The sequence below is a fragment of the Coturnix japonica genome, chromosome 5 (assembly GCF_054131305.1).
Source record: "Coturnix japonica strain WE chromosome 5, WE-NBRP24, whole genome shotgun sequence".
Classification (NCBI taxonomy): domain Eukaryota; kingdom Metazoa; phylum Chordata; class Aves; order Galliformes; family Phasianidae; genus Coturnix; species Coturnix japonica.
The window spans coordinates 36,157,223-36,420,933 of record NC_140667.1 but is presented as its reverse complement, the minus strand read 5'-3'; the positions used below and the strand labels follow the sequence as shown (position 1 = coordinate 36,420,933).

The 263,711-nt window shown below is 38.2% G+C and overlaps 2 protein-coding genes and 2 long non-coding RNA genes across 4 annotated transcripts; 3 read left to right on the top strand and 1 right to left on the bottom strand.

Annotated features, from left to right (window-relative positions):
• Window positions 1-43,275: 43,275 nt before the first annotated feature.
• Window positions 43,276-162,898, top strand: LOC146760760 (uncharacterized). The gene is made up of 3 exons (XR_014946689.1): window positions 43,276-43,413; window positions 105,305-105,367; window positions 162,230-162,898. It is a non-coding gene; the product is annotated as an uncharacterized LOC146760760 (long non-coding RNA).
• A 6,512-nt stretch (window positions 162,899-169,410) lies between these two features.
• On the top strand, window positions 169,411-171,136 carry CLEC14A (C-type lectin domain containing 14A). The gene has a single exon (XM_015865048.3). It carries the CDS (start codon window positions 169,703-169,705, stop codon window positions 170,762-170,764), a length of 1,062 nt encoding a protein of 353 aa, XP_015720534.1. The 5' UTR covers window positions 169,411-169,702; the 3' UTR covers window positions 170,765-171,136.
• Window positions 171,137-181,122: 9,986 nt separating this feature from the next.
• Window positions 181,123-184,624, bottom strand: SSTR1 (somatostatin receptor 1). The gene has a single exon (XM_015865040.3). It carries the CDS (start codon window positions 184,396-184,398, stop codon window positions 183,220-183,222), a length of 1,179 nt encoding a protein of 392 aa, XP_015720526.2. The 5' UTR covers window positions 184,399-184,624; the 3' UTR covers window positions 181,123-183,219.
• A 13,804-nt stretch (window positions 184,625-198,428) lies between these two features.
• Window positions 198,429-203,427, top strand: LOC146760759 (uncharacterized). Its single transcript, XR_014947246.1, has 2 exons — window positions 198,429-198,486; window positions 201,130-203,427. It is a non-coding gene; the product is annotated as an uncharacterized LOC146760759 (long non-coding RNA).
• The last annotated feature ends 60,284 nt before the right edge of the window (window positions 203,428-263,711 follow it).

Sequence of the window (263,711 nt, the reverse complement as noted above, 5' to 3'; positions counted from 1 at the left end):
ATGGAATATTGTGCCTTGGCACAAGATGTTACAGGTACACTTTAGGGTGCACTGGAGGCTGGGATAACCTTCAGGGGTCTGGAGGAAATTGAAGGCAGTGCAGCCTGATCACACTGACTCCTGGAGATGCATCCCAGCATGGATTTGCAAACTTGGGATGATGTTTATGTGTTAGGTTGGGGAACAGCCAGAACTGTGCCTGGGTAGCAGCAAGACACAAAGGGTAAGCTGCAGTCCTGTAAAAGAGTTGGTCCTATGGCCTGATCTTCTTCAGGACTCAATTACTCTGCTGCTCAGACAGACACAGAACAATCTGTGTGAGATCATGCCATCAGAAATTGTCCTCAACTCCTGAGGTTTTGATCCTGCCTATGAAGTATCTTGCAGCTCTCTACAGTACACACAGACAGGCTGCATTCTTGTTGAAAAGTAATCCTCCGTTGAATAACACAATCCTTAACCAGCTTTTTTGTGAGAGCTGCCTGTATATTTCTCTGTATAGAAATAAACGACGTTCCTAGAAGGGAATTGGTACAGTATCAATAAAAATATGTCAGAGACATAGAAAATTGGTTTGTCAGTGGGAAGGTCATCTCACAGGTGTGATTTGCTGTTTGATCTGTAGAAATCAGGTTAGGGATACCACAAGATATACAGCAGTCTCTACAGTAATGGATCATCTTGAATGTTGTTGCCTTGAAATTTTTAGACTTCTGTGAAACTGCAGTGTGTTTCTTCTAAATTTGTTCAGTGAGAAATCTCATGATATTCTTTTAATCAGTGTTCTGTGTTGCTTAGTTTGCTGTTAGTTCATATATACAATTTCTAGACACAGCTGCATCTTGGCTTTATAGTACAGCCTTGCACTATGAACAGAAGTGTAGTGAAGCAGAAACATTTCAGAGAAGTACTGGGAGTTTTGGCTTACAACAGATGTTAAAAGGACTTATCAGTGCAAGAAGAATGTTTTATAAGCTAGTAGGTTCCAAGGGTGTCTCGTATCCTCTTGGGAACAAGGGAGTTCTGATTTTGACAATTTCTGCAAAAACTACAATTCTGCAGGATCTTCCTAGATGGAAATTCAGATAACAAACATCTGTTGCTGAGATGGAATCTGAGGTAAAGGTGTTGGCATGGCATGCATGACATGGAGGTGTCCATTCTCTATCATGACTCCCAAAAATCTGACTTTGTTTTTAATTTAACCAGTCTCTAACCCACTGGGCTTTCCTATCTTTTTCTCCTACTTAGTGCTGTTGGCTGTGTGCGTGTATATTGGTGTTGTAAAATATACTGTAGCTATGTGCAGCCAGACTTTCCTCTGGTATGATGAATAGAGGAGAGAGTAAATAGTCCATGAGACTGAGCCTTAAATTCATAGCATAAGCTTCCATTGCCCAGAGGCCTGTGAAAAATGTTGAAATCATGCTGAATGCATCACAAACTGAGGAACTGGGGACTTATTATTTCTGTAGTCTAAATTCCCTGCAATTTTCTTGCATCCAGTTCTCTCTCCAGACTCCGAATGCCTGTATCTTCAATTAAATTTCTTTCACTTGAAGTAATTTTTTTTAAAGGAAAAACCCTGTATAGATACGAAAGGAGAAAAAAACTTGAATGACCTCTAACTATGAGATTGCGTATTTCCACACTGCACAGCGAGGCCCGTGGTGAAAATATTTGCTAGGCCAGATATGTTTCTAATAAATGAAATTGCATAAAATGGCAATGAGAACAGAAAGCAACAGAACTTCTGAAATTGGATCTTGTCTGTGATACTTGGTATTCTAGGAGAGTTTTATTACATTGCCTCTAGATTTTGCTTTTACAGCCTTGTTGCTTCTCAGACTCTGAAAAGATTGGTAAACTCGTGACTTGATCTACTTCATCCTTACGACATGATGATTAAAATAGCTGGCACTATGCCACGCTGTTCTGATATGCTTTCAGGGAAGAACTAGTTTGCAAGGTTGAACAATGGTATGATGCACTAATTAGTATAATTTACTTCTCAGATCTCCTTGAATTACGGTAAGATCATCTTTCAAAAACTCGATAGCTGAGAGCCCAGGAGGTGAACTGGTTTTAACATCTTATCACTGAAGCAGGCTATTTCGAGTTAGTATTGGATCAATTTGATTCTTTTTCAGTACTCATTCAGATTGCACGAGGTTTGTTTTTTTTTTTTTCCCTTAAATGCAATGTTGTGAAGACAAAACTTAAATCTGCTTTTCTGAGAGAATGCTTGCCATCATCTGAAATAGCTTAATGACTAGTCTGATGTCATGTTTGTTTCTGTTAACCCAAGGCCAGGCACTGAAAGCATGTGATCTTATGTGGTTAAATGGAGGGAGACTGGGGTGACCTGTTTGGCACTGGCTATGATAAAGAACTGTAATTTAAAGATGGCAAATTCTGGCTTGCATTTCAATGAGTAATACATCCACTACTACTCTTGAGCTGATAAATGGGAATTTATATTTGTTTTGCTAATGATTGAAATAATAGAGGAAACCATAAATAATTGGTCAAGTATTTTGCTGAAAGAATCTTTAAATGCCTTGAAATATGAGCTGTACTTCATCCCGGATTTGCAGTTAAGTAAAAATGAAACCCAGGCCAAGATCAGAAAGTCACCAGCAGATGTGAAGTCAGGACCTGGGAGTGGACTGTGGCTGTGAGCAGTTCATTCTGCAACTCCACTTGTACTTTTAACAGTGTCAAAACATCTGAACCTATGGAGTCTCTTAGTGAAGGTCTGCAATCCCAAATCAAATTGCTAAGAAATAAACGTTGCTAACTCAATTTGAGCAGATGATACAAAGGCAGCATAACATGGCATCTTCTGGAAAGAGGTGAACTTGCTCTGCCTGCCCTTCAATCTCTCAAAAAGTTGCAGGACTGCATAACAAGAGAATTGTGGCTGAGCTAATAAACCCTGGTGGGAATGCTTTAGGCAAAGGGGCAAAGATGATAACATGCTAATCTGGTGTGTAACTGAAGTTCTACATTTCAAATTCTATTTCTAAAACAAAGAGCTTTGTTTATATAATCTGCCTTTCCTTTTGCTTTTCATTGGCATGACTACACTTGTAAGAAATCGAGTGTTTTTCTCATCTCGTTTATACTTGAGTGTTCTTAAAGTGTTATGAAGGGTAGTTGTAAACCCAAGCTCTGTTTTTCCTCCTCAACAGCTATGGATTCATTGAATTGGGTTTGTGGGTTTGTTTTTAGTAAAAGGTGCTTTCACTCTTTCATGTCAAGTATAAAGAGCTCTGATAGAAATTTAATGTAGAAGTTAAAATTTCTTGCCTTGCATTGTTCTGGGCAGAAGTGTTGAAGTCAGCATAGGAAAATGCTGTCTTTTTGCCTACTCAAATTACATACCTTGCTCCTTGGTAATGGTATGGTCAGATCTTTCAGAAACATATGCCTCTTGATCTAGAGGTGTATGAATGTGTGAGTAATTGGGTCAGATGGAATAATACAGGAAAGGAGAAAATTTAATATCTAACTGTAGAATTCAGAACCTCTGAGAGAAATTTTCAGGTTAAATGTTGAGGATAAAGTATTTACTGATCAGAAAGTTGCTGAAGATGTGAGGAATGATAATTTACTTCCTTCTAATCTGTACTATAGGCAATAAGAATTCTGTATGCTCCTTGTAAATAGTGATATCAGACTCGATGATTATGAATACCTTGTGAAATCAAGCCCTATATCTCTGTTTCTTTGGCCAGCCACTCAGATCCTCACTGGGTTAGGATAACTGTGGATATTTGCTTAGAAAAGTTGCTTCCTTACAGCTGTACTACTTCAGCGTCTCTCCATATTGTTTTGGAAGACATAAACTGTGACTGCTACTGACTACCAGCAGATCTGTCACTTCATTCTCTAAACATGAAATGAGCAGTGATGTTCACTGAGGCAAATCTAAACAAATCTTCTACAAATTAAGCCAACTGTGTTGTGAAATATTGAGGTAAATGTATTATCTCAGTAGAAAAATATGAATATTTTCAATTTTCAGCTATGTTAAAAACAAAAATGGATTAGGACAAAGGAGGAACTGTACTGCTGCCAGAAAATGTAACCAGTAATCTGTTTTGTGGTGAGCTGCTTATATAAAATAGGAATGTGCTGTTGCTACCTGGAAAAAAGTTAAAATCAATGAATTGCAGAAGTATGCAGAGGTTTATGACATACTGGAAGAGATGGCTATTTGAAGGAGGCTGCAGGATGACAGAATATATAAAGACAGGAGAGAAGCAAATATCACAGAACGAGAAACTCAGCACTCACGAATTACACTGCAACAACAGATTGAATGGCTGTTTGTTGAGTGTGTGTGTTGAAAGATGAAAGCCATAAAAGCATCTGGGAAGATAGCTGGTGGTACAGCTACCAGTTTGTATGAAGTTTGTCCTTCAGTATCCATTGCCTTATGCAGGTAGAAGACTTTGTCTGCTAAGGATTGCAAAACTGGTGAATTAAATGGGTGCATTTCAAGGACTGTTGAAAGATACTTTTCATATTTAGACCTTTCAGCTTATTTTTCTTCAAAAATAGTCATCCTTGGTCACTACTTCTGTTGTAAGAAAGGTTTCCTTTCCTGTTACAGCAGCACAATAGGGCCTCCTAAATAAACCTGTCTTTATGTTTGTGATAGATGATAAATATGCTGCCCAGTAGCAAGCTTGTTAAAAGAAACTCTAAATTTTTATATACGAACTTGGAGCTGAACACTCAGGTTTTTAAAAATGTTTTTTTTTTTTTGTCTCCACATCATCAGATAATTACCATTTCTGCTCAGTGCTTATATATAATGAACTTGATTTTTCTAACCTGTGCTTTGTATAACTACAATTAATGGCTGTGTCACATTGCCATTCTCCCTTCAGATCTGAAAACCCTTGGCTGAGAAAGCAAGAGCTGCTCTGTAAAGCGGCAGATGCCTAGAGCTCTGGCTTGAGTTGGTACTGATTGCCTGTTCTGCCCAGCACATCATGTCATTCTGCCAGAGTAAGTTCAGGGCTGAGAGTGGAAGACCTGGAAATACCAGTGATGCTGGGACCCGTGACTCAGAACATGTAGCTGTTGTACTCAATACAGATTTGGTCTGACTTTGGGGTTTGAGCATGAGAAACTGCTGTCCCTGCTGCAGCCTATATTACTTGTTGTTGAAATATGTGAGAGGAAGCAATCTGTTCAGCTAACAGAAGAAACAAACTTAAATTGCCATGTTGATTCTTTCTTAGGATGGTAAATGGTAGTGCTTTGACACTACAGTACTTTTCGCTACAGGAAGCTCAAAGGTAAAGACTTTGCCTCCTGCTTTTCCATGTGCTTTCATGCAACATTCTTGGGCATGCTGGCGCAGAAATCATTTCAGTCTTCTGGAATCCTTCTGTAACATTTGCAAAATGTTTACCTGTGTGGTCTGCATAATAGACACTGTCCTCCTGATGCCCATAGAACTCTGAGTAGGGTTCATCCTAGGTGTGTTCCTTAGATTAGCTGTTATGAAGAAATTTTTTACTCAGAGGGTAGTGAGGTGCTGGCAGAGCTGCCCAGAGAAGCTGTGGGTGTCCCATCCCTGGAGGCACTCAAGGCCAGGCTGGCTAAGGCCGTGGGCAGTCTGACCTGGTTTTGGGTAGGGTGGGCTTTAAGGTTTCTTCCAACCATTCTATGATTTTGAGGAAGCCCTAGGGCATGGGCATACAATGTGAGCCTGTGGACAAAGGCCCTCTGGACAGGTAACAGGAAATGAAATCAGAGGGCATTCATAAGATGTACAGCGAAGCTCTCTTCTGTCAAATGCTTCTTATTTTCCTCTAGTGCTTCATTTCTATCTGTTCCTTGGTTGGTAGTTTTGGCTTGAAATTCTTGTTTACTGCCTTCTATGTTCTTCTTCCCTGCAGAATACAAGACTTTGGTGTACTTTTTAATCACTTAGTAGAACATAATTTTCTGCTTGTGTACAGTTTTCATAAAGACAGTGCCTTTTTGAAAGTAAATTTTTATCTTTTCAGTTTATGAAATGAACTGGAGTGTCAGGTGTATTTTTAGGTCAGTCAGCAAGTAAAATTGAACTTGAGTAACCCTTTCATGTAACATTAGAAAAGTAATTGGATTGAATAAATCAATCTGCAGCAAACAGCATCACTGAGCTGTCATTTGTATATACTTTTTGAAACTTAAACCAAAAAAAGTTAATCTGATTTAAAGAAAACAAAGTAACACCTACATAAATCCCAGCAGGAGACCGTGGTATGCAGTTTTTAGGCTTCATAAGCTTGCTTAACATTGCTGATTTGTTGGGATGTCTGAAGTGTTTGTTTTCTCAGACAAACCCTCCCCCCCCCGACCAACATTTGTGTTTAGGATGTATGCTTAAAGGTAGAAGCTAATATACATCATTATCCAATTCTGCTACAACTAAGACCAGTTTAACTACAGCAGTCTTGGCCTGTGCAGTATCTAATTACCACCAGAGTTGTATTTTAGTACCGTAGCATCTAGAGAATCCTAAGTACTCCTATAATATGCGAAACATATGTCATTTTAAATGTTATTTCATGCATTTTATCCTCACAGATGCTGTGGTAGAGCAGACTGCTCTCCAAAATTACAGCACTTGCGATCTTGACATCAAAGCTGTGTGGGAGAAAACACCATTCCCTATCTAGCCTTTTAAAGATGCAGTTTGCTGCCATTATGCTGCTGGCTGGAGTGTAGTTGCATTTTTAGTATGGTCTTTCTCTTATACCTTTGTTGTGTTCTCCATCTGCTAGAGGGAGAGATGATGATATTTCTCATTCTGAACATCGTCTCTCATCTAGCACCAGCCTGGTTTAGGCTATTCACATCATAGCAAATAAGTTAGGCAACTGGAGGCAGTGAAAGGCTTGATCTTCCCGAGTTTCAATTCTCTGATGGTTCTCGTAATTGAGATGGGCAAGATAGAAAAAGGATGAATGGTTTTTGGGGAAGAAGCAGTCTCATACCGGAAGGGATACATCTGTAACCTAACATCTAGGTCCTGTCTAACCCCTACAATTCTGAGATTATTGTGGTTTTTTTCACTTTTGGCACCTGAAACAACTGTTAGTGCAGAGCAGGCTGATGTCTGTCAGTGCCTAACAGATATGGGCATGCCTGAACAGTCTGTGTGAAGTCTCACGTAAAAGGCACTATGAATTATTGCTTCTCAACAAATCATATTTCATAATACAAAATCATTTATTTGAAAAGTCACTGTAAACATTATTAATGGGTCCCAATAGAAAACCTGATCCTGACATTTATCTGCTGCAAAACCTGATTTAGCTGTTGAACATAGTGGTAATATTTGCATCTAAAAATTACTCTTCATTGTGTCAAGGCCAACTGTGAAATTGTTGCCTAAACTCTTCTCAATGTCTTTTTATCCTCCCTAGAAAGTAAAGAGCAGCTGAACAAAACCAGAAGCCATTCTTGCTCTGTACTCATGTAAATTTTTTATTGAAGTAAATGGTTTGTTTATAATCATTATTCACTTTGCATTCAATTTCAGTTGTTGTAATGGCTTCTCTTTTAACTTGCATGCCCTGTTTTTTTGTTTTTTTGTTTGTTTTTTTTTTTTTTCCTGTGGGTATCAAACACAAGAAAACACCCTTTTTCTTTTTTGCAGTGGGTAGCTGAAATGCCTTTCAACAGCCTTTTAACTATAACAACAAAAGACAAAATATTTCAGCAGTTTCTGTTTAAAAGAAATAATAATTGTCACTGCATGTCTACATCCTTTTGAGATCAATAGCTTCTCAGTGCTTTATCATTCATATGGCTCACTGTGATTGCTTTTCAGGTAACCAGAGCACACCTGCTGTAAGAGAAAGCAAATATTAACAGTAGGATGGTAGTTTTCTTTAAAAATAGCAAACAGACACTCAAACACTCATTTGTCAGTGACCTTTTCCATAGCCTTCAATAGAATCCAACACTTCCACTGAGTAATCAGGATGAAGAAATAATGAAGCATACATGAAAAAAGTTAATATAATAAGGAAAAAGCCTTTTTATCACAGTAGCTGACAGAGCGATAACCTGAGAAGCAGAAATCTCGTGGAAGTGCTTTTGTTTCAATGAACTTATTGCTCTATGCTTACACAGTATACTTGCTGCCTGTCACATTAAGTGAGGATGGTAATGTGTGACCTGAGGAACTTAGCACTAATGAATACTTAATTTCATATCATTAGCTATCTTTCAGCACATTTTGCTTTTAAAATTCATCCTAAATCCAACACAATTTCTTTTAACAGCTGTTGGAATGAGCCCCTTGTCTTATTGACCTTCCCCCAGCCGTGATCTGAAACACATTACTGTGACTCTTTCATGATTTTAGTTCATTCTTTGGATAATGGTTTTCTTTTTTTTCCTGGAAAGAACCAATGTAAATCCTACAAAGGAAGAAGGGAGAGTGAAACTAGTGGAGAAATGACAGAGAATTAAGTGCTCTTCTAGATTAACATACAAAAAAAATCCTCTTTCCTGCATATAGGAAAATGCATCCCTCTCCATGTACAAGGATCTATGCTTGCTGAGACTGTCTTCTGTCCTTGGAGGGGGAGCCTCTCAAGAGCACAAACAACTCAAGAGCACAAACAACAATTCCTTGTGCCTTGTTTTCCTGTTTTCAGAGTCTTTGGCTGCAAGGGTTCTTACATTCTTAAACAGTAAGGTACGATTTTCAGTTTTCTTACCAAGTTGATTCTATTTGCTTACATAACGCTTCCTGATGATAAGCAGAGGAGTGCAAAGTGTGAAACTGGGCGGTGGGAGTGAGACTGAAACAAAGGATGATGCATTTTGATCAAGGCTTGTTACCATGCTTAGTTACTACTATATTCCTATTTCTGCCTTTAACATACTTTGTCCTTTTGTCATAGTTTTTTCAAAAGTTAGCAAAGCAATCATTATTCCAGCTTTGTTTTGATGTGTTCACATACTTAGCTCCTGTAGAAATTGTTTCTTCCATCTCTCTTTCTTGCAAGGGTTTTAATGCAATGGTATGTTTTAGTAGTCTATTCTTATATTTTGAACTAGGCTGAGTAGTGTTTAGCTCAGGAAAGATTTTTTTAAAGATAGAACTTTTAGCATCGCAAAGAGATTAATTTGTTTAATTATTTTGAGACGAGAACATCTGCTCATTATGGTAAATGAGGTTACAAATTTATCCTTAAATTCTTAGCCTTCTATTTAGAAGGCTTTCTGAGGGAAAAAATTAAATAACAAACCACCCCACCAACACAGTTCATTGTATCCTTAGCATGCTCAATGCATCTGATCATCCTAGCCTAGATACATTTGCACTGGCTATCATAGCTCTATGACATTTTTGTATTGGTAATAAATGTCCTGCAGCGCATGCTAAGTGAGACTGCATTGGGGCAGCAGCTGTTTGCCAGAGCTTCTCAAAGGGATCTTGAAAACACCAAAGGTTGAAATTCCATGGCAGCTGACAATGATAAACTACTAACCAGGAATTGAATGAAATATTTACATAAGCCTGAAGCAAGACTTTTTTTTTTTTTTTTTTTTTTTCCATTGGTAACTGTTACCTCAGAAAAATCTTGAGTATTGAGATTACTGAGGAATTTTTATTTAAAGAAATGACAGGAAATTTCTTTCAAAATCTCTGATCAATTAATAGAGATTCCCAGTGGGAATCACAACTCTGAGAGGAATATTCTAAGTAAATTTTGGTTATTCTATTCAAAAATTTTATTACTGATGAACTGCGTTAATTATGTATTTGGGGCTTTCTGACACTTATGACTGTGTTGGAATGTTCTGGTTGGATATTCTTGGCTGCTACAAATTATCCTTTTTTCTATATACCTCCTTGCTGTGAAGCAGAAATGTGATGTTGGCGTGTCACAGAAGAGAACTTTCTGTTGGTGCATGTTTTTGGGTGGAACACACACTCCAAATTAGTTATTATACTCCACTGATTCTTAAAAAAGATCAATGACTGAGCAAAATGTAATAGGTTAGTTGAGGATAAACAAATATTTATTTTAATGTAAAAATAAAGGAAATTGTACTCCTATTAATGTCATTGCTATTATATACTCGTTGCTGTGAAAACTGCTGTGCTAACAGTGGCTCAAGTGTGTACTTGTCAAGAAGGGCGACAGGGCCATTTAGTCTTTACTCTTCCTCAGTGGCTGGTAATAGAAATACAAAGGCAATGACTGCTGTGAGTTTCAGGAGGGAAAGGGAAAAGGGGGAAGAGCGGACAATCATCAGCAAACAGGGGAAATTAACACTTAAGGGGATCAGAGAGTGAAAGTTTTTGGTGGACTACAGCATGTGGAAATGCTTTTGAGGGAGGGCTCCAACTAAGAAAGCCAGCATCTGGAAGCTCAGCATGCATACACTCAGATAGTTGCAGCAAATGCTCCAGCCATGTATCCCAGTATTCCTTTTTCCTGTTTTTTGTCCAGCTCTTTATTTATGAGAAGACTTTGCCTCTTGTTCTGTGATTCAAAGAATCTACAATTCTTTGAAAACCTTGTAGAAATAAACTTAACAATGAGGAATGAAAAGGGAGGAACAGGAGATTTTTTTTTTTTTTTTTGTAGCAATGTTGGGGAGATCTGTGCATGGACACAATTTCTTCATTGTGCTCATATATAAGCCTGGGAGCTGAGAAGGGATACAGCAAAATTTGCTAATAATATCTAACTTTAAAACAGTCAGATGAATGTTAACAGAAGTCTATGAAGATCAAAAGTCTCGGAAAGGCTGCGTATTACCATTACTCTCTATGCATGGGTGAGGAGCTTTCAGCTACCTTCTACTACTCAGAAAAGATCTTTGTTCAGTATTGTTTGTTTTATGAAGAGTCACTTCAAGGCTTCATAGTAACAAACTTATTACAGAATAGTAGGGAAGAATAAAATAGAAGAGCATGTGTTATTATTATTATTATGCCATTTTCATGAAATGGATTTCATCCAGTTTGAGTCCCTTCTTCTCAAGAGAAGTTTTTAAATAATGCAGAGGTCTGCAATGCTGAAGACAGAAGGTAAATGTCAGAAAAAAGATATAAAACTGGGAATGCCATGAAGTTAAGTGATAATTATCCACTGCTTGTCGAAGCAGACTGGCTGGACAGGAAGCATCCATCTGGTCTCCCTCCTTTCTTTGCAGAACAGATAGGGAAACACTTCTTGAATGCAAATGACTGAATGGGGGTAAGAGGGCAAGCTGAAAAAAGGGAGGTGAGAGGGAAGAACAGGTCTGAAGTAAACAAATACACATCACAATGCAGAAGTAGCATGACTGGGTCTCAAGAGTGCTGTTTGGCTGTTTCTGTACCAGGATCATTCTGCCTGTGCTTGGTAAAGATGAAGAACAGCAGCCTCATGCCCTAGGCTAGATATCTACTGAGTGATTACGAATGCAGACGGTGAGCAAAGCCTTTGTTCATCTCTGTGCAAAGAACTCCTCCTAGACCTTTTTTTTTTGGTAATGTGTGACTTTCTGCACAGTCACTAAGGTTTATTTATTTATTTCTGGAGGGAGGGGTTTGATGCTTGCAGCACTATTGCAATATTTTTTTTTTGTGCTTTTATGGATGAAGGTAATAAAATTCCAGGAGGAAAGGACATGGAAAAATCATAAACATGTAGCACTTAGATTTTGCCAAAAACAAAACATTTAAATTGGGACTCACTCTGTGTGGATATGCTCAGTTTCTTGCTGTCTTGGTTGTTTGCTCTGTATGCCATCTGATGTGTCAAAGAGAAGCAAGCTGATGGTGCATTAGGTAGTGTAGAGAAGTTTCTCCTGGATGAACATATATAGTGCTTCATCGTGGTCGTTCATGTGTTTTCTCTAGTTTGTTTCTGCGTTTTCAACTGTGTTAAACTGGAGGAACTTGAATTAAATCCCTGGATTAAGGGATTACTATGGGAGGACAGCAGCTGTACTGTTCAAGTTCTCTGCGTAGTTGTAAGAAGCTTTGTTTTTGTTTTTTTTTTTTCTGTTTCCTTTTTTCAGCCTGCTGAGGTGTGCAGAAAGCTGCCTGCTCTCTTGGCTTTGGTCAGAGCCATAATTCTGATCTGCCAGCTACCTTTGCTCTGTGCTGGCCAGTGTCCTTCCTCTGTTTGCCAGAGCATTCTGGCGGCCATCCAGGTTCTGCTGCGACCCTTTCAATAGTGTTTTAATTCCTCTTACCTTTGGTGTTTCAGGCAGGTTCAAGGGAAAAATGCGAATAGAGAAAAGAATACCAAGCTGATAATAAAGAGTTTATGTCAACTTGGAGCTGCCTTGGAGCAGAAAATTTTCACTGGCTGCATTTTGTGTGTGTGGATGCTACAGGAAGCTGATATTGATGGTCTCTGTCAAGAAACAGTTCAGATTTGGTTCAGAGCATATGTGGATATATCGCTTCTCAGTAATTAAATCAATGTTTATGTGCTATTTATTATGACAAGTAAATTTATAAATATTAGTTGTCTATTTTGAAACAATTCCAAGAAAGCAATGCTGAACTCAGAGTTTCTTACTGTTTCACTGGCAGAAATAATTAAACGTTAAATTATTCATAGTTATAATTTCTAGAAAATTAATTTGGGCAGCGTTTAACCTTTTAAAGTGTGTAATGTTTGCTGCTTTATTTGGTGTAAGAGGCAAGTATTGCTATAAAACAATGAATAACTAGTTTTCCATATATGATCTCCTTAAAACAATCTATTTGAAAATAATTTTGCTTAGTGTACAGCAATGAATGCTTATAGTACTACATGGAAATTGTGCAGCTCTCTAACTAAACATTAAAAATATCAAATGTATAGATCTGATAAACTTCACTGGTATTTAAAAGATGGCCATCTTCCTTGAGATAAGCCCACACAAAAGACAACTTTAGGGCCATTCATCTGCGTCTTATCTCTCTCTCATTGCCCCTGGACTTGTCCATCTGTTACCCTCAGACAGAGGACTTCTCATCCCCTGCCCAGGGCTTGTCCTTCTGTGTGTCTAAAGGGATTTCTGGAACCTTGGTCAGGGCATGTCTGAACTTGTCCATTTCAGCAAATTTTTGAGGCAATAGTGTAAAAAGCATGGCCTCTTACAGCATGTCTACTTAGCCATGCAGAACTGGTGTGAAGAGCCTGGAACGGTGATGATGCGCAGTCATTCTGATCCAGGTTAATATATTTATTTGGCTGCATTGCAGCAGAATGATTCAATGGATAGTTTGCTGCTGGGCATGGATCTCCAGTATCCTTTTCACATGTGAAGTTTCTGCTTAGGAGTTAGTTCTCTTCTGTGATATTCTGGGGCTCGTGCTCCAGCCACCAGTTGTGTGTGTGTTCCACCAGTGGAATTTCCTGCTCTTATCCTTGACTTGACAGGAGTTATTTAAAGTCTGACAGAAGTTTAAGACATCGACTAAACTTCTGAAAGTAGAGCTTATGAATATTTCAAAACTTCCTGAACTTTCAGAATTATTATTAGTATCTCATGGCATCCTTGGAGATTAGCACAGGGGAGTGTATTTCTAGCAGTGACTGCAGACACTTCCCTATCCTTCCCCTTCAAGCCAAGAAAACATCTTCTAAAAATCAAATGATTCATTGATAAGTTTTGCTATATTGAGTCATACTATAGAACTAGTAGCAGTAATTCTTAAGCTAATTCATCAGGCGGTATGTCTGTGATACTTTCCAGCCTTTGGTTTACCAAGGAATAGTCTCATTTGTGTTCAAATGAATGCCCCTCAGTAATAAAGTTTCTGATGTTCTTAGAGACAGTAAATCACGGGGCTCAAACTAAGAGTCTTAAAGAGGTTACCAGATACAAAGAGAAATGGAGCTGTTCTATAAATGGATTTCAATGGAAGAAAAATCAATATCCTCTTCATCCATAAGTTTTGTAGGGGCAGTTGAAGATAATAAAATATTTAAGAACAGAGCATATATTCCAGTCTTAAAGTATTTTAACCTCTTGTCCTTTCTCACTCTATTTTTAGACATTCTGTGATTTAATTGACAATTGGCCCATTATCACTATTATAACTCTTTTGTATTTTATACTATATTGTCAATTTGAAGACTAGTACTTAACTTAAAATAGCAATAAAATGCAGTTCTTACAAGTCCTCTTTCCATTTTTTTTTTCTTAAGGACTGGTAAAAGAAATAGGGCTGATGGGTGAAATCAGATATAAATTTTGCATTGTTTCTTTGGTCTTGGATTCCTAAAGATGGTGAAATGCAGTCAAATATTATATTGAATGGGATAGTAAACAGGTAACACATCAAACATTAACACCTTAAAAAAAAAAACAAACAAAAAACAACAGTGAAACAAAAAGAAAAAACACAGTGATTTCTCTGTCTTTCAAAGAAAAAACCTCTTTGACTGCTTCAAATACTCTTCTTTCACTGCTCACCTTTTTTCCAGAAGCTCAGGTATGAGGCTTGTATACATAAATAGCCTTAATTGGTATCCTCAGTCATATACTCTCTGCATGCATTTTCCCCTTAGACATATCATTTGAAAGAATTCCTTCATTAAATATAGTATCATGATACTCTAATAAGTCTTGAATATATTTGTTGTTATTTGTATTGTGGGATCAAAGGATTTGTTTTCTTTTTCACTCTTAAGTATTGATTTGAAGGACTTGCTTGGCTTTTTGAGTTAATAGATCTCCAATACCGTATATCTTCCCTTCTTAGTGTATACTGGGTCGAATAAGTAGAGTCTGTAAAACAGAGTTGGGTAATAGGGACAACAGGATCAATGGAATACTTTCTAGCATTAGAATATAAAATAAATCTCTTCCTTAAATGAAGAACCCTTACTCTTGATCTTCACTCTTGTTGTGGTAAGAGTACCTAGACTGTATGCCATGCAGTGCTCCTTTTGATTGTAGTGATGGTAGTAAGAGGAGGAGAGAAAATTTAGATTATCTTTCCTAGGAAAGCTAGTTTTATTTGTACAGCGTGTGTTGTTGCACGTGCATAGACTACTCAAAAATGATTACTTGTAGGCAAATGCCCAACTTCCATAAGTGCAGTGTGAGTACAGCGTACTTAGTGAGCTTCTCTAGAGCAAAGGGGCTGGTGGACTATTCTTTAAGGTAGTTCTGCAGCATGCTCTATGTTCATCCTGATTCAAAGTTAGTTTCAAATCCTTTTATTTTGTGTTCTTGCTACTACTTAGATAAGAAAGATGGTAATTTGTACATGATCTCTTAAATGTAGACTACTTTGGTAATGTCAAATTCTTATGCTAAATTTAAATGCATAGCTAAAGCTTTAAATGTTATAATTCTGACTGCTCAGTGTTATAAGCATGACCTATCCTGTCAGAAGAAGAAAAAGTGCTAACATCTAAGATAGTGAAAAACATAAAATAATTTATACAAATGTGTCTTGCTTCTCAGAGATTACTTTTAAGAGGTACAGGTTAAATGGAAGCAGATTTCACTTAAATTTCCTGAGCGGAGTATAGAAACACTTCTGTTTTCAAATTAATTTGAAGTGTTTGGACTATACTATGTTTTCTTCTACCACGTAATCACTACTCAACTCTTGAAATTTAAATGTAGAAATTTATCTCATTAATTTAAATCATATTTTATATAAATGGGAAAAACAACATTAATACTACTTTAAACCTTTGTGCTATTATAGACGCAGATTAAAATTCTTTCTTCTCTGTCTCAGTACTCAAATTCTGAGAGCTAGTCTGTTGTAAAGCTTAAAACTTAAAAAGACAGTAGGACGGACTCACATTGAGAGGTTCTTCTGCCCAAGTGGATAGGCCTGTACTGGAGAAAAGAAATGAAATCGAACCTTCTGTCATCTTGGTAATGATGTGCTGCTGTCTTTTATTTCTCAAGTATTTCCTTGAGGGCTCTTGTTTTGAGCACAACTGTGGATAAACAAGGACAGAAATCTCTTAGAAACCGTAGTCTGAGTGCCTAGAAAAGTTGAGTGTGAGTCACGGCTAACAAACAGAGACATTGTAGCTGGCACAGACTTGAGGATTTCTTCATCTCTCAGCTTCCTTCACCAGCACAAGCAGGTTCACATCAAGATGAATCTTTACAAGAGAAGATGAGTAGATGTCTGCCTTCGGACTCTGTACTTTTCCATATGCCTTTGCCATGGATGAGTAAAATGAGTTGTGCTGTACTTACTGCCATTGGTCAGGTCATTTTTTTGTGACTCTGCATGAAAGAATTCACTTATCAGACCAGTTCTTTCCTTCCTGTTTGAGAAGTGTAGGCTTATAGTGAGACTACTCAAAGCAAACTTGATCTTCTATAGACAAGTAAACTATGATATGAAGTGAAATTAGTAGTTATTTTCTAGTTATTTTATGTATGCTTATGCAGAAAGTTTATCTCTAAGTGTAACACCAGTTAATATTGTGGTATGGTGAATAGAATCAATATTTTGATCCTTTCACCATTCATAATTTCAATATCTCTTTTTTTCACTGGGACACCATACATACGATGCGTTATTAAAGATAATGTTGAGTTGTTCTTTTTTTAAATACTGATTTCCTGTTCTCCAGTTAGATCTGTTGATCTTAAGCAGATCACTGACTGAGTGTTATATTCATGTTAATTCTCAAATGACACAGCCGTATGGGGTGTAAATTTCTCTTTTGTAAAATTCCTGCTAACCATAATAAATACCGAGAATGTGCAGAGCAGCATAATCAGGCAGCAGATACTTAGGTAAGAAAATGTCGATTTGTCAGATTTGCAATCAGACAAGCAGATATCTTGCCACAAAAAAAAGAAAAAAAAAGCTTCTTAATTAAGTATGTTTAGAAAACGGAGCCCTGTAAATCGAGTAATCTGAGGCAGTTGGGTGTCTTAAGAAATGATCAACTTCGTGCTCTCAAATAACGTGACATTTTTACCACCAGAGGGCACTGTTTTTCTAGGTTAAGACTAAATTGTTCCATGATTTTACACCTTGGGAGCTTTATTAATTTAAGATAAAGGATTTTTGGTAGTAGTGGTGTTCTTCTTCCTTCTCACAGTTCAATTATAGGAAAATACTTGATTTTGTAAAACTGCCTACTATTCCTACCTGTTTGCTTACTGAAGTACGTTTAGAGATGTTAATCAGGTTTCTTTACTCCTGCCAACTGATTTTTCAGTGGCTGATAGTGTAGGTGGCTTGAAGGCCCTACTGAAAAGCAAGAAGTATTCCTCTGAGCTGGTTCCTCCTGCTAGGGTTAATTGCTTGCTACTTTGTTCCGGTGACCAGTTTGGTGCTGCAAGGACTCTAGCTGGTTTGCTTTCTGCGATGGTATGAGGGAATAAATGTCATGCTTGATACATTGGGCACACAAGAGCACGAATCCAAGCTGTCATTTTCTCCTGGAACATAAGGATATGTTAGCCTTTTATAAATGATTTATGATAGAAATGGTCTTTTTTTGTGCTACATATAGGTTATGCTTCTTTAAATTCTATATTGTGCATTAGTCTATTTTCATGTAGTTCTTTAATTATAGAAAAGATTGTGACCCTTTGGACTATAGAAGTAATCTCAGTTCATGTCTTTGCTGTGTGTCAGTTGCTCTTAAATTCTGCTAAGTTGTATGAGACATCACATAGAATCATTTGAGTTGGAAGGGACCATTTTTTTTCCTGCCTTGCATTGGATATACTGCACACTACACTCAATTCCCTTCTGAAGTATCATTAAGATATTTTTTCCACAGAAGACAATGAAATTTGCTTTGTTCCTAGCCATATTGAACACCCACAGCCCTTTGCCATTAACTGACCTCTTGGAACCGTCAAGTCATTTTTCCAAAGTTGTGATCGTCAGCAAGAGATGTGGAGTGCATATGCATCAGTGTTACTTGCCAATTTCCCTTTGGTGCTTTGAGAAATTCCGGGTAGTGACAACACACACTGCAAACTAAGATAACTCAACTGTTTTTGTTCCAGCTGACTCTGTGGACTGAATGTTTGGAAGGAGTTCTTGGTATGGAGTGAACTCCCACCAGGGAGGTGCCACTTGTGGGTTGGTTGCCTTGGTTTCCAGTCCTGCTAGGTTTATTCTTAAACTGGATATTGATGGCTTCAAAAAAGGGATTTAAAAGGAAAACTTGTTGGAACTTATTGTTATTGCTTGGGTGAAAAACGGTAAGAAAACTTTGTCATGGTTGGCTAGAAATCTAGTCCTTCATTAAAGGGCAAAATAATCATTTGTACTGTGAAGGGAAATCTCTTAAGAAATCATCTGAAAGGCAAAATCCTGCATGAAAGGAAGAGATTAGAAAAAATGAAATGTAATTAACCTCTGCTGCCCCACAAAGGTCCCCATGGTGTTTGTGGGTATGCATTTCAGTAAAGTAGTGATACACCTAATACTTGCCCACTGTACTGTTACCCTTTTCCATAGCAGTGAAACCTCTGAAGTCTAGTTTTAGTAGGGGAGCAGTTGTTTTTGTTTGAAACAAATATGAAACAAAAGAAGAAAAAAGTAATATTTTCCCTTAGTAAAAGCAGATACCTCACTTGTATTTGAGAATGAAGGTAAAGTAGAACTACCTTTGAATATTTCCTGTCTTTATCAGTCCTTTTGTTTTCCCCTATGGTTTTCAGTGACCATTCCTTTCTATCTTAGTCTGCTTGATCTCTTTTTGACTCACCAAAGCAATCACTTTGGATCCTGCTGCAAGAGCTGCCATGAGTGGTCATATATAGTCTCTGGGAAATGTTAGCACTGAGCAACATGTGATTTGTTTTTCCATAGAAGTTTTGCAAGCAAAAAGGACTTAAATAGCAAATTATTAGATACACACTCTTATCTAAATTTGTATATTTTTTGCAAGCTTATGTAGGTCATTGCTGCCCAGTTACAATCTGCTTCTCTGCAGTCTCTTTTTTCCACGCTGTGTCTTTTCAACTGTTTCCAAGTTCCATTTGAGAGTTTCTGCTTAAGAGTCCCTGTTGAGGAGTTTTTCCTGTGAGTCTTTAATGTCCTTGAAGGAAAAGCTGAAGGAAATCTTCAAAGAACACATAACCTCAATTTTCTGCATGATGACAGCCCCTCTTCATCCAGAGGCTTTTTTCTCCTGCTCTCCAAAGTCATCTCAAGCTGATGCAATATCTGATTATTGCAGTCACCAAAACAGCAAGTATACAATGTTAATTGGAAAAAAATAATCTACTTGTCTTACCCTATTAAACAGCAAAAGCAGGAGGTTGTTTTTCTGAGTCTTTCAAGCTACAGTTTAATGGAGTGACAACCTAAACGGTCAGCACCAAATGTTGTAATTTTGGTACATTTTTAGTTGAAGAGCAAAGCTCTAAAGGGTTCTGTAGCATCCCAGTATCCACTATGAATAAAGTCAGTGTTACAGTTTATGTCCTTTGGAGAGAGCAAATTTGAGCAAATCAATCTTCTTCTTCTTCTTCTTCTTTTTTTTTTTTTTTGAAAATTCACTGAGTTTCTGAAGACTTTCTCAATAGCAGACACTTATATTACTGTACCTTGCATAGTAACATTACATTATTGATGTATACAATATTTAGCAGTGACTGTGTTTTCCTTCAGTAAGGATGACCCTCTCACCTGAAAAATATCTTCTAGTTGACAGTGCTCACTGTTAGAGAACAGATCAGTTCTAATATGTAGGAGAACTTGCAAAATCTTAGAAACCTGAGGAAAAATCAGTGTCTTATTTAAAAAAAAAAAAAAATCTCACACTATAACACCACCCAAAAAACAAAACAAAACAAACCCAGTTTCCAAATACAGTATGGTAAGGCTTACGTGATTGAAAAAGGCATTTCATGAATGTCCTTTATTTTTTAAAAGCATCATCAAATTGGGCAGACTTCAGAAATACTGTTCGATATTCAAAGACAAGGTGAATTCATTAGGTAGAATCATTGTCTTTCCTAAGAGGACTGAAGTGTTAAAGTTTGCTTGCATTTTTGATGTTTAGCAACTGCTTCATGCTTAACAGCTCGACAAAATATTTCAGTTCACAGTATGTGAGTTCTTAGAGTGATCTGGCTTGAGTGTACCACGGAACTGGTAGAACTGGTAACCATTTGAATATTTAATGATGGAAGTTCTGATGTCTTCTCACTCTAGCTTTAAATGAGGTAACTTGGGTATTTGTAGAGATCTTACTGCAGCAGCACAAAGTCTAACCATGACTAATTTAGTTTGCTGAACGGGGTCACAGCTAGACAGGTAGTAACACTCAGGCTTTCTCAGTTCAAGCTTGCTCGTATTCCTCCATCATCCTGTAATCTGTAGCATAGCTACAGTCCTTTGATCTGCGTTTTTATTGGAACCAGAACTGAGTACTTAAACGCAACCTTGAGTGATGATAAAAAACCAGCAGTAGAACAGAGGGTAATCGGCAATGGTTTGATGGTGAGAGAAACTTCTCTGGTTTTACAGAGAACAGCTGTTTTCTCTCTGAACAAATTTCTACTTGGAATAGTTACGCTGTGTGCAAAAGGCAAAGAAAAATATAAAGCGAAGCTCTGGCTAATCTCACTCCATTTGGCAAATGTCTGTCTAAAATCTGGCTGTCCCTTTTTGTCTACCTGGTAGTTCACCTTATACAACTTTAGGGGAGATGGTTTGGGTCAGAAGTGTATCTTGCAGTAAAGAGCTGATGATACGGAAGCTGAAAAAGAAAGTGTGGAATTCTAATGTAGAATGCTGCACAAGCAACAGCTGAACTGTGTTTGTCCCATTACTTAAGAAGAGTTTCCTGTGCAAAGAAGTGCTATTCCTGTGTCTGATCCAGTGGTCTTGTGTTTTGGGCAGCCTTTGTTTAAAAGATAAACACTGCAAGGGATTATTTGAGGTCTGAAGTAAAAGTTCTGGTGTTTTTGACAGAACATGCTTTTGTGATTTATGTGGGCCAATGCAGCATTATTTACTGCTTCCTTAACAGCCTACATAAATGGAAAAATCGATGCCAATTTTTTTTCAGAAAATAATGGTTCTTAAATTTTGAAATGTTTGCAAGACATCAGTAATTACATCAGTTTCAACTCTCGTTGAATGTATCTTGAAATAAGATATTGAAACAAGTCTAGAAACGACAAGAAGTTCTGGATGTGATCTTTGACAGAGGCATTCACGTGCCTCTTGTTCACTCTGTTCACATCTATATGCAAAGAGAATATCCAGTAGTATTGGATAGATTTAGCTGAATGCGCATACAAATGATTACAGTCTGTGACTGTAAAGATTCAAGCTTTGTGTCACTTAAATGAAAACTGTGACTCATCCTTCTACCTGCACAGCTGTCAGAATGCAAAATACAGGAGGCATTTCTTTACTGCCTCTAAAATTAGAAAATATATGTGCTGAATATCAGGTAGTTTGTAGTAGAATAATTCTGCTTACATGTTCAGAGTGAGATTCACAGCACTTAACTTTGATGTGTTATGGTCTGGGGGCCTGTTTATGTAATGGAATTATCTTCTGCTGAATTGTTTGGAATAAAAATTCACGTGCAGTGGGTGAGTCACCCACAACACAGTAACTGGTGCCATACTTTGTCACCTGGAAGCAGCAGTGTGACAGTGTGCTCTCCTCTTGCTTCCTCTTTTGACCTGGCTGTTACACAGAAGGCTTTACTTAGGCTGACAGTGAGATGCTCATGGCCTTGCTCAGGCACCAAGGCATCTGAAGGTCAATTGAGCATGCACCAGAACAATGAGCGTGAGTCAACCATCCATCCCACAAGTAGTGAGCAGCCCAAGAGGCCCTAGATCTCTCCTACATGATAGCTCGCTGCTTTCCCCATGAGCAGGAATATCTCTTGAGGTTATGCCTGTGCAGAGATCCCTTACACCTTGAAGTAAAGAGATGTTTTGCTGATACATTTTCTTGGTAAATGACTAATAGTTTGCTTAGGCTGGATGAGCTTCACTAAAATTTGTATCAGCAGAATGTGGTGAGTATGCTAATGTTTCTAATATAAATGGTGAAATGGTATAATGGCTGTTACACTTGTGGTAGTGTCTTGGAAATCATGGATGTGAATTCATCTTGACAGGAAGTTAGGCACTTAGAGGAGCTGATGCAGTGTAGGGTTAAAAATCTGCAGATGAAGAATTAGTTTAGGTTCTGCACAAGCTTCTAGTAATTGAAAATTTCTACTTTGGCACTACTGGTGTTCACAATAAAGATAGGAATCATGGGCTAGGATGTGGCTTTAGTTTAAGGATATCTGATGTCAGGAGACAATCAGCCCCCTAATTGCTTGCCCAAGTCCTAGCCCTGCAAGGCTGCTAGAAGCCTGACAGAGACCAGTGAGTCAGTCCAGTAGTGATTAGTGATCAGCTCTCTTTCTGAAGCCAGAGACACAGAGATCAGAGTGGCAAGCACAGCATCTCTTGTTTGTTTTCCCTGCTGCCTTCCAGCAAGTCCCCTCTGACTGCACAGTGCATTGAGGAGTTCTGCCAGACCTTATAAAAGGAAATCTTGCACTAGGAATTCTTGTTGAGGCCTCATTATATTTTATGACAGAATTATGGTATGTGGTATATGATGTATTTTAATCAAATAGGAAATTCAAATTAATCACCCACCCTCTCCTTCCTGATATCCTAGGCTCCAAAAATAGGAAAACTTCAGGTAGGAAAACTGCAGTGTTGTTAATATGTCACTGATAATGTTAACCCTTAGTGAGCTAGGCATTCACCAGCAAACAGCATTTATTGACCGTAAGTCTCTGGGTGTGTTAAAGAATGACTTTCTTACCCTCATGATGGGCTCAATTTATTCCCAGTAGTTCAAGAACATGGTGCTTTCCATTTCACTTTAGAGAAACTGGCTTATCTTCCAGAGTATCAGCAAGGAATGTTTCAGCAACTCAAGCCATTAACCTCGGTCTTGCTCATTTACTAGAGGGAGCTGCATGCAACTTTTTCTTGCTGTTCTTGGTCTTAATCTGTCACAGATGACCTGTATGTTATGTCCATTCACTTAGGTGGGCGCGTTCTGAGATTTGCTGACTGAACACCCTAGCCAGGGATGTGCCCTTTAACATTAATGGATCTGCACAAAATTAATTACTGGTTTTTCTCTCTTCAGCATCTATGACACTCCCAGTAATACTGTCAATAAATATCTTGGCCATGTTCTCTTTATAACTGTGGTAATAGACCCATTAAAGTGAAATTGAGTTTAAAAGAATAGCCATCCAACATTTTACGTGTTCAGTATGACAGCTACCTAACCTACTAATAGCGTAAGAGCTACAAAATTTTCTTACAGTGGACACTAGGAAGCCTGAGTGCTCAAAGAAATTGCTCATTTCAGTTTCTTAAACTGTGACATTTTCTGACACAAAAGGAGGAAGCATTCAGTGAGCTTCTCATCTTTCTCGTAGCTCAAGGTACAAGATGGTTTATCACAGATGTCTGAGTTGGATAAAGTGATAGGGAAGAAATTTTTCAGCTAAAAGGGAGAGGAGGAATAATCCCCAGTAACAGTGAGATCACTGGAGGCCCTGGGGAATGTGTAAGGTAAATGCTGAAGATGAACAGGCAGATGATATTCCTAGAAAATGTATTCCAGGAAGCAAAAGTGAGCTTTTATTTAGATGCACCTAGAAGAAAACATCCCATTTGGAACCCTGGTGTTCCTTAAACAGAACCTTGTTTTTCTTTGTACAGTTTGTATTTTCTTAAGACAAATCAATGCATAGCTTTATATGTAGCTTACCTGTGCAAAGTTGCATGAGGCACTGTATTACCACAGTTGTCAGTTTGCAAATGATCATACCTCTGATTCAGTTTCCTTTCTGGTAAGACCTTGAGCTGCAAACCTCAATGAAAATACTGTGGCACACATAGCAGTGGATGAATGACAAAGGTTATGTGGAAAGTCTGGGATTTGGCATGTTAAACGCTAGGACTCCAAAGTCTTATCTTCTTCTCATACAGTCTGCTCTCTGGGTCTCTTTGCAGTGCCCTAAAGAGAGTTTAGGATTGAGGCATGTATGTGGTCAGGGTGCTAAAGAATACTTGGATGGCACAAACTTTGTTTCACACCTGAACTGGACCTTGCAGCATAATTATTATTTTTTAATTTTTCATTACTTTAATGTTCTGATGTATCTGAGATTCCCTACTTGTTTGGAGGCGTGAGCTTGGGAGATGTAGCAAGTCATGAGGAGCTGGATTGTAATGTGGATATCTGGGTAAATACAAGCTTAAAGTACCCTTACCTCCATGTGTGAAAAGCAGAAAGAGGTCTGATGGACCCAGTGAAATCATGCCTGGCACTGATGACCTTGTCATCTTTGGATTAAGTTAGATTGGAGGCTTCATGTTTGAACTACACTGAGGAAAGCACTGTGTAACCTTTTCCATCTGAGCTATTACTAATGCATTTCTTTTTCTTAGGGGAAAACTGTTGCTTTTTTGATAATGAGGTCATTTAATAAATGGGTTAATAGTTAATGGATTCTGACTTGCATTAGACAAGATATAAGTACTGCAAATAAAACACAAACTCCACCAATTTCATAGCTGTTAATAAAATCACACAATCAATCACTAAATTTTATTACAAGTCATAGACAATATTTTTTCCAGTTATTTGTGATTTTTTTTAATTGACAGAGCAATTTATTTTGTTTTTATCAAATTGGACAAACATCAGATTGCAATAAAGCACTAATTCAGTGTCTAGTTTAAACATAGCAGTATGTATACAGCCTCGGTGATTAGAGAAGCCCATGGGAGTGACCGATCAATTATCTTGCTAGTACTTGCTGTTATGATAGTAACTGCATTTTCAAGACTGATGTATATCATACATTAGTGGTTCGAGGAACTGTGCAAACACTACTGAATGGCACAATCAGAAGCTGAGCAAGGGTCTGGACCTGAAATTTGCTGAAAACTAGGCTAAAATTAAGCGACCTATCAGTGGTATGTCTAATAGCAAGATTTTTATTATTATAATTATTTGCTGTCCCCTTCTTTCTTACTGTTTTTGTTTTAAATAAAATTTAAAATACTTGTCAAGAAAAAAGGCTAATTTTTTTCCCACATTTTTATCCCTTCTGGGCTTGATATTCTAATTCTGCAATAGCATAGCCCTGGTGCTCAATGAGAAGGGATAAGAAACCAAGCTTAGTCATTCAGTTTTACTTTGTACTGTTCAAGGACAATTGACTTAGTATGTCCTAATGAAAATGATTGACTTTAACTGTGTTGTTAAGCACTTTTGACTTCTCTGTTATTCTTTTGTGCTTTTGTGTCCAGCTACTCTAAGGTTGTCACAAGGCGTGAGTTTGTACAGGCAGTCAATGATGAGATATAATGATACTTGACTTGCTTTATCATATCAAATAGAAGGAACTGGGAAATAACTGGCACATCCATGCAGTTGTATTATAAGACCCATCTGTGTAAAAGAACCTTTCTGATTTCTTTGTAAAACAAAACAGTAGGGAGCCCAGCTAGTATGAGGTGTGTTCTGCCTTGGGCTGTTTTTTTGTTTGTTTATTTGTGGTTTGTTTTTGTTGTTGAATGTTGTTTATTTTTCTGTTGGAATGCACTTGGCACTGAATAAAAATGTGCCTAAATGTGAATAAAAATGTGAACTTGAATCTGGTTCACTCAACATAGTTCAAAGAAAATGGATTTGTGGTTTTGTTATCCATTATAGGAGATTACTTATTTTCCTTATTGTGAGATATCTGTGTCCTGTCCTTCAAGGAGGAGGATGGCAGTGCTGTAGAGGGGATAGGCAAGCCAAGCCATGAATGCTGAAGCCTGTTTGTATGGTGAGATGCTTTGCTTGTGATGAGTTACATCATCTCTTATGCGATGAGCTGCTCTGCTGCTGCTCTTTTTATAGCATCCTTCACTCACATGCATGTCTCCATCTGCCAAATGATGGTTGTCTCCAAAGAAGGCTTCTGTGAATTTTCCTAGGTCCTTTTCAGTAATAATATGAAAGCAGAGGCAGATTATCGGCTGCTTTCTGAGTGTTCATCCATCTTCACAAAATGTAGTTGTACAGGCTTTGAAAGGAACAAAAACACAGGTTATAAACTATTCTCAAGACTATTTCTTATATTTTTGTCTAGACCTGAGAGTTAAAAAAAAAAAAAAAAGCAAGAACACAAAAAACCCCCAAACTCACCTCTTCCAATAGTGATTTATCATTGCAGCTCTAGCGAGAAGTTTTGAGTAATAATCTAGAAATTCAAAACTAGAAATGTAGAAGTAGTCTGCTCTTGCTCATCCCCTGTGTAATTCTTAACTAAATAAAAGGAAGATGAACTTTGAAGCCATCATCTGAAGTGTTCTTATGATGTCAGATGCAAGCCACTACAGCAGATGCTTCTAAAGATATATTTATTGGCAGACACTCAAGTGAGTCATAAAACTTGATTAGTAAAGAACAATAACTAAATAAAACTGGAAATAGCAAGTCCAAGGGTATGGTACACTTAAACAGTCATAATTAGAATGGGTAAGATCGAAGAGAAGCCATACTATGGCTGTCTGCCATGGAAATATCTTTATTGTCCAATAGAAATAGATTTCTGTTGTTGAACAAGGGTTAACACTCTGCATTTCTTGTTCTCATTTCTTACCTACTTTGGCAGCTACATCCCTGTCTGATGGAGATATTTCCTTAATTTGTTCAAGTTTTAGTACCTATGTGCTTATGTATGTAGAAGCGTAGTCAGACTGATATCAAAGCTGAATAGGGTCTTCCAGGTTCTCTCTCACCTTTTTCAGAGAAGGTGAAATGCAGCAAAGGGTACCAGTGCCACATCTATTGTGGCTGGGAAGATGAATAAGACTTCTTGCTCAGGATGGAGCACACCACTCACAGCCTTGTCTCCAAGGCTGAGTTTCAGGGAAAATACTGAAGATGGTTTAAATGGATCTTTGCTTTGAGTCTCATGCTGCTGTCTGCAGTTTCCAAGTGTTTTTAGCAAGCTGAATTTAACCACTTTCCAACAGAAGCACAATACCTGATTATAACAATGTGTGTGTGGATTCAGCACATACTAATGTATCAAATGTTGAAGCAAAATTGCTGGTTTGGGAGGTATGCCATGAAGGAGCTAAATTATACAGACAGCAAAATTATATAGCTGTTACAGATACGCCTATAAAGCACAGTTTAAAACTGAGGTTTCAAATGTCTTCTGAATTGAAGGCAGCATGGACTAATCTTGTAGTTTTAAATGTTGAAAAGTATTTTTCTTTTATTTGTCTATTTCTGTGGCTCGTGTGCTTACTCATTTAGCCATTTCAGTGGGCAGGAGGTATCCAGAGTGGCAGATGAAATATTTATTAGAGTGCATTACCACAGCATGGTGGACAGGGGCCTTAAGGAAAAGCTCTAAATGTTAAGTACCAGTTTGTAATACGTTTTATTGCTTCTACTTTCTTCCTGTTGCAGATTGCCTGCAGTTAGAGAATTATTAGGCAGCGGTAATTTGACTTTTTAGAAACAAAAATGATGGGATATTTTGATTTAAACTTTTGTAAGCTAAGGAAAAATGTCCACTGACTGTAAGAGTGGTGTGGATTCTTTCATTTGTAAATCTGGAAGGAGTAGCAGACTCACAGTAGCACCTTCTTCCAATACATCTTCAACTTCTAGAAAGGTGTGTGATAGGCATGTATTTCATAGTAGGTAGACCATGTGTCATACTAAGTATGTAACAAGGAATGTGCTTGAAGAGCAGTAAGATGACAGAGTATTTTCCTAATATTACAGAAATATTTCTAGAATTCAAGCTACTCCATTAAAAATTAATGATCTGATCCCACTAATTTAACTGTAATGATTTGCAATAGTGTTTGAAAGGGCATTATTAAATAAACTTGCATTTACCAAATGCACATGTATGTAAGTGGAAACTTATAAATAATTATTTTATAATAAAATAAAAATAATTATTTTATAATAAAATAAAAAAATTATTATAAAACTTATAAAAATCACATTTCTCAAGTTTTATTCCCTCCTTCCTAGCTAAACCATCTGAGAACAATCAACATCGGATCAGACGGACTAGGAGAACACAGTGCTTAATCATTATGCTGAAGGGAAAAATGCACTAAGAGCAAACAATTAGATAAAAGGGGGCTGAAATTCTGGCAGAGAAACCCAGATATTCTTTGCTTTGTATAGAAATTCCAGCTGCCATTTAGTTACATTATCTTTTCATTGCAGATGTTTAGGAATTGGTTTTCTAAATTGTAGAGAATAAAAGCATTTCTACTAGAGCAAAACAAACGTTACTATAAGAAATATAATTGATATTCTAATAAAGGCATTTGATACCGTGTTGCCTCTGAAGTTAAAATGCTTAGGAATAGGTGATCAATAAATGATTTGTGTCTGGTGATGTACTGATACTCAATCACAGGCTGCCCGTTAATTGTGTTGTACCACTTGTGATAACTAGCTAATGCTGTTGAAAGCTACAATAGGATAGTTTGGTTAATGCATGCAGCTCCTGACTGTTTTATAAATTGTTCTTGCAAAAAGATCAAAGCCAATAGAAGAGCAGTGTGACCATGCATAACTTTATGATGGCTTTTTCTGTCTCTTAGTTATTGGCAAGGTGACCTTTAGCGGTGGTAAAATACCTGATGGACTTAAAACTTTTTTCGTTTGCTCTTTTGCCTGAATACACAACCTTAGTAAAGAAAAATAAAATCAAAACCTATACTTAAAATGTATTGTTATTGAAAGAAAACAACAACAAAACAACCCAGGTACAAACAGTAAATATCAGTGTTAATCATAAGGCTGCACAGAGCTTCTGTGGGCTGAGGTTCATTTGTTTTGCTCCAAGGTGCTTAGGCTGTAGTTGGTACTGGCTGAGCTAGCTTATTTAGTCCTGGCTTGGGGATATTCAACTATATGCTAGTGTGCAATATAAACTATGAGTTTAAAGTCAATGCTCATTATTCTATTGTTTTTTAAAAAAATTGCACATCTGCAAATTTTAGATTATGATTAGAATTGCCATGTATCAGATCTCAGATAAAATTCATTTGCCAGTCTGTGTCTATTGCTCCTCTTTCTAGAATAAGTGGAAATTCAGTATGTCTGCTACACTTTTCCCATGCCACAACCTGTGTCCAGAAGAAGGTGCTTCAGAGTAAAACCTTAAGGAAAGAGCACTCAGGGATGCATTCTGCTATCAGTTTGAGCAGGACAGGCTTGTAATGAGACACAGAAGTTTGATCTTGATAGTTTACCCCTGTCAAAAGGAAATGCTAAGCAATGGGACTTGTGACCATCTCCACGTGGTGTGTACTGTGCATTGGAGATGTGTGGTATCAGCATTTTCCATGTGGTACCATGTTGACATAGCTGTAAAGGAATTACTGGAGATTTCTGAAGAACAAAAGTTGAGAGAGCTAATCTACCTCTTTGAACATTATTAGCTGGAAAAAGCAACAGCACCAATACTGTGTAAGCCTTGTTTAGCTTGTTACTTCTGAATTGGAGTCTGACTCTTCAGCAGTCAGTCTGAAGATATGCTGACTATCCTCAGTTCCCTTAATTTGACTTGGACGGTCAGAAAGTCAGCTTTGTAATAGATTTTCTGTGTAAAAAAGAGTTTGGTAACTTCTGAGGACAGATATCTTAAACTTATTCTCTTTTTGAACTTCACCCAGTAGTAAACTGTTCTGTTTTGCTACTGAAAATCTTATAAGCTCACTCTGGCCGTAAGATTTCCCTGTGAATCCTACCATAGGCCCTGATGAAATACAATTACTTATGCTTATTTAACTTCTTTAATTTGCAATCTGACACTTCTCAGACATGCTTAGAGCCAAGAGTTATTCATTGTCTTAAAACACATTTTTGTATATTTTTGAATGATGAGATTTAGTGGAATGCCTTGAGGTTTTACAGACTTTTTAAAAATTAAAATCAAGAAATCATTTAGAAAAGAGGATATATTATTAAAAAAATTTCACTTGAAAGAAAAATTATCAGAATTTAAACTTCTGCTGTATTTGCTCAAATGTTTGGGTTACCTATTATTATTTATTGCCTAGCCTGGTCTAGTATTAGATACGGAGATTGGTAGCCCTGTGTGTGGCAGGGGGGTTGGAGCTTTGGTCTGTGAGGTCCCTTCCAATCCGAGCTATTCTATAAATTTATCCAGAGTTTTAATTTTATTTTTTCCTCTATAAGTGGTGGAAAGTCTCCTAGTACTCTATTTGGCTCAAGCAAAACCCCTCTATGGAATCCCTCAAACCCATTCTTAAAACTCAGACTTAAATGGGTCTATGCCATCTGTTCCTCTTCACTTTGGCAGCTCTGACTTGACATCTGGTAGTTAGAGAACTAAGTGTGAGCTTGTAATTGGAAGTTGGGGATCATGACAGAGATCTCATGCTCCTTGTTTTAATAAAACCTCCCTATGCTATGAGGATGCAGAAATGCTCTCTGAATACCGGTGTATCCAACACACTTGTGTTTTTGATGACTCATCTGTGGTACATGGGAAGAAGAAATCTCACAATGATGTTTATTTACTTCTTTGGACAAGGAAGAGAACATAGTTTAATGCTGACACTAGCATTATTTTCTTTATAGCCTTTTTTAATTTTCATTTTTTTCCCTTATAGTTTTTATCTGCTAAAAACAGGCCACGTGTTGTCGTTCACTGGGAGAGCTCCCAGCTGAAGGATGGCAGGATTAATCCCTGATGAGGTACTGTGTTCACTGGTAGTACATAAAATTTCTTGTTAAGAAGAGAGTGTAGCAAAAAATAAGGAGGGATAGAAATTGATTCAAAGATGAAGTTGGCCAGAAGAGGAGGAGAAAGGAGGCAGCATATAAGAGACTAGAGAATCAGTTAAAGAGTTGTGCTACATTTCTTTTTCTTTCTTTCTTTTTTTCCCCCAGCGCCTTCCCCCCTCCTCCCCCCCCCCCCCCAGAGATATTCTGTTCCTCTTTCATTTGCCCTTATTTTTCTTTGCTTCATCAGTGGAAATCATCCAGGGAGTAATATCCTTACTTCCACGGAGAGACAGTGATCTGGCTTTTTGCTTCAGTCAGCAGCTTGAGCTCATTTCTGCAGGGGATCCTGAGGGTGAACTCGAGCCATTGAATTTTACTGAAAATCCAGGTTAATGTGCATCTGCTATCACTTAAACCCACACTGTTTAAGATGGTTAAGAATTTCTCAGAAATTCTCCCTGACTATCAAACCCTCAGTCTTCATGTCCTTAGGATCTGCTGCAGTCACTGAAGCTGAATTGAGTTGCCCTCTCATGGAATATGATTTTTAGAGAATGATAATTTTTCCCTGCTTTGTCATTATGCTGCTTTTATGGAAATGGTGCACTTTCTTTTTTGTAACAGCTCTTCATTTAATTCAGACTTAGATTTGTTTATATCTTTTCCAGCCTGTTTCCTTGTATGTTTCTTCTGCAGCTCAAAATTTGAAAAAGAGCCATTATCTTGACATTTTATTTGGGCTGGATTTTGAATAAATGCAATTAGGCTTTGTCACCCTTCTGTTAGACAGTCAACACAAAGTTATTTCTTTTCTCTTTGATATAAAAAGCTCTTTTAAAATGCTTCCCTTTTAATTACTCCAGAATATTTGAATAAGTCTGTAAATGTCAAGTGTTGATGAGTCAGACTTAAATCATTAGAAAGCAAACTATCTCCTAATGTTCTTACTCTAGCTCCCAATACTTATGAAGTGCCAAGAAGTTCCTTTCAGGTACTGAGTGCTTTTTTCCAACATCAAAGATAGGGGGATGTGAAATTCCCTCTTCACAATACAATCTCACATCAAACAGCTAGAATTTACTCCTAATTTGTCTGATATGCAAACAAAAGAAGCTAGGATACTTTTCCAGTAATTAAATATCACCTTAAAATTGCTGGCAGAGGCAAAGCCATGTTGCTTTTCACTTGTCAGTCCCATGTTATTATCTATTTGGAAATAGAAGTTAACTTAGCAGAGATGTACATATTAGGCAGATGTCTGCATAGAGGAGTTGGTGTGATGTGCATGGAAAGAGAGCAATAGAGCCATGAAGATGCTCCAAACACATGTAGCTATGCTAGAGCTGCTCAATATTTTCTGCTGCCTTTCTTCTATAAGCATCTGGTGATGGAGAGCAAACACTCTGCTAGCTTGAACAATTCTCCAGATTGTTTTTCCTTGGAGAAAAGGCGTGAGCCTTACAAACTGCTGGTGCAGTATTCTCTTTGTTCTTGAGATTCTCCTCTTGGATTGACAAGAATGGCTAGGAAGATGGGGTTAAGATGGGGTTTCTGATGGAGGAAATAAGGCTTTTATTCCACCTGCACCTGTTCTTCTTGTCCCTGATACTTTTCACAGCTGCCTGGCAAATTCAGAAAGTTAAGCTGATGCAAGATCACTGCAGTGTGAAGTAGAAAAATCCAGACAGTGTGAAACCAACTTGTAGCTACAAGACTGTTTGTGGCAAAGTTTAGAACTCAGCTACAGATTCCTCTTATTTGTTTCTGCTGCAGACAGATCCTCTGTGTGTTTAGCATGCTGAGAAGTCTGGTTGGGGTTATCTCCATTCTCTGAGCCTTTGTTGTGTTCTCATAAACTTGTCAGATACAGTCTCTATTGATTTCCATTCAGAGGCATTCTTATTGTCTCTGTGCCAGCATCCTCTCTTGGTGGTGTGCCAGCTATGTGAATTTTTTATGGCCAGCACTTCTAGTGTTGCAGTCAGTGGGCTTAACAGGTTGGCAGTGTTCATAACATTCCTGTGCTTACATTGAAAGAATAGAATGGTTGCCTTCTCTGTGTTTTCTATGCAGCTTTGCTTGTCTTTTGTATTAGCACGTTACAATGCCAACACAGGCTCAGCTTACAGCAACTTTTGCCAATCAGTCATTTTCCTGGTGACATCCATTTGACAACTTTGCATCATGCTGTAGTTCTTACAGTTGTTCTTGCATTCTGTCCATGGTGACTTCCATTATATTCCAGATTCTTCTTTCTTTATTCCCCACAAGTTTTGCAGCTGAAGCCATTCTATAATTCTATGATGACTGACAGACTTTCTGTTCCATATGTTTCATTTAGTCAATCAAGGTTAGTAAATTAACAGTTTTTCCAGAGCAACTGCTACCCTCCCACCAGTTCAATATTAACACTCAGTTTCCATTTACTGCTTCATCCATTTTGTAAGTGCTTTTGAATCTGCCTGTTCTCAATTTCATTTGAACTGTTTTTGTGACTAGATTTTCATGATGTACCATGCAATTCACTAAAACTGAAGTGTATGTCAAGCCTTGTCTTTCACCCGTTGCTCTTGCAGTTTTACAAAAAAAGAATCTGGGTTGAATATCTCTCTCTCTCAAGTGTTTATATAGCAGGAGAAATGAAGTACTCCCATATTAAAATAATCACTTGCCAGAGAGATCAGAGATCTGATGGTATATTTAGAAAGGTTCACATGATAAAGTAAATAAGGTGTTTAGGGGATTTTTATTTTTATTTTTTTCAGAAGAGAAATCTGATGTCAGCACTGTGAAGGGAGAGGCAGGATGTAGTTCATAGTACAAATGCTGTTCAATGGTGTGATGTTTTCAAAAGAAGGAAAAAAGGTTACCTATCTTTAAAGGGTAACAAGCCTGATTTGTGTTGGGAATTGTAAAGACAAACTTCTAAAAGAATTGAGCCAGCCTTCTTTTATATGATGATGAAAACTACAATAATGTGACGGTAGAAACAAGATTAGAGTTCAAACTGTCAAACTATTGGGGTACTCTGGCATAGTAGATAAAGACCAGCTCCAAGAAATCCTGGGATAATGAGAGGGGTAGCGCTAACATTTAACAGAGCAGAGAGAACAAAAGAAAACTCTGTTAACGTCATCTACTACTTTCTGATATAAACTCTGTCATCCATTATTTAAAATTTAGAAGAGTATGAACCTTCTATCTGTTTCATGTTTGTTTTTTTTTTTCTTATCTTGGCTTGAATTTTTAATTTATATATATATATATTTATATACATGCAGAAAATAATTCCTTGACTACATTGAAGTAATTCAAAATGAATGTTTTTGCTGATGCTGAAAGTTGTTGTACTCCGTACAGTTTCAAATCATTTAGTTTAACTAGTTCAATACCTTGCTTCATGTTTACCTACACTGCCTTCCATCAGGCCATATGTCTGCTACAGTAGGGTCTTCCCTGGGTAGTTAGCCCTTACCCTTCATCTCTTTCAGCAAACTGTCTCACATAAAGCCTCACCTTCCCTTCCAGTTTGTTTGTGAATAAACAGAAAAGAATGAACTCAATACACAAGTACTCCTAGTGAGAATTCATTAGTCATTTCTTTCATTAGAAAAATCGACCATTTATTTCTGTTTGTTTTATTTTTTTTCCCCTGAAGAAGTTTTTTAAGTGAGAACACCTGTCTTGTTACTTAGCTGCTTTGGGATTGTATGGAGAGGGTGGCCTCTGTGGATTTTTCAATTCCAAACATTTGCATGGCTCTTTCAAATCCAGGATAAGGAAAGACAAGGTGATTTATTTTATTTTTTTTGCTGACAGAGACTTTATAAATCTATTTATAGAGGAAGGTCTTCAGAGCAAATTAATATATGCATTTTGGGGTCAACTTAAATAGGTCTGTAAAAATAAGGCAGTTGATAGGGAGATGTAAACACTGAATGACAGAATTCTGAAAATGTGTCTGAAAGTAAAAGTGGGAGTCTATGATGGAAAAATGAATCTGGTGGAATAACTGATTTGCTAGTGCTGGATTTCCAGAACTGACCTTCATAGGAACAAAGCACAATTGCCAGTTTCTCTTAGGAACTTGAGTCCTAATGAACTTTTTCGTATTTAAAAGGGAGAACCAGAACTCTGGTCACTATTGTAATCCAGGTACTCCTGAAGGGCAAGAAATCGTCTTCTGGAATTCAAATTCTATACATGATAGGCAAAGCTGTGTGTGCAGACACATCCAATGGAAAAGTATCTGTAATTTTCCTGTTCAAACTCTGGTAGAATACATGGGGAAAAAGAACTGAAGAAGCATGAATCCTGCACAACTATGTAAAGATTGAGCAGACAAATCACTTTATTTTGTAACAAAAGAATGTGTTGGGAGGCCTTGATTCTTACAAAGGTTGTTACTTCTTACAGAATTGTGTAGTTGCTTGCCCAGAAGGGAATGATGCACCACTTAAAAAACATACACACTTCTAAACAACTGTCAACAAAGATTTTATTTTAAATTCAAAGTTGCCTTGATTTATTATTATACCATGTTTCTTACCAGAAAACATTTTTCCATCATTTTACCATTTGTAGTTTTTTCAGCATCCTGTTCTGAAATATGGACATATGAAATGCACTCGGTGCAGTTCACTAGTGGTGGATCCCAACAGAGAACCTTTTTACTGCTTTTTATCCTGCTATTTGTGAGAATGTGATATGCACGTTAGAAATTCCTGCTGAAGTGTTTCTGGTCCATCATTTGCAAAAACAACAACAAAAACCAAAACACCAAAACCATTCTTCAAAAAAACAACACTGAAAGCCAGTATCACTTTTATCGTATGATTATCAATTCTGTGAAATTATATGATATAAACATGTTTCTTAAACATGCTACTGTTTTCTGTTTTGGTTTTGCAAGCATTTGAACAGTAAGCAAGTGTGATGATTGTGTATATCTTTGTTATCCAGTGACTTATCAAACACAGGAATATTTATAATTCTTAAAAATTCTCTTAAAAACAAGAGTCTGTCTACTTTGGAATCTTCATTATAGTGTTGAATATCATCAAGGCTGAGTACTGAAGAACACTGTTAACTGCATACGTAGCTACTTCATGATTTTGATCTACTGAGTAGTTTTCAGTTTGTGTATATATGGGAAACTGTCCATCACAGCCTGAACCTTTGATTGATCACTTGAGGCAGCTGCTGGAGCACAGGTGAAGCCACGCTCCACCCCTCCCAAATCTCATTTAAGGGCTGACTGCCACTAAGGCAGGATGTCTTTCACTGTCTCTCCTTTGTGGAGTTTACTGCAAGCCTCCAACATTGGTGAGCATTTTCCATTTATCATTTATCATGATAGAAAGATGATTTACGAAACATCTTGTTTAAACTCTGTTTACCTGCCAACTGTACATGTAATGTATGAAAGATTGAGCCTCAGCAGTCATTTAAAAATTATGCTATTGCCAGTTAGTGGAGGTTCAAATACTTTTTCTTGTATGAAGAACATACAGTGGATGTTTGTGCAGAGAGGCACTGGGTACTACCTTTCAACAGTAGCAACAGTGAAGTGAAAGACAAGCCTTATTCTGGATTGTCGTATGTAATTGCTTCCATGGAAATAAATAGGAGGCATTAGTTTCAGAGTAACCAATGTGTCTGTGTGTACGTATATTAAAATTTCAAATATTTAGGCAATTCCTGCCTTAGCTTATTCCTCCCTTAAGCAAATGTCTGCCTATTGAATCACATCTTGCTCTGTTTTTCTTTCTCTTCCAAGAGGTCTTCAGACTTGGAAGACTATATCCATTAAATAACTCTGGATCTGTTTTCTGTTATTAAATTTAAATCATGTTGTGATTACTGATTCTTAGGTAACCACAAGATTTCAGTTCAACAATTAACTCATCATATAATGTGTATTATATGATCCTGATAAAGATTGCATGATGCCTGGTACAGTGCCATTCATATCAGAAAATCATCATCTGCATTAGTTAGCTAGAACAGTTTCACATTTTGGACTTAATTACTGAAAGTGGTTAAATTAGTCATGAAGAACTGTTTTTGATAGAAAGAAACTGAAGATAGATGTCTGAGCCAGGTTTAGATGCAAATTTGAATTCTATGCCATAAACTCTTCTTGAGTTGGTAACAAACAGTTATTTTTACTTATGTCAGTAAGTGTCTGAAGTCCATACATTTGACATTTTATTATGTTTTCAATATTATTTTATTTATGCACGCTCAACTGTCTTCAATTAAAATTATATGAAAGCAGTTGTGTGCATCTGCTCTTGACAGCTGAAGGCTGCTCTTGACAGCTGAAAGAGTGAGAATGAAATATAGATACCACAAGAGGGGCAATGTAAAAATAAATTAAAAGTATTTCTTAAGTTTTAGATTAGAAACTAATCTAAATCATTAGTATTAGAACATTGTTTGCTCTTTCTTGTCATATCATCCAGGTACATATCTGAGTTTTTTGAATTCTCTTAGAGTGGATGAAGCTTCATCCCAGATCCCAGTTGTTAATCACTCGTCTTCTGTTCTCAGACTGTGAAACCAAATAAGGTGAACACAAAGTAAGGTAACTGCCAAGTCACTGAAAGCTGCTTCTGACATGGGGTAAAAATGACAGCTTTTAAGGTTTTGTCTGCATGGGTGGATTTATTGATGCATGTGGCATGTCTGAAGAATATGGAGTTTTGACAGCACATCAAGTGTTTATGCCCCTAAACATTGCAGTGTACTTAGCATCTCAAATATGAAGTGAATAGCAAAATAATCCATTATCTTCTCTTGACTTTTTATGTAATTGAAGCAAAAATCGTATTTGGTTATTATGTAGACAAAACTGAGTTGATCTTTCATAATAAACATGGTTGGTTTGTATGGGGCTTTTTCCAAAAGAAAACTGTAACGCTCAATCTATTGAATTTACAAAATTTAATAGGTCTTTCCAAGCATTGTATGTTCTAGACGCACAATGTCATTTACATCATATACCTTCAAAACAACTCATTCAAATCTGTCTCTTCAGTGCATTTTTTAATTTTGAGAGGCATACGTTATGCTATATTCTGCACACCAAAGGTTGATGAGATTTGGATTACTTTACAGAAGTTAGCTCTCTGTAAAGTTGACACCCTTCCCAGATGGAAAAGAGGATAAATGTTATGCCTTTAAAAAAAAAAAGAAAAAATTTAAAAATTTTTTAAAAACTCAAAAAAAAAAAAAAAAAAAAGCAACAAACAAGTATGAATAGAACAAACCTTAAAATTGATGTAATACTTTCCCCTTTTCCAAGTACCTTTCCTCCCTTAAAATCTTCTAAAATGAACTGGTATTTTCTTTTGCCAAAATATCTCCCATCTGCTGGGTTTGGCAGACCAACCAAAATTCAAGATTTCTAGTCTGCAAAAGAAAATAATGAAATAAAATTAAGCTATTTCTGAAACATGTTGGGAAGTTGCTGTAGCTTGCCTAGATTTCCATATGAGTCATAGCATCTCCAATAAATATGAGTCATGAAATATTTTACTAACACAAGCAGGACAGAGTTACAAAGGGGGAAATTTGCAGTAGCTGAGTATGTATATGTAGCTAACAAATATATCAGCTTTCCTCTCAGTAACTGTCAGAAATCCATCCACTTCTTCCTTATCACACAGCAAAGACAGCCCAGAGAATGGAGTCCCCAGATTTGCTTCCTTGTCTGCAGGAAAAAACCTTCTTCCCTCTTGGGTGGCTGGCTAGATTTAGATCAGCTCTATCATTGTCTCCCCATCCCCATGTCTGTAGGAATATTTTTCTTTATCAGTCTGATGAGAAGGAGGGGCAGATATTTGTAATTACAGCCATATTAATAATATGGTTGTTAGTGAATTTCTACTTGTCTGTAAAGATGCCATTCTAGGGCATAACCCGTTTCTGTCCATGTAGCATGATAATAAAAGTAGCTGGCTTGTGTGCAGGCCCCTAAGTTCTCATGGTCCTATGCGAATGGGAAACATGCTGGGATTTGGTCTACCCTCCTGCATGGGTCTGCAGACATTTGTTCAACCAAGGGCAAAGGCTGAAGGAGAGCTGGGGGAGAAGACCAAGAAGGATAGCATTTTCTATAAGTGCCTGTAGTAGACTATAAGTCTACTGCAGCTAGAGGAAGAGGGTCTGTGGTGAAGACTCATGATGATACCTAGATTCGAATACCTTATAAAAAGCCTCTTTGGGGACCATAAAATGTCAGGACAGCAACCCAAATTCTGTTGCACCTGAAGGTTTGCATTTCACACAAATCTTGGTCTTCTTTAGTTAAGTCAAAGATGCTTAAGATGACAGCTGCTTTGACCTACCAACAATTAACACCTGAGTGTACCTAAAAGGTGGGGGTGCATGAATAGCAATATCCCTACTACATCGGGGGAAGCTTGGGATTATTTGTGCTGTCTAACCCCATCTCAAAAATTACTGACAAGATAATTACAACAAGACTGTTGTTCTTGTAGAAGGGGATGTCTAAGTTTCTCCAGGGAGTTTTCCAAAACATTTTGATCGGTCTTTGTTCTGGATTGTCCTACAGACACCCAAATTCTGTGTAGGGAACTGAAGAATCTAAATAGAAGGCACTATTGAAATTTACTGCACCCCATGAATTACCAAATGTTTTTCCCTTGTAGTACTAACTTCAAAGAATCTTTTTTATTATGCAGCTCGTGTCACAGAAATGAGCTTTCGTAATCTTGCAAGCTATTTTCTCTGAGGGAAATAAGTACTTTATATTATTAAGTTGGGCTTACGAATTCCTTTGGCATCTGTTTTAACAAAGGATTTTGATCAAAATTAGCTGAAATGGGATGCTTTCATTTGAGCACTTGCAGTTTTGTTGAAGCTGTATTCTTATAGGCATTACCTTAACAGGAGTTGTAAGCATTTACAGGACGTAGCTCAGAATTAGCATGGCTGAAGTGGGAGTCATTTTTCATTTTTATAACTCTCTGGCATGCCTCACTTACCTACTAACTGCAGTCTGTTCTGTGCTGCCTTGATGGATGAAGCAACATACTTGTAAATAACAGATATATTTATATTGCTTGCTGATCGGGGAAGAAACATAGCATTACCAAAGCCATGTCTCTATAGCAGCTTTCAGGCTCTGCTGCTGCTGATTCCAGATCAGCTTTTCACTTTTAGTTCAGGTCATAAAGTTTTTAATTTTTACATACCTACAACATGATGGAAAAATAATAGGGCTATAAAATGATGTTAATTTTAATATCTGTTTTTCAACTTTTTTTTAACTGGTCTCTATTAAAACAATTTTTGAATTGTATATTAAATTGTGGAAAGCATAGTAAGGACTAGAATTTAAATCCAGCCCCTAAATTTTTTATTTCAAATAATCGTTTTGTATTTATATATCAGAGACTTCTGTCAGTTGTCTGACCAAATCAGAAATGCTAGATGCATTTGAAAAAGACAAATGTCTGTGAGAGTAATTCTAGTTTACTAAAATGAAGGTTTAGAAGTTTAAAAGACATCCTTGTATTTTTATTGTTTGCTAAGTGGTGCCCGTACAGTCATTACTGGTTTGATCTGGAGTACTGATGGATGAACTGTATAAGTACCAAGGTCAAATCTGTGTTTATTTTTGATCCATTGTGATACTTGACCTGACATTTCCACAGCTAATTTTCTTCATGTCTGTTTGCGCCTCTTGTTATCTCATGGTGTCATTTCAGTGCATCTTTTTTCTTCTTTCTTCCAAGCAATTTGGATTAAGAAATTTCATTGGAATGAATCTGCTCCTTCCCTTCTTATGCTTTGGTTAAGACTTAGAAGAATTCTTAGTTAATCTTTTCAGTAACATTTTTGGTTTTCCTTTGCATAAAACTGCTTAGAGAGATGTGGCATAGCAATGACTTTAAATACAAATCATTATTCAGTCCTATCAGGGCAGTGTTTAAAAAATAAAACCATTCCTTATACCATCTGGAATGAAGTAGTGTGAACATGAAATCCTTATCACAAACTCTTTAACATTATAGATGTATTCTGAATTGTCTACGTTATTTTCTAGTCAGACACAGGCCTTGTGAAACTCTGCTGAATAAATATACTCGTATCACTGAAAGCATTATACTGACAGTCTTGTCTTATTACAAGCAGACTCCAAAGGCCACATGTACCTGCAAAAATCCAGCTACACACTAGTATTAAAGCCTAGATGTACCAAAATGTAAAAGTAGTGAAAGTGTGTTTAATTAATAAACTGCAGGAGTAAATATTTAATAGGAATATATTCTTCTGAATATTGATATCTTTTCCTGCATTACTCACTGTAGTCATTTCAATTACTGGTTCATTGTGATGAGTTTTAAGTTGATGTGTCTTATTAAGGACAGAGCATCTGAAATTTTTAGGTTCATAAAAAGTCTATGATTAAGCCATGAAAATTAATTTGGCCATTTATAATAGATTGTTAATTAGTTTGGTAATAGGTCTGTCACTTCCAAACTCTCTGCAGAAGGTGGATATTAGGTTAGTTACGTCTCGTGAGATTTCAGAGATTTATGGCATCCCTTATGAGAGATATTACTGTCAAAATTTTTCTTGTGGAGAAATATTCTTAACTGTCAAACATTTAAAGATTATTATTGTAGAAATAGTTGATGTGTCATACTTTGATATCAGCATTAAATCCTCAAAATTACAGTAAAAATTCAGGTGTATTCTAGATAAAGATCAGACTATATACATTGTGACAGTGTTCTGCATGTTCCATCCATATCTAAGACTACAAAAATGATAAAATAAGATGTTGCTTCTAAAAAAGGTATAATCCTTGCCTTTGTACTATTAATGTATTCCCACTTCTCTGTTTTTTGCTAAGTGTTATGTATGGTAATATTAAACTGGGGGCAATTATAACAGTCCTCATTTGGACAGAACAGAATGTAGGCAACAGACAATTCAAAGATTTCAGATGATCCAGATTTCTTCAGGTTCAAGCTACCACTATGCCTATTTCAGGTGCATTTGGGTAAGTTAATTTTGCCTCTGTACTCTCTAGAAACTTTATAAAATCTGTAATTGAAGCATAAGCTTTGCAAACACTAATTATGCAAAAAGGAAAATTATCTGTAGTTAACTTCAACTTGGTGGATCACTTGAGCTGGCTTAATTCAACTCTGGGCTATGGGATAAACTTGAAGTCCAAGTAGTTCCAAGTATGATGAGGTACAGCTACGAGGTGTTTTTATGTTTTTAGTACATCCATGAATGGCTTTGTCTTGTGGTTTTGTCAAAAACAACAACAACCCATGAATATAACCCATAATATATATAGTATGTGACTACTGGGAGTTGCTCCAGCCAGATTTCATACCTGGTGTTCTCTTATATGAGATTGTTTATTTAACCTTGTATTCAAATAGTCTAACATCAAAGAATGAGGTATAAACATATAAAGATATCTTTGATAACTGAAAAGAGTCTCTCTTACCTACAAGTTCAGTGAAATTCCACTTAATCCCTAAATAAGAATATTTTCTTCTAGTGGAAGAAACTATATTCTGAAAAACACTTTACTTAAGTGCAGCACAGTAATACTTCAATGTTTATATCTCAAAGCAGTTCAAAATGCCTTGTATTTTAAGACCATGGAACAAGGGCCTTGCTGAGAACTGAGGGGCTGAAAGTAGCTCCATAGCAGTTCTTTTGATAGCAGAGGGAAAAAAAGCCGAATTCTGCTTTGCTTAGGCAAAACTTATTTTCTCCTCATTTTTTTCTTCATAGTTGGAATCACATTAAAGATAGGTCAAAGTTAAATATGAAATGAACTTCTCCCATCTTGTCAGTTGCACAGTTCCTGCAGTAAAAGGACAAGACACTGCAGTGTTCAAAAGTGTTTTAATATGTAGGTTATTATAAAAAATAGGAAGTAGCTGTTTTTGATGTAACCTGAATGCATAATTACACAACATTTTAGGCTGTTAAAATGGAAATACATCCATCTGTGTTGCATGTCAATGAAAATTTGGTGAAAAGGTACTGTTTAAAATGCTGGGGAGCACCAGGTAATTCAGAAGTGAGACTACTAGAAAACTGTTTTCTAGGTAAGTACAAACTCTGGATCCTGTGCAAACTCTTGTATGTTATGTGGAGCTGGAAAGCAGCACAGCTTCTCTTTGAACTGTGAAAACATTGGTATAAGAATATGCAGCTGACTGCATTTTCAGGGTGAACTGAAGAGGACAGTGGTGAATTGTGGATATGAATCTTGGAAGTAGGCGATAAGAACATGAGGAAAAATATCAGATTATGAGCTCAGATTGAGAATGTCTGAGTGGGAGACTAGGTGGGATTTGTTAGAGGATAAGGACTCCAGATAAAGAATTATAATGGATTTTATAGGTTCAGACACTGTGTTATGACACAGAACATTAAAGTAAATGTTTTATATGATCTTATATTCATTTGTTGGAACCCAAACAAATTTGTCCAACTACTTCAACACCAGGCAACCAATTGCTCACAGATGTATTCATAACGGCGCTGCAAGGACAAAGCACATCTGTTTCCTAATTCTTCCTAGATCATCTTCTATGAGCTGCAACATAAACAAGGTATTTCTGTCTACCCAGGTCCAATCTCTTTTCAAATACTACCTAAGAAGACTTCTAAGTTTTCCTTATTTGTATGCAGTATGACAGAAAAATGGTTTTGGCACTTGACCACTGTGTTTTTCCTGTGGCAGATTCTCTGATTTTTTTTCTTTTGTATGTATTTCAGACATTTTCTTCTTTTCTTTCAGTAAATATTGTCTGGTGTTTTTGAACTCTAAAGAACATCTCTGTACTTGTTACTAAATTCATTGAATTCCAAGTCTTTCTTGAAGCACTTGATACTGGGAGGCATTTTAGATTTGTCTTAACCATCCTAGACTGTAAAAATCTCATTTCTGATTGTAAGGGTTAGCTTTTACTCTGCTGTAACAGTGAGATGGGTAACATTACTCACTAAACTGAGCAACCCTGTCTCTTCAATTCTCTTATTAGTCTAGTTCTTTTCGTTATATATTTTGTGCCTGGGGGTGACCTTAGGTTCTGCTACTTCCGCTCACTAGTCAGTAAAGCTGGCAGTGTGAGAGAAGGGGAAAAAGCTATTCTTAGCACAGTCTTTGTTTGATTGGGTGTAAGAGGAATGAAGAAATGTTTATGAAGTGTCTATTTTTCTCTTCTCTACATTACTAATTTTAAAAATAATCAAATTAATGTTTCTATTTCCTAACACAGAAAACAGCTAGAGGCATGTAACAAGAGTATTTACGGTAATCCATCTGTAAATACAACATGTATATGGCATAAAACATCTGGGTTTAGAATAAAGGCTGGATTATTTTCATGCTCGATTACACATGGTTTTATACACAGCCATGTTCATTTTATGTATTGTTGATGATACGGACATGGGGTCCTTTTATATAAGCACTTAGTATGCCTTTAATCCTAGTTGAGATATTCATGTAAGCAAGGGCAGACTGTGGACTCTAAAGTGAAACAATGGCTTCAGCCAAGTTACTCTGAGAGAAGGCATTCTGGATGGAGAGTTGGTAAACTGAATTAAAGCTTAGTGAGACAATGAGACCAGTGGCATTATCTTAAAGTATACTTAAATGACAGCTCCATTACATGTTCAAACTTATAATCAAAGAGGGAAAAACAATAAGCAGTCATGAGTTTATGACTTAAAAGGTACATTGGAACTCCTCTAGCTGAATTTTTATGGTTGTTGAAAATGCCATCAGTGAAATTCCATCCTTAAAAACTTTATAACATCATGCAAAAGACTTCCCTGTTCATATTTTTCTTGTGTTTGGTTCATATAGCTATTGCCCTTTAGAAACTTTTAAGTTATCTTTGTACCTTCTCTAATGATCTTTGTAATATTACCAGAGGCAAAAAGTATGGTACAGAAACAATGATTTAAGATTATAATATGGCATTTCCATAGAGATCTAATTTTGGGTCCAGATGGCAAATGCTGCTTAAGCTCTTTCATGAATTAAAGAGGAGAGGACAATTCTTGCTGTTACAAACAAGATGTTTCTCAGGTAAAAAGAAAATCAGATGTGATTGCATCTTTCTTAATATCTTCTCTGAAATACTAATTAGCAAATACTTGAAATTTCTAACAGGGAAGGCTCACTTTCCTTCCCTCTGAGAGGCAATAGAAGCAAAGAGCTGGTGTGCTTCCAACTGTGATTAACTCTGGAGCAAAGCCACCACAAAGGTGAAAACTACCCCAGGAGATCATATTTACTAGTATGCTTTTGTTTCTGGGGCTAAAAAAAGAGTCTTAAATTTTCCTTCAGGCAGGCTGCCATTTTGTCTCTGAAAATCACAGAAGTCCTATATTTTTTCACTCGAAGTCTTCACTCGAAGTTCATTTGCCTGTTCAAGCTTAACAGGGGGATGTCTAATTGACTAAAATGTCATCAGAATTGTGTGCACTAACTTATCGTTTAAACTTCTTTTTTAAATAAGAAAGTATTATCTGATAATAATATATTCTATATATTAATAATCTATTAATATATTAATATTAATATGAATAGAGTGCAACCTTACAATTGGACTGCATTACTTGAAATAGGAATGCATTCCAGCCTGGACAGGGAAAATTAGAGCAGGAAAGATATGAGGAAGCCTTTGGCAGAGGACAGTGAAACTGTGTCTGTAATCTCACTATCAAACTCTGAATCTAATAATTTAACTTTGGGGTGGGGAAGGGATGTGTTATTAGGCAGAGGGGACAATTCAGAATCATATTTTCAGAAGATACTATTTGGAAGATACTAGTTGACTAATGTTTATCTTTGTAGGAAAAATAAAATCATCCTCAAGACTTATTCTACCATAAACTGAATTGTTTTGGTATGAATCATGGCCACTGGCACTCAAATTAATTTCCTTCCTTCAAATTAAATGTTTTTTAATCATATGTTAACATACATCAGAAAAACAGAGGAACCTGGGATCCTCATCAAAGGCTCAGCATGAATATACAGATGCATTATTTTACAGTACGTAAATTACAGTGTTGTCAAATTCTATCTTCATTAGGAAAAAATAAAGGTAGTGAAATGTTGTATAGTCTATTATTTTCTTCCTTTAATTTAAATGAAAAAGATGACAGCATTAGCCTTCATTAAGAAGTTGTATTGGTCTACTAGAGGTGATCTTTGCCTATAAAGCTGGTCCAGCTTGTATCCCTTGAATAGGGCATATACAACCCAACTAATATTCACTATTATTTCAGTTCCTAATTGAAAGATGAGAGGGCATTTTGTTTCTGGACTGCCTTCTTTAGCCATCCTTTTGTGAGCTGGTTTTCCAGAGAGTGTGGATGAAACCACTGAAACGATAAAAAGTCCTAGTTCTTCGTGTTTTGTATTGAAAATGACTGCTTTACTGATGTTACTGAAAGTAATGGTAGTAAATTCTTAAGTTTAAACTCTCACAGTATCTTATGATCATATAATCAATACTGAAAAAGAATACCAAAGGAATAAGGTGGAAATCATGCTTGCAGCAATTTAACATGCTTTAGAAGTAGTCCTCAAAAATGCAAAGATTATGACTTTTACTAGAAACAAAATGATAGTGTTAGAAGTTTGAACAAAACTGCATCCCAGAAGTTAGAGTTAAAAAGGTAAATGAATGGATTATTGATGTAAGAAGACTTCCAGTCCATTTCCCAAGATTTTGGGTATTGAAACCTCCTCTATCTAGTTTGTGAAATCACTCCTTAGTTATTCAGGAAACAACTGATTACCCTGCTGAAAATGTCTTGCTAGCATTCCTGCTGTGTTTGCATTAATATTTCAGTATACTAAATTGGAGTAAAAATGTTCTTCTACCACCCCTGTATGCGTGTAGCATATGTTTGCTAATCCTTCCTGAAGATGTGTAAAAAAATTGAATGGAAATTAATAGAATAATGAATCAATGAGCAAAATAATTTATTTGAAATTTATATTCTGAGGGAAAAAATCCACCCCTAATTAGGCTAATAAAATTAGATCTTTGAAAATAGGAAATAACAAATCAATCAATGGTTAGTGAAAAGAATTAAAATACCTAGTAACAGAAAAATGAAATGGTGAAATATATTCTAGACTTATTCCAGAAACTTAACCATAGAAATAAATAAGTATAGAAAACCAGTCGTAATTTAGAAGACTAGTATCATTTCACTGGTAAGGGTCCTTATTTTTATGTAGGATTTATACGGAATTTACAGGTAGTATATACAGGTACCTGATGCAGCAAAACATGCATGTCTGACTTCTCCTCTCTTGAAGCTATTGGAAAGTACAGTGCTGTAGTGTGGGTGGAAAGGAAATATGGCAGTAAGCTGAGACAGGGCTCAAGTGTCATCTCAGAGCCCTGGGGCAGCTCTTTAAGTGCTCTTGGCATTTCTAGATTTGAGCCATTAAGGGTCAAACATTTGGTTAAATATACGTTATTGTGATATTTGGGACATTTTTTATTTTACCTTCGGTTGTTTGAAATCCTTAAAATACTTATCTTTATACTTTACTCTTTAACCACAGAAAATATGTCTCTCACTCTCAAGACTCCCACGTTATCTCAGGGCTCAGAATTTTAAGATTCTGAGAAGGACCAAGTCATTTCTTTCCTCCTATTTCCTGTACATTTTTGTGTACTTTTCTCATTTATTCTCAATACACTGAGATCTTATAATTGTGGAGATCTTGAGATGTCAGCCTGTCTTTTATATCTGTGCTGTGGGACACTGAGGTAAATGATATAATGATGTATTGCATTGCTAGGCTGGGCTCAGAAAGTAATTAGAATGCAAACAAGGAATGAATGTGTACTGGTTTGATTCTAGAGCTGGGAAGAAATTTTACCGCAGCAACATCAAGCAAATGAATTTCCAATGAATAATTGATTTCAATGTCACCTTTACTGTTTATAAATTATCCACAAGCCTCATACAAATATCACTGGTTTGTTCGTTTTATCTAGTTTGTGCTTTCTTTTTTTGATGATTGGCCATTTACTGAACGATGTATGTGAACATAGGCAGATAATCTGTATTACTTTTATCCGATGACTCATGTAACCAAACAGTTCTGTAAAAAGTAGAAATTCTGTAAATGCCTGCAAAATATATTTTTAGCTGATATTTCTGGATTTTAGCTTCAGAGCCAAGAGAAAATGAATGGTAAAAATATAGACATTATTGAAGTACTCTAATGCTCTTGAGAAACTGTACACAAGGTCACAAACAGGGAAGAAAAGGAATTTTGCATCTGGGTAGGTTAGGCAGAAAGTGTCTTCTGCTTTTTGCTCAGTACTAGTTCACCTTAATCAAGCAAAATATTCCTCGCTTGTTTTCTGTTAAAGATAAGGGTAGAGATGTGTCACATGAGAAGATTATAATAACTTTCTCTTAATATTTATAACATTTCCATGGACTGACTCCTTACATTCTTGAAAATAGGATTGCAGCTGGCTTTTGAGTGGATTCATAGCATAAATGAGGTTTGGTAAAGGCCTTGCTACTTTGTGTACATCCAGCACCTGGGACTGTTTTTTGTTTTTTTTTTCCCTCTGCCTCATGCCTATGAAGTCTCTCTGTGCTTACAGGATGTCTACTAAAGGATGCTTTCTCTCATCAAGAAGGAATAGGCCCACATTGGCCCCAGAAGCATAGACATCTTTGCTGTATGCACTGTTAAAACTGAACAGCTTTTCAGCAATAATCAAGACTAGTCATGACCCTTAATTAATATAGAAGCTGCTGAAGGGTGCTACAGCTGCCATATTTACATTCACAGAGATGTTAAGCTGAATGTGTAAGACAGTACAGATTTTTTCTTTCACTCTTCCTTTGATTTCCCACTTTTTTGTATGGATTAGGCTATTGACCCTGCCACCCTACCCCATAAATACAGGATCTGAGCAAATACCTCTCATTCAGTTGCTCAGTATCAATCTACAGAATCCTATATTTAAACCAGTATAACTTCACTGATTTCAGGGAGTAATCCAGTTTCACAGGTGGAAACAAAGAGTTCTTTAAGAGTTCTTTATCCATTTTAGAGAGCTATGTTATTATATTCAAAACATATGTTCTCGTTGGATTAATGTTCCCTGATGTCCTACATTTTCAACTTAATGTCTCTACTTCTCCTTTTAAAAATCTTTGTATTGAGGTAAATTAGTAAGATTAATTTATTATTTATTTATTTATTGATGTTTGTGTGAGATTACATTTTGAGTCACATAGCATAGAGTCAGCTGCCAGATTTCTGGATGCAGATGCTGAACACAAATAATTAATGGAGCTTCTAAAACCAGTTAGTTAGATGCTAGGGTTGTTAGCCTTTTCTCTGTGCTGCTTTACAGGCAGTGTTTTGTTATACTTTGCTAGTTGATAAGAAATGTTGTCTGGCAGACAGTGTCTCTATCTCTTTTCTCAATGTTAATGGTTTTAACAAAATGAAAAATGACCTTGCTTTGGCTAATAACCTATGCTCTCTAATTCTAAAGCATGCAGGGACAAAATGCATTAGCATGCTAATGGAACTTTGCACCCTAAGGTTCTGGTTTACCAGATATTAGGAATGCATTAGTGATTCACGAACACGAGAGGACAGGATTCATTAGCATGCTAATGCTACCTGAGAATATACAACTATTGTTGTATCAGTGAAATGATATTTTAAATGTGAGGGTATTTTTATATTTTAGTAGGCTGTATCTGTAGGCATGTTTGATAAACAAATTACAACATTTTTGAAGATAATTGATGGTTCTAAACATCTTAAAATAGAAGATCTTAAGATCTTCACAGAAATCACTAGATTTTCAGATATGTTCATCTTTAGATTATGTCTTTGAATGTATTCTGATTAGATTTTGATATATAATCTGGGTACACACATTTGTGTTAAATTATATTTTGGTTTCAAGGCTTATCCAAAATAAATGATGACACGTTTCCATGAAACTTCCATTTGAAATGTCTGATTTTCCTGACACTGTAATGGATGATGGTTCTGTTTGATTCATCTAAGTTCTTGAAGTGCAGTTAATAGATGTCTTGGGTAGAAAAAAGCAGAACTGTAATTGTGCCTTTGGTATTTGCTTTTTATCTTCTTTCTTCTTTCTATGCTTTTCATTCATAGCACACCTAAAGCTAGAAACAGAAAGACTTTAACTTGCACATACTCACGTTACTCTAAAATACTTTTGTTAAGTTTATATAATGTTGACAGGGAAAAATGACCTTATCAAGTCCTAGAATAATTGTTATAAATACAACAGTGGGTGTGAAAAGATATACAGTCTTAGCAAGGGAGCTGCAAGGAGTCCTTCTGGAGCTATGGTTGATTGAACATATCTTGATATTATGATTTTCTCTAAGAATAATAATGTGGTCTTGACACTGTTTATGTAGATTTATAATTTCTCTTGGCACTTCTCCCATAAATTAAAGTCAGCTAAACTCTCAGTCTTCAAGAAGAGTAATGCAATTAAACATGACATTGCCGATGAACCAGACATCTTAGATCACAGTTTAGTAAATTCCAGGTACTTTATAACAAGTCTCAGTTTTCCAGCCACCATCTTAATGTTAGTATGGGCTTAATAAAGGGCTTTTCTTCATGTCCATGCTCAACTCCCCACTCACTCCCATCACCCTATGTCTCCTGAAATTTTCTGAAACTGTGAGTTATTATGCAGTACTTCGGGTCTAGAGATAATTCAGGTCTGTGTAGATTCCCATTGCATATGTGACTCAGCATCATGCATGAAATCCTGTCTCTAGTGCTGCTTATAAATAAGATAGAAAGTAAAATGTAAGAGGAATAGACTGAGTTTGCTATTGTAAGCACAACCCATGTTATTCAGGTTATTTTTCAATTTAACTTGAAACCATATTTATTGTTAAAGTATGCCAACACTATGACTGTATTGGGCCTCTTCATCTTTAAAATAAGGAAACCAATGTAGATAATATCCAACCTCTTTTTTCTATGGCATCACAAAACTGTATTAAATATTTCATTTTCAAAATTATGCAGGGAGGTTTCTGGAGCCTGTTGTCTGATTACATCTTTTCTGGCAGACTTACAGCGTTGTTGCACTCTTACATAAATATACAGGCTGGTTTAAGCTGAACTTGTTCAGGTTATTGCTGAACTTGTATGTGCTAACTATTTATCTCTCCCTAATTAAAATAATGAGAGAAATTGTGCTGGCAGAGTACCTGATAAATAAGGTTGTTTAACACTGAAAACATCTATCTTCCCAGATTAATAACTTTTGCAGTATTGACCTTTCAGTGCTTCCTTCTTGCCTGAAGGTGGCCAACAACATTAGGATCTTGGTAGTCAAAGGAGAAAAGATGACTGCTCCTGCAGTCATAATTCTATACCTTTTATTGCAGTGTTCATGTAACAGTCAGAGTGCATGAGCTTGCCCTGAAAACATTCATTGTATTTGCTTTGCTATGAAAAGCTTTTTTGTTTCTATCTTGTTTCTTGTTTCTATCTTGTTTTTTGATGCTGCACAATTTCCTTCCCCCCCCCCCCCCCCCCCTTTTTTTATATATACTACAAAATTTCCTTCTTTGAGAGGAAATAATTGTTAGATTAAAGATGATATGCTTCTTGGTATGCTGTTGTGCCAAGCAAATATTGACTAATATAAAGGTAAAGATTGTACATGAAAGCAGAAATATATTACTTGTTGCTTTGATGGTAGCCTGTCTTCCAGTACCACTTCTATGCGACATTTCTGGCTCAATTTTCTGTGCTAGTATGAGTCACCAGTGACAATCCTTTCCTTTCAATTGTGAAAAGCATCTTGACTAAAGAAACTAGGTGAATGTCAGTGGAAAAAATCATGAATTACCGTGAGAAACTCATGGAAAACTCTAGCTGTTTGGAAATATACCAACGCTTTGAAGACTAAATTCTCAGCCACTATAGATTATAGTAACCATTAAGCTTATGGAGAAATATATTATTTACCCTAGCCAAGGAAGTGGCCCTGTGTTCTACAAGGAAAGGGTGCTCTCAGATTTCAGAGAAATGTACTTTGACAAGCACTGCAATTCCATTAAGTACACCCTTTGCTTTTTAGTGAATGTTCAAAGTCTTGCTAAAATGATATTGGCAGGGTATTGGGCTATTTAAGTTGAGGGGGAAAAGTAAATTCAAAAAATAAATTTTCAATAATCAGAAATCATTTTCACCACAAGAAGATAAATCTAAATCTTTCTGTTGGGAAAAAGAATGACAATAGACTAGAAGCTCATCATAAAGATATATGACATAATTATTATGTATTTAAATATACCTCACAACTTTGGTTTAAAAAAAAAAACAACAACAAAAAACAGAACTTTGGTAACTGGCGATATTTACAAAAAGCTTAAGTTAATGTGAAGTGGCCTGCATTCAGCTGCTTTTCCACATTAACCAGAAATAGCAAAGTTTTGGAAAGCAGATTATCATGACGTAGTGGTCTGCTTCATTACATACAATGTGAATACCATCTGTCACACAGCAACTGTATACCATACTATTGGTGCAAAGTTTTCAGTCTCTACTGCCACACCACCAGCATCTGACTCTGAGGTCATTAGCCAACACGATAAGATAGGATACATTACTTTCCAAGCAACCTTCATATATTCTTAACCTAGAATGGATATAATAAACCTCAAACATTTTGATGCATCTGTAATCTGCAGTGCTACTTAACACATTTGCATTAGAGAGAGTTTTGTTATTCAGTGTGTTATACTGTCCTGTCATGCATTTTAAATATCTGCATAACCTGTTTAAATAATCTGGTACCTGTGCAATTAACAATAGCTGTTACATTATTCATGATTCTTGGCTTAAGAATCAGCTGCAGCCTCCCATTAGTGATTTTGAATTTGCTGCTAAATTTTCTGCAATTGATTGATGCTACACGAGCCAATTTACAAACCTGCAAAGACAAAAATAGTGTGCCTCTCATCTCAAAGAAAACCCTTCCCTAAGGAAATGAACCTTTCATAACCAGGGTGAGCGTGGGCTAGAGAAACTGAAATGAAATAATCTCATAGTCTTTACTGTGTGTTGTTAACAAGCTGTTTGCCCAGCAAGTAGTGACTTTCATATCATAGAATCACTCAGGTTGGAAAAGTCCTCTAAGATCTTCTAGTCCAACCATCAACTCATTCCTGCCATACACACTAATCATGTCTCTCAGTGCCAGATATACATGGTTCTTGAAAACCTCCAGGGACAATGACTTCTGACAGTTCAGTCTGTGGGACAGGTGCTTGCTCCTGGTCATGATGAAATGGCCTGTACTTATTTCTCATCCTGATGGGGCCACATTTAATTTGGAGAACAGAGTTTTTCCATTTAATTTGAGACAGCATTTCACACTGCACACGCAGCATGGAAAACCAAGTGAGAAGACTGTGAGGAAAATGCAGGCAGAGTTGGAAGCTTTTCTTCAGCTCAAGGGCACGTTTATTGGTTGTTTGAATATGGTTTGTGATAGTAGGTTGGAGTATGGCTTATAACCAGTTTTATAGGTGGAATCTTAGGGAATTGGTGGGGTTATGCTGTATCTAGCTGTCAGGCTTTGTTCCACCTGTCTCTCCAAAACTCTGTTATATCCAGCAGTACTTTGTCAAGATGAAAATTTCCACAAGAATTAAGGAGTGTGAAGTCGTGGTGCAGCTTCAGGAAGCCTGAAATAACAACATTTCCATGTAAAACCTAATTCAAATACAAATTTCAACTCTGAGGATGTATCTAGACACTGTTTGGACCTGAGCTATGACACCTGCCTGATGTGTGGCTGTATGCATAAGAGGCTGGGAGACAGGTGGGAGCCTTTACAAGTTGTGTAATAGCATTTCTGCTGCCATATTTATAGCTGATGTCTGCAGAAAATGCAGATTCTTCCCAGTCGTGCCTGTTATGAGGGCACCCGGGGATCACTGTGCGAGTCTGCTTTCAGAGATGACATGCTTCCCAGTTGCAAGTTCATAGCCCAAGCACACTGCCAGATATGTAATAGGGGAGAGGGGGAGAGGGAATGCAGCAAGGGAGGAGGAGCAGATGTGCATTAATTGTTACATGGAACAGAGCCTTTCCAAAATGGACATTGCACAAGATTCTTCCCCCTTGGAAAACTGGTTCATTACTGGTGCTTTCTAAAGGAGTGTCCCTTTACCAAGAGAAAATCAACTCTCCTGGGTTTAACACTGGGAAAAAGATATTTTGTCTGCCTCTGAGAAACTTGGTAGTATTCAGCACATATGATAATGCAATATTTGGCATACTGGTGGTATGTGATCTTTCACTAACAGTGATGGCTGACAAAATTTATACTGACTGACTGTTATTTCAAGTCAGATTGTAATTCTGTGGACAAACCCTTTTTCTCAGCCAAGTGTTTCTTTAATGTCAGCTCTGTGTTGCCATAGCATCTGGGAACATGGAACTAATGCATCCGTTAACATTGCATGCCCAATGTCGCAAAACAATCTCTGCTCAGGCTCTGAGTGCTGGTATGCAGGGTATAGAATTTCTCAAGCCTGAACTCCTCTCTGCATAAATCAAAGGTTGTAGTTGCACATTAGCTGACAACAATGGCAATCTGACTTCTCAGGATTGAGACTCAGACTCAGAGTAGTAAATGGCAAGCTGCTAAAAGAGTAGTATGGGATCATTCTTCTGATCTCACAAAAATGTTATCAGTGTACTGCTTTCACCCACACTTAAGAATACGAAATGTGGCTCAGTTGTTTTACATCTGGTAGAGAATATCCAGTGTTCTGTCCATTTTGCCTCCTTTGCTGGCTATTCAGTACAAATTGCAATGTGCTCTGTAGATACATAGAAGTAATGTATTATTGTGTATGTTTTTTTTCAGTTGGCTAAATTTATGTTCTCTATTTATTCTTCTGGAATATTTTTACATATCAGACTTTAAACCTCACATGATATGGTTGCACAGATCGAACACTAGTTACTGTACCTTGATTTACCATTTTCCACTTCTGCTATGAATAGTTCAGTTATGATTCCTTATAATGTCACATCTTATTCAAGTTGTAAGTGCTCTTAAGCACATGTACAATGTGTAATTGCTATCAAGGACCTGATCTTTGATCACTTCATTTGTGATACTTCTAAATTTAAATGATTGTTAACTCCTTTAAAGCAGCACTGCACTGTCCAGTTGGTTACTTGATTTGTGTTTGCTGTGGCAAAGTTTACAGTATCTGTCTATGTCAGTGGTCATATTCTTTTATGCCAAAATTTTAGCCTTATATTCCTCTTCAGTAAAGGCAAAGAGAATGCGCAGAAAACCCTTTTTGCTCTAAAGCGTATAAGCAAAAAAAATATTCCTGAAAAATCTCTGGCATTCATTGCAAGTACAGTCTTTTGAAACAATCTCATCCAAGTTAAGAATTAAAGGGTACACGGGTTTGCATGGGTTTTGCAGTCTGGTGTAAGGAGTGAGTTCAGGTTAACAGAAACTTTCCTGTCGTTACCTCACTGTGCAGTTCAATGGCAGCACAATTGAATGGAATTTGTAGCATGTCTGGCCTCTTCAGCTGCCTGACAAAAACATGTCATTTAAGACACAAAGTTTGCAAATAACAATACTATCAAGCATGTAATACACGAATAACACTACCTCTTTTGCAAGGCTAGAATGTCAAGCTGGCAAGCTTGGTACACCACAGAGGTCAAAGAATGAGGAAAACTGATGAGTGCTAGGGAAGAGACAGCTTACGGAGTCCCTGTGAGAAACAGAACAGCAGCTTTGTGTTCAAAGAGAGAAGTGATCTAATGCTATTTTCCAGGACATTGATACTAGGGAGGAAAGGGACATTTTTATATCTCAGAGCTGCAGAACAGTGGCAGTATTTTTGGTAGTGCTAATTTCATCTGGGAGCAACAAACAATCTGGGGTCTCAGAGCTGCTGCAGTTGGCAGATCCTGAATCTCGGACAGAGGTGGGGGCAGACCCTGCTCTATCTCTTTCTGAAGCCTGGTGGTTCTAGTGGGCTGAGGCAAAGATGAGCACAAAGCATTGAGATTCTTGACCCACCTGAATTTGCTCTTGCCAAGAAGTAGATAAGAGAAAGACAAACAAAGAGATAAGATGCGGCTTGCAGTGTGTTTATGTGTTAGGAGGAGAGATGGCTGCATTTTTGACTTGGTCATGAAAAGTAATACAAGCATACCTATAGAGCATCTGCCTTTGAAGTCATTGAAGAGCTGCAAGTATAAGCCTTCTAGGTTGCTGTCACTCACAATACAAATGTATATTGCAACAGTCTTCTTCATCCTCATTTAAAAAATGTAGTAGTTCTGGTTTTGTTATACACTATCATATTTATGGATCGTTGGCTGAGCATATCTAAAATTAATTACAAAATGTGGTCCACAGGAAAGAACTGAGAGATTGCTAATGATGTTTCTGTGTGTATGTATATATTCACACATTTATATTTTCTCTCTGATCAGTCTTCATGAAAATTGCAGCAATTCTTTGAGACCCAAATGGTCTCCAGGCAAAAACACAGGCAAGAGGCTTCTTGCTGTCAAAGCAGGAAGCTATTGAACTTATAAGAGAAACGCAGTCTCTGGATATGGATGCAAGCCACATCCTCTGTTCAGGCCAATGTTCCTGACACCAAGTATACCATCTGACAGCAGCTGCTCACCTGCAGATCAAATATGTGTGTGGTACAAGAAGTTACAGCTTGCACTCACTGGTGATATCTTGCCCTCACTGTAGGTTCCTTGTATTCAGAAGGCACCAGAGGTCTACTCTGAGAACAGTGTTTGTTAGAGTGCCAGGTATAATAAGCCTGCATTGTACAGAACTGTCTACATCCACATTGTATGTTACACAAGGTATGGGTACCTATTTGCACACAGGAGTTCCTGGGTCTGAGACTCTGAAGTTCAGCTTCTTCTGTTCTCTTTCTACACCAATCTAGCAAAAAGGCCCCAAGCTGCAAAACTGGCTTTCCTTACACAAATTATTTTAGCAGGTAGAACTTTTAAGCTATGTATTTAGGCAAAACAAGCTTACTTTCATGCTCATGAAAATAACTAGTATGCAATAGATCATGGAGTTTGACAAGAATTTTTCTTTTATTACTTGGGACTGAAAGATTCTTCACATGCTGATGTGATTTATAGTTCTCAGAATTTTTGTCTGGTATCAGTTTAATGTTACATAATGTTGTATTAGGGAAAAGAATTACTTTCATTTAAAATTATTTACTTACTATTCAGCATTTCTTATATTGTGTCCCAAAACACAATGAGGAAGCATTCACCTGAATAGAGAATTCACTGTAAAATACATAATTTCAAGGAGAGGTACTAAAATTAATTATGAAGAAAATATCAACACAAGATGATTTTAAAAGCAAATTGTAGGAGAGGTTGTCTGGAAGACAGAGCATGCAAAAACTATCTGATAATTTCTTCTAAAGCAAAATGACAACAGACCCAGCAAAACATCAGGAAAAAGAAAAATAAAAAAAAATCATATTGAAATATTCTGTTCTATTTTATTTTTTTTTTTCAGAAAATCATTTATAGATAGATGATATAAGATTATGAAGCCAGGCAGTGCTTCCTACTGCATCCCTGCTGCTGGGTAGTGATGTTGCTTAGCAACACTCAAAACATCCTCCTGAAGAGGCTTTTGTAAAGCATCAGTGCAGGTTATAATGTGTGGCCAGAGAAGTCACATACTGGGCTCATGAGCTGTCTCTTAGCAATTTCCTTGAAATTTCGTTTTCTGTTTAAATAGGATTTTTGATTTCTTGCTTTATTTAGCAACTCATTTAGCTAGGTACTTCCATGTTTCATGTACAGGAGAAACTGTAAATGATCAGAACATAGTAAGTGGAGTTTTGAAGCTACAGAGGTAACAGTCTATATTTTCTGAAGGTTTTACTAACTTTCTGTACAACATTAAAAATATTGTATGATTGCAAATACATCCACTCAGTACTGCAAAATCTCACGTTTCTGTTCTCTTCTTACACCACTTTTCAAGGAACTTAATGTTAGATAGGCTATTTATCTTCTGTTTTTTTTGTTTTTTTTTTCTTTTTATGTAGTATAAATAGGCCATTCCTATTCACATGTGGAACTAGTTCAAGGTGCTTATCTCAGAGCAAAAACGGTTCTGAAAAGCTGCCACAGATGTGAATAGAACAAAGCTTGTTCTAAGGATCTACTTGGTTCAATTCAATAGCAGTTTGTGTTTGTAATTTATACCTCTGCAAAACTAATGTAGAAAGCTGTTATTCTGATTTCATGGTGCCTTATACCTGTTATTGTAATTTATACTTTGCAAAGTGTCTGCTGTGTGCTATTACAACCAACAGTCATATTTTACATCCATTTTTGTGAATGTATAAATTTCAACAGAAATTGCCAAGAAATTCTGAATTGGTACATATCAACCCCAAAGTCCTTAAACAGACAAAACTCTTAGAAAAATGATGGTTATGTAAAGACTGTTGGGTAAGAATTCCACCGCCTGTGAAATACTTTTAAAGTTTAGTTGCAGTCTTACACTGAAGACTTACAAAATTTACTGCCCTACTCCAGACATGCTGACTTTAATCCAAATTAAACTGAAAACAAGTACTGACTGTTTGTCAGAAGCCTACTGTAGATGTGTAGCCATAAACACAATAACTAAACCAGAACATTTTAATGTCTTCCTCAAATCCTATCCACATCTTGTTTTTCTCACTCACTATAATAGCAGGTAAGAAAGATGACTACTTGTCATGTAAATATATTGTTTGAGATTTGAATGTCTTTTTTTTGGGCCCTATGTTCTTACACCTTAGGCTTTTCTCTCTGGAGTAGAGAGGCATAACAAGTTTCAAGTCATCCACTCTAAAATCTTTATTCAAAATATTTGTGTTCTAAATGTTGTGATGTCTGTTCTGAGGCTTGACAGATGTGGTGGAGTCCCCCCTACTCTAGCTAGAGAGTTATTACATCAAACCTTCCTTCAATTGCTTTCACTGACATCAAACATTAAGATTCTCTCTGCGCTGATTCTTAATTTGTCTTTGTTTTTATACTGCTGATTTCCAACTCTTTATGACTGCTGCTACCTTATTATTAGTTTGGGATAGGAGTTAGCTCTGCTAACTCTGAAGTTTTTTAACTTCTCAGGTTGACTCAATCATGTTAGGAGTAATTAAAAATCAACTAATCTTTTGGTTGTTCTCTGTGTTTGCTGATTTCAAAGCTGACACTATTTCCTCCTTGAATTTTAAAGACACTAGAAGCAAAACAAAGCTGTTGCACTGTGCTGTAGGTGGTAGGAATCCTTGCTTCTGCTTCTCTGTTTACTCTGAGTTCAGAAATTGGTCAGCTTCTTCCATGTTGCTGATTTCCAACCTGATGAATAAAGGATTGGAGCATCTGACATTTGAGGGGAGGCTGAAGTGTTAGGAGAGAGCTGGGGTTGTTCAATCTAGAGAAAAGAAGGCTCTGAGGAAATCGTCAATTTATATAAATATCTGATGAGAGATAACAATGAAAACAGAGCCAGAATATCCTCAGTGCTGTGCAGCAAAAAAACCCAAACAACAAGAAAAACTAACAAAAAAACAACAACAAAAAAACACAAGAAGCAAAGGGGAGAAAAAATGAAGTGAAGGAGATTTCCTTTGAGCAGAAGAAACAACTTTTTTACTCTGAGGTAGTTTTTACTCTGAGGTAGTCAAAACAAACATGTTGTCCAAGTGAGGCTTTGGAGAGCAGCTTTCCTTGAGCAGGTGGGTCAGGGTAGAGGATCTCTTGAGGTTCCTTCTGATTCTGTGACCCTCTCGTAAGCCATGTCCAGTCCAGAGGCATTTCTGAACCAGATGGACAGTTTTATGATCCTGCTCATAGGTGCAGCCTCTGGTGATTAGATGTCAAACCATGTAGATGGAGGGTGGTTCTGGGAAAGAACCCTTTCCTGAGAGGTCTTTGCCTGTACTCCCTCTCTCTGAGTGAACCACCATGGTTCATTGTTGGGATTGGTAAGGTATCTTCCAGAAAGGATATGAAGCTGTAGGGTGGAGGAAAAATTCAGGAAGCAGGGCAGTGAATATTAACAACAGGAGGCTGGTAAGTTTAAATGCACATATGAATGCTGAACTACACTAGGACACAGGAGCAGGATAGACACTGCATCTTTGTGTGAGGCAGGAAGGAAAGAGTAATCGGCCTCAAAGCAATGTGCTTGTTACAGGGTGAGTGAATTACAGGTTGGGTTTACAGGTCATGGGCCTTTGATCCTGAGTACTTGTTGTAAATGTGATACACTGGCATTACTGTAGCTACTTATTTTAGCCAGCCAAAATTACCCTACTGGAAGAAACAATAATAGAGTTTCAGTTTTGTAATGATCACCATTATCAGAGATTTTGTTTAAGTCACTGCTTTTGCAGGCTGCTGTTTGTAGAATGTAACTGCAATCACAAATTCTCCTGCAGTGTTTTCTTCAAAGATACTGTTTTTAACATTTATTTCCTAAGCTAGTGAAATGAATAAAGCTAGTAGGTTTTTGTTCTTTTACCATAGCAAAATTCATGCGGATTTCTTACTAGTAGCTGGTATTTGATTTTCTTCGTTTTCCTGTCTGAAGTGCCTCATATGAAATTATGCAGGAAACTGTTTTTCTGAAAGCTCTCAATGTTGTTTCTTGAGAGACAAAGTGGAAGCTTTGTTTCAATTATAATTTGGCCTTCAATATCTTTAAAAAATCAGTTTTGACAACACTAACAGGAATACCAGATTTGTATTATCTTGCATATTAAACCCTTTAAAGTTGCAGTGCCAGGGAGAAGAAAATAGAAACAAAATCTCTTAAGACCCCAGCCCTGGCTGCAGAGGCTTCTGCTACCTGTGTGGATTTGCTTATAATATAGTTCACTACCCCCCAGTCTTAAAAATTCCTTGGTCCAGACTTGACTGGGCGTAGAAGAGTGTACTATGTTACATTCACAGAATGGAGGTAAGTCTTCTGAAAATACTGGTCCAGGGACATATGTATTCTGGTCACATTATTTACATGTAGCCACAAGGCATGTTTTGCATAGACTAAGAATGCTAAAATTATTCTGTTTCTTAGAATGATTTCTTTTAAAAACATCTGGTGGTGTTTGTTTGTTTGTTTGTTTCTTGTTTCTTTGCCTTTCTTATTTTTTGGCAAACCTTTCTCTTCCAACTAAATGCTGCCTTGCAGCCCTTAAATCACTGAAACACACAAAACAAAGGGAAGCTATAATCACATAGCATTACTATGAGTCTGGTAACACTTAGCATCCCTGACTCTGTATTTTCTTTTATTGCACTGTAAATTTACTTCAGTTGTAGCAAAAATATATGGTTTTTTTTTTCTTTTTTTTTTCTTTTTCTTTTTTTTTTTTTTTCTTCTTTTTTCCAATGCTGTATGTCTTGTGTTTATCTGTGTGCCACACAGCATGAGATGTCACTTCTAAGCTCGGGAAATCTGTTTTCCACAGCCTAGGGGATAACTTTTCTTATCTGTTCTCCCTAAAATCCTCATGGTAAGTGTGGTTAAATTATGGAAGTGCTGTTATTAGAACAAAGGGGACTAATGAGTTTTAGATATGCATAGATTTTACTAATGAATTTTTGGATAAGAAATCTACAGTTGCATAGAATAAATTTTGAAAATGAGAGCATCGTTTTTCATATGTGATGCCATGAAACCAGTTTTACCTCACCATTATTATTAGTTGAAAGCCTGGCCATAATCAGATGGCTTTTAATTCATTTGAGGCAGTCTTTCCTTCTACTGAAACACTTTGGCTTTGTGTTATAGCTTGTTTATGATAATTTTTTTTTCTAAACTAACTATACGTTATACATAAGATTATAATCACTAAAACTTCTGTTTCTCAAAGGAGATGTGAATTAAAGAGAAAACTGAGATTAGTTGAAAAGTATGTTCTTATAATCTGACCTTCAAGAATATTTAAATGCTCATAGAAGAAAAAATTTCACTTCTTCACCTCATTATGCTTAGCTCTTCCTGTGCCTTGACAAACTCACACAGTGTTCTGGGACCTTTGCCATATCTGTGCTGAATAGGGTGTGTAAATCATGGACTGTGACTCTGTTGTATATTTCTTCTTCTTTCAGCAGTTCTTACTGTATACTCTGATTCATTTCTAAATACCAGATGCAAACTAGAATTAGAAAAACCCACATGCTCATACCTTTTTCAGGCCTGATGATTTAATTCTGATAATACTGTAGAGATTTATCAGCATTTGTTTATCAAATAGATTATCTGTTAGATGTCCTAAAAGAAGAGGCAGTAATGACCTCTGAATATCAGATATTTGTGTCTGCTTTCATTTACACATTATGCTTGCCAAGAAGAATTCAACTAGTATCTGATAGTACATAATCTAAGGATGAAAATACATTTTCCGGGTTATTAAAATGTAATTAAATATATTTCTATAGCCAAATAACTACTAAAAGATTACTGAGAGGGCACTGTATATCCGCGCTGTTGACAACAAAAGAGACAGAACTATTTGGAAGAAGAATGCTCTTTGCCCTCCAAAAACAAACAGCTGCTGCCTTTAATCTTGCTGTATACCAGTTTAGTAGTGTTGCACTTCTGTATTTCGAACTTGGTAATAATACTACTAATGTAGTGTATTATTTGTTTTTATATCCACAATCAGTTTGATAAGTTCAGAAGAGAACTGAAGAGTGGATGTAAGGACAGTGAGGTGGTGGGTAGTACATTTCAGCGGTGGCAATAGGGATTTCAAAGACAACCCATGTTCCAGGCATCCATGCACATGATAACACCAGGCCACACAGTAGTTTGAAGACTGTGACACACAGAGGCAATATTGGCAGGACTGTCCTATCACACTCACCATATAGTTTGGATTTGGCACCTTTTGAATCCCATCTGTTCACACCAGTAAGAGACTGACTGAGTGGGCAACATTGTCTTAGAAAGAACACTGTCATAGCAGCTGTGAAATAGTGGAACACCTCTTGTGATGCTGAGTTTTATGAATGCAGCATGCAGGCTCTTGTTTATCACTGGTGAAAATACATAGCTAATATCAGTGTCTGTGTTGAAAAATAGTGTTTTGTAGCTGAGAATTTATCAAACAGTGTTACTGTACTCTTCGTATCTGTTGAAGTTTCTGTGGAAATGAATAGGGGACATTACTTTCAGTGTAACTTCTGTATCACCTGGCCCTGGTGTTGATGGAGAAGGGAAGAAAATACTGAGTTTTTTTTCTCTATTTCCCAAGCGTGTTTTGTTTTATTTTAGTGGATAAGATTGTTGTCTCCTCCTTCCTGAGGGCTTTTATGTAGCAACAACAGAGTAAATGGAGTCTGGAAAGAGGAAGTTTTACTGTTTTAGATGCTGTCTCCCATGTTTTTAGGAATTCAGCTGTATTACACCTTTTCATTATTTGATGAGATCAAGACAATAAATGACACCCAGATTATATCATTATCTCATCCAGATCTGGATAAAAACATTTAAAGAGAATATTACATGCAACTAAGTTTTCATGTTTAACTTCTCTTTCGTCTGTCATTCCTCTTATTCCATCTTCAGAAGAATTTGCACTGCTTGGCAAGACAGTGCTACCACAGAGTCACTGAAGTTGTTAAACCAGCTGCCTCAAACAACAGTACTAGCTGGTATCTGCTTAACATATCTGGAAAGAAAATGAATAGGCTTAAGGCTCTTCACCACTATAGATATACATGAGAATTTGCACAAGAGAAGATGTTGCATCTACTCATATTTTGCTTTTTTCTTTCTCCTCTTCTGTGCTCATGTATTACTTCAAAGGAAAGGAGCTGCAAAAAAAAAAAAAAAAAGCTTGAGATTCTGAAAGTTTTTCTTGGGCCTCAAAGGCACAGGTACTGACATTTCTCAAATAAGGGCAGTTAAAATGGAAATATTCCCTATGCAAATTACCATGCAATCAAAGCAAAAGGGAAACAGTGTTAAAATAAAATCATGATATTTTAAAGTTCATGTTTTTATATACTAAAAGGCAAAGATAGTTGAAATGATGTTATCTTTGAAATTAAATCATCTTTTGTATTAAAGCGTTTTAGTACCTATCGCGCTGCAGACCTTTTTCACCTGAAAGCCAAACCACAAATGACAAGGGTTTTCACATGAAAGAAATAGGCTGTTAGAAAAGAGACAACTGATAAATGATTCTCTTCATGGATGCAGTTGAAGCTTCTAAGTATTATGCTGTCATTAAAAGGCATCAGCAGCTTTGATCCTTTTGGAATGTATCTGCTTTTCTTATATGTGAGCCACTGACCTTAATAATAGAACTTATTTAATAAAATGGTCTCTCCAGACTATCAAGCAGTGTACCACCTTAGTGGTATTTTAAAAGAACTTCCAGTACTTTGTGTCAGTAAGATCCAATTGTAATGTTATTCTGTGCTTAATGTATATTTAATCATCACTTCCTTTGTTTTATTAACATGTGAAATACCTTTTAGTGGGATCCTGACCAGTAACTACTGACCAAGAAACACTGCAGTTGTCCCTAAAAGGACAGCACACTTTAGATGAAATACAACCTTTCTTTTTAAAGAGTCTTTAAAAGGTCTTTAAGCTTCTATTTACTTTGTCTTTGCATTACAACCTATATTTAATTGCTCAAAGTAGTAATGGTAGCAGCACTGCCTAAATCCACATGAGCAACCCTGATTTAAGTGAGAGATCCTGAGAAGAAAGGTGCTAATTCCCTTTTAGAGTGTTCTTCATGTGCTTTCCTGTTCTTATAGGAAATTCCCTGTCAGGAAAGAATGATAAAATCATCACTAAGTGAGGAAGCTTCTCAATCCTACTGAAGCTATACCGGATTTACTATTATGGAGATTTTGCACTCATTTATATACAGCTTATTGTCTTTGCCTCTTACTAAGTTTTGTCTCAATGACTTTTATTGGCAGAAGATTCCATCTGTGTGATTTCACCCCATTATTTTTAGTAGCGCTGTAATAATTTTTGAATTCAGAAATTGTCTTGTATGTTAGAAGAAAGTGTTAAAACCTTCTTGAACAATACAGGGCTTTATAAGCTGCCTCCAGGGGCCCACTGTATTGAAGAATTTCATTATACTTTTATGATTTGTCACAAGACAGTAACTATAAAGCTTCCTGACAATGACTGCAAATTATCAAAGCAAATAATGCCTGAACCATTTTGTCTGTGAGGACTGCAGTATTCACATGGGGGGTGTACTTAATGCCAAAGAACAAGACTGGAATATCAACTGTGTCTTAGAATGTGTTTAAAAACTTTCTGTGAGTGGGGCCAGATCTCTAATGAGTAGTAACTTTAATAGATGACATAACAATCTTTTAGTTCTTTTGAGTAGGGGCTTTCAAAACAACTTCAAAGAAAATAATAATTGCAGTGATAATGAAAATGCAACGAAGAATTGTGGAAGCAAGGAATAGCCAGAGAAATGCTGTCTTGTTTTATATAATCCAGAAAAGACCTTTTCTTTCTCTCTAACCTCAGACAGTGGTATAAGCCCCATCTCTTTTGCTTTCCGAACAGCACTTAATTTTTTTGTCACTTGGGAAGTATACTTATCAACGAGATATGGCCTAGAGATGAAAGGCTTGTAAAAAAACTGTCTTATGGGAGAATTTCTGCCTAGAGGGAAGTTATCAGTAAAGTTCTTTGAGATCAGTTGGGGAATAGATTGTTTTTCTGCTTGAAATATTGAAGAATTATAATCACGTTCTTCATACTAACTGTCGGCATGGTCCTTCCTCCAGCAAAGAAGGTGTTGAAGATTTAATTCATTTGTTGCAGAGTAGGGGAGCATAGCAGTTCAAAACGGTATTTTTAAAATTTGCGTAGGATCATTCCTATGTTCCTTCAGGCTTTGCAAATGCCTAAAAGTGAAGATGCTGCAAGCAGTTATTGTTCCATGCAGTAATGCAGCTTTAGGACCTCTTTAGTTGTTGCAAGATTTGCAAACATATGCTTACATTGATGCCACAGTTCTTTTACTAAGATTGTTTTGTGATTTATTTTTTTCCCCCCATTTATAATGCTTAAGGCACAGAAAAGGAAACTAGCTACAGATGTTACTGCAAAATATAAAGACGTTTTGTTCTGTATTAAACCAAATTGTTCATAATACCAAACAGGCTTCACAGGGAAGGTTGAAGATGAATGGGCAGTGATTGATAAGCAGCCAATCTGACTGCAGTGGCCACTGTGATGTCCTACACTAAAAGGAGTTCCCATGGGTTGCAGGGGCATAGCAAGCAGACAGCCTTGTGGCCATCGAGGTTGAAGGTAACGTCAGTATAGTTAACCAGTTCAGGTCATCATGTGGTAAGAAGGGCTAGATTCTTATTGGCAGCCAAGACATAATGGAAACTGAGATGAGTGTCAGGGCTGAATTTAGTTTAGTGAGCGTGACAGTGATAGGCTGATGGTTGGAATAGGTGAGCTTAGCGGTCATTTCCAGTCTGAATGATTCTATAATTCTATGCCAAGGTGACCAAGAGTTAAGCTTCATCTAGATACTCTGGATTTCTGAAATTTTAATAGGCTATGAAGACTACTGTGTGCATGCCTTGATACAGCCTGTGGCTTTAAAACAACAGGTAATACATTTCAGTGTCCAAAAGCTGCAAACTGCAGTGCCAAACAGAAATAAGAGAGGAAAGCTTGTCCTCCCTTAAAAAAAAGATGGAAACACAAGGATTGCAAAATGACTGGTGCTCAGAGTCTGTACTTTAGAAAATAGAAGACTTGAGCTTTGCTAAATGGATAGCTTATCACAGGAGTAAATAATACAAGTGGGAAAATACGCAGGTTCTGTCAATCTGAAATAGTTTCCTTAGCTTGCTTTTGACTGCAGTCATTTTTCATTAACAGACAACTGTTGACACTATAGGAGCAGATAGTAGAACCTTACATAAAAATGTGTTTTATGACATTGAAATGTTTCTCTGCATCTGGCATGAATGTACAGCATTTCTGTTACTATTTTAATCAGATCCTCTTGGAATTATAACAGTAGGGACTTACATACTGTACATCAAAGACCTCATTTATCAGGAAACAAATAGGAAAATTTAATTTTTATGTAAATGCACAAAAATGTTAGAAGGTGCTTAGTGAAACTTTATGTTTTGCTACAGGGTTATTATATGCTTGACTTTTTTTCTTCTCACTGTTTTGTAACATATTAGCTGGGAGATTCTGGCAAGTATTAGGTATTAAAATCTGATTAACTGCTAGCTGGACAAACAGACTTTATTTTGATATGGAGTGAAAATGAAAGTAGTTCCTGGGATGCAGCAAAGCAGAAGAGAATATGGGGGATTTTAGGTGTATAAAGCAGAATTGCTGAAGAATAATAATGTATTTCAATTTGTGAGTCAGGATGGGGCAAGGACTAGAGATGTTTGGAATAGTAATTTTTTTTTTTCTCTGTGTCAGGCAAAGCAGGAATATGAACTTGAATCTCAAAGTAGCCTGTTGGCTATTATGGTGTAATTATTTCCTTTATGAAATTTTGAACAGTTTATTTTGTATTTCAGAAAAGAAAAAAAACCACCAACCCAAAAATTCTCTATCTAGCTGTTATATTATTTGTCTTTCTCTTTTTTTCTCCAATGATGTATTCAACAGTACAGTAAGGATCACTGTGTGAGGTAGTACATAATTATTTTTGTAGCTTTGCAACATGCTTTTATCCTGTGGTTCAAACAACTCATCAGGGAATAGTGACATTCTTTACATACTGAAAGATGGGATCTAAATGCCATTCTATTTGCTCAGGGAGGTTGTGGATGCCCCACCCCTGGATGCATTCAAAGCCAGGCTGGATGTGGCTCTGGGTAGCCTGGTCTGGTGGTTGGTGTCCCTGCACATAGCAAGGGGGTTGCAACTAGATGGTCATCGTGGTCCCTTTCAGCCCAGGTGATTCCATGATTCTATGACTCTATTCATGTAGATGAAAAGCAAACTATCATTCTATAGTCTCTATTTCAACATGGACCGTAGAAGTGCTTGATTTCTTAGTAGGTGCACAAGAAAAGAGATGAAGTGCCAAATTCATGAAATTTACAATATTTATAATAATGTACATATTAAAAAAAAAAAAAAAAAAGTACTGCAAATTAATCAGCCACTGAAACCTCCCCTTCCTGGACACAGCTGTGAAAGAAAACTATACACAGCACCTGTGTTCTGTCCTTGATTATTCTAATCTTACTTTTAAATTATTTTAAGTACCATATGCTTATAGGTTCTTTATCCTCCTTTCAAATATAAACTGATAATGAAACTTATGGTCTAATACTCTGTCTGAAGTGCCAAATATTTTGCATGTGATAGCATCTATTGCTCTTTTGCTATAGGTCGAACACCTAGTACTTCCCTGCTATGGTTGTGTAGTCAGCATCTTCTATTTGATTTGAATGAAAACTGTTCTGTGTTTCAGTTTCTGGCTGAATTAAAAAATTTTAGCTAGTTCTGTCTGACTGTGCAGTCAGGAAGTAACTACTTGGAGACTTTGAATATATATTAAGCTTTGCTATCTTTCTTCATACTATTTAAACTGTGCTGTTTTGCCAGTCTGTACTGTCCTTTTCAAATGCCCTCTTTAATGGAACAAGTTGTATTCCTTTAAATATCCAATTTATTTGAAGATTTCTGTGCACACTGAACATACTGCCTTTTTTTTTCTTTTTTTCTTAAGAAATACTGTCTTCTGTTAATTTATGGCACATGCTGCAAGGATGTTCAGTCCTACTTTGTAAATCAATATTAAGAATATGCATGTTTTTATAGGATCAGGTTTCAAATTAGGATTAAATCTAACTCTGCAATGCCTAAGGACAAAGGGTAGCTCCTAAAGAAACAGAATCAGGAAAAATAGAGAGATTGACTGAATAGGATGTAGAAGTAGTCTCTAATAATATTTGATGATGCTAAGGAATTAAACAGTAATGTGAATACTTTTTACAATACAATAATTGGAAGGCTATGATAATACATTGTGATGAATGTGATATTATGATTTACCCAGTGCTCTAAAATACAAAATTTGTATTAAAAATAGTGCTTAATGTACTTTGATCAATCTGAGACCCCTACCCAAAAAACTAATGAAAATTAGACCAGTGCAGCACATTGTAAGTGTAAACACTTGCTACTGAGTATAAGAGATTCAAATATAAAACACAATAAGATACACTTTACTGATATTATAGAATATTAGTTTATTTCCTTGTACAATTTTTGTGGAAGGAAGGTTACTATGGTGACAGAATTATTGTTTCTATGTTGCTGAGGATTCTCATGCCTGGTTTCTCTAGTGTACTTTTCAGATTCAAACTGAAACCTAGAAGAGACGAGAAAAATATTAAATTCTGTTGCAGGGAAATAATGGCCAAGACATAAGAAATGCCTGTAACACATAACCAAAAAGAAATGAGAAGAAAAAAAAGAAGATAAAAACGTTTAAACTTTGTTCTACATCTGACTCTCTCAGTTTACTTAAAATAAAACTAAAGGCAAATAAGAATTGATAACTATTTATCTTGGATGTTCAGTATGAATTTCCCCCAGACTAAGTGATTTTTCTAACTCTGCTCTTTCACATGGAGGTATATTGAGCGGTGATTTTCTATAGAAGGACATGAACATTGGTTCATTTTGAATAATGTAAATTAGCTCATATGTGAGCAGATCTGATGTGGGAAAGTAACCATATGGAAGTATGAAAGTAGCCTCTTCAATTTTGCAGCAATTTGGGAGTGCACAGCTGCCTACACCTTCAGAACTGTCCTTACAACATGCAGTTGGTCTAGGCTAGGATAATCACTTTATTCTTTTGTAGAATAGTTTTATTTAGTCAAGGTGCATGACTGAATACAATGTTTTTATTTATTATATCTTCAAAGATCTCAAGTGTCATGCTTTCCAAAATCCTATGCAACTCTAATTGACATTTCATTAGTATATATAGAAAAACAGATAAGCGAATCTCTATCCAACAGTTTGGATAAATATTAATTTTAGAGGTTCCTTTCCAAGAATAAAACATCTTGGCTGGTATATCATCCACATGCATGATTCACAAAGATAAATATGCTTCTTATAATCACAGTAATGAAATGCTGAGTGCTTAAAACTGTATGCTGAGCCATGGACTAGGAATCTCAAAGCAGATGCTGTAACAGAATATTGGTGACTGAAGGAAAAAAGAAGGAGGTGGAAGAAATAACTTGTTTGAGCTGTTTTATTTTTATATGACCTAACATTCTTTATTTCCATCTGATGAAAAGCAAAAATAGAAATATGGCTTTTGCAAAGAGAAGCTGTAAATTATTCTATCAAAAAATTAATCTCACAGAGATGTGTGGACCTAAATGATGCTCATGGCACACCATCATAGTGTCACTAAGAGGTCAGGGAATGTAAGAGGGTAGATTTAGACTAGATATTAGGGAGAAATTCTTTACTATAAGGGTGGTGGTGAGATGCTGGAACAGGTTACTCAGAGAGGCTGTGGATACCCTCATCCTGGTGGCATTGAAGGCCAGGCTGGATGTGGCTTTGAGCAACCTGCTCTAGTGGGATGTATCCCTGCCTATAGCAGGAAGGTTGGAACTTAATGATCTTAAAGGTCCCTTCCAACTCAAATCGTTCTGTGCCTCAGTGATATGATTCTATGATTATGTGAATAGTGTGGTTGAGTCCTAAAATGCTTTTGCTCCAGGCTGATATCTTAAGCATTAAAAAAAAAACACGAAAAACAAAACCCAAAATAAAATAAAATAAAATAGCACATATCTAGTACAAATATGGGCCAAATAATTAATTGGCATTAATACTTACAGCTCTTTTTAGACTGATCACTGTTTTTGTGAATAAACTTGAGGCAGTCCAAAAACCTGCCAAAACTATCTATGTGACCTTGGGAATTAACAGTGGATAGAAGCTGCTCAACTTAATTGCAAAAGTGATCATGAATCTGCCTTTGATTGTTCAGCTCTGGCATAATTACTGCAGTGGTTTGAGTCTTCTGCTCTTGTAGAAGTGTCTGTTTCATTTCACGCCTGCAAGATTAATTTTATGTGATGGAATGCTATACCACTGATGCCCATGGGGATTTTATCTGGCCTCTAATTGGCAGTTGATGGGTATTCTGAGTCCTAAAAAACTTTGATGCCAATTTTCTAGTGTGGATTTATACTGCTTCCTGCAATTTGGCCACAGTTTGATTAAATTATTGTCTTTAATTTAGATTTACTATTATCTTGTAGGTTCATTTTTCTTTCAGAAGGTACCAGCCAGACATTAATATGGAATTAAACTAATGAAGAACTATGCATAAATATTTTATAGTGCATCTAAAATGTGTACTATTTCTTTTATTGATGAAACAGCACTTCAGAGAATTTTCAGAGACATCCCAGATTAGCAGGAACAACTTTAATCTTCAAGTGCATTAACAGAATTTTTTAGGGGGAAATGGTGGAATTAGAAAAAAATTATATTTGGCTGGTGCTATCTTGCATTGCAGAAACTATGCCAAGGTTGTGTACCAGGAAATGTATTCAATGCTCAATAAAACAAGGAGGACAATGGTGGATAAAGGAGATGGATATGCATAGTTGATCTTATTCCTGCTTTATAACTGTATGCTGAAAGCTATGCCTTGCTATTGTTGAGCCATAATCTGCATTTCCTGAATGCAAATCTAGAGCTTGGTGAAACCATTTTCAGTTCTTCTGTCAAATTTACTCAATCAGAAGGAATATTTTCATCTCCCGGTCATTCTTAATCAAAATGAATATTGAATAGATTTTACATAATAGGCATATTGTATATTTGTATATACACACGTACATAGTCGTATGTCTTAGTGTAATATTGTTTATGCAGGGATTGAAAAAAAGATTTTTCTGTTTTAATATGACACTTTCTAATAGGTTCTCATGTATTTGTCTCACAAGCTGTTAAGGGCAATGTTATTACATTAAGTAGCTGACCATACTACAGATGTCCGAATTATTAAATTTCTTATTTTCCAATGACAGATTTGGTATGGTTGATCAATATCATAGTTGTTGGACTCTATGATAGATGGGAATTTCCAAGCCACTTCAAGAACATAAAGATTATTGAATGGTATGAGCATACCTGAAAACATCATTGTGTTCTTGATTTCATGTCTTAGAGACACCTGAAAATAGGAACCTTCTCTTTGCTTTCTTTCTTTCCTCAGAACTTTCAGAAACATCTTCCATCACAGCAATTCATTTAACAGCATTCACTGAAAAAGAACACTTTCATGAGTCTGGGATTGGAAAACATTATTTCCCATGCAGGCTGTATCTTTAAAAGTGTCAATATTTTTACTTTAATTGTATTTTTTTTAAATAATACGTTGTTAGAATATTGTTACCACTCCTTTTCCTTGGCTCCATGCTAAGCTGTCATTTCTGCGTAAGAGAGTTACAAAAATAATTCTTTACAATGGTAGAATTGTTAGATACTTAAAAGTGTAACTATGCAGGACACAAATAGAGTTGTTCCATATTATCTGCAGAATTTAGTTGCTCAAAACACTGTAGTTACAAGGTTTCTGAATTAATTTTATAGATTCATAGTATGTTTTGGTCTCTAAGGGACATTTAAGATCATCCATTTCCAACTTCCCTGCTATAGGCAGGGACACCCTCTAGAGCAGGGTGCTCAAAGCCCCATCCTGCCTACCGTTGAATGCCTCCAGGGTGGGGGCATCCACAACCTCTCTGGGCAACCCATTCTGGTGTCTTCAGGAAAGAATTCCACCCTTACAGTAAAGAATTTCCTCTTAATATCTAGTCTAAATCTACACTCTTCCAGTTTAAAGCCATTTCCCTTCATCCTGTTGCAACACATCCTTACAAAAAATCCCTCCCCAGCTTTTATGTAGGCCTCCTTCAGGTACTGGAAGGCCATTACAAGATGCCCCTGGAGCCTTGTCTTCTCCAGGCAGCCCCAGCTCTTAACTTGTCCTATTAGTGGAGGTACTGCAGCCCTCTGATCATCTTTGTGGCCCTCCTCTGGACCTGATCCAACAGCTCAATGTTCTTCTAGTGTTGGGTGCCCCAGAACTGGGTGCAATACACCAGGTGGGGCCTCATGAGTGCAGAGTACAGGGGCAGAATTATCTCTCTCAACCTGCTGGTCATACTTCTCTAGATAATCCATTCAGTGGAAGGTTCAGGAGTTTGGATTCGTGTTTAAATTCTATTGCAGAATTTTTACTATGCTTGTATTAACCAGTGTTAGAAGTTTTTCTTATCTTGAGCAGATAAAAGTTGGTGAAATGAAACAATTTTAATCTTCAGGGTATTCATTCCTACAAGGAGAGAACAGAATCTGTATGTACATGCTTTAGGCCAGGCTGTAGTGATCATGCTTTGGGAAACTGCTAACATATTTGGATGGAGTGGTTCAGAGAGTAGTGATTTTTCTTCTATTTCTTGACTTAGTTTTGATTTTGGAGGCAGTTGTTTGAAAAGATCTCTTGCAAACTGGCAAAAACAAATTACCTAAATCTGTTTCTGTTTTTAAACTTGACACATCCCTCTCTGATACATCCTTTCTGTGTTGTAAAAAGACTTTAGAACCAATTTTGATTTCTTGGTTTCCCAGGATTTAAATAAACTGGAAGGCTTAAGGAGCCTGGGGGGGTATGAGGGAGAAGAAATTAAACGGAGTGGAGAAATGTAGGAAAGTAAACAACCTTATCTGTTCCAAGGGTGTGATGTCAGTTATTGTAGCATAAGATTGCTGACCAACTTATTTTTTCGTTCAATATTGTGTTCCAAAATAAACATAAAATAATGCTTCACCTTCAGCTTAGAGATCAATCTGTGATACAGGCTACATATCTGTAAAAAGGATAGACAACAACACAGAGAAATGGGACGTTTAAAAGCAATACTGAACCTTACCCCTGTACTTCAGCTGGGATGCTTCTGCATTGGTGTAAATATGCTAGAGGAAAATTTGTGGCCCTCTTCCACTTATAATTCTGTTAAGAATTAATATGTATCTGGCTCCTACTCCTTAAAGCTCTCTTAAGACTTGAATAGTCTTATGGAAGTGCAGTGAAATTCTTTTCCCTCTTTTTGTGCTTGCTGAGAAATTCACTCCACCATAGACCATCAAAGTTCTGTTACCTCTGCCTTTGATAATATTTTTAAGCTATTAAAATGATGGTACTGTGCTCTTACCAAACGGCTTCAGAGCTTCTGCAAGATATAGCGATGACTGAATGCCAAATGATATACTACCAGAATCATTCTTGACAAGCACAAAGAAGTCTCCAAAATAATGGTGTAACCTGTTCTTTATACATGCAGTCTACTTCCCAGTAACACATAAAATGTAATGCATTTAATATTGAAGGGTATTTCTGATAACCCATTAGAGTACAGTATCAGATAGGATCCATTGAATTAGTGTACATTTGCATTTTTTTTAACCTCTCACTAAACACTGCACTGAAGATTTGCACTGGATTATTATTCTAATTCATCATTTCTTGGTGATTATACTTAAAATGCATTTAAAAAATGTGAGAAAAAGATGAGAAGCAGGTTTGTATTTTCATATTTTATTTTTTTTTTAAATTTGTATTAAAATATATCCCATCTGAGCCAGCGCATTCCAAGAGATCAAAGCAATGAATAGCACAGGAGCAGAGATGTAAGGAAATTCATTTTAAATGAAAATCCTCCCTTGAACTGGAACTTAGTGTCTAGAAATGTTTAAACCAGCGTAACAAAAATAATTGAATCCCTCCTCCTACTGCAACCTGCGAAGATGGTCATTTTGAAGATTATATGCAGCATTTGCATGCATTATTACATATATTAGCATGATAATTTATTCACCCTACCCTGTCTGAATTAGACTAAATTCTATGCATTTTTTACAATTTATATATCACCAGCATTTCAGTAAAATACAAATTGGAACATGTTTCTGATTTTTTTCTTAATTACATGTTCTTTGGACTAGGAATAAATCTATTGGCTTTAGAGTTGCATTTCATTTTTGCACATATGTACTTCTCTAATAATTAAAGTTTTTAACTCCTCTGTGCTGCAAAATGCAATGCTATTAACAGCTAAATTATATAACAGCTAAATCTTATTAGTACTATTAATAGAAAGAAAGGAAAGAGGAAAGAAAGGAAGAACAAGAAAGAGAAACACTTCCAAATCTCAGCAGGAAGTGGTCTTCAGTCCTGCAAAAATGAGAAATCTAAAACTTTTTCTTATTTCACATCAACATTAACTATCTTCTTGTGAGTTTGGTCAGCAAAAAAAGTATTTCCTTTCCATGTGTTTCTGTAATTACTATATCCTGGAATTCAAGACAATTGTCCAGCCTGTGATTTTGATTCAAAATTCAAACACAAAACAGCGAGGATCTGCATTCAGCTGAGTTAAAAAACTGTGGAGGGGTGGGCTTTGAGTCTTTTCTCCTCTCAAGCTGTACAGGAGAAAAAGAGGAGAGATTGCAGTCATATTGTCAGTTGGACAAAATATTTTGCCAGGGAAGCTCCACCCTTTTTCCCTTCCAAAATACCAAGGAAAACAAATCCAATGAAAGCCAGTAGAAACCTTTCCATTAACTTCAGCCAAATTTGAATCAAGCCAGAAAGCAGAGATATAATCTATCTGAAACTAGAGGGCTACTTACTGCGGCCTGCAGATATGCAAGCTGAATTTTAAGAAAACTAATTTGATATTGCTGATGTTGCTGAAAGGGTTTTTTTAAAATTAGAACAAGTAGTAAAGGAACCCAGCAACGACAGTTTTGATAATACAGTGTGGGCCACAGCTGGACATGCCTTCTCTAATGTTTTTTGTAACATGTTTAACTGCAGGTTTACCATTCAACCTACACAATTGCTTTGGCAGATATATTCACTCCAGGAAAACTAACTAAGAAATCACCTCAGTGTGATGCACAGTAATCATGAGTGCCTGGAGAAAATTTTGTAAAGGAGACTCTGGTAGCTGAACAGCCCAAAGTCACAGCAAAACCAAAACAGCTGAGAAAGGAAGTCCTTTGTTGCTGTGCAGGAGCAAAAATATCATGTTCTACAGGCTGTGTCTATAGGCTGGCCATTTTCAGATTCTTGTGGAACCATCTGAACCATGTAGTGTGTAATATAAATGGGAGATTAACTTTGTGTTGCAGATCTTAAAAAGTATCTGTCATACTCAGTAGTCTATTTGAGCTGGGTGGATGCTCAGACATTCAGTGTTTCTGTGATTGTGTAACATCCTTTTGCTTATAACAACAACCAGTTACATTCAGTACAATTTCTGTTGTATAGAAACAAAAATGCCTTGGTTTAAAAAATTATGTTTATGCAGAAGATCATGTGGGACAGTAAAGAAATGTTTTATGGGCAATTAAGTGAAAAAAATGCTCTTGTTAAGGAAGTAAGGCTTAGAAACACAGAGACTGGAGGTCCATTATTAGAACACACAACAATAGCAGTATGTTGGAGATGTCAAACACTGATAAAAATGTTTTGATGTATTTGTTGCACATTGCTAACATTGCAATGGAGGTTTCTATTCATTTTCCACAGGGTCCCGCTTCTAATGCTGGAGCAGTCTGTAGTTTTACAGCAAGAAGTGCAAACCTATTACCGTCTCACTGGGTAGAAATTTCTCTGATAGTGGTCAGATTGAATATCTAGGCAGATAGATACTACTAAAAAGGAGTTACTCAATAGCTAGAATTGAATCACTTTACTGTGGCTTGTTGTGTTATTTATTTTTCCTATATCGCTAGAGGTGGTCCTGCAAGCTAGTACATTTACTGGGTTGGTGGTCAATGACTTAGGCTGACCTGTACTTATTCCTGCAAGAGTGCTTGTGTATCAGTCACTGGAATCCCGAATTAGTGTGAGTCTAAGCCTTTGGCTTGCTTTGTAGTTGACTCTCTTCTGTTTCATCAGCTGGATTTAGGCATTTACTTTTGAAATATCACTGAAACAACTAATTTTTGAGTGTTAGTCACCATTGGCAAATTCAGTATTGACTGCAGGGAGGTGTCAGACTATTTCAAGCTCTTCTGCTTGGCACCAGTTCAGTCCCATGTTTTTTTTCCTTGTTCTCTGTTGGCACTGAGGGAATCTGGCTTTCTGATATCCTAGTATGTCTTCTTCCTTGATGTTGAATAGGTTTTGCTTCACAATGCACAGGTGGAAAATAATGAGTCACTACAGCAGTCTCACCTCAGCTGTATCTCTGGGGAAAAATGAAAAATCGTTTTACTTCAGTTGCCAACACCATTACTCTAAACATTTTGCAGCAGATGCCCCTGTTACTATTACAAGTTCAAGGTCAAATAATGTCATTAAAAAAGCACTACTATGTGTTTACCACTTGTAAATTTTTTGCTTAATAACTATCATAATGGGATACAGATTGTGTTGTATCTGGCTTAATATATAAGTGCCACTGTGGTTTATTGACCTCTATTCCTTAGAGATGTTGGGATAATAAAGGGAGATTTGTTAGAGATATCTCTTCTTTCTTCTAAGTAGCTTATGGGAAAAAATATGAGTATTTGCTGAGGAAGTAATTATAAGTAAGACATTTTAATGAGGCTGTGAATATGTGTTGCTTTCTGAAACGTACACAAGTACAAAAAAGTTAAGTTCAACTTGTCGTACGATCAGCGTTCTAGGACAAGTGCATGAGCAAATTTCAGTATGTGCTTTGGGATTGGTAACAATCTTTCTATTGATTTATAAAAGCACAGAAGACACATTTCAGTAGATATCAGGAGCAGTTCCTGAATCAAAACAAAAGGAATGATTAGCAAATGCATAGTAGGAAGAGAACAACACAGTCTTATCTTACATGTGCTCAAAATGTTGGGTGTTTAGGATGGGAATTGTAGTTGAATGATTAAATAATGGGGTTAAAATATTTTTTATTATATTAGTATTCTGTTCTTACAGTTTTGCTTTGAGGGTATAAACAATTATCTGTAGGAGATAGACAATATTCACTATTTGATGTCCATCACTGACTTTTTCAACCTCACTGAATTTCATGTTATTTTTATGCATAAACTAGAAATATGTTAGTGAGTTCCATGAGCATAGTTTCATTCTTGTAGCAAAAGCATTCTCCATACTCTAGCGTGTCTTTTAATCTCTTTTCATGATAATAAATCAGCAATTTTGTAGCAACTGTATTTTTATGTGAGATTCATTTCAACTGTGCAAAATTGGAGCTCATTCCTTGTTGGCTTACAAAATTACAGATTAATGATTTCTCACATTATTGCCTGCTCTATCCCTGTCACTCTTCAGAACAGAGTAATTATTTCTCAGAAGGCTGAATACAAGTTAAGGGATTTCTTATATGAAATTACACATTATGCTGTCCACCACATTTACTTGCAGAAATATGAATTTCTTACTGAATATAAAAGGGTGTTGGTTTTTTTTTTTTTTTTTCTCTGTAACAATAAAACACTGTCTAAAAGAGCAGAAATTTTAAATGTTGCTTCTTCCTTTTATTGCCTTCTGGAAACTCATCAATTTTCTTAAAGTAAATCTAATCTTATTTTACAAGAAATATTTGGATGAATGGCAAGAAAATATTGTTTGTTGAATGTCAGAAGTTCTAGTGTATGATTTCTAATTAATAACATGTTTCCACTACTCTAACAATCTGACTATTCAGTTTTTCCCAATGTGGTCACTATATAGAAACAAAGGATCTGATGTCTTAATGACATAGCTTTGGCCTCAAATGCTTTCATCAAGAAAGAAAATATGAAATTTCTAGGCTCTTGAAAATGAATACAACATTTGCTCTTTCTATATGTTTTCTTGTTAGATGTACACACACAAATCTATATAAACAGCAACAAAAACATGTTTATGAAAGCCATACATTAAGACCTTATCCTGCAGAGTTCCCTATCACTGGAGTCAAACTTTTGCCATTTCCTGGGAAAATGTTAGAGTAACTTCAGTCTTAAAGATTAGAGCTTTTAATGAATTTCTAATTCTATATATATGGCACTAAAAAGCCTTTCAAATAATTACACAACAGTTGAAATTACTAAATTCTTTGAAAATACTAAGAGAAATTCTCTGCATATGTAATAGAGATAGAATAGAGATGTAATAGAGAATTTATATTCGCCTTCAAGAAGAGATGATCTTGTGTTGGGAGCAGAGCTTCAGTAATAGAATAAAATCAAAAAGCATTTCCTAGAAAGAGTGCTGCCCGTGATAGTATTTGCAGAATATGTTTTAAGTATTCACATAGCAGCACGGTAATTCTATAATGGTAATTATATTAATGGTAATTTTATAATGATGTCTTTCTCTATTTTGATGTGACACAGTACATTCCACAGATGAATGTCTGCACATATTAATATGTTCACTAAAGGTTAAAAAAAAAATAAAATCACTTAAATCTTGGTTCAGGAGAGGAATTCTGACAGGACTGAAATTAAAACCAGACATTCTACTGATTTCTAAGGCCAAGAAAGTTTCAAATCATTTTGATAATATTACTCACTATTCATTTCAAAAAGAAAAATGGAATGGACTCTCCTGTTTTTGTAGTTATTCAGTCTTGTAATCTCACCTTCATCGATGCAAAACAGTACTGAAAAGAAAACCATACAATACTTGAAACTGGTGTTTCCTTAATTGTATGAATTGCTCCTAGAACTTGACCGGAATTTGCATAGCAGATGTATCCAGTTTGATGTCAAGTGTCTAAAGTTCCTTGAAATGTATCAGATGGCATTTGAAAAGTGCTTATCAGGAGCAATGTCCAGTCACATAATCTAGCTTGCTAAGTACTTCACAGAAGTCATTTCTACTTGTAGTAAATCTGGAAGGTGAAAGAATATTGCCAGCTTGAGTCTTCCTGATTGTGTTTCTGACAGAAGTTCTGATAAAAATGCAGACTTTTGTGTTGGCTTTATTAATGATTTTGCACTGCCTTCAGTACTAAAAATATTGTTCATTTTCCATGGAAAATTTAATAATTTACTGCTTGATCATCTCTTCAATTAGCAAATCAGTTCTTTTTCATGAGTTTTCATTGTTGCAACTTCAGCATAAATTCATGACTATGGAGAAGAAACTCTCTAGTCTCTGCTTCAAGTGAGATAGTAATAGCCCTGAACAATTATGTGTTTCAGCTCTCTTGCACCTAGAGACTTTTGCAACTTAAAATCATTGAGTATGCATTTATAACTAAACACACACAAAAAGATATTTTTTTGTTAAGCATACTACAGGTTTGCTGGAAAAAGTGAGTGCTTATTTCATCCAGGGTAAGAATGTATGTCCATACTCAAAAATTAAGTAGGTACCTTTAGCATAGAATAATAGCATAATAAAACTGTTTAGTTATTATTCTTACCTTTTTTTATACTGAATGCTCAGATTTGAACCTTTGGCTACCTCCCTGTGTGCTTCTTATACAGAGATTTAGCAAGATTGTGACATATCACTTCTACAAAAGAGAGAATGAAAAAGACAGTAAAACAATTTCCTCTAGTTCCTGAAATTCCTACAGTCTGAGACTGTCGTTAGTAACAAGACTTAAGTGACCTCATGAAATGCTTTCAAAATGTTTCCAGCTGACATACCATTCGGTTGTGATGTTTTTGTCAAAATCTTACTGCATTTCCTGAGTGGAAAGGTTCTACATTGTATCTTTTGTGCAGATAATTATATAATTCTTTTATATTTTGGTGTTTTGTGTAACCACTTCTTCACTGTCAGAATTTCCTGTTGAGTTTGGTGAAAGCTGCTATTGCCAGTGGGTGGTAACATGATTTTTAAAATTTTTTTACTTTATAGACAAGCCATACTTGGTTTTCCTGAATTCATTTTTAGTGTTGTTTTGTTTACGTCACAAGATGAGGTAAGGGAAATCAAATGAAAACTCAGAACCCAACACCAAAAGATAACTCGCATAGATTTCAGGAGGAAAGTTCTAAATGATCGCTATCATACACCAGGACTGACATCAAACATGCTGTTTATTAATTCTTCAGCTAAGGACTTGGATAGACACAGAGTTCCCATGTAATCTCAGAACCTAGTTCAGAAATGTTCACAGAAATATAATTTCATTTACAAAAAATCAGTATTGTACTTCATCCCATATCTTTTCACAAAAGCTTCCTGCTATACATATCTACCTTCAGGTCAAAACTCCATAATAGTCATAACTCTAGGATTAGAAATACCTGAATTTAAAACTGAGTCTTTATTACTTGTTAATTTTTTTGTGTGTGTGTTTCATATTGAAATTTGGATTAAGGACTGATGAGATTAGTTTAACTTACTTTTCACTGCCAGTTTACATCCTATTTTTGAGCATAAAATTTTAAATGTTTTTTTTCTTAGTCTGAGTAATGAATGAGTCATGTTACTTTCCTTAAGCATTTAGCAATGTCAGTTTTTAGACTGTAGAGGAAGAGACAAAGTAAACACTTTGAAAAGCAAACACTGTTGATTTAACTTGATGAACCTGTTCTAATTCTTTCCTGGCAGAACATAAGAGCAGCAAATTCCACAACCCTTGAAAAACAATTAAAGAACATAGAATTCTATGGAAATGATCACTTTGCAACTAGATGGTTACAATCAAAGTCAATTAATTTTTTATCTCTGTCAACAGATAATTGCAATCTTGCCTATTAGAACTTAAACATTGCAGAATTCAGCAACTGCAGGAAAATCCCTGCTTTGGAGACAATGTTATTGTGTTTAATGGACATGGTACTGAGGTGTGGACTGTAGAATCATGGAATAGCTTATGTAGGAAGGGGCATCAAAGGTCATCCAAAGAACTCCAACCCCCTTACCATGAGTGGGGTTGCCACCCAGCAGGTTGCCCAGGGTCCCATCCAGTCTGGCCTCAAAGATCTCCAGGAATCAGGCATCTACAGCTCCTCTGAGCTGCCTGTTTGACACTACACTGCAAGCAAATCTTCCTAAAATTTAACCTAATTTTCCCTTCTTTTCCTTATTATCACTCATACCCAACTGAAAAGTAAATCTGAATATCAAATCAACCAGAATTAAAAATCAAAATAAATGTATTTGGCCCAGTGAGTGCTCCTTTTACCTCTCATCCATTATCCACAATTTTACAGGTTCTATCTTGTCACTAACAACAGGGTTATCCTGCTATTATTGTTATTTTTTCCTATTCAGTGACAGGAATTATTCTGTTCTTTATCTTGGCAGGAGATAAAAAGACATGATGATTAGCAGGTGTGCTTTGGAGAAGAGTTTAGACTGGGAAAGGAACAAAATGCTTTCTTTTTCTTCTTTAAAAAAAAAACCACAAAACCACAAAAACAAAACAAAACAAGTCAAAAAACACCCAGAAGACTGGCAGATGGGAAAGTGTTTATTATCATTTACTGCAGTGTCCAGACTGTTATTAAATGGGTAATTAAAATGGTTATCCCACTGCAGTATGTCATGAAGTGTTTGCACTTCACAGTGAAGATGACAGTGCTCTGTGAGGCATACTAAGAGCTGTGTGTGTGTGAGTACTGTAACAGCTAGTAGGAAGAAAGGTCTAATAATTTTGAGTATTTTACAGATCTGATTTGAGGGCTCTTTACTTTTCATAGAGAATCTTTTCTGGGGATTCTGACTCTTTTCTATAATGTCTCTTGAAAGTGGCAAGATGGGATTTTTTTAACCTTTTCAATATTAGAAACAAGAAATTGAACATTTTTTAATGTTTCATATTCTTTGATTAATAATGGCAAGACTTTTCAAAACATGATGATCATTATTTCTATATTGTGACCCACAAAAAATTTGCACTTTCATCTCTTCATATACAGTTCTTTTTCAAGGACAGTTAATAGCAAAAATTGTATTCACAATACATTGCAGAGGTTATTTCTGTGCCTATTATATTGATTGATGTAGATGAGGCACAGTTCCATGAACTCTAGGGAAATAAAAGCACAATATTTTACAATTTGGGATGAAGAAAAATGAACAGTAGCAAGCTAGAAATTCCATGAATCTTGCACAGAAAGACCTGTTGCACCTGCTCAGTGGAAAATGGATGTGTTAGAAGCTTTGGCAGGACTCATTTGGAGTGATGTACACAGCTTAAAGCAGTTAAAATAAGTGATAGAAAATGAAGCTACCTCACTGACTCTGGCTTTGAGTGATGGCAATAGTAAGGGACAAATGAAAAAGACTCAGACTATACTCAGTATCTTCAAGTACTGGTGCTGTTAAAAGCAACCATGGAAAGGATTATTTTTATCATTAGTTAATCCAAAAAGAGCTGAGGGTACTTGAAAGATGGTTCTGTGTGTTGCAAAGTATGGATTTACCAATATGCTTCTCTTGACTTCAAATACCAATGGTTATTAGGAAATTTTAATTGCATGCATGTTGAAAGAACTGTAGTTGCTACATCTATATATATACATCTATATCTACCCACTTTCAAATTATAAAGCTGGCCAGAATATTTGCCTCCTGAAGAGATTTTCCCCAATAAACCAAAATAAATTCTTGCATGGGAGGTACTGTCATTGCTGAGATTGTCCAGATACTTAAGTTCTTTTTAGGTATGTACACAGACAGATAAGTTGATTTCATCTAAAATAGAGAAAATAATAATAATAATAATAATAATAATAAAACAAATATGGGATATTTTCCTGCATGTCCCACATTCCATATCCTCTCATGTTTCGTGTGTCTTGCACTGTCTGTTTTTTAGTTAAGGAAATATTTGTATTTTAGTTATCTGGAAATATTTTCAAGACTTTTGACTCAACCATAGTTAGTGGCATTTTCAATGTCAATAATAAAAACTCTTCTTGTTTTATGAAACATTCCTAAACTATGAGTTACCTAATATTCCCTTGCAATAAGGGGGGCAAACTTTGTAGAGGAGGAAAAAAGCAGTTTCGCATATAGCTTGACTTTCAACAGAATTTGATAGTCTTGCACAGCATTCCCATATGCAAATTATTGAAACGTTATGGAACCTAGTGTAGAGTGGGAAAGCAAGTAGTGAAGAAGTCATGCTGAGAGTAGCTATCTGTTGCTCACAGACTGAAATATGAGTTAAATGAAATTTCTCAAGGTCAGTATTATTTGTTGTTTTCATTAAGAATTTGGACAGTGGAATAGAGAATGCTCTTATTAAATTTTCAGGCAAAAACAAGCAAGGACAGGACAACTACAAGCACTTGGGAAGATTACAATGTGAAATGTTGATTGATTGGAGCAATAGTATGTGGTGGACAGGATATAAATCAATCAGAGAGGGGAGAAGTCCTAAACATGAGAATAATCGACTCTATGGTACAAGATGGGGAATGCTAGAAAAGCAGTTCTGCAGATGCCAGCCTGCAGCTTGTAGAGGTTAAAAAGCTAAGCCAGAAACAACAGTGACCTGGTCTTGTGCTGGAAACTAAAAGTTTTGAAATGGAAGACTTCTTTGTGACACTGTAGAAAAGAGGTCTAAAAGTGCTAAGGACTATTCAGCTCCAGAACAGGATGGTTATCACTGGAGATTTTTTGGTATTCAGTGACAAATAAAGTACAGGGCTCAATAACTGTACTTATTTTCTGTGGTTCTCTATCAAGCTCCTGTTTCTCTCTAAGTGCTGCTCATATCATTACATATATTTTCTCCTGGACTGTTTAGGGTAAACACATAAGAAATGAAGTTGCAGTTTATGCAGTAAAATATATGAAGCAAATGGATTTTACTTATTTTAAAGATAACAGACAATGTGTTTGGGCTGCCTTGATATTTCAGATATATCTGAAATTTCTTAGTATAAATATGAAAAGTTGGGATAGAAGCATCTGGGTCATAATGTCTCTAGGTACTTGGCTCCCTTGCTGTTGAACCTGCAGATAGATGTTGTTATACAATGTGTCTGTTATTATATCTGTTTGGAACCTACAAAACAGATGAATGAGTTGAAAGTATTGTTCCATTTAGATATGCAGTTCTTTGTTTTGTTTTGTTTGTTCGTTTATTAAGTAAAATTAACTTCTGTCTATATTATTCTAACTGAATGTTGCCTTCTGGCACAGGCAGGTGATGCTTAAGTGTTAATAACCTAGACTCTGTCAGAAAGAATTTCTGGGTAGCTGAGTAATGACTGCTGGGAACAACTTCTGTTATTTGTGGGGACATTTACAGGCTTCCCCTGCAAAAATCAGCTTTATATAATGGCTTCCTTAATCTACTGATGTTTTCTTTGTTCCAATTCTGAAAAAGTTTAAGAATAAATTTTACTTCTTCATATACAGAGCCCAGTGAATAGAGTTGAGGTAATTTGCCCATTGTTTTCAATAAGGATAAAGTTGGACTTTGGAAGTGGTCCCACTGTCATTGTGTATACTATGTATGAAATGTGCACACAAGTCACAGCCAAAATCATATCCTGTGAAAGGAAAATGAAGAATTCTTATGCAGTTATTTTAACATTATATTTCCAATGTTTAAAGAGATGTGAAAAAAATGTAGCAGATCATCAGGTACAGGTATACAGAAGTATAACATTCACACTTGAAATTGTCAGGACTTTTTTTTGGTTCAAAGAAAACCTCATTTTTTAGCCACTCTACTCCTTTCTAGTTTGTTCCATTTGTTTCACACGTCAAGTGACAACTACTGCTGTAAGTTAAAAGAAAGGCAGAATAATTTCATGTAATGTCTTTATGCACTAAAAACTAATGAACTTCACAGTATTAGGGAAACATATAAGAGTCTGCTTTCAATAAAATAAGGATGTAGAGATATGGCCCACCTTTGACCAAGACAAGAAGAGGTTGATTGACTGCTCTGGGAATAGGAAAGAGGACCAGTCTTTTCCTGTAAAAGGTGTCTAGCGTTCATGTTCTAAAGGGGAGGCATTAGAGCACTGGCTAATTAGGAACAAGAAACAAAAGAAGGAAGCCAGTTAAATCTGTGTTTGCACAGGAATGGGCTGCAAAAACTGTAACTAATGATGGAAGAAATAGATGAAGCTCTCTTTAGCAATGAAGTTTAAGTTTGTCAGGAGATGTAATTTTGTCATGAAGAGTAAGGATTTAAGAAAAAGGGGGAAAAATTATAATCAAATTATAGAGAAAAAAATATCTGAGATTTCATTTACTTGGAGTAAAGACCTAAGTTTGAGGATATTTTGCAGTTGTGTTGTATCTTCAAAACACATTTCTATGCTCAAACATGAAAACTTTTCTTCTCTGTAACTCAGAAGTTCCTTCTGCTGAAGTGCACAATGTTTTACTAGTATTAATAGCACAAGTATTAGTGCAGAAATATTTCAGGGATGTATGTGCTTGCATACATCAGCTGGGCTGCTGAAGACAAGAATTTTTGATGACTACCTACTGTTGTACATGGAGTTTTCTGTACTGCCTTTTTTCATTCTCTTCTTGAACAAAACTGTAATATAGTCAGGACACTCTGAAAGTAATGACTTCTGTTTATTTCCATGGATGCAAAGAGCACAGTAACACTATAATAGATGCAAAGAGCACAGTAACACTATTTGATAGAGCAAATTCTCAACTACAAAACACTATAATTTAACATAGTCACCACCATTACCTGTGCATCTTCACCAGTGTGAACTGGTTATGACCACATGCTGTGGTCATAAAAATATCTACTAGTGGGGGAGAGACCCACAGTTTCATAACCAATATAGCAGCATGATTACTATGAAGATGTTGCCCATGCAGTACATGAAATGAAGCTATGGATGATGCAAAAGGCACAGTCATCTCAGACTGTAATAGGACAACATGGTCTATGTTGTATTGAATAGATGTTTGAGCCCTGTGATGTGATTAGTGGTGTTTTGGGAACAAGTTGTTTCTGCTGAGTTGGTTGGGTAATTTTGACATGGATATCTACATTCCCTACCTAGCAAGTCTTGCTAATCTAGCCAGAAATTTCCCATTCTGTGAGGCTGATAGAGTACTAGCTGTTACAAAACACTCAGCTAGCTGCAGCTTATTTCTTTAGATGGTAGTGGAGATGAGAGATACAAAAACCAATCCCTTATCAAATGACTAGTGGTTCCTTTCAGTGGGTTGTAGTTAGAACATCACTCTCCTGTAGAGCTGATTTATTTTAATGATCAGTCCTGATAGGCTGCTAAAGACTGCAGTCTTTTTGTCAGTGACACACAGCGGTCTTTCATCTTCTGCAAGCTATATTCTGCACAATGTGCATATCTGTTGAAAATAATCTACTTTGGCCAGCAATAGACAATTTACAAGTAGAGCAATTGAGTGAGTCAGTTAACAGATGTTTTAGATGGGATCTGTCAGCATCTAAAATAGTAACAAAGAAGACTTCCTTATAGCTCCTGACACCTGAGGATGAATGCTGCTTGCACATGTGAACATACCAAGTTCCTTACAGACCCTTATTTTCTGTGAATTCCTTGCAAATCATTTTGTTTTTATGTAAAACCAGCAAAACATCCTAATTGTGTGGGATGGGGAAAACAAATTAAGGCTCATGTGTGTTTTAGAAACAGTTAAGATCTGAACTGATGACGGGAAAAGTGATTCTGTTTAACAGTCTCACTTTCATTATGTTTATTGGTCTATCTTCTCAGCACATTATAGCTGAGGTGAGGTCCTTGACAAAAGTTTCTTTTTTGTTATTTAGAAGACTTCTGTGTATTAAGATCACATTGAGCAGAAGTTAAACAAAAAGGAAAACACTGAGAATGAGAGACAGTTGCTTCAGATGTGTAGCCTGCAAACAAAAACCACCTGGGTGGCATAAAGTGCAAAGAATCCAGTTGCTGAATGAATGATTCAATTACTTGGGCAGTGTAGCATTAGTAGACACCTTCAGTGAAAATATTATGTAGCAAACACAGTAGAGAACTAGCAGATGGCAAGTTAAGGGGAGGGCTGATCAGAAGTTAAGTCATTTTAATTAAAAATGATGAGCAGACCTCTGCTGAGGTTTCATTCTGAGCTAAACCCTTTTTTGTGTTAAAGGTAGTATCAGACTAATGCACCACTGTTAATGAATTCTGAATTTCTTCAAATATGAAGACAGTTCCAAATACAGGTTTATTTCTCTTAGACTTGTGACCACTCAACATAAACAATTTAATATTTATCTGAATTGCAAACACTTATGACTGTTGGGAACTATTGTTTAAGAAATGAATGCTACTTTCTGTTATCCATGAGAAATAAAAAGGAAAGCAAAAGAAATCTAATGGTACTCAAAATCTGAATTCTGAGGTGAATGTTTGTATCTTTAGGTTGTGCTCCTGCTATATGCAAAGACTTTTTCTTGTTCAAGGTCTTAAAAAAAATGTGTGAATATTCTCCACTTATTCAATATTTATCACTGTGAAATAGACATTAGTGTATTTATGTAATGAGTATGCATTTTGCAATGTTTACTTAGTGTGAATTCATAATTCCATATTTCAAAACCATGATTTATGGATCAGGTTTGATTTAATCTGCTTATTTACTTTTTTGTTGTTGTTGTTTTTGTTGTTGCTGCCAAGTACCAGGATGACCCCACTTTGATTAGAACCAAGCAGCATTTTCAATATGTAGAATGTCCCATTGACCTGGCAGAAATAAATACTATTTTTACTTGTTTATTTTAATAAACATTGTTCTTAGCTAACATATTGAGGCTGCCACAGAAAAGTGAGATACAGGACTGAAGTCTGTCATACATTTTCTGTGTCGGTTTTTGCATCTGTTTTGGCATTTCATTGGGAAATCTCCAAGGATCTGCTTGGCATTACAGATTAGTATAGAATCTAATTTTACATTTTTAATTTGCTATTTTAAAATCTTTTTCTGTCATGAAGTAATTTTAAATGTTATTAAAATATCATATTGAAATTTGAATGACTGGAGTAAAAATAGACATTTAGAAATTTCATTTATCAGCAAAAGCTGCTGAATATGATTTGTGTATTTTTTAATTTAAATTTTTAGATGCTTTATTTTCTTCTCTATTCAACATTTTGAGGAACACATTCTACTTTTACAGACTTTCAAAGCATTTCTGTACTAATTGTAGAGTACTTACAAACTGTTCTGCCAGGTGCCTCTGATTGCATCCTTTGGAAAATCTTTACAAAGTGAAAGGTCTCTGAATGGTATTCGCAGCACTGACAGCATGAAACTGAATCTTTCTTGAATTTACAGCTTGAATGGAAGCACAATTTCTGACTTCTAAAAGGCATTATTTATGAAATGCATTTCTGTGAGTTAAGTATTACTTTTCAGTGTGTCATATATACAGTATGTCTGCAGCCATTTGTGTTCATATTAAAGGGTTTTATTATGCCTTTTGAATTTTTATATTAAAAATGTATTTATTGAAATTTTAAATATTAAATTCAAAAGGCATAAGACAAAGTGCACCTAATTTATTCTGAAATGCAATAAATTCCAAGGAATTCTTACCACTGAAGGGAAAAGAAAAAACTCTGAGCCTAAATCTAGAGTTCTTTATTTTATCTATATTTTTCACAGTGATGTATATCGGAGTCACTTACGTATTCCAACGTTAAAATAGTGATCAAAAGGGCAGCTAAAGTCTTTCAAGTAATTTTAGGGCAGAAAGGAAGATGTATGATAGGCATCCTATAATGAGCACATTATAGAAGGAGAGATGTAGAGCTTTTTTATTGATTGTATCTGAATTAAGAATGGAAGAAGGGCCATGAAGTGTCAGTCTGGTCCATCCATCTAGCACAGTGTCCTCTCTTCAGTGGCCAAAAGCAACTGCCTAGAGAAGAACATTAGAGCAAATAAATATGCTCCTCAGAAATGTTCTCCTAGCATCCAGTCATTTGCCACTCCAGGACTTCATGAGACATCTGCAGTTTCTATTTTTTTAATTACTCTGGAGATAGCTCTTCCGTGAACTTTGCTAATGCCTCCTGGAAAGCCTGTCAACATATCCACTCTGCAGCATCTTGTGGCAAGCAGAACTGTTCCCAATGCACAGGTTGTATCAATAACAGCCTCCTTTATCTGAGGGGAGCTTTCTCTTATCTGAAACCAGTCTCCAGTTTTCATGTCACCAGTTCTTTTCTTGGAAGAGAACCAATCAATCCTTATATACCTGCTCCACGGTGCTTCTGATTTTATGGAATTCTCTCACATGCCCCTCAGATGTTCCTTTTTCAGCCTGTGGAGTCCTAGCCTACTTAGGTTTTTTGGTGCGAATGCTGTTCCATATTCTTGACTGTCCTTGTGTCTCTTCTGAAACTTTTCCAGCTCTACTATAACCTCTTAGAGATGCATAGCCCAGAATTACATGCATTATTCAAGCTGAAGGAGAAATATGTATATATAGAGCAGCATGTTCATGTTCTTTATTTTGTATTTTTTTTTTCCTTCCTTGCGGATCTTGGTCTTTTCATTGCCTTGTAGGCTTCTCCTGTGCTCTGAGATGTATTTTCACTTTCATTCCTTAGTAAGAACAACCAGTATATGACTGCTAAGGATGCTTTAATTTCCCTGCCTTTTGCATCATTTCACAATAGTGCTATTTTTTGGCTATTTTATTGGCTCTTCACTATAAAAATTCTGGGTTTTACCTTCAACAATGTTTTGTATTTTGCCTTCAGCTTTACACTGTTTAGAAGAGAACTTCAAGGATTTTGTAAAGCAGGCCTTTTCACAAAAGCAGATTTGAGTTTTCCCTAGTGCATTATAGTTATCCATGTGTTCACTAGTTCTGGTCTCTACTGAAGCTTCTATTAGATATTCTGATAAATACATCCAGATGATATTAAAAAGCGTGAATAGAGAAGTTTCTTGTTTCCATCAGGACCCAAAGACAAAGGGAAAGCTGGTTCTTAGCAGTTACTCAAAAAGACAAAGTACTGGGTAAACATGGTTCTTTATTAAAAGACTGGAAATCATGCATTTCCATCTCCCCTCCCTCAAACATTCATTTACTGCTAAGAATAAGCATCTTTTGCACCAAATGCTGAATAAAAAGTGACAAAAAGCATGATGAAATGTTTGATATAATAACCATAAGATACAATCATATAGCCTTAAAGAGATAAAAAGGTCAGCAAAAGTTTCTGAGTTACAGTAGTGCTCACTGAATATGATGTATCATTCAGATGTGGAAAAAGACATTATTTATACTTGAGAGCCTCCATTCTATGAAAAAGAAATCATGAAGATGATGAAGTCCCAGGTGCTACTCCTCCTTATCTGGAGAATTCACTCTGAGCTTTTTTTAACAATGTTTTAATTAAGCACTTGTATCCTGAAACGCTCTTGGAACTTTATTTTAATGCGCTTTTTGTATCAACCTTAACTTAAGGTTAAGTAGTCTTGTGTAGAGCTAAGTTCCACAAATCTCATACTGGTAAATGAAGCAGGTAAAATTAAATACAACATAAAATGCGGAGTCTCATAGTAAACCTTATGGTACAGAACTTTCTGTGCAGTGACCTGCAGATAAAAACCTCATTCTTTTCCATTGTGCTGCTTTATTCCATATTGTAAAGTAAATACATTTCCTTTAGTTACTGTATATTCCTGCTATGCTTAATCAGTTACCATTGTTAGCGTGCTGAGAGTAAAATAGATCAGCCTATTTCCTGCCCTTTTCAGCTGAATCTTGGTCTTCCTATCAGGTGAATGGCTCCTCTAACACTTCATAATTTCCTGTGAAAAAGGTACTACTGCCTCTTCTGCCTCTGGAAACTTTTTCTAAAGGAAGAGGAATAACTTTTTCTTTTGATGGCCTGCAGTGGGGTGCAAATACAACACTCTCATGATGAAGTGTACTGATCCAGTCAAAACTCTGCCAGCTGAATTTTTCTGTTAAGTTGATATTGGCAAGTTTTATGCTGGATCATGCATAGTCCATTCTCTTGCAGCCAGCATAAAATCAATGGAATCTTAGTTTTCTCCATTTGATTACAGAAAGGGAGAAGATTTTGGACATGCAACTATCTCAAAATGTATCAATTAACAAAGAAGGATTTATTCTGAAAACTCTTCTCTAAGTCCAGTCTTTCAGGCTGGAGTCTCCCTTTTATATGTTGTATTGGGAACATAAGGGATATATTTTGGACTCTCCATGTACTTGGAGCTCGAGGTACCTAAAAGTTAGTCTTGTGACTCCTCTATACATTTTAGATCCTCTTGCTAGCTAGTCTTATTCTATTAGCTTCAAAACATTAGTGCAGCAATAGCATTATTATTATTATTATTATTAGTCACCCAAACACATACAGTAATGGTAAATTTGGATTGGATAGAAGGAAGGAGTATTTTACAAGGGTAGTGAAGGGTATGGAATAGATTGCCCAGAGATATGATGGATGCTCTGTCTCTGGACACAGTCAGCGCAAAGGTGGATGGGGCTCTGAGCAACCTGATCTAGCTGTAGGTGTCCATGTTCACTGCAGAGGGTTGGACGAGATGAGGTCTAAGGGTTCCCCTCAGCTCAAATGATTCTATGATTTTATTAAATACTTTTCAAAAGGATCACTGGCTCATTCATGGTGAAAACAACAAGTTAAATGTAGGGCCATGAATAATATTTAGAACTTCACTCTCTCTGGAGAAATACAAATACATTAAAAACAAAAAAGTAGAATAGTCTATTAAGAAAGCAAATGCTATTTGCTCTGTTCTAACTGACTGCTTCCCCCATAATCTTGGAGAAAGTAATCAGGTCATCTCCTAGAGGAAGTTTAATTTGAGTAACATATTTCAAGTTACATTTCTGATAAGAGGTCATGCATATATAAATTCAAATCTATCATAATATGGTATGTGATGCACACACTGTTACAAAGACTCGTAGTCACAAGATAAAAAAAAAAAACAATGCAAAATGCAACCATATTCAGTGAACAACATTTGTACTGGAATTAAATGACTAGTTTTTGACTTATTAGCACCATGTCCACCGCCACAGGAGAACAAAGAAAAGAAGCTTATAGAAGAGTTGACACCAAAAACATCAAAACCTGACAAAATGGGAGCAGAAAAAAGAACATTCCTCAGTTGAGCTTGGGTAAGAGAACCATGATTGATGTCCCTGCATTCAACTCTCTCATTATGAGAACACCTCCCTGCAGCAGCCTCTGACAATGTTAGGTGACTGTGTGAATAATAAATCTGGTCGACATTATAGGCAGTTGTTTTAGTTTACAGCTTTAACAGAATTGCAGTAACAAGAATAACAATCTGTTGCATACCTATCTATCATCTATCTATCTATCTATCTATCTATCTATCTATCTATCTATCTATCTATCTATCTATCTATCTATTTATATATTGTAACTGCAGGCTTCAATTGCTGACAACAAATTTGTTGTCCACATTTGATCTATGAACTATGGAGGTAGGAAGGAAACATTCAGCTTTGTTTTCATGTGGACAGTGAATAACTTTAACAAATGCACCTTTTTCAGAAGCAGTTATTTTCTGTTCTCCCAGATTTATATGTCTTGAAGACACTGACCCTAAATGCAGCTTGAGCTGCTTCTATGTTTCCTATATGCCACTGAAAATTGTTGCTGCTCCTTGGAATAATGCTATGTGTTTATCTGTATCCAGTTGAAACTGGAGCTCATATGAAAATTTCCATATACCTCAGTATCTTTATCAGTACTTTTACCTTCTGTTTTTTAGTTATGCTTATTCCTCATAAAACATTACCTGAACATCTATCTTCTCTTTAAATGAAGTTGGGATATCCATCTCATTAAACCTAGATGTCTAAAATCTAGGACATTTGCCAAGTAGGCAAGCATTTTAGCTGGTAGAAGAAACCTGAACTGCTACATAAGGTGAGAGCTGTACGTCTTCTCTCTATAGCCTAAAGACCACTGGGCTTATATGAAGCTCTCTAAAGCTGGGAAGTCAGAAAAGTATGTTAAAGTTTATTTGAAATGTGGAACTTTTAAAATATCTTGAAATACAATTAGAACATTAACTGATTTCTGCTACGCATTTCATTTTTTCCCCATTTTTACCTGTGAAACCACAACTTACCTGGGACTGTTTCCACTAAAAGGTACAGCTTCATTGTCCATTACCAGACAATGTGGGTTTATGGGAAAATAGGCACAGAGACTGAAATATTAGAATTTTAGTATAATTAAATTGAAAACTTATTTTGTCTTTCTAAAGAATTTTCACTACCTCCTTGTAGTTTGGTCTTTTCTGAATACTGCGGTGGAATTTCATCCTATTTTTGTAATCTCTATTACTATTGTGATGGCTTTATTTTATCATGATGCTGTAGTCAAATGATAAAGAAGATCATAATTGATTGACTGATACATCAGATAAGAAAAACATGTGACAGGTCCTAGAAAGTACAAATATGAAAACAACCCTAGGAGCTATGAGTTGTTTTGTGTAGGAAGTCACAGAGGGAGACTGCAGTGGTCCTAGCTGTGACTTGTTCTTTTCATAGAGAAATGTCAAAACAAACCTTGGGAACACAGAATAATATTGTTCTGACATAATACTGTGCAAAAAGCTGACCCTTTTCAATCTGTGGATCTGTTGTTAAATTCAGAATTGATTTCAATAGTAAGATTAGCTAGACAGTGGTGACCTAAGTTATTTCTTGCCCATCATGAAAGTTCTAAGTATCTTGTCAGGGATACGTTGAGCACAAACAGTTATGAAATGATCTTCTTCTGTTATGGAAATACTGAGCGCAGTAAACCTGTTCAAGTGAATCTAGACCTCAAGTTTTAACTTAATGGCTCTTAATTTGTTTGAATTACTATCAAGCAAGACATAATGTTCAAGAAATTAAAGACTTTTAATAACATAATCTGTAAATGGAATTGAGGAAATTATCACAGTGTAGTTTCGTTATTTATATGTATACATTTATGTTTAAACAGTTGGTACCCACTAGAACTCTCCCATAAATTTTAAAAGTAGAGTGAAGTTTTATAACCAAGTTATAAATCAGTGAAGAAACAAGGCAGTATTACCATGGCTGCAGTATTTACAGCAATGTGAATGGCATTGCAACCATTGCACATCTCAGTGCTTTTTTAAGAGTGAAAAGCAAGGTCCATTTTATGTGTGATTTTCAGTTTTGTTAGCAAGAAAGCGGGAAAAAAAAACAAACAAAAAAACAAAAAACATTTTCAAAGCAATTTTGAATATTTCCCCTTGCATTATACATATACACTAGATTAGTCCTGTTATTTAATTAAAAATGGAACAAAATATGTCCAATCTGATACTGATTCTTGTTCAGGAAGTCTCTGAAAGCCAGAGGAAGATAGGCAGCTCCTTGGACTCAGTAGCACTATATGTGCACTAATTATTGCATACACCCATGTCTTCCTGTACAGGGGTTGTATTTATTATGTATCTAGTGAGGAAACACGAATGCCGTCTAGATGCAAAGTAGACTCCTCATGCGCCAGAATGATAGACAGAATTCAGTAACATTTCATAGTTTATTAATAGAAACCCTAATCTGCAGGCCAGAGGGCCTGATCCCTCAGGCATAAAGAGAAGATGCTAGAATCACACAGCCAGTCTTCATCTCAGCAGGAGGCAGAGCAGGCACTATCGTTTTATCCAGAAGCATGAGTGGAGAATAGCAATAGGTGGCTATCAGCATTCTCTGGGAAGTGGCAGGCACAGATCCTAATCTCTCCTACAAGTAAGTGAACTGGAACACATCTGCTTGAGAACCACCTTGCCCTAGCATAGGCTGGGTAGAAGAGATTACTACTCTTTCTTCCTCTCTTTATGTCAGGCACTTATAAACAACACATTTTGATGATGTATATTTCTAGGTGTTGGCTAGATAAAGAATGTAAAATCTACCATCCTGTTAGGGACAGGCACTTGTTTCACTCCTGAGTCCCTTATGCTATGGGGACAAAACTTTACCTTTTCATTGGAGGAATGAGTTTGATTTTGTTTATCCATAATTATCCATAATTAGATGTTTAAACATGTAACGACGAGGCAAAATCTTAAACACTGTGACTGAAATTTCAGACCCCATCAAAAGTTTGTCACACAGTTCTCAAAGATAGAGAACAAGGCACAATGGATGGGCATTAAGTGGAAACAATACAGGTGATTTCATGCCTAGGCCAATTATCATAAGGAACTGTGAAGAACGCAGTTAAAAATCACGTTTTCTAACTTGAGATCTTTACTCTCAGCCTGCAGGCTGACTCTTGTTTGTGATGGCTTTTTGAGCAGTGGATGGTTTCCTTCTGAGAAGTGAAATGTTGCCAGCTTCACCCTCTTAAGTGTTTAGCAAATGATGGCTTTAAGAAGCTATCAGACATAGGCTTGAAGCAAACAAGTGCTTTTGACAGGTTTAACGGTACTCATTTGCATTTTAAATCTCAGACACCACCACCAACCTATAAGAAACCTGAATTCATTGGTAGTATTATAAATATAATCGCTGCTTTTTCTTCTTATGTTAATGGCCTCTATTTCTCATATCTCGGTGCTTCAGAGGGAAACCTAACATTTCAGTCATCTGACAGTGTGCTGTAAGACACAGCTTGCCTGTCTTGCATGTTTCATCCTCCCTCTGTAGCGTAATTTACAGCATGAAATTCTACACTTTATATGCAAAGGATAAATTAGATTTTACCTTGAGTAGGTTTGTTAAAGTGGATTTTTTTTTTCTGTGATTCAGCTATGCCATTTGTTCAAGTATTTTTAGGAGGGACTCAAGGATGTTAACCTCTCATTGTAGAACTAAGCATCTGTTAATGTTAACTGTTCAAAATTCTAATGGGAAACTGACCTTGCAGTGTCTTTAAGAATTTGTGTAGTGTTATGATGGAAGCAGAAATTTGTACGCACTCCTTTTGGGTTTCCTTAGATAACAGCAAGCAGTGTCTGTCATTGTGTACACATTGCCCACTGCAGTTACTGTGAGATTTTTTCTATGCATATTAGTAGCTTAGTACTTAGGGTCCTTGAAAATACTGTGTAGTGGATAAATTATCTGAGTAACTCTCATAAATAAGCTGCATTCAGCCTAGGATAAATTTGAATAATTTTGCAGAATGCTTGCCTTTGAAGGCTCAGTTTTGCCCGTCCTCCCTATTCTGTCCAGGTCTCAGATCTTCCTTTGTGCTTCAGTTTTTCAATGAGATATGCATGGACTGAGCCATGTGCTTGTGAATAACTCTTAAAAGGATGAGTTTTGATTGTTGTGGATTTCATGCAGATGTTTCTTTAGGAGAATAGTGTATCATTTGGATCACTGGACCGTTCTACAGTTGTTACTCCTGATATCCACCAAAATGATACTGTCTTTTCCAAATTCAGAAAACATAACATTCTGTTGCTCTAATAAAAATAATGATATATGCTATATTGAATTTCATTGGCATAATTCAAGCACTCAGCTGCATAATGTGGCTATTTAATTAATATAATATATTATTTTCTGCATTCTGCTGTACGATTAACTGTCCCTGCTGAGACGTGTAGCATAGGTACAATTGAAATGGATGAGCCTAATGAACAAGGATATTTGCATTTCATTATTATGTTGTGTAATTTAACTCATAAAATTTTATGGAATTAATTTAGCACTATTTTCTGCAGATGATCATAACAACAACATTTTGTATTCATTATGAGAAAAAGTTTATTCAAAACACAGGCAAAATCATTCATGTCTTTTTCTAATACAAAAAAGGCCTCAGATTTCCTGTGAAACTCAGCTCTTTATGCCTAACTTATTTCAGGGTACTTTTGCTGATACGAAAGTAAAAAAGCCCTAACCTACTGCAGCTGAAGTGGAAGGCAAGATTCTTGTCAATGTTATTCTCTCATCTCTCTAATCTCTAATGACTTGCTAGAAGGAGGTAAGGGGAATTAAATTCTCAAAGCAACTATTAGGTTGATGAAAAAGCTCCCTGGAAGATTAATTATTTCTTGCATAGAAAATGATCTAGACATGTTTTGTATATAAATGCAGAGTTAGCGGAATTTTCAGTTCTTTTGCTTGCAATTATGTATGTGATGTGCTGAGCTATAGGACATAAATTCTGAATTTAGAAACAGTCCTTTCTGAAATGAGGTCAGAAATGAGGAAGAAGTTCAGGGGCAAACCAGCTTAGTGTCCAGACCAGATTACACGTGGTTAAGGTCTGCAGACTTAGCAGATCAAGAAAAATCATTAAATTACCAAAACCATTCCTCAAATTTTCTCCAGTATGTGTATGAAATTTACTTTTGTCTTTTGGTAAAAAGATTGCACTTGCTTTGACATGAGTTTTGCATTCAATAAACCTTTCCCCAGGGCCAGCTTTATGTCAGGAAGTCTGGGTGGGGACAAAGAAAGCAGCATAAATAGAGCATCACTGCTAGTGGGGAGAAGAGAACTGACTGCTAATTTCTCCTGTCTGCGTATTTTTTAGTGGGAGAAAGGAAAAACCTGGCAGTTCCTACTACCTGCAAGGGCATCTCTCCAGATTCCTTCACGGTGCATTTCTGGGGCACTATGATACCCTTAGGATCTGTCGGCACTGTAGAGCTAAAGTGAATAAAATCTTTACTCTTTAGCAGGTCTGTTCATGTTGCACTTAACTCATCTTTCCCCAAAGCCAAAATGCCTAATTGGAGCAAAGCAATCCTATGCTGTGGGAGATGGTGTATAGATAATTCCCCAGCTACCATTACTAGCACTTGTATCTTAATACCATTTTCTCTTCTAACTCAATTTAGACTAACTTGTGTGGAGTGGATGTGAACATACATAATTCAGACCAATTCAGTAGTGACAATTTATTACAAGATAGTGGTAGAAAAGGTCCCATATAATGTAAAATCTCTTTATATGAAGAAGGCGAAGTCTTGCTTTGTTTAAGGGCAAAAGAAAAATTATCGTAATTTTTTTTTTGAGTCCCATGAACTAATTCTTAGATCAAACTCCGCACCCTTTGAGAGAAGAAGGACACACATATATTTCAGTAAGCTTCTAAGTGGAATAGTAACTTTTATTCCTTGTTATGCTTTCCAGTTATTGTTCTTAATTAAGAACGACTTTAACACTTCAAGAAGATATCAGAGCAAAGTAATTTCTCAAAATAATTGAAAACGTTTTAAGATTTTTCATATTGAAGCAAAAATAAGATTTTTTTCACTTTATCCTTTTATAACTGGGAGGGAGATATACACATACAGGAAAATGTAACCTTTTCCTTTTTCCTGATGACTCTTACATGTAACTTCCAAAGGTGATTAAGAGGAAACGTTCTGAAGTTAAAGTGGTTTCACATTTTCCATTTTTTGTTCCAAATATTTGAACTTTGAATTTATTCTGTCTTGAACATGATGCCTTAGCTTGTATGGATGACTGAAAGCAATAGCAGAGCTGTCCATTTTGTAGATGTGCTAAGGCTTGTAAAATTTTCAAGCTGCATTCAGCTGTCAGGAAGAAGTAACAACACTGTCATGAGATCTCATTTTAACAGGAATTTTGATTGACAGAGATGTGTGTTGTGCTTAACTCATGTCATATCTGTGTACAACAAGCCTTTTGACTGACTTTATTATGTTGGTTGGATTGCACTGTATCTCAGAGGCATGCATAAAAGACAGCAAAGACTTAGGGGTCTTATGGGGGATATGGAATCTTTCATTTCAAAGGAGTAACCACTTTAAAAAAACTACATGGAAAGCAGAAGCGATTCCCAAAAGCACTGAATGTAAAGTAACTTTGCACTCATTTTGTAGGTCTACACACAGTGTCATGGTTTTAAAGTGTTTTCTATACTAGCAATCTTAGATACTTCACTGTCTTTAAAACCTAAAATTACCCTTCCTAAACAAAAACTAAGAAGCAAGTACATAGCAAGTATTACCCCTTCTGAGCTATATAACATGGTCAGTACCATTCACTTGCATGCTAGTTAATAGAATCTGCACAAGCATCAGCAGATTTGTGTCCTAGTGGAATTCCTTTCCTCAAATACCAGAAAAAAGATTACTCATTTCTTCCACAATCTCCTGGCCATTATGCATAAAACTTGCTCTGGCTTCCCCTCCCACGGGAAGCTGGTCATAATTGTCTCCTGCATTGCTGGGCTTTACATTCCACCCATTGTCCTTTTATAATGTGCTCATTTCCTCTGTGCAGAAGGTCCCCAGTAACAAGATGTAGCTTGTTCACAAGAAAAGAGGGTGCTTGGTTCTAACCACTGCTTCAGAATTACCACCTCACATAATAAAGCAGCTCTCATCTTAAAGTATTTCTATAGTCAGTACTATAGGGTTTTGGGGATCTACGTCTCAGAAGAAAGATTTCTGCTAGCTGTACTGGTAGGTGTAATGAGGAGATAGAAATCAGCACCGGTCTAACTCCTTAGAGGAGTCGTATTCAGAACATTCTAATGTCCCCCCAAATTTCTCTGAACTAAGACTGAAATCACTACACTGCCCTTGTTTCTGTGTTCTTTTATTTTTTTTTTAGTTCAGCTTGGTGTACGCACCTGATGTGCACATGTTTTACTTAACTGGAAATGCCATCGACATGTTAACTTCAAAAGAGCACTTCATATTTCTGCTTTCTAGTTAACGATGGCATTTGAATGATGTATTATAAGATAATTAATTTGTGATCTAAATAATTGACATAGACTAGATAGAGCAGTCCATATGTTGGAGATCTTACTTTGAGAGAGTGTGGTATCATATCCATTGACTCCCAGTACTGATGAGAATATTTGGTTTGAAGTACAAGGTGTGGTGAAGAGTTTTACAGAAAGTTGTCGGTTTTTTTAGTGGGATACAATTTTTCCATATGCTTGAGACTGGCAGAGAAGTAGGGCAGTCTTTTTTTTTTTTTTTTCTTCTGTAATTCAAGAGCTATTCAAGAGCAGCTTGATTTTCTAACTTTAGTCTAATTGTCTCAAGTGTTGCTATTCTCTATTCTCTCCCTGTTTCCTTTTGTGCTGGGTCAGTGATTGTACTGCTAAGTGCTATGCAGATAAACTGTGAAGAATTTTCCCTACTTTTCGTCATAATTCTGCAAAAGTGGGAACAACACATCCTAGTCATGTAATTGGAGAGCAAAGGAGTAAAGAGCTTTTCAAAAAGCAGGAGATGCAATCCAACTTTCTTGTAAACTCATTGTAAAATCTTTTGCTTTGGAATTAAATTTATTCCTCACTCGTACGCATTGCAGAGTGGCTTTCATATTTGATATGACGTGCTAAATGTAATTATATACTTATTCCTATTTGTCTATATATATGTCTGACCTTTTGAAAAACGAGTACAGAGGGAATTGTATAAGAAATCGAGGATCCATTAGCTGCCACCACTAAATATAAAATACTTTCTGAAAACATGCAAAAGGTTGGTTATATATGTTTAGGTTTTACAAGGTTGTGATGCCTCCTTGCTAGAACAGAACTGGAGTTTAAAAGGTGCTTCAGAGATGCTCCTTTTTCTACAGTAAAATTTGTTAAGAGCAAAGTATGCCAGGATAGTTTACCTTAGTAATAGGGAAACCTAGAGATATTTTACAAAATGTTGGCATTTTGTAGACACCATCAGAGTGGATCTGGGAGATTAGTAAAAGAAAAGAGAAATGAGGTAGTGGCTTTTCATATTGTATCACTGTCATGGAAATCCATGCAGCAAATATCTTCATTATTAGAAGCCCCACAACTGGAACTAAACGAAGCAAGGAAAAAAACATAAATTTACATAGCAAAAGCAAAGCAAATGGAGAAAAACATGGAATACTCTTCACTATACTTTATAAGCATTCTAAAAAAAGATGCAAATACGTTGTATCCAGGGTAACACAGATGAGAAAGCCAACAGACTGAGAAAAGCCCATGGAGACAGAATTGCTGACAAGCAGGATTTAGCAACAAGAACTCCAAGAGGACAAAACCACAAATGCTTTTATGTATTGTGTCTTAGTCATCAACCTTCATGCTTTTTTACTTTAATTCTGGCTTTTATAGTGTTGATACATTATTGGTTTTTATTCTATTTCTTTTTTGTTCAATTACAATATCAGTGTGCATCAACAAAGAAAATAATGACTTGCTATTAATTGAAACAGAAAGACTTTCCTATGAAACAGAAAGGAGAAAAGTGATCTACAGATCCTCATGTGTACATTCTAGGACATTCAGTATAAACTAAACTGCAATAATCAGAACAACAGCTGACAATCAGGCAAGAGAAGGGCAGGAAAGAATCTACATACACACACAAAAAAAGAACTCACTTGTAAGAAAGGGAATATACTTTTATTGACTGAAATTCCAATATCAGTTTTTATCTCCATATCTGTCTTAGTTTCAGTTGTTTTTTTCAGAATGTGTAGTATGATGTTATGTTTTGGTTCTTGCAGAAAAACACTGTTGGTAATACACCAGTGTTTACAGTTGCTGCTAAGCAGTATTGCATAGAGCCAAAGCAATTCACAACAAAGGACCCAAGGAGCTGGGAGGGAATAGGCTGATTTAATCTGGCCAAAGGAATATTCCATACCATATGACATGAAAAGCATGAGAGAGACTCAACAGCTAAGTTCTTCAAATACATTTTTAGGTGTCTGGGAGGATACTGATGCTAAACAGATGGAGTGTTTACTCACAGCCCCAGTTTTGAAGTGTAATCTCTAGAAAGGGCTGAATTGCTGATATTTTCCCCTTTGCTGTTTGCTTCCTCTGTTTGTTAGCAGTTTGTTTTCTCAGTGCTCAGGGCGTTCTGACTTTAGTTTGTCTTGATGATGCACCAGTTCACCTGCTTGAACACTGAGTTATGCAATTTTGCTTCTCACTGAGGGTCTGGGCACAGGAAGCCTGAGTACTGCAGCCCTGGTGGAATTCCCTGGGTGGTTTGTGTGTCTGGCAGGAGAGCTTAAAGATATTCAAGGTCAGTAAGAAGTGATCCTTTGCTAACACATCCTTCCTGAGCCCAGAGGTGGAGTCATATGTGGAAGTGTGGACATCTGTCCTAATAGCAAGGGGCCTGAATCTTTTATGAGGCTTGACTTGAGCAGTATTATGCAAGAAGTTCTAGTGGACACAAACCCTATCAACTCTTAAAGTAACACCCAGGCAAATTATTTTTCTACCATTTTCAATACCATGGTGGTATTCAATCGATAACACCCTAGAAGTATGTTCAACCTGCTTGACTATACAATGCAGTATTCACTGTAACTTTTCATAAGAAAATGATTGTTTGCTGAACTGATCTATAGTATTTTTCTTGCTAAGTGTGATTTTCATTTTGCAGTGTCCTCAGATCCTTAACTGGACTACAAATATATTATGTGCAGAGACAGTTTAAAAGAATTTATTTAAAAGATAAGCTTTTAATTAGGCATTGGGGGGGAAAAATATTACAGGTGAAAATTTCCACTCCTGGATAAAAGACTGTTGGCTTCTTAGCAATGAGAATATTAAACACTCCTTTGAGATTTTGCTTCTAATAACTAGGCCTGAGAAGTAAAATCACATTAAGAAAAGCTAGAACAGTTGGGTATTAAATACTGCTCTGTGTGTGGATCTGAATCTTCTTCCACAAAAGCTTGACTTCCAAGGGAAATTAAGTAAAGAAGATGGTATCATCTCTGTCCCAGTATCTGTCAATTTGTCATTCTCTATCTCCTTCAATAATGTTTGAATCTGTCAGCCACTTTCTCCAAACTTAACAGAGATGTAGAGGTCTCAGCAATTCCTCCTAGCTTCAGGAAAACAGGTAGCTGAGAAGAGTCAAATTGGCATCCCACTGGTGGACACCTTGCATAGTGAGCTTAACTATGTTGTTAGGCAATAAAGAATTCTATTTATCCTATGACAAATAATTAAAAATATGCCTATCATTAGCCTTGAACTGTTTAATTCTAGCATGATAGAACCATATAGAAAACTTCCATTGAGCTACTGCTATTGTCTGAACAAACTACCTTAAACTGGCTGCTGTATATATGCTTTGTGCTGCAGTGTTCGTGTTGTCTTCAAACTCCTAAGAATGAGCTCAAGAAATAAATGCTAGGAACCTAATTTTCGAAGATGTACAAAATAGGATCTATTGCAGTATCCACATATTTAGAATCACAGTTAAATTGTCCACCTCTGTTTTACTTCTGTAATGCCACATCTTTGTCAACCAACAATAAAATTAAAACAAGGTTGAATTTTGTGGACTGTTAAAGCAAAAGTGATTAATTGCTCACTTGTTTGTGTGGTGGCTGGTTTGTCTATGCAGTTATGGCATTCCTGTGGGAAAATATTAGTGAGAAATGTTCCTGTTATTATTTGAGAGCTAGTCAAAGCTCTCCATGTTCCTGACTTACTCAGTGAACAATGGACTGATAGAAGTATGTAGATAGGGACTCTAAATAATGTGTCTCGGTAAAAATGTAGAGGAAGCAGAGCAAGACAAAAATAGCCTGTAATTCTAGAGGGATACCGGATGCAATTATGTAGAGTGTATTAAATCACTGTATTATAACTTTGTTCTTCAAGGAAAAGAACTGTTAAAGGAAAGCACATAGGGAAGGCTCCTCAAGCTTGAAAAGACATTGCAGGGTTTCTTGAGTCTTTCAGCTATTTTCAGTGGTGATCACTTTTCATTTTTCTTACTGTTGAAGATTATAACAGAGTATCACACTGCTGCCTGAAAGGAGTTATAGTTCATATAATGGTTTTGCTCCAGAGTTCGTATTTCAGTTGTCTTGTGCTGATTATAAAAAACCCACAAGTGAAGTTTTCACTGACTTTTTAAGAAATTGAGGTATTATCTGTTCAGTTAAGCCTTTATGGAAATGTGCTTTTTGCAGAGGTTGTGAGTGTCTGTATCTACTAGCAGCTTCAAGAAATTCTGTCAAGCTCAGCAAGAATGAGAAGTCTTTTTGTGTACCTCTTGTTGTGGTCTCCTCAGAGATATATAATGGAATCCAGCTCCAACTGTACCATTTTAAGAGGACTATTTCCATTTCAGCTGTCTCTCATATCAAAAGTGATGCCTTACTTAGCAAGATAAGGGAAGGGCGTTGTGCTTTGACACAATACCAAGCAATCTGCCTTAAAGATGATTTAATAGGAAATTCAGTGGTCTAGTCCAAAACACCTAATCTGCTCTGTGCTTGGGATAATTAATCAGCATCTAAAGTTCACTGTTTTCACATCTCTCATGTTTTTTGGCATGAGCTTTATCTCCAGGAAATAACAATAGAGACTATTCTCCTGTTTCCTCCAGCCTCAAGCTTCAAAGATTTGGACTCAGGAAAACAAGATGTGAAGATAACTCACAAGTCCCAAGGTATGAAATGAATTAGGAAAATGATGACTCCATTTTTCTGTTCCAAACTGGGTCTCACCTGGGTATGCTGAGAAAGCTGAGGTTAGTAAACCAAGAGCTGAGTAGCCAAGAAAGACAAATGAGTGCAATAACTTTGGTCTGCCTTTATTGTCATTCCTCTTCTGACTGTATTTTCCAGACTTCTCATACATCAGCTTCCCAGGCTGCTCTCCTGAGTGTGAGAGGTCCTTGTAAAGCACAGGCATTATCTGTAAATTTTCTATTACAGTCTTCATACAACAGTTTACACAGATGAGCTGCCAGTGTGCTGAACATTTTTATCAAATGTGGGTGGTTTTTTTTTTCATTCTTTTCTTGCCCTTTGGTCTACTTGAATATATAACTGCTTTCGCCCATTTTAGACTGCAAGATTTTGGGATCAAAGGCCACTTTTTTCATTCCATGTTTCTTCTTGAACCTACATACAAATGAATGAAGATTCATTCAAGTGCGCTACTTTAGGCTGTAAATCTTTTTGAATTTGAACAGCACATTTAATTATAGTGTCATACTATTGTAACAAGTGTTTCTAGGTACATGCCATGTTTCCATGTCAAGCACTATCTATGTTTAGAAAGGAGAGAAATGGTACTGAAAAAGACAGAAAGATACATTCTATAATAAATACTGCACTGTTCCCATTAACTGTACTGCAATATCATTTGCAAGCACATGCTGTCATCCAGGCTCCTTTTGGCAAGGTATTCAGTCCATAAGAGAAGCAGGAGACCAATGGGACAGTGTCTAAAAGCAGTGTACTTTTGTTTAGTGTTCAGAGCAAAAGTTTCCCATTCTGTCAACGTTTTTGGGGAACAAGGAAAAGGAAAATCTACACTGTAATGTTGCTGCTTTATGTAAAGGCTTTATAGCTTGCATAATTTCAGAGGAAAAAAACAACACATGAAAATACTGTTTGGACAGGTAAAAACCACCTATACTTGTTTTCTTTCTGAATTGGATTGAAAATCAAATTCATGAAACTCTACGGAAGTCTCCCATCTTTGGCATCAGCAAACCTGATGTCTCATCCAGAACCATTAACAATGGTGATCCATGACAGAGTGCAAAACAACTGGGCAGACTTTTCTGTACCTAATTCCCTGCCAGCTCCTGTGGCTGTCTTTCTATATGAGTAATTTCCAGAGTACATTTCTGGAAATTAGGCTTATAAAAATTATGTGTTTAATTTACTGTGCTCTTAAGAGTGTTTTTAGCTTTATATTATTGTTATACCATTGTTTCTAGCTGCAACCACCTTAAATTTATTGCATTTTCCTGATTTACTGAAGCCTAAGCCTGGAGAAGGAGTGTTCTTCTCCACCCCTTTCCATCTACTTATTTCCTCATATACTGGAACTGTGCAGTGAAGGTGACATTTGCCATACGCAGGAGGAACTTGTTATGCTGCAAATGTGAAGCATTGATCCAGACCCCTTTCTACTGCAGGTCATTGCTATTCCTTTGCTAGCTTTCCCTCAATGGCAACACAAATTTTTCTTCCAAAGCAATTACTTTCTGGGATTTGTTCACTGTCACTGCTGCAAATTGCTAGGTTGTTCAGGAGAGTCCAGGCTGCTCTAGCAGTCAGGATAGCCATGGCTATGAGAAAATGGCAAGCGCTAATAAACCTGTCTGTAGATCTTTACTTCAGAACTGCAGCCAGCAAGTGTGTTTCAGAAGTAGTTCAGAAATAAAATTGCAAGGCAGATATTCATTATCACAGACTCACAGAATCACTGAATTGCTGAGATTAGAAGGGTCCTCCAGAGTTCATTCAGGCCAACTCCATTGCTCAAAGTAGTATCAGCTGGAGCAGATGGCTCATGGAATTGCACAGTCAGGCTTTCAGTGTCTCCCAAGAAAAGAGACTCCATAATGTTTTTGAGTAACCTGTTCCAGATGGAATCCTGAAGAGTAAAATACTCTTTTTCTTATGTTTCAGTGGAATTTCCCGTATTTCTGTTTATACCGATTGCCTCTTGCCGGTTCAGTGAGAGCCACTGAGAAGAGTATGGGTCTATCTTCTTTACCCCTCCTTAAATTATTTATACACATTGATAAAATCCTGTCTATGCTTTCTGTTATTCAGTCTGAACAGTTTCAGCTCTGTCAGCATTTTCTCACACAACACATAATCCAGTCCCTTCATCATCCTAGTATCCCTTTGCTGGACTTCAGCTTTTCCACGTCTCTCATGTACTGGGAGTCCAAAAGTCCATGTATGATCTCATCAGTTCAGATTAGAGGAAAAGGTTCATCTCCCTTTACATGTTTGCTGGAAGTTTCTTCAAATAAAAACTGTTAAAATAAGACCAAGAAGAATAAGCAATATCTAATTTTCTTATTTTCTGTAAATACTTACACTGCTTTTTGTGCCTTCAAGAAAAAAATCCCATTTGGAAAGCCTTTGAAACTCAGAAATCTAGTGAAGAACAATCTGGGATATTATAGTAGGACTTATAATTGTAGCGTCTGAAACTATAGACCTTTTATAATGAAATCAAAACACAGTGACATGAATTGTTAATACTTTGTTCTGTGTGCTGCATGAGAAGATGGAAGCTAATTTTCAGACACAACTAATCATGGAGGGGTGCTGTGATCAAAATAAGTATTTTTTTTTGTGCTGGAACCAAATGATTTTTATGTTAAATTCTGCCATGAACTTTCAAAAAAATCAGTGAACATTTATTTTTTCGTGATTGGAAAACACCTGTTAGATGGCTCACTTCAGTAGTTTTAGAATGTATCAAACCCACTTAGTGAAGTGCTCATTATTGTAATCAGGGAGCACTAGAATGTCACTAATACCAGATTTCTGTTAATAGTTCTGTCTTTCTCTTGTAAGTCACTGTTCTACAGATACAATTAATTCAGCTGTACTGACCTTACTAAGTAGCATCCAGCCTCTACTTTTGAAATTCAGCCTTAGAGTTAATATACGTTAATATACATTTGTCAGGCAGTGGTCTTTCATGTCCGAAGTGCTAGAACTTTTACTCGTCTAAAGTAATCTTCTGAGCAAAAAAAAAAAAAAAGAAGCAAGCAAACAATGCATGTGAATGGAATTAGGTTTATTGTATATGCTCAGATCCGGTAGCTTTTCTTTAAAAGGACCAATACAGCTTCCTATACATACCACAGAAAATTGTTACATAAATATATTTTCCCATTCTAGTGGCATAGGCAAATGTCCCAAACCAGTTGGGCTGTATGCAGTATGTTGAAGTAAACTGTTATACTATGGGAAAATACTTTGCAGACTTGCACTCATAGAACAGTCGTGCTGTGTGTTCCTTTCAGACTTTTTTGATATTTCCTCTGCTTTTCTGCAAGCTGTGCACTATCTTCTGGTTTTGATTTTCAGATATCTCATGTCTTTTGTTGTCATGTCAGTAACAAAAATGGTCTCAGCAACCAGCCAGCTCCCCATGTCAACATTTAAGGATAACACTTTCCAGGAGTAAAGTTTCTCTCATAACATTCACAACACTTTATTTTGCTTTTACTTTGGGATGACCGTACTTTATTGCTCTCCTTTCATTGTCAGTGGGTGGTAATGGTCTAAGACAAAGTCCCAACAGAAAAATAAGCTTTTATACAGAGAGGATAGCTATAGAATTGAATAATAGAATGGCTTAGGTTGCAGGGGACCTTAAAGATCATCTTGTTCCAACTCCACTGCCAAGGGCAGGGTTGCCAGCTACTAGAACAGGCTGCCCAGGGACTCATCTGACATGGCCTTTAACACCTCCAGGTGTGGGGCATCCACAACCTCTCTGGGCAGCTTATTCTACCACACTCTGAATAGAAAAAATTCTTCCTAACATCTAAACTAGATTTCCCCCCTTTTAGTTAAAAGCTGTCATCCCTTCTCCTGTCACTATCAGACCATGTTAAAAACGTTGTTTTTCCTCCTGCTTGTAAGCTCCCTTAAAGTACTGGAAGACCACAATGAGATATCCCCCACCCCTCTTTTGATGCAGCCTAGGATACTATTGGCCCTCCAGGCTGCAAGAGCACTGTTCAGTCATGTCCAGATTTTGTCCATCAGCACATCATAGCACTTTTCTGCAGAGCTGAATGAATCCAATGAATTCTTTTCCGAGTTTCCAAAATTGCCTTGATCCAAGTGCAATACTTTGCATTTGGCTTTGTTAAACTTCATTAGATTTTCATCTGCCCACTTTTTGAATGTGTTCAGCTCCCTCTGGATGGTATCCCTCCCTTCTATTGTGTCAGCTGCACCACTCAGCTTAGCATCATCAGCAAACTTGCTGAGGATACACTCAGTTTCAGTGTCTGTGCTGATAAAGATGCTGAAGAGAACTGATCCCATAATGGGCTCCTGCTTGTAATCTGTCTCCACTGGGACATAGAGCTGTTGACAACAACTTTCTGGCACACTACCATCCAACCAGCTATTTATCCAACAAACGATGCAGCCTTCAAATCTGTATCTTTCCAATTTAGAGATAAGGATGTGGTGTGGAACCATGTCAAAGACCTTGCACAAGTCCAGGTAGATGATACCAGTTGCCCTTCCTTTGTCCACCATGCTGTCACTACATGTGTGCTGTCACTACATATGACTGAATTCTTATATGACAATAGGAATCAAAGCTCATAGCGTTTTTGGCATTTAAAGTAAACATTTATTTTCAGCGTGCTAAAAATAACATTACCTTGTTAAATATGAATGATTGTATCTAATGAAAACAACCCAATTTTTCTCACCTGAAAATAGATCACCTTTCAAACTGATCCATTTTCTTCTGAAATTTTTGGAACTAAATCCTTTTCTAATAGAGCAGATAAACAAATTTCAGTCTGTACTCACCCAAGTCTTGTTTGTTTCCACTTGTGAACTGACTGTGGAACATGAGTGGTTATTCAAATGCACAACCTCTTTTTCTCTTTGCCTCTTTATTTTCTCTCTTGTCAGATGATAAGAGATGTCTGTTTAAAACAAACTAAAGAATGTGTAAAGTTGAATAGAACTGAGTGAATAACTCAGTTTTTTTCTCACACAGATGAGTAAGCATTCCTGGGCAGCCTAAACATTGTTCTGTATGAGCAATTTGGAACCTATTAAATTAGAAAAAATGTGTTTGCAGTAATTAATCACATTAAGTAACATAACTTACATATTTGGTCTATTTGGCCGTATGTTTCTGCAACAAATAGCAATACCTAAGAAAGAATCATACAGAAGTTCTACTTTTAATTTTGTTATAGTAACTGACAACAGTTTCACACACTAATAAGATGGCATCTGATCAAGCTAGCTAAGTTTAAGTAGTCACAGACAGCTTAATTATGTGTACTTGCATTAATCATTTGTTTCACTGCTTTAAACACATCTTAATTGTCAAATTAAATGGCCAGCTCAGACAACCTCTCTTTTCCCCATTTCTTTTAGAGATATCCCCATTCATTGGGGCATCATTAAATGCAATGCATAGAGTGACATGGAATCGAGAGCGTGTCTCACAACTGGCGAGTTTTTCCAGAGGAATGAAATTGTCACTTGCTTACAGAGTTAAATTTCTTCTTTCTTGTTTCACTTCGGTACCAGGAATCCTATGCTACTTTATATGTAGTAGCCTCACTTCAGATGGCAGGGTGGAGAGTGCTTCATTTCAGCCTATTTTATGGAGAGAGGATGTACAATTTCCTGGGAGGCTGAAGATGTACTTTCAAATCTTTTCAAGCTGAAGAAGAAATTGAGCTGAAGTCTCCCACTCCTTGATGAAGTGCTATAATCGTTTAAATGCTATACAAGAAAAGGGCTCCTTAGTTTATTTTCTCTTCTCAAAGAGAGTTCTTTGTACTGAACACAATTCTGACACTTATGAGATATTGCTGGCAAATTTAGAGCACACCTTCTTAATCCTGACTTTCACCAGACACCATTTGGCCTTAGCAGTCATGCAGCCAAGCAGGCCAAAGTTCCTCTGTGAATGTAGTAAAGTTTAGGTGTCTAATCTAAGTGATTTACTGAAAGAAACAAAGCAGGACTACTTTTGTCAATGAATTTGACATCCTAGTTTTCACGATGAGTGAGACAATCATAGGAGAAACTGAGAGGGTCTTTGAGTCTTTGAGGATGCAATGTAACAACTAACAGTGTCAGCACAGAGGATAGTCATGAAGTGTGTCTGAGAAGAGAAAGGAAACTGGAAGAGGAAAATTCATCTTTTGTCTTTTTTCATCATCTTGAGTAAGAATGCAGCCTTAAAGATCAGGATCAAATAGGACTAAAACAAAAAAACAAAAAACCCCTAATCCAAAAATTCACCTGCAGTTATATACTGTCACCTGTGCACCTCAGAAAGGAGTATACAGAGAATCTAATTTTAGAAAAGGAAATTATGTTGGATAATTACCTGACTCCTCTAAGGAACCTTTGCTCTTAGCTCAGGCTCAGTATAAATGCCCTATTTGGCCTATAGAGAATGTCGGGTTATTTGGGTTAGCTTGGCCTTTGGTAACAAAGAACCTTGTTAATTTAAAGCATTTTGTGTTTGCTAAGGGCATACAGATGAATAGTTAGCCCAGGCAGACTGACTTAGAGTAACTTTGTGGTAGTTTGTATGGCTAATCCTTTTGGTTCAGACTTTACTGTCTCTTTCACAACATAACTTTATTTTTAGAAGCATTCAAGAGAGATTTGTAATATAATTCTTTAGATTTTCAGTGTCTCTATTTATTCTTTTGATGCCAATTTACATAAATATCTACATAATCTGCTTATATGGATGTGCTTTTTATGAATGGCAGAATAGAAACAGCTTTATATTTTATTATTTTTATTTTTATTTTTTTTGTCTATACACAGATTAGATCATTTAGTTGGTAAGAGAAGCAAAATATTTTCAACATTAGAGTTGATGTTCAATAGAAAATTACACATTTCACTTAGATCTTACATATCCAGTGTATGTTAAAAGTCCCTCTGAAAACTGTTGCTTTATTTCCTAAATCTGCTTACTGAAAGACAGTGACACAGTTTCTACAGCTACCAAAGGAAAGGCTGTTTTATCAGGTGTCACAACACGGGCTGCAAAATGGCAGACATGATATAATAAACATGTACCTTGCATGTGATTATGTATTTTTTATCACATTAAGACAATGTTATTTGCTCAAGCTGAACATTTGAGATGCTGAAGAATAAATAATTACTGCTGTGAATATCCATGATTCACTGGCACCTTAAATGTAGGGGCAAATAATATGCTAAAATGCTAAATTACCTTTAATTATTGCTTAAATTACCTTTAAGCAATGGAATGCAGGTTCTTGTTTATTGCTGGTGAAAATGCACAGTTAATGGTGGTGACTATGATGAAAAATAATGTTTTGCAGCTGAGAATATCTATCAAATATTGTTACTGTGCTTTTTGTAGCTGTTGTAGTTTCCATGGATATAATTAGGAGGCATAACTTTTTGAGAAACCTATGTAAAAGCAAACATATTGAATTTAGAAGAATTCTTTATAGTCAGAGCAATTTGGGATAAATTTGAGAGCAAAATAACTTTGCTGGTGGGACATCAATCCGACACCTTTTTCTAATCAAGAAGACCCCCTAACTCTCTCCCCTTACAACTGAGCATGCCTCTCTGTCACCTCATGTTTTCTGCTCTCTGGGTGATGAGCTCATCCCTGGTTCAGCAGCTAGCAACAGCAAGAAATTAGCAGCTGGCCACTCCTCACTGCTTCCCAGCTCTGCGGGGAGCAAGATGAGCTGTTGCTGCACTGCTTGCTTTCTTCTGGCTGCTCCCTCATACTGTGTCCTGGCAGCAAGCCAGCAGATGTATAACCTGTATGGGGAAGAAATTATGGCAACATTAGGGTTGATAAGGCTGATAGCAAGTCAGGCTGTCCTTAGCAGCCTACTCCTCTGCAATCACTGCCTATATTCCTCATTCCCTCACCCCCTGTATGAAGGTTTGATGGACTGTATCCAGAGAGCAGCCGGATCCAGGCAGGCAGGAGGCATCTTTCCATGGCCTTCCTCAGGAGGTGGCACAGAGACTGCCAGCAACGGTTCCGTTTCTTCACAAAGAAAGGAATAGCTCTTGTTGAATTTAGTAGCTCTAGATCTGGACTCTGATTCATAGCACTGTATTTAGTGTCTGCTGCAGGCATAGCAGAAGGCTGGGGGAGGTGGAGGAGGCAGTAGCTGCATCAGTTATTCCAAGTTAATCTACCTGTAACAAGGAGCCAGCACTGCAAACAGCAGCTAATAAAGCAGTATTCACACGGCCGGCCTAGCCTAAATCCAATATATATTGCTTTGCCTTTTAAGAGAAATTGACAATTGCTAAATACAAGGTAGTGAATGTCCCATTATCTAGAAACTAACTTCCAGAAATGTATTTTCTGATCCAATTTCAGACCTATCTCAGAATCAGCCTCTGCAACAACTAATTCGGACTTCTGCCAGAGTTACACAGTTCAGACAGGGATGAAGCGTCTTTCTTTCTCACAGCTTGAATGTGTTTTCATATTTCTCCATCAGAGCTGTACTCATCTCCACATAAATGACTATCTCTTCCATGACAGCAATAAGCAGATTTTCTTTGTTCAGGTCATGCAAGAAGTTTTGGGTAGAAACTCTGGCTCAGATGTATCCTTTGTAACTATCACATCTAAAGGGTAATGACTTAGACCAATGAATTTAAAGCAGTATGGAATTTTTTTTAATTTTTTTATTTTTTTTTTTTAATTTACAAAATACAGGCTTTAAAAATTTTTTAATTTTTTTTAATTATTATTTTTTATTGTTTAGATTGTACTTACTCCAATAGTACCTAGTGATATGTTTTCAATGTTGGCATCTGTCTGTACCCAGGAAGAACAAGCAGGCACATAAAAAGACATCAGGTTCTGCCAAAATTACTTCTTTAAGCTGCACCATATGGTCAAAGATAAAATCTAATATTGGAAATACTGGTTGTTTCATTGCTGGCTTGAATGCACCAGGGAAAATATTTACTGCGAAGAACTCATAATTTGACTTAATCTCTTCTAGTTTTATTACAAGGAATGTCAGTGCTACCTTTTCTTATCACTCACCTGCTCAGTACTCCTTGGCAGATGTAATACTACTGTTCTCTTGCAGTTAAATTTAACGATTACACTGTTCCCCATCCAACACAGCCCTCAAGCAATTAATGCTATCTGAAGTAAAAATAACTTGTCAGATAACTACACTAGCCTTGCAGTTGAACATTTAAGTAGTTTCTCCAGTAAAAATGATTTGATAAGGATTTCTGGAGATCTGCTGGACTACTCAGGGATTTTATATTCCCCAACACTTTTTATTAAATAAATTTATTTGAGAGCTTAGTCAAGTCTGTTTCAAAAACAAAAGAAACTGTATGTTAACTGCTGCATTTGTTCTCAAAATTAAATTAATTCAAGATATTAACAATAGCCATTTTTATCTTATACATATGTAATATATGGCATACATATGGATGACATTTCACAGAAGTCAGCTATTTAAATACATCTTAGTTACTTAACTGTTCTTATACGGCTGAGACACTGTGGAAAATTTAACCTGAATTTCAGCTGCAAAACAAAGTTAATCTGTTGTGATCCCCATGAATCAGCATTTTGGTTTGTAGAGTCATTGCACAGGCTTGTGAAGAAATGAAGTAGAAACGTTCCACCGCATACACAGATAACACACAAAACAAACTTAAGATTGGTTTTCAGATAATTGTGCCACCCTTAATTTGTGCATGTTATGTAAGACTTAAAGTCTTGCATGTGCATTCTCCTCCAAACTGGGATTTGGCATTATATTGCCAATATCTAACATTATTTATTAGCAAAGTCATTCCGTCATTCCAGTTGCCAAGATAGAATGTTGTTCTTAAAAAAGACTGCATATGTACACTTCAAAAGAGTACTTTTAAAGGAAGAGAAAACAAAAAAGGAAACAATTTGTAAATATTTGGATCTGATTAGGTATGTTTGTTTAATATATGTGTTTCTTTTTCTTTTTCTTTTCTTTTCTTTTTCTTTTTTCTTTCTTTCTTTCTTTCTTTCTTTCTTTCTTTCTTTCTTTCTTTCTTTCTTTCTTTCTTTCTTTCTTTCTTTCTTTCTTTCTTTCTTTCTTTCTTTCTTTCTTTCTTTCTTTCTTTCTTTCTTTCTTTCTTTCTTTCTTTCTTTCTTTCTTTCTTTCTTTCTTTCTTTCTTTTAACTTCTAGTTCATTCTGAATTAAATATGAGATGTAAAATGGTTATAACCAGCTCATGTCCATGGAGAAGCATTCTTTGATAGGCTGTTTGCCACTGATAAAAAAACAAAACAAAACAAAACAAAACAAAACAAAACAAAACAAAACAAAACAAAACAGGTAGCTATCTGGGGAGGTAATCTGCTTCTCAGTCAGTGTCAAAGTAAGCACAATATCAGTCTTGTTCATGTGACCTTTTCAGAGTTTGGGATACCAGTGTTTCCCAGCATTTCCACTGGACAGTGGGTAAAGGAAGAGGGTAAGGCTTTGAGCTACTTTTTAGAAGCAATGCTGATATATCTGTCAGAGCATCTCTGTGCTGAAGATAACAAGCAGGACATGTGAAAACTGAATGTTTCTGAGATGACAGTATATGAAGTAAAAATAACTTGGAGAATGCTTATGTAAAATACCAGAGTTCCTAATGTCCTTTGATGGCTCTGTGTAGACAGAAAAGCTGGCAGCACATTATCAGATACAATTATGTAATGATTTGGATTAGTACTGGTGGGGGCAGGGGAAAGAAGCTATTTGTCTACTTGCACACATGCACAGGCACACACATTGCTGCATATTTATTCCACTAAACCCCGAAATATTTAGTGATCATTTACAAAAATGTATTCCAAAAAAAAAAAAAACCAAAAAAAAAAAAAACCCCAAAAAAACAAAAAACCCCCACAAAACCCAAAAACCACCACCAACAAAAAAACCCTACTACAACTCCTCACTCAAATAAGTTTTGGTTTGGCTGTATTGCAGCATTGGTTTCAGTCAGCTCCCAGTCCTTTACTCCATCTTTGTCAGGCTTCAAGAAATTATATTTTGCAACATTTAGTAAAGCTCACCTTGTTTTTATTTATTTGCTTGTTTGTTTGTTTTTGAAGCAGATTATGAGCAATTTTTTTTTTTATAATATTTTTTATAATCCTAATTTGTAATTAATGGCCACCTAACTTCTATTTACCCAGAGAAATACCAGATCCTACCTATTTTGAGGTGTTTCAGTCTTGGCCACATTATCTAACTCTAGGAACAGCGCCTGTCCTCAGCTCTTTGAGAAGCCAGGAGGTCAGATAACCTGAGGATGTATCCTGAGGCTGGCTAAAAGTTTGCCCCATTTGTTGGTGGCACAGGTTAATGCCATCAGTTACCCTCTGCTCTTCCCTTGGTTACTGCTGCACATGAGGCTCGCATCTTGTCTCTGCATCTCTCACCCTCATCCTTGTTTACATCTTCTCTTCCTTCATCTTGGCTTCTGATCCTGGTTAATGCTCTTCTTCTCCTTCCATTTACTGAATCTTAATTTTTGGCGTGTACCATCTCTCTCTTCACAACTGATTCCTGGCAGAGCACTAATTGCTGATTATTAGGTTGTTTGACTTTGCTCAGCCCTTGCAACCATCCGGCTTTATTGCCTTTATTCAGGCTCTGGCAGTGCTGTTGTTAAGAACCTGAACCCTGGTTCTCTCCTTAATATCCTGCCAAAGTCAGAATATGGATTCTGTATCAGCCTATTGCTGTGCTCCTCCAGCAGACCTCAGATCCCTTCTCAGTGGGCACCCTGCCCCATTTCCTTCTCATTACAGCCTGACTCTATCCTGTAGGTCTAGATAGTGATACACTTCTGGGGATCTCCAAAAGGTTCAATTTATTCCTTGATAGGAAATTATTCTTTTTTTTTAATTTTTATTATTATTATTATTTTTATTTTTCACAAATTTAAGGAATAATGATTTTTTTTTTTTTCTGCAGATTTTCTTTCAGACTTCTTAAGATAACTTCCAGACATGAGTCATTCACTGATGGGTATTTAACAGGTGATTGCGGCAGTGAATAATTGATAACTGTGTAGAACTACAGAAAGTTGTAACCCAAATGGTTGTGTCATTGAATAGAGACAGCTGATAACCAGCTCAGCCATCCTGGCTTTTACTGCCTACTGCAGCATGAAGATTTCAGGATTAAAAGTCTCTTGTTAAAGTTTAAAGAGAATCTTCTTTACTGAGTATATCCTGGTATCTGATATAAGTGACCATAATGTATTCATCATTTGGAAGTTCAGCTCGAATGTCGTATTAAAATAGAAAAAAGAAACAACTGATTAAATTTATAGCATAACCATCTTTTTATAAGCAATAAAAAACTACTAGAGAAATAGATACAAGATTAAGGAAAAACTGTAGCTTTTAAACAAAAAAGGAACATTTTTTCATTTCATTGGGCTATGGTGATGGGAATATGATAATCCTTTTCTATTCCCCATATGGATCTTTATAAATGAATTATTTAGTCTAGGTATAAATATTCTCCTCAACATAGTGCATTGTGGCAAATAAGGATCTGAATTTGTGGAGTTATTTGGTGAGTCTGTTTTGTAGGTTAGCTACCTAGAGAAATATCCTATAGAAGGGTTCTCCTGAGATATCTTCTACTTAACTATATTTTCTTGACATTTATTCGTCAAAGACTTTCTTCTTGGAACAGAAATGCTACTCCAGTTTTTTTGTTGTTTTTGTTGTTGTTTTAACTTAAATACAATTTGTCTCAGAAATGAATGCTGTAAATTAGATCATAAAGAAGAAAGCTGCAGGTGTAGTTACCGGCTTGCACAATATAAAACCCCTTTCTGAGTCCTAAAATGACAAAACTTGTAGTTTGCAACCTGCAGAGCTGTAGAATGAGTGAACAGAGTAAAGTAGGTGATGCTGATTGGGATTTGGTAATGTACCATATAATGTCTGGGAATATGAACTGATGTCTATCATTTATTCACATGCTACAAGACAGGCACATGCATTACATACACTTTAACTGGACTATTATGTCTTTGCAGTCAGAGAGTTATTTTGAAGAAATGGAAAAGCTTTGATGCTTCATTGAAAATAGAACTGTTTTGAAATGACCTTCCCTGAGGATCTAGCAAATAAAATTAACATCAAACATACATCAGCGGCAAGCATTTATATGCTTCATAATGTATGCAGATATAAGCATATAGATCCATGGGATTTTTAAAATTTGAATTTAAAATGCAAACATGCAATTCAAGGATGTGGAGAAGAGCATTTGATAAACACGGTCCTTGTGGGGATTTTACTGCACATTTAGCTGTGATCTTTTGTAGCTGTTAGTTTATTCGCCTCGTGTTGCATTCAGAGTGCACATTTGTCCAGACTGACAGATTTCCGAATGCACAAAGAAAGACAGACACCCTACGGTCTGATAGCTAATGGAGTAACTTGCATTAACCACTACACCTCAGGAAAGTTTCCACTTAAAATGTCTTTTAAGCATGTCTTTTCATGGTAAGGTTTCATGTTATTGAATTTTGAGGCTACCCTTTTACAGGCCTTAAAACTAGGTTTTTGCACTGCCATACTACTCACCCATCACAGTCAGGCAAATACATATATAAAAAAGTATTTATAGTAGCTTTAATACCAGATATAAGGCTGATGTTGAACCACATGCATTAGTTAAACCACCATAAAGTTTCTTGCAAAGAAGATATTTGTTCAGAAAGGTTTGAGTGGACTTTGAATGCTAAACTATGTTTATCATATATGGATACTTTGTGTAACGCAGATGCAACATTTTCATGCAGTTTGGTTTTGATTTTTGAGTCAGTGAACCACAAACTTTTTTCTTGGCCCCAGGTTAGGGCTGGAGGCTGCTCTGGGTAATATTTGTTTCCTTTAGTGTCAGTAGGAGGATTTCAACTGGATAAACTGTCAGAAGTTAATCTGTTCTGGGAAACCCCTTGAGGTAGCCACTAGGACTGTTCCAAAAGATAACTGGCCACCTTCTACATCCCAGGGTGGAGATCATGTGTATGAAGAAAATAGATCTGACTTTTACCACAGAGCATTTCTAATGTAAATCTCAGTCAAAGACAGAATTAACTGCATGCAATAAGAGATAAGAGATCAAAATCCAACCCAGTATTATGAGAATGTAGGAGGAGGACCAGAATTACTCTGTTATGCATCTGTTCAGTTCTTACCTTTCTCACAAAATCACTCCCTCAGGGTCATGCAGTGGTTATATCTTTCTGTGTTTTTACTTGCTACAGAGCAGAGAGTATGCCAACCAAGTTCTCACTTAGAGAAGTGTGTTATTTACAGGCGCTGTTCTCTTGCCCAGCTTTTCTCATAATTCTCTGCAGATTTCCCTTTGACTGTGACAAGCTGCACTCTAAAGATAGACATGGGGAGAGTGAGCGGGTGACTTTGTGGTACTGAGCTGTCTGCTGGGTTAAAACCACAGCAAACACCATTAATATAACTGGAAAACAACAAATTACAATACATACTGCTTTTCTTTAGAAGGTTTTGTTTTAATTTGAATTATAAATGCAAGAACTTTAGGATAATGATTTCACTTGGGTTCATAGAATGTGAGATATTCAGTTCCTGTAGCAGTCACTCTATAGGTTTTACCTGCCTGAATTTAAGGAGAATTTCCTATTTTGAAATCCTTTGCATTAAGTATGGAAGTTCTTAAAAAAAATAGCAGGTTTTAGAGACAGAAATAGCTCTATGCTGAGTGCAGTGATATATAAAAAGTCATAGAATGCAATTTGCTGCTAGCACTACTTCTGTGAAATTATCCAGAGGAAACTATAGGAGAAATGCAGTGTACACAGGTTCCTCTGTGTGCCTGTTTCTCACATAAGCCACTTCCCATGTACTTATTCAGTACATCATGTGATTTCACAAGGAACAGGTGAGGGTAAAACCTATCTGCTTATGTATTCTGACAGACTCTCTGAAGGAAATAACTATCATCAACTGTGTTTCCATTTCAAATGGTGGAAATCTTTTTTTGCATCTAGACCTACAAATATGTTTAAATATGAGCTGGGAAGTTCCTTCCATCTGCCTTCAAATTATAGACTCAATCAAAATATTATCATAAACTATAATCTTTCCACAATTGCAATCAATCTTCTAGAGTGCTACAGATGATAAATACGTTTGTATTTATTCTAACCATAGGGCCTAGGTACGGTCTCACCTCCTTCTTCACTAACATCCTCTTCTTTCTCATAGCTACCAACTACCTTGTTCTTCTCTGTGGATTTTGCTTCCATTACAGAACAGAAAAACAACTTGTTTGTCAGAAAGCTTACTTGTTCATTCAACTGTATTTTTCAGTACTATAAATTAATATGTTTTACCTGCAAACTTAGTATCATAAACATTCTTAAGCCACCATGACTGATACATCATTTATGGTTTTCTGTTCCTTGTCATACAGTGAATGGGACACTTGGCATCAGAGGAAAAAGGAGTGTGTTGAATTTCCGTAAGAATTCACCTCATTGCTTTGCTTTGGTAGTTTTTTTTCAACATATGTGGGGCTTTGTTGGTGAAGGCCATGCTATTCTGTGAGCACAGCAGCAGATCAGAATGACATTTCTACAGTAAAGAGCTGCAATATTTTTGCATATGTACTAAGTTAAGAGAATATAGGATTCCTTGTATTGAACTTAGATTTAGTTCATACAGGATGAATTGTATGAACAGTATTTTTGTATATGCAAGTTTCTGAAATACTGGGGTTTTCTTCTTATGAGTTTCTTCTGATGAGTTTGGGGTTAGGATACTTGGGCTCTGAAAGACCTTGGGGGACTAAATCACAGCAGTATCTATAGTTTATCCTTCTGAACTGCACAGGAGTTGTCTGTCTGCCAAGTTGGTGTTGAGACAATTGCCTCCATGAACTATTTGGCATTTATACAAAGTTAAACAGATCCAAGGAGAGGTTTTAAAGTAAAAGAAAATAGATTTGGGTTCTCTGAATGGGTCCTTACTGTTTTACCCTCAGGCTCATGGGTGAGCTCAGCACTGATTTTCATACTGTCCCTGAAGACAGATGTCTCTACGTAGAGCTATGTCAAAGGTGCTTCTTATTTCAGCAGCAGGAAATTCAACAAACATATCATAAACCATTTGTTTCATCTAGAGAGCTTATTTATTTGGTCAGGTTACTCTGAGATGCCACAATTCAAATAAGAGTAAACTATAAAAAAACTTTACCAAAGTACTAGCTTAAGCTGAAACTTGAAAAGGGCCTGGTAAATTAATATATACCTGAAAATTCATAAAAGAGGATCTTGGTAAAAAAAATGTCCCTGGCAGAACAATGGGCGAGTCAGTATGGAATTAAACACCACAAGGATTCAGTCTGGTTACAAAACAAAGCATTTATTAGTATGAACTATCTTGAACATATGGGGTCAACGAGAGGAAGATGAGTTTCTGAAAAGACTTTTTTGTCTGAATGCTGTAAATTTTATTGATCTTAGTACAAATTAATTTCAGTAAATCAGGAATGATGCTTGCACACTGGATGGAACCAAAAACTCTACCAAAGAAGAAATATCATATAATCTCAGTATACCTTTGACACTGTCAACTTGGAAATCATTTTTGCAACTGCAGTGCATCCTTTTGTGATACTGTAACAGAAAACAAAAAACAAAAATACCCTTCTTATTCATGATTCATGGCAAAAGGTATGATGGAGAGGCTTATAAAATTCTAATGCATTATTTATGCAAAGTAAATCTATTACTATGCAAGAAAACATTCCTATTTAACACATCTGGTAGTTGTACAGCTTGTTCAGTTTATGAAATGCTGGCAGTCATTTTTGTTCTTACATCCTCATTATCAAAGCTATCAATTCTCACTCCTTTTAACCCCACTGCAGTACTAACTGAATATTTAAGGTGTCCTTCTTGTCTTTTCAGTATATGTTAATAAATCATTAGTTCAATCCTTTATTGTTATTTTTTTTTAACTGTATAGTTCAATACACTGAAATAAAAGAAGGCATGTGTTGAGAACAGCAAAGACATTTGATTCCATTAATGGCTGTCAGAATATCATAAGCTTTTAACTAATAATGACTTCAGGAAGTAAAAAAGGCTTGACCATATTTCACTACTATTTCATTAGTCCTAGATGAGATGTTGAAAGGTATTTGATCATTTCATGTGGAATTCAATAATTTGTGGTTTAATTTACCCTTATTTTGGCTTGCATTATTATTATCTTGAGTACTTGAATACATTTGGACTCTGTGGGATGATTAGAGTATTTGAGTTTTATTCGAGTTTTGCATTTCCTGGCAAAAATATGTTGTTTTTCTTTTCTCTGTCTACTTCTATTGAAAGGAGAAGGACGGAGGGGGCTTCCGGCTGTCTGTAAAGTACATCTTCTTCAGAAACAGCTATATACATCTTGTTATCATTTAATTAATTATTGCTGATAGTACCTCACTAAAATGTAACTGTGTGAAAATTTTTGTGATGATGTCAAGATAATCAAGCAGAAATCTGATTTAAATACAATACATCATGTGCAAGTAATAAACTCTGATATTTCATCATCTTCCTTCAAGAACATCTTTCCCCATACAGGGAACACACCCACTACAAACAAGAGAGCAAACTGAAATAATTATGTTAAATACTGTTAAGCCAGATGAAGAGTCTTCTCTCAGCCATGTTGAGCACTGTTCCTCTACAGGAGAGCTGCTGGATGCAGTGATGCAGCCACACTAGCAGGGATTATACGACTGTGTTAGAGCTCACCATCTCTTTGTCAGAAACACTCTATATTTAACAGAATGACTAACTTTCTCCTACCACATTGTCTAGTTACATGTAGGTTACAATAGCTCAGAGGTCAAGAAGACCCAAGCAATTTTGCCAATATGGTATTATGAATATATATATGTTTTAGTATGTCTTCCATGAAAGAGGATTTGTATGTACTCCTTCTGTATTACAAGAAAAGAACAAAGTGGCATTTGAAGGCTCATTATAGACCAGAAAGCTACAGATGTTGCATGAATTGTGTATCTTTGAACTTACTTTCTCTTCCATTGTAAACAACAACTTTTAAAAGTGCGTCAGAGTATGTAATTTGAAAAAAAGCTTAATACTGACAACAATTTTTTTTAAAAAACTATATTAGTCCAATACTCTTTTCTCAGTGCTGTCAAATTACTTCCGGTTGAGAATTACTAGATGGGATTTTTTTTAATTGGTCTTAAAAAAAAAAGCTCAAAAAGTTTTTTGTTTTTGATACAAGAGGGTTCTCTGTGTCTAAAGGAAATGAGGTCTACAGGGGAGACAAACGGATGCAAAAGATTTCTTGCTAACTTTCTCTACTGCTGCTTTATCTAGAAAGACAATATTAATATTCTGGAGTGGTTTGATAATGGATCTGTACTATCGGAAGTAGAGAGCTATTATGCTTTGGATGTGTGTTTGAATTGTAGCAGCTCAGATTCCAGAGTGATTCATTTTAAAGGCTACGTCTTGCTCACAGGGTTTGTGCAAAACTGGAATTTACTTCCAATCTTACTCAAAGTTTAGGACCATACGCTGAAATGGGTGAACACTGTGGTCTCTCAAAAGCCAATAACCTACAGGGAGAGCAGATAGAGAGTTTAACATGAGACGGATTCCCAGACAGCTGTAACACAGCTAAATTGACGTGTAAAAGGCACACACTGATGGCATTCTGCTACTCACTTTATATTACCTCTTTTGGTAACTGTGCTTCTGTCTCCTGTATGATGTCAACTTGGTCTGCTAATGCTTTGTTGCCACAGTCTGTAGCTGTATCAAGACAATACACCAGTATTGCAGAATCATAGAATCATGTTGTTTTACTATCCAAAATAAAATAAAGGTGCATTAAGTTTTTGTTTATTTAGAAGTATACATGTTTATTTGCAACTACAAATGAAGCCTTGCCCAGAAGTGCTACTGGTATTTTACTTAGGTGAGCAATTTATACTACAGTCAGCCCCGGTGTAGGAGGTTCTCCAGGATTAATTAGGTAGTTGTGGCAAGACCCATGGATTCATAGCAGGGTAGTTTGTTCTCTGGCTGTCTGATTATGCCAATTACTATTCATGCGAGTGGTCAGTAGGAAAATTGCATGTAGTAATAAAGTCATAAGTTGTATGTTATTGCAGAAGGAGCAAAGATTAGAATGCCTGATGCATCTAGTATCAAAAGAAGAGGTGAAATCAATTGTGAATCCTCTACTCTTACAGACTTGGCATAAGAATCCAGCAGAATGTTGGAAAAGTCTTCTGTAAGCATGACTCATTCTGTAAGCGAGCAGGAAGGAGTGAGAAGTGATGCTAACAAACATATACTTAAGAGAGGGGGGGAAAAAAGTGATCAAAAGCAGAGAGCTCTGCACAAGGGACTTCATGCCATTGTAGTCAGTAAAACTGAAAAGAATTACTATAATTAGAGGTGAATCAAGAAGTCCAAATGTGATTTCATTCTGGCTGTGTGAGCTGCTGGGATTGCAGGTGAAGAATAGTTTGAAGACATTCGACTTTTGCAGAGAAAATGTTAAATTCTTACAGCTGATGTTTAAAAGTATGTTAGAGCATTTTAGTGTTTGTAAAGATCAGTCTTTCAACTGATGCTATTCATAGACTAATAGCAGCGACTGTGAGATGTGACATACCCATTTATTACATGCAATTCTGTGACAAAGCAGAACATTTAATTTGTATCAAAATCAATGGAAGTTGTGAATGCTCTGCTTCTCACAGAACTGGGTTTTTATCAGGAAAAAAAAAAAGGATGTTAAACAGTGTGATATTCACCTTCACTATTGTAAATATTTGTGGAAATATATAGACAGCTCTGCAGTGAACATTGCATCTTTGTTAGGATCTGGAGGGATGGCTTATGATAATTAATACATTTTATTATCCTAAGAGAAGAAACATATCACTGTGTAGGCTTACCAGATCTACATGGTTTAGTCAGAAATGTTATTATATCAGAAAAAACTGTTCTGAAGCTTCAAGATCAATCTTGGTGCCACCTGTTTCATGCAGGAGGGGCACAAGCAAGAGATATACTGCACTGCTGCCAGACCTGGGTGAACAGCTTGCCAAGCTGAGTATAGTCACAAAGCTTATTGTTTAGGAGAGATGGAGTAACATATATATATATATATATATATATATATATATATATATATATATATATATATAATCAAAATAATCTGGTAGTTGTTTGTTAAAATTGAAGTATTCTATTGGAAAACCTAGATTTGTTTCTCTAAAATAGCTTTTCTTGAGACTGAGTATCATTTTTCATGGTTAGGCTTTTCTGAAGAACCAGTCTAGAGAAAATGCCATCTAAAATGGGTTCCAGTAGAACTCAGGTCACTTGAATGTGGTTCTTAGAGACCATGATAAATTAGAATGTTTCGGATTTATTTCATGACATATCACATTTAGATTCAGACTATATTTTTCTCTTCATGCTTTAATGATTGCTGTATTTCAATTATAAAATTCAGGACATACATCTGGGGCTCAGCTTGATGACAGTAGACCATAAATCTGTGATATCATTTTTGTGTAGTTCTTATAAAGTGTCCTGCTTAAAAATTTGTATGATAGTTTTGCCACAGTAATTAACTGTTAGTCAGAGTTTCCTTGAGCTCATGTAGGGCAGTTAAAACCCAGTGATAAATGTTGAAAGAAACGGAATCAGAAATTATTGTGCTAATTATTATGAGTAAAATTAGTAAATAAAATTCATCTAGAAAATCAACTATTCCTTAACATGTCAAAATGTTAGTGTAGAGGTCACTGTAAATTTTTGGTCCTGACTATATCAAAAATTATATTTCAGGGAAGTGAGCAAAGGAATGATTACAGCCTGGTTCCTTAATATCTAATATATATATGTTGGTTAATTTTGGGCAGCTTGGTGTCTTCATACCAATCTTCTGTCTTTAGAAATATTACTCTACCTAAAGACTCTTTTTGAGGTTATTCATGGAGCCATCCAGCTGTGTGATAGAGGCAACTTTCTTATCCATTGTGATTGTTTTTCTGTTTCTCAATGTAATCTGAGTACATTTTGTTCTTTAGAAAATTCAGACCACTTCTATTTACAGAGGTGACAGTCTTGATTAGACTGGGATAATTTAAAAGGCAAACCAAATCTAAGTAGCTTTTTAAAATTTGTATCCTGAGTTATCATAAGCTGTATCACAGTAACCTTCCAGACATATTATAAACAAATCATGTAAATCACTCGCAGGTAATTCAGAGGACCTCCAGCTGAAAATGCCTTTAAAGGCCATAGATCTATTCTTTACAATAAACTGTTAATGTTGACCAATAACGATACCCAGCACTCAGTAAGATACACTATAATGTTATCATGGAAATTTCAAAGCAACTGAACATATGCATACAAAACATAATCACTGTGTTTTAACTTCCTGACCTTTTTGATTGGAGACAGACACACTCGAATATTTAATCTAATAATACAATCTTATTTTCTCCCCTCCTCTAATCTTCAGCTGGATTTTGAGATAGCCAGAAATGTTAATGTATATTAAAGGGACTAGTCTACTCCATAAGATAACTTCCTGATCATCAGTGGGTCATTTTAATATTTTTGTTTCATGGAATGAAACTCTTCTCTTAGCCATAGGCTTTTGCAGTGTTAGGGAATTAACTAGATTTTCTTTTGGCTCCTAAATCAGCAACAAACAGTAGTCTGTGTAGTCCTAATTACAGGCTGCTGTAAGAGAAAGCAAATGCAGATTCAGTTTGATTTACATATTGAATGCAGCTCATTTTGCATTCTGATAGTTCTGTCTTCTAGATCTCTCTGAGTTTGTTTTATTTCCTCACTGCCCCTCTGTGCTTTACAATTCCAGTGCTCACATGATTTTACCACTACCTCTTTCCTCCAGTTAGTGGTAGTGGTGTCAGTCCAGCAACCTACAGAGCTTCTGTGGAGTTTGGTTTGCCTTAGGACAAGGCACATGACACAGAATGCCTAGGGAGGTGGTGGAGTCACTATTCCCGGAGTTGTTCAAGAACCATTTAGATGTGGAACTGAGGGACATGGTTTAGTGGGTATGTTGGGAATGGGTCATGGTGGGCTGGTGGGATGGCTGGACAAGATGATCTTAGAAGTCTTTTCCAACAATAATGATGCTATGATTCTATTACAAATATCTACTCCTCCATTCTCACTTCCAAGAGAATTCCCAATGCACATGGGATATGAGAGCTGTAGCACACTCCTGCAGTTTCTGATCTTAGCACCTAGGGAATGCCTCATCAGGTGGTGCTAAATCATGTCTCATCACAGAGAGCACAGAAATGTGCACAACTCATGTTTCTGTACTTGTCCTTGTCAACCAAAAATAGAAGCTGTGAAACACTACATGATTAGTTGTTGCTCTATTCTTTGTAGTCCAAATTCAGGAACCAAGGCTCTTCTCAGGAAAAAAATGTGCAAGAGTGCTTCTGCATCTTTACTGTAAATAAGGTGAAATGTAAAAATAACCATGCACGTTGCTAATTATCTGCTAAACTGCAGCACACTTCTGAAGGCTACAAACTGCTTCTTGTTGCTTATGTGGGAAACATAGTTTGAATAAAGCACCAGGGCACAGTGGAATTTACATTGTTTTGTTGGCAAATACAAGGCAGGAGGCAATCCATAACCATTATGATGTGCACCAGCACATAGCTTCCTGTGTTTTGGAAGGAAAAGCCAAAGACAGATGTTAGATCTCCCACAGTCTGGTTATAAAGGCATCATACCCAACAGATGTATTTTGCAATCATCCAAGGGAACAGCTCCCCAAATAAGTACAGAAAGACGTGCAGGTACTTTTGAGGTATTAATGGGAATGTGGTTTCTTCACAGATATAATAGTATATTAAAAGCTTTCCCCTCCAGAGGATTCCCTTCCCCCTTTACGGGCATCATCTTCAACTGCTCAGCAAGTTCCCCAGATGGCTGGGATGCAGGCTGTCCTGCTAGTTTGAAGCTGGCAATGATGGTTGCAGCAGAATAGTTCTGTGCTCTGGCAAGCTTCAAACAATTCATAGCCCCCTTGGGTCCTGCAGCCCTCTCATACAGAAGAATACAATGGCTTTAGTATCACAAGCTAAATAATCCTTAGCATAGCTATTTTTTAACATCACCTTAGCTATTCACATTTGTCTTAACTGCAGTGTCTTCTGAAGAATTCTTCATGACTTAAAATATTTTCATTATTCTACTCCTTACACAAACTTGTCAATAATGTTATAATTTAGTATGCCAGAATTGCTATTGAGTGCTTCAGACTTTTATTATCACATTTCCTCATTTTGAAAATATTTTTTAAAAGCCTCCGTTTAAGCATCAGTTTGGGAAAACTTTATATATCTAAACTTGATTCACTTTGATCACACTTGATTAACTGTGAGTCATTTCTCACAGCTCCTTCTTTGCTGCAGTCCTTTCCCAACTTTTAGACAGAGTTTTAGGCAGTGGTGCAAAAAGAACACCCTTAAATTTCTATTTCCAATGACAGCGTTTCAAGATCTTATTTGAACCTTTTCCACTGCAGTTCCAGCCAAAAAACTGGTTTGTGGATGTAGTTAGATGACTACCTGGACAGTAGTACATATGAAAGACTGTGGGAGACCATGGCCTGCATATCATTCCTTGCAATAAAGCAGGCACAGCTTTATGGAAAATTACTGTAAACTATCCTCCTAAAACATTTGTTTCCAAAAAAACAGTAACTGTGATCAGAACACAGAATCTGAGCTCACATTATTACCAAGACAGATCCACATCTTTTGTTGTCCCTGAAGTCTTCCTTGTAATATGGTACCCCAAAAGTGAAAGCATTTGAAAAACAGGTAATTCTAAGGCTTATCTAAGTGTATATTGTACTAGAACTTTCATCATTATAATTCTATTGACCAGTGTGTTAGGAATCACCCCAAAAGCTTAGTCTAGTCATTTGAAAGCTATAATTATTTTGAATTCTTTCATGATTAGTTTACTCTTATGTAGCTAGAACATAATTTGTTCATCAGGGTTCCCTGACAAAAAAGACTTTACAAGAGAAAAATAGTTGATCGAGTGCAGACAAATCATTTTAAATTCATTCTTATCAGGAAGAATAGTGTGAAAAACTGCAAGTATGAGTTAAGTGACAAGTGCATAATTAGGTGCAAATTGCTTGCACATTGGTATGAAGTAAAACAGTCAAACATCAAATAATAACACAGAAAAGCTTTCAAATAAGACTTATCAATATTTCAGTGCCATGACTGCCAAATAATTATTAGTCCTCATATGTCACTGAAAGTATGGGTATGAATTTTTGACAGTGCCTCTTGCACAAATTTAGATTAAGCCAGGATGTGAAAGCAATATTAAAGACAAGAAGTTTTTTTTTGTTTGTTTGTTTTTGTTTTTTTTTTCACAGTTGCACACATCGGTAAAATAAAATGGGATCTAGGGAGAATCAAAACCATCTTCTAGAAATTCTGTCTTTTAAGGTGAATCCATTTGGAGATAAAAGCCTTATTAAATATTATGCCTAGGCACATAACTCAGAGCTGTAAATGACATTATGGGGGCCAGGCACTTAAATTTTAAGAGGAGCTTTGCTTTGCTTAAATGACAGATCTGGGTCTATCAGCTTAATAGAGTTGACTTTGAATGTCTCAAACTAACTATGAAATTGGAAGGAATCATTAGAACATCACCTGTGTAAGAATGAATGTATCTCTAAGATAGTGTTTTGAATAGATGCCAAATTTTGCTGATTAACAGAATGTTTATTCTAATCCACCACGAAACTGAAAACACACAATATGCTATAGTACATTACCATAGAAAAGGCAAACAATTATTGCTGCTATTTAAATTTATATTCACTTACAATGAAATAAGCAATCTAGAAAGAGATATTAAAGATGTTGTGAAGGTAGTTCCTGAATATTTTCGGCATATAAGATAAAAAGCAAAGATAGTAATGCCTCAGTAAAGCCTCCATGTGATAGAAAGAAGGCAGAAACCCTTGCTCACTGAGTCATCTATCTGAATTTAAGGGGTATGCTTATTTGCAAGTCCTTCCAAGTCCAAGACAGAATAGAAGCCTTGTGACAGATGCAACAAAAGTACCTGTATTTCCTGAGCATCTTTCAAGCATTCCTGAGCATTTGGAAGATTTTAAATCTTTATGGTGAAACCCCAGGCCTGATGCTCAGAGTAAAAAATCCTGCCTTTCAGAGTCTGGTATTCTGCACAGCAAGTCTTCAGAAAAACTTAATGGCTTCACATAGTAAAATGAAGGGAGAACTTACTTCAGCAATACTGGTTGTGTCTGCACGAAGGACTGAGAAAAAGAAGTGCAATCACTCTGCAGGCATATGACATGGGGGATGGGCCTACAGGGAACAGTACTGGTAGGTCAATGTGGAGCCTGGTATCTTCTTGTATATCTTTTCTTCAGCAAGCAGTAATTCCATGTGGAATGGAAGGACTAGTGGCTACAGAAGTAACATGGTAACCAACTAGGAGCCACCACAGCAGCAACAGAAACGTAACGGTGTTTATGGGGTAGGCAGAGGAGAGGCTCTTGTTTCCATCCTGAAGTTATTATACTGCCACGCTGCTCCATCTTAATGGATGTCAGACCAAAAGTAAGCTACTTTAACTATTTTGCACTCCACCAGCTCATCTACAAAATAATATTGTAAGTAAATTTGAAAATGATGTGCTGTGTTGTTAGCAAAGTGTTGGATTTATCAAGGAGGAGAAATTAAGGACAGCCAACTTTGATCTCCTTTGGGACCTACTTGGGGCTATCCCATGGGGCAGGGTGCTAGAAGGCAAGGTGGCCTGTGAGAGCTGGTTAGCGTTTAGACAGCTCTTCTTCCAAGCTCAGGATCAGTGCATCTCTGTGACTAAGAAATCGGGAAAAGGTGCAAGGAGACCTGAGTGGATGAGTAAGGAGCTCATGTGCAAGCTCCGCAGAAAGAAGAAAGTACATGATATGTGGAAAAAGGGTCTGACCATTTGGGAACAATATAAGACTGTAGTCAGGGACTGCAGAGATGCAACCAGGAAGGCTAAAGCACACCTGGAGTTGAATCTAGCTAAGAAGATAAAGGATAATAAAAAAGGCTAATTTAAATACGTTAACAGCAAAAGGAAGGCTAGGGAGAATGTGAGCCCCATACTAAGTGAGGGGGGTGTTCTGGTAACGGGGGATGCTGAGAAGGCGGAAATACTGAACGCCTTCTTTGCTTCTGTCTTTAGTGAAAGGGCCCTCCTTCAGGAATCACAGACCCTGGAGGTTGATTAGAGAGTCTGGGGAATGGGAGATTTCCCTTTAGTCAGGGAAGAGGTGGTCCATGAGTGCCTAGGAAATATTAAGGTCCATAAATCCATGGAACCTGAAGGGGTGCATCTGTGGGTGCTGAGAGAGCTGGCAGAGATCTTTGCTGAGCCGCTCTCTGTAATCTGTCAGAGGTCTTGGAGAACTGGGGAGGTGCCTGAAGACTGGAGGACGGCCAAAGTCACTCCAGTCTTCAAAAAGGGCAAGAAGGAAGACCCGAGTAACTATAGGCCAGTCAGCCTCACCTCTGTCCCAGGGAAGGTGATGGAACAGCTTGGGCTGGATGCCATCTCCAGACAACTGGGTGATAAGGAGGTTATAAGGAGTACTCAGCATGGGTTCACCAAGGGGAGGTCATGCTCGACCAAGCTAGTGGCCTTTTATGAAGATGTCACTAGCTGGGGGGGCAGGGGGAGGGCAGTAGATGTAGTCTACCTTGATTTCAGTAAGGATTTTGATACTGTCCCCCGTGACATCCTTATAACAAAGCTGAGGAAGTATGGGATGGATGAGTGGACAGTGAAGCGGGTCGAGAATTGGCTGACTGGCAGAGTGCAGAGGGTTGTCGTTGGCGGTGCAGTGTCTGGTTGGAGGCCTGTAACTAGTGGCGTCCCCCAGGGGTCTGTACTGGGTCCGGTCTTTTTCAACATCTTCATCAACGACCTTGATGAGGGGATAGTGACCACCCTCAGCAAGTTTGCTGATGACACGAAGTTGGGAGGATTGGCTGACACTCCTGAAGGCTGTGGTGCCATTCAGCGATACCTGGACAGGCTGGAGAACTGGGCAGTAAAAAACCGGATGAGGTTTAACAAAAGCAAGTGTAGAGTCTTGCACCTGGGTAGAAATAATTGCATGCACCAGTACAGGCTGGAGGAAGAGCTGCTGGAGAGGAGCTCTGCACAGAAGGACCTGGGCGTTCTGGTGGACGACAGATTGACCATGAGCCAGCAGTGTGCCATTGTAGCCAAAAAAGCCAATGGCATACTGGGGTGTATTAAAAAGAGCGTTTCCAGCAGGTCGAAGGAGGTGATCCTCCCCCTCTACTCGGCCCTGGTGAGGCCTCATCTGGAATATTGTGTCCCGTTCTGGGCTCCCCAGTACAAAAAAGACAGGGATCTCTTAGAAAGAGTCCAGCGGAGGGCCACTAAGATGGTGAAGGGCCTGGAGCATCTCCCCTATGAGGAGAGACTTAGGGAACTGGGTCTGTTTAGCCTTGAGAAAAGAAGGCTGAGAGGGGACTTGATCCAGGTTTATAAATACCTGAGGTGTGGGAGCCATAGTGGTGAGGCTGGTCTCTTTTCAGTAGTGCGTGGGGATAGGACTAGGGGTAACGGGATGAAAGTACAGCATAGGAAGTTCAGCACGAATGTGCGGAAGAACTTCTTTACAGTGAGGGTGACGGAGCACTGGAACAGGCTGCCCAGGGAGGTGGTGGAGTCTCCTTCTCTGGAGATATTCAAGACCCGACTGGCCGCCTACCTGTGCGACGTGGTGTAGGGAGCCTGCTTTGGCAGGGGGGTTGGACTCAATAGTCTCTAGAGGTCCCTTCCAACCCCTACAATTCTGTGATTCCATGATTCTGTTTATCTGGAGCCTTGTCTATGTTTTTCTGAGTTCCCAGGGTCTCCCTTAGGTTTGCCTGCAGTTAGATTAGTTTTCACCATTTCTTTTACTCCTTTAAGGGATCACGACAGAGTAAATAGTCTCAGCTTGCCATCCACCAGTGTCCCAAAGCTGATGCATTAGTTTCACCAAAAGAAGGGCGCATATACCACTAGTTTTGTTTTTTTTTTAATTTTTATTAATTTTTATAAAATTTTATAATTTTTATAATTTTTATAATTTTTATTAATTTTAAAATCTAATTTAATTAAATTTTTATTAAAACATATACATCAATATTTCATCGATGTATATGTTTTAATAATATGCATTTTCTGATCTACATTAACTATATTTAACTAATTAACTATATTTAACTAATTAACTAAATTGTCAGTGTGGAAAAAGATGATTCTTCTTCACTTCATGTGGTCCCGGCATCTAAAAGGCATACGTAGAAATGCCGGTGGCTGCCAGGATATGGGTCTAGCTGTCTCTGACTCCTGGCTGCTCGGGTAGATGTCTTTATGGTCTTGCTGTACTCCAAACGCTGCCTTAAGTAAGCAGCTTCTTTTGAAATCCATCAGATATAGCCTGCTGTAGCGGCTGTTTCCCAAAGAAGTCTCTGCTGCGTCGCATCTCTGCAGCCTCCTCGTGCTTCTGCTATCAACAGCCCCTGCCTACTCAAAGGACAGAAATGTGTCCAAGTCCTCTTGCTGTACCCTGAGCCTGAGCTCAATGCAGAGGACTCTGCAAGAGGTGGTTGTCAGCCGGAGCTTGCAGAAGCAGACGGAGGGCCTCAACTCGCGCTGCACTGTTGACAGTTGAGGCATAGCTACCCAGGCTTCTCTCGCCAGTTCCTGGAACCAGGTTGCAGTTTTCTCCATATCCTGGAGAGTTTGTATAGGAGGCTGAGCATCTTCTCTCTCTCCAGGTGGTCCTCAGGGTGGTGAAGGAAGGACAGTGTAGTCTCACACCAGCTGCTCCCTTGTGCATATTCAGTTCAGCACTCTGGCTACCGCACTGTTGGTTTGTTGTGGAGAAAACATTTGGGAGCAATTCCGACTGCCTGCTGAGTGGTGTCTTCTCCATGTCCAGAGTGCTCGTCTGTAGGACAAGTGGGCGTCTCTCATTTCCTATAGATCAGCAGGTCTGTGAGCTGATCTTGCAGCTCCCCCAGCTCCTGCAGTGCCTGCTCAGAACTGTCTGGATCTTGCACCAGGTGCTGGAGGAGGTTGAGCGGTTGGGACGCTCGGAATTCCTGCGGCAAGATAATCTCCGCAGGCACGTCCTCATTTCCTATGAGGAAATGGTTCAGGCGTTTTTCCTCCACACAGCAGCGCAGGTAGCGCAAGATGTCATCCATCCGCTGAAGGAAATAGCTCACATGCCAGCCTTCCAGAGGGATGGCAGTCAGGAGGTGCATCAGCACTGTCCTCAGTTGGTAGGGAGAAAAAGTGTGGCCCGCCAGGATGTGGGCACCCACTTGCACATAACTGAGGCTGTTGAAAGTGTTTCCCTGGTCATGGGTGGCTATGTGCTGGAAAAACTTTTCCTCAGCCACCGCACAACTCTGTGGCCAGATTGTGCTGGGGGTAAAAGCAGCCTCTGTCTCCTGGCTGCTCAGAAAGATGTCCGTATTTTCTTGCTGGACGCCAAACACAATCTCAACGACGACGGCTGTTTTGTGGATGTCTGTCAGATGAATCCTGCAGGAGCGCCTGGAGAATGCCACATTCATACTGCATGTCGCTGCCTCAGGCATGTATTTCCAGGCATTTGCGATCAGCACCCGGAACCATCGGGCAGTCTTCTCCGCGTCTAGGTAGGCGTCCTTGCAGAAGTCACACAGTAGGCTGGGGTGCTGATTTCCCAGCTCTTCCTTGGAGGTGTGGAGGAAGCACCGCATACCCATCTCCTGCTCCCTCCCGCACGTGCATTCCAGATCTACACGGATGCGGGAGTTCCTTGCTGGCAGCTCCCCTGCGGCACCCAGATCGAGGTGGAAAACGTGCCCACGGGGGGCCGACAGGGGCACAAGCAGGCGGAAGATGGGTTCGTTCTCAGGGGGACACGAGCCTACATAGGCACTGCCCACCCCGATGGGGAGCTCTGGCACCGGAAAGAAAGTATCTGACACGAAATACCGGCATAATTCGATGAGGCGACCAAAGAGGAGGAGTATCTGCTCACAGTTATCTCGATGAATTTGGTCTGGCCAGAGCACATCAGCACGGAGAAGATTACTCCCCTCCTCTTCCGCTTTCTCCTGCTGCACCTCCGGTTCCTGTTTCTCCTCCTGCTGCTCCTGCTTACTGATGGAGCTCTCCTCATCACTGATGTCATCAGTTCTCTGGATCTTTTTATAGATCTTCCACATGAACCAGAGAAAAAGGAAGAGAATGCAAAGAACACTGCAAACCTTCCAGTAAGGCAACACAGAGAAGAGCAAGGCTTGAATATCCACCCTGCTCTTCTTCAGGTTGCTCTCTTCTAATTGCGGAAGCAAAAGCGGAAGCTTTTCCATCCGCTTTCGCAGAAACACCTCACGCATGCGTTCAAGAAGGCTGCAAACCTTCCCGTAAGGCAACACAGAGGACAAGGCTCGAATGCCTATCCAGCTCTGCCCCAGGTTCTCTACGTGCTGCCACTGAAGTGTCATCTGCTCTTGCAGAAACACCTCACGCTCACGCATGCGTTCAAGCGTTTCCACGTCCAACTCATCACCAACGAAAGCCACTCTCTGCGCCAACAAGGCGAAGAAAAACGCCAAAGCCATGATCTGGAAGAGATGAGAGAGGGGAGGTCAGTGAGAGGGGCTGGGTGGGAGCTCGAGCACGGCTGGGGGAGCGGGTCCAGGAGCCACAGCCCCTGGGCTCAGGTAGGAGCGGGGCCGAGGGAGCTGGGAGGCAGCGGGGGCTGAGGCCAGCGCTGCCGCCGACTGCCCAGAGAGCCGCTCACAGGCTCCCCTGAGCGCTCGCTGCCGGCACTGCAGGCTCCCAAACCCCTCGCGGGCCGCAGGTCCCGCCCGGCCCAGCACAGCCTTTCCCCTGCTGCTGCACTCACCGCTGGCCCAGGCCAAAGTGGAGCAGCGCTGCCCGCTGCTGGCCTCGATGCCAGCCCCGCATTGTGACGCGCTGTGCCGTCACAGACGCCCCATCCCCACCCTTCGGCCCCACCCTTCGGCCCCCCTCAGCTGCCCCGGGCCTCCATGGCCGCGGCATCGGCCCTGTTCTGAGGCACGTGGCCGGACTGGGTTTCCTTGGTTTCCCTCGGGTTTTACTGCAGAGAAAGCAGCTGGCTTCATATATTGTACTACTCTAAGGGGCGATTACAGATTAAACACGTCTTGTTCTTAACCTGATTTGTTTGGTTGCATTTGCTTCAGTTTCTTCAGTTTTTGTTGATGCAATATTCTTTTTATTATTTTCCGCAGATGTAGCTCTTCTAAGCCTGTTCAGGTCCACTTTAAATCTCAATCTTTGTCCACTCTTGACTTCTTGACTCAAGAGAGGGATCTCTGAGACGAGTGTGTTTCAGCCTATCTGCGGTGCTGTAAATAAAGTGGGCCTGTCCATCTTGAGCCTTGTCTATGGTTTTCTGAGTTCCCAGGGTCTCCCTTAGGTTTGCCTGCAGTTAGATTAGTTTTCACCAGTTCTTTTACTCCTTTAAGGGATCACGACAGAGTAAATAGCACACATTATGGGCAACTCTTAATGAGTATTAGTGGATATTCCAGGATCTGAATCAGAACTTTAGTCTCTTGTTTATGTCAATCTTTATTCAATGTAGTTTTAAAATTTTCTTAAATAGCGTTAATTGGAGTAAATAATTCTGATCTTAATAAGCAAGTTCCTGAGATGCATATTGCTGACAAGAACTGTATGGTGGTCTTACATAAAATCTGAAAACCAAAATTTCTTCCCTCCTAATGGCTGTTAAATGATTCTTGGAATCAAGAAATAGTGTGATTAACAGGAACCTATGTCACTTTTTGGATTACTTCCTTTATTATGCTATAACAGAACGGTGGCACATGTGAAGGACTGTATAGAGAAGGAAGAAATGTTTGTTACTTTGGCTTACAGTTCAACACTTCTTACTTCTCTCTCCCGTCAAAAGCATGGGAACGTTTAATGTCTTTGGCCTAGCTGGCGGTTTTCAGTTGCTTTGTATTTGCTTAGTTGCTACAGAATTTTGGATGAATGGGAGGAAAGTCAGCTGCAATGACACGGGTTTACCCTGCCTTAAGTCAGATTAATGTATCTGTGTTACTTTTTTTCCTTGCCGATGTCAGTGCCAGCTCTGCAGTAAAGGGGGTCCTGGCCATGCCTTCACCATTAACCCAAGTTACAAAGCCCACAAATAACGTCTAATGAACATAGTCAAGCTTAAAGCTGACTTCTGCAATTGTTAGTCTCAGCTTGCCATCCACCAGTGTCCCAAAGCTGATGCATTTGTTTCACCAAAAGAAGGGCGCATATACCACTAGTTTTGTTTTTTTTAAAATTTTTATTAATTTTTATAAAATTTTATAATTTTTATAATTTTTATTAATTTTTAAATCTAATTTAATTAAATTTTTATTAAAACATATACATCAATATTTCATCGATGTATATGTTTTAATAATATGCATTTTCTGATCTACATTAACTATATTTAACTAATTAACTATATTTAACTAATTAACTATATTTAACTAATTAACTAAATTGTCAGTGTGGAAAAAGATGATTCTTCTTCACTCCATGTGGTCCCGGCACCTAAAAGGCATACGTAGAAATGCCGGTGGCTGCCAGGATATGGGTCTAGCTGTCTCTGACTCCTGGCTGCTCGGGTAGATGTCTTTATGGTCTTGCTGTACTCCAAACGCTGCCTTAAGTAAGCAGCTTCTTTTGAAATCCATCAGATATAGCCTGCTGTAGCGGCTGTTTCCCAAAGAAGTCTCTGCTGCGTCGCATCTCTGCAGCCTCCTCGTGCTTCTGCTATCAACAGCCCCTGCCTACTCAAAGGACAGAAATGTGTCCAAGTCCTCTTGCTGTACCCTGAGCCTGAGCTCAATGCAGAGGACTCTGCAAGAGGTGGTTGTCAGCCGGAGCTTGCAGAAGCAGACGGAGGGCCTCAACTCGCGCTGCACTGTTGACAGTTGAGGCATAGCTACCCAGGCTTCTCTCGCCAGTTCCTGGAACCAGGTTGCAGTTTTCTCCATATCCTGGAGAGTTTGTATAGGAGGCTGAGCATCTTCTCTCTCTCCAGGTGGTCCTCAGGGTGGTGAAGGAAGGACAGTGTAGTCTCACACCAGCTGCTCCCTTGTGCATATTCAGTTCAGCACTCTGGCTACCGCACTGTTGGTTTGTTGTGGAGAAAACATTTGGGAGCAATTCCGACTGCCTGCTGAGTGGTGTCTTCTCCATGTCCAGAGTGCTCGTCTGTAGGACAAGTGGGCGTCTCTCATTTCCTATAGATCAGCAGGTCTGTGAGCTGATCTTGCAGCTCCCCCAGCTCCTGCAGTGCCTGCTCAGAACTGTCTGGATCTTGCACCAGGTGCTGGAGGAGGTTGAGCGGTTGGGACGCTCGGAATTCCTGCGGCAAGATAATCTCCGCAGGCACGTCCTCATTTCCTATGAGGAAATGGTTCAGGCGTTTTTCCTCCACACAGCAGCGCAGGTAGCGCAAGATGTCATCCATCCGCTGAAGGAAATAGCTCACATGCCAGCCTTCCAGAGGGATGGCAGTCAGGAGGTGCATCAGCACTGTCCTCAGTTGGTAGGGAGAAAAAGTGTGGCCCGCCAGGATGTGGGCACCCACTTGCACATAACTGAGGCTGTTGAAAGTGTTTCCCTGGTCATGGGTGGCTATGTGCTGGAAAAACTTTTCCTCAGCCACCGCACAACTCTGTGGCCAGATTGTGCTGGGGGTAAAAGCAGCCTCTGTCTCCTGGCTGCTCAGAAAGATGTCCGTATTTTCTTGCTGGACGCCAAACACAATCTCAACGACGACGGCTGTTTTGTGGATGTCTGTCAGATGAATCCTGCAGGAGCGCCTGGAGAATGCCACATTCATACTGCATGTTGCTGCCTCAGGCATGTATTTCCAGGCATTTGCGATCAGCACCCGGAACCATCGGGCAGTCTTCTCCGCGTCTAGGTAGGCGTCCTTGCAGAAGTCACACAGTAGGCTGGGGTGCTGATTTCCCAGCTCTTCCTTGGAGGTGTGGAGGAAGCACCGCATACCCATCTCCTGCTCCCTCCCGCACGTGCATTCCAGATCTACACGGATGCGGGAGTTCCTTGCTGGCAGCTCCCCTGCGGCACCCAGATCGAGGTGGAAAACGTGCCCACGGGGGGCCGACAGGGGCACAAGCAGGCGGAAGATGGGTTCGTTCTCAGGGGGACACGAGCCTACATAGGCACTGCCCACCCCGATGGGGAGCTCTGGCACCGGAAAGAAAGTATCTGACACGAAATACCGGCATAATTCGATGAGGCGACCAAAGAGGAGGAGTATCTGCTCACAGTTATCTCGATGAATTTGGTCTGGCCAGAGCACATCAGCACGGAGAAGATTACTCCCCTCCTCTTCCGCTTTCTCCTGCTGCACCTCCGGTTCCTGTTTCTCCTCCTGCTGCTCCTGCTTACTGATGGAGCTCTCCTCATCACTGATGTCATCAGTTCTCTGGATCTTTTTATAGATCTTCCACATGAACCAGAGAAAAAGGAAGAGAATGCAAAGAACACTGCAAACCTTCCAGTAAGGCAACACAGAGAAGAGCAAGGCTTGAATATCCACCCTGCTCTTCTTCAGGTTGCTCTCTTCTAATTGCGGAAGCAAAAGCGGAAGCTTTTCCATCCGCTTTCGCAGAAACACCTCACGCATGCGTTCAAGAAGGCTGCAAACCTTCCCGTAAGGCAACACAGAGGACAAGGCTCGAATGCCTATCCAGCTCTGCCCCAGGTTCTCTACGTGCTGCCACTGAAGTGTCATCTGCTCTTGCAGAAACACCTCACGCTCACGCATGCGTTCAAGCGTTTCCACGTCCAACTCATCACCAACGAAAGCCACTCTCTGCGCCAACAAGGCGAAGAAAAACGCCAAAGCCATGATCTGGAAGAGATGAGAGAGGGGAGGTCAGTGAGAGGGGCTGGGTGGGAGCTCGAGCACGGCTGGGGGAGCGGGTCCAGGAGCCACAGCCCCTGGGCTCAGGTAGGAGCGGGGCCGAGGGAGCTGGGAGGCAGCGGGGGCTGAGGCCAGCGCTGCCGCCGACTGCCCAGAGAGCCGCTCACAGGCTCCCCTGAGCGCTCGCTGCCGGCACTGCAGGCTCCCAAACCCCTCGCGGGCCGCAGGTCCCGCCCGGCCCAGCACAGCCTTTCCCCTGCTGCTGCACTCACCGCTGGCCCAGGCCAAAGTGGAGCAGCGCTGCCCGCTGCTGGCCTCGATGCCAGCCCCGCATTGTGACGCGCTGTGCCGTCACAGACGCCCCATCCCCACCCTTCGGCCCCACCCTTCGGCCCCCCTCAGCTGCCCCGGGCCTCCATGGCCGCGGCATCGGCCCTGTTCTGAGGCACGTGGCCGGACTGGGTTTCCTTGGTTTCCCTCGGGTTTTACTGCAGAGAAAGCAGCTGGCTTCATATATTGTACTACTCTAAGGGGCGATTACAGATTAAACACGTCTTGTTCTTAACCTGATTTGTTTGGTTGCATTTGCTTCAGTTTCTTCAGTTTTTGTTGATGCAATATTCTTTTTATTATTTTCCGCAGATGTAGCTCTTCTAAGCCTGTTCTTTAACAGCATGCCTCCAAATTCTGGGTAATTCCAAAATAATAATAATAATAATAATAATAATAATAAAACACAAAAAAAACCCCTAATTCTTCTTCTTTTCTCACTCAGTTCTTCACAAAATTGATACCCATATTAAAAAATGGTTTACCAAATAGTTAAACTGCCTTACATTTCACCTGTAAGCAATGACTAAGCAAAGCATTTTCTCACAGTAGGTTATATTCTTCTTTAAAACAATGGTTAAGAATTAGACTCTTTTGAAATCAGTGAGAACGTCTCGTTTCATCAGCGTGCAAAGGTTTCTCGTGAATATTTGACTGCATTCAGGCAAATAACTTTCAACAGAGAGTGTAAATGCCAGGTTAAATGTGGCGTGTTTCTGCAGTTTTTCAGGAAACAGGACAAGGAATCAAAATAAGAATTTCTGCCATATTTCAACAGCTTGCATGATTGTAAGGATTTAATTATTCATTACTCAAAAGGACTACAGAGATAATGAGGTTCACTTACACAGTCTGGAAAAGATAACCCTGCAGGTGTCATGCAAGTTCCTGTCTACTGTAGTAACCATTTTCCGTGACATTATCACACAGCGAAGGGACTTAAGTAAGTAAAAAATAAGTAATAATATTTAACTGCTGTTGTGAGCACACTGATACATCTGTTACATTGATGATGTGGGCATAAAATGTAACTAATCCTTATCTGCTGAAGGGGCATTTAATAGATGGGATGCATTGGCAAATACAAATAAAGAGATGTGGCTGTAGTGCTATCAAATATGCGTTACCCTTAAAGTTCTTTCATTTTTGATGTTCATGTTTCCATTGTTAATTATGCAAGAAAATAATGTATTCTGTTAACACTTCCATTCATCTTTAATGAGTTACTAAGAAAGATTCCAATCCTGTAATTAGCTAGGGGAAATGAACTCCAGAACTCTCAAATTAAACACTTTAAATCGTTTCCAAAAATACCGTACCCTATAAATACTTTTTATTCTTGCTTCTAGCCTCTTCTTTTTCTTTTGTTTTTAACACAGTCTCATTATTTGCCTCCAAACTCTTCAGTCTGCTGTATTGCATAGTGGGCTCTGGTTGCTCCATTTGAGGTTCATGTTCAGCACACACTGGTGGGAGCAGGATCATAGGAACTGGAAAAGAGGGTATAACCATATGTGCCAGTTTGCAGTTAACAGTATAAAATACAGCAAAAGGGTGAACTGTGTCATGGTACAATCAATCTTCCCTGCATCATCTTCTCTCTGTACCTTGAATAATACCCAGCAGAGGTCAGGGCTTTGAGTGATGTGATATTTTAATGGTCCATATGAGATATCCACATTCTACAGAATCCATCTTTCAATTGTGCTTTTGTGTGTGTGCATATATTTAGGTGTCTGTATATAAAATGTGTACGTAAGTGTCTATTTGAATACAAAAATGTTTTAAGTAATTGTGATTTCAAGGAGGCCTTTTCAAATGCAAGCTGGCATGAAATGTGTCACATTGTCTTCACAATACTGTAAGTTTAAAACAAGGGGGCAGAAATGTAAGTATTCCACTTGTTGTTAATTTCATTATGACTGACAGTAGCTCTGTGATACCTGAGCAGTGTTAGGCTGAAAGTGCAGAGGAGAGTTGACGGAATGCATGACTGCTGCACACAATAAAGTTAGTAGGCAGTCAAAACGAGATAAAAGGAAGAGAATATGGAAGGAATCAAAAGAAAAGCCAGGAAAGCCTCCTATTTTATTTTGTTGGCCCGTGATGTCAGAGGTGGATTTTGGTGGTATGGCAGTAGAGGTTGAATCCCATTTCATCACATTGTTGCCGTGTGACAGATGGCAGCAGAGAGGCAGTCTATCAGAATGGCTGCTCTGGGAGGACTAAGGGGAGTTCACAACCTCAAAGGTACTTTGTGGCATAAAGGCAATCCTCAAAAAGCTTTACTGTCAGAATGAGCTTGACACTGACTTTATGCCATTTCCTTTCTGGTCCGTAGGGATTTATGAGCAGGCTGTGTAAGCCATAGGTTTCAAAGGTGAGGAAAAATGTTGTGTGCAGTTTCAGCATCCTCACATTTTATAAAAAAACCCAAACAAACAAACAACAGAGAGAGAAGAAAGAGATATTAGTTCAAATTTACCTAATCCTCTACCACGTTTTTACCTAACTATAAGCATTATGGAAAATCAACTCATTTTCATTCAAAGTGAGAAAATCCACATTTTTAGTAACTTCCTATAGAATTGCAATTATCCAACAAACTGCTGTGACTGGCAGATTGTTTGGAATGAGGCAAACTTTCCTAGGGAAATAAAGTAAAATAGAAGGAAATCTAGTGGTAAAGAGGTGATTTCACTTCCTGGCATTTTGCCCAGACTGACCATTGAAGAGTCTTGAAGCATTTGCGAGAAAACGCGCAAGGAACACGAGCTTGTGAGAATAAATTCAAGAGAGAGCAGCTGTGAGATGGAGAGGCAGCAGATGCTTGTCTACACAAGCAGTTAATTCAGAGTGAAAAAAATAAAAGGAAGGAAGAATATTCTGATCCTAGTGAATTAATTGTTGTCGTGGAGGTTATAGGAGGTAAACGTGCCTTTTTTAGAAATACCTATTGCCATTCGTTTTCTGAGACTGGACAGTCTAAAAAGGGTTTAGTTCACTTTACATGCATTTTCCCAATTTCCCTTTATAAATAATTCCTTGTCTTGAAGTATTTCTTTCTCCAGAAGTCTAATGCTTTAAATGTTCCTCACTGCTTGCAGACTTGAAATTATTTGTGTGCTGTTGAAGAGGGAGAAAATTTCAGAGTATCTTTCTACATGGCACTCAGGCTTTTTCCTTTCCCATTTATCATGGGAAAAATATAAACATTGCCCTTCTTTGTACTTGCAGTTTTAATGTGTGCAGGGGTACCTATTCTTGCTGTCTTAAGTGGCTCAGTATTCATAAAACTGTACCTAAGACCTTGAAATGTTACATGACATAAAAACATAAGGAAGTTATTGTTATACTCTAGAGGGAGTGCATTTTGATAAGAGGTAGGCTTGGAAGGATCAAAATTAGCATTTTCATATGGATTTCCCATGCTCCATGTTGGAGAGCAGTCGGAACTGGCACGCTAGTCCTTGTCTAGATAAAGCAGGAAAATTCAAATCACACTTTAAGTGAAGTAGTGCTCTCTTGCTAGAATTGGCTTATGATCTAAGTGATGGATGTGTCACACCTGCATTTCTGTCATGCTAAGCTTAAAATCCTAGCAACGCTGACAGTCTTTCACAAATTAGATGAACGAAATAAACATCTTTGTTATGACACAGGAGAATGTTGTTTTTCAAAAAAAAAAAAAAAATCTTAAAAGTTAAGGTCTGTAAATGCTAAGCATCAAAGACCATCAGCTTGTGTGAAGAATAAAACAAGTTTCTGCTTCACAAACCCATTTCAGAACACACAGTCACGTATTCCAGGCATCAACAACTATATACCTAATAAAGTAGAATTGACCTTGTTGTTTTCATCCACATGCACATTTTCTTGTTACTGTAACATTATTTTTGTGTTCTGATTGTGCCACAGGCTCCAGTTTCCTTTTATTTTCACAGGCCCTTGTTATTATTTCTATTAGATTACATCATATAATATCTGCAAAGATAGCCAACAGGTTGCTTAGAGAGCCTAGAGATGTTGCTTAGAGTGCTGTAGATGCCCCATCCCTGGAGGTGCTCAAGGTCAAGCTGGATGTGGCAGCCTGATCTGGTGGGGGGCAGTTTTGCCCATGGCAGAGTTTAGGTTTGGGTGGTCTTTAAGATCCCTTCCAAACAAAGACAGTCCATGACTCTAGGATTCTATTCTGTTAACATGTTAGGGCTGCAGACAACATCTCCAACAGAGCTATGCAAACTAGTTCCCACCTGAGTTCATAGCTGATAGATATGGTTGCTTGTATTGTGTGCAAAAGCAGAAGTGTTCAGATCCAACTGCAGACCCAGACCTTTCTACTTATGTCTGAACATGTGTGATTACTTGTCCCCTAATGTTCTGGGCATCCTAGAAACAATATGTGATCTATTCTTTTGATAAAATAAAGCATTAACTATTGTTTAGTTGTGGGGAAAAAAAATAACAAACCACAATTAAAATCCATATAATCCTCTTTTATCCAACTTGTGTGAATAAAGAGTGGCCTCACTTCCTGGTTTTGTTTAGAGTGATGCCAGCCACAGGCTGCCCTTGAAGATTGTTCATGTGAACAGAATTTCTGTACACAGAGGAACTGTCATCACTGCTGTGCTGGTTTCAGACCTCAACCATTGTACACTTTTTGTAGTTTTCAGTCATGCAAAAGCACAGTCGGTGTTTTAGTTGGTTTTTCAGCTGTCCTAAGGCTGGGGAGAAGCAACTATACACAGGTGTTCATTTTAGGCAGTGATGATCAATACAGGCAGGCCGAAATCCCTGGGTTCATTCGTATTCAGAGGTGTTTTTGAGGTAGGGCAAGCAGTAACATCAAGTGTGACATGCCATTACTTTAGCTGCCTGATACTCAGGTCAACAGTCTGTTATCCAGCTGTACCACTTGCTTTAATATTAGCGGAGTAGAAAAAGTCAAGAAGAGGTTAGAAAAAATTGAATATTAATAAATAATAAAAGAATGCTGCAAGTGTTTGACCTATCCCTTGCTGAGGTGATATCGATCTGAAATGGAAGAGAAATGTTAAACTCTTCCCCACCCAGAGGTCTAGAAACGATTCTGATGTCTGTCAGTAAAAGATAAGGATCAAACCAATAATATATTAGCAGATCCGACAGGGAATAAGGCATAAACAACTCAAGAACAATAGTTACTGTGTGCCATCCAGAAATCCAGAAATAAAATGTGATTATTTGACAGAGCACATCCTGTTTATTCCTGCTGCTTCAGTGCATGCCAAAGAGCCTTGTTCTGTTGGAGAGGAAAGGCACCAGGAGACTGTAGAAGGCTGAGGTTACAGTGGAATTGCATCAATGTTCTCACATGGAGGGGTGGAAGAAAGGCTGAAGGCAATGGATTTGCTCTGTACAGACTTGCCGTCCTTTGTAGTTTCTGATTATGAAGTGTCCATCCTTCATATTCTACTGTAAGAGAACTTAATGGGATCCACAGAGGATTTTAGGCATCAGTCTAATATTTCCAGCTAAAGAATGGATCTTCAGAACCGATATTGTGCTGTTATTTAGCTGTCTGTGTACTCTACGTTTTTCCCCATTAGATTCCCCATGTACACATTAACATGAAAGGTAAGAGTTGTCCTGCCAATATTATTCATATCCTCTGATCTCAGGTGAATCAAACATCTGAACACAGTGCTGCATGAATTCTTGTGCAAAATACAGTGAGTAGAAGAACAGACAAGGAAAATCTCATAGCCTGAAGGTTATGGCATTTTTCACGATGAAGCAGAATTACTTCTCTGCAGTGATTATTCCGTATTTCAAATCCAGTGGAAAAATTTTGTCAGAAGAGACTGAAATTGAAACCCACCTAAGATTTCCTGATCATATCCTAAACCATGGGATTTTTGCTTCATATCCCTTCTGCTCTGCAATCTGACAGAGGAAGGATTTGAATGTATACCTCTGACATTCAAGTAAGCACATTAATCACCGGGCTGTCTTTTTTTTTTTCCCTTTCTTTCTTTTTTTTTAAGATAGGCTGACTACTTATCACTTTTCTGATGTATTGGAAGTGCACAAGTGGGGATTTGCACTCAACAAACCTCCTTTCCTTCCTTCTTCCCTGACAGAAAAGGATTAAGCACGTCTCCATCCCCAGCTGAGTTAGGCACACGGTACATTTGACAGATTGCTCCTTTGAAGTCAATGCTAAATTGAGGTCTGTCTGCAATATTCAGATTGCTTTACAAAGGAAAGAACTCCTACAAAAATACATCCAGAGAAACAGTGCTTTTTGCTAAAATGCTCTGTGTTAGCCTCTTGCACATTGGGATCAGGATAGCAGTGTTTGCTGCAATAAAACCGGTGAAAATCAACCACTTTTAAATGTATTAGTTTTAGCCTTAGCTGCTCTTTGTGCCAGTCTGTGAAAAAGGGATTAATTCTCAAAGACTTACATTTCAATCTTAATAAAATGTAGGAGAATGAATGTACCTAATCTCAGCTAAAATCTCACCATTGTATTCTAATAAAAATGCTGAAGTAATAATGATTTCAAGTCATTGCTTGCAACTGGTAACATTTCCAGAGGAAACAGGAAGGTGGCTGGGCTGGTATTTTTACTGTTAGACAATTCTTTGGTGGGAGACAGACAAGGGAGACGGTCATGAGAGATAAATCCTCCAGCTCCTATTCTCTCTGCCAACATGACCGTATTAGTTACTACAGAGAGAATTTATCATTTTCTTCTGCCACTGTAAAGATTAGCTTACTGGTTTAGTTATAATGAGTCACACAACATAGGCTATATATATATATACACACATATATATATATGATATTATATATATATAAGGGGAATATCCTATATTTACAGGAAAAGTCTGGAAAAGCCAGTGGTTTCTCCCAGGAAAATAAGTAAAACAGGATTAAGGAATGTTAGAATAATTAAAATTACTTTCAATTACTTTCTCTAGATCAGGCAAATGTTCATGAAAAATCCTTCCTTGAAGAGCAGGTTTTAGATAGCCCTCCAGCTTTAGACTTTACATTTAAATTTATATGGTCACATGTATAACTGCATGTATATATGCAATGCCAGTTCAAAGATGCGCTTGAATACACTCATTGCTTATAGGCTTTATTTATAGCAACTGGACATGGGTACTATGAAGCCTTTCTTATTCCCAAAGGCACTGAAATGCTTCTTGTCACCATTAAGGTTCTCCCTAATTTATTTCTGTGTGTGTGACAAATGACCTCCTGAATATAAATGTAAGACTGGTTGCCGTAATTCTCACAGGGCCTGTAAAGGGACAGGAAAATAAATGAGTTTGTAAGTCCTTCTTGTGCTTTTGGCATTCTAGGGGCTCACTCAGTCCATAATATGTTACCACAGCTTCATGGCATCTTCATATGTCACTTCCCACCTTAAGGAGAGTACCCTAAAATGTATGACCAGGACAAATAAAGGCAATTCCCCTACTGTACCCAAATTTTTTAGCATGGTTCACAAACAAATCTGAGATGGGTACAAATGTGCCTGGCACAGGCTGCTTGCTCCTATGACTCCTCTGCTAGGCACAGGAGGTAGAAGTGCTGAGCTGTGCTTTTATCAAGCTCCAATATGCAATGCCTAACAAACTCAGCTAGTCAGTAACATTTGAGTAAAACTCAGTTGTTCCTGTGCTGGCAGAACCGGAGTACTGAGTGATCAGGTGTGGGTCAAATGGCTTCATTTTCATGCCTGAGTGGAGAACAACAACTACTTCAGAGCTGTCTTCCACCTCTACTCTCTATGGTGCCATATTTTCTAAGATGACCTGTTTGACGCCAACTTGTACTCCACAGCATGTTTTATAGATTATCCTTCATGCACATAAATGATAGCTCCCCTGCCTGAATTCATGAGGTCTCCCTGCATAGAATGTGTCCCACTGAAAACAACTCTCTGTACATGAATATCAGGGAAAGGGGCTTAGTGAGCAGGAATTGTGGCAAAACATGAAAGACACGCTGGAAAGCTGAACTAACACGGTCTGCCCAAGTGCATGTGCATAAGAACAGCTGTATAAATATATGTATGTGGAGAAAAGTCTTTACTCCCATTGGAGGAATTCTACTACAAGAAACAGAAAGGCTAGAATACCATCCAAAGCACAGCAGAAAGCATAAATTAATAGTTTCTGGAGAAAGCACTAAAATGGAAATGTCAAAATTATTTTTCTTAAAAGGGAAAAAAACAAAAAACAAAACAGGATTTCTGTTTCAAAAGAATGCATTTTTAAAAAGGTCTATTTTAATGTGTTTTTTTTCTTGTTACTACCAACAGCAGAAGTGAAAAGTGGCTATTATAGAGTGATGAAGAAGTAGGTTACTGCAATTACTGGGCAATTAGTGCTCCTGCACATCCAACACAGCTTGATTCCTTCTCTTAAGATAAAAAGATTTGATATAGTGTTTTAGTGTAACAGGGAACTTTCTCATTATCTTTAGATTGTAAACAGATGAGATTATAAATAGATGCAAATTATAAGAAGCTTTAAAAAAAAACAACAACTATACACAGTCTGGTGAGAGGCTGCTTGTCAATGGATTCTGGGCCAGTTTGGCCCCGTTCAGTGACTAGTAGGGCAGGGGGTACCCATGGACCCATGCTCTGAGGGAGAAGGGGTGGGGAGGGGGAAAGGGGAAAAGGCAGGGAGGTTTGCCTCAAAAAAAACCAGCAGCAACAAGCTAAGGGAGGAAAACTATTTTACTAAATATGATAGCAGAATGCAAGATAACAAAATATAGTATAATAGAATTGGAATTGAAGCTAATAAATCAAATAAAATGAGAGAGAGTGTCCAAAACCAAAGGACCTACTCTAATGTTGAACATGAGAGGGCAAGGGAGCACATACCACAGGGGCAAGCACTAAAAGAAGGGATGTCTCATGACTTGTGGACAGTTTTATCTTTCCCTCTAAATGGAAAATGGAAATGGAACAGTGAAAATCTTCTGGGAGATGTTGTTCTTTTTCTCTTCTGAGAACCAGGTACCCAGAAATATTGAAAATCCGTGGAACTGGAGTACTAACTCTTTAACTCCCAGTGCACTACATGATGTTATGATGTAGAATACCGATAACAAAAAATCATAAAACCATGATACAGTGTACTGATGGTAGGATGTGACTTTCCTCTGCTTCTTTCCTGTAATGCAGTAATTTTTAAGTTGAATAGCCTCTGGATGTCATGCTCATGTCTAGGCAGTCTAGACTAATTCTCATTTCTGCAGTCATCATACTGATAAAGGCCTTGTTGACCGTGGGGCAGCGTGCACTGTAGTTACTAGTGATGTACAAGTTCTGTGGAAGAAGTGAGCAGCTAATATTTCCAGCATTATCTGCCTGCCACATACCTTCAAAAGACAAGCATTAAAACAAAAAAATAAAAAGGAGATAGACAAAAGCTGAATTTATTACCTTGATTTTATTGGTTTCTGGCAGCATTGAAAGGTGAATCAAGCATGAACAAAGATTCATTACATAAGCTGTTTATGTTTGTTTGCAGTGCTCATGAATACAAAATTAGAACACTAAGCAGCTGTTGCCTTCTTGAGCTCCAGCAGTTCTGTAACATGACCACTGCCATGGGCAGCCTGCTTCATACCCACCACCCTCTGGGGAAGAACCTTTCTGTGATATCCAATCTGACCCTTCCCTGATGCAGCTCCGTGCCATTCCCTAGATTCTGTAACTGCCACAGTCACAGTGAGTGAGGTCTGCACTTGCCCCTCTGCTCCCTTTGTGAGGAAGCCATAGGCTGCAATTTGTCATTGAATTTTTAATTTGAAAGGACTTTTTAAAAAATCATGAAGAAGGCTGTGAATAATTTATTACTGTTGATAAAACTTGTTGATAATTTGGAAGAAAATCTCTAAGTAAGGAAGGATCCTGTAATTCTTATTTTGCTTCTGAATTAAGCTATAGAATACTACAGGGTAGTTCAAAACCAAAAATTAAAAAATAATTGTTTCAGGAATACCACTTTGGCCAAGTGTTGGGTTCTGCATTTTGGTCACAACAAGCCCAGTCTTGAGGAGGAGTGGCTGGAGAGCTACCTGATGGAAAGGGACCTTGCTGTACTGATGGACAGTCAGCTGAATATGAGCCAGCAGTGTGCCCAGGTGGCCAAGAAGGCCAACGGCATCCTGGCTTGTATCAGGAATGTTGTGTTGAGCAGGACTAGGGAAGTCATCCTGCCCCTGTACTCGGCATTGGTGAGGCCTCACCTCGAGTACTGTATCCAGTTTTGGGCACCTCATTACAGAAGAGACATTGAGGTGCTGGAGCAGGCCCAAAGAAGGGCAACAAGGCTTGTGAAGGGCTTGGAGAATATGCCCTATGAGGAGAGACTGGAGGAACTGGTTCTGTTTAGTCTGAGGAAGAGGAGGCTGAGGGAAGATCTTATTGCTCTCTTCCAGTATTTGAAAGATGTTTACAGCGAGAGCAGGGTTAGTCTGTTCTCACTGGTGACAGGTGACAGGATGAGGGGAAATGGCCTCAAGTAGCACCAGGGGAGGTTTAGGTTGGATATCAGGAAAAACTTCTTTACAGAAAGGGTTGTTAAGCGCTTCAAGAGGCTCCCCAGGGAGGCGGTTGAGTCACCAACCCTGGATGTGTTTGAAAAACATTTGGATTAGGTGCTTAAGGACATGATTTAGCAGAGGGTTGTTAGTTAGAGTAGTATGTCTGGGTCATGGTTGGACTCGGTGATCTTTAAGGTCTTTTCCAACCTGAGTGATTCTACAATTCTATGAAAGATGCTTAAAAGCAAATGTTGTGGTGGCACCCAAAAACAGACATCTGGGAGTGTGCAGTTAGAAACTGCCTGGGAGGTGTCTGACAAGTAGATCAGAAATCCTTTTCAGCAAGACTTTGTGAGCTGTCCTTTGAATCCAGGGTTCTTCTGAAGGTACCTAATAGGGTTTGGGAAAACAAAAATCAATCAATCGATGAAAATTAATTTGATTACACAACTAAAATAGTGCTTGGTGATGCTTTAGAAGCAGTTTCCTCAATTTTTCAAAGTCTTTCAAAGAAGTGAAATGAAGGAAAATACTGCTTTTTAATGCTAAATTTCAAAAGGAAATATCAAAGAGAGAGAGTCGCTTCTGTTGCCTTAATAGAGATGCGTTCATAATAATACAGAACTCTGAATGTCAAGCTTAAGTGCCTCAAATACCGACACTGAGGGATTTCTCCAGAGATCATATGCAGTTATATTAACTAAAAAGAGTAAAATACTGTTTCTGGAAGATGTGGAATTTCTTCATCTCCCTTTGAACTCCGTGAGAAAGATAAAGGTTTCCAGAGTGATAGAAATTAGAAAGGTATTGGATAATGGCGTTCATCATTTTACTTCCTAAAATTCAGTCTCCTTTGGGTTTCCTTTTGTCTCTCATCATTTCTAGGTTAAAGCTTAGGGAAAGGGTAGAATATTAAAATGCCATCCAATTTATAATTGGTTTGTAAAGTCAATTCACAGATGACCTTGAAAAAGAATTAATCCAGCAAGCTTATAAAATAGGATGACCCAGTCATTCTGATTAACATCGGAGCAGGTGATGGAACAGTGATGGGATGGGGGTGAAATAAGTCAGAGGAGATGAAAGCATCCAATATGTTGAAGTATTTCTTTAGAAACTTCCTCTCCTTTCATCCTGACAAAAATCTACAATTTTCAATCAACGGTATGAATCATAGAATCATAGAATTACTTAGGTTGGTAAAGACCTCAAAGATCATCAAGTCCAACCACAGCCTAACCATAGTACCCTAACTCTAACAACCCTCTGCTAAATCTATTACAAACTGAGCATCTAGTCAATGTCACACTACCTGTGAGGCAGACATTTTAAAATTCTGTCACAAAATTATTAGTTGGATAAACTAATTCAGATCTTGAATGTTCAACAATTGGGTTTCTATTTTTACTACTGTGTGTCTAATTTTATTTTCTTGTCTTTTAAAGCAAAAGTTGTAAAGTCCATTGAGACAGGGAGAAGATTCCCTGCCTGAGTAGCAACAAGCAGTGGGAAGGTGCTGAGTGATTTATTTATTTATTTATTTATTTGCCACCATTCATATTTTCTCACTATCCAGAATTTAAAAGTTTAATTGGATGAGAAGGGGACAGAAAAATTTGGAACCAGCTTTATAGGACAAAATGGAGTTCAGAGACTGCAAGATGCTCAAGTGTCTTTTATGATAGTGTAGATGCCTGATTGCATTGGTAAGCCTTAGCAGATGCTTTAAAAATCTTATATTGGGTGACATTCTAAGTAAAATTTTGAAATATACAGGAAAAACATCAGCTACAAGAAATGGTTGTTCTGTGCTTTCATGTATTTGCCATAAGAATTGAGAAGGGAAGCACCTCAAACTCCAAGTCCTGCAGTTCTTTACAAGGAGTTCCAAAAGGAAACAGCTGAAAGGCAAGAAGGTAAATATGTCTGAACCTTTAAAAGTTGTAAAAGAAGGGAAGCACCTTCTAATTTCCCCTACTGAAATGTACCTTCAGCACTAAAATCTATGTTTTTTTGTATCAGAGGTAAACTATGCAGTACTTTCTAACAATAAAATAAATAAACTCATGGCAGTAGACTTGCATTTTGTTTTAAATAAAAATTACACTAAAGGTGCAATTTCTTCCAGCAGATTAGAGGAGTGATGAGTGACTGCCATGTTGCTCAGTGTGTACCTGTCTTCCTGAGGAAATACGTAGAATTCAAACAGAATAGACAACTGCCTTGCATAAGTTAAAACTGCATCAGATCAGAAATAGTACACCCACACTGGTGAATGTTAACCTATTTTTAATTCTTCAAAGACAGATGAAGTCTATAAAGAGGCAGTAAGAAGGGCGAAACACAATAGAGCTGTGGCTGTAGGTGATGGCACCTCCACCAAGCAAGCAGGTGTCTATCTGACAGAGCTGCAAGTATGTCCATATTGGTGTCTCTGGGCACCAGATTTTGGTCCTGAAATGCTGTCACATTCACTTAAACTGTTTATCTAAACACTGCCTCTAATTAACAGGAATCTTTGTAAAGTTTAAAGTGACAGAGCCAAATAGATCAGTGTTGTAATTCTGTGTGATTTTCTCATTTGTCTCATTAATGTCTATTTAATTACAACTGTGCTTATGATCATTACCAAATTTTACTTCAGCTTGGCTCTCTGCAGTTTTGTTGATCCTTCATATAGACCAAATATGAAAACATATTGTTTAACATTAGATTTGACAATACTTTGTTTTTGGTAGCTGATAAATAAATGAATAATTCTGTCTTTAGATTTTGCAGTAACTGCAGTTTTTCTACATTTTTAGCAAAATTATTAATTCTATTCTTTGACAGTGAGCCATTTTATTTTGCTCTGTGTCAGTTGATGGTATTTTCATTTGATTTAGGAAGTGTACAAAATTGGACAATTTTTTTCAAAACAGCATTTCTTAACCAAATGGATAAGGAAAATGTTACTAACTCACCATTCTCTATTCTTCAAAATCAATATCACACCAATAATCTATAATTCTGAAGAACCCAAGCCATTTTGTTTTTCTGCTTTTCTTGTTTGTCATATGAATCATCCATCATTTAATATAGGGACAGATTCATCACAGACTTTACACTTATTTGATTATAAATGACATCTCATCCCCTAAATAGTTTTTGTTTGTTAGTTGTTTGTTTTGGGTTGTTTTTTTAAGAAAAAAAATAATTTGGGAACACAAAGACTGCTACAGTGGTTCATCTAGTTCAATATCCTGTTTGCAACCACAGCCAGTGCTGAATGCTTCAAAGAGGCAAAGAAAGACCCTTGAATTGAACACCGATGAATCTACTGTATAGATTTCTGCCTGGAGACATCAATACAAGGGAAGTTAATGTCCTCAGGCATTATTGCCTTCAAAAATAGAGTTTAATTTTCTCCTTAGACATTTAGACTATCCCAGAACAATTTAACACAACTTTTACATAACATCCTACCTCACAAAGATGCTGGGGATCACAAGGAGTAGGGGACAACAAAACAGTTACAGCTATTTCTAAGTTCTTACTCATACTAGAAGAAGCAACAGAAAAAGTGAGACTAGGATTTAACTGTGTAATTGCTTGCAGCATTAATAATTTTTGCTAAACTCCAGTTCATCATGCTCTAGTGATACAGCTGCAGGATAAAGCTCTGCGTCATCCCACTGGTATATTTTCCTTTCTTCTCACGCTTGACAAGCTTAGAAACAAGCATTAATGCAGAATTTCAAAAGAATCAGTTTAGCTGTTCTGAGGTATCAGACATGAAAAAAAAAAAAAAAAAGCAAACCAGCTGGAGATGTTTAAAGAAAAATTGCTGAAGTTTAAGAGTTGCTACTCTCGGGAGAGCTTAAAAATCAGCATGTGCAACTGAAGCTCACAGAAAGGTTTGTGATGGTCTGGTCAGATCAGGAAAACACAGCAATTTCTATTCCATGTGCCATTATTGTATACAGGAAATTGGTTATTTGATTGTTTGACCTAGAGAGTGATCCTGAGCCTGCACTGTCAGTGTCTTTACTAGCTTATAGTCACAGGAAACCTGTTCCAGTTCACTCTGACATACACGTTCATTCTGAGTCACTGATAGTTTACTCATAGAGCAACAGTGCTAAGGAGAATAGAATTGTGTCAGAAATTAGGAAATATAGGTTATTAATGTATAACTATGATGTTACCACATATAAATTACCATTTTAGACTTCATTAGTCCTTTCTCTTTCAGAATCTGGACTTCAGCCATTGTTTAGATTTTAGCCCGTTTCACCCACAAGCACAGCAGGATCCCATTGGGTTTATGTAGCTATCAAGCTCGGTCTCAGTCTCAGACTGCTGCACGCTGCATCCCCTTGTGCACAAACTTCTTCTCTTTGGTTCTGAAATATGGTTGGGCGCTACTACAAACTCAGTGTGCTGCTTAGAGATGCTTTGCCAAGGCTTGCATGTAATTTTTCCTTCATTGTTTCTGGTGTCACTGAATATTTCACCCCAGTTCCTTAATTTCTTAGTTGCGGATAAGCCTCTTGGTGAACAAAAAGATGTATAACCACCAAGGGGACTGATCTCACAAGGTAAAGAATGCTCTCATTTCTCAATAAGTCATGACTCTGACAAATTCTGAGATACTGCTAGAGATTAATAGACAGCTCTGTGTTACTCAGTAGGCAGCACTGGATATGCTGCTATCTGAAATCTAAAAAGTTTATGGAGCAGCAGCAGTACCTCACATACCCCTCATGGAGGCTTTCATTTTCTTGGTAGGGGTCACTGCCCTTAACCTTCTCCTGAAATCCAGCTCCCGAGAGAGAGTTCCTTTTCAGCTCTTATTTGAAATCACTATTTCAGTATTTTACTGAATAAATGTTTAATGTAATGCACAAATTTAGGAGTCAGTTTCCTGTGCAATGCATTTTCTGACAAACTTCAGAACGCCGAGTCCTGTGTCTTTACCCAACTCTTGGGCATTGTCTTTCTTGACCTTTGAGTACTGCAGGGAAGGTAAGCCTGCTTCAGCTGGTGAAATATTTTCTTACTTTTTGCTTAAATGGTAGCCTGAAGGCAATTTGCTTAAATGGTAGCTGTGCTTCTCTAGCCAAATAAATACGATGGTGTGTATCCTCTTGAGAGGGAGAAAAACCCTCCAGTTTCTTATCCCCTGGCTGACGCTGACAGGAGTACAGGGACCCTGGTGGCACTGTTTTAGACTGAAGCAGAATCATCACATTTTTGAAGTGCATCTCCCAGACCAAGTTCTTGAAATGAGATAAGCAAAGCCTCTGTTATATTTTAGCTTCCTACAAAGATCTTAATGACCATAATTTATACTAAAATAGAGTGAGATCACAACAGGGTGTGTAAATGTTCAAGTTTTCGCTCCAATAGTTCTGAAGTACTTCTTGTGGGGTGTCCAGATTCAGTCCTGTTTAGGATGATTAGTAAAGTACCTGAGTGCTTGCACTGAGTCTTTTCAAATGGGTTGTTAACACTTGCTCACTTGATAGATTTTCTTAAAATAAAAGTATGAGAACACTGCTACTCTTGTTTGCGCTGACAAAAAGTCAGAGATCATATTACTTTAAATGTTCATTCTATGGAACAAGCAATTATGAGAATCCTTTCATTTTTGCTATGTAGGTACAAACAATTAACATTGCTTTGCAATTACAATTTCAGATTCCTTTGTTATACTTCGCTGTATTAATAACCACAAGAACATCTAGAAAAGCACTCATTGTTCAAAGCACTCGCTTAATTTCAGGAGAACTGAATGCTCACTTACTCTGTGATTGAACTACATATAGATCTAAGGTAAAATTAACAAGGGAGAAGCACAGTGTTTACAACCTGACACTTTGCAAGACTGAGCGCATCCTCCTCTCTACTGATTTTATGCTCAAGATATCTCAAAAACAACATAAGGAATAAAGCCATCTTGGCTTTTTTTCCACCTTTTGCACAAAATATCTGTGCAGTCTTGTGCAGATCACCAAAACTCAACCTAATGATACACAAAACAATGTTGGCACAGGTTGGGCAAAGAGACTTTTGCAGGATTAAGGACTAAAAGCAGGCTTCCAAGCTAGCAGCCAATGAAAATCTTCTTTGCACACAACTGGCAAATTGATGACTCCAATCCAGAGAGGCCTGGAGCCAGAGTCTGACCTCCCAGTAATTTCCTCCCACCCCTCAAATTATTGTAATCATGCCGGTAGGAATGGAAAGTGGGAGAAGCCAAAGAACAAAACATTAAACTTTCAAACACACACAGAATGTGTTTGTCTGGAAGTGTAAATACTAATAACATCAGTACTTGATCTACTAGGATCCTACAGATCTGAACAATGTGGCTACAGAATCGAGAGTATCAGCTAGCAATATGTCCCACCACTTCCATTTTCTGAATACAAATGAATATTTCCAGTACTGTTGTTATTTCAAATCTCTTTTCAGTTTCAGGTATTACTTTTCCAAGCTCAGATATATTCTTAATTAAAACTCAGTAAAGAAAGCTCGAAGGGCAGCCTATGACAAAGACTCAGAACAAATTAGAAAGGCTTCAGTAATTTAACGCTGACTTTTTTTTTCCACTAGGTTTAGTGCAAGGGACTGATCAGCTGTTACAGACAGAAAAGTGTAGATTAAACATTTAAGTCTTAAAAACTGAATATCTCACAGCTTTGTATCAGAATTAACTCAGCTTTACAGACCTTAACTTCAGCTAAGTTAGATTTGAAGTTAGTCACCCTAGTGGACTAGTCCCTGTTCCTGACAGAATTTTACCAGATGCCTTGTAAGCTACAAGATACTACAGGATACTACATGTTACGTTTTAACATTTAAAGTACCAGCAGTCAGGGACCAAACTCTTGGGGTGTTGAGCACTCCTGCTGCTGAACCTGGCTGGCAGTTAGAGCTGCTCAGCACTTACCAACTTAGGGTCAGCAGCTGCCACTGCCTTCAAGGACAGTAGCTTTAAATGGCTATTGAAACATGTAAAGGTCCCCATCCTTTGTGTCTCCATGCAATTACAATGCAGTACTTTTCGCGCATGAGTGGGTCAGTTGTGATTTTTCTCAGCCTTGGTTTTGACTGCCCTTGAAAACTTGCCAATAAAGAATTAAAAATGAAAAAGTTCTTGACAAGAGTACAGTGATAAATGGGAGGAGAAGGTGGGTAGAGTATTTATGTTTAAGGGGAAAATAAGTGTTTATTTATGTTTAGGGGTAAAATAAGAGCTACCTTCTTGATGAATAGGTTAACAATTATGGATTTAATTCATCCATAGTTTCAGAAATCATACTGCAGAAAAGTCTGCAATGATGATTTAAGATGTCAACAGTGATAAGATATGAATCTTGACAAAGTATATAAATAAAAGGTAAATTTCTTACTTGATGGCTTCCTCTTTCCAGTTAGTATGTGAGATATGATCTTCGTCACATACAGGTGGAGGAATGGGGATTTTCTCAGAGACTTTGTTCCTACCAGAATCTCCTTGCCATGTAACACCAGCATTCTACTTAAAGGGTCCTAATGCTGTATGTAAATGCTAAGTTAAGGATATAGTCAAGGCTGGTGTAAAAATATCTCCTTGCAGTTCCAAACAAAAACCCACCAACAACAACAATAACAACCACAAAACACACAGAAACACCCAAAGCACCAAAAACCAAAGCAAAACAAAAACAAAAAACAAAAAACAAAAACAAAAAAGAACAAGCAATGAGATCAACAAAAAACAGCAAGGAAACAAGACACAATAATGACTACTTTGAGTCTTCCTGGAATCTTGAACAGGTATTCAATTAGATATGTAGAATCCTTAGAGTTGGAAGAGACCTTTAAAGGTCATTTAGTCCAACTCCCCAGTAATGAACAGGGTCACCCACAGCTAGCTCAGGTTGTCTAGGGCCTGATCCAGCCTCACCTTAAAATAATCCAGGAATGGAGCATCCACCCAATTTCTGGGCAACCTGTTCCAGTGCCTCACCACCCTCACTGTAAAAGACTTTTTCCTTATATCCAACCTCAATCTACCTTCCTTTAGCTTGAAGCCATTTCCCTTGTTCTGTCACCACAGACCCTACTACAGAGTCTTCCCCCTTTTTTTTCTGTGGCTTCCCTTTAGATATTGAAAGGCTGCTCTCAGGTTACCTCAGAGCCTTCTCTTCTTGGGGTTGAACAGCCCCAGCTCTTTCAGCCTGTCCTTGTACGAGCAGTGCTCCATCCCTTGGATCATTTCTGTGGATGCAGTAGTCCAAGTGAGGCCTCACCAGTGCAGAGTAGAGGGACAGGATCATCTCCCTCAACCCGCTGGCCACACTTCTTTTGATGCAAGGTGCGCCTTTTGATTACTTAAAACTTTTTTATTTTTTAAACTTTGTTTATCCTTCCTTTTACCTCCAAAAGTTGAGACACCACAACTGATTTCTTGCTCCAGAAGTTCCTTGCAATCCCCCAGCCATATGCCAGCTCCCCTCCCATTTCTAGACTCCATTGCAGAAAGCTGCTAGGTGGTATAAATAAGATATGATGCTCCTGCTGGGTTTCCTTATGTTCAGCTTCCCCACTTTTTGAAGGAAGGACAAACTTCAATAAATCTGTCTCTACCAGGACTAAGACCAATCTTGAACTTTTTCTTCAATCAGAGCAATTGCAGGGTATCTCTCTTCCTCTTATGCAGTGTTCATTGTGCTAATAGGAGCTTAACTACCTCAGCATTTCTGCCAGATGTCACAGGAATTAGGTGGTGGGTTCAGAAATTACTGGCAGAGTTGTTTGCCTATGTTGCTTACAGAAATTAGCTGTGGTTAATTAGGCTACTAATGTAGCAAGTGAGGTTCCTTCTATGCAGATTTTTTCTATCTCAGCTGTTGAGTTGGTCACACATCTTTATTGTGATAGAGCAATATCATATTCTTCATTTTCTAATGGTCTGCTGGTGCAAGTGAATTGGTCTGGTTTGCGTGTAATATACTACCAACACATCTGATATGAAGGATGTTTCTTATACCTGACAACTGTACCTCTAAGTCTAGAAGCCACTTCAGCAGTAAGAAAAAGGGGTTGGGTTTTTCATACCACACTGTGGTCTGAGCTGTCCTGCATTATCATGTTGCATTACCTGCCCAAAACTGATGTTAGCCAGATATGTACATAGATACATATGTGGTGCAGCTTGATATATAAAAAGCCACTGTTTTCTGAGGTACCCAGCTTGTGGTACTCAAAATGCCTACTTGTCTTAGGAAGAGTAAGAAGCTACTGCATCTGTACTACTGCTAAGCATATCCATGATACCTCTGGTCCTTATGCGCTGACTGGCAATGTATAATATTCCCAGAGAGATGTGTAAATCCCTTACAACTTCTATATTGAGAACACATAGAAATGATCATTTCCTGTGATCACAGGAATCCAAAAAAGAAACAAGACACAGATACAAGTACTCTGTACAGATGCAGATAAAAAGCAAATTCCATACCCTCGAGACTCAGAAAGACAAGGAGTACACTATATCTTTAAAAAGAACCAGTGCTTCATAGTAATTAAATAAGAACTTTCGGAAGACAATCTACTGTTCTCCACTTACATAAGGTTAATTTTTCATGGCCTCTTGATCACACAAAATAACTATTCAACACTGAGATTTATCTTTGGAAATCATTTATTTACCCTCTGGTTTCCTTCAATGCTATTACAGTGTCCAATTTAAATCTTATTTAATCTACTTCAATTCTGGAAGGCTGATTAACAAATATTAAATATAAATATGTTGAGTAGGCATTGAGAAGTGGCAATAGCTATGGAAGGGAGGGTAATGTAACAGTCTTTCTAATCTGTTGTGTATGTCACCATAAATGATTATATTTTCCCTCTCACACTGTGTCCAGCAACTGATTTTCTATAACTAACCCCTGACTTCTCCTTCAACAACTTGGAGCTCCCTATCATGTGCTTGCAGCACTGTCTCTTCTCTCCCCTGTGACCTATTGTGTCAGACCTTGTCCATCATAGGTTTGCCCTCAGGCAGTCTACTGAGACAAGCTGTATTCGTGTGATACTCACCTGCTGCCCTTGAGCTGAGATTTTTCTCAAGTGACTTGATATACTGGCTGTAGCCTCAAGCTCATAAACCAGTGTGATGTTGCCTCATCAGACATAATACCACCTGAAAAGTTTTTATGCTAGGCACCAGCAGTGAAAATAGGCCATGGTGGGGAAAAAAACTGCTGTATTCATCTTTGTTTTCTTCTCTGCCTAACGTTTTTTGACACTTGGTTGAAAAAAAAAGTTGCAAACGTGAAAGTCTGCTTAACTAGACAGTATAACCACATCATCACTTTATGTCCCTGAGAGCTCCAGGGATAATGTCAGCAACAGAAAGTGTTGACAGAGCAAGGTATGCTGCTGTGGCAAAAAAAAAAAAAAAAAAAAAAAAAAAAAGCCAAGAAAGATAGAAAAGGCAAAGTTTATTTCATTTTCCAAATCAGCAATGTGAATGAGGATAATGTTCTCTTGAGATAGAAGTGGAGAATAAATTACTAGCTAATAGAACATATTTATCCAGGAAGATGTATTTAGATATGCTCAAAAACAGTAGAAAATATTTATGTGAATGAGCTGTGATTAGATAAAGCATGCTCTCCTAAAGTCCAGGGTAGCAATCCTACTTTTTGCTTTGCTTCCTCCACTCAGGATCTCGAACACCACCATCTCATGGTCACTACATCCCAAGCTGCCCCCGACCTTTACTTCCTTAACAAGTCCTTCCTTATTGGTGAGAATAAGGTCCAGCAACGCCCCACCCCGCGTCGGTTCCTCGACCACCTGCATCAGGAAGTTATCTTCAATGCACTGCAAGAATTGTCTGGACTGCGCATATCTGGCCATGGTGGTCGTCCAGCAAATATCTGGATAATTGAAATCAACCATAAGTACCAGTGCCTGGGAGCGTGCCGCTACTTCCAGTTGCTTATGGAAGGCCTCATCAACCTCCTCCTACTGATCAGAGGGCCTGTAGTACAGGCCCAATTTATTTACAGCACCGCAGATAGGCTGAAACACACTCGTCTCAGAGATCCCTCTCTTGAGTCAAGAAGTCAAGAGTGGACAAAGATTGAGATTTAAAGTAGACCTGAACAGGCTTAGAAGAGCTACATCTGTGGAAAATAATAAAAAGAATATTGCATCAACAAAAACTGAAGAAACTGAAGCAAATGCAACCAAACAAATCAGGTTAAGAACAAGACGTGTTTAATCTGTAATCGCCCCTTAGAGTAGTACAATATATGAAGCCAGCTGCTTTCTTTGCAGTAAAACCCGAGGGAAACAAAGGAAACCCAGTCCGGCCACGTGCCTCAGAACAGGGCCGATGCCGCGGCCATGGAGGCCCGGGGCAGCTGAGGGGGGCCGAAGGGTGGGGCCGAAGGGTGGGGATGGGGCGTCTGTGACGGCACAGCGCGTCACAATGCGGGGCTGGCATCGAGGCCAGCAGCGGGCAGCGCTGCTCCACTTTGGCCTGGGCCAGCGGTGAGTGCAGCAGCAGGGGAAAGGCTGTGCTGGGCCGGGCGCGACCTGCGGCCCGCGAGGGGTTTGGGAGCCTGCAGTGCCGGCAGCGAGCGCTCAGGGGAGCCTGTGAGCGGCTCTCTGGGCAGTCAGCGGCAGCGCTGGCCTCAGCCCCCGCTGCCTCCCAGCTCCCTCGGCCCCGCTCCTACCTGAGCCCAGGGGCTGTGGCTCCTGGACCCGCTCCCCCAGCCGTGCTCGAGCTCCCACCCAGGCCCTCTCACTGACCTCCCCTCTCTCATCTCTTCCAGATCATGGCTTTGGCGTTTTTCTTCGCCTTGTTGGCGCAGAGAGTGGCTTTCGTTGGTGATGAGTTGGACGTGGAAACGCTTGAACGCATGCGTGAGCGTGAGGTGTTTCTGCAAGAGCAGATGACACTTCAGTGGCAGCACGTAGAGAACCTGGGGCAGAGCTGGATAGGCATTCGAGCCTTGTCCTCTGTGTTGCCTTACGGGAAGGTTTGCAGCCTTCTTGAACGCATGCGTGAGGTGTTTCTGCGAAAGCGGATGGAAAAGCTTCCGCTTTTGCTTCCGCAATTAGAAGAGAGCAACCTGAAGAAGAGCAGGGTGGATATTCAAGCCTTGCTCTTCTCTGTGTTGCCTTACTGGAAGGTTTGCAGTGTTCTTTGCATTCTCTTCCTTTTTCTCTGGTTCATGTGGAAGATCTATAAAAAGATCCAGAGAACTGAAGACATCAGTGATGAGGAGAGCTCCATCAGAAAGCAGGAGCAGCAGGAGGAGAAACAGGAACCGGAGGTGCAGCAGGAGAAAGCGGAAGAGGAGGGGAGTAATCTTCTCCGTGCTGATGTGCTCTGGCCAGACCAAATTCATCGAGATAACTGTGAGCAGATACTCCTCCTCTTTGGTCGCCTCATCGACTTATGCCGGTATTTCGTGTCAGATACTTTCTTTCCGGTGCCAGAGCTCCCCATCGGGGTGGGCAGTGCCTATGTAGGCTCGTGTCCCCCTGAGAACGAACCCATCTTCCGCCTGCTTGTGCCCCTGTCGGCCCCCCGTGGGCACGTTTTCCACCTCGATCTGGGTGCCGCAGGGGAGCTGCCAGCAAGGAACTCCCGCATCCGTGTAGATCTGGAATGCACGTGCGGGAGGGAGCAGGAGATGGGTATGCGGTGCTTCCTCCACACCTCCAAGGAAGAGCTGGGAAATCAGCACCCCAGCCTACTGTGTGACTTCTGCAAGGACGCCTACCTAGACGCGGAGAAGACTGCCCGATGGTTCCGGGTGCTGATCGCAAATGCCTGGAAATACATGCCTGAGGCAGCGACATGCAGTATGAATGTGGCATTCTCCAGGCGCTCCTGCAGGATTCATCTGACAGACATCCACAAAACAGCCGTCGTTGTTGAGATTGTGTTTGGCGTCCAGCAAGAAAATACGGACATCTTTCTGAGCAGCCAGGAGACAGAGGCTGCTTTTACCCCCAGCACAATCTGGCCACAGAGTTGTGCGGTGGCTGAGGAAAAGTTTTTCCAGCACATAGCCACCCATGACCAGGGGAACACTTTCAACAGCCTCAGTTATGTGCAAGTGGGTGCCCACATCCTGGCGGGCCACACTTTTTCTCCCTACCAACTGAGGACAGTGCTCATGCACCTCCTGACTGCCATCCCTCTGGAAGGCTGGCATGTGAGCTATTTCCTTCAGCGGATGGATGACATCTTGCGCTACCTGCGCTGCTGTGTGGAGGAAAAACGCCTGAACCATTTCCTCATAGGAAATGAGGGCGTGCCTGCGGAGATTATCTTGCCGCAGGAATTCCGAGCGTCCCAACCGCTCAACCTCCTCCAGCACCTGGTGCAAGATCCAGACAGTTCTGAGCAGGCACTGCAGGAGTTGGGGGAGCTGCAAGATCAGCTCACAGACCTGCTGATCTATAGGAAATGAGAGACACCCACTTGTCCTACAGACGAGCACTCTGGACATGGAGAAGACACCACTCAGCAGGCAGTCGGAATTGCTCCCAAATGTTTTCTCCACAACAAACCAACAGTGCGGTAGCCAGAGTGCTGAACTGAATATGCACAAGGGAGCAGCTGGTGTGAGACTACACTGTCCTTCCTTCACCACCCTGAGGACCACCTGGAGAGAGAGAAGATATGGAGAAAACTGCAACCTGGTTCCAGGAACTGGCGAGAGAAGCCTGGGTAGCTATGCCTCAACTGTCAACAGTGCAGCGCGAGTTGAGGCCCTCCGTCTGCTTCTGCAAGCTCCGGCTGACAACCACCTCTTGCAGAGTCCTCTGCATTGAGCTCAGGCTCAGGGTACAGCAAGAGGACTTGGACACATTTCTGTCCTTTGAGTAGGCAGGGGCTGTTGATAGCAGAAGCACGAGGAGGCCGCAGAGATGCGATGCAGCAGAGACTTCTTTGGGAAACAGCCGCTACAGCAGGCTACATCTGATGGATTTCAAAAGAAGCTGCTTACTTAAGGCAGCGTTTGGAGTACAGCAAGACCATAAAGACATCTACCGGAGCAGCCAGGAGTCAGAGACAGCTAGACCCATATCCTGGCAGCCACCGGCATTTCTACGTATGCCTTTTAGATGCCGGGACCACATGGAGTGAAGAAGAATCATCTTTTTCCACACTGACAATTTAGTTAGTTAAATATAGTTAATTAGTTAAATATAGTTAATTAGTTAAATATAGTTAATGTAGATCAGAAAATGCATATTATTAAAACATATACATCGATGGAATATCGATGTATATGTTTTAATAAAAATTTAATTAAATTAGATTTTAAAATTAACAAAATATTAATAAAAATTTATAAAAATTATAAAAATTATAAAATTTTATAAAAATTATAAAATTTTATAAAAATTATAAAAATTTATAAAAATTATAAAAATTAATAAAACTTAAAAAACAAACAAAACTAGTGGTATATGCGCCCTTCTTTTGGTGAAACTAATGCATCAGCTTTGGGACACTGGTGGATGGCAAGCTGAGACTAACAATTGCAGAAGTCAGCTTTAAGCTTGACTATGTTCATTAGACGTTATTTGTGGGCTTTGTAACTTGGGTTCATGGTGAAGGCATGGCCAGGACCTCCTTTTTTGCAGAGCTGGCACTGACATCGGCAAGGAAAACCTGAGGGAAACAAAGGACATCCAGTCCGGCCACGTGCCTCAGAACAGGGCCGATGCCACGGCCATGGATATTTCTAATAAGCCATAATAATATTATGGCTTATCTGCCACTGACAGATGGAGAATGTGATAAATTCAGGAGGAAGATGTGTGGATCCGGTTGCAATGTTGGTTGGGATGAAGGAGAGGGAATATGCTCACAGGGTTAAGGCAAACCTACTGCCAGCTTCTGCAGGAGCTGCTGATCTTCCCTTCTTGCTCTCTCTCTAAATTTTCCAACCCCAAAGATAGTTGCATTGTACAAGATATCACGATGGTTTGCTCAGCCACCCTGTAGGTACAGGACAGCTAACAGGGGTGCATCCTCATGGCCTTCCTCTCCAATAGCAGAAAGAGAAGCTACAGCTCCTTTAGGTTTATGGTGGAGCAGATAAGCATCCATTTCCAGACACTTTCCTGTATCTCTTTTGGGGATGAGAAATGTCACCTGCCAGCTGAGCTACCTCACTCCTACCCTAGCTCAACAGCGTTATGCAACTGTTTTGCCTGCCTCCTTCAGAGCCAAGAAGATCTCACTGCACCATTCATCTCGTCTACTTCTACAAGGCAGCACAGCTCCTACGAAGAAGAGGACGCTGTGCCTATTTGCAAGCTTTCTTGTAAGGAATATGCATCCTCCTTAGCTCTAGCACTTGTAAAGTATGTGCTGACATATTTACAAGTTATTCACAAAAAGAATAGCTTTAATGTACTCTGTAAGAATGTAAGAGAGAATCCACCATAAAACTATTTTTATTTCTTCACTCATTACTCTTTAATCAAAACTTACTAATACTATATGGCAGATATGCTGGAACAATGAAACAAAACACCTAATGTTTCTTAATAGAATTATCTGTTTTTTTCAGAAGCTCAGATCTTACAGCAGCTACAGCTAAATAAAGCCTTCACTATTGAGAAGAGCAGGACTTGCCCATCAATTAGCTATAAGCAGTCCCATTCATAAAATCATTATATTTACAAGATTAATTGCTTCACATGTTCTCTGGCAACAGCATTTGCACGTAAGCAGCTAATACTCTCATTAAGGATAGGAATTCTTCAGGAAAGACCTTAAGATAATTAAGGAAAGAGTGTTTTCTTATTTACTTAAAGTGGGACATAACATTCAAAACCAGAGAGAGAGCTGTTGTCTGGAGATCTTGTAGACCTAGCTGCAGAAAGCCTTTGGCAGTGGTGTACAGCGCTTTCTGTTCCCTGTATGGTGCAGGTTCCTCTGACTAGGCAGGGCTGCCATGTCTGCCAGCTGTTTCTAGATGGCTCATTCAAATGTAGCTGACAAAATGAAAGTCATGGCCTGTGAAATGAGCACTGGTACTGCAGTTTCCTGGTCGATGGCATTTAGGATGGTCGCCTCCAGCACAGCTAATAGTCAGAAGGGAGTCAGGGAGCAAGCATTTACAAAGACTGAATTGCATTTTCCTCTCTAAGGACATGGCCTGAGGTTTGAGGTACAACAGAGAGTGTTCTTGTTCTTCTGTTTTATTCATTGTGTTTATATAGCTTTGTTTCTATTCAGCTATAATACATAAATTCCATTTTGAAAGAGAAAACAAACCAAAGCTGTGCATATTAGGTGCATATTAGGGAAAGCACTGGCAGCAGCCCTGAGCAGGATGGTGGAGGCACATACAGTCCTTATAGGCACTGATATAACAAGCTTTTGTCTCTCCCAAACCTATCATCAACCAGAGTTTGGGAAAATGGCTCAAGATACCAAACTGATGGGTATCCATAGAAGCACAGCCTTGTGCCTCACTGAGGACCACCACAGGTCTGAAGGAATGGTTCTTTAGTTGTATTTATGGCTGGATACAGGGAAAAGTTAGCCATCTGAATGCAGGATAACTAAGCTCCTAGCAGAGCACTGCAGGCAGTTCTCCCTGTACTTACCCCTGTCCTGGAGTTTTGAGGAGGAGTGGATGCAGGTAGCAGCTCCAACAAGCAGCAGACTCTGAAATCATAACTGCTTTCCCCACTGCCTGCTCTGTCCTCAGAGGCTTTAACACCTGCACATGCTGATTAAGCTCATTTCTGACTGCCTCAAGTATTCAACCTACAGGTTATTGTTTTGTTGGGGAAACCTGCTTTCCCTAAAACCAAGCCTACTGGCACCCAAATTCAATTATACTGCCAACTGTATTTAGCAAATTTCATGTAACTATTTTTACTTGAGCATTATAAGTGCTTTTGAAATCCAGTAATTTCAAGAATGTAGGCAATGTTTGACCTAGTTTCACTTCTGCTGAATAGCAAAAGGAAAGAAACATAAACCACATATAATAGTCTGCTTAAATATAGTTATGAATGTGTGAATTCTATTTAGCCCTAATCCAGTCTCTCTATTTCATGTATTTTGAAATGATGCTTTGCTGACTCTTCCAACTGTGACAAACATTTTTGTATACATTACTGTCTACTGGGACCATACAAGAAATTAGCAAGATGTTTCCCAAAGCAAAAAGTAAGTAATTAACAGATGCCTATTTTTGGGACAGACTGATAACAAGAAAGACATCGAGGCCCTGGAGTATGCCTGGAGAACAGTAACAAAGCTGGTGCACAAGTCTTAGGAAAAGCGGCTCTGGAAACTGGGATTGTTTAGTCTGGAGAAAGCTGGTGGGAGACCTTAGCACCCTCTACAACAACCCAAAGGGAGGTTGTGGCAAGGTGAGAGTTGTCCTCTTCTCGCAGGTAACTGTGATAAGACAAGGGAGTAACCTCAAGTTGAGCCAGGGAAGGCTCAGTTTGGATACCAGGAAAACCTTTTTAAAAAGACTAGTAATGTACGGGAAACAGGTGGCCCAGTAGAATCACCACCCCTGGAGGTGTTCAAGAGCCAAGTAGATGTGGCACTGAGGGATACTGTTAGTGGGTATGGTGGTGATAGGTTGGCAGTCAGACTACATGATCCTAGAGGTCTTTCCAAGCTTTATGATTCCATGATTTTGTCATTCTGTGATTCACTGCGTTGTACATCTTTCAAGTTCTTATTTGAGGAGTTCACATAAAATGGGCTTTATCTCTGTGTGAGCCTAGCATTAATGAAATCCACACAGGTCAATCACACACTGGTTGAACAGGACTTGTCCAAATTTATTCCATCTGAAAATAAAATAAATTCAGAATCCTCTGGCTTTGAAAGACAGCATTACTGCCTGTGACCCAGCTTGCCGCTGAGTCCCCAGTGCCCCTTGTAGGGCGGGGCGGGCATCGGGATTTTCCACCCACCCCGCCCTGCCGCTGGAGCCCGGCCAGACGGGGCCGGGACGCCAACAAACGAAGGATGCCGGGGGTCAGGCCCGGCTCTCATGACGCTTCCTCCGGCATAGCCCCGTGGGAGGGCCGTGGGCGCGGGGCCGGCCCGCCCGAGCCGGGCCGAGCATCGACGCAGCCGAGGGGTCAGCCTAAGTCGTCGGGCCCGCCGCGAGGATGTGGCGGTGGCGGGCCGGGCCCTGCTGCCTGCTCCTGGCTGCTGCCTGCGCCCTGGGTCGGCCCCCGCCGCCCTCCGTCGTGCGGTGCCAGCCCGGCGGAGCCTGCTTCAGCGCCCACCTGGCCAACGCCTCGTACGACGAGGCCCGCAGCGCCTGCGGCAGCTGGGGGGGCGGCCTGGCCTGGGTGAGCGCCGAGTCGGAGCTGGGGCCGCTGCTGGCGCTGCTGGCCGAGGTGGCCGCGGGGCCCGCGCTGTTTTGGGTCGGGCTGAAGAGGAACGCCTCCGCCTGCACCGACACGGGACAGCCGCTCCGAGGCTTCTCCTGGGAGGAGCGCGGCGAGGCGGCCCCGCGGGAGGTGCCGTCGGCGCTCGGCCGCTGGGCGAAAGAGCCCGTGCGGACCTGCACGACCGCCCGCTGCGCCGGGCTGCACCTGACGGGTGCCGACAGCCCCCGCTGGGGCTGGCGAGAGCTGCCCTGCCAGCGGCACGGCCGGGGCTACGCCTGCCGCTACCGCGAGGAGGGCGCCTGTCCCGACCTCCGCCCCGACGGCGCGCTGAGCCTCGACTACCGCCTCCCCTTCGGGAAGGGCAGCACCGCGCCCGGCTTCAGCCCGCCGGGCACCGAGCTGGCCGTGGCGTGCCCGGGTGGGGAGGTGCTGCTCCGCTGCCGGCACGGTCCAGGCGGCTTCGCCTGGGAGGGCGCGGAGGAGCCCGACTGCCTCTGCAAAGAGCGCTGCGCCGCGACCCCCAGCGCCGCGGCCGACCATCGCCTCTCCGCTCCGTCACCCGGCGACTCCGCGGGACCGCCAGCAACCTCGCCCGCTGGCCGCGGGGGGACGGCAGCCCCGCCGCACTCCGCATCCTCCTCCTCCAACTACGTCTTCATCCTGGTGACCGTGGCCGTGGTGGTACTGGTGATCCTGGTTATGACCGTCCTGGGGGTCTTCAGGCTGTGCTTCAACACGAAGGCGGCGGGCGGCGGGGACAAGGAGCCGGCGGCGGGGGGCGGCGAGGCGGAGACGGGCGGCGCGGAGCCGCGAGGGGCTGCGGGTACCGAGTAACGGCGGCGAAGACCGCAACTGTCCCGGGGTTACAGCCGCTCGGAGGCAGCTGCGGGACTGGCGCCTCCCAAAACCTCTTCTCCGGGGCATCTGCAAAGTGGACGGCTTTGCTCGCTAGTGCCTTGCTATTCAGAACCCATCTGAGGGGCACCGGGACGCTCTCGTTTGCTTGCTGATTGCTGGAACACTTGGAGATGTGAACTGCCATAATTTCGGAGAAAACTGTGACCTGTACTCTTTGAGACGTTGTTACAAACGAGGAGCATCTCCATACGTAGATGGGCATTAAATTGCTAAGGAAGTGGGAGGTTAATAGGGAGTCATTTTATACTTCAGTTGATTGAAATAATAAAGGATGATTTAAAACCTTAATTGCTGCTCTGTTTATACTCCATACCGTACTCATTTATATTGTAGCAGAGCAACCAGTTTTCCAGTTACAAGTTTGATGTTGGTGCAAAACTTGGTTTCTGTGTGCAGTGTGTGGATCCCTTGTGATCACACGTGGTGCAGGCAAGCTGCACACTTAGTGAAGTGCTAACGTGTATGGACATAGCATGCAGATCCCAGAGCAGCTGTTTTCCATGGTGTTCTTTGAGAACAAGGAAAGAATTCACACTTCATACCCACTTCTAAGGAGGCAAATGCTTCCTCTGTGATTTCCCTTTGGATTTCTCAGGACCAGTCTCCTGACCACAGGACTCACTCTGTGGTATGGAGTACTGATGCTCACCACCTGTTATTACAGTGTTGATTTCCATTTAAAGTAGCAATGCTAAATATTGCTTCAAGGCTTTTTAAGTGCAGAAGAAGTGGGTAACTGGATCTCATCTATGCCTTGTGGGATATGGGTATATTTTTTCCCTTTTAGAGAACATTAAGATTGAAAATGCCATTTTCTAAGCACCTATTTTTTTTCCCCCTTTCTTTAAAGCTGACCTTTTGACTACTGTTTTTTTTCCCACTTTCCTTTTGAGTTTGGAACACTCTGTTTCAAACAATAAACAGTGTGATTGTAATTACCTATTTTTCTTGCAAGCAAAGACTTGAAGATTAATCTGGTATAAACATCTGCTAAGGATAAAGTTTGACACAGCATGAGTATTTTTTTCCCTCTCCCCTTATAATGATAGGCTGTAGCCATATGGGATGCTTCTCTTGCTTTTCTTAAGGAGATTCTAGACTTTTGTGAGCCATCAGGTTGTCTGTAGCCATAACTTCCACTTAATTATGACAGCAACTAAATCCAGCCAGGTCAGAGCACTGGTTGTTACAGAGCAGTTTTCTAATCTGTTTATCTGACATTTCCATGTCAGAAAGACAAGCGTTTTTTCAGTTTCAGTAGGAGGCTTGATTCAACACTGTGATATGAACAGATAGGGAAAGTGACTGAGTCTCTGATGCCTCTTCTATACTGCTCTCATTACCATCACTGTAAGCATCACTTTAAGCAATCTATTCCAGCACAGTGTTACGGAGTTTCATGCTCCTACATTTGGCTCCATGAGCAGGTAGTGAAACTAAATGAATAAAACCTCCTTATTATTTCTGCATTTTCCTCCCCTTTCCCACATATCAGATAGTGGAACTCTTCATGGGATGGTGCAGCCACTGAGGTTCATTTGTCTAAGCACTAGAAGAAGTGGATTCCCTGTTTCAGTCTTAACCAAGCACGCAGATAAGTGCTGAGTTAAGTGTTTGGATTGTTATTTACTTGTATATCTCAGGATTTTACTCAGACTATTCAGTTAAAACGCACAGGTTCACACCCTTACAAACCACTCCTGTCTTATTTTAATTTCACTCTTAGCAATGGCTGCTTGTGAAATCCCATATTGATTTCAAAGTTCTTTTTCTTATACTTAAGATTGAGGATAGAGCATTAAATCATCCTTTTAGACACACACCTAAAAGACTATGCAAGGATTCTATTGTTTTTCATGTCTTATAATGTGACTCAATTGAAATCAGATTATTTTATGCCTAAGGAAGGAATCCATCACACCAGATAAATGTATCTCTAACAGCTCATCTAGCATCACCTTCCTTGCAACCTACGTAGGAAAATATGTATGTGCAGGTAGCAGTCTCATTGTAGAATAGAAGCTGAAAACAGGAGCAATGAGTTCCATCCTTGAATGGGAACCATTGATTGAGCACCTGGGGAAAGTACCCAGTCAGTCCTTAGTGCACAGGTGAAGGCAGTTCAGCTGTGTGACTGGAAGGGGTGGAGGCTGGCTGCCCCTTACTTAGACCCCATTTAAGGGCTGACTTCTGTTGGGGGTGGGTTTCTTTCTAGAGCTCTTTCCCTGGTGCAGCTTTGCTTTGTGAACCTGAAATCTTCTGATATGGGTAAGCAATCTTTTTCCCTTTATAGCACCTTTCTTCTGTCATTACACCTTTGGTGTAACACCTTTTCTCATCATTTTCTCATTTGCTACAATCCTAAAAGTGCCATTTCTCCAGATAACTGAAAAGTGCTTAGGGAGGCTCCTTGGATTTAAATGTCTGTAAAACACATATCTAAAACTAAATCAGAAAAATCAGCAGAGCAAAGTCTCCAGCCATGCAAGTCACTTTTCTGGAAACAACTCACAGTGCAATGTATCTCTTCAAGGTATGACTAAATGCGTATTATTTTACCATGGCTCTTGTTGGTTTTGCATACTGGAGATCCTTGTTTTGGATTGTTTAACTTCTCTTTGCAGTCAGCAGAATTAAAATTTAATTGGCTTTGATTGGCACTTGAGTGGGTTTGAAATGCTGTTGATGGTAAAGCACGCATTTCTTTTCCCTTTCTGCAGTGATTCAGATCAAGAGGTAGATGGCTTGGGAGAAAGGGTGGATCATTTTTTCTTTCCACTCTCCGTTTAAATAGTGGCTTAGATAGGAGCCAGCAGTACACGTTGCAGGTCAGCTGTTGGTTTCCTATTATGGTGATTAATCAGCTGTAAACTGGTCAGATTTGGCTTGCTGTTTGTATTCATAAAATGTGTCCTGTTGCCAGTTACTAGATACGCTTTTTAGATTTTCTTAATTTCTCCAATTTTCTTAATTTTTCTAATGACTGGTCAAGCATTGGAGGACTGGATGTGAATGTGAGTGGGGAGTCATCTGTTTGCTATCAAGTTTTTATTTTTCCTTGCTTCATACTGTGAGCTAAAAGGACAGTTTCACTGTAGGTAGAAGTGAAGGCAGAGACATAGTGGTGGTTCCCCACCTACTATGTCCTATTCCTTCTGCCAGTCCTTTCACATTGTGAGTCTGAGGCAGAAGGATGGATGAAAGTCAAACAGTGTTATATATTTCATGGACAATGTAAAGAGCAAGAATCCTGTAGGACCTGGATGAGCTGGGGAGGAAGAGATAAGAAAGTCAGCCAAGTATCCATCTTTAACATCTTCTTGCTGCATATTTGTTTGTTTGTTATTCAAAATGCAGTGGTCTGCTAACGAATAAAGAATTTCAGTCATTAATCAAGGACAAGCACATGGCCTGCAGGATGTCAGGAAAGTGAGATTTGTTTTTTCAGAACACAACCAGCAGCTCTTGTGTTTTGGATTGATAAGAATGGTTTACACTGTTCCCTGCTACAGAACATAGGAATGTAAGAACAGATAGTTTTAGTGAGATTAAAAGTCACCTACATCAGTAATCTGTCTCTGACAATGGCAAATGCACTTGGAAATCTAGGAAATAGGAAATCTGACATCTCCAAGTGCTTCTTCTGCTAGTTGCTCTACCAGGTTATACAATGAGTTTGAGGCTAAGTTCATGACACACTTGGTAGTCTTCCATTGGTTTGTCTAAGAGTTTAGATCCAATTTATTAGTTTTTGGCATACAACAAACCTGTATCAATTAGCACCGCAACTTATTTATACATGACCTGAAAAAACAGACCTGTTTATCTCTTTCATTTTCTGCACTTTTGCTATAACAGTCTTTTGCTCAGCTTTGTCCCAAGAAGAGGAAACAATTAATTACCTTTTTTTTTAGAAAGGATTCTATAGATATGATTGTTGTTTAAAATTTTTTGTACATTTTCTTATACTGTTAGATTCCTTGTGAATTCCAAGCTTAGAAATAACTGTGGAGGCAGGTAAGTTTTGGGAAGGCAGGTTTTGTCTTCTATGTCAGTTTAACAGCATTTTGTGGTTTCTAAAAGCAACCAATATAACCATTTGTTTTTTTTGACTACTGCGAAGAACAGTGCTGGTGTTTTCAAAGAAATATCACTCTGTTTTTTCCAGATCATTTATGAGAAATTTGAGCTGAATAATCCCCAGGAGAGAGCCCTGTGGTTTTCAGCAGGTTTTATCGCCATTGATAGTGCAGCTCTTTCATTACAGAATTCCCTCAGCACTCTTAGGGGATCATCAGCATCTGCTGATGGTTTTGTACTGTCCTTTCTCTGATTTATTCCAGAGCTCCTTCAGATTCTTTATTCTCGTGAAGTTCCACAGACCCATGGCTTCTTAATCTTACATGAAAAGGTTAGTCTATAATGAATACAGACAGTAAGATGTCTGTTTGTTTACCTCTATGGCTCTTTCTTCCCAAAACATTCTTAAATACAATTGGTGTTCATGAGCAGAGAGCACGCTGGTTGTTTTTCTCCTCTTCTAGATTTTCCATTAGTAGTTACTATCTCTTTATGCAGATGTTTCTTTTTTTAATTTTCTTTTTACTTCTTATTTTTTTTTACTTGCTTTAAATTTTTATTATTTATTTGCTGAAGTTCATTCTTTATTTTGTTTTATTTTCTGGTTTCAACTCCAAATTAGGTTATTTTCTATTGTGTGTAGTTTAACTTTTGATAGGTAACATGCACTGTTCTCCTGTCATTAAATAATCCTGGTGTCACCTGCAAGCTTTTATCTTTTAGTTGTTCCTAGCAAGCCTTTAAATTTGTATGTGGCTCTCTGCTTTGAAATTTGGCATTAGCATAATGAATCTTTTTTGCTTTTTTTCCTCCTGAGATTGTTCATTTTAGCTGTGTTGCAGTGTTCAGCCAAATACTGTCCATTTCTTAAGGCAAAATTAGGATCTTCTGTTGTCAGACTAATTATGCCAAGAATCAGTGAAGATGTCTGTAATTTTAGTTACCATTCAGCCTCTCATGATAGCATTCTACTTTGTTTTTGTTTAAATTTTTTCTTCTCCAAGCAAGTAATGAGTTATGTTTATGTGGTACGTCCAGCTTTTACTCAGAATACAAACCTCCTACGTTTCACAGCAATAAGTGGTACTTAAAATGATTTAATTCTCCTTTAATTATACCTAGCTACTGAGATGATGAAGCAGATTCAGATCCATTTGAAGCAACTCTGATGTCCTAAGAGAATACTTATGCAGAACCATGCATCTTAGTCTTCTTAAGTAAGATTAAGTTGATTTTCATTCTGTACTAGATTCTGAACATTACTTGGACAGAGAAACCATATATAGCAATAATATCAGGGTATTACCATGTTCATTATGTGTTGCTCTGTTCTACACACGGTGATATATTAGATAATCTACACCTTTTACATCACAACTCCTCTTCTGCTTGTCAGTACATCAGACAGATAGTAATGAGTGAGCTTTTATTACTTTCTGATAAACTGCTCACACTAATGCTACAGACATCCATTGCAATTACACAAATCCAATTTAGACCTCCAAAAGGACATCCTACTGGATGAGCTGGTTTGTTAGCTAAAGCTAACTTTGCTGTAATAAAACACAAAACCTAGGTTACAGTGCATTTTACTCATTTGTATTTAAAAACAAAAAAAAAGTATATATTCTTGAAGAGAACAAGCTTTCCAAGTTAAATCTGAGATTGTAGGAATTGTTTGTATGAGCAAAAATTTGTATGGTCAGGCAAAGCATTTCTATAAACACTGGAATCTATTTAATTGCAAATATGACAGAAAGCTATTATTTTCCCCCAAAATATGTGTTATCCATGAGACTTTCTTCCTTGTGTAAGGAGCTTATTCTCTTACTCACTTCGATTTAAATCTTTATTCATTTGAAATGTTCTTGAATGAGTACACAGGAGCCTGAAATCCTCCATAGATCAGAAAATCTGCCTTGAGGAATGCAGCTTTATGCCTTCTTGGTACATTAAGTTCTAAGTTACAGTATCTCTGGAGAGGAATATATCAACATCACCTTTTATGTGTGTATGTATTTCTCTCATGGGAAATAGTTTTTTACAATCATAGCATCTAAGATGCTTTTAAATTCTGCAAATATTATTCTGTGGTAGTGAAAGAATGGACTAAATTGTTTTTGTCCTGTTGGTATAGTTATCTTTGTGCTGAGTGCAAATTTGGTTATACTTTTCCATTTTAATAATGAAAGGAAAGAAGCCAATGAAATTGTATGTATGTGAAAAATAAAAAACAATCCATCATTTAAAGAAAGTCTGTTATCTGTTTTCTGCATTGCTTTCTTAAGCTTCTAGACAGGCAGAAGTTTGCCATAACTTTTCTGCTTGGTCAGTGGGTGAGGATTTTGTGCCATCCTGCATTAGCATGAATAGTAGAAGGGGAGATTAAATTTCTTCCAAACTCACAGTGTGACCAGTTAACAACTACTGATCTAAAAATTAGAATAGAGGATCCATCAAAAAAAATCAATTTTATGTGCTTCTTGTCATTCCTTTCATTGAATTTTCTTTCACTCATTCATTTGGTCTTGCAAACAATTTATGTAATTAATTTGTGACTTTAAGGCATGAACCTGGGACCAGGCCAATCTGTAGGTGGTGTAGCCATTTACAGCCTCATTGCAGTGAGTTACAGGTGCTAGTCAAGAATTTTCAGTAAGCAAAAATTTTTTCTTATGAAGATGCTCACATTTGTAGAAGGAATACAGAATGATATAGGAAATGTGAGGCATTAGATGATAAAAATATTTTAGTATCAAAGTTGTTCCAGGTTTTTCAGCTTCATAAAACTTCTTAAGACACGTGAATCATTAGACATTAAACATGTTTTAATACTGGAATTGTTCTAGTTTTTCAAGAAGTTGTACAAAGGTCCTTAAAATCTGCTTTATGATGTTGTAGAGTCTGTTTAGCTTCTAGAAACATCTTTCTGATATACAAAATAATTCTGCTGTAATGTTAGGAAAATAAACTCACTAACACTGGTATTGATTTTCTGCTCAATAAACCAGTGCTTTCTGAAGTTTTTTTTTATCCATGGATTGTCTCTTATTGACTGGAGAGAGGAACAAGATCCATCTACATCTGTATTTAACAGAATTGGATGGCAGAAAGCTTCTTTAGCAAGTACTGTGATAGCAAAGTGCTTTTTGCATTCAGTTTCAATGTATTACAACATACTTGACCTAATTAAATGAAGAAAAGACTATAATCATAGCCTCCTTTAGCTTCCTGGTTTAGGTCTCAGAAATGGCTGAGGGAAGCTGTGGTTGGTCCATGTAGGCTTGGAGAGTGTTTTTGTAAAACTACTGCTCTCTGGTCCTCTCAGATGGCAGCTCATTGTGACCATTTCCAAATTCTATGAACATCAAATGGGTATCTCCAAATGCAGCCACTCCAAATCTAACTTAAACATGGTTTTCCTCCATGAGCTTCTTTTCCCACTAACTCCAACTATTCCAGCCATGGACTCACCTCTGCAGCAGGATTAACGCTCCCATTTCCTCTGCACATCAGAGCAGCACAGAAGCAAAGCAAGGACTTAGCAATATCCATGTAGTAAAACAGCACTACCTGATTGCCCGACAACTGGAATCTGCTGCATTTTCAACTGTTCCAGCTGGCCAGCAATCACTCAAACATGCCTTTGTAAATGCAAATATCTGCAAGTCCTGTGTAGATCAGGTGAACCCATGGCCCTTGGCTTCCCTCAGCCTGTCACAAAGACATTACTCAGCACTGTTTGGCTCTGAGAAGCGAAGAGAACTGCAGAACCATTGCAGGAGCTCAGAACCTCCCCATCAGTTGCTGCATTTGTGGCTGGGTAAGGTCCCAATTGCAAAAATAGCAGTCCTCACAGCAAACGGCGGTTCCCCAGTCATAAATGTGATAATCCTGAGCTGTTGCTCCACAGCTCTGTGCTATGCATCATGGCCCTTATATCTTAGCCCTTCCAGCTAGGGAGCTCAGTAACCTACAGAGGGACATTGCAGAACAAATGATATTGCATGGTACAAGAACATATGCAGAAAAGGCTTATTTGAAACGGAAAGAATAGAATGGGTCTTTTGTACATTAATATTGCTTTAAAGGTGACTCTACCTGTCATAGGAGTGATAGGCAAATAGTTACAAATGTATTTGGTTCAGAGTGGAGATGAAATACCATGCAGTTCAGGAGGGACACGTTATCCTGCTTTGCTAAAACCAGATTTTCAGGTTTTGGTGAAACAGGGTCTGAAGATAGGTTTTGTGGAAAAGCATCTTGTGAAAGCTGCACTTAGTGTCTTAGCTGGCTGGTGAAATGCTTTATCATGCTTTCTGTTTCCTCTGTTCTTGGCTATTTCTCTCTACAAAATATAACATTTTAAAGTATTATTCTTTTAGAGAAATCAAATTAGTAAATTACTGCTTCTTCCTGTGTCTTAGCTTTCAGTTATCAGTCCAGTGAGGTTCTGCATTAAAGATGGAAGCCATGAATCTATAATGCAGTAAAAAGACTTTATTCTCCTCTAGAGATACAGTTAATAATATTGTTTGTAGAATCCTGGAGTCAGGTAAGGTTTCTAAGGGAGGAAGTCTAGAACACTGGATTGATTATTTGACAGACTGTTTTTTTTTGTTGTTGTTGTTTCTAGGTCGTGTGGTTTCGTTTTTTTGCTTATTTATTTGATTGTGGGCTTTTTTATTGTTTAATTGTTGTTGTTTTTTATTTTCTTGCATTTGTTGCAGGATTTTAAAGTTTCCTTATTGCACTTCTAGATCTAACAGTATTTCTTGGAAATATTAGTGAGAAAGAAGATTAAATTAACACTTGCCTTTTTCTAAGTGAGAAAATGCTGCAGAGGTGCCAGTTGTATGCACTGGGAAAATCCATGTGAAGGCCATTTGCTCTGTATGGATAGGTGAACTGATCCAGTCCACCTCATGCTATGCAGAGTTAAGAGGCTAAACAAAGCACAGCAAAAGTTGCTTGGGATTCAGCAACAGAGGACCAATTTCTGCAATGATGAGGAGTATAAAAGTAAAGATTTTTAAAATAATAAACTCCTAGAGAAATATGCAGCAACACACTGCTAGTCATAAATTACGGTTTACCTATTTGAAGATGAATTTTGTTATGGATGCAGTAAGAGACAAAATGTCATCAAGAAATATGGCACTGTTTTTTGGGGGTTTTTTTTGTGTTGGTTTTTTTTGTTTGTTTGTTTTTGTTTTGTTTTTTTTTCCCAGTGAATCAGGCATTAATACATAACAAATAATTTCCATATGAAATCCTATAGAGGTTCATTTGAAATTTGGGAAGTACTTCATAGCATTCTGTTTGTTTTCTGGTATGTGATGCTATTTCACAAGGACAGCCTATTTTCTGGTAGACATGTCCTAAAAGTTAGGATAATAATACAGAAAAATCTGTTTCCTGAAGCAAAGTAAGAGTGATTTCCAGCATTTGATCACCTTTCCCATTGCCAAAGTCAAAACTCAGAGTGAAAAACAGCAGGAAGAACTGTTAGTTTGGGATAAGGTTGTGTTTCCAGCTGAAGCTACCTGGAATGTTTCAGGCAGTGCCACAGCAGAGCAGTGCTGGCTGCGTGGCTCTGCACAGGAAAGCCTGCCATCTGCTGTGCCACCAGCAGACCAGCTGCTCTGCCGCCCGCGGGCAGCAGGCCTCTGCTCTCTGTCTGGGAGAACTGAAATTAGAGTGCCTGTGCTGGAAGGCGTGCAGAAATCCATAACAACTTTAGGGCAAAGAATTTTATTCACGTGGGGTTATTTTTTTTTTTAAAGTGATAAACCAGGCTCACCTTCTCATCAAAGCTGAATATCAGATCTGAATTACTGCTCCTTCACTTTTGCTTCAAAGCACCTAATGTTAAACAAACCCAGCAGTAGAATGTAGACTGACTCTGTTTAGTCTAATCTGACATAATAGGATGCCTGTGTGAAAAAAAGAAATGTATACCATTTTGAAGAGATTGTGAGTGAGTTTCTAAGTGAAGCTTTACAAATAGCACCATGTGGCAGCGTGGGGCATTTGACAGATGTTTGGTTCTGTGGAAAGTTAAATATGCTTATTGAGAGATTTTGCTCTATTTTCCCCTGTACGTGCATGCAAATCATTACTGAAACTCACATCTGTATGATTTCCTTAAATGAAGTCCACTGAGAAATAAAAGACAAGAAACTGTACACTTGTTAAAGCTTTTCACAAAATGTTTTAATAAGGATGTAACAGCTTTCACATCAGCAATTTTTGAACTAAACGGAGCTGACTCAGAGTCCACTGAAATGAACTAGGATTTCTTCTCTCATTTCAATGGGCTTGGAATCAGGCAACTTTGAAATACTAAATTTATACATTCATTTAACAGTACCTAATTTTTGGTGAAAGAAATGCACAAAGTAGTCTCCTGCTTACTGCTGCTGAGCAAAGTTAAAGGTACCATTTAACAAGAACCTGCAGTATGTCCACCACCAGTTACTGGATGCTTCCACTGCCATCCTCACCCTCAGCATAGCATACACTTCTACCAGCACAGGGCTACGGGTGTGCTGCTACCCAGGATTTTTCCCAATCCCTTGCTTCAAGCTCTCAGCAGTTATAATTAATACCACCACAGCACTGAGCTGGAGAAGTGATTTGTCACAGCTACCGGGATGCCTGCCACTGTGTAAAACTGTTAATACAGGTGGTAGAAAACAAACTGACAGAGCTGCTTGTTTCAACATGGTTTGTCCTGATGTGTGCAGCTGGGATGAGGGGAGCAGGGAGAGAAGGGTTTGTTTAATCAGCTGTCAATTATCAAACAGTAAATCCTCATTTGTCTATGGGAAAAGTATTGTTTCATAGGAGGGGGAAAAAAAGAAAATTCAAGAGATTTTTTCTTTTCTTTTTTTTTTTTCTGGGGAGAGACAATGTAGATGAAAGAATTAAAAATGTTACAACCTTTTTCTCTGAAAAGAAGCTGTCTTGAGCATTGCCCCTTTTTAAAAGCACTCTTGCAGGTAGCCACCACAGACATAAGTACACAGCATAAATTGCTTCAGAGAAACACATTCACAGCACAGTGACAAGAATAAAAATAAAAGAATAAAACAAAAATCAAATAAAAAGACACCTGACACACTAACACCAACACTTCTCAGAAATGAAACATTCTGAAGCTCTGGGCCAGTATATTACATTGGCAACTTATGAAACCCATTTTATCTCTTTTTAGTGCAACAGAAGAAACCGGAGCTAGGGCAATAGCTATTGTCAAACAGCTACTTTTCTGTCAAGTATTTATTTAAGAGCCTGGTGGAGATTTTGAACAAAATCCCCTTTTTCCATGTCAGTTAAAGTGACATTGTGGCCACTCAGGTCATTGAAAACTCTCAGTCCCTTCATCACTGTTTCATGGCCAGTGGAGCAGTGCAAGACAATAGCTTCACAGTCTAGTGCTCCCCTTAAACTTTTATTACTTGCACACTCTGTCACAGGGAGGAATGCACTCACACCTCTCCCAGCCCAAGGCTTCCTTCTGCCCCCAGCTCAGCTCTGTCCCTGTGGGTCACGGACCCATCACCTCCTGTTACTGGCATCCTGCTGTGAGTTCTGAGGCACTGCAACAATCAGGTTCCTTTCTGAAGAGCTTTTCTGCTTTGCTGCCTCTGACTGCAGCATGGAGCCTGAGCCCCAAGGAGATGGGAACTGTCTGAAGAGCAAAAGCTGCTCCTTTTCTTGGGGTCTTTTTGCTCCCTTCTTTTTTTTTTTTTTTTTTTTTTTTCTCCCTGTGGAGATGCAGGGAGAGGCTGCTTTCTGGGAGAGGACAGATGTTTTCAGAAGGGACCTTTCCTATCATTTCTGCTCTCTGACTGTCAGCTGCCTACCCATGGATGCTGAGCAGGCTTACTACTGGTCAAAGGGGTCTGAGCCTGACCTGAGGCAGGCCCTGCTTGGTGGCAGGGGGTCCCACCAGCTAAGGGGAAGGAGAGGGAACCTGTACAAAAGGGTAGAGTTTCTGTTGGACCTGCTTGCCAGACAGATAGCAGAGCCTGGATGCCAGATCCTACGCATGGCAGTTTAGTAAGGGGGTGTCAAAGCATCAGCAAATGCACCCAATTTCAAAGGAGGCAAGGGGAATGGGGCAGCACACCAAGGACATGGGGTTTTCTCTGCTTGCTCTTCTGCCAGACTCCGCTGTCAGTGAGCTGGATCAAAAAACCCTCCCTCCCAGCCTCCCCATGCCACAGCCTGGCCCTGCTCACCCTCCTGCTGGGTGCATCGGGGCAGGAGGCAAGAATGCTTCCTTAGAGGGTAGTAATCCTGGAGGTGCACGTGCCATTCCTATACATGCTCCCTGACTCCAAGTTGTCTGGGGGAAAGTCCTCCACGCTGTACGCCCTGCTCTTGAGGGCAGTGGCATAGTAGTCGATGGGTTCCTCTGGAGCATTGTCCATCCAACTGAGGCAGAGCAGTCTCTGGAAGGACCGTTTGAAATTGTCTGAGAGGAAGCCATAGAGGATGGGGTTGGCACAGCTATTCGCATAGCCCAAGATGACAGAGAGCTGGCTGATGGTGGCATCATCCTGCTCTACAAAGACATTGACCAACTGCACAATGTAGAAGGGCATCCAACAGATGACAAAGACCATCACCACCATCATGACCATGAGAGTGATCTTGCGCTCTGAGCGTTTGCGTTGCTGCCAGCCAGCCTTCAGGGCCACCATGCGCATCTTGGCAATGATGAGGATGTAGCAGAGGCAGATGGCCACCACTGGCAGCAAGAAGCCCATCAGAAAGGTGTAGACCACAAAGACCACCAGCCACCTCTGGGTAGGCTCTGGCATGAGCATGTTGCAAGCCACCGTTCCATCACTGTTGGCCGCTGTGTTGGAGAAGATGATGATGGGCAGGATGATGAGGATGGAAAGCACCCAGACACCGAGGTTGACCATCTTAGCCACAGTGGGCCGGCGGTACCTGGCCGCCTTGATGGGGTGCACCACGGCGATGTAGCGGTCCACACTGAGCACAGTCAGGCAGTAGATACTGGTGAACATGTTGATGGCATCCACGCTGAGCACCAGGCGACAGAGCAGAGAGCCAAAGGGCCAGTGGTGCAGCAGGGTGGAGGTGACCAGGAAGGGGACGCTAAGCATCAGCAGCTCATCCGCAATGGCCAAGTTAAGGATGTAGATGTTGGTGGCCGTCTTCATCTTAGCATAGCGTAGGATCACGTAGATGACCATGGAGTTGCCACACAGCCCCACCAGGCACACCACAGAGTAGATGAAAGAGATGAGGATGGCGCTGCCCTGGGACTCGCTCAGGGTGCTGTTCGGGGCACCAGAGGAGTTCCTGCCGCCCGAGTCCATGCCCCTCGCCTCCGCCTCCTCCAAGGCGCCGCTCGCTCCGCTGTGGCTGCCGCCGCTGTGGCTGCCTGCACCGCCCGGGAGCCTGGTGCAGGTGCCATCGGGGAGCATACCCCGCCCGGATGTCCCCGCTCCGGCTCAGCACTGCTGGCTCCGGCCGCTCGCCGGGCGCAGCATCGCGGCGGGCTCCCGGCGGGCTCTCTCCGGTGCGGTGCTCCAGGCACGGGCGCGGGGACGGACGGACGCGGCCACCGGCGCCGCTCGCTCCGAGCGCAGGAATCGCTGCTCCCAGGCTGGTGAATGATTAATAGGCAGCAGCGCGTCACCGGCTACGAAAGGAGGAGGGAAAGAAAAAAATGCGGGAGGAGACTTTAGTGGGTGTCTCTCCCCACCTCCCGCCTCCCACCCTCCCCCCCACTCCGGCTGCTCGCACTGCCCCTGCCCTACTCTCTATTGCCTTCTTTCATCCTGAGCTGCTCTCCCGCTCTTCACTGGCTCCAACGACACCAGCATCTCCTCCTGCCCCTCCGTGCTCCATGGCATCTGGGTCTGGGGGCACCCCGAGCAGAAGGACCATGCTTCCCACTCTAGAGCAAAAGCCTGGGTCGTGGATGGGAGGGCAATTTTCATCCCCACACAGCTGCAGCATTCTCCTCTCCCTGCACCGTCCACATTGCCTACTCCACAGAGCTGCCAACGTACATGGTACTGAATACATGCTCCACAACCTGGATCTGTACACTGCCTGGAACTTGCAATGCCTGCACCTCCCACAATCACACAGCTCTCCACCTCGTTCTATCTCACCTCCATCATTAGACATCACATGTAAGTGGCATCCAATACTTTACAGCCCTGCCCTGCTCTCCCTGTTGTGTCCTGAGCCCTGTCCCGTTCTCACATCCAAGCATACCTCTGGCTCTGAGCACCAGTGTTCACCATTGCTATCTGCGCCATGATGGTGACAAGAGCATTCCAGCTATCCTACCATGCAAGCACACCATCTGTCCACTCTTCTATTCCCTCACATACTGCTTCCATTCATGGTATTGCATCAAATGGAACCATCACATGCTAACTCACCACTACTACACACACACACCCCTTAATAATACACATGCATATTGCTGACAAGGATGTACAGCCACAAACTGCTTCTACACACTGACCCATAGTGTGCTGTTTCATACACACCTCAATCCCAGACAAATGCAATCAAAACCAATTGCTACTCATGCTGTCATGCCCAGTCAGACACTGATTCCTCATGCATCTCATCCATGCCACCAGCTCCAAACACACATTAACACCAGCAGCATGCCCTAGAACTGCTTTTCAGCACTCTGGGCAAACTCTGGGTGACTCTGTTCACCTTCACATCCACACCTCCTTCCAGGCATTAAGACTCTTTGTTCCGAACATGCAATCACTCCATGCAGTCTGCTTTTATATTTACATATAACCATTTTGCCAGCTTCCAAACACAACCACCACCTGCCTGTTCTGTATGAACCAGACACAGTTACTCACTAACACATGCACCTTACTTGCTTACTGAATCAACACTCCCTCAGCACATACATATACAAAAGAGAAAAACAAAACCAATATCTGCTTATTTTGTCTATTGCAGCTACTTGTATGTGTGAGCACATCTCACCTATAAAGATCACCAGACCTTTATAAAGATCAACCCGCTTCTTCAAATAAACTCACCTATTAGTACTGCCTGCTTTTCTAAGAACAGCAGGTCCATGCCACACAAATATCACCACAATTTATCTGTCCCTCACATCACTATGTGCAGCATCACACACGCGTCCTCGCTACCTACTCTCTTCACCATGCTTACCCATCACCTCCTGAAGTTCACAAATCTCATTATCACTGTCTTCCCACCCTCACAGTTATTCATATTATCACTACCCACCAATTTAATATGCAGATATACCCCATCAGTTTGTTATAATCCAATATCACTAGTAGCTATTCCAACACATAAATGTAATCTTGCTGATTATATGTTTTTCCTCATGTCAGTCATCACTTCCAAGCTGTACACATCTTGACTCAGCAAAGGAACAAATGTGTGCTCTTTGGCACCTTGTCATAGGCATTATGTTTAACAAATACATCCTTTTGCAGAAACCTTAAGCAAGCTGTTTCCTTTTCTTCTGTGGCCAAGAAGAAAAGAGAATGAGGATTTAAATAAAATTTTACCCAGAAACTTAAAAGTTTAAGATAAAAACAAACAAACAAGTTAATAATAATAATAGTAATAGTAATTAGAAAAAAAAAAAAAAAACCAGAAAAAAAACCAAACCCCACCCTACTCAGTTATTAGTAATTGCACATAGTTCTATTTGAATTATGTTCTTTGTGGCTTCTGGTCATCTTGAATTCTTGTTGTGTTTATGTTCAAATATAGAAATGTCTGTACCGAGTCACCTTTGCAAACTGTATCAACGCTCTAAGGTCCATCACTGTATATGACTGTGTTAGCTAGATGTTAGCGCGCCCGGGGATGTCATGCAAATTTTCTTGAGAAAATTCATCCGTACAATTTGATTTTTAGAGGTTGTGTATTCTCACGTGTTAGGATCAGAACTTCCAGTATACAGTGAAAAGATTTATATTTAACTGCACCACGCAGAATCTTTATTTGCAGTATGCTATCTGCCACTGTTCACATATCCACAATTACATAAATTCAGCTGGAGAATGATATTCATTAAAATTTATATTCTGGGAGAATGTGAATCAGCTTTCAGTCACCGACATGAGGAGGAGCTTAAGTAAATAACTGCAAACCCATCAGCAAGAACATCTGGTTGATTGCAGCACTTCAGTCTTTTTGAAAACCTATAGTTCAACTATAATCCAATTTTTGTTTATGTGAGCGTTTCTTTTAAGGCATTTTTACGTACAGAGAGTTGCTTAAAGGATTTCCTTGTTTCATGTTGTTATATATTGGCATTTAACGATAGTTTCAGTATGAATCTGAATGCTTTTGTATTGCTCTCTGTGAAGAGCAAAAAGGATTGATTCTGAGACTGATTTATAGCTATGTCATCAGCACAAAGTGTAAGTCCTTGTCTGCATCGCCCTCCATTGTATCCTCCCTATGTATCTGCATATGTATAAACACAGTCACTTACGCAGGTATTTTAGACACTTTCTTCATGACTTGGCCCATTTTAATCAGTGCAAGCAGCTGGCCAAGTCCCACACCTGATGACCAGTAAAAACTGTTCTATGAAAATAAATTTGGTCAATGTTCTTTCTTTCTTACTGTGAAGATTCAAAATCTGTTACCTGTAAGCTGTTACTCCTGCAAAGGTACAAACCTTATTAGGCATTGTATACATACCTGGTTCATGCATATGTCCAGAAAAACAAAACATTATTGTATTCCTCATTATAATGAAATGTTATGTGCACAATTTATAACACTTCAGGATTTCTGTGTCTCCATTAACTGCAGCTTTCCACAGATAGGGAAAATTACATTCACTTTAGAGAATGCTGCCATTTTCCAAAAAGAAGTTGTTTGATTGCCTGCCTTGTCATTTGTACCAATTTCTCTATCACAGTGCATAAATTTTACTGATAAATTCTAGATCTTTACCAGCATTCAGCCTGCTACTGCTCACAGTTCAAAACTGAATATTTCAAACCTTAACTACATGATAAAGGAGCAATGCTTGAATAGAAATGAAGTAGTTTATTATCCAAATAATGATATAATACCATTATAAATATCATCATTAGCTCATTGCTGCCTCACAAAATGAAAGAAATAGATGGCAGTTGAAATATCTAGTAAAGAAGAAATTCTGATACATACAAACTCTAATATGGGAACATGCTTAGATTTTTTTTATGGTTATATTTTTAGCCTAAGGATTTCACTGTTATGAATAGACCAGTGGTCTCAGTTTGTGATTATAAAGGTCCTGCCACAAAAAGAGGAAAGGCAGCTTGACCATCTCAACACAGGCTGTAGGTCTGCCTAGGATGCATGCAGATGTATTTCAATACATCTTTTTATTTTTTTTTTAGCAAGATTTGCCTTCCCTGTCAGAGCGAAAAATGAATTACCTCCAGAAAATCTCACTTTTGGGCCACACTGGGCAGCCTAGACCTAATGCTTATCCCATGCCATGGGTTAGAGTTAGGGTTAAGAAAAGCAGGAATTAAGCCTCTAGCAGTACAGATACAAGGTGAGGGGTCAAATAATGAAGGAGGCTGCACATGGTTGTTCCTTTGGGTTGTGTCTAGGCATCTCAGGTACAGCTCATCCCATGCCTATGCCTATGTTTAGAGACAGGAGAGAGAAATCATACAGACTCACACAAAATTCTAGGAATTGGAAGGGATCACTGGAAATCAAGTCCAGTGCCCCTGCTAGAGCTAAATTAGTTGGCATACATACTTCTTAGTCTGGTTTGTTAATGGAAGGTAATTTTGAAGAGATGGGCAACGAAAATCAAAGAGTCTGTATAAATCACAGCCACATCACCTTGTGGTTTGAACAAGTACATTCACTTTTGTACTAGCTGATAGAGCACTTCCCACTCTGCAATTCATAGAATAACAGAATCACTTGACTTGGATGGCATGTTTTTGAAGATTGTCTAGTCAAACTACCCTGCAATGAACAAAGACATCTACAGCTAGATCAGGTTGCTCAGAACCCATCCAGACTGACTTTGAATGTAAAACTCTCCCACCTGGAAGCACCCCATGAATGGCTCACAAGGCAGATATGTTTTCTGTGAATCAAGATGTATTTCATCTAGTGTCACCATACCTGGGTTGTTGTGAGAAGAGTAAAAGAAGCAGCTAAGACACTAAAAAATAATCTTAGGATATAGTATTATGTATTTTAAAACGTGGGAAATACATGAATAATTTTCATCAATATCCTTCAAATTATCATTGCTGTAGTGGTGCAGTAGGCTGTGAAAGATCTCTACTTTTTAAATGTCGTGAAAATTCAGGAAATTCAAAATAATTTTTGTAGACTGAGTCATTTTGATGAGGTTCCACTGAATAATTCAGTTAAGTGTCTCCTGTTCAAACTACAGATACCCTATCCAACATTCAAACCAAATGTTTCATAAATCTTGCTGAGAACTTAAAGACTGAATGATCTTTTACAACCATTTATTTCTACAAAATAGCAAAATATGATGTAATTTCAGTAATCAGTTGAATTGTAATCTGTTAGTTTTATTATAAATCATTCAGTACCCATATAGATTGCACAGTTTTGGGATTCATACATTTTTCATTACCTTTTTTATTAAGACAGAAAAATTTGGGCTACTTAAACCACTCAGATGTAAATTCTGTTCTTGCTTTATGAGAGGTATCACTGGAGTCTGCTGTGAGTCAGCAGAGATTTTAACTTTGCAATGAATGTCAACATATTTTAAAATGGTTTTCTTTTAATACAGCTGTTGTATCTGAGATGTCACAGTTCTTATTATCATTTTACTTTAGCAGAGCGTATAAACTTACGTCGTTTTTATTTATGGTTGAAAATCCAGTGCAAATTGACAGATGGGAGTGATTCATTATAATGGTATGTTAGAAAGCATTTTCTCCTAAAAGGACAATTTTGTCTTTTGAATTTTACAATTAATTGAGAAATTAACATCTATTCTGTAGAAACAGATGTTTTAAACCAAATTGATCAGAGAAAGTGCCAAGCTGTGGCTTAGTGAATGCACAAACAATCCTTTGTCTCTCAGTACAGATGCATTTATTTCAGATTTATTTGCTGAAAATATTAAAACCAAATGGTTGACAAAAACTCTGTTGCATTGCAATTCCCCTCAGTTCATCACTTTTTCTAGTGCAATGATTGATAAACAAAACAGAATACCATTACTGAAATCAATTATCTGGCAAAATCATACAAGAAGCTGCTCCATTCCAGTATTTTCTCAGAAGAGCTGAAGGTTGAATACACATGCTGTCAGCACACTCCCCATGTCCTCAAAAGTGAGGCTGCTCTAGCAAACAACATAAGATAGAGTGCCAGACTGTGATCTCATATACACTTTTCCAAATTTGAGTAATTATATTGACTTGTAATTAACTGGGTTTGAATTGATGTATCAGTGGCTGGGATCTCAGTTTTAATCGTTGCTTCCTTTAGGAAAATTACTTGGTGGAAAGTTGCCACAGCAGTAGGTGCAGCTGAATATATTTTTGCTGTAAAGATCATCAGAGACAAAATATATTGAACAGATTTTCATCAGGCCTAGTTTAAACCTGCTTGTAGCAGAGCAGGTATTTGAATATTTGAATATTTGAGTATAATATTATTTTACTGCTTGATTAACTTGACTATTTCTAAAGAACCAGGGAATTGTGTATGTTGTGAAAGCCAGAAAAGCAATAGCTGAGAAGTGATTCTCCCCAGATAATATTATGTCGTTCTATGCTACAATGCATGATCCAATAGAAAAACCTGTTGCATTAAAAAGCAAGAGAGCTCAGCTTCTCATCTTGAAGGAATTGAAGAAAGTTCTGAAGTATCAGTGGCAAGATGCATGTTTTATTTTTTTTGCTTGGAAGTGGGGGTATCTTCAAAGGGGGAATGTCTTTGGCTAGTGAAGTTTCCTGTGCTTCTATTGACTTTGCTGAGCATGCATTATTATATTAATTGGGTCTTGTCTCTGAGGCTTCATGGTAATAGATATTCCACTCAGGGGCAGAACATTTCTTCTGACTGAGATGCTAGTCATTATTATAACACACCTAAACAGGCAGGGCACCTTGGTGTTTCATTAAAGGGAAGAAAGCATGGATCTGTGACTGGGCTCCCGTGGACATTCGTGGCATTTGAAAACATTCAGTGTTCTGCTTATAACCCCGGTGACAGAATTGATTTCACTGTAATTATCTCACTTTTGCAAGATTTGTATAATTTCAGGTGTAACTTTTGAGTAGAAAATTGGCATACGATTACATTTTTGGGTAGCATTCAGACACTGCAGCTAATAAAGCATCCTGCCTGCGTAGAAATAATGTGGTTTGCAATTTTCAGATATCAGCCCTCTTGATCTCAGCCAAGACTGTCCAATGCGGTTCTGAGTATGCAGAGCTGTCTTATAGGGAGACAGTATTTTCTTCAGAGAAATGGTCATGAAACTTCTACAGGAAGTTGAGAGTTCTATTTATTCTCTTTACATTTAGCACCTATAAAATCACAGCACTTCAAGATGAATGATAAATATCACTTCTCAAGCAAGAAAGCATTTTGGAAATAATTTAGTTAGGCTGGACACAAAAAGAATCTTAAAAGAAATTTCACACAGTGAAGAAATATGCTGTTGTTTGCAGCAGTTTACTTTACTATGTATAGCTGTGCAGGATAAAATATCTCAAATTACATAGGGGAAAATGTGCAAAACTCTATTGAAACAAACAGGGACTCCATCCATTACTCACAAAGAAAAATTTTGTCCACTCCATCTGACAGAGCAGCTTCTCATATTTCAGCTGCAGAACAGAGATGTGTTTACTTATTACCTCTTCACTGAAAATGAACAAGGAAATGAAATTAAATGAAAACTTGTTCAAATTGTCACTGTCAAATGGAAATGCCAAAAACCTCTTTTGATAGACCAAACTCACAATTTATTCACAAATTCATTTTATAATCCCTACATCAAGGGTGCTGCATAATCATCATTTTAATTCTGTTGGCAATTCTATACAATCTGTAATATTCTACTTGCTCTTGCTTCTTTCTAAGTGTTGGTATAATTTTACTGATTTCCTGCTGTGTAATCTTTGGGGTTTTGGATTTTATTTTTTTTTTTCATGTAATAAAAGTGACTCACTATAAACTCTTTGTTTTGGAGAACGGCTTAATCTTTAAATAGATATATTCATGTGAGTTACAAGAATGGCAATTTTTCATCATTCAAGCAGAGATAGAAATGTGCATTCAAGGAATATGCAAATCTGTTGAGATAATTTAGGCTTGAAATCATGTCTGTAAAATGGAAGTTTCACTGTGAGTCAATGGAATATTTCACAACTGATTTAAACAAAAACACTTGTGACATTCAGAACTTTTGTTATTGTTTCTATAAATGCACAATAGCAAATAGTTATTGCAAATGCTAGTTGGTGGCCAATGATCACCTGACCCTTACCTTCTAGCAGAGCAATTCCCTTCAGTGTATGCTGTGCTCTGGTGGTTTGTCCAGCCTGGTTTGGAAATAGCTCAGATATCTTTGTCAGCCTCTTCACAGTAATTGTTATGTTTAAATGCATGCTGTTTGGATACTGTTTGTCAGTGCAAAGTGTTTATTTTGGCAGGCCTGGATACAGGCAGAGAATAAATATTAAAAGAAATGTATGAGCTAATGGATGAGCAACTATGAAAGGGGTGGTCTGGGGAGAAGAGGAGGTCCTGTTTGCATGGCATTAGTTTTAAACAAATCAGGAAATACCACTCTGATCAAAGCCAACTTATAGAATAGCCATAGCTGCCTATGATATCCGGTTACATTGTATTACTTATTTCACCTGGTTTTTGGAAAGTATTCTCAGTGTATGACTTTTCATTTATAGGTCTGATGATCTTCCTGATGGAAAACTCATTTCTCAAACTCCTGAAAAACATTTGTATAGGAAACAGTTATTTAATTCACAGTAAATCTTGTTAAAAATTGAAGTCTCATCACAATCTGTTTCTTTTTACTTGTGAGCAGCAGGAAGCTGTTTTTATCATGGAAATGAGGAAAGACAAATAAAAGGAAATATGTCTGTGAACAACTGAAGTAGCAGCGCACATCATATAGAGACAGCACAGATCTAGTTTGTGTTCGCTGAAGTTCAAGTCCAGCTGCAGGATGAAGATTAACTGGAAAAAAAAAACAAAAACAAACATAATCCTAGAGTTACCTTTGGCTATCTATGGTACTTATGCATCTCTGAAGAATATTCAACATTTTGGGTGCAGTGTTTTGCACTGCAATTTGCACACAACATTCATGCAGTAAAACAGAAGGCAATCTCTTTGAGCTTGATATGATCAAGGAATTTTTGCAGATTTATCTTGCGTGTTTTATTAAGCAGAAGGATTTTTGTTTAATTTCCTAACTGATCAGAAAAAAAAAAAGGTGCCAGAGACCAGTTGTTTTTTAAGATAGAGCTTAATAAGTTAAAAAAAAAAAATAGAGTATTAAAGTAAAAGCATACAGGGAAGAAAATACAGATGTAGAACAGATTTATTGCAATAATAAATAAAAAACAATTGGTCAGCACTGTATGAAAAATTCCATCTTCTAATAAACAAACAGAAAATTCCAAACAATATTAACATTAAAAATGTTTCAGGTAATGACTCTCTCCAGAGCTGAAACCTGGCTGCTTGCAGATACCCAGGTACTGAGACCTCTGCAGTAATTCAACACCTTCATTGATTCTTCCTGCACTGGAAGACCCTCTAAAATCTTCTGGGTATGAAAAAATAAAGCATACTATGGTGTATAGCATGTAAATTCACTTCTCAGCTTTGTAGTGTAGGCAGAGGTCAAAGCTTCATGTAGGTTGAAAACTCATCTGTGCATGTTGAGTCAAGGCACTGTTGGTCATTTCCATAAGGTGATCCATTTGTCATTTCCCCTCACCTCTATTTCAGACCAGCTACTTGTTTTTAATTTGTCATCTAAGCATCTCCTTATATAAGAAATACCAAGTTTTGTTTGATTCCACCATTCTATCTGCAATCTACCATTGCATTTATCTAGTTACTGTAATTTTCTAACAGGAGAGGCATTATGCAAGATTCAAAAATATCTGAAGGGGAACATGACTAGGTGAAGGTCATGAAGATAGCAGGGATGATAAATGTTATTTCATCTCTATGTCAGAGTCAATAATGCACCTAATGTCACTCTGTCATCTCTGAATGCAGGCTAACTGTGATAATATACAAATGAAATACAGGAAAAAAGAGACTTTTAAAGTATACATTTTGGTTAGACATTCAGCCTTGAGCTCTTGAGTTAACAAAAGTACATCCAAAGAAAATCAGGGCAGGTAGCATCTGTTCTTACTTTCCTAAACAAATGATTCACAAACTTTTGGATTCTCTCAGACTTTGTCCTTTGATAGTGGGAGAAAGCCTGCACATTCCCACTCCTTTTCCAGCTCTTCTGAGAGCTTCAGAATCACTCTACCTGTCTCTGTGAGCCATACTGGTAGGAGTCCTTCTCTGCATATGTCTTTTCCTCCTTCCCTCTTCCTTTTCACTTTTTTCTCATCCCTCTTCTTGTTAGCTAATGCCAGAACCAGCTTAGTAGCCTCTCACTTTATCAGAATTTGCCAGCACCTCCAAGAATTGATATTTGAGGCTAAGTGTACATTAGCAAGTAGCGCAGACCAACAAGAGAAGACATGTAGAGAGAAAGATATAGTGCTGAGGCATGGATGTCTAAGCTAGACACACTGTGGTTTGTTTTTGTTTTAAATTTGGATTAGCACTAATCTGGTTGGTGGATTTAGCACCTGTTTGTGGCAGCAGTATTCAGGGTTGCTTTCGGAGCATCCACTGAGTTCCTGCATTCTACAAAGTGAACAAAAGAGTGCTATCTAGGAATATTAGAAAAATGTGTGGAGGTGATTCCTAACTAGACAGCATCACTAGCAGTGTTGAAAGTGCAGCTCCTTTCCACCTGTTTTTCAACATTCATTTTCAAATCTCTTTTAGGTAATAGTGGCCATGATCCTGGTGACCTGGCAGGTAGGAAATTACTGAGATTTTTCTTTCCGGTGGTCATGGTGGATTAAAGCTGCTGAATTCATCTAATTACCATTGTCATGCTCTGGGACAGACAGAATTATTTCCAGAATTACAAATTTGAGCTGACAGTGAGGATTTTTCTAATGCTGACTACAGAAGAACTGGGAAGGGAAGATTTGCTAAAGGCTGTGCTTGGCTCTGTTTTATCTTTAGAATGTTCTTTACATGTTTTCTTATGTTAGTGATGGCCCTCATATCATCTCTGATGGTGCTATCTTCATGCACTTCAGGTGTCACCTAAGCCCACAGAAACCACTCTGTACAGGTTTTGAATGTTTAGCTTAAGTGCTGGTTGTAGAATTTCCTTTTGAAACAAATATTTGGTATTGAGTGTGCCCTGGTTTTGAATTAAGATCTTGCAGAAAAACTAAAGGAAAATATTTGTTATTGACTGCTTCATAAAGACCCTGTGCTCACCACTTCCACAGGGTTTGACATTGTACTCCTTAGCAAATTCTGTTTCAGGTGTAGGGTATAACTGAAGGGGAACAATTACATCGACTTCAGTTAAAGCATCATCAGACTCATTTCCTGATGTGAAGAGAAAAATAAACAAGACAGCTTTGGAAACTGCTAACATTTATACGATTATTTATATATAAGCCCTTGTTTTACCAAACAAACAAAAAACAAAAAACCCACCTGTCTGTAAAGCAGATATAAAATAGGCCCCAGGAGGCTGTTCCAGAATTCTATCTCATCTTTTAATTTTTCATAAACTACTAACACCTGATTTGTCAAACATGTTGCCTGAAACCTTTGTTATTTGGATTCAATCTTTAACTTTTTTGGATTGTGAGACTGAATATGTCTTAAAGATACAGCATCGTTATTTTAAGGCATACTGATCCACAGAGATGAAACAGTGTGCCATGTATTGGATAATGAATCAGATCACTACAGAACAATGATTGACACCAGAGGTAAGTCGGTACTTGGCATCCTACTGGATAAAATTCTCATCAGTCACCTGTAACCTGACAGGTCTATCTAAGCTCCCTGTTTTTTGTCAGTTCTGTTAAGGTTCCAGGCCTAAAGAGTCTCTAAAACATGCAGTCCATATGGTTTAAGACCTGCTTAATTGAAGCTCAATGTCAGTTAGCACTGCTTCTTTCTGCAGCTGTGCAGAGGCTTAGTGAATGAACCTGGGCTCTCTTCTAAAAGGGCCCTAGTGAAATGCGTGTTTTCTATATTTCTATGCATCACCATGCTTTCAAGAAAACAAGGTGAAAACAAGCAGGAAAATGTTTCCTCCTACCTTGTCCCCAGAATGAAAAGAGGATTTCATCTGCAGATTTGATCAAATTTAATTAAAACCCCAACAGGTTCTTTGTGCTTGTGTGGTTTTACTCTTGTAGTCCTGTTTGTGTATCTTATTTTGAGCTGGTCTGAGTGGCAAGTTCTCTGTGACAGCACTTTAAAATGCACAGAAACAGTTTGGTGAAATAAGAGAATATCTGTTGCAGTAAAATCTAAGGATATTAAGTCATTCTTCAAATGTTATGAATGAAGTAAAGGGGAAATTGATTTCACAATGACAGTCACAGACCTTTTTTTTTCTTCCTTTCTACCCTGCAGTTTAATTAAGCTGGTTATGAATCAGCTGAACAATGCAGTAGAGGTTTGTAAATCCCCACCCAAAACTTTTGCTCTGTGCATGTTTCTCTCACATATTCAGTAATTTTTTTTTTTTTTTTTTTGGGGTGGGGGTGGGGGTGGGTGAGTGGGGTGGAGGTGTTGATTTTACTCTTATGATTTTATCATCTGCTTAATTTTATTTTCTTTCTCATAAGTAAGTTACTAAGTGTGGTTTGCAGTCAGATATAGTTACAAAACCATTTTAGTATTTCCCTGTTGTCCTACTTTATCTCTATTGTGAACTAGTTAATCTGAAATAAATAAACCATGAACACTGCAAACCAAGATGTTTCTGTACCTTTAAAATATTTAAAGATAAATATAGGAAGCAGTACTTTTAGTCTTTACTTACCATTTTTAAATGTCACCTTGTAAGAATAAGACTTTGGTGTGCTTCTAGATTTTCTGGGTGTGTATGTGGAACAGGGAAGATTTATTGGTTTTTTGAGGGTGAAAAATTTACCTGAGAAGTCTTAGATTTCCCCACGTTTATGTGCTAATACCTAACTGAAGGTTAGACAGGATTCTAAGGGGTGGGGAGAAACAGATCTGTGAGATATGTAACAAGAATTGTCATGGCCAGCCTGGTCGATGAACAGAGATCCTTCATTTCTTAGAGGCTGGGTTCTTGAGGGCAAAAGGGATGTTGATCCTCTCAAGGGAAAAACTGACCAAAGGATCAAGAGGTGACATACTGCACAGAAGCCACGATGGTCCTGGCATGAACTACAGATATAGCACTGAAAAAGCTTGTTCAGAACAGATCGAAATTTCAGGCTAAATTCCAGATGTTGTACAGATTAATCCCAACATGTTTTAATGAAGAATCTCAGTTAGTTCAGGTGAGTGAGCCACACAGAGTGTTTCCTTGTGATATCATTCCAGAAGTCTCCCTTGCCCTTCCATTAATGACATAAAGATACAATTCCCACAGTGCTGGAAGAACAGAACCTTTGTTAGAGTGAGAATGCTTTGGGCATTCAGCATTTCAGATTTGTGTGGTAGTATGCTTGCTGTTTCTTGTCTTCTGTTCAGTCTTTCTTACAATTTTATCTAGCTTTTCCTTTGTTCATCTTCATTTGTTCTTTGTTGGCCCCTTGGGAGAGTTTATTAACCTCATATTTATCAGTAGGTCTATTTCTGTTTAATATCCTAATTTCTTAGTTACTTAGATCTGATACTGAACCTTCTTTAACGATGTATAACTCCTACGGACTATTAGTTTTAAAGTAGCAATGATCCCAGTGAAATTGATCTGTTACAGCAATTATAGCTAATTTGGGTCTGCTACCAAACCTGCTATGTGCTGTCAGTATCCCCTTGTAACTGTTTCATGAAATCCTTAATTATAAATAATAATTATAAAAGAGCTTCAGTGTTGATAAAAAAATGACTGTCTAATACTGTGTAATTAATCTAAGGGCAGCTAGGGTAGTTAAGTGCTGCCTGATCCTCCAAGTGATCTTTATGATTTGTCATTGAGATGAGAAGTTAAACATATTTTTCAAATGCCTCGTGTAGTGAGAATGCAAGTCACAGCTTGAAATAGTGATTGAGCACCTGATAGGAAGGTAAGGCCAACCCAGAGGAGCTCAGCTGCATGAAATTCCTCTGAGTAAGCAGAGGTCGGTCTAGGATCCACCCTTTCACAGACCTTATTTAAATGTAGGCAGCGGAGGTAAGATTCAATTTGGAGGTCTCTGTATACCTGAAGCCTTCTGAAGGTAAATAGCTTCTTTCCTTTGTTTCTATGCCTGCTGTTGTTGTGTTAGAGCAAATTCTTACTTGTTGCAGCCTGGGTCTTGCTACTCCACTGTTGCTTGTTGTATTTTCTTTCATGTTGGAAGGCTTAAGGCTCTGTAGGTCTCCCTAGGCAAGCGTCAGAATGTATTTTTGCTGTGTGTATGAGGCTGCATGTATTCTAAGGTGGGGGTTTTTTTTGTTATGTTTTTTTGTTTGTTTGTTTGTTTTGTTCTTTTTTTTTTTTTTTTAAATTGAGTTCCTGCAAAGTGTGAAGCTGTCTATAAACAGGCATGTGGCATAGGGTAAAACAGCCCATTTCTCCTAAGAACAGAGACTGTAACCCTTCTTTATGTGTAAGTAGTCACATGTGATGAGTTAATTTATCTTGTTATAGAAATGGAATAAAAAATGAAAAGTTATCACTTTTATTTGCATTACATGCCACTATTTGCCTATTGTGATCACCTGAATATCTCTTGGAACCTCAAGTACCATCAGCGCTAGGTGATCACTTGGCAAGAAGTCTGACTGGATGACTCCTGCGAGATGTGATAGCTGGGGAAATACTGAAAGACATAACTGTGTATTCTCAGGCAGAATCAGATGAAGCATCCTGTGCTGAGCTCCTATCATAGTAAAGAAAAGAGAGGGGAAGAAGTAGGTAAAAAAAAGAGCACAAATAACTACATTTCCTGCTCTCCTTTTGTTTTCCACTGTAATACATGGTCTAGATGGAATAAAGTGAGCAGCCATCCATAACAACTCCTGATTCTGGCCTTCCCTCAGTTACTTTAGTAATGATTATATGAGGAAAAAAATCAGTGTTCTGTTATCCTTGATGATGGGTAGGCCTGTAATAAAACAGAGTTCTCATCCTGAGCAATTCATGGTTGAGGATCACAGGAAGCAAGCTGAGGGGAAAGAAAGCATAGCTATTTTCTGTAGAAGCTGCAGCAATGACAGAGATATTTTATAGAAATATTGAAATATATGCAGGAACGTGAGATTTAGGGATGTAATTCCTCTAATTACTATAAATTAGTTGAAAATATACTCTGAAATATTACTAGCAATTTTAAAAGCTTTTAGATGGGGGGGGAAAAAGTTTTAAAACAAAGCATTGTATGAATCAAACTTAATGGTTTTGTTCACTGGATTATAATTGGCTGACCTTCTGCAGGAAGGACTTTTGTATCCAGCCCATTCCATAAGCTTTATAAATGTAAGGCAGCAGAACAGTAAAAACTTGATGAGGCATTCCTTTGTCTCTATTTTGCTGAGCAGAAAAAGGATTCTCAGTAATGAGTCACAAGAATGGCTCTGTGGCCAACATCCTAAGAGGGAATAGAGCTTTCTCAGCCCTGGTTAGGGGAGATTAATTCAAGCTAAATGAGGTAAAAAAAGATTACAGGCTTCCAATGCAATTACAATTAAACCTGACTAGCACCAGATATTACCAGTTAAAGTGAGTACAGGGTATATTCAGCATCATGAGATACAGTGGGGATGCTTTACAGTAAAGCATATTCATAGACTTTAGATTTTTTTTCAAGCCTAGGCACTGGGTGAATGGGATTTTGTTGTCTGGATTCAGTTCTTAGACTTGACAAGGGAAAATGTTCAGATACCAAAACTGAAACCAGAAGCTGAAAATATATCAGAAAGATCAAACTAGTGAACCAAGTTCCTGAAGTCACACTGTGGCATCTACAAGCTCAATCTGTAGTTATTATCTAAAACGTTATTAAAACAGATATGCAAATGCCTGTTTCTGTAGTTCAACAGTCAGCTCAGTGCTGAGACTGGCATGATTCCACAGCTGAGTTGTTCCATATCCACGTCTCCTGAGAGCTCTGGACAAGGACATTAAGACACTGGGCACTGGACATAGATGTCATCTCAATATGATGAGGCAAAAAACTAATATGTACTGATAAGGCTGGATTTCCTCAGAGAAAGCAACCTACTTCAGGACACAGCCAAGCACAGAAAAGAATCTTGCCCAAGTGGAAAACCTCCATCTTGAGCTTTCTGTGAACTGTCATCATCTAACAAGGTGTCCACGTGGATATCTGCTGCTGCACATGAAGCAAATTTTCTTGTAGACTGTTCACTTAGCTTTAAAGATACTTGGAAGGAGATGGCTGGTTGCTTCAGCACAATCAATAGAAAAGCCTTCTCTCTTCTGCATATTAATATGTTTCATCTTGTAAGGTAAATGAGTGTTCAACACAAATGTGAGCTTGCATCTGTCTATGTGTTCTTATCCTTTATATAGGCCCTGGGTTCAGCTCTAGCTTTTATTAGTTGTTGCTGTTTATATTTTCAACATACCTTTGTGTACAGCAACAACTGTGGTATATTTAGGCATGAAAAAAGTAACTGAGTAATTAAAAACACCTGAAGAAACCTTTAAATAGTTCCAACAGCAAAGACTTAAACATGTTATTTTAATAACTTCATGGTTTTCACTATGATTACGAGTATGAACATCAACCACATTTAAATTAATTCCATCAGCGAGGCTGAAATCTGGAAATGAAACAACTGCATTAGTATCTGTCATTACATGCAGAAAGTATGGTATTTGTAAAGTATTCAAGGAACATCTTGTGTCCTTGTAGGAGATTATTCTTTTATACCATTGCCTCAAAGCCTGCTGAAGGACACAGATGAACAAGTCCAAGCAAGTTCTGGTCAAGGGTTGAGAATTTCTTTGTCGGAGGGACACAGATGGACAAGGTCAGGGGAAATGACAGAGAGAAGCTGCAGCTTAATGGCCTGGAAGCCGTCTTTTGTGTGAGCTTAATTCGAGGAAGATGACCACCTCAGGGGGTGCTGCACGTGACTCTTACCCAAGAGGGTGGGTGTCACCTAAGCAGGGAAAAAGTTGGATAAAAAGAGGGATCAGCAACCATGAAGTTAGGTTTCTGACAATGGATTACTCATGACCTGAGACCAGCATGCTGAAGAACAAGATGGTGTCTGCCGGCAGATCCCTCACCTCGGAAGTCCTGATTGCTGATGGACTCTCGAGGACCTGCTACCCGTGTCCTGCTGCCTCCTCCTGGACTTATCCTGAAGCTTCTTCCTGCTACCTGATTGCTGCATGAGGCCAGCCACGCTGCTGCTGCTCTCTCCCCCTGCACTTTTGCCTTGGACAATCAGAATGTCTTGCAACAGGACTGCTTCTGGATCCTAGTGGTGACTATCCCTGCTTTACGCAATTCTTGCCTCAAAGAACCTCCTCTCCCTCCTGCAAATTGCAGCAGGGAAGTCTTCAGGAAACAAACCTTGATGTACAGTTATCCTTTTGTTGTGCCCATTTAGGAACTTTATTAATGTTGTAAAAGAGTTTCTGGATGGTGTAAATGCTTCAGTTACATGTCAGCGCTAGGTTTTATCGAGTATCCGCTCTCTGAAACACAGAAGAATTCCTTCTTATCTCTGCTTCATTGTTAAGACATCTTAAAAACACTTAGCATGACTTCTAGCAGGCCTCTTTATAAAAAGAACTGATGATACTCTCACTTGTGATTACAGAAGTCTTTCTTTCACACAAAAGTAATTAAAAAAAAAACAACAAAAAAAACACCCTGTTCTATCTGCATGAGAAAGAACTTTCCCAGCCATGTTCTGTAAAGGAAAATCTATTAGTATATTGCAGATTGAGAAGCAAAAGGAGATGAACTCAGGAAATATGAAGGGGCACAATGCAGTTACTTCTTCCTCATCTGGCTGTCAGTCTAGAGCTGAGAAGTTTATAACATTAATCAACTACAGCCTTCATGCTAGCAGGCACGAAATAGATGTCCTCAGAGTCAACCAAATCTTAAGGCTTTGGAGACAAGGGCCAGTACATTGAATTAAAACCATGGTTCCACTGGGCGGCCAATGTACAATTTAGAGATTAGTATGATGTTTTTCATCTCTTTGTTCTGGCAGGCTGCTGCATTTAAATTAGCTACAGCTTCCAGGCAGCCCAGAAGCTTAGGCCTAGTAGGTGTCACAGCTCCCTGTGACAAAGATGTCACCACTGATCCCAGTATGTCATCTTGCATCTTGGGAGGAAGACTGCAGCCTTTTAGCCTGTCCAAATAGTAAAAGACATTTCTGAATACAGTTGCTATGGGAATACAGAAGCAAAAATGAATCAAATTGCCTTGAAAATTAGACCACTGAAGAAACATAAAATGTTCTGAAGCTTGAAAAATCACCCAGTGGTGTTAAATCTTCACAACTGTGCCACTATTTCAATATCTGAATAACAAAATGTTTCTCAAATACCAGGAAGTAGAGTAAAAGGCAGAAGCAGCAGCATCTTGTTGTTAAAATGGCATTATTGTATTTTTGTGAGAAGTGCAAATAATAGTAAGACTCCTATAAAAAGAGAATGGAATGGGATGAGAAAGAGTTTATCTAGGAAAAGGAATTATACAGGTGCATGTATTTTTCTCTTCCTTGTCTGATTAGCCACCAATATTCAATATTGCTAGTATTAGACCTTGTGAGTATATGGAGAGTAAAGTGTTATGGTCTGGTTATACTGAAAGTATTGAAGGCTAATTGTGATCCTTAAAGGAAAATCCTCTTTCCAGTACTCTCCGTGAGCTTTGTTTATCAAAAGCTATGTACACATTATCTGTTTATGCATTGTACCTGAGGAGAAGACCATCTAATGACTTAGTCACAGATTCAATGAGATATTTAGATGATTAACACTATGTGGTGGGTAGGATAGTAACCTAGAGAAAGTCAAGTTCTTTGTCACTATCTTGTTGAATCTTTGATAGTTTTGCACAAATTGTTTCTTTCCGCCTCAAGCTCTGAGAGAGGGAATTTAACATTTGATAAGACTGTAACTTAGTATAAACAACCTGTACTGTCCTCATTAACAATGAAGAGAATCAACAATTACATCAGTATAGATTCAGATGGTTATGTTGTTTCTGGAGAGATGTCTCAGGGTCCAGCTCTCATAGCCCTTCACAGGAGCAACACTGACAGTGTCATCAGGGTGGGGTAGAGATTCCTCATGGTACATGCTGTGTGCTGGGGTGCAGCTCCCTCCTCAACTTCTATGTTCTTCACACCTTTTTCACTCATGGAAGATTTTACAAAAAAAAAAAAAAAAAAAAAAAAACCAAACCTCAGTAGCCTCAGTAGGACATCACAGATTTCCTCTTTCTTGATCCCTCCAAGTCAGCCTCTTGTCAAAAAGTCATTGTGGGTCAGAAACAGAGAAATAGAGAAAGTCAAGTTGATATGACAAACACGAGTGCGGCAAGCCACACAGGGCAAGAGAAAGCTTTTGCATTATCCTACTGGCCATAAGCTCCCGGAGTCAATTAAATAGTTTTCAGCTACTGTTGTTTTCTCTCTAAGCAACACCTTTGTCAGTATTTTGAGGGATAAAAAAATGCTTTGAGTATGAAATAAGCAAGAAAACCTTGATGTGTGTTTGTGGGAAGAATTTGTCCTTTTCAATCACAGCCATAGCAGTATTGCACTTTGAAGCCTTTAAACATTAACCAAGAATAAAGAACATTTTCTGCTGTTAGGGGCACTTGTGTTACATGATCAAGGTCTCTTAGCAGTTGAGAGGATTATCCTGATCCTCTCTTTCATCTGCCTCTAGTTTTCCAGAGAAAGAATTATCACATACAGGCTCTAAGTCAGTAGCTGTGGTTTGCCTTTCCCTGGAGTACTGGGCATTCTTGATGTGCTTATGCTCAGCTTTTTGCCTTTTTCTGAGTATTATGTACAGATCGCATAGCAGTCTATAAAAGCCAGGGGATAAAAAGTCAAAATCATAATCCTGTCTTGGATTGTCAGGGAGCAATGAGAACAGCTGCTCCTAAGAGAGATGAGCTGGGAGCAGGGGGAACCCAGTGTGAGATGTAGCCTGGACAGGACTCTCAGTGACCAGGGCTCAGTGCTTTAGCATCTGAACACAGCAGGCAGAGGCTGGTAACAGCATTCATCAACACCTCCAGGCAAGGCAGACTGGACTGGGGAAAGACACCTTTACAAAACTCACCAACTTCAATGATTGTTCATTATTGAATGATTAATGTTTTATGTTGTCAGCTGAAGACATTAGGAAGGGAAAGAATCCAGGTGTTTAAACCTCACCCTAGAAAACCTTGTATCTTCCTCTTTCCCATTTGACAGCTTAGACTTTTGTTGTTGTGTTCCTCATTCTAGTTGTTAATGAGGAAATATATATTTCAAAAGCATTTCTTGAGATTTCGCCTAACTTGTGCCTTTTCTATTGTTCTGTGGAGCTAATAGGTCATGTCTATTTGGAGAGGAGAAGGAGGTCACTAAATGAATATTTGCACTCATTAATTAATTCTGTTTCTCAGTTTTGAAAAATTTAAAGCCTGCATGCTCTTGTCCGAATTTGCTTTGGAGCCAGATCTAGCTTTACTACCAGGCTGAAGTCTAAAAGGAAGGTAGAAAGGTTATGGTTTGAGGAGGATCAGTTCTTTAATATAAAGATGCAAAGGTGAAATGGATACTGTCCATGCTGCGCGCATGGCACAAACATCACTGATTTTGTGGGGAATTAAGGCAGATGGTTTTCCATTCTGTGTTAAGTGAGGAAGCTGAGATGCATTTTGCAAAGTGATTGTGGTTTAGACTCTAAAACAAGCAGCAAGCAGCCCCTAGCAGGACTAGGTATGGGTAGGTAATTGGAACTGAGCAACCTTTTTTCTTTATTTCATCACCTTTCTGTGAGGAAAATGATGCAGTGCGGATCTTCCTGGATTAGGAATGCTGGTTGCCTCTTCTCCATTAAGTCCAGACAAAAGCTGGTATTGATATATGCTTCACTCTGCTTCTACGAGGCTGTTCACCTCAGTGCTGGGGCCAGTACTAAAAAAAAAAAAATCTTAATTTTGTCCCATCTCTTTAATTTGCCTGGACTGTACATTTTCCACCCATCATTTGAGTAGGAGCAGAATCCCTAAGGCTGGAAAGGACCTCTAGGATTGTCAAGTTCAAATGTCCACTGAACAATGTTGCTCACTAAGCTGTGTTTCTTAGTTCCTCATCTACGTGTTTTTTGAACACCTCCAGGGACAGTGATTCAGCTTTGTCCCTAGGCAGCCTGTTCCAGTGTCCCACTACTCTTTCAGATTAGTTTTTCCTGATATCCAACCTGAACCTTTTAGTTCCTCACTCTTCCACTAATTTTCAAAGAGAAAGGAGTGGAGATATTGCTCAGAAATTTGTTATTCAAAGACCTTAGAGAGGTTTATGGAAATTAGTCTGTGGTTCATGGACGGAAAGGACAACCTTCTTTCCCTCTGGCTCCCATTGCTGCTTGTTCTCTGGTGTAAGTTGATCAAGTCCCTATCCATTTAGGCCTAAGACTAATTGTACACAAGGTTCTTTTTACTGTATGTAGTCCTGAAAAGAGGGGAAAAAGAAGAAATCTATCTGAACTGGTCAAAGGAATGGAGTGATATATCCTTCAAACTTTTTCTATTTCAGTGCTGGCATTTGAAGTGTCAAATTCTGCTACTTAATGCAAATGCTTCAGTTAGGCCATGTTTTCAATGCCAGTGGCATAGAACTTTTAATCACAAACAACTTGCTTGGCTTTCAGTTCAGAGAAGGATCAAGGCAGTCACAGAAGATTGTAAATTTTATCTTTCCATCTGGGTTAGCTAAAAGCAATTCAGAAAACCTTATGAGAACCTATGAAGAAGCCCTTTAAAGCAATAAAAAGCACTAACTATTCCAACATCTTGCAAAAAGTAATTTTCTTGGAGTTTTAAAGACCATGAAAATGGGGCTCTAGATTCTAAGTGCTATTTCACCCATGCCTCCATATTGGCACAATCTGAGTGTGAAATACCCTAAGCTTTTGAAAATCAAATTTGTTTCTTCACACTATGAACAACAATTTTGATTTGTTCTTTTAATGTTTCTCTAGATAACAATAAAACAGTGTTAGAGAACTTACCATTTCCAAAACCAGTAAGATCTTTCACCAACATACTTCATCATTTTGAGTAGTTTTCATCTCTTCTGCAGTACTCATAAAGCTGTTCAGCTCAGAAGGACAGTAAGGCTATTTGAAAGAAGTATATTTTGAGCAACAGCTTGTCCTTGCTATCTTTTATGGACATTTCTTGCATGCCACTCAGCTGTGCCCTCCCATGAGTTTGGAACACTGAGATGCTAGATTCCTCTTTGTTTCCAAATGTGTAATTACAAAATAACAGGGGAACTTATCAAGATTTTCTCTTTTATTTCTACATTGTTTCATGAGCAAATTCAAAAGAAAGTAAAAAGTCAGCCTGAAAAAAATGCTATATTTTACAAGTGCTGTATTTAACTAGAGCTTCATTACCCTCAAGCTTACAGCATTGACATGTTATTTACTCTTATTATCAACAAATCCATTTCTACATGAAATCTAGTAAATTTTTTTTCAGCACAATTCCTAGTAAGTTCCCTGGGACTGGTTAACCCAAATAAACCTGCTGTGCAGCAGCATGGGCAGTTTAAGATGTGCCAGTGCCTTTCTGAAGGAGACATTTAGTGGCATTTAGTGTGGTTGACATGTCTGTTCTCTGCCAGTTTCAGCAGTTTTATAGTGAGCTGAGGTCTGTAGATGCAGGGAAGTTAGAAGATAACAGGAGTAGTGACTGAATAGAGGTAATGAGAAATGAAAAGCTTTGGTGCTTCAAAATGCCTTACAGCATATCTGTCACTAGAATCTCTTAAAGCTAACGTGACTAGTCAAGCCAGGAGTTCTGCTTGCAGAAAAGATGTTTTCCTATATTCATCATGGTTTTGTCTTAATTAACAGGATTGTTCATGATGTGAAATACTATGGCCCATAACTCAAGAACAGCTTTTGGGACCATACATTAAATAGGGCATGGATCAGTCTCACTTTTGATTCCATTATGTAGTTTTGATGTAGCTCTTGATACTTGTCTTGGGTAAATGTCTTCAAAGGATGCAGTGACCTCACAGCTGGAACTTACTAAAAACATTACCAGAGGTCTTGTTTGAAGACAGAGATAAATCTTGATAAACTCTGAATTCAAAACCAAGAATGAGTTTTTTTCTGTGCAGGTGTGATAGAGAGGCATGCAAGATGCTACTGCTGCTGTTTACCAGAAGATCAGGGAATCAGAGAATCACAGAATTGTAGAACATCAGAGAATATGAAGAATCCCACATGGAGTCATTTCAGTTCTTCGTAGTTCTTCACTTTTGGTCAGCATGACTTACAGTGGTCTTAAAGATATTCTAAATTAATGTTTAAAAAAAAATAATATGGAAAGAAGTCTATATAGCCTTGATCTCACAAAATCAATTACAGGACAATTGTGATCTGTCCAGTGGATAGGCAAGTAAAAGCAGCAGGTGAGATTTGTCCAATGAAGATACAACATAAGCAAGTTACATATCTAAAAGTTAAATCCAGATCTCCTAGCTCCTGCATCATAATGATTATACTACTTTCTGCATAGGACAGTTAAAACCAACAACTGAGCCTAATCATAGTTAATTTCACTGGAAATTAAGAGTGGACATTCCCAAGATGCCAAGAATAAATGAATAGGAAATATGAGAACTACTATTCCCTGAGGGACCAATTATCCTAAGAAAAAGCCATTAACTCATCAAATCTGATAAGCATATTTATGCAAGTTTTATATTTTTCACTTGCAAAGTGATGATTGCTTTGGTCATCTCTGAAGGAGAATGAGTCCGATCTAGATTTCTGCAGGCTCTCTGTTACGATTGTTAATAGCAATGAAAAACAGCATTGTAAAGTGAAAAAAAGAATGGGAAGGCCTCTTCTAAGCCATTTAGTTATGCCAGAACTTTTATCTGCCATCATTTTGATAATGTGTTTAAAAAAGTGCTGACAGCAGTAATGTTAGAGAAAGGATAAACAAGTACAGCTCTCCTAGAAGTATTTCCTTGGAAATATGGAGCCTCACAAAGACTGTGGTGAACTAGGAAGGACTAAAGATCTGTGTGTGCTGATGTACACATGAGAAAGTGTCTTGGTTTTCATCCATCTTTTTCCTCACCTCTCAAAAGCCATTGTAACTGGAAAAAAATCATGTAGTATACTACACATGTGAGTGCCTTAGACATTCTGTCTCTTCCCCCATATTAGTATGTTGTAGTCAAGAGTTTTCAAAGACTATGTGGATTTTGTCAGTGTTTAAAAAATATTTTATTCTTTGCCATGGTCAGAAGAATGAAACATTTCGGATATATTATTCTGGATGTATTTAAAATGAATGTAATTTCCCACTTTGCATTATAGGTTATACATTAGCAGTGATTAGAAGATTTTCTACCTCCCATTTTTTAACAGACTTAATCAAAACTAAGTCTCGAAGTGGAAAGTTTATAAACTAATCATTTCTTTAGCTCTTTTCTGCGTGTGTGTTAACAGTGGTGGAATCCATCAGCAATATAATAGCTCTTAAACAGCAGTAATATTTTAAGTACCCTTGAGATCGTGTCATTGATCTGTTAGCTTTGCCTTTAAATGAAGACCTTTTCCCAGTGCTACAAAGAAACTGGAGACATGCCTAGGTGGTTTGTGCATTAATGGACAGCAAAATATTTTACATGGCCCAGAGGATACCCATTCACTGCAGCCTAGAAAAAAAAAATGAGCTAAACAGAAAAGAACATAGGAATTGTGGAAGGGTTAATTAAACATGTAGTTAGTGAGTAATTTATTCACAAACTGCTAGGCAGAAATTGAAGAAAAAAACAGCCTGTAACTCCTTCCAGAAAACATTTCAGACAAACCTCAGAAAATGACACAGAACTGAGACTCTTCTAACCTAGTAGAATGTGTCCTACCAGCAAGGCAACGATGAACATTTCTACAAATTAAATTACATTGATGGAAAGATGCCTCCTGGGAAAGGAAAATTCTTATTCTTTAACACTTATAGTAGGACAAGCCAATGAGCCTCTGTTGCTTTTTTTTGTTTGTTTGTTGTTGTTATTGTTTTTCCCTATGGACATCCATTATGTTAATATCTAAGCAGAAACCAGCTGTGCAGCCTTATTGTTGCATGTTCCATATAGCATCTCTTTGTTAGTTCCTAGCCTTCATTGCATCAAAGATACCTTTCAGTATTAAAAATGGGTGACGTGGGTAAGGAGTTGTAAATGTGTCTTCCAACCTTTTCTTAACTAGCTGTCTTTGAATTGAATCTATTATTATTAATTTTTGTCATTCTTAGTTGAGATCAATTTCCCTTATATGGATTATTGCTCTTAAGGTGTGCAGATTGACCACTTTTGATAAATCTTGCACTCTATCTTGGGATAGTCATTTTTCATTCTGAATAGATTTTCTGCTTGATTTCTCATGGTAGGAATTTCATCTTACTGAGCCTCATATTAAACATGTTTGTCCAAACAGATTTTACAGGAAATACAAATTGCTGCTGGACCACTTTTAGTTCAGTGGTTGGACTGCAGTCAGTATAGGTAGAATAAATAGATATTGGAACATGTCTGACAGTTGCTTGCTGCTGCAGCTTGGCAATCTCTTTTATCTTCACAGAATAATTGAATACCTAGTCTCTATTTTATCTGTCTGTGCCAAGCTGTGATGAACATAAACCTGTAAGTTTTGGTAGGCTGAAAAATGAAAGTGGTGATTATATTTCAATATTTAGAATGCAGTGTTAAAGCTGTTTTGTGTTCTTAGTGCACTTGCCTTCTCTGTGGAAACTGATATCACAAAAGGAGTCAATATATCATTAAATCCTTCTTCTACGCCTACTTGCAATTTTCATACAATAGAAGGATGGGTGGTGTTTTGTTGTTTTTTTTCAGGTGTTTCAAGTCCAAAAGAAATCATTATAGTAATTACTGCTGTGAGTCTCTTAGGAATGCGGTAGAATTTCCTGTTCTTCATTTATTTGCTCTGTAATCTCTTTAAGAATGTAAGGACCTTTATATTTATCAAAGCACATCTCCTAAGGTAGCAAGTAACAAATACCTGTGGGAAGTAAGTTCTGAGGAATACCTTTTACAGGACATTCTGTTTATTTCTCACATTTGGTAATTTAAAAACAGTCTGTGATAGAGAAACTTCATCTGGTCCCCCACACTTAATGTTTCTTGATGGATCTGTTCCCTCATGTATTTCCATCTCTTTTGATAGATGTATGAGATAATAATAAAGTGACCAAGTAAAGGAGATGTTACCACATACATTGGTAAGGTTGTCCTGTATTTAATGGTCACTACTGTTAAAGTGTGCACCTTATTTTTACTTCAAATTTGACCAAATTGGCAGCTTAATCTGTTGTCATTTCCACAGCAAGGTCAAAGAGCTTCCAGCTCTCTGTGAGCATCTTCCCACACTGGTGTCCAAATATAGTCATCATGTACTTTTATATTTGCACAAACAAGAGCTGTGAACTCAGCTCTACAATCCAGGCTATTTATATATATGTTTTGTTTGCTTTTTATTGTATTCTGTTTTGCATGTTTGTGGTGGTGGCTGTTTCTTTTTTTCTTTTTTTTTTTTTTCTTTTTTTTTTTTTTTATTTGTTTGTTTTTATTTGTTTGTTTTCCTGGAGACTGAAATTGCAGCCTTGGTATTTGGCTCTTTCAAAAAACAGTAATGTCTGTCACCATGAAATCGGATGTACTGAGAGTGTTTCTATGCATGACTGCATATTAAAAAAAAAACCAAACAAACAGCAATGATCTGAGAAGGAAAAGAAAAAAAAATGAGAGAGAAAAGAGTGTCCAAAATATGAGGTCTTATGCTAGTAGACTGCAGGAGAAGCACATGCTTTTCTCTGCAGCAAACAGAAAGAGTTACTCAGCAGGAGGGAGCTGCTGGTGCCCTGCCAGGAGGTTCACCTTCCTTCCTCTGAGCACCAAGTCCTCCAACAATACTGCTCCTTGCCTCTGAGAAACCAAAATGCCCCCAAAAGGCAGTCCACAGAACCAGAACATTAACTCTTTAACTCCTGCTCTTTTACATGATGTTCTTATGTGGAATACTGACAACAAAAATCACAAAACCACAACAACTGGGAAAAAATAAATCTTGTTTTACAGATCTCTCTAATGTGATGTTGCTTTTAAATAAAGTACAGAGATATAAATCGCTGTATAGTCCAAAATGAGCTGTGTTCTGGGGCACTGTCACACAATACTAAAAAGAGAAAGTGGTTAAGGGATGAACAACATACCTGTGAATGCTTAGATGAAGTCTTCAGAGGAGAGTTAGAACATGAAATCCAATAATTAAGCAGGTATCTGACTTCAGTAGAAATAATGCATGAGATGACAAAAATTTAGTCAGTATGGTAATAGCCCAGCAATTTAAGGTATGATTCAGATGCACAGCAGGTAAAAAACAGCGCTCTTTCTGGTTTGATACAACTATACAAGTTACTGAAGGTAACGACCTGCCTATAAGGGCATTGGCAGACCCAGGATGGAAGCTATCAGCAGCAGTATCAAGAAGTGTTTGACAGTGTTTGAAATGAGTCACAAAAATGAAAGCACAGCTCTTCTGAAAATGCTCTGAAGATGGCTTAAACTCATTATTACACTCTGTTACAGAGATCTGGGACCGTGAAAGGAACAATTTCTATCACACACAAATCAGGCAGGTACTCAGGTCTTCACATATTGGCTGGCTCCAGAATATTTATGTATATATAAAGAGTCTAAGGATAATGTGTAAATATTTAACAGAGCCCTGCATGGACTACATTCTGAGTAGACCATTCTGTTTTGATCTACTAATTTGCAGAAAAAGTACTTTAAGTTGGTGAACGTACAGACTAAACAGGCAGATAATTCACAGAGCCCTGTAGAAGAGAAATGGAGTGATATGGGAATACTTAATACAGAGGACTGAAGTTTATTAACTTAAGGGACTGAGCCATCTAAAGAAACTAATGTCTAATAAAATTCAAGGTGTGCTTTAGTTTAGATAACTAGAAGCCGAAACATGAGCAGAACAACTATCTATTCAATAGGGAAAAAACATCAGAGGTTGAAGAGGTATTAGTATTGCAGACAACAATTGGGGAGTAGAAAGTTTCTGAATGTATTCATAGGAATTGTTTCCCTCCATTTACTAAATTTAGCAACTGTAAGTGGTCATAGAATATGACCCTCCTGCTCTTGCCATATATTTTTTTACCCCATTTGCAGTACAAATTAGGGAGAATGTGCAATTTCAAAACAGATTTTAAGGCATTGTTCACCTTACTCAAGCTTATAAATGCAGAGTTGTTCTTGTCTTTTTTCTTTTACATCAACATTCAAAAGAAGTCAAATCCAGTGCCATGTTATAGAGTAAATAAATCTGTCAGTATCTTGTACAAACACACACAGAAGCACACTGTAAGCAGACAAAGTCAAACAACAGAAGTATCACATAGAGATACAAATTAACAGTGCTAGCAAAACATCAGTAAGACTACAAAGATTACTTAATTTATCATTCTTGGGTTTATTTTATATAGAGAATCCCTCTATATGAGTACACATTTTTCATGACTTACTTTCATGTAGGGATCAATCATATCTCTAGAAACAAAAAGTTAATTACCTCTATGCATGTCTGCAACATTTTTGTTTTGTTGTTTCTTCAGATGTCTGATTCACTCAAAATCTGATTTCACGTACTATTGGCGTTATCACTGACTCAATTTCCTGTAAGCTAAGGAACAATAAGAAAAGGGCAAATTCAGCAAATACCAGTGCAGCTACACTGATATTAGTGCAACTACTCTGTACATCCCTCATCTTAACACTAGAAAATAATTTTGCAGGCTCCAGGCAGTTCTAAAGTGTAATAGTATGTAAATGCTATTGCACTGAATTACGATATCAGTTACAATATCAGTGCAATATATATATTATGTCATATGATAATACAAAGTAAATGTCTTAAGTATGATGAACTAAACTATGCCAGACTGCTAATATCTCAAGTGAAAAACAGAGAGAATTTCTTTAAATAAAGAAATGAGGAAAAATTTACTAGCATGTAAGAAATAAGCTGTCTGTCATGACATATTCTTGTGATAAGGAGTCTTGCTTAGTTCCTCCAAGAGCTGTCCCAGAAGAAAACAGTGCGAGTACCCATGAGCTCAGAGCATTAGAGTTGATCTGTCAGGAGCTGGAGAATGTACAAAGAGTCAGCACTTACTCTTGATGTGAGAACAACTCATCTGTGGGGTTCCTTCTAAAACTCAAGGCAAAAATTACACTGCTGTGAGTTTGAGCCCAGATGTCATAATGAAGCCTATGCTGGGAGCCCTGCATCTCTCTAGTCACGGGGACCCAAAGCAAGACTTCATCCACTACATCCACTCAGTTCAATTGTTTTGGGGTTAGGTTTTTTTGTTTGTTTGTTTGTTTTTCTCCATAAGAACCACAACATTTATCTTACACTCAGCCTCCTGAAAAATGCAGAATTCATGCCATCATCATGGAGATAGAAGGACTTTTAAAAAGCAAACCAAAATAAGTCAGTTAGAGAACAAGACTGTATATTTAACTAAAGTTTGAGCTGTAAAAATTTATATGTGCAAACTAATTCAATTACTTCTCAGCATAATATCCAGAATTGATCTTTAAAGATAAAAGCATGCACACAATGTATCTAATTGCAAGACAAAATGAGTCAGCTGGATATAAAATTAATCATGACTGAAAGACAGTTTCAGAAAAATTACTTTCATGAGAAAAGTTATGTTGTGGCAATCTTATAAGTTTGTAAATTGTATTTACTCACAGCATTTATGGAGTGAAAAAAGTCAATGGTGCAAAAGAAATCACTTGTTTTGCAAAGTGAAAAAAAGTTTCTTTTCTTTTGCTCCTGCTTTTGGGGAAAAGAGAACCCTGATGTCAACAAACTGGAAGAGAAAAAAAAACCAAAACTTTTCATGCTACACAGGCATCCTTCAATTTTATCATCACCTGCTTGCACTTTGTGTCAATAAGAAGGTATTGCATATTACCCTGAAATTCTCAGCAAAACAACATTTATGAAAGCATTAACCAAAATAAAACCAATAACCCTGACCAAAATATGTATCACAAAGTAATATCATTAAGTTCATTATCTGAATTTTGAAAGTGCAGGGAAAAAAAAAAAAAAAGAAGAAGATACATGTAATCTCTTGCTTGCAAACCACAGGCAAAAAACCTAGACAGTTACCAATGACATAGCTATTAACTCAGGAGTCTGCATGTTGTCCAACCATCCCTTTGTGGAACAAATCCAATTAACAAGACTTATCAGAAGAGAATTCCAAAAATCCCCATTTGACAATTTTTGTGCAGGCAGTCGTCTAACCAATTAAACAAGCATCTGTCTGCTTTGAGATCAGATATCTCTTTACATGTGTAGCTGTGTCACAAAGTGTGGTATTTAAAAAACAACTCCAAGTTTTCTGGTGTTTGTTTTGTTTTTTTTTTTGTTTTGGTTTGGTTTGTTTTTTTGTGGGTTTTTTTTTTGTATTTGTTTGGTTTGGTTTTTTTTTGTCCCAGAGCTTGATCTCATTTGTGCCAATAGTTTTCTCCAGTGGATCTGTTATACTGGTGCCGAGACCGTAAATGGGTTCTCTTCATATTTGATTTCAGAAGGGGCAAGGATTTTAAAAATTTTAAATGCAAATACCATTTTTGTTGTTGTTTTCTTACAGGCTTGAGAACTGGCACAAAATTTCGGCTTTATTTTATTCTATATGTTCCTATTATCTGCATTTCAAGCACCACATTACATGCAATGAGACTTCAGACTTGAGCTATTGAATCTAGAGGATGTTAGCAAAGCTATGTCTTTATTACTTGCTTTATAAAGGCAAAAGGAATGACAAGTTTTCTCTGATGAAAAAGAAGCAGCACTCTTTCTCTATAGTCTACCTCCAATTAACACCTCTTTTGATTCTTGAATTGTGACCTTCATCTGCTCTTGCATATATTTTTTTTTCCAATTCCCATTTGAACACACATAAATATGCAGTGCAGCCAATATCTAATAGATCTGCTGGATGTGTAGGCAAAGATTTCAATCTTCAGCTACATCAGACAAACATAAATAATAGAGAGATGTGATGAAGGAGGTGATACAGTCTGTGAATATGAGCACTAATATTGGCACTAAGCTGCCAAGGATACGCTTCTTTTGTAATGTCAGTGCAGAGCCACGTACAGGTAGGATAAGGCCAGCACAATCTCAGCTGGAAAATCAGGCTGTTCTTAGAAGTACTGATGGAAAGAGAACTATTTCAAGGCCAGTTTTCCAATATTACTATTTGCAAATATGCCCTTGAATTTTGTTCTTTATCTAGCATGTTGACTGTAGAACTTCATTCCCTACCTGGTGTCCTGGTTTCAGCTGGGACAGAGGTGATTTTAGTTTGTATTGTCTGGTATGTTGGTGCGTTTGGGCTTTAGGAGAAAAAACATTGTTGACAGTGAACTTCATCCAAATATATCTGAATAGGTTACCTTATCTGAGTAGTTCACCTTGGATAAAGAAGACAATGTACAGTAACATAGTGACTATTAACAGGTAGATAAAGATAGCTTATTTATACATTTTCTGAATCTTTTGTTGTTAAACAATTCAGACTATGATATGTCTGGCTTTCAGTGTTTTGCTTTTTATTATTATTATTATTCATAACATATTAACCTAATCAGCCTATCTTAGCAAAAATAAAAGAGGAGCTAGTTATCAGAAAGTTCACATTGCAAATCTCTTCCTAAATAGCTGTATTGACTTGTTTCAACTTTCTGACGTGTCTAGTTTGAGTGTTAAACTGACATCTGACTTTCTGGCAGCAGTGCCTTGTTCAAAGTTGCTGACTGCAGTTCAGATTGAGTCAATGTTTCTATTGGCATGCTGGTGTGACTTTCAGATATAAACAGTCCATGTCTATTTCTTGGTACGATGACTGAGTCATGAAAAAGGAGAATATACATCCGTACTAAAATGACTAAAAAAAGATATTTCTGTTACAAATCTTTGCAAATAAGAACGGCATAGAGAACTATGAATGGATATTTGTATGCGAGAACACCAGACAAAACAACAGAACAAGGGTTAAATGAATGGCCCGTATTGATAATGAAGGACATCATTCTCAGGACACTGCTCTCAGAAGACCTTTCCCAGCAGTAAAATAAAGTCATGTGTTGTGTCTGCCAAGATCTGAAGCCCTGTGCCCTGATAAGACCACAATACAAATGACTTGTTAACAGGGTGACTGCAGCCAGGTTGCAGCACATCACATACAATGCTCCTTGTCTTGTTAGCCCACCAGGAAAATAGACACAGATTAAAAAACAACAGCAACAACAACAAAACAACCACTACAACTAACGACCAACAACAATAACTAGGAATAACCTTGATTCTAATTTATGGGGACTGAAGCAAGCAAGATTCTGAAGCAAAGGACCAAACCGTACAACCTCCTCAAGAGTCTAAGAGATTTGTCCCCAAAGTGTTTCACTGTTGCGAGACAGAAGAACCTCAGAGACATACCAAGAACAACTCAGAAGTCTGTGTCCCTGGGCAGCACATGGATGATCTCGGCCAGAACACTTAGGCATTTGCTGTTAATGAGTATGTGAATGTGAGCCTACGAGTGAATGAAATCTGAGATCAAATACATGCAGGTTGGTAAAAGCAGCACAGAGATCCTATAAATAAATAATGCTTTCCTCCTCACATTTACCTTTCTTACGCTATTTTTCTACAAACTCACCAGAGAGATGTTGTTTCTTGCAACCTCAGCATACATTCTTCCTTACCATTCCTATCTGAAGGGCAAAATCAGAAGGAAATAAGAAAATCAAAAGCTTTCCGACTTCTGCTAGAGAAGATATATCACCACCCCCTTGGTGTTTGAAGTCTGCATACAGAATATGCAATCACATCTCCATGGCCTCTCATAAACCCTCAAAACACTGAGCTGTTTTCCTGAACTAGAATGTTAACTTCGGCATTGTCATAATAGTGGCTTTAGAGAGAACATACTGGCTGAAAAACTTCCCTTCAGGGGAATTAGACAATGAATACACAGTAATCATTTAGATGCTTTGCTGGACTCTGTGCCAAGTCATTTAAAACAAAAGATCAGTTTAATCTCCTTATATGCTGTGTGATCATATATAACCTGATGTCATGACAAATCCTTTGGCCCCTGTGTGACTTAGTCTGTGTAACAGCTGGAGCATAAACTCATCAGCAATGCATATAAATTTATGCAAATAGAAATGGTGAAGTCACCTATGTACGGTTTCTGCATCCTGAAGAACTAAATGACTGAATTAAGCAACCATAGCACTCTATAAGTAGGTACTGTGCCAATGCTACAAGCAGAAATTTTGAAAACCAACCTGGCTCTGGGATACGGGAATAGATAGATAAAGCTTAAGCAAAAGAATTGCTTTTGCATTCACTAGTATAAGAGATAATATTCTCAATTACACTTTCAAGTCTTGCTGTGCAGCTCTATTAGCTTTAGTGAAAAGAAATGAACTACATTTGTCTGCCTGCATTTAACATCAGAAATATATGTTGAAATCAAAGTTCTCCACCTTTAATCTTCATGGATCCATGTTAGCCCAGCCAGATGTGAAGTCAGAGAAAGGGAGAGAGAAGCTGCAGGGTGATGGTGGTGAAAAGAAATTCACTGACTTAGAGTCTCAAGGAATATGAACTTACTTATTATATGAAATAGGTACAATAATGTTAATACAGATACATACACACACTCTCTCTCCCTTGGACCAAGGCTTTCCTGGCATGTCAAAATTTGAGTGTCTTTCCTTAGTGGGTTCTGACTACTCTTTCTCATTGGTCCAGATATTTGTTTGCCCTTAGGCACGTAGCTGACATTTGAACATCTGTGTCATTGGGAAAGACAGCTCCTTGAGATGCATTTCATCTGATTGGCATCTGACCATGTGATAGGACACATGTAAGTATCCAGTTTACCTGGTTGTGATGGATGTCACGTTGCTTGCAGGGCAGAAGACCATCTGACAGGACAGATCCTCAGTGGTTCTTCTGTGTGCCTCCATAGCCTGCCTGTGACTCATCCTCTGTTCACTGAAGCAGAAGAAAGTTTCATCTTAGTTTTTAGCAGATGAAAGAGCAAAACACTTGTAATGAACTACATCCCACTCCAATTAGCAAAACAGATTATATACTTGATAAATTCAGTGAACTGAAGCAGCTGTGATGGCAAACAACCTAGCTAGTTAGATGTGGGGTTGTTTTTTTTTTATTGTTTTTGTTTTTTGTTTGTTTGTTTTTTGTTTTTTTGTTTTTGTTTTACTTTTATTAATGCACTGATTAACAGCCTATAATACTGTAAAGTGATAGAAAGTACAGCAATAATAGCAAGGTGGTAAAGGCTTTGGCTGCAGCAAATAACAACACACCCAAATGCAGCAGCCATGGATACATAAACAAAGGAAGAAAGTTCTGTTACCTTGAAAAAGCCTCAGGAAGGTAGGAGTCTCCAGTGGAATACCTTCACCTCCACTGCTAACCCTTAAATGAGGTCTGAGAAGAGGATCCTGGCTCCACCCCTTCCAGTCACTCAGGTGCAATGCTAAGCTCCCCTGGGTTGGCCCTGCCTTCCCATCAGGTGCTCAATCACTGCTTCAGGCCATGACAGCATTTCTGCTACACAGCTAAAGACTGAAACTCATTTTGATGTTATGTGACTCTCCATATGAAAAATACTCTATAGAAACCATCTTTGCCTGGATCAGCTGTACCACAACCATACTTCTGTGCAACCAGGAAAAATACACCTGACTTTATTTCTTATAACATATCGTTTAGTGAAAATGGTCACATCTCTTGAACCACAAACCAGTAGAGATCTAAAAGGGCGCTTTTTTCCCCCCCCAGTTAAATATCTCATTGGACTATACTAACTTCAGAAGAGAGATGGCAGGTGTCATCAGTTATGGTGAACATGGGTATTCTGGGACAAAGTGTGAAAATAAGTAATGGGGTTCTCGGTAGTTGAGAGGCACATTTTCCATTGAACGACAAAGACTAATTGATTGTTAAGTAACATGATACAGAGCATTTCCTCAGAAAAAAACACTTTTGTCAGACAACCTGTGTCAGATCACGTGCAGGGGATAAACAGGGCTCACGTGAAAGAACTGCTGGTAACAGGTTTGGGAACAGGCAAACAGTTCTACAGTGCTGCTGTTAGATATAGCTACAACTTATTCATAGATGTAATTGTTAATTACAACAGTTAATTACAATTTCTTGCATGTGTTTTGCTTTTGTTTAGTTTTCTCACTTTTAATTTGGAGTGTTTATTTGTGTTCTGAGATGCCACAAGTTATATCCTCTCCCTGCTCTTTCACGTCTGTTTTATCTATTTGTCTTCAATTCAAGACATTTCTTTCCATCATTCCATTGTTTGAAAATCCAGATTTCATTTGATGGTGGTGTGCTCCATCTCCTGTACTTTGATTTCCAGTTACTTCCCCGTGGCAAAGACTTTTCAGCAGTCTCAAATAGGAACTTATTTTTTTATTAAGCAGAAAGCAAACCTTCAGAGATCTCTTTTTCCCTTTCATTTCAGTTTTCATGGTATTATGAGAAGACAGACTGTATATTCAGCTCCATCATTTAGGTGTAAGCTAAATTTTTCCAAGTCAGCATCATTCATTTTTTACTTCCTACATTTTGGCTCTTGAGTCTGCCTTGTACACAGTATACATTTTCCTTTTCTTTGTTTTAGGAACTGATGTTCTGTTACTCCCGAACAAACAATTGACTATAAAATCGTATTGGTAGGGCGTTCACTTTGGCACTGCTCCTTTCCAAATACAAACCAGGTTGGTCTTGCTGTGTGAAAGCATAATTAAATCTCTTCTCCTTGACTTTGCTTTGCAAAGTGCAGCATCTGATGAAAATATAAACTAACATACACATTGCCCAAGGTTTTCTATCATCAAGGACAGCCTTTGGCTCTGTAGCAAGTTAACAGTCCAAAAGTCTGCCCCAAATAATTTCTGCCTCACCACAATTATTTTTTGGAATATGATTGATAGTGTTTCAGAACACTTTTTATTTCACATCATTCTTTCCACTTGTCTAGAGTCACTGGATTGCATCTGACAAAGATTTCCTCCCACATAAGCAGCATATGATGTTACCAGGCTTAGAACTGGTTTGTACAGTACCACAGAAAACATACATCTCAGCTCAGTACAACCCCTTTATACATTCCGTAATCACACCTTCCAGACCATGAGTGATGATGCAGTGCTCCTGCATCAACACAGCAATCTTCTGCCTGATCTACAGGCCACATATATTAGCAGGCAGAATTACTTGAAAGGTTGTGCTAAATTTTATCAAATAGGAACTTTTGTCTGAATAGCAACTCCACAAGTGCATTATAAATATGAGGAAATTTTGTCACATTTAGAGATACTTTGTCTTCGCTTCCCACTGAGCAATGAATACCCAGTGCTCTAAGTGAGCTATTTCATTTTCCAGTTTCCTTGGTTCTGAATCCTTAAACATGTCAGAGAAAAGAACCAGGTGAAAGACACAAATGTTTTCCACAATCATTGAAGTTACAAGCTATTTCTGTCAAGGTGCTGTACTTAGAAAACTCAACAATGGCAATCAGCTCTGGAAACATTCAAATAACTATAAAGTAAGTCTTAAGAGGTATTTTTACATCTCCATTTGCCATCTTAAGAGATTGTAAATATCTTAATTTCAATATGTTAAAGCACTAGGTGAGCTCCTTGTAAAATAATCATTTACTATTTCAGCTTTGCTTCCTCTTAATCATCAGCTCAAAAGTTTTTTTTAGACTGACCTTGTTCAATGTCAGTATCCAAAGCAAAATATAGCAGGTAGGTCTTAATGCATTACTAAACCTGATGATTGCTAAATCTCACTAAAATCCTGACCCAAAATCCTTCAAAACCCACTGTAAGATTCCCATTGACTTATAAGCTTTAGGTCAAGCCTAAACTTCTAACTTCTAGAGCTGAGGCTAACTCAGAAGCTTTCATCTAAGCACAGATCATCTGTTATGGATATCAGATCCAAAGGTGATGCTAGGCCAGGTGTTTATCTCATCCTGACTGCTGCATTCTATAATGGAATCATTTTTTAATCATTTTTTGTGTTGTCTTGTTTTTTGTGTGTGTGTTTGGAATAAGAACTTCAGTTCAGCTTCCTCTCAACAGGCTCAGAATGCTCAAAATTCAGAATAACTCCTCCAGCTGGTTCATATAGCTCAGCAAACCCTAGGGCCAGCCTGTCCTGATCATAAGATTGTAATGCAATATCTCTTTGATCTCACTTGCCTTAGAAAAGTTCTTTTCTGTTTCATGAGTTGTTCTCTATTTTATTTTATTTTTTCCCACAGTTCTATTTCTATCCCATTTTAAATGTCAACACAGTAGAAGTTTCTAAAAATACTGTTTCTGGTCAGACATAAAAAAGCAGTTGCTCTGTAGTTCTTCACATTTTTCAAAATGCTTTGACGTGGAAAAATGATTGTTATTATTTTTTCATCTACTAAATTGATCCTAAAATGTTAGCTACAATAGATCCACTGAAGAAAATGTGGTTATTAAAAATGCTGGAAGGAATTTTATTAGAGGCAAGGTGTATTTCAGGGACATTTTATTTTATTGTGAAAAGACTGCTAGGCATTGTGTTGTCTCTGCTTGCCTGTAGTATTATTGATCTTTCCATTGGAGTTAGTAACCTTATAGCAACTGCTAAATTAATACAGTATAAAGATGAAAACTTTCTAAAATTCCATGTTGAAATTAAAAAATACTAATTACACTCAGCCAATAGGTTATACTTTCAAAATCAGACCTTTTAAAATGTTTTTGATAAAGCTGTTTCTCACGAGGAGGGGTCTTCAGTGAGCAAAGATGGATCTACTACTCAAAGCTCTGTAGCTGTACTTGATTACTGTCTAGAAAGAAGAGTGTGTGGTGTGTGGCATCAGCACATCATCTAAGTTGGCTAAGTTACATTAAAAGCTGGCTCAGCGATCCACACCAACCCCCATACACAGCCCAAAATATTGCCAGGGATTCAGAACTTTTTTTGTTTGTTTGTTTAGTTTCCAGTTTGACCATAAACAGTGATCCAGGAAGAAATGTTGTATAACCCAATAACAACTTCATTATTTTTCCTTCAACAAACATTTTTGCTCAACAACAACAAGCTGCAATAGGGCCTCGCTAGCATGAACATTCCCTTGCAGCACTCTACGCTGGTAAGAATGAAAAGATATGCAGAAATAGATGAAGCCCCAAAGAACTAACATTTTAAGATTTAAAATAGGTGACAGCATCTGACAGCATCACTGCGCTCCAGAGTCAGTAGTTTACAGTTCTCTGGGATTTTAATAGCTCATTAGTATCAAAAGATATAAAATTCAGAGAAAGCTGTGAAAAGAAAAACAAACAAACAAAAAAACCTCCCCCCCATCACACACAAAAGAAAGAAAAAGAAAAGAAAGAAAACAAAACCACCAACCCACACTGTTTTCGTCTTAAAATGCATGACTGTCATTTCCATAAAATAAAGCTGCAAGAAATTGAGACATATATAACTCAAAGGTACAAGTAAAAAAAAAACATACATTTGACATACTTACTGATCAGCTACAAGCAGGAACCTTCAAAGAAAATTGATTGTCATTCCTCATCTTTACTCTCTATGTAATGCAATTAAAGACTTACCCCACAGGCCATCTGTTCCTCATCATGTCTGGTAGGCAGTGCAAGAATTGTTGCTTTTCGTAACAACAGCAGTACATTGGTGAAGCAGCACTTCTTCTTGTCGGGTTTCACGAGAACTCCTTTCTATTATGAATTAAGTACATGGAAGAGTTCTCACTTTTGCTGATCCTAGAGGTTCGTTTTTCCTCCTGCCATTTTGTCACTTGCATTTTTTCTGCCACTTTTGTCCTGATAGACATGCTATTGAGCTGTGTATCAGTCCCTTTGCAGCTGAAGCACTTAAGGGATGTTCCATTACTCACACTCCTCATTATTTTCCCTGCATTGTTTAGCTTAGCTGCCTTAATTCAGGGCCTTCAAATGCTCTTATGTGGCTTTCAATTACAAGCACTGCAGTGTAGCTTTGGGTGATAATTTCAGTTGTAGCATGGTACAGTAATATCCTTTTACTTTTGTCTTGCTCAGCCTTGTTTTTCCCTACCACGCATACAGGTTGATTTAGAACCATAATAAATAAAAGCAGTAAAGGTATATAGAGGGTCTTGGCTCTGTATGAGGAGAATGATTTGACTCACAGATGCATTACTGGTCAGATATGCCATGGTGGTTTTTCAGATACCTACAGATTTCTAACTCCACTGCTTGGGACTCTGCTTCTCCCCACTCCTCACTCTGCGGAGTCTCTCATCTTTTTCCTAAGCTACTCCATAATCTCCCCACTTTCTCCCAGGTATTCCCAAGAGCACTTTAACTATCAAATCCAGTCTCTGAATCTCCCAAGAGGAACTCCAGATTGTCTCAAACACCTCTCTTCCATATGTCATGTTCTTGCCTTTAGCCAAAAGTCCACAACAAACATTTACCCCAGTCTTTGATAGCAACAACGAAGACAAGAAACAGAAAATATTTCTGAAGGGATACAATCTGAAGAAGGAGAAAGGCTTTGGCCTTTTTACCACTGAACCTAAAACATCCCTTGAAAGGAACTGCATTCATCGAATCACAGTCATCAAAGCTGCTCTTGGAGTAGCATAGTTTGGTGCTAATTGCTATAAGTGTGTCACCTTTCATTAAATATTTCTGGCTTGGGGGTGAACTTTCTTCTGGTAGCATCACATCATCTCCAGGGGATGTGTTAGAAACTGTCTCAGAACTGTCCAGTTCTGGCCAGTCCAGACCTGCACTGTGGCTGCAGCAGACCAGGCTGAGCCCACACCTTAGATCTGCCTTTCAGAAATCTGACAATACCAGATGTTTTAAGACATCAGAAGGCTTGGCAGCTGCAGCTGCAGTCAGGGTACTGAAATTACTTATCAGCTTTCAATACATTGTTGACTAAGGGATATTCAGTGTCTTGTGAGAGAACATTAAAAGATAAACACAGAAATACACCACAGCAGAATGTGATGCAGTGCTGATGCAAACACTTGGGCCTTCCTCTCATAATTACAACTAACTGAGAGTTAATCAGCCACCAGATGCAGTTCCAACTGTCCCAGTTATCCTGCAAGTAGCCTCAGAGGTGTCCCAATTAGACACAACGTAAAGACAATAAAATATGTGCATAAGCTTGGTTCCCACTGAGACTTCTTGATTAAAAGTGCATAATTATTTCATCTGCTAATTAGCACCAACAGTACCTCTGATTTCAGAGGAATGAGATTTCTCCCAGCATATACCACACTGACAGTTGATGCAGTCTTGTAAACCACCACTCCAAGTGCTGATCTTGAGGACACTACTGTAAAATGGCCTGATGTCACCTCTGATAGTTTCACTAGGAAAGACTTATTGGTGCATAAATATTCAACATAGCTAGAAGCTCTTATACCAAAGGAACATAGCTATATAACTGCAGATAGCAGAAAAATTGATTCTGGAGTTTACTTAATTTTGATTTCCCTGATGCCCTGGTTCTGTATATGCTGCTCCAGGTCCTATTGCAATTTAATCACAAAGTGATAATTAATGCACAGAGTAAAATAAAACTCACAGTATGATATTAAAAGCAATTGTAGTTGAAAATGTGCAAGCTACTTAATAATTACAAAATAATTAAGAGAAAAAAGATCTGTTATTTTGGTGACCATATCTGGACTCCACAAAATTGAAAAACCATCAAATGGCACAGATTACATCTTTCTGTATCTTGCTTAAGAATAGTATGGGCAGAAAATTGAACACTGATAAAGTGTTCCTGTGTAGCAGGACAATTAGTAATATTTTAAAATAAATTTTGAAAAACCCACAAACATAATTCAGTGTGTGCTACTGTCTTATTTACAGAGCATTATCCACAGAAAATCTAGGAAGTAGGGCACAGCCAATTATATGTATTTGTAGTTAAGTCACAGGTCAGGCCTTGTTGAAATTAACACAGGGCACAATTAGCAATTATGCCAAAGGATATTATGTGTTATTCTGCTAGAACTATTTAAAATCTCTTTTGAAGGATTATTACTAGTGTAAAATCCATGACACAGCCATTTAACTATATGGATTTTTGGTTTTAGCAGCTTTCTGGATACAGAATGCATTCATAATTTTTTGCCTTACAGTGAAAAATAAACATGTACATGAAATGGTTTTATTTCCTCTGTCTCACCTAACCTACACTTTGGCTGCAGGTGAATGAACGTAGGTGAGTTGTGGCTGACATTGTTTTTAAAAGGCTGATCAGCACATCAACATTACAAAGCACCACTGGCAACATCTCACCTAGACCAGCTGCTGGCATCAAGCAGCACTAGCCTCCTTCATTGCACATCAGCAATCTCATTCACAGCAGTGAAGCTCAGCTGACCTTAACTCCCCAAAAACTGATTCATGAGACATTATAACATTCCAGTATGCAGTACTGAATATGCACCAGTATTCAGCCATTTACACAGACAAGTAACTGAGAGTGTTTTTACAAACAGCAGCATCCCATTCTTTTGTAACTATTATGACTAAAAAGATGTAATTGCCTGGCAGCTTTCTGTTTTTACAGATTTGTGCTTTTAGACACTCATTTGAAATTGCACCATTCCTTGCAACCTCGCCTTGCCTGAGAATGAACTTTAAAGGTAGATTCTTAATTCTAAGAAGTTCTCTCATTTGGTAGTTGTCTTTTTTGTTAAGTAACTACCTGAGATCATTTTCCATGTCAATAGAAAGAAAATGAGACTCTCCTTAAGTTTTTTTCAAACCACAATGTTCTCTCAGTGTACTAAGGAAAGTACAGTATAGGTTTTAGAATGATACAACTTTCATTTGAAGTTTATGATGAATCAGTCAGGTACACAGTGCCAATAATTGGGAATGGAGTACATTCATCCAAATCAAACAAAATTTGACAATTTTCAGCCTCCAACTATTCTCTTAAAAAGTCTATCAGCAAAGCAATTAACCCTGTAAATATTTTATGAGCATTGATATCTTTATGACAAAACATCTTAGCATTTTAATGTACATTTCCTAGTGTTCAGGTAATGTGATTTTCCTCATACTTGGACCTGGGAATAATGGGACATTTGCAGTCCTGTGATAGTCCAAAAGGAAGGCTCTGTGACTCAGTTTCAGACAAAACATGATGCTAAAAGAAGGCTGCAGCAATTAAACCTTTCTCTATGTCTTCTCATTAAAGTAAAAGAAATCCAGAAGATTATCACAGATGTATGTCTCTCCACTGCAGATGTCCATAGCCATGTAATATGAAAACATATTTGACCAGACAGAAAAGACAGCTAACTTATACTGTGAAAGCATTGATGTGACTGATACCAATCATGTAAAATTAGTCAGGTGTGCATAAAAAAAGATTTTAAAATTGTGAAAGATGCATGGAAGAATAATGTGAGTACTTGAGAAAATGGTTTACAGCACAGTACACTTCTGCATGAGACATCGGTTCAGACTAAATGTTCCTCTGGTACACTATAGGCCTCAAGTCTGTAAGTCTACATTTCTCCCAAAGGGCAGCTTCAGGATTGCTCAGAAACAAAAATCTCTCTCTAACAGCTGCTGCAGGCTTTGTCTCTGGGCTGGTTTCTACGCATCAACAACCTGTCAGAGTGTGTTCAGTTCCTCCCTTAGTCTCTCCAAAAAGTACTGTCACTAATGAAGATGATGTAGACTTCAAATAGTCTTTGGCTTGCTCAACTGCCATTTCATTAGCATCAGGAAACACTGCAAAAGATTTTACACAGAGATTGCACCAAGCAAACTGCCCAACTTGACAAACTGCAGCCAAGTTCTGGAAGAGCATGATTGTGTCAGAGAGGTGGCACTAAAGATGAACTGCATAAATATACTCAGTTGAATTCATTCTGTTGAATAATGGAATTGGCTTTTATTGAGATTGCAAACACTTACATCAGAGGATATGTTACCACCAGGCTTGAATAATAGCCAAGAGCTGAGCAACCAGGTGCTACGAAAAAAAACTGTTTAATTATCATTCAGAGTAAAGTTATTGTTGTTTGGTTTTTTTTTTTCCCATCCAAGCTTCATGGAGGATTTCAATAATACCAGTTTCCTATGTTTCACAACACCTTTCCAGTACCCACTCTGCTTAGAGACTCTGGCTCCATGTTGCTCTTTGAGTCATTATCTACAACAGATGCAAAGTATATATATAAAGAGTGTAAAGCTTTACCTCAGCAGCAGGTTCTCCATACAGAAGACAATCACTGCTGCAGTGGTACTCTTGATGAATGCTCCAAAAATATCACTCACTGAAATCAACTTTGTATCCTAGTCAAAGAGCAGGGCGAAAACCTTCCACCTGGTTCAGTAATTTAGCGGCAAGATATTCATTTTTCCTTTCCATTATGCATTAACCTCAATACAAGTACTTGCACTGCAAATATTTTCAAACAGCAGAGTAGTCCCAATGGAACAATTTGTGTTCATCAGGTTAAATATATGCACAGAGTAAATCACAGGATGGGAACAGCCAAGTTGTATATGCAATGGGAGGCACTGTACCATCAAGATTTTTAAGCAGGATTTCCCTCTGTAAACAGTGAAGGGCTTTGATTTATAAATTATTTGCATAGAATACTAAAAGTATTTACTCAGAGAACACCACTGAAATGTATGAAACCAAAGCTAGGCTATATGTCTTCCAAAGTTGAATAATAATAATAATAAAAAAAAAAAAGTTAATTCTGAAGAATGTAGAATGCACAGACAGTACAAACACAGGTCCAAGTAAAATAAGCAATAACAAATAGAAACTCTGGAAATACTGTGGAATGTAATTAAAATAAAAGCTTTTCTTTTTTTTTTCTTTGCCTGGTTTACAGTTATAGCTTTGAACAGCAATCTCTAACTTCAGACAACTATTTCAAATGGCTCTGGCATATATGCTGAGGTTTGCTACTCTTTGTACACAGAGAAGCTTATGCTCCTTAAACTGAAAATTCATGATGTACCAAAAACATCGCATTGTGTTTTCTGACCACATATTTATCTGCAGGCTTGCCTAGTAAACTTTATCTTTGACTCAACCTTGTGAAACAGGAAGATGGGGATGAGCAAACTACCTTCCTTTTAAAATTAGAACTAATAACCTAATGGTTGCTAACTCCCCTTACAACCCACTGCTCTTTAGAATGCCACGGTCACTCATTCTGTTTTAGAATCATCTCTATAACTTACATACTTCCTATCATTGCACTTGATACAGTGACAGGCTACAAGAGGAAAAAAAAAAAAAAAAAAAGTTTACTGTGGTCTAGTTAGTGGCTTTGATAGGTCTTGAAAATATTACAGAAGACTCATTTAATGATTGCATAGAAAGGGATAAAAATGTTTATAAATAATTTAAAAAAGCAATATTGGAAGAGCAGTGAAGTATAGCATGGGCAAACAGAAGAAAAATGGTTCCAATGACAAGAGATGGAGGGAGGGAGGGAAAATTCTGTGAACCAGATTTATAGCTAAGGGAGATGCGTGCACTGTGTGAGCTACATCTGCAGACATAGGTGGGGTTTTGTTTCTGAACAAGACCTGAAAATGTAGGAGTATATGAGCTTCAGTACAGAGAAGAAACTAGCATCCCACTCCAATCTTGTTTGGCTTTTATGTTTCTCTCGCCTTTCATTCCCATCTCTGAGACCTAAGTACGGGAAGGAGCTGAAGTCCACAGCAAGGCACTTCCTCCTGATACAATCTGTAATTGAGAATAGGAGGGAAAAGGAACCACAAAACAGACATGAAGCAAAATCACAGCAAGTGGAAGAGGAATTCTGCTGCATTGTCTTCTGTATTCTCTCTGAGCAAAGTGTTCACCTAAGACTCAAATATAAAGCTCTACCCAATTAATTTCAGGGCCTTTGACAGTAGCACAAAGACATGAATGGGAAGAGCCCCAGAGAACTAGATCTAGATTTTGAGAAATTTCTTTTGTCATGGGTGATAAAAGGTTTGCCATGAACCCCTTTTCACTCCTGCCCAGCAAGAGAGATTTACCTGACTGTGTGACATTCAAAGAGCAACTTTCATATGAAACATTTAAAAAATGTGCTTACTGCTTTAGAAAGTAGGTAAATTAGGGAAGCCAAAAAGGCTTTACTGCTTCCCAGTTAAGAGTAAAAGTAGGCAGCAGTCAGCCACCCACTACTTCTTGAAACATTGCTGTCTGTACTCGTAGTACAGTGTGCCATTAGCCAAACTCTTTACAAGCAAAAAATGTCAGGTTTAAGCTTACGCCTGCAGGAACTCAGCCAGTGGAAGCTTCATTGCAGTCTATTTATTTTCCTATTTGTAGGTCTCCTGAAGAGTCTCTAAAGCATCACAGAATTAAAAGTACTTTTTTTACTACCAGGCTCTCCCATCCTTATTCATAGTGAATGCTGATTTATTCCTCTGGAATTATGACTAGATTCATTAATTCTCTCTCATTTTCTAACATGTCCTGCCAAGTTAGCTTTGAAATATGGGGATCCTTGTCCTTCTAACACTATTTCTCTTTTCTTCTGCCATCTACACTACAAAACTACATTTACTAAAACTCAAAACCTCATATGATCCTGTGAAACAGTTACACAGTTGTGTTCTTGGTTAAATAAATTCAAAGTCTAGGATGACGCAAGATAATTATTTATTGATGGAAAACAAACATTCTAACTCAGTGCCAACTTGCTGATAAACTTCACAGACTCAGACAAATCTCAGCAATAGTGGTATTCAACTGGCAATGTCTTTACTCCACCATGGCCCTACATTCTCCATTTCTCTAAGGAAGCCACAGAATGGGTAGAACTGTAATTTTCATTCTGCTTTTCCACACCCACTTACACTTGTCATGTGGACCTGCTAGTGAGAAAACTGAACAGAACTAGAGAAGACAGCACAGGTTCCTTTCTAAAAGCCTTCTCAAATTCATGAAGACAGTGATAGAGCTTGGATTTGTCCCTTAGTAAAACAGTACACAGTATCCTGCTGTGGCATAGGGAAACTCAATTATATTTTTCAAGAGAAACTGCATCTAATCTGTAAAGGGACAAGGAACTTTCTACAGGTGCCCATGACAGATGGTGCAAGTATCAGAGCACTGAAAAGTAATTAAGACTGTGCTCATAGCTGCTTTTTCAAGTCAACAAACAAACCAAAAACCTGAAAGGCTTCAGTCCAAGCAATTTTTTATTTATTTTTTTTAATGGAGGAAAACTAACCAAAACTATTTGATTTGATTTACTGTTTTGTATTAGCGATCACCTCAGGTTTATTCATGGGGACAAACAAGGAAATGAAATTATGCATATAATTAAATTCACAAAACTATTGAAAAAAAATGCTATCTTCTGCAACTATCCAGACATTTCAAGCAAAGCAAGCTTAACCAGAGTGCTACTTTTGAGCTGATGATTGGCTGAGAAAATCTAAGCATAACTGCTACTGTCTAAATGAATGCCCTGACCACTAATCAACTGATCAGAATGAGACAGCACCCAGAATTTGAATCTTTACATCCTAAATTCCACTGTCTGCTGTTATAAAGGAAGACATTTTTGTACATCTAGACCAGAAAATATACTCCAGCTTATTTAGTGAGTTTCTCTTTGGATCTCAATGCATAAATTCTGCCTTGAGCTTAGCTTTCACTTAAAAAAAAAAAAAAAAATCATATGAGAGCTAAAATACCATTTAAAAAAAAAAAAGTAAAAGTGACTAACACTGAGCTGAAAAGGTGTGAGAGCTTTATATTACTATTAACAATAGCTTTCCCAGGTTATTTTGAGAACCTGTCTTATTTGAAAAATGTTAAACTATTTTCATGCAGCTATCTAAAGAATAAACCAAATTCAATTATAATAATTTCAAGGTGCAACTACTATTCAGGCATATCGTGGCCAGATCTTGAAATATTTTGATCTCTTATATAATTTGGCATGGAAATGGAAAATGTAATTTAATGAAAATAAATGAGCAATATTAAGCTTGAGTTCAATAAAGCTAATAGATAGTATATATTTAATGTCACAGCTGTGGAGAACATTGACCAGTAAAAGGATCAGAAGTTATGCTATAAATAATCTTTATGCTACCATCATAGCACATAGATAATGGAAAAACAATTCAAGGAGATATCAGGAAACCAGAATACTTTTAGATTTTTTCTTTTATAGCACAGATTATAATATTCTGGACTGGGTAAATGTGATAACATAAAATTAAATCAGATATTCATTTAATGCAGGACCAGAAAATCATCAGGGGAAAAAAAAAAAAAAAGAGAGAGAAAGAGAGGAATAAGTACAAAGACTAATGCTCCTATACAGATGATGGAGGAAAAGAGTTGATGAAGCTTCCCGAATATTCACGTGTTGAATGTAAAATCAACACAGAAGTGAATGGGATTTTGTTACAGTATGTCTATCTTAAAGAGTAAGTTGATAGAAACAAAGTTAAAGTTACTTAGAAATACAAAGTGATGTATTAAAAGGCTTACTTACTAGGAGTTCTGATGTCAGAAGCAGTCAATTTTCTGCCTTAACATTTGTTCCAATATTGGCATAGGCACAACCATAGAATACCAGTTCACAACAGGAACAGACATCATGTCAGTCCAAGCAGTAGCCCATACTCAGAAGCTGGGGGCACTATGAGCACCCAGAGTAAGACCTCTTCTGCTGATAAATAATATTGGCACCCACAGCATTTTGGAGCATGGTTGTTGGGAGCTCTTGTTGCAGTTGTTTTGTCTTCTTTGAAATCATTTCATGCTAACTGGAAGAGAAACTGGAACTCAAGTCCTTTCTCATCAGATGAATGCACTGTTGCTAATTTATAAGGCCACATCCACTCTTTCTACAGCTCAGTGAATACTGAATGACTGAATAGTTTATATTATCTGTAATGACAATTCAACACCTTACTGGGAATTACTAGCTGCAGATATTCTCATGAAAGTTTCTGTCACACTGATAAACAGAATACAAAATAATGTGAAAGGGCATGCTAATAGGCTACTTTGACTACTTTTGTTTTACTAATGTCAATTAGATTAATCTGTATTCCTTCCTTATCTTGTTTGCTCTTTCCCAGCTACACCATCTAACAATGCCATCTGCACCTGTCCTCCCTTTCTCCCTCAGTTCTACACCCAAGAATATTAAGCACAATGCTAGCGGCCAAGGCGGCTGCAGAGTAAACTAGCCCTGCTCACTCTCCACCTTGCCCCTGAGGTTAGTTCTGTATCTCATTTATTTACAACAAAGCATAATGTTCTCTTGTCCTGCTCTAGGTTCCCACATGCCAGATGCCCTTGGCTGGTCTGACTTGCAACCTATTGTAGGGCAAAGGGCAATGGTCCTCACATATCTCTTCTTTTAGAAGGAGTCTTGTTAAATGGACAAGGGTCCATCTGTAGGTTCTCCTGACACAGGACTGGCACACGCTCTTCTTTTTGAGAAAGAATTTACCTGCAATCTCTAAGCTAGGCAGTTTTAGCATCATAGCTTTTATTGTTGCTTTTGCCCTGTAAAGCATTTTGCACAGACTAATTGCATCTTAAGTAACAGAATAAGGAACAAATCATTATTAACGATACATGCTGCCCAGCATCAATTTTGAAAAATGCCCAGGTGGAAACATACAAACCTTCCCTAAGCCTATTTCTGCTTTCAAAGAGGCTTTTAGTCTGCCAATTAGTCTGGGGCAGAAAAAAATTAACCACTGCTTTCCAGACAGTTACCTAACAGTGACTATAGGCACTGTGGTTGGATATTCTATTGTTCTGCAATAGTGTGTAGTGTGGCTGGGAGTCAGAAGTAGATCTGATGCAGTGTTAATTTTCTCACCTTGAATTTCAGGCAGTTTTTAGGTATTCTGTCCAAGCAGAAATATGCTCTTCAGGAGGAACCGGAGTAGGAATAGCTACTTTGGGAGCATTCTGGGAGGATGCCTTCTCTAATCTCTGGCTTAGACTTGATCCCTGAAGATTGTTCATTTTTGCACTTGTTGGTGATCATGTGGCATTTTGGCTAACATCTCCAGGAAAAAGGCTTAGAGAGAGCTTATATGACTTATCTGGAACAGTCAAAAATATATTGATAAAAACACGCATGCTTTACTGTATATGATCTTAAGGATCACCCACGTTGCCCAGCAAAATACCATGTGAGCATCAACCTTGTTTCTTTCCTTTCTTATCACTGGAGAGCAACATGTTGTCCCTTTTAATACTTCTCAATCTACTCTGCAAAAGCAGAAATCACAAAATAAATAAATAAATAAATAAATAAAAATACAAAAGACAAATCAAGTTGGACATAGAGAACTTTTCACTTAGTCTTATTTATTAATTTTAATAAGCATGAGATTTATGCTGATCACTTTTAACTTATTCATGAAAGCCATTTTCTTTCACTCTACTATAGTTAATAAAGACAGATTTATCTCCATTAGTTCTTAGGTTGGCCTCAGTATAATCACGGGCGTGAAATAACTGCAAATGAAATCTCAGTTCAAATTCTCTGTTACAGTTAAACTCCTGTGCTAGCAAGCAGTTTCAGCAGTGCCATAAAGAAACCATTTCTGCTATATCATTTTTTGTGTGCTGTGAGTTCAGACACGTTATTGATGAGGGCTGCCGTTAATAGTTTTCATGCTCCTTTACTGTCTTCAATATATCAGTAATATTTGCCAGAATGTGACAAGTACAAGACTCAATTGTAAAGACAGAGCTGTTCAAATTTGAATTTGAACATAATGTGTCTAATAACACAGGATATTATATGAAAGATATAACTTCTGGTGATCAGTCAGTCAGGGAAAAGAAACCTTTTTTGTGTTCAAATTAATTATGAGAAAGTCATTATAATAATACGTGCAACATGTTACACTGAGACAGGCATTATACCACAGAAGAAAGGAGGATTAACCGTGTTACTGAGCAACTATTCTTATCCTCAGTTTTGATTAAATTTCCAGTCTCTGTGACAGATGTCTCATGTGAGTGGGCACATGAGCACAGCGATGTTTGCATTAACCTGCCATCAGGTTTCCTTAGGCTTCTTCTTAGGCCATACAAGAGGCCTTATTTCACACCAGTCCAGCCTCTCACATTGTATGTTCCTTTATGTTTGGTGCATTATTAATCTTACTGCATTCATAACTGTAAAAGTAGAACATGTACAACGAGAACAACACAAAAAAAAAAAAAAAAAAAAAAAAAAAAAAAAGAACTGGATTCCAACTAGTTTTGTCCTAGAAAACTAGTGAAAAGGATCTGAAGATTTTTGCAGGACTCTGTAGGAATTTTGCAGGATTTTCATGATCTGATTCACTTCAAATACATGTCAATATTGTGAAAAGGACAAAGCTCTTAGTGAGAAAAATTACAGATGTTCAGAGCCTCTCTGGTTATTATGCACATTCAAAGCAGAGGTGAGTATAACACAATCCTGGCTTGCTTTTCCTCTGTCTTTCACTTGATGCTTTGTTTTTTTCAGGATACCATTACCATCTCTTCCAATATTTCTCTTCCCCATTCTTTTTGACCCACCATCAACCAGGAGGGAAATTGATTTCTTTTAGAGGGTAAATCTGCTGTAAGGCTAAGGTCAGGAAGAACCCTTATTTCTTGAGCAAATAAAGGGAGTAAAATCCATGTACAAACCTGTGAAACAATAAATAGTGAAACCTGACCAGGCGTGTGTGCTTTGAAATGTGTGGTTTCACAAAATGTAAAAGTGAAGACAAATGGTACATTCCACAAAGTACCCAAGATGTGCTTTCAGGCTCTGGGGGAAAACAAGAATGCGTGTATTATTTGGAGCAAGGCTGAAGTCTAGTCTCAAGCCCAAAAGTTGGTTATTCTAGCAATGAATTCCTAGATGAATAATCTTTTAGTCATACCTCCATCTTAAAGTAGAATTCAGAAATCCTGAGACTTCATCTCTCCCAAACCACACATCCAGCTGAACAGATTTCAGGGAACTGCAGATGAAAGGAGAGTATTTATAAGTCATTAGAGTCTTAGGACATCTTCAGTGTTTTATGGCTTCTCAACACTATAAATTAGCTTCTCAGCATTATAGATGAAGTCCAAATGGCCATAGTTTCATGATGGAAAAACATTAAAGTGGAAACATTTTAGCCAGATCCAATAAGCATATAACAAGTTTTGTGACAGCAGCTCTTTAACCTTATGTTGCTTTTCAAGCTTGGGACCAAGCTGTCAGCAGCAGTCAAACCACACAAGCATTTGTAGAAAGCTGGGGAGGTAGAGATGTTGTTTCTTTAATTTGTGCAGTCTGACTGCACTGGGTGACAATATGCAAAATCCATCCATTCCTATGTGTGACATTAATCTATTCCTGTCACTTTAGCTGTCCAGTGACTGAAAAGCCATTTGTTCAGGTCTGACAGAAGGAATTAACATTGTTACAGAAAAACTGATGGAATTCATACCAGGATTGGCCCTAGAAGAAGTTAAACATCCCAGGTTGCCACTGACCTCCAATGGAAGCCAGTAGATTTACAGATTTGTTATTCTAAAATCTCTCGCTTGCTGTAAGCATTAAAATGTACCCTCTTTAAATTCTGGACACGATACCATAGTAAAAATGAAGACAGACAGGAGAGTTGTTTAAATTGAAGTTAGTGGCTTTGCTAAAAATGAAAGGATTCTGTCTTTAAAAAACCTGTCAAGTTATTATCCCCTTCCTCTCTGCTAACATATGTCCTGAGCTTTCTCTCTTAGCCTGGCAATATTTTAACAAGCTGATAATGAGAGGAGTGAAAAATAAAGATAGAACAAAAACACTTTCAAAACTGTTCTTTCCAGCACTGAAACAAGCTGTCTTATGAATCTACCTGATTCAACCTCAAAGGGTATTTCATGTTTGTTATCTTTATTTTCTATACCTTAGCTAACAGAGAACACTGGATTGGATCCTGATTTTAGCTTCATTGTATTGCTCTGCAAAGACTAGGATGTAGAATGGAGTGATGAGTATCTCTGAGAAATATATACACATAATTTTCTCTGAAGGAAAGGCCTCCTATTTATTTCCATGGAAATCACAACAAATACATAGAGACTGAGTAAATTCTCAGCTACAAAATACCATTTTTCAAAATGGTCATCACCATTTGCTATGCATTTTTTCCAGCCATGGAAAAGAATGTGCATACCTCTCTCATAAACACCTGCTCCAGTGGAAATGGTCCACTGCCACTGTTAGCACTGCTGGAACACGTGACCCACCCCTCATTGCATTCATATTCACAGTTTGCTTCATCTGCACTCCCACGTTAGACGTCATTTTGCCAGACTGCCCCTCTGCTGCCATCTGTCGCACAGCAATAACATAATATATTGGTGGGAAGATTCAACAAATACTGCCACATCGCCAAAAGCTGCCTCTGACCTCATGGACCAACATAATAAAACAAGAGGCATTACAATTGGAGCAGCCAAAACACAAATTCATTTCTTTTTTTCTTCTTCGTTTTAATTCCCAGAAGAATAAGCATTGTGCCTTTGTGGATGCTTCATCATGTCACAAAATAATGCTTTATCAAAATTGCTGAACTCTATACATCAGAAAAGCTCATAAGGTTGTATTTTCAAACAAGTTGAGCTTTACCTTTATATTAAAAAAAAAATAATAATAAATCTTTTTTAGTTTTTGGAAATCTTAAATTTTGCAGGACTGCCTTTCCCTGTCTGTCTACTCCTCCTGAGCTGAGGTCCTCTAGGGTGCAGTGGCACACAGGTACTCAAGAGTCTTCTGGTGCAGATCTGCAATTTCCTGGACATTTGAGTAAGGACAGTGATTCATATGCATTCAAGATGTTGTAGTTCTGAGTTATCAATTGTATTTTCAATATATAATTTAATTTTCTTGCTCTCTATTTCCTGAACAGGTTACAGATAGAGATTTTAACATTCTCCTCATACAGACCTTCCCACTAGGCTTCAATACCACCCGTTAAATCAGATCTTTTCTTATCAATTAGAATTACTGGCTCCCTGAGCTCATTAGTCAGTCTTCTAGCCTGGCTAAAAATGTAGTGAAAAATGTCTTCCCTTCACTTTCCTTCCCATTTCAGACCACTTTGTTTTTGAATTTAAGTAATTACTACCTTGACTATTTTTACACCCCTGTTTCATGTTGCTACTTACCTTCCTGCTTATCCATGCTAGTCTCTAGCAGAGAAAATTAGCTCCCTTCCCATAATATACAGCCTGTTCTACCAATTCCCAGTAAACTATCACAAAGTTCAGTGTTCCAGAAAATCAAAATCTTCTCTTTCCCAGCAGTCAGCTGTACAGCCTCTTATCCTGAAGATTCTTTCTCCTCTGTTGCTTGTAAAGGCAAATAAATAATCTGAAATTTCCTTTGCTACTCTTCTATAGCTCCCACACCTTCACTGTCAGTGCTGTTCGAAATAGTTTTTGTTCCAATCTCTACTACCAGCAGAGCAAGGTTTGCCCTGATTAATCATCCCACCCAGCATTACTGTTGGGTAAGAGAAAATATTTCCATATTTTTTCACACAGAATAATTTAAGTTGCAAGAGACATCTGGGTTTCACCCCACCAGCCTCTGCTCCGGGTGGACCTTTACATCTACTGCTGCTTTGTTTCTTTTCTGCAGGGTGTTGTCCATGCCTTGTGGACTAGAGTCTTTACAGAATCAAACCTTAAGAGCTATAGCTCTTCCCATTAGTACCTGTGAGGCACTGTGTCCTGAGGAAATGATTAGATATGATCTCTCAACGAGAGCCTGGAAACCTTTGCATTATCTGAAAAGGAGATTTTATTGGACACTTAAAAAAAATAAATCCTTTTCACATAGCTGTGCACTGGTACATCAGCTACTGTAAAATTAAACTGCAAGAAAGGTGAGCAAGAGCTAATAGAGATAAAAGGTTAGAGCTGGATTTCTGAACATTACAGCTCTGCTGTGACTTTACTATCTGTCCTTGTTTATAGAAAGGGAAAAATGACCAAAATAATTAAAGTTCGCAATGGCCCTGTCATGAAGCAGGGATCAGCCTGGGTACAGAAATGATGTACCACCGACTGCAATAAAGACCTTATCTATATTCCATGATTTAAAAGTTTAATTAAAAACTGAGGGCAAAATCACCCTGAATGCACTGCCAGGTTTCACTAAATGAATTTAAGAATCACATATGTAGAAAGACCTGCACAATGGAGAAGAGATAAGGTTGCAACTTAGTGCTGCATTACCAACAGCCAGGACTAATTTTGGTGTAACAACAGCCCTCACATTAATAGTTCTAGTGCTGCACTTGTCTTCTATCTTGCATCTTGAGTTTTACAGCAAGTCTTGCAACTTATTTATAGGTTTTTAAACTCCACACTCCACCTCATCTCTGGACAAACACTTGTTTATTATTACCAAGTTCATTTACCCATTATTTCTTCGCATTAAAATCAACTGCACCACTTCAGAACTATTCGTTATAGCAGGTGCTTTAGTGTTAGGCTACTACAGGAAACTCAATTTAGCCATGAAAATATTCTTCAACAGTGAACTTGTGTAAGCTCATGCACTAGTTGGTGTTTTCAGTTCTTAGAATTTCTTCATAATAAACACAAAATCTGGGGACTAATGACTTCAGCTGTTTTTCTGTCTATGCTACAAACAAGCAACAAAAACAAAGTACAGAAAAACAAAACACAGCTTATATAGAAACACTCTCTAAAATTCACAAATAGGACTGTATCTAAGAGCTGCCTACTTCTCCCATCCATTTTTTCTAAATTGCTGAATTTCTGAAGTTCTCTTCTTAAGCCAAAATGAAGTGATTAACGAAAGCATTTCAGGAATTAAAGATGGCCAACAGCAAGTTAGGAAAGACCTGAGAACTTTTTGAAAGTTCAGAATGTTTCTGAGAAGGAAATAAAGTCAGGTATGATTTTTTTTTTTTTTTCCCCAGAAAGACCTGGGTGAGAGCCTGCAGACAGAGATAATGTCATCGTTGTTGAGGCAGTGTGAAAAAGCATCCTGACTTATTGGTGAACCCAACTGTAGTATCCATCTGAGACAGAAAGCACATGATTATCTGTCTCTTCGGTAACAGAAACTACTGGAATACTGCAGTGCTGTCATCTTCTGCCTCACCTTGCTGGATGGTCTGAAAATCACACTAATCAAATCCGTGAGTCTTTTCATTGAAGTGATTTATGGTATGAGCCTAGGATGACTAAAACAGCTACTGAAATCTAGAAAGGCCTAGCAGTACCTTCTGGAAGTAGGTCCTCTTAGAAGAACATAACTTTCCTAAGGGCCAATTCAGTTAATGGAGTAGATGCTCCTATGAACAAGGAACCTAGAACATTGCTGAAATCTTCACCTTCTCTAAGGTCAAGGCAGATATCCTTCTGTTTTTATGTACGTGTAAAAGTCTTCCCCAACAAAAACCGTATCAAAATAAAGCACCTTACTGAACACATTGCACTCACTACAGGGAGTATGAGAAGACAAACATATGACAGATGGTACTTAAGCTGCTTAATGCACTGATGAATGGTACTCAAATACGTAGGTGATAAACGTGGTGGGAGAGGCTATACAGAGAAAAACAGCTAGAAAATACTATGCCAGGGTTATGCAATAATATCCTGACAGTGTGAAGGAAGTCTGCAGGTAAGTCCAGTATAGAGAGAGGTGCATCCAATGGATTCTGTCACCTCCACCACAAAATCACAAACTTGTTGAAAATGTTGCAGTCATCTCAACTTAGTGGGTATGTTTAACAGTTTTTAACTGAGAGTGACTTACTAGTTTAAAAGCTTGCAAAGACATCTCTGCCCCTCAGAAAAGTCTTTTTTACTTCATTCAGTTCCATGTGTCTGTGGTGTCATCCATTTGATAGATATGTGTTATTAAAAGGTAGCTGGCAACCTGCTATGTTTGATGAATGTACAGCATGAGGTAAGTGGCTCCTCAGCTCCTAAGTACTATGATAGAGACAGTTTTATATGTTTGAATATTTGGGGCACTGCTTGCAGTTTAAAGACAAGAAAATGAAGAAAATGGGCAAAGAGAAATAGATTTATGCTGATCTGCAATTTATCTTCTTTTTTAATCTACAATGAAAGATGGCCTCTCCCTCCTGCATAATTAGGAGATGGAAGCAAATCTGGAATATGAAGGAGAAAAGGTCAAGAGGACCCATAATACAGCACTGGGTAAGTGAAGCTGTATTATTAGCTATCACTTTTTTTTTTTTCCTCAGGAGAAGAGTACCTTCCCCATCTTCAGAGTATTCATCTTTTTGCTAATAAATCATTGGATGCTTCTACTTCAGAGAGTCAACACATATAGATCACATCTGTGCTACTCCTCAGAACATTCTACCCACTCCTTGAAAAATCACAACCTTTTCTGAATATAGTAACTTTTATTGCACCTTCTGTAGTCAAAGATAGAAGACTATAAATCGGTATGAGATTTAAGATTGCATAAAGTGGTTGGTTATTAACAAAATCCCATAATGAATTACATATCTAGCCTGCTAGAGGAGATAATGAAAGACTCACAGAATATTTTGGGTTGGAAAGGACATTAAAGACCTATTATAAGACAAACTATAAAGACTATTGTAAAACAAATGTTTATTTCATAGGAAAATAAATTTGGAAAATTAACCCGAAATCAACTACAGTTCCTCCAGTCATCTTTATGACTGATCCAACTTTACTACAAACTTTACTACATTTTTAGTCCTTTTACTAATTCAGATTTTCTAAAAAACAACATTGACACATGATTGCAGTAGACAAAATGGATACTTTGGAGGAAAAGCCTATTAGGAAAACCTGAAAGAAAAAGTTTGACAGCACACATCAGAAATAACTTGGCTATTAGTCCCTCTGACCTCATTATTTTTTATTTTGCTCTGAATTCAGCACTGCAAGTAAATTAAACTAACAACAACTCTCAGGGGAACAGTATAATTAATATATTCATGTGTGATTATAGTGCATATGAAACTTTATGGGCAGTGAGTCAGAATGCTATCTTATGCCAGTGTGGACATGTAGTCTGTCATAGTCCTCTGTTAAATGACCATCTGAAAAGGCTCAGATTGGTCAAGAAAAAATTGTTCTAAGAAAAATGCTTTGTAAAATTACAACTATTACTTTTATGCTTGGTCTCTTTTCCTAAGGCAAATATATTAAATTTTTCATATAGATAAGCCAAACCAAACCATCATCATGATTTCAAAATATTTGCAGAAATATTTAGAATGTGAGGATGCACTGACTGAGAAGAACACACAGTAGTAGAAGATATTCATGGGAAGAAAATGTGTTTTGAAAAGAAGCTTCCAAAAAGAGGAAAAAAACTATCCTAGGGCAGACAAAGGGACATGAGCAACCACTGGTAACTCAGAGCCACCATTTAGACACAATGAACTCACGCTTGATTCAAATGGAGACAACACACTGCTCTAGAATACTGTAAAATATTACCTTAAGTAACCAATTAAAACTGAGAATGAAGACAATTTAAATGATAGATTAAATGGTTTGAGTTTTTTGGAAAGCACATAAACTGGTATTGAGGCTAAAAGTTAGAACTGTTTAAACGTGCCACAATTTGACATTTTTGACAAATAAAGACAAAGTTTACATCAGTTGTAATTATGCTGTTTAGACAGATAGAACTGAGGAATGTTCAACCACTAAAGGTTTACTTCCAATAATTAGTTAATGATTTAAAGGTAGCTCACACCATAAAGACATGAGGCACTGTCAAGCCTCTGTTGTTTCAGGAAACGTCAGAAGAAATGACAGTGGACAATTTGTACGGTCACATAATTTGACATTCACATAAACAATTTGTATGAATCACAAAGCAGAAAAGAAATGCTGTATACTTAAGAGTACACTCTTAAAACACAAAAAGGACTTATGAACAGTAAGTACCAGAAAACAGCTTTTCTATTATGAGCTGGTAATGCTTAAGAAGATGATAATCATGAATCACAGCTCTAGTATGTAAGTGATAATAACAAAACAATGTATTTTCAAGTGCTTGAGTCACAATTTTATGTGTACAGTTTTGGAATAATCCAAGGTAGTGCAATAACATGCCTGTGTAAAAAGGAGGAGGAGGTGTGGCTAAGGTTACAAGACAAAACCCCCCAGAGCAGAACTTGAAGCTGCAGTGCTCACTTACAGCTATTTCTAAACAAAGCAGCGTGAATCATATTAGGCTAAATAAGTTACATATTGTTTTCTTTGTTATTTCACAGAACTCCGTGAAACTAGAGCTACTCTCGTATATTCAGACAGCTTCTAAGCCATTGAGAAGGAACAAAAGGAGGGGGAGAGACAGCAGAGTAAGTGGAGGAAGACAAACCTGTGCTCAGGCTACGATGGCTGTAATCATGCTGAAGGGCTCTGTGGGAGATGTAGTGACACCTGTGATCACTGAAATCGTTTTTAAAAGAAAGACTTCGCCCAAGGCATCTTGGGGGATTACCCTTGCCCCAGCCAGCATAAGATAGCTCCATCAGGATTAGAAGTAACTGCCACCTGTCTTGAATACACATTCCAGTCAGCTGATACCTGCTTGCATAGTCAAATAAAGGTTTTTCATAATAGGGCTGAGAAGGGCTGTTTTAGTAGTAAATGAAATTAAGTCATGCACAGGTAGCAAAAGCAAAGTAGTAAGACTTTGCTGTGTATATGAAAGTTGCAATTAAATGAAAATTCTCTAAGCTAATGTAATTTCAAACCATCTGACCTCAAGGGTAAGTATTTTGTTCAGAAATAAGGTAATTTATATGAGTTAAAAAGAAACAGGTTTTCATATTTGTTATGAAATGAGATGATTCCTATGGATGCCATCCAGCTGGGTACACCTTGCAGGCTAACTTGCAGCACTATGCTATTTTACATGGAATTGTAGATTGCCTATGTTTGTAGCAGCATTCTTCCCCACTTTGATACTTTCCTGCTTCACCAGGACCCAGTATCAGGTGCTGTTACTTCTGTCTGACAAACATTCTCACTAGAACAAATGCCACCCCTGGGTCCATAATCAGATGTTTTCTCTACAGACTTCTGGAAAAAAACTTCTGGAAGTAAAGGGATTTCTGACTTTGGCATAGCAAACTGTGAAAGCAGTTTTATTAACCATGTATTGAGCAGCAGAAAATTACAAGAAAAAGGTTGATTTGCATTTAGTAAGCAGGCAGCATTATATCATACTACAGGTCCTCAAAAGATACTAAAATGCCTCATGTCCAGTGATTTCAAAGGAGATTAGATGTATGTATCTGTGTAGGTCATGGATCTGTCAAAATCTGATTTTCAAAGCTTCAAAGCAAGATATACTGATCTGCCACTTAAGAGCTTTTCTTTAAGATTAATTCTTAAGATTCCAAACCACATAAGTCTACATTAGAACTCAAAGAAACATATAAGAGCAAATAATAAATTTGATGTTGCAAGCATCAATCTGAAAGGCTGTGGTAGTATATACAAAATAGACCTTTTAAAAAGATAATGGTAAAAGAGGAGATTTAGGTTAGATTTTAGGGAAAAATTTTTACTCAGAAGGTGGTAAGGCATGGGTACAGGCTGCTCAGAGAAGCTACGGATGCCCCATCCCTGGAGGCACTCAAGGGACTGGGTGGGTTTAAAGGTCCCTTCCAACTCATGCCTTTCTATGATTCCATGAAAAAGCAGTTAAATGAGTGTCATTTATAGGAAAGCTGACATAGAGAAGGTAAATGTCTGCCACTGTGTACCTTCCAAACATTTTCCTGTAATCAGAATGCCTCTCCAAGCATAATCCTCACATAACCACAATGTGCTTGCTCCACAGTGATGTCTAGGATACAACTGCAGCCAATCATGCTTCATGCAGCTGGAATGCTTTCCTAGCTGTCACTAACATTATGACCGTTGTTTTTCTACTTCATCACTGGGTACTTCCCTTAGTCCTCCTTTGGAGGGATTCCTTTTTAATGCACAGGCTCTTATCCTTAACATAGCAAAATTAATTTTAAGCATTAGTCAATGGCAGCTCAGGATGTTTCTTTCTTAAAATATTTTGAATTCTTTGTAATCTAGTATCATTCTTCCTAAATGCTGAACAGCAGCCTGACTATTTGGAGAATACACAGTGTTAGAAATACCTGAAACGAAGTCTGTGACAAATTCTTATTGTGACAGAAATACTCTCAAGTAACCTCATGACTTTGGTCTGCAGTATTGCATTCAGGAGGGAAAGGAACACCACAGATCAAGCCAGTACAATAGCAGAGATGTTAGCCTTGGTCTATGAGGAGTCACTTCCTGAAAACAACCTTTCCTTTTCACTGAACAGAAAAGAATCTTGGACAATCAACTTGGACTAGTATGTCATTTTGACATAGCCAAGGCTACTGAACACTACCCAATGTGAGAATCATAACAAAAACTCAGTAAAAACTGCATTTAAAGATTGTCTTATTTCATCAAAACACTATTGAATGGGGTTATAATATCTGTTCTTGAAAACAGCACTTCAGTTTTGGACAGATTGAAACAGAATATAGGGTATCCAAGGATCTGAGTTCCACTTTCAGATCTACAACTTGCAATGCTATCCTCAGCAAGCCCCTTAACTTCAAACATCTGCTGCTAAGCTGTTATTTATTCATTAGGTATCATTCATGACTTTTGAAAGCTCTAGAGTTCATGTAAGGTGATCTAAAATAGAATGGAAAATAATAACTAATAATAATTGCTAATGATTGAAAAGAAATTGCAGTTACTTTCTTGTTAGCCCCAGATGACTTTCACTGAAAAAAACTGAATTTAAAAAACAGACAACTAGGTTCTACTCTTTGATATTCATATGTAAAGCCAAATAAAATATAATCTTTATATTATTTTCTCCTCATCTAGAGTTACAGCTGCATATCAGTGATTTCCAGACCATCATGATGCAGCCTGAAGCACTTCTAATGAGATTTACAAGTGCAGACTGTCTGCTTTGTAGAATTGGTTTTAAAAACAATTTCTTTCCAATTACCTTCTAAAATAACAGTTTCTCATGCAAATGAAAAATCCAAAGACCTTTTTGTGGGTTTGGGAAACAAAGCAGTCCCTCAACTACTTGCATCATTCATCTCCCAGGGTCAAAAAAGAAGAAGTTGTTTAACAAAAATGCAGAGAGATTTAAATACTTCTCCAGATATCACATACATTTAGACCATTAATGACAACTCACAAACACAGAAACCAGCACTATATTAACACACTCAGCAGGGAGGCTTGCAAGGCAATGTGCATGTGTGTGCATGTATAACTGAATTATCTCCTCTCCTCCATATGACTTGCAAGATCCCGAAAAGGGAAACTAAATGTGCTTGCTATGAAAATGATAAGAAAAATACATTTATTTTAATCTTGATAGAAATTGGCCTCCTTTTCCTCCAAAGCCAAATATGTCACTTTGTCCTTTGAGTTACTAAATTACAAGAAACACTGCCCCCTCAGTACTTTCTTCTTATCTTTCATATCTTCCTTTCTTGGATTCTACAGCGCTCATTTTCTCCTTTCCCACCCTCTTCCTTCTATCCGCAGTTACCCAAATCCCAATACTTACTACTTTCAACATACAGCTAGCTTCAGCTGTCATCTCTGTCCAGAAAAAAAAAAAAGAAAGAAAAGCACATTTCTTAACATTCCTACTGCGAGGGAAAGGCATAAATATTCAAAATGTGCTGCAGCTACTGAGGAGAAAGTGGTGAGAAGGAAAACATGACCCCTGGAGATAGGCCAAGGCTATAGAAAGGTTACAAGGATAAAAACCTCAAAAAAAACTGAAACCCAGGAGGGAATCCACAGATCCTGAGTTTTCCATACAATTAACTTTTGATTATCAAGGTGGTCAAAAGCTTCACTTTGATTCTTCAGTTTCTATTTCATCTTACTGTCTATGTAGTACTAGCATTCGGGTGCTGTAGGACTTGCTTCACAAAAAATGAATGTAAATGAAGTGATTTTCACTTACTTGTCATGGCCCTGTTTAATTTGAGAATTTGTTGAATGCATTGTCAGGTCTCCATTTGTTGCTTATCATCTGAATCTTTCCTAATAAGCGAGAATAGAAAAAACAAAGCCAACATATGTTTCTGTTTCAAGTAGACTTTGTAAATTTAAAATCAGGTGCAGTGTGTGAAAGAATGACTAAGAACATATAAAGGCATGTTTCAGTATAATCAGCTCAGTTTGTGTTTTTTTGCATTAAGACAATATTATAGCATATGCCAAAGAAAGTATTTGTTAACTGATCACCACAATTAGTATTAAGAGCACTCTTTTCAAAAGGTGAGGAATATATACCTATACCTTAAAATGTGAAAACATCTTCCTAAAAGGATGAGTCTCCCCAGAGTTACATATTTCAGATAATATAAATGTGAAATCTGTTTATGCTGCCAGATTTGCAGCTAAGTGCCTGGCATTACTTTCCAGCATATCTTTATGTGCAGCCTGTATCATATGACTGTGTCATAAGAGTAACCCAGATGTCTGGGAAAGAACTCACAGTAACTCCTAAGTTACTCATACACAGAGTGCTGAAAAGCAGTCCCATCTATTAAGCACACCACAGTTCTTGTGGATGACTTGCTAGTTACACTTATTTTCACAGTGCCTTGTTACCACACATTTAGATTCTCATTGAATTTGTCTCTGCTCCAGAACAGCAACAGAAAGTCATTGGATATGTATTTGTCACCTCTACATTTCCTCTCACCAGCAGCAAGACTGACTCCATCTGTTCTTTAATATGACCTGGGGAGATAAGAGGTGGTAGAGATAGAAAGAGGAAGCACTCTTGTTCTGTGTACACAGGGGAAATTTATGGTTCCTGGTACACAATTACTAACATCTTGTGTCTGCACAACACCAACATGGCTTAAAAAATCAACACTTTACCAGCTGTTAAAAATCATGTTGGCTCAAAGTTTGTCTCCAACAAACAGGTTCTATTTTTAGACACTGTGATTTCTTTTACAAATGTTTCCATTCTGAGTTGACAAATTACTTGATGTAACCACAATGCTATCATTATAAATGTTTTAGAAGTACCACCATGGTGAACACGTGGAATGGAAATCAAATATATGGGTTTGTCACAAGTACAGAGTATTTTGAAAATGATCCTACCTGAAGATTCACAAATGAAACAAAAAATTAAGTTAAATGACTTCTAAATCACTTTCAGTATTTAATCTAGTTAAGTTATATTTAATAATTTGCTACCTTATCATAATATTGACTCAACAATTTTGAAATAGAATCTCAATCCTCATAATATTTTGCATTCAAAGATTAAGCACAAAACTGTGTGCTCATATGACTCAAAGCTCTTAGAAAAAGGGCAAGCAAGCTGAAAATTCATATTGAAAATGCAAAGTAGAATGACACAAAAACCTTAATAAAGAGACAGAAACAACTCTTTTTCTCATATATTAATTTGAAATCTCAACAGCAGGTGCCCCATGTTATGAAATAAGCACACTGGATATTTGAAGCATGCATGCATTATTTAGCATCAAGACAACCTTGGAACCTTGTCCCTCCACGACTTGATATATTAGTGCTTAGAGATGTCTGCACTATAGACTGAGATTTGTTTGATGAACAGCCATGATTTTTCCTCCAGACTGTCATTTTAACAATATTCTAAGAAATGCATTTCAGATTAGACAGAGACATAAAAGGAATCTATTCCTGGAGTCATAAGGTTGGCTTTCTTGTTGCAAATGACTGAAAGTTTTGCTCAAATTTCATTAGCTTAGTTAAGACAGATTCTGCTTTTGGTTTTATACCCAGACTCAATCTTTTGTAAAAGGAAGTTATTCCTAGATGAAAAAAAGAGGCACACAGATCATGACTGTTATGTTCAACCTTTTATGCTATGGCCTGATGTGCAGACTTCAGAGCATGCCTTTCCTTCACACTGGCTTTCAGAAGAGACGATTTAGGTGTTGTTCTTATTTTTCTACTGATTGCCATCGGGTGCTCTCTAGGAAGAAAATCCTAAAGCTTCCCAATCAAAGAGATTAACCTGTAGTGTTTAAAAATAATAGTTTAGAGAAGTGCCACTAGCTTACACTTTGCTTAAATCAGTCTTCCAAGTGTTTTTTGCTGGGTGTCACCATCTTGAGAAAAAGAATTAAGAAGGCATTCATGTTTTTATGGCTTGATTCCCACCAGCACTAGAAAGGTTTGCCTAGAAGTACCACTCACTGAGATACAGATGGCAGTTTCAGTCATCAGACAGGCAGCAAATCCTAAAAAGTCTCCCCTCAAGTAGTAAGCTAGCACATACCTGATTACATGGCTAGAGCTGCTCTGATGCAAAGGCACAAATATGCCATGCCCCACAGAGCACTGGGAACAAAGCAGTGATTGCTGTGAAATGTGAGCTCTCATTTCCACTCCTAGGTCATGGCAACTCAGCCTCAACATCTCCCTGTTGTAGTTTAGAGTAGCTTGTCCTGCTGGAAGGGTTCATAAAAATTACTTAGGACTGTAGTGCCTTGCTTAGTTGTGCCACAGGTCTTTTTTACTAAATGCTGTACCTTTTTTATCTGTCTCAAACTACATATTTCTTCCAGGTACAAATAACTCACCTTTCCTCCTACTCCGGTGCTGGCTGAAGGTGGCATGGTGCAAGTTCAGGCACACAGCTCTGCACCTTCTACTGCATACAGAGAGCTTCTGGCTCCGGTCCTCCTGCTATCAACTGATGTAATAAGACAAAAACTGCAGTGATAAATACATACACTTGGGTCATGCTTTAAATTGGAAATAAGAAATCTCTGCCTTCTTACTAGCAGAGCAAACTAGTTTTATATTAATAGTTTCTTAAAGCTGCCATTTAGCATCTGATTTGCACATTCAGAAATCTCCAGAGGTTAAAATGTTAGGCTTTGATAATAGTGTTTGGACAGAAAAAATGAATATTCATATAGTACTGCAAATTCCTATTTACTTACCAGGATGTCTTATTTCATCTGTTACAAAATGGATGGGAACATTTTCCAGGAAGGAAAGACACCTCCTGGCTGAAGCTGGGTGAAAAGGATATTAATTGCTCAGTGCTGGCTATGTCTCCCTCGAGCTAGGATGAACCTAGAGCTGCACTATGAGGTTTCCGGCTCTTGCATGTCACCACTGCAGACTTTTTATGTCCAGATTTCTGCATCTAAAGAACATATTTCAACTAGGCACAGAGATTCTTTTTTTGGTGCTAAATCTTATTGTAAATAGTAGGAAACCTCTTCACATGGCACTATATGCCATGTGGCACTATAGCCCATATGGTTTCATGTTAACTACAGGAACTTGTGTTTTCTGCTCAAAAAAAGCACAAGGATCTAATAAAATTCTCCATTATTTGTCAAGAAGAGGTTCTGATACACCAGTAAACCATTGTATGTGTGTGTGTGTATATGTATCTATATATATACACAGAGATACGTTACATACCTGTGTGCATGTAAATACACAGTCCAGGATAGAATAAGTAATACAGGCAGTTGCTAATGGCTATGAATGGCTGGGGCAGGAAAATAACCATGTGTTTCTACACAAGAGACTTGAAAACTTAATTCTGCCAGACTGCTGCATTGAGTCTGACAGAAGGGTGGACCCTCTAACCAGCAACAATCATTTTCCCATCATTTCACCTCTTTGTTAGCAGCAGGGTCAACAAAGCTGACTGCCCCCATCCCCTTCAAATTTCTCTTTTTCTTGAGTCCTAACCTAACGCTCTTCTGTTATTCATTGCTGCCACAAGCTATGAAGCTTCAAATTAACTTTAGAACAACTGACTTGAAGAGAAGATTGCAAAATCCAGAGGGATTTTGTTTTGCCCGGGTGCGTATGCAGATTTCCAGATCTCTATCCATCAGGAATGAATTGATTTGATGGGGAAGCAAAATTTTGCCCTAGGTGGGCCACATGAACAGTGATCAATTGAGAAAAGTTTACTTTCTAATGAAACCATAGTCCAGTTTAAGGCATGGAACACTATGGAACTATCTGCATATCCTGGTATTCAGAAAATACATTGCATAAAAATAGAAATAAATATTTAAAAAAAGTTAATGGTGTAAGTGAGGATAGGAGGGTGTGACTGGGCCCTACACAGTAAAATCGAAGTCAAAATATTTCAGATTTTCTTCTTTACTGTTGTTTTTGTGTTTGTGCATCATGGTAGGAGAACTACAGAAACATAAACTGAACCTGTTCAGGATTATAAATTTGTTAAATAAAAAATAATAGTCATAGAAATCCTGAACCCTGACTTCCTCAGTTTTGTATTTAGGAAAGAAGAAAAGAAAAAAAAAAAGAAAGAAAGAAAAAAAAAAAGTAAAGAAAAAAAAATCCTCATTTAGAAGCAAAACATGATAGAGGTTTTTAAACAAAATTTTGTTATAAAGGAAAAGGTTGGTATAAATGTCACTCTTAAATGCTGCTTAAGAAAAAGTTTGCTGCTTGCGGCTCTGGGTGTGCCTTGCAGCATACGGAGCATATTCATTTTCCAGCACAGCTTTTGGCTTAATACAGCGAAGACAACATTACTGATTGTTGTCATGACATTTGCCTCTGCAAGATTAAAGCGTTTCCATTCTAACTTCCACAGCTATTATTGAAATAACATAATTTGTGAGTTATATGAACTTGCACCTTGCCTAGAATAATGAGTTAATGAGACATTTGTATGAAGAACAATGTTTCATTATTAGCTGTAAAAAATATGAAGATCTTCAATATGAGCTTCACTGCAGCTTGTGCATGATTCTTTGCTCTATTTTCATGTTCTGATGTTGATGAAAAGAAACAGCAGTTGTATTGTGGCAGCACAGCACAGAACAAATTTCACTCTCATAATAGTTTCCGCAGCGTTTGGTCATCAGAGAGCAGTAACAAATCCCAGCAGTGCCATCTGAAGCACTCATCTGGTTAATCTCTACGTGGCAACTGTATCTGCTCTCAGTGCCTACTGCCTGCACCCTTGCAGTGTTTCTGTAGGATACCAGCTGATTCCAAGGCAAATTTACTTTTTTAATAAAAGTAGAATTCTCAGTCAGCAAACAGTGAGGGCACTGGATTGCTCTGGAGCAAAATGCAGGGAACAAAGAGACACATAGCAGAGTAGTTGGCTCAGCAGCTGGGAAGGCTTCTCTCTTTGTTGACTACTGAAGATGTTAGTAGTGAATATATTTTTCCATTAGATGCCTCAGACAAATGTCTGAAGCCTTCATAACATCCTCCAAAGACTTCTCATAGGTGCCTGTGCCATGCTACTCCAGTCACAGAAGCTAATGGCATACCACATGCTGTTAAGGTCTCAAAAAGCCTCTTACAATAAATTAATAAATTAATAAATAAAACTAAAAAAAAACTGTCTTGCATTATATCTGGAAAAGAAACAGGGATATTTTAATCCTAAACTATTGAATAGATTGAGTGGCTATTACAAGCGCTTCATAGATGATGAAAGCATGAGTGTTTATGAGTTTGTCCTTCTGAAAAAGAGACTGAAGTTAAAATTAGTGAAAAAAAGGTATGGTTTAGAACACAAGAAGCAGGCATGATTTGCTGGTCCATGTTTTGTCATGGATCAAATCATATTTCTCATTATCCTTTTTCATCAGAAGCTGGGATATGTAATGCGCTCTGTATTTGCTTTTGATAATTGTAACCATAGTCTGCCAGTTTGTTCTGTTCCCCACAGTGAAGAACTAATTAAAAGGTTAAAGATATTCCCAGTCTGAAACTACATGGCCAATAAATTCAAATTGAGAATGAAAGAGTATTAAAGCTCAGGCATTGAGTGTTAATCTACTTTGAAACTTACTTTGGTATGGAAATAACAATATTGCATAACACTGTTTTTAGAACCGCAATTCAAATAAAAATCAAACTGTGTCTGAAGGCATTCCTGAGCAGTGTTCTCCCACACAAGGGGAACCTTAATATGAATAAAGTTTTGTTCATAAGGGCACATTTGAGGAAAAAGACAAAAACAACACACACAAACAGAAAACCCAACCAAACCAAGAGCATGTTAAATGTGCACAAGTAAGCATTTGTGTGATTACATATTTTAATGGACTTACTTGCTCACTCAGAAGACATGAATTTAGAGGTAAATACAAAGTAATATTTTTTCAGTGACCAAACCTAAAGTGTAGTTAGTAATTTAGAAGTAGTAAATATTTGAGTGAATTTTATATAAAATAGTACATTTTACTGAGAAATTTACACACTTGCAATACACCTCTATATTACCTTGAATATTGATGAGATGCTTAAGAATTATTCCTGGATTGTTTTCAAGCAGAGAAAGGAACATTAGAGTTAGGGTTAAGGTTGTTACTGTCGTTCCATGGTTTTCTACCAGCAGCCTTCAGATACATTACTGTCAATTTCTACAGTTGATAGTATATATGGATATAGATATAGATAATAGATAATAGATAACAGATAACAGATAATAGATAGATCCATATAAGGATGAAGAGTCTCCAGCCCAGTGCTAAACAAACAACCTTTTGTTTCCAAAAAATCATTTACCTTATCTTGCAGTTAGAATCAGATCAGGCTTGCTACTCCACAGCCAAATTTGGACAGAAAATGCCAAGATTCCCTTTCAAATCATCCTACAAAAGTGTGGGCTGTATGGCAGAGTGGAAGAGAGTCTGGGGTTCCTTTGGTGCTACACCTTTGAGAAAGAAATAAATCTGCAGCAAGCAGAATTTTTAGCTTTATAAATGTCTCTGCTGTGTGACATTGTTTAGTTAACTCAGTTTAGAAGTTGCTTGCTTTCTTGTAGTAGTGACATTTCCATAACCTTCCTAGATATGGCCCCATTTTCCATTTTCCATTCTCGCATTCTCAGAGACTAGTGAGTCTCTGAGGATTCAGTGACCTGCAACGTGACATAGCTCTAAAATGAAGAACATACTCAACAAGCACAGTCTCTTAGCTTTGTAAGGTCATTCACTCCACACTTACCACTGAAGAATGGTAAGATTAGGTATTAGAGGAATTACTTAGGTCAAACTCAATAAAAATACTGTTGTTAGGTTCAGTTTTTGCTGTGGAAAAGTTTAAAAGAAACATATGAAGTCTAGAAGTTTTGGACTTGATGATCACTAGAGGTCCCTTTCAACCCCTACCATTCTGTGATTCTCTGATTCCATAATTCAGAGGAAGAGAGAATAAAATTTGGTCTGTCAGTCTAGGTGAACACCGAGGGAAAATATGTTGCACAGGAGAAATAGTCCACAGTCTTCACTGTACTAAAAACTCTGAAAAACTGCTAAATAGTTATAAAAATTAGTTCCATCAACTATTCCAAATCTTGGCAGCAAATTTAGAACCTGGAGGTTAAAAAGTCATTTTTTTTCCCATTCTTGACAAACCAAGTTAAAGATATTTAACATCAACTTCATAATTGGAACTTTTCAAGGGAAAAAAATATTACTTCTATTGTCAAAGGCCATGGGAAACCAAAATATTGAGATCACAAAATACACATCATATGTCAGGGAAAACACAATTCTACTTCTTGGCTGACAAAAACTGACAAAATTGTATATGACATGGATACCAATATCTGCATGAAACAGAATTGGAAATCCATCAGTGTAATTAATAGAAGTTACAATCATCCACAGAGCTGGGGAAAAAATGGAAATAAGCACAAATATAATAACAATAAACAGTTCTTTGTTGGTGAAGTGTGTCAAGTTTAGGAAAAAAAGGCTATTTCACTAGTAAGCACTGTAGGGAAACCATTTCAGTTCAATAACAGTGAAAGATAAACTTCTTCACTATTCAAGAGTGCTAATTATAAATATAGAATCTGCCTGTTACTTTTTTAGTTATTTGGCTTAACTGTTCCATATTTTTTCACAAATGGAATGCTCAGCAAATGTAAAAATTCCAAATCATAACCAGAAAAGACAAATAAATTATAATTAAAGGCTGTAAATACCTTAAAGTTTAAACAACACAGAGAGAACAGCTACTGAACTTGCAAAAACATGCCAGAATTGAAATTAGAGTGAATAGATATGGACTGTCCCAGCTAAATGAAAGCTGTAAATTAGAGGAAAATATGCAATGCTAATTTCATTAACTACAGGAAATGTGAGAAAATCTGCTCTTCTTAAGATGGAGTAACATACATATGTATGAGAAATGTTAGTTGTCTGTGGCATCAAGGAACTTCTCAAGTCAAGATCCCAGTGTAACAACAGCCAAAGCTCCTGGCTCTCCTTTATAATGGAAGAAAAAAGATGGGGGTTGGGGGGGGAGAGGGGATTTCCTGCTAGAAAGTCATTCTGACATGCCACCACCCATCCGTTATACATCTAAGTCTTTGCAGTGTCTTCAAAATATGCCACAAAACCTTGAGCTCTGTGTCTCTATTTCTTATCAGTGAAATACAGTTAGTGCATCTTTCTTTATGCACACCTAAAATATTAAAATGCCTTGTCTAGATGGATGAAGATATATTTTAGGTATCTATTTCCTATTCTGCTCAGAGTTAAATGTCAAAATGCATCTAAAAACCTGGCCTATACTCTCACAGCTTTTATAGCCACTAATACACTGAAATTAACCTCGCTAAGATACCTGCTGTATAATGGATAAATAGTGCGGGGTCCGACAAAATGTCTTTTCCTATTTAAAAATTAGAACTTATAAATGAGAAGATTATTCCAATGAGGTGAAAAGAGCATGCTTTGTTTGCTCTCAGAAGAGAAATTGTGTTATTGCATTGAGTACTGCGTTAGGTTTTAGGCCCCTCACTACAAGACATTGAGGACCCAGGGCACATCCAGACAAGAGCAATAAAGCTGTGAAGTGTGTGGAGTACAAGTCCTATGAAGAGTGGAAGAGGGAGCTGGGATTGTTCACCCTGCAGAAGAGGAGGGTCAGGGGAGACTTTATCAGTCCCTACAACTACCTGAATGGAGGTTATGGTGAGGTGGGGGTCAGCTTCTTCTCCCAGATCACAACAATAGGATGAAAGGCAATGGCCTCAAGTTGCACCAAAGGAGGTTCAGGTTGGATGTTAGAAAAAGCTCCTTCTCCAAAAGAGTGATGAGGCACTGAAATGGGCTGTCCAGGGAGGTGGTGGAATCTCCGTTCCTGGAGGCAAATCTCAAAAGCCATGGAGATACAGCACTGAGGGGCATGGTTTACTTGTCATGGTGGTAATGGGCTGAGAGGTGGACTAGAAGATCTTATTAACTGATATCATAAATTTCAAAGACTTCCTGTAGGTAACACAGCTGAACAGATTCCAGTATGTCTCCATTTTCAGATGTCCTTTATAAAGCAAATGTTAAGCAGAAACTCTGGCTATTAAAAATTCTTATTAACTACCATTTTTATCTGTTTTGCAATTCTTAAAGCTCTTTTATGAATCATGTAGTTTTGCAGGCATCTGTTACAGCTTTTTGTCTCAAATACTCTACATAAATTCACAGAGCAGAAGACAACTGAATTCCAGCAATATATAATTGGCTGTTGCTGGTTTTGCTAAGCAGGTCACTTTGCTTAGTGTTTTTCCCTGTAGAGGTTGGCATACTTGTGCTTGTCTGATATTTCTCTTAGAACAAGCTGCTCAGATAATGTCACCACTACTAAAAATGTCAAGGACATACTTATGTATCTAAGTTCAAATTCTCTTCATTAAAATGAATGATTGGCTCATCTTTGAGCAAACTGCGTAATTGGCTGACTCTGTGTAAAGTCCTTACTGTTCTCCTTCAAGAAAGAAGCACAATTTTCTTAGTGCCCAAAACATAGATCCCAACAACTGTGAAGGTGAGTCTAATACTTCACACAAACTAATATTGGCTAACCCTGACTTCATGCTGGCAAGCTTCCATCTCCGTAATAAAGTTCACTAGTCAAGTTGTGAGCATCTAATTTTGAACTGCATGCAAAGGGATGACCTTGTTCCACTCATAAGAAGAGAAAGAAAGAAAGAACAGCTGTACAGGGTAGGACAATTCAATTACACCTTTCACCTTAGGTGAAGAAAACTTCTGAAGTTTTCTCTCCAGACCCGGAGAAAAAAAAGACTGCAGATTTGATTTTGAATCTCCTGACATCAGAATAAATCAAAGCATTTTTGTTGACCTGAAGAGAATGGGGCATGAAAGCAATAGGATCAGCTACACAGAATTCTCACATAGGGTGCATCCCCCACATTCAGGTGTTCCAAAGCACATGATTGATTAAAATAGAGCCTTGGATGTGCATACAACAGCACTAATACCTAAATGCCACACAGACCAATCTGGGACAGTAATCAACAAGAGATGACCCAGTGCTGGTGCCTGGAGCGAGCCCTTCCACCCTATCCTGCAGGCAAGTCTCAGACTGAGCCCTCTATCCGATGTCAAGTAGCCCAGTCAGTGAGACAACTGACATGCAAATTTGTTTAAAAATATATATATAGTGATATGCCCTAAAGGACTGTTTTCGATAGAACCATTCTATACGTGCCACCAATCACACAGCAAGGGCTCATCCTCCTAAGAAAGAGCCTGAGTGATTCATTACAGAGGGCAGATTAACAACCCTGAAGTCCACCGATAGCTGGAGGTGTCCCACCCCACTCATACAACCACATTTCAAAAGTAGTTCAGCAATGGGCACAAACTTCAGAAATTACAAAGAAGAGCACATCTAAATAATATTCCCAGAAAACATGAGGCTTTACCTCAGCTGGGCTTTAAAGGGCTTCTAGAATAAAGGATTGTTCTTAGGATGCTCACCTTTATTTTTGTTACAGTTTTTCAGTTGAAACCTGTCTTTCAAACACAGCCCTTAATGCTGACAGAAGGCATGCATTGCACTCTGCCACACCAGAAAGAGAAGTTTCTTAAGAGCCAACAACTACTCCGCCATGAGCTGATTGGCTGTTCATTCTACATGAAAAAATTTCCATTGAAGTGTGGACTGTCCAGACATTTCTCATGCCTCTTGATCACTTGTCAATGAGGTTCACCAATTTATGAATAAGCAATTCAATTTCACAGTTGATATTTTTCAACCCTTGCTTGTCATCTTGTTCAACTACAGGATGTGGATGTCTGTGGTCATAGACTTTATTTGCACAATATCTAGTAAAGAAACCCTTCAGCTGTGATTGTGAGAAATAAACTGAAAAAAAAAGAGAAGAGTAAATCTCCAGATGTGTTGCTGAGTAACTGCACTTACAGTTAGATAAAAATCAGAGAGCATTCACACAGAACCCCTTTCAGACTTAGAGAATCACAAGAAAACCTTCCATCGTTTTCCATTGCCCATTACAAAAGCAGTCAGTCCTCAGCATTTCAAAAAGCACAACATCACGTGGGAACTGCTACTATGATTTCAAGTCAGCTTTGCTGAGGAACAACACTGATAGCTTTAGAACAAAGGAAAAATGAGAGAATATTTAAACCAAGAAGGACCCAGTGAAGCATGTAATTGGGATGGAAACTCAGGTAAATGGCCACTGTACCTGTAGCAGGAAAGGGCATTGCCTTAATGATTTACATGAATGAGAAAAGACAAGTTCATAACTGACAGAGCATTGTCACCGGAAAAAGTTGAAAGGAAGGAAAGCGTAGGAGTCTACTCTGAAATTTAAAATGGAAACCCAAAGAGGCCCATTTCTACCTGGTTTCTCTGAATATAAAGAGGAAAGTGGGAAAGAATTAACAAGAAAATTTAAGATGTACTCATTAGTCACTAAAAAACAACAACAAAACAATCTGTTTGTGCATTCATAGCTTCTGCTGGGATCTAGGAATGCAGAAAGCTCTGGCTTATGGAGTACAACTCCAATGCTGCCAGAGCACAGAAGCAACTTCAGATTCAGGGAAAGATCATGCACTGCTGAAAATATAGTACGTGATTAGCACCCCACCTAACAGTACAGTATCTTCAGAAAATATAGGTGGTACCCTATATATATATGAGGGCTGCTCCAAAAGTAATATCTCCTATTTTATTATGATGGCCCACAATGTCACAGGCAAATGTTGGAGGTATGGCTTTAGAGGTTGAACCTTCCCACCAATACTGTGCTACATGTTGTGTGATAGATGGCAGTAGAGGGGCAGTCTGTCAAAATGGTGTCTAACATGGAAGTAGCATTGAAGAAAAAATGGCACCCAATGACATTCATCAACGCTTCCTTAACATTTCTGTAGACCAAACAGAGGGTGTGAGTACAGCAAGGCTGCGGGTGGTGTGTTTCAGCCGTGGCAACAGCAGATAATCTCCACTTTTGCAGACATTTGTGAGCACAGCATGCATGCTCTTGATCATGGCTAGCAAAAATGCACTCTTAAAGGTAGCAACTGTGTTAGAAAATGGTGTTATGTAGCTGAGTATGTTCTCTATTAAAAAGTGCTATAATGCTTTTTGTATCTCCTGAGGTTTCCATGAAAATAAAGAGGAGGCATTACTTTTGGAGATAACTATGTATGTACATATGCATATAAATGTACACTCACTGTTTTTACATATGAATACAAACCCTCAACTCTAAGCACCGCTTCACTGAGGCTCTGAAGTGATGGCTAGAAAGACATCTAATTAAGACCTTCAAGTCCCATAAGCCCCCACAGTAGCTTTTTGATTCTGTTTCACATCAGTTATGAACTAATCAGTCATCAGAGCTGAGCTTTTAAAAAGATAGATAATCCTGCATAAATGGCATATATTTAACCGTTATGTGTATGTTTTGGAATTAGACTTACTTCTGTACCAGTGTAACTAACTAGACAAGCAGAAGGCCAGTAGTTTTATGTTACATTTTCAAGTGAACAGTAATGGCAAATACCTTTTCATCAACAAAAATATTTTTCAGAGATGAGGACTGAGCTCTCTCATACACTTTACTTGAGACAAAACCCACCAGTCATGTGGTCCCTTGTACCTCTTGGAAGGTGTCATGCTTGCAAGGTGCTTCAAATCTTCTGGCAAAGCTGGGTGGTAGGAGGTAAGGCACTCTAAGCCATCTCAGACCAGGGAACAGTCAAAGAGTCACATTTTCTGTAGTCCTGAAAGCCCAGTACAGGTTTTCCTCAGGGTACTCTGGAAATCTGAGTGAGTAGATGGAAGGAAGAGGACGAATTCTTCTCTGGAACTACTGACACCTTTTCAAATGCAAGCAAGTAACAGTAACAGTAGTTCCAAGGAATAATATTCCAGGACAGATACAACCAAGATGCACTGACATTCTTTAATATTGCCAGTTTCTGTTGGTAAAAAGATACAAGTTCTGAAATGCATATACCTACCAGCCCAGTCCCACAGGCATCTCAGGCTGACCAAACCTTCTAACCAAACACTTCTGTCCCAGCTGGGCTCCCGGGACCCTGGAAATGAAAGTGGAGAACTTGAAGGAGAATCTTTCATTGATGCAGTGACTAGGATGACTAGTGACTACCTACTCTTTTGCAATAGAAAATGATGAAGAACCTCGTAGAACCTTCTTCTTTGTCCCCAAATCATAGTGGTGGCATAGATATGACTCTGAAACACATTTCAGCAATCAATTTCGCTTTAGTTTTCACACAGTAAAGTACAAATCATTATGCATGACCCTCCTAATTATAAAATTGCAAGAACCATTAAAATTGCAAGGATAGATTTCAAGCCAATTAATACCATAAGTATTAATTGCTGATTATATCAATGATCCCCTTTAGCACTGTGGAAATCACAAATAACAGAGGGAAGTTAAAGAATCTGGAGTAAACATGTAAAGCAATATAAGCAATTCAGAATCTAGGTGCTTTTAAGCCTACAATGATGCCTAAAACCCTTCTGGGTGAAGTATGAAAGTGGCACCGAAAAAACTCCACGACAATTACAGAACAAATTTGTTACTATGTATACTAGCAGGCCATAAATGTATGCCTTCAAGCTGTCTAACTGACTATGCATAACATTCATCTGTATGCCAATTGCTTGCTCTATCGTCCCTGGTTACAAATAACTCCTCTGACATGCAGTAATAATCCTCATGTTGCTGTTGCAAATAGATACACCCAGATTAACGTGGAACATGAGAAACTACTTTTATATTGCATGCTCCTCTTTTCTGTTTCCTGGAGAGAGCTATTTCTGGTCGCCAGAAGCACTTTTTAATGGGACCATACAGAACTGGACATTACCCTCTTGTTTTACAGCAGGTGTTCTGGACTTAACAGCAAGAAATTCTGCAATTAACCCAGAGGCTTACTGATCTGGAATGACAGAGAGAAAAACAGTGTGTTTTTCTTGGTTATAGGATGTCCATAAGCCACCAATACGATGTTGTTGTGGAAAAATAGGGAAATACAGTTATGAAGTGAATCAAGTGAAGTATTTCCTCTAGTCTTCAAAATGAATTATTCTTGAAGTGGATTCATAGGATGGTCACAAGAATTTACAGACTATTCAAGAGATAGGAAAAAGGAAAGATTTGGTTTTGAATCCAAAAAGCATCATCTCAAGCTCTCATTAAACATAAGTTAAAATTGTGAATAAACACAAGCTGAAAATAGAGATTGATGCTCACTTGTTCTAGAGCAGGTAAGAACTGTGAGAGCACTAATATCATCAGCTCTAGATATTGTAAAAATATATATATATATGAATATACTAATTTGATCAATTTTGGAAGTGACTTTATATCTTAGCTACAGTAGCTGAAAAATTAAACAATTAATGGAAGAAACCTTTTGAGTCCTACAGCTATCACATTATGGTGAAACAATTATTTTACTTACGCATCTTGTAGCAGAAAATGGAACGCAGAATAAAGCAATTAACTTTTAAAAACACCTTGGGGAATGTCTACACTTTCATGACAACCAGTTTTGTATGGGCAACATTTGTACATACAGTAGAGATCTGCCAAAGAAGACAAACAAAGAGAGATTCAGATACTGCTGTGAACAGCATGGCCAGTGGTCCCTCTTGGTGCAGTCTGCAATTTTCTAGGCAGACAAACCCTGCAAAAGGAGCACTCCCCCTGAGAAGGGCAAGCCCTTGCCATGGATATTCTGTCTCTGTCAAAAGACAGAATAAAGAGCTGCATGAGCTACTAGCTAACACTGCAGGAGACTTACACCTTCAAACAAGAACTTTGCAGCCTTTTCATAAGGAACAGTAGAATGGACAGTTTGCTATGGGAAGATATCTTTGCAAAACAAGCAAAATATATTATGCGTGATGAAGGGCAGGCTGCTCTATCATATCCGCAGTAAAACCAGTCTCCAGGGTTTTAAAGTTCATGGAATGAGAGTCCTGAAGTATGCAGCAGGTAAGATCCTCTCACTGTTACTTCACCTTTCAAGTTCTTACAGAACTGAAAGAGTAGAAAGACAAAAGCAGTCCCCTCTACCCAAAAAAGAACTGTCATCTATATTGAATTTATTTCCAGGAAATTCTTTATGGTTTTAACACCTAGAAACAGAAGAAGAGATTTGTTTGCCTCAAGGCATATAGCTGGTGTCATGCAGTCAATCAGACCTTATTTGAGAGCACATTTTGAGAAATCTCTGTATCCATTTGTCTCACAAGTATTCTATTATGGACCTATGCTGCAGTTACAGAAATTCACCAGGACAAAGGAAAGCAGCTGCTCAATCTCGGCTGTTCCAAACAGCAAACAAATACACTGAAAACCCTTTTGCAACCCATGCAGCTCTGTACTATGGCTTGTTTGTTTGGAAACAAATTCACTTCTCTGCCTAATAAATCTGAAAAGAAATCAAAGAGTTAAGTGAATTCTGAGGCACTTTTCTGAAGTTCTTAGCTAAGAAACAGCATTTGTAGTTGAAACTTTATGGGAAAAAATTTTGCTTGTATACAGCAAAAGTATCTGCTCTACCTCACATGTTTCTCAGTGTGGAGATATGTGGGATATACACCTACTACCAAGAAATGTAGCTTCTGAGAAGTCAATAAAATTTGCTTGAAAGGAAGAGGAAAATTAACAAAAAGGAAAGAGTTCCTTCAGTGTTCCTTTTTCTACCTTTCTTATCATTTGCAGATTTTATTCATCAAACCTAGAGAAGTTTTGAGTTTGCTTGTGTTTACAACTCTTAGATATCTTTATTCTGACTTGTTTGTGCACTGTTGCTAGCATATAAGCTGTGAACAGAACAAGAGCCAATAGTGAGCTCTGCAGGGACAATAAAAAGCTTCCCAGGTATCCTCAAAGATGCAAAAGAGATTGCTCACACTGTGAACAAGTTTGACAGCAGAGATAAAATAGACACAGTTAGTAGCTGGGAACCTGTGGTCTATGCTAATGATATGTCAAAAAGTAGTATAAAGTTTTCCCTGCAGGTGATCAGGCAGATGAAACATTATAAATTTGCAGAAAAGATGTCTGATTTGAATCTTCTCCTTATCCATGTCTTAGTGCCTCCTGTGGAATTAATTTTCCACAAGAAGAAACACAGAAGCAAAGACAGAATGGCATGCCTTTAAGACTTTTTGACACCTTTCTATTCCTCTGCACCCTATGCAAGAAATATTCCCTGTTAAAAACTGACTAGCCTTTTTATGTCACTAATATGATGGTATTCTAGCTGTTTCCTTGATTGGCTGACTTTTAAATCCAGCTTTTAAAGAAAACTAGTTAAGTATGAAGGACTTGGAAAGGCTTTGCTGGTTTTTTGTTGTTGTTTTTTCCTGTTCCATAGTTTGTTAGTTGTTGGGTTTTTGTTTGTTTTTTATAAAAACTTTCTAAGCATTATACCTTCTTGCAGCCCCTGACCAAGCATGTATTTTAGCATTATTCTCTGTGCAGCTCCTGGGTAATCTATCAGTGTAACTTAAGGTCAAGTTGAAAATAAGACATCCTGCATTAAAAAGCCT

Coding starts and splice junctions, on each gene's coding strand:
- CLEC14A (XM_015865048.3), top strand. CDS start 169,703: ATGTGGCGGTGGCGGGCCGGGCCCTGCTGCCTGCTCCTGGCTGCTGCC.
- SSTR1 (XM_015865040.3), bottom strand. CDS start 184,398: ATGCTCCCCGATGGCACCTGCACCAGGCTCCCGGGCGGTGCAGGCAGC.